Source organism: Cyprinus carpio, chromosome B15 (genome assembly GCF_018340385.1).
Source record: "Cyprinus carpio isolate SPL01 chromosome B15, ASM1834038v1, whole genome shotgun sequence".
Classification (NCBI taxonomy): Eukaryota; Metazoa; Chordata; class Actinopteri; order Cypriniformes; family Cyprinidae; genus Cyprinus; species Cyprinus carpio.
The window spans coordinates 9,913,027-10,180,624 of NC_056611.1; the positions used below are offsets into that span (position 1 = coordinate 9,913,027).

Below are 267,598 nucleotides of genomic sequence, written 5' to 3' on the forward strand. Positions count from 1 at the left end.
GTTATTGAATTATGAAGTATATGCCTTTTTATATTATTATTACAGCATATATATATATATATATATATATACATATATATATATATATATATATATATATATACATATATATATATATATATATATATATCTATACATATACACACACATATATATATATATATATATATATATATATATATATATATATATATAGAAACTGTAAATATTATAAATGTATGTGTGTGTGTTGTGTTTTATATGTATATATATATATATGTGTGTGTGTGTGTGTGTGTGTGTGTGTGTGTGTGTTTGTGTTTGTGACAGACTTATGTGTTTAATGAAGAAGGAAACACAAATCTTTGTTTGTGCATATTTTACTCAGTACTCTGAGTTTTGTTTCTTTTCTTACAGAGGCATAGTTTGAAAAAGTCGGATATTTAATGTAAAAGCAACCTCACACATTTTCCCATACAGCAAAAAACAAGAAAGCAAATCAAAAGCTCTTAGAAAAATGTCTTCGTTCTAGTTGATGTTATAAAGAATGAAATAAAGTATGAACACTGGAAACATGTTTCATAAAAACGTACATTGAAGGTTACGCTTCTCCAGAGCTTCAATGCGTGGTCGTATGTTCTGTTGCAAACACAAAGGCAATAATGGTGATTGTTGATCTGACCTTCTCATGAACAAATGATCCTATCTGTTCACAAGCTTAGTAAAAGCACTAATAGTAATGTATTGTGTTTGTCCATCAGATTTACCCAATAAATTAGTATTAATGGCATGTATCCATCGGGATGTACTTAGTATTGAGAGGCTAAAATGGAGTCGTTCACATGTAGCATAAAACAGAGCAATAAAGAAATCAAATTCAATTAAATAAACAGCTTAATAAATGCTGAAGTATACACATTATATACATTCCCTGGGTTGGGACAAAACAAACTAACGAACAAATATTTTCCTCACTAATATGAACTAAAAGTATGGGACACTTGAAATAGATATTTTGACATTTGTTTTCTCATATATATATATGTATATATATATATGGCATCCTATAGTTTAACAATATTCCACCAATCACTGTAGCAAAGTAATATACAGCAATATTAACAAGGGTCAGTCAGCGAATCGAAATGAAACATTGCCGAACTTCCATTCAAACGTCGAACAAATGGCCGTTTAGATCAATTCACAAAGCGAGAACAAAAATGCATTCACTCCAGTGATAAAAGACAAATTCAATTAGGCTCTTCTTTTCATCCTGAGACTGTCTAAACCAATGACATTTTACAATGACTTTGTGCTTACGTTTGATACATTTTCAGGGTTGAAATAAACGCTCTGGGGAGGGGGGAGGGGGGTATTAACAGTGCAAGAATATACAGACAGGTATGATGGAAATAGAAAATAATCTCACTTCTAATGGTTACACACCAATTCTCATTTGTGCTTCATCGAGTTCCTGCCATTTTCAATCTGCCGGCTTGTTTCGGGTGTCCGTGCATTACATAATTGTCCGTATCCCTTGGGCACATTCTTTATTACAGGGCGTACTTCAAAAGAATAAATAAATAAATAACAAAAACACCCACTTTCACAATGGAAAACAACAGACACGCACACAAAAACAAAGACAGTACATGATATTTACATTATACATCTCACGTATTCTTGTCTTAAAGCGTAATTATTGGCAAAGCCAAGGTTTTCCGACTTGAGATGAACCACATTTCTTGCCGCTCCCTGGTAATATCTGTAAAAAGGTATATAACAGGCACAGTGAGGGTGGTTGAGAAATCAGTATTCACTGGGAAATTAAATGAATAAACACAGCAACAAACATGACAAGCACATGTCTGTATATTTTGGCACTTGGCAAATCAAACGGGGGTCATTTTGGAAGGGTGGGATAGGTTTTTTTTGGCCTAAATGGACCTGGTGTTACAGTTACAAACTCAACTGATTTTTTTTTTTCGATGTATTTTTTTGTGTGTGTGTTTCTTTGTTTGTTTGTTTGTTTTTTTGGTCGATTAGGATTGGTTTAACCAAAGGCAACATTCTTTTGCAGCAGGTGGTGTGTCGAATTTGGCCTTAAAGAGGTTGGCGAAACGACTCCAGACAAACAGACAGAAAAGCCAGACCAGACTAGTGCTGTGAGGGACTATAACGCCTCCTCTGCTGGCTCGCAGTGTTGCCGTGAAAATACTGAACAGAAAAAACAGAGGTGCTAAATGAAGTACTCTTTCTTTTCCTCTGCATGTGCGTGGTTCCCCTCCGCATTGATGATGGCAGTGTCTGCGTCAGGGGCGTCCTCCGCTCCTTTGGCCTCATTGGTTAAGTATGTCCCTGTCCACACAGTCCCACATAGGTCACATAGACACATACGGTACAACAGTGGACATGTTGAAGCATTTTGCACACTATAGGTGAGGGGGCGAGAGGAGAGAGGGGAGGGAAGCCGTACCTTTGTGCCTGGCCAGATAACGGCCCAGGACGATGATGAAGCACAGCGTGATGAAGACCACGACGGCCACCACTCCTCCGATGAGCGCGTGGTCAGGGCCGGGCTGTGTCAGCGCGTTAGGATCTGGAGGAGGAGGAGAGCACGGTGTGAGAAGACTTTGGATTTGTGCTCTAAATACCAGCGGAGCAACTGCTATAATTAGCCAATTATAGGTCGGTGTGTTAATATAAGACGCGCAGACTCATTACTTCCCACAGTTCACTAAATACAGTGGTAAGCAACTCAGCTGGAGCAGGCAGTCATTTCATTTCTTTGTTGATACCACTCATGGTTTCACTGAGAAACAGCACAGCTTTGCTTATTTGAAACCATTGCTTTTATACAATTTACAAACCAAGGGCCAGATTTACTAAACAGGGTAAATTAGCGTTAGAAAGCAAATCCCTAAAAGGATCGAAGGGAAGGGAAAATTCTGTGGGTGATTTACTAACAATGCAAACATTAAAGAACACAGCCAGATCATTTCCATAATGACCCAAGAGCAGCACAAATTAACGTCTACTTTTAAGACATGGCGTTAAATAATGGCGCGAATACCAGTAACTTGACAAGCGCAAATATTGTGGGATTCATTTTAATACTCTCCTCCTATAAATTCTGTGCCTGAAAGAAAATCTCTTACAAATGCATATTCAATGAGGTCAGGCGCAAAAATAATTGTGTCCACGCCTTTTCAGCTCTAATTCTTCACTGCACGTGTAACTGAGGCCAGCGAGTAGGTGCTGTGCAGGTAAACCTCACTCCCCTGATCTCAAGAGACATAGTAGCGACTAACACTAGTGGCTGCAGTCATTTAGCCTCCTTGTTAGTGAGTCCGCCTCCCATGCCGGAGACCCGGGTTCGAGGCCCACTCGGAGCGAGGACGAGGTCTGGCAGTGAGGACCCGGGAGAGAGGGGTTACATTGGTGCCGTGACCCGGATGGGAGTGAGGTTTAGGGGGGTGAGTGTAACTGAGGCCAGCGAGTAAGTGCTGTGCAGGTAAACCTCACTCCCCTGATCTCAAGAGACGCGCTTTGAGGGTTTGAGGCCCACTCGGAGCGAGGACAAGGTGTGGCGGTGAGGACCCGGGAGAGAGGGGTTACACACGTCTTTAGTAAATCCTGGCAATACTATTTTAACGCCAAAAGACGATTTGCTGTTAGTAAATTGTCCCCAAGAATGTATGAACTGTATCCCAGAAATCATACTCTAGGCCACTCCATTTGTGCTACATAAGTTATATCTTAAATCATACACATTGGTGAGAAGTGATCAGACTTGTGATTTTTGTCTGCTGGACGATAAATCGGGAAAACAAAGGATATTGAGTCCAGAATATCATAAACCAGGTTTCTGTCTACATTTTTCATGAAAGCTGTAGAATATTGGATTTAAAATGCTGGCTGGAAAGACAAAGGTGCAAATGCAATTTCCAAAATGCACATTAAAAACATATTATTCGGTAAAAAGTTTATATTTTTACTGAATAAATTCCTAGGGCCAATTAAACATCTAGTATTAAGATGCGTTTTGGTCGATCAGACCACAAGTTGACACATTCCTGTTTATACCTAGTGTTTTAATCCATCTCTTTTTTTCCAATTTTGACCAATTAAATGAAGGGTCTATAGGTGGGTACATATATGAGCTTTTTCTGATCTTTTGATGTAATATTGCGAAATAAGCATGCGCTTATTGATAGCCAAACAATTATATGGCAAACGCTGTGGTTTTGTGTTAGAATCAGGAGAAAATTTTGCTTTTTTATTATTATTTTTTTTCACCTTTAAACCAAACTTACGATTTCAGTTTGCAATGTTTAAATCCTGTCTGGTTAGCGCACTTCAATAGCACATCCAGATGCGCTTCTAAAAAGTTGTGTGACTAAATAACCTTGTGAAAACTTGGATGATATGGTGAAATTGTAACATATCGTACGACTTTGATGTGCTATTTTTAGTATTCATGGTTAGGTTCGGATTTGGGTTGTTCGACTCAAGTTCTGCAATTGATTTTTTAAAATTTTGCCTTCTCTTTTTCTTTATGAGCATTTAGAGTGCATGCTTTAAACTATAAGTAATTCATTACATATAATAAAGGAATAGAAGTGCTGCTTTATTCGCAGGTTTTTTTTGTGCATATTCCATTTATTTATTTATTTATTTTGCAATTGAATGGAAATACAGCTACAGAGACTAGTAAGTTACCCACTACCAACCAAATAGATCACCCTAGCAACATCCTAAAAACCACCCAGACCATTTACCTTTATGGACGTTTTTTATGGAAATCTTTCACATTTTATTTAGACAGAATATACATCTAGTTTAAAACACAAGACAGCATAGGTTTTAATTTGTTTTTAAATACGTTTTAAAACATATTGCAGGTTATAGGTTAAACAATTCAGTACTTTATGGTTTTACTGCTGGTGCTTCATTTCTTACAATGACCTATAATGCCATTAGCGGTGCATCACTTAAAACCATTTTTCTAATCTTCTGAATCATAAGCTTTGGAAAAATCATTTAATACATTAATGTCACTGAAAAAGCTTTTAGAATGCATTTTCTGTAGCAACCGAATTTTCAGTGAATACTGTGTTGAGCATATATATATAAATACACACACACACACTTACATATATATGTGTGTGTGTGTGTGTGTGTGTGTGTTTTAAATTTTACTGCCATATGACATCCGCATGCAGTCAAATCGAGGAATTTCAAACCGGTGTTTATGCCATGCCAGATCACAGAAACATCCCCAGTAAGTCATGCTGCTTTGAGTTTTGGAGCCCAAGCAACATCAATTCAAAGCCAATGTTCTATACTGACTTTCAATAGGCAGCAGGAGGCAGGGGGATTTATCATTACAAACAAATGTTGAACAGCTACCAAAGACCTGTCATATCTCACACAGCCCTGCGAGGACCAAAGTGACTCAATCCTTGGCGATATACAACAAGTTTAAAAACGGCAGGGGTTGCGGCAGGCTGATTTGTCTCCTGGGTTTAACTCTGACTGAGCGAGCGCAGACTAGGGTGAATTCGGTCGCCTCTGAACTTCTACTGAATAAATCTCCACCTGGAGTTGTGAATCTTAAGCCCCCACTGTGGATAGCATAGTATGCTAGACAGCTAGTACTGCCACTACCTGCCTCAAATGTGTAGAAGGATTAGTTTACCCCAAAATTTAAATTTTTTCTTAGATGGAACATAAAATGTGAATATTCGATGAATATATTGGCCACTATTTTCCATATAATGAAAGTAAATGAGGACTGGGAATGAACGTTATGTTGTAATTCACTGAAAATTTGGTCCTTAACCAGATCAGTAAGATTAGCGAACAAATCATTCAGGACACGTTTACACGACAATGAAGGTTTTCTTTTGCGCTATTTTGTGTACAGATGACAACTCTGTCAAAACAATTCCTGTTCACACACATATACAAAAATGACCTAGAATGCTGTATGATGGCACTTTGTAAAGAAACACTGAATCTGTAATAATCACGACATCACCATTTTCACTAATTCACATTTTTGTAGTTCACACGGAGATGATAATGCTGCATTTTCAAAAAAAAAAAAAAAAAAAAAGAAGCTTTTTGAATTCTTCGGTCCTCATTCTTCTTCTTCTTCAAAAAAAAATCACCTTTTATATTAGAAAGAAAGTCATACATGTTTGGGAGAACATGGGGTGGACGGGATTTTCATTTTTGGGTGAACTATCCCTTTAACCTCGTTTGAATGGCACAGGACAAAATATTTTTTATTTGACCTGGAGCGATCGTGTCCTGACACAGCACCTTTGGCCCTACGTTGGGTGACATTTCAGTGCTTTTGTAAGGGTGTAAACTTTAACTATGTGTCTTTATTGCTCTTCGAACTTGCTCTCATTAGCTCATAGTGATGAATGGCTCTCGTTTCTGCTGCGCTTGGCAAAGTGACCCTGGGAGATGTGTAGAACAGGGACTTCTGCAGACCCATTTCTAACACATAAATGAACCCATTTAGTTCAATTAACATTGTGCTTTGTTTTGAGGCAAAATAAAGCCATGTGGAAATTGAGTTCAAAGAATGGTACACTTTATGGGAGGCTATTCAGAATGTAGTACAATAATCTTGACTTGATTTGCGAATTGCTATAATCCAGTCCAATTTGGACAGACTAAGGTATCTTGTACTGTATTTGCTGCCCAATTGCTAATATACAGTACACATATACAACACTATTTAAAATATAAAAAGTTCATACTTTATATAAAGCTAAAGTACGTTTTGTAAGTTGCTATGGATAAAAGTGTCTGATTAAATGCTTTACATTGCAAATCTAAATACATTTAAGCAAACTGTAATACTGGACAAAAATAATAGTAAAAGAGAAATTGTACATTGAAAGATGTTCAGAATAAAATCTGCGATGGATTATTTTATATAAAACCAACACTAAGTAGTAACATGGCATCACCGTCTGATATAATCACTACTACACACTAAAAATATCCTACTTCTATTTTGTCAGACACTCTATTTTAAAGATTGATTGGAATATCTAATGTTTAAGTGTCCATTTTTTATATCTATATCTACATCTTGCACTTTTATTTAATTTGGTGTGTTTGGCCAAAACATTGGGAATCATGAAGATGTGTACATTTATGAAACAATAAAACATTGATGTAGTGATTTTTATTATTTTTTATATTCAAATATTTTCACTATTTGGTTTGTTCAATTGAGCATATTTAGCTATTCTACTACTTTCAACAAATACTTATTGCTGAGGAAGGTTGCTTTAACTATAATGTTATTTTGAGTGAATAACTAGTCTATTTTCTATTTTCTTTTTTGCAGTTTAGTGCCCCCACAGTACTTAGGTTGTGGTACCCTATAATAAACATGGACATGGGCTACAAAATGGGCTTTAGCTTCCAAAAATAATAGCAGAAAAGCCATCATTGCTGCAGATGTCTTTCATTCTTTCATGAATATGCAGTTTGATAATATATTTCAATTTATGGACTGCATTAAGTGCTTCCAGCTCGAACTGAATGAGCTGTGTAGCGGTTACATGATTTCAAGCTGCTCTTCCAATCTCATTTTTCTCATTTAAATGAGCCCCAGGATTTTTTTTTTTAAATTTACAATTTAAAAAGATTATTTATTTTCTTGCAATATTGCTCTTTCTCATTTCGGCGTTGTAGTTGGCTGTTGCTTAGAAATGCAGAGTTTTGCATATCTCTTGATAATAAGGATATTGCCTGTTCATTATGGCATCTTGTGAATGAACAGTTTTAAAGCATGGGGGAAGAATAATGATGTTTGTCTTGTTGTGCAGTACATCGTCTTTAATTAAAGGCAGGATTCACAGTCTTAGCTTGTGTGTCTCCTTATTTATTCACATACACTGATCACTTTGATTATTTTCATGAAGGCCCTTTAATATTGATTTTCATGATTTTGTATGTGGGAATGTACTGTATTTGACCTTGGTTGTGTCAAGCTAGAAAATAAATGACTGCGTTTATTTCAGGAGCTTCCAATGATAGTTGAAATATATATATATATATATATATATATATATATATATATATATATATATATATATATATATATATATATATATATATATATATGTGTGTGTTTTTTACTAGTCTCACCTTAGCAACTATTGCTATCCACTGTTTTATCAGACTTTTGCTCATTTTAAAATTGATCAATGAATGTTCTATTTGTTTGGATTGTTGAGAATTTTAGAAAACAAATAAATAAATAAAATCAAAAATAAATAAATCCTAAATGTACAGTAAAACATTTTTCTGTGGCACTTAGAAAAGTGACAAAAGGTATCTAGAGATGATATTCTCTATTTTTTGTATTATTTTATTTTATTTTGTTAAATAAATGAAAATAACAAAATGCAACATAAAATATAATCATGCATAGTCCAAATATTAGAATATATACACTACACTACTATATAGTTTGTCAAGGTAAAATATAAAATATTTTTGAAAAATATTTTAAAGTACAAAATATCTTTGAAAGAAGTCTCTTATGTTCACCAAGGCTACATTTATGGAGTTTTGGACAGTGAAAGGCTTTTGTAGTTCACAGTAATATTAATACCAAATTTCTTATTTTAAAATACATTTTAAAAAAAAATAATAAACATTTTATCACTTTATAATAATTTTTTTCCCAAAAAATACATCATGTAATGTGAGTATCTGTAGCTAAGGGCAGCAGAGCATCAGCAAAGGGTCGAACAGACATGCCAGAATAGAAAACACTTTGATATCTCCAAATATATCTGATCACAGAGACAGCTGGCCAGCGGAGGTCAGAAGCATGTGTATCTCTCTGTTGATAGAGCAAAGACACACTTTACTCTTCTGGAAATGGAGCTTGTTTGTGGAAATAAATCAGTACTCAGTCAGTAGAAATTCCATTAGCAATCATTAGTCTCATTCAAGAATGGTGACATGTGGCCAAAGACGTATGTCATTTCACTTGAGCGTTAATGAATTCCATTAAGATATCGAATGTGAAAGGCCGGAGGCACAGAACGGATGTGTTTTATGACACATACATACCCAATCAGAATGTTTTAAATGAACATTTGCGTCAAAATAAATCACTGTGCAATTAATTACTGCTTGCTTTACAATTTGTGGCAAAGAATCTGTGAAATTGTACATATAAATGTCTGTGAAAATAATAAATCGAGGTCTATAGGCAGCGCTTTTCATTTGCATCATTGGAATGTTTCAGGTTCAAAACAAGTTAAGCTCTATTGACAGAATCTGTGACATGTTGTTGATTAACACAGAATAGTCTCTTTGTTTGGAAAAACAAGCATAAATTGTGTAATGCAAGACATTCTGGAGGGTATTTTGTTATTTTTATTACAGCAATACTTAATTATTTGATCAAAAAGCTTTAAATCAATCTTATAACTTTGAAAAGTAAATAAACTTCTATTATTAGTGTAGATTTCATTTTATTGTGCACTACTGGGCCACCGTACCATACACATATTTTGCAAAAGTTTCTGTGTTTACCCTCAAGTGACAGACCGGTAATAATTTTCTATGGCAATTAACATCTTGTCACATATAAATCTTCATTTGTTTTGAGCTGATAACGTTCCTCAACGTATGTACTGTGTTCTAAATACAGATGACACCTGAGATACTATCTTTACATGCTGTACATAATCGCTGTCATCTCCACACACTCATTTCGCAGCTCATGTTCACTGCACTCCCAGTGGAATATGGTGTGGGTGGCATAAAATATGATTAGGTTTTAAAAACAAATTACAGTTGCTAATTATTAAAAATCAATTCCCTCATGGCAGAGCAGGCTAAGGAAAACTGACCTAAGACAAATAGTTAGAACACATCGAGGTGGAACATTCAGCACAGAGACTGCAGTGAAAGAGACGATCAAGCTAAAAAAAATCAATGGTTCACAAAACAAAACAAAAACAGGACAGAAACTGCACATACAAAACAAAACATGTTTTCAAAAGGCATACCATGCATAGATTGATGACTTATAATATTAGGTTTTTATGTCAGCAATTCAACAGTCATTGCTGCCACTCGGTTCTAGTGAGCTAAACAGGAACTTGAAGCTTTGTGTTTATGCCTTTCAGATGGTCTACAAGGACACTGAGCTATCTTCTCGAAATTAGTCGTGATTCATTCGTTCATAATAAAGGAAAACAGAATGCACTACAAGAGGCAGACTTGGAAATAAAGTCCATTCTTTTTCCCACCAAATATGTTTTATCAGAAATTTTAAAGGAAAACACCACCGTTTTTCCATATTCCACTATGTTCTTTCCTCAACTTAGACGAGTTGATACGTACCTCTCCCGTCTCACTATGCTAGCATTTAGCGGATAAAAAATGATAACTATAATGTATTGCGGAAGAGCACTTTGCAGCACTTTGACCTCTTTTTATTTTGTGTCACCATACTTGTGTAACTACTCATGTAACCGTCTTTAAATAGGGAAAGCACGGGAGTGTTTGGTAGCTTCTAAATTCATTCCTTTTTGGATCCTAAGGAATGAATGGTGTTAAGCTAAATGCTAGCTTAATGGCGCCACGCTCTACAGTGATTGAGTACACGCACTGAGATGGGAGAGGTATGTATCAACTCATCTAAGTTGAGAGCAGAACATAGTGGAATATGGATAACGGTGACGTTTTCCTTTAAAGATTTTAATTAATTAATTAATTAATTAATTTTTTACTTTTGCTCAAATCTTTTCTGGGTCAGTGACATAATGAATTTAATGTACAGTTTTGTTGATGTTGTTTTTATATTTTACAATTTCTGAATTTCTTGAATTAATTTTGGTATCTTTGAAATGGTATAATGTCAAAAATGTCATGGTGGTATAACCATTCTGTAATGATACAATAATTAAGAAAGTAATATTGTTTTATTTTTTATTTTTATTTCTTTTAATGAAAAACAAGGTTAGCAGGCAAATGTCAACAGGCATAACCCTAAGAAAACGTAATAATTAATGTTTCAAAATAAATGCACATTTGAACATTAAGAAAGAACTAAATAAATAAAAAATTGTTATTTAAAATTATACATAAAAATATATGAAAAAGTCACAAAAAAATACAAAAAAAGTAAAAAAAAAAAATACAAAAAAATAAATAAAAAAAAGACAAATCATTTTAAGAATTTTATTGCTTCTTTTTTTCACTGTAGGTGTCAGAATAAATATATTAAGATTTACTTGGTTACACCACTTGACATTTGACACTGAAAAACAAAGAAAAAAGATTATATAAAAAAAAAATTATACAAAAAAAAATTTGTAAAAAAAAACAATTTTAATACTATACAATTCCAATTAAGGTATGAGAAAAATGATATTAACCCCTTAACTGTCACATAATTCATGAATGAAAACATTTTGTAACATGATATTGATGTGCCATTTTCATGGTAATGCAATGTCTGATTTTAAAAATGTTTTTTTTTGAATTTTGAGGTTAAGTTTTCAATTAATATATAATTTCTGATTATTTCTAAAGTGTGATCGAGAAAAAGGCAACGAATAAACTATTTTTTTTTTTTTTTTTTGACAAAGGTCAGAACTCCTGTTAGGATGTAGATTTTTGAGGGTGCGCACTCTCTGTCATAAATTAAACTATTACTTTTCCTTTTTAACAAAAAAAAAAAAAAAAAAAAAAAACATTGGTAAAATATCAATTTAGGAGTCTTAGACCTTTCCAGCGATAAATAGTTTGTCATGATTAGATTAGGATTTAATTGTAATATGGTGAAGTAAATTTAGGCGGGACGGGACGGTGACAGTTAAGAGGTTAAGGTTTACTTGGATACATCACTTGACATCTGAAAACTGAAAAAACACTAAACAAAAAATAAAAAAAAAATGAAACAAACACAAAAACAAAATAAAATTAAATAAAAAAAAAAAATATATTACTCCATAAAAAAAATAAAAAAAAATAAATAATATTGATTTTCCATTGTAGGTGTAAGAAAAATTATATTAAGATTTTCTTTGTTACACCACTTCACATTTGAGATTGGAAATGGTATATATATATATATATATATATATATATATATATATATATATATATATATATATATATATATATATATATATTTTTTTTTTTTAAATGCATAAAAAATGGCACAGATAAAAAAAAAAGTATATTTCTAAGAACATGTATTTTAAACATTAAAAAAAATCAGAGATCTATCCTTGTGCCATTGACCATTATATAATATAAACTGTATTTCTAACTCTTCCAGATTCTTCCTAACCATAATAAGATTCATTTCCTTTCACTGACGACAGTAAGTGGGCCAAAAGTCTAAGCATCCCTCATATGAATGACAGCACCATGGAGCACCATGACATTTCACAAAGATCAGCAGTGCTCCCATGCAAGGCAATGGCTCCCAGCTCATGCTATGGAGGAGGTTAATTGGCGTAACCCGTCCCACCACTCCACAAGCCACATTACAGCGCCCTGTCTCGCAATGATGATGTCAGCACTCCAGCAAAAAAATATTTACCTGTGGTTGTACCTGGGAAATCTTTAGCTGTTGCCATGGACGCAGACAGAAAGGGGCAGTAAGGGAAGACAAGGGTGAGGACATCACAAGGGGAGAGAAGAAAAAAAAACTGGCCACAAAACTCAAAACCATTAATGAAGACACCAAGTGACTGCATTAACCTGCAGTCAGAATGATGGAACATGAATGACTGGGAAGACATGATGGTTTCAAGTACAAATTCAGTGTACAAACATACACATCCTGCAAAACACATCCATTTGGACATATTGAGAACTATACATCCACGCTAATCTCCGATGTCTGCTATGTCCCGCTGCACTGCTCTGTAATGATGCTACTTATCATGTAAATCGCTCCGTATTTCAAACCAGTGAAGCTGAAGATATTTTTACTATATTAATGCCAGTTTAGTCATTTGAGTTACTAGCCTCTTTATCTTATGCAGATTGAGAGAACCAGCATGACAAATTGGGACATTGGGTCTCATTCACTGTGCGTACTTGAAATTTTGTGAGTGAAATCTGCATATGAACGTTTTCACAAACAAATCATGATTCATCAATAATTTTGTACTCAAATTTATTCTGAATTTATGAAAAGTTTTTTATTTTGTACAATTGTATTACTTTTTTTGGAAGAAAAAAATATTGTCAAAGAAATAAATATATAAATAAATAAATAATGATTGTCAATTTTGTATGAAAAAAAAAAAAGATTTACTTGGTCACACCACTTGACATTCGATGTTGAAAATGACCTAAATGTTTTTAAACTGACATAAATTTTCACAAAATACTTTATTTATTTATTTTTTATTTTTATTACTTGTTTGCAATGATGATGATGATGATGATGATGATGATGATAATTGTATATTTTAGGTGTAAGAATAAATTATATTATTATTTCCTTGGTTATACCATTTGACCAAAAATGCCTATTTTTTACACAATTTTATTACTTGCTTTTCCTAACTAACTAACTAACTAACTAACTAACTAACTAACTAAATCTTGTCCATTGTACATGTAAGAAAATTATTTTCTTGGTTACACCACTTGACACTTTCATTTTGCACAATTTTATTAATTGAATATATAACTAAATATACACAAATTTTTTAAAGGTACACTATGTCACTGTTGCTTGTCCCCATGTGCTTGTTTGTCCACACTGGAGTATTACATCTGCCCTTCGATTTACTGAAACAGAGCAGATGTCTGATTAGAAATGCCTTTTATCTCTCACCTCTTCCACAGCCTGACAACCAGAATTTCATCTGTGGCTAGCTTTTTTCCCCTCAACACAAGAACCAAAAACCTTTTAGTCCAATTTGTACAATGAGGAAAAAAAGTATGTCTGATGTAAAAAGGTGGATATGACGTGAAGTGGCAGCGAGAGAGATGGAGAAAGACAGAGATGGGAAGATCAACATTCGTGCTGTAGTTCAAACACAGCATGACTGTTCCCGCCTCATTTCTGCTGCGGGCTGAGTGTGTTTCCCGGAGGGTCTCACGAAACCTGTCAAGAGCATCTCTAGGCCACGTTTCACTTCAAATTCAAACTATATACAAAACTACATTTTGATTAAAGAAAATTAAGACTGTTTTTAGTGTTGTTAAAGGGGATTTTGCCGATAATAGTACTACAAGCTACTAGCATTGAGGTTTAGGATTTTTTTTTTTTTTTTAGTTTTTTTTATCTATCTATCTATCTATCTATCTATCTATCTATCTATCTATCTATCTATCTATCTAATCTCCGTCCTCTGATTTGATCCAAACTGTAATGTTTCTCATTATATATATATATATATATATATATATATATATATATATATAATATATATAAATAATAATGTCATTTATTTTTGAGATGGCAAAGCTGAATTTTCAGCAGCCATTAATCTATTTTGTTGTTCAAGAATATAATTTCATTATATTCAGGGGTCTTTGTTGAATAAATGTTTCAAAAGAACAATTCATAACAATTATGTTAAATATTTTTTAACATTATTTTTTTGTAACATTATAAATGTCTTTACTGTCAGTTTACTCCAGTTTGATGTTCAAGAAACATTTATAATAATTGTTGTTTTTTTTAATTATGAATTTTGAAAACAGTTGTTTGTAATATATATTAATAATATAATATAATATAATATAATATAATATAATATAATATAATATAAATATAATATAATATAATATAATATAATATAATATAATATAATATAATACAATATTATATATTATTCATGATTCTTTGTTGAATAAATATTTCAAAAGAACAAAATATACTGAAAACATTTTTGAACATATTTGTTAAATATTTTGTACAATTATAAAAGTCTTTACTGGCACTGTTGACCAAATTAACGCATCCTTGCTGAATTAAAATTTTAATTTCTTTTAAAAGATCTTGATCCCAAAATTTTGTACAGTGGTGTATATTCATGTTGTTACCTTTTGGTGCACTTCAGGTACGGAAAATGTGCAGATAATATTTAAATGTATTTATGCAGATTATATTTTTTTTGTGAAGCAAAAATATTATATTTATTTTGCATTTTGATTTTTCTTCTTGTAGAAACGCACTATATTTAGTTTCTTTTCTTTTTCTTTTTTTTCTTACATCATAAGAAAAATAGAAAAAATAATAGAAAAATTCTAAAGGTAGCCTCATTTTGGGACACATTCTATGAATTCTATCTTTTAAACATTTTTTAGGGTGAAACATGACCTGGATATGTTTTCGTGCAGTACACCCATCGGCCCTGTTTTACATATCACCTTGCCCAAAACAGCTTTATTTACATGTTTATTTTCTGTTTTTCTTGTTGGTCAAGGCTCCTCTTTTGGTTCCCTAATGCTTAATGCTTAACTTCTAGATCAGAAACGTGTTTGCTCATTTCCTCTGCTTGGACTTCAAACACAAGCTGTTTTGATCAGTCTCTGCCTCCCGCGCCCTTTCTTTACTCTTCTCTAAAACTGATTACCAATACATAATTAGCTATTTTAAATAAGACCTAAGACTGGAGAGGAGGAAAAGTTAAAAGAAGCATAAATACAACTCAGCATTTTCAAGCTATTTGGCAAGGATTTTGTTTAGGGTCAAAATGCCTCACAAGTGCCTCTGGAAGCATTTCATCTCCGGCAGCAGGGCGTGCTTCTGAAAAGACGTCAATTTTATGGATGTTTGCACGCTTTTCCGAGCAAGTAAACGAAACTCTTTTTCATCTGTTCTCATGGTTTTAATTGAAAGGGGTTTGGGAGTGAACACATGCTGATTATAGGAAGCAAGCAATAAATATTTTACAGTTCCAAGCATGCGCCGGATTAATCCCACGAGACGTAAATGCTGATGCTCATTTAAAAGTCAGAGGAGAACCCGGGGCTCGCAGAAGCCAGAAGGAGTCTCGTCTACTCAGACCTACTGCTGGGTACAATTAGACTATACATTACACCTGCAGGAGAGATGTCACAGGTCTCTCAGCAGCTCAATAACACTCACATAGGAGCGTGCAGACCAATACATGGATTTTCCCATCCAGCGGAGCAATAGGATTGGCTATGGATGCTGCTGTTTTCTATATCATGCTTGTCTTTCTGCAAACTCTCTGCGGTTGCAGGCTTGATTTCTGAGGTTTCGCTTTTGTCTTTATGGGCTTTTTTGACTTTGATTTGTACAATAGCAGAGTGAAGAGAGTGGAAAGTAAGGGAGAACCCTGTGAGTGCATGGCTCTATGTGTTATATTGTTACTACCCACGCCAGCACAGCTCTAATGAATACAATATATAGCTACCCATATATAGCAGTCTCCAGTGACTACAATATATATATATATATATATATATATATATATATATATATATATTGTAGTCACTGGAGACTGTAAATATATATATATATATATGTGTTGCCTTCTTGAGCATCAGCACAATATATATATATATATATATATATACAGTTATGCTCATAAGTTTTCATACCCCCCAGCTATTAATGCATTGTGTTGCCTTCTTGAGCATCAGTACATGTTTTAACCTTATATAATAGTTCCTCAGTTGTCCTCCATGTGAAAATCATCTCAAAATCATACGGTCACTGTTGAAAAGGGCTCAAATAGGAATGTGCAGGAACTGGAGGATTTTTCCAATATTATGAAGCTGCAGACTCAGAGCCTGCTGCATCTACAGTCCCGCACCTCAGTCCCGAATTCTCAGTCCCCTCGTTTTTCGAGATCGATACACAACGATATCTCATGACCGATTCATACGTATTTTACGAGGTGGCTAATTCGTACAAATTTGTACGACCTCACTCAAATATGATTTTATACGATTTGTCTAAACCCCTGTGTCGGTTAGGTTTAGGGGCGGGGTTGGGTGTAGGTCATTCGTACAAATTCATACGAATTGTGCAACTCGTAAAATACGTACGATTTGGCAAAAATCGTATGAATTTGTACGAGTGTGGTCATACGAATTCGTACGAATTAGCCACCTCCTAAAATATGTATGAATTGCCATGAGATCGGGTTACAAGGGGTCTGAGAATGCGGGACTCTGGGTGCGGGACTGTAGATGCAGCAGGCTCCGAGTCTGCAGCTTCATACTACTCGATTTTTCTTAAGAACAGCAGGCAGTTGCACTGCTCAGGACCAACAAGGGACTTATGAACAACTATCACAAAACAGTTGTGGATCATCCAGGAAACAACACAACATATTAAGACTCAAGGGTATATATATATATATATATATATATAGAGAGAGAGAGAGAGAGAGAGAGAGAGAGAGAGAGAGAGAGAGAGAGAGAGAGAGCTACAAAGGGAATGTTGAAGCCAGCAGGCTGCTTGTTTTTCAAATTATAATGTTTAACAGTGGAATTTGTGGTAAATTTCAAATCCTTTTTTTTTTAAATCTAAGTTTGTATTGTTATGATTCACCGCTTTGGTTTGGGTCACAGCTTATAATGCATTAATGAACACTTTTTTTTTTTTTTTCTTTGGATAAATTTGTGGAGAAATACTTCTGGAACTAATGACACGCCTATTAACATATTGACTGTTTATTAGTACTTATAAAGCACATATTCTGTATGACCATATTCTACATCCCTAATTTAATTAACAACTACCTTATCAATTATTCAGAAGCAGCAACCTAAGAGTTTATTGGGGCAAAAGTCGTAGTTAATGGTTTGTTAATAGCGAGAATTGGACCACACACACTATTATCATACTTTTTTGTTTATTTATTTAAATGCACATATAAATCACGATTACTGTTACTAGTATTAACTATTACTAGCACAGTTACTGTGAAAAGTGTAAACACTGTAGTACTATCAAAGCATTGACATGTTTTTAGAGCATCCTCAGAAGCCCAGCATACTGTAGTAGCATTGGCTCGAACCGATGGGGTGAGTTTGTGGGTGGGGCTTACTGTTGGTTCAACCAATGGCAGTTGGAGTGGAGGTGTAATAGTATATATAATAGTTAAGTTGAATCAGAATCGGAATCATTAAATTCCTTATGATACCCATTTCTAAGAATAAAACACGAAAAACAAAACTGAGTAATGTTACACATCACAGCCCAATTTGCCATCCCACTGAATATATTACTAACATAACACAATTTGCTATCCTACTTTGTATTTTTTGCCTTTCCTAAACACCAGACATTCCCATTTCTATCTGTCCTCTGCAAAATAAAGTGTACCTACCAGCAGACACATTAATAAACGGGAATTAAAATGGTAACTGGAGATGAATAGGGAGTGCGTGATTTCAGCTGACATTTATTGCCACTTGGCAGTCGTACCATTAGCAAATTAGGTTCATTCGAGAGCGGAGTTGGACAACTCATCCTGAAAGGAAGGGCTTAATAAATATCACTCGGGTGAAGTCAGACATCTAGATGAATTAGAAGGTAATGAGTCATGTGAATGAGATTCTCCCTCTCTTTTTTCTCTCTACACCTGTCTGTCACTCGCTTCCTCTCATCTCTTTAACCTGAGGGTCGAGGTTTGATTGGTTAGTTTTTGCTATAGTAATTATTGCAATAAAAAGTGTTAATTTCAGGCAAAGACTATTGAAAAGTAGTTAGCATGTCGCTAATATATTGTTATGCTAACAGATAACTTTCTGTAACCTGATTCATTTGAAGAGCTTCTGCACTATTTTGTGTGTCTGTTTGTCTTGTTAATGTTTCCAAATAAATCTGGGGTAATGGAAAGACATGGAGAGCAGTGGGCTCGACTTTCAAAAGGCATCCATCCATAAAGGCCCCTCCTGTTGAGACAAATCCCACGTCTTTGTTTTTAGTACGACAAATGTGTACCTTCCAAATGATTTCTCTCAAAGATTGCTGTTTGGGCCTATTAAAAAGCAATGCTACAAATCTGTCTCTGTCCCAAGCGCTCTGTATCTTCCTTCCAATTTTAGCTTGACAAATGTTATCTGCATTAGCAGTGGACCCTTAATTGCGTGTTCTTCTCTTGCTTTACTTCCTGTTTTGGAGAACCAACTTATCATTTCTGGCTCCGTCTCACTTTGGTGGCAAATACTGCAGCCACCAGCAGTTTCTGCTGTATACCCTCAAACACACAAAACCCCTGGTAAACTAGGCCATGAGGAGTTTACTGAGTGCGTATGTGTGTTTTAATGCGGATTACGATGGATATTAACAAACTTTCACAAATAAAATAAATAATGAGAACACATGAGAATATAAATAAATAAAGTCATGGATTTATTGCCCTCCAGAGGTTATGATGACCCAGAAGTACTTACCGTACACATACAGTGTAAATTCATCCCTGTTGGTGCCGAGGTGGTTGCTGGCCTCACAGCGGTATGTGCCGTTGTCTGTTTTGTTTAGTGTGGTTATGATTAGATCTCTACCCTCCACAATCATTCGTTCAACATCAGGAAGCTCACCTCCATCTTTTGTCCAAAAAACTGGCTCAGGCCTGAAAATGAAAGAGTAATATAGCTTGAGGCCTCAGAAAATTCAAAAACTCTGAAAACACTGGTATATATACATAAGAAGGTTCACAAACCTGTGATTTCTAAGAATAGAAGTGTAATTTAATTTCATTTTACTGGGTCATTTTAAGTTTTATTTTGTGTTCATACATGCTACTGCAAGAAACTATAGAATTTAACAAAGGATACACACATTCCCAAAACTGCAAGGAAGCTGTTATATTAGTAAAATATTATATTAAAATATTGCAATTGGCATGCAGTGCCAGAAAACATCTCGGGTTACGCATGTAACCTTGTTTCCCCAAGAGGGAATGAGACGCTGTACCCCCTAGGGGGCACATTGGGGAATGCAGCCTGCATGACCGGTGTAAGAAGCACGTGTGAAACAACGGCAATCTATTAGCCAACCTGGCCCATGACGTCATAGGCGGGATGCCCGGTGTTCTGTCGATTTGTCCTACCCTTTCAGATTTTCCTACCTCCCATTAAAACAGTGGGTAGTACAATTCGACAACGAAAAATGCTGCCGATAAAATTATGGTTCATAAACATCTACACATACCATAACCCTAAACCTACCCTTACAGTAATGCAAATACAGTAATGTGTTATATTCGCATTTGAAGCAAGAAGGGATACATTTACAGGAAATCAGCAATAAATAATTTTTTCTACATATTAGATTGTGTTTTATAAAAGTCTATACCTACCCCAACCCTAAACCTACCCTTACAGTAATGCAAATACATTAAATATAGTTGTTTTTAATGAGAAAAAGGACGCGATATTGCTGTGCGCATGCGCAGATAACCCTGGTAGGAAAATCTGACGTGTAGGATAAAATATCAGGACAACGGAAGTATAAAAGGGCACCTGCTAAATCCACTTTAGCTGTCTGAAGGAGAAGTAGACAGGCAGGCCAAATGCATGGCAAGGGGGCGCAGCGTTGAGTTCCCTAGAAGGGGAACGTCTCGGGTTACGCATGTAACCATGGTTCCCTGAGAGGGAACGAGACGCTGACGAGACATCATGACACATCACAATAAGCGCGTATCTCTAAACGTGAGTGCTCTTCGCCGAGACAAATGTAAAAGCAGAACATGCCCTCGAGTGTTAGAATTCAAACACAGAGGAACACATTCCCTAAGGTGCTGCTCAACTCAAGCACTATCCGCGGGATCCAATAACCCAAAAAGGGCATCTCAACCCTGCAAATCCCATGATCCGAGTCTCCGCCATGCCTCAGCAACAGAGGGACCTGAACTGCGAGACTCAAACGCTTGTCACTCATCTCTCGAGAAGAGGGACAAATGCGAATGGAGCTTCTCATTGGATAACACACAATGAGCGCGTTCAGAGCCCTCGAGCACTGAACATGCAAGCTCCTGACCAAAACAGATGCCAGATAGGTCGTGCATGTCCTCAAGTGCCAGAAACCTCTGGAACGGAGGCACACACTTCCACACTGCTCACCTGCCATGGTCTCTCACACGCACTTCAAACTGATGGCTCCTGAAGACAGCAAAGAGTGGAGGACATATTCAGCAGGTTCCCATTTATACTTCCGGGCATCCCACCTATGACATCATGGGACAGCTGGGCCAATAGATTGGCGTTGTTTCACATGTGCTTCAGACACCAATCATGCAGGCTGCATTCCCAAAGTTGAGTTCCCTAGAAGGGGAACGGGCAGTGTCCGCTGGTTTATTAAGATTTTTTTACTATATATTTCTTAGTTTTAGTACGTGAAAAAATTCTGAAAACAAGGTTCTCTGAATACAACAACACATCTAATATAAATGCCCCCTGTTGTACTTCCATTGAAAATATATGAAAAAAATATTTTGGTTGAACCTAATCCTTTAATCTGTTTAGGGAATAGGTTTAGTAGGCTGGTGGCAGAAAATGTCTCATTTTGTTATCATTTCTGCTCAAGGAACTTTTTACGGTTTTGTCCTCTACCTCTGGAAGGTCACTCTAGAAGAGTTACAACTGTCTCTAGACGATTATATGACTCACTAAATCTCTCCCAAATATCACAATCTGATTTAGTTTTATTGCTTTTTGTTCTCAGCATGCAGATAAGGGCCGCCTTGAGACGTGATGATTCTGCAAGTTCAACTTCATAAGACAAACCATATTCAAACAATGTTCACGTAGGTGATTAAAAGAAAGCTGCACTCACAATGGGTTGCCTTTGGATACGCACTCCAGTTTGAAGTATTGTCCTTCCTGAGGTACTATTACTGAGCGCACAATCTGTACCTGAGGAGGATCTGGATTGAGAACAAAAAAATAGAACAAAACACAAAATAAAACAAAAATCATAAAAGCAAACCAAAGACACAAACAAAACACAGAAAAAAGTAAAACACAAACAAACAAACCAAACAGCACAAAATAAAACAAAAGGCAAAACAAAACAACCACAACATAACAAAAATACAACAAAACACAAAATAAAACAAAACAAAAAAGTAAAACATATCCAAAACACAAAATAAAACAAAACACAAAACAACCAAAGTAAAACAAAAACACAAAATTAAAACAAAATGTCAAACAAAAACAATTAATCAGAAACATCCAAAGCAAAACAATAACATAAAATGACCAAAACATAAAAACAAAACAAAATAAAACATAAAACACAACGCAAAATAAAAACACAAAACAACCAAAACACACAATGTAAAAATGTATGAGGAAAAGGGATCTTTATTGTAAATATTATATCCACATAGAATGAAACATTGTAAACTACTAGCATTTGTATCACACCACCACTACTTTTTGGACAAAAATAGCATGTTAATATAAATGTTTCACTTTTTTGAAAAATTGTAACAGCTACTGTTACACTACTGCAAAACATTACTAAAATGTGGTTACTGTACACACAACACTGTCTCTGCTGCTCTTTAAACTGGTGCTGGCAGACATCCTGTTTCAGCTAATCTGAGAGCAGTTTCTGTCAAACTAAAGTCAGGAGGGAAACTGATCCAAAAATATGACTCACAGTGGACCTCCAGCACTTCTGTAACTTGGTGCGGCAAGGAGCCTAGAGCTATGTGCTCCACCACGCAGGTGTACGCTGCTCCATCGTCTGTCCTGTCCACCTTGAGGTGTATGGTGCTCCTGACCGTGAATGACCTGCCAGTGGCGTTTATCTCCTTCTGACCTGCCAGAACACAGTCACAAGAAAACCTATCAGGCTAATGTTACACATACAGTACTGTACATAGTATGTTTAATTTATTATATCATGCATTATGATTAATAAGTGTTCTGTGGTACTCAAGATATTCTCAAGATATATATATATATATAGCATGTTTCACTGTTTTTTTTTTTTTTTTTTCTTTTTTCTTTTTTTTTTTTTTTTCAGGAGCACCTCAGCAGATGAGGGCAGAGGGGCAGTGGCTCTAGCCACTGGGCCACCCCCCATGTGGACTGCCCTAGATTCAGGAACTCAATCAAGGACACTTATTCCACTGCTAAATAAGTTTCTTGAACTAATCGGTTGAGTGAATAATTCAATCATTTACTACTAATTTTTCCACAATTACAACAACATGAAATTCTTCTGTTTGCAGAAAAGTTTTTGTTTGCAATCACACAGACAAAGAACAACAATCCACCAACAGAAAATATCCTAATATCCTATACAGCTCAAACATAGTCCCTTTCGGCCTGGAATTTATTGGAAAGCCTGTGGAAATGTGAAGATCAAAACATAATTTAAAGCTTGTAAGGAATCCTTATAACGTCTGTGAGAGGAACAGCACAGAAAGTGATAGAGAATCAGTAACCAGAGACAATAGCAGTTAGAGCCATGTCTGCGTACTGTGAAAGCCCTGGATCAGCGGCATCATGAATGGCTAAGTAAAACATCACCCTGAAGGATTGCCTCCAGCAAACATCTCACTACACATATACATGCATGACCTGCCCAGATAAAACATGGGAGTACAAAACATCAACATAACACTAAAGAAAAATACAAAAGTGCAAAGGCTTTTGCTTTTTTATGTCATCCAAATATCATCTTTGTTGTCTATTCAAAACATCAATAGAGCACTGAAGAAACACACTAAAATGACAAACCCATTTTACTTCTATAATATGCTCAACTGCTAAAGCATTGCGCCGGGAACACAAAGGTTGCGGGTTCAATTCCCAGGGAACACTAGTATTAATAAAAATGCATTTCCTGAATGTGCTGTAAGTCACTTTGGATTTAGCACCTGTCACATGTAACATAATGTATTTCTGAGTGAAACAGGATGATGTGAGCCGAAAAGAAAAGTCATTTTAGAGGTGAAGCAAACTATTACCTTTTGATACAAAGATATGTTTTGCTTGGAAATAATGCGCTTCTTGTATTTACCCACAGTAAGACTAGAACTAAGGAAGTCAATTGTTTTCATTCTTTTTTTTTTATAATAAATTAATTACATCATATGATGATTAATTGACTGATTATGTCAATATTAGCTGAAAAGCCAAAAAAATATAATTCAGATACATTACATACTGTGGGAGATGAAAGCATTGAAAAGATGAATGTGTCAATATTATTTGGCAAACTTTTGAATTTTGATCAATTTAATTTTGAATTTAATTGAATTATTTACTATTTAGGAAAAGATAAAAAATAATGATTAAATTACCCCAAGCTTTTGAACAGTAGTGTACATGGTACTGTATGTTACAATGTTCAAAACGCTCACGTTAATACCATGGTACAGTTTGTTTGTGGAGGTAATATCATGCTATTATTACGAAATATGTAAGAGTTATTGTTTGAACAGTTTTTGTATGAATTTGGGCCCCTGCTGGTACTCAATATGATGAATGACTGGTATGTAATTTCATATACAGCATCTGGTGATAAATAAATAAAAAAGTGTTGATTCTAATTGCTGTGGAATATGGTGCAGTGCGATATCTGATCAGTGGTGTGAAAGCTAGACATTGTGAGTAACTAAGCAGCTGAGATCACATCTCTCTCTCTCTCTCTCTCTCTCTCAACACTAGCGTCAGTCTGTCAAATGCTCCCTTTGCATTGCCTGCAGCACTGCCCTGCTCCTCTAGATGCATGCTATAATTTAACGCCTCAGGATGATTGATCACCTTTTTTTGAAGATGAACTAAACCACAAAGAAATGCATTTTTTTTTAAAGGGATAGTTCACCCAAACATAAAATCATTTACTCACCCAAAGTATCAAATAAGATTTTATTGTAATGTAAGTTTTTTGCAATGATTTGTTGGTGAGTAAAGGATGAATTTTTGGTGAACTATCCCTTTTTTAAAGTAGTGTCTCTATAACAGAGGGAAATTTGATGCCAATAATGTAATTGTATGAATGATGTTTATTTTGTTTACTCAATGAGTGTATGTTGTTTATCTCATTCACTCAGATGAACTGCAGACAACTCTGCAGACAACTCTCAGAATCTGCTGTTTCTCACCCTCCTCCAGAACAGACCTCTGTAACACTTCTGGTGTTTAGGTAAAACTCTAGCAGTCAAAAGCTATTACATTTCTCAGAGAACAGATAGAAAATATATACTGTAAGTACATTATTATTATAATTTTTGATTACATTATAATGTTGCAAGTGTTGTCAAGGAGCTTCTATGTGTTACTAAGGTGTTCTAAAAGTGCTTCTTGTGCATTCCGAAGCTGTTGCTAGGGTTTACTGAGTGTCATGGCAGATGGTTGCTAGGGTATTCTGGATTGTTGCATATTAGCAAAAACACCCACCCCCAAGGCTCAGGTCAGTCCTTCAATGTAAATGTAAAGTTTTTTTTCCCTTCTAATTACAAATCTGATCACTTCAAAACTAACAGGACATCTCTACTCAATAAGCCACATGACTGAAGTTATCTGTAGTTCAGTATGATTTCTATTTAGTTCTTAGGCTTGATGTTTGCTCAAATCCCCTACTGTAAGCAGAATTATACAGTATATAAGAATGTATGTGTGTGTGTGTATACACGTATATGTTAGTGCTATCAAAAAAATAATCATGATTAATCACATCCAAAGTAGCAGTTTTTTAACGTAATATAGGGGTGTGTACTGTGTATATTTATTATGTATTTATAAGTACAAACACATACATGTATATATTTAAGAAAATATGTTATGTTTATGTATTAAATATTTTTAAATAATTAACTAAAATATAATAAAATAAATATATAAATGTATATACATTTTAAAATATATATTGTATGCGTGTGTATTTAAATTTACATAATAAATAAACACAGTACTAAATAAAATAAAATAAAATAGGGCAAAAAACTAAATAAATATTAAGATTTTTGTCACTGTCTTATCAAAAAATGCAAAAATTTCAAAAATTAAAAAAAAAGAAAAAGAAGAAGAAAAGAAAATGAAAATCAAATAAAAAATGGAAAAAAATCCAGTTTGTACTATTTTATTAGGGATAAATAAAATTATTACTAGGCCTATTTATCCCTCATTGTTAGATTTCCATAATATTATCTACATACTAAATGTTAGTTTATATAAGAACTATATTTTAATAAAAGTTATTACCATTTACAATTTTAAACTTCAAATTTAAAAAGTAGAGGGATCCCAAAATAACTCAAAAAATACCAAAAAATGGGATACCAAAAAATTTAAATTTTGACTTCATTTTCTAACCCTTATGTCATTTTAAACCTTTCAGAATTTTTCTTCTGTCAAAAATTACAGATATTGAGAGAAGTATTAGTTATTTATTTATTTTTTTGCACATATATTAGAAGTCAAAACAGTTACCAACATTTTTCAAAATATCCTTTGTGTTCTACAGGAGAAAGAAGTTGTGTGTGAACTGTCCCTTTAAGAACTAACGGTGCAACCAAATTAAGTACAAATTTAGGTACAAATTAACTAGTAGTTACTAAACCCCTGCTGTGAACTTCATGTCCCATTTTAAGAAAGTCCTCAGGAATGGCTGGTGCAGTAGAACAGCATAAAAAGCAAGTGAAAGATTGACCCAGAGGAAAATTAGTGTAGTATATTTAGCACAGATCAAGATATAGTAACCTGCATGTATCTCCGTGGTAAATAAGCTCTCAGGAGATCCTGGATTTGTGCTGAAGTTTCTAGAGTTGCAAGCACAGCCCACACTGGAAGTTCTGTCAACGGCAGCCAGGGTATCCATTAACGTGACCTGTTCCACAAGGCTTCGTATCTCCCTGACCATCCTAAAGTGAGCGGTATCGCACCGTGTTACATATTCTGTTTGGGCCTGCATGCTGGTCTCCAGAAGCACATCCAATCCATCTCACAAGATCAGATCACAGAGCGAGATTCTTTTGAATCGGAGTGAGTGACAGGCGGTCCGACTGTGATGCTCTGTTCCTGCGTGCCACTGGCCTTTAAGTGCGGCTTGCGTGAATGCCATCTCTGAGTCAGGCCTGTCTGACGGAGTCTCAGGCCATCAATCACCAGCTCCAGATCAGCCGACTGGGGCTTCTGCATGAGACGTGCATGTCTCTGCCCTCAGAGGGATGTCTGGGGTAACATATTGGTTAAAGTTGAACTGATGTGTTACCGTATGCTGTGCTATCGTACAATGGATTGACTCAAAAAACGCAATTCCTTTTTAAAAAAATCTTTCCTGTCTGATAAGGTACAATGTTCGGATACATATATAGTCTTGTTTTACCTCATCAGTTGAGCCAATGATTAGATAAAATTTTTTAAATAAAAATAATAATACATATATGTTTTTTTGGTCCCACTTTATATTGTGTCCCTAATACCTGTGTACTTACAAAGTAACTAGATGTGTACGTATTATGTAACCACAGTGTAAGTACACATTGGTACATAGTATCTACAGCTCTTTTGTTTGTATAACTACACACATGTAACAACAGGATGCTTTGTGTAAGTACAAATGTGTAACAGGACTTATATAACTACATTTTGTAACAACAATATGTATAAGAGTAATTGAAATAATTTGATCCAGGGTGTGGAGATGGGTAGGTTTAGGGGTGAAAATGGGATCCAGGGGTGGAGATGGGTAGGTTTAGGGATATGTAAAGTGGGAGGAGTTGGATTTAGAGTTGGAGTTGGTGCACCACTGTAAACCAGTGTACTTACATAGTAATTCTTGTCCACTTAATATAAAGTGTAACATTCTGGACACCAACCACAATCTATATGTAAAGCCTAACTTACTGGCCGCTGCTGTGTAACATCAGAGTAATTACATGATAAATCTAATATAAAGTTTAACACTTTCTTTACCAAAAAGTGCTGTAAGTCCTGTTCCACATTTGTACTTTCATTACCAAAAACTGTTGTTACCACTGTCCTGTTACACATTTGTACTTACACATACCATTCAGTGGGTTGTCACATGTGTGTAGTTACACAAACTTTAGAGCTGTAGATACTATGTACCAATGTGTACTTACACTGTGGTTGCATACTATGTACACATCTAGTTATTATGTAAGTACACAGGTATTAGGGACACTTAATATAAAGTGGGACCTAATAAACTCCTCATTTGCTGCTAATTAATAGTTAGTAAGGTAGTTGTTAAGTTTAGATATAAGGTAGGATTAGAGATGTTTAATAAAGTCATGCAGAATATGTACTTTAATAAACAGCCAATATGTTAATCATAGGTATGCTATGTTAATAGTGAGAATTTATCCCTATTCTAAAGTGTTACTGATTTATATTTTCTTTAAGAATTGTCTTTGTCTCGCACACATCCAGACACTCTCGTCTTAGAAATGCCTAGTAAGATCTCTGAAAATCACATGAAATCACATCCTTTTTTAATAATTGTAATTTAGAGGGGAGAGAAATGAAATCAAAAAAACAAAATGAAAGAAAACGGAGTGTATATCTAAACTCTGAGTTCCGGTATTCTGTCACGTGTAGCTATGGAAAGGTCACAACGCAGGAGTAGAAATAATAATAAACCCACAGGCTGGAGAAATGCATTATTTAAAAAAAAATACTCTGAAATATCTATTTAATTATTATTTTTTTTTTTAAATGATAAGATGTTTTGTATGTATAGAAGTGCTCAAATGTATTCAAGGTAAAAAAAAAATAATAATAATAAAAATTACTTTTTACTTGATCACATGTATCCAGGAGACAAAGACAATATCAACATCAATACCAAACTAAGGAGCTAGGGCAAAACAGGGCTTAAATACTAGAAAAGGTAATTAGGGAGAACTGGTGTGGAGCTAATTAATCAAAAACCATGGAAACTAATAGACAAGGGAACTCAGGGAAATGAGGAGACAAACAGAACCAAAACGGAACATAACTGTGACAGTGAGATGTTTCATAAAGAGCTGCACAATTCATGAAGGTGCTGGTGTAAAGATACACATCACGCACCATGTACCACTTGCACACTGACAAAATGTGCAACTGTTCTTTGCACACAATCAGCTCTAGGCTATCCGGGGGGATTTGTTTACCTTGCACCTCCTTGTCGTTTCTGAACCATCGGATGTCAGCAGCCGGTTTGCTGCCAGATGTGGTGCATGTCAGTGTGACGTCCTCCCCCTCCTGGGCAGGTCTCGAGAGGCCTGTGATTTCTGGTTTCGCTGGAACACCTGATACACAAACAGAGGAGGAGGATTATAGGCAGCGCTGATGGAAACACGCGTGATTCTACGATTTCAGGGCTCAGTCCCCACCTGAACATGATGTGGTTCAGAATAATATTTCTTGCCTGAAATTCAAATGTTACTCGACTGACTTTTTTTTTTTAATAGAAAACATGTTTGTCAGTTTATATATAAGTTTGTCAGCAGATATATATCAGTACAGTGACATATTCTGCTGTATGGTATTTTGTGATTTTACTGGAAAAGGAAGAATTTGTTGAGTGATAGAGATGGAGAACACAAATGCATTTTGGTTTCTACCACAGTCTTTTCTACATCAAACCAAACCACTAACAAAAACTGTATTACAGTAACACACCAGAATAGGTGTTAGAATGAACAAATGAGAAAACTGGCTTAACAATTTTACATTAAAATGTAAAACATGTAGCATAGTGTGACAAAATGCTGGACGCATAATGCAGAATCAAAAGCTTATTTGTCTATAAAAATAGTCCCAGGATTGCTGGATAAACAAAACAAAACAAAACACAACAAAAACAAACAACTACTGTCTGTAAAGATACTTATAAACTGTATGTATTGTATATTAACATAAAGTAGCCCCACCAATTAATGATTTAAAACAAAAAACAAAACCAATACAGAACAAAACAAAACTATTGTCTGTAAAGTTGTATATAAAAGTAAGATGAAGTAGTCCCACCACTGTTGACTGATCAAAACAACAAACAAACAAAAATGACAACTATTGATTGTAAACAAAACAATTATAATAAAGCACAAAAAATATTGTCTATCAAGGTAATTGTAGACTTTATATTGTATTAAAAAAGCTGTTTATAAACAAAAAAAGTAGTCATAATATTGTTTGATGATTTAAAACAAAACAAATACATAACAAAACAAAACTATTGTCTGTAAAGCTGAATATAAAAATAAGGTAAAAAGAAGTTGTTTATGGAACAAACAAACAAACAAAAATATTATTTATAAAGGTACATGCTTAGAAACAAAAACAAACAAACAATTATAATAAAACACACACACACACACACACACACACACACACAAAAAAAAACAACAACCACAACAACAACTATTGTCTGTAAAGGTACTTTTTAAACAGTACTTGTATGTGCTTTACAAAAAAAGCTAATAATAATAATAATAATAATAATAATAATAAAAAGCACAACAAAACAAAACAATCGTCTGTAAAGTTAAAGGTTAAAAATAAGGTAAAAGTAGTCCCAGTACTGCACAAAACAACAACAACTAATATCTGTAAAGGTACTTGTAAATAACATGTATAAAAAACAACCCCCCCCAAAAAAAACAAACAAACAAACAAACAAACAAAAAAAAAACTTAAAAACAACTATTGTTTGTAAATGTACTTGTAAACAATATGTACTGTGAAAAGCTGTATATAAAAATAAACTAAAAGTGGCATATAAACATACAGTGTACAGAGTGAGAACTGCAGATTCTAGCACAAGCTGATCATAAACCAAAGCACACATTGACACATCTAATGGCTCCATCAGCCAGTGTGAAATTCTCTCATTTACACCATTCCCTGTGCCACCAAAGTGCAAAAACAAGATCATGTGATGGGAGAGAACTCACTGACCCCAGATCAGCGATGAGTGTGTTGACCTTAAAAGCACAGCTTAATGAGGATGAGAGGGAGACTGATCTACGAGAGGTCTTACCTAATACAGTCAAGAAGGCCTTGGAGGTCTTGACAGGCATGGTGAAGAGCGAGCATGTATACTGTCCTTCATCTGACAGAGTAACATCATTGATGCTGATGGTCAGCTCCTTCCAAGAGGCTCGAACCAGTTCAATCCGGTTGTCCCTTAATGCTGAGACATAAAAACATATCATAAGCAATCAGTAACTAATCAGTAAGGTAAAAAGGACATTTGGAAAAACATCCAACAGTCACATTGCCTGAAAACGTGTTTGAATGGTACCATGGTAAAGTGATGGTATCAGATGGTAATATCTCTGCATGTGTATTGGAGCTGGTTGAGCGAAGGATTCAGGACATGAGTAAAGCAAAAAAGAAAGGGAATTTTATTTGTGTATCTTTAAATAACATACAGAGTTAGGCATACAAAAATAATATCTTAAATGAAAAAGTAATGAAAGAAATAATAATCTTAATGCAATGAGTAACTCATAAAAATGGGCAAAAAGAATCTACTGTATGCCTCTAGATAAAATATAAATCCTGCTCCTGGGGAGATACAGCCAAATAACTAAAACACAAAGAAAGACACCTTCTTGCTCACACAATAAATAAGGGACGTCACACTTCTTACTTCAAATATTCCTCAGTGTGGGTTTATTTTTCAAAGTCAACAAGCAGGAATTAAATATTAAAGAATATAACAAAAAAGTATCTGCTGTAAGTTTCTGCATATACTAAAGTTTATGTGCTAAAGTTCTTAAACAGCATTGTTTTAAAGCACTGTGTTGGTGGAACCGTTCATAAAAATGATTTACTGTAAATGTGCAATGCATTACACGTCTGTCACACAATCACCAATATTTACACCAATGAAATCATCCCAACTGAAACATCTACTCCTCTACTCATTATTGGAGGATCAAAACAACACAAAACAACAACAACAAAAACAACGACAACAACTATTGCAATTAAGTAAGGTAAGAGACAAAAAAAAGTTGCATATAAAATAGGTAAAACAAACAAACAAACACAAACAAAAACAAAACAAATCCAAACAAACACAAACAAAAAAAACAAAACAAAACAAAACAAACTAAAAAAACAACTATAGCCTGTAAAGTTACTTTTAAACAACATGTATTGTGAAAAATGGTATATTAATATTTAGTGTTTAATCTGAGAACTGCATATTAAATATCAAAGAATGTAACAAAACAAAAAAGAATATAACAAACAAAGCCTTGCTTATTTTCTTTGTTTTAAAGAGCAGACTTAATATTTTTCTATTTTGGGTCCTAATTAGGAGACAATGAGCACATGAAGCATTTGTGCCATGCTGCAGGACTGATGGGACATTGTTCTGCTCCACTTCACAGATGATGAGTGGAAGGAGAATTTTAGAATAACATGACAGTCATTTATGACACTTCATTCTACACAAACAACAGCTCTTTCCATGCGTCATACATCATTACGCCATTTCTACCTCATTGCCCATGCTCAGTACTTTCCAATTTCATTTTTTTATCCAAGCATTTACATGCACTCTCGATTGGATTAGGAAAGGTCTACACCACCAGTTCCAATCTGATCGAAATTACAGTCAGATCAAGCTCAGTCAGATTGATTAAAGTGTTTACATGAAGGCTTTTCAGTCTGATTGAGCCATCGATCTATTACTAACGGATTATTTGGTTGCATGCAAATGTAGCAACTGTTTATGCACCATGGTATCACACAGTATTGGTATGTGCTTCAAAGAATATTTATTCTGCAACTCTTGCCTGGAGTCTGGTCAATACCTGAATGAGAGACCTGGTGAAAATTAGGTTGCTGCTGGAGCACATAGTGAGGCCTGCAGGGGGCGCCCACTCTGTGATCTGCATGGGTCCTAATGACCCAATATGATGTGGAAACCATATAGTAAAAGACAACATCCTTTGGATCAAATGGTAAATCTAGGTCCTGATACTCTTGAGGGAATTGAATTTCTAGGGTGTCTCTTGAAAATAACCTCTGGACCCTGACCAGATTTGAGAAAAGTACACAGATAAACAAATATAGCAGATTATCAATGCCATGGTACTTTAGTGTTAGTGGACCACAGTGTCTTTTTGTTAATATTAGAGATTTTCGAGCTTGAAACACCTCGGAGGTGAAGCTTAGGACTTATGTTTGCTTACTAATTCATGACATTATGTATTATTCATGAGTTTAGTCACACAGTAGTGATACAAACGTTTTCGAAACTCTCACTGTTCTGAATAAAAACTGCGATTGACTGTCACCGTCAAACTGAAGCCGTTTGTTGCCTCTTAACTGGAGTTTCAACACTTTCCACCTGTCTGCCAAAAGCAGCCATTCATCCATTTTGTTTGCAATTTCCAAGAAGAGTTTGCGGCAGCCGAGAGACTGATGAGTAGGAAGGTCACCTATACTCATCACCTCACACCATCTAAAAAGGCACAATTCACTTGTATTATATCATTTGAAAAAAGTAAGAGAGACTGAGGATTTTCATTTAACATCTCACGGACTTTATATTTCACCTCAGTCTGCCTATTGACATATATAATACATTTTAATTGACATTGTAATTTGAGCTGGGATATGGGTAAGGTTAGGGACAGATTTGGTTGTATGGGTAGATTTAAGGGTGGGATAAGGTGTAAGGCATGGGTCAACATTGTAATTATAAATGTATTACAGAAATTACTTAAATGCATTGCATCACGTTATTATTATAAAAGTAATTACATAGTAGTTAAGACCAGCTAATATAAAGTAGGACCGTATTTTTAAGCCAGTTAAGCCAATCGCATACAGATCTGCATCTATTCTGTTATGCAATGCTCACAATCCAAAATCAAGTCCCACTCTTTTTCTTATTGATCACCTACCTCTGGGTACTTTTCTGCAACATTGATTTTACATACCTTACTACACTTTCACTGCAGTTTCAAAGAGAAATGTCCACTGAGTGGCGCTAAAACACAGGTTCAATTTGTGAACCCTGGCACATATTTACAACTCAGATATAGGTACTCATTGCATAGTTTTTATTACGTTGCTTCAGGCACGTATTGTGGCAGCTCAGAATTCAAATTTCCGGGGATTGATGCTAAAAGTTAATCCTCTATCGTGTTGGAACCCAAACCTAAACCTACCAGATAGTGTAAACAAATGCAAAACTGATATAAAGGCGCATTTGTTGATGCAGCGGTGCCATTTGAACTTCCTTATATGCAGATTTGAACTGTTGTGTCGAACCGTAGTTACACGGCTCCTCACCTCTCAAGTACATCCCCGTACTCCGTGAGGTACCGAACAAAGCTATGTCTATGAAAACCCATAGATATGAAGCTGGATATGTGCGATGCCAACATTCAAAAGCATCAGTTTTCAAATCTCCCAACATATTAAAATGGTTTTGAAGTCATAACATAACATTCTTTAAGTAATTGTGCGAAAATTACACTTTATTAACACAAAAAATATAATCCAAACAGATATATTATTTAATTAAAGGTAGGTAATATAAGTCTAACAAAAAAAATAAATCCCCAGGTACATTTTTGCTATGAGACCAGGTAGTGGAAATATGTCAAAGTACAGTAGTAAAGTCGGTTTCATCATGCTATGAATTGTATAGGGTGTCCCAACATAGTTTCGTTTCAGCAAAAGTGTGTTGACATTCACGTTTGGTCTCTGTAAACTCTGTAACACTGGGGAATTCCTCATAGACGTGTTCACTGCCCTTTTGGGAACGTTGTTACATGCAAACAATGACATGTCATATCAGAAAAAAGGATTTACTTACATGTCAGCAGAGACAATTGTTTCGTCTTTTGAAGCCTTTTAGATGTACATTAATGTTAAAAAAGACAACGTGTCTCCAAACAATAAGATCTGACGCTACAAGACAGCATCTTTCTAGAGGATGTGTCAAGACTGTTTAAATATTCCTTCTGAATGTGTGCTGAGTTATGAATAGAGAATGAATAGAGGGTTTGTGGAGATGGCAAATGCCTTGGGGGTTTTTTTTTGGCAAGGAGACACAGCGGGATTGGATAAAGGGAGGAAAGGTGATCAGGGCTCTGGGCTCGCTCTACACATGGGCTTGCTGATAGGGTCCAACGAAACCCGGTGAGACAAGAACCATCAAAGCTTAGGAACAGATGACACATTTCCACCAGCCCATATCCCTCTATCTTCCTCAGACACAGAGGGAGGAATGGAAGAAAAGAGTGCGCTCCCTTGTTGTTTACAGAAAAGACAAACACATACACACTCATACACTGAACATCACAAAGGTGATGATAAGCTGCCAAGGCGAGGAACAGTCGCTGTTTGTACCGCATCCGAGGGTTGATGGTACAATGCCTAGACTCTAAAACGCTTGGCGGTTTCCATTCAAGCCCTACAATGATAAAATATAGGGATGTGGGCGTTGAAAAGAAAGACAGAGAGGAGAAGATAGATACTGAGAGGAAGAAAAAAGATCCACCCACACAGAGTCTGAAATCGACTTCCTTCAGTGGTCAAATCTGTCTCTGCACTGGGGTCAAACGAAGAGGTGAATACTACTCTCAAAAAGAACTTGATATAACTATCTCGTGATGTGCTGGTTCATTTCACTTACACTGAGACTTTGTGCTACGTCTTATTCTGACACAATGGTGTCAAGCTCGAAACATTATCCCAAATCCATTGACAGAAACAAGTATACAAAGGTTTGAATAACCCCACAGACAACTGTTATCAATTCAACGCAGGCCAACAGGGGCTGGCACAACTCCGCATCCACATTTCCAAAAAAAGAATCGAAAGCCTGCCAGATGCCCAGAGTTAGCTCCAATCTGTCACAACCTCCGTGAAATGCCAACGTCTGACAAAGCTCTTTTTCCCAGAGCTTAAAGAAGTCGACGTGATGAAATGGTTGGTTTGCAACATCCTCTGACTTCTTCAACGCAGTTTATTCCAGCAGCGTAAATCCTTCGGTTTGACCTTGCGGCCTTATCTATCTTTTTTGGGGAAGAAGGCAACTCTCCACGGCTGACTTGCAGATGACCCGACAGACATCCCAGCATTCCCTTGGGCTGGAGCAGTCTGACAACTGCCTAATGATGCGGATCCATGTTTCAGTATGTTTAGGTGGTGCTTTTCTCCAATAGCTGCATTGATTTTATCTAAGACTCTTACAAATAAAACTTGGTAAGAAGAATTACGGCTAAATTGAAGAAGACAGCAGTGGGGAATAATGGAGCAGATTGTGATTGTTATTTTCAAGGTCCTAAGGGCATGTGGATACGGGCACGTTTGGATAATATTGTGTGTTTAGATATATTTGGTGTTGTTGCTCTTGGAAGGAAGAGAGCCGCCGACAAAATGTCTTCGCACCTTACTTGTGAACAATCATTTGGCAGTGCACTTTGAGAGACTCCCAGCACTTTTCCACACGGGCTCTGAAACCACATTTAACATCCAACTATGGAGCAGAACTTCTACTCTGACATAATCAGACCACTCCATCTGACGAGGAGACGGTGGCATGAGCGACAGGCCCTGGGGCTGTGACTGTCCCGCAGCTGGCAACGTCAGTCTTGGCACTGACACATTTAGAGAAGCCAGAAGTCCCACTCTCTGCAATTAGACTGCTCCAACGGCCAGCTGTGATTGGTCACTATCTGGACAGGCTGAGATTATTGCAGGGACGTGATCTTGTACTTCCATCGCAGACAGGAAGCTACTTCCCAGCAGCTCTCAGGGGCCAAGAAAGTGCTCTACTGCAGATGGCCAATGATCAGAGGTTAAAACATATCCAGGTGCAAGGGATAAACTGGGCAACATCTGATGTGATGACATATGAGCACTTGTGGAATTATTAGACTTTTCTATACTAAGTCATATCAGGTCAAATTTGACATTAGACATTCGCAGCTAACAATGGGGAATAGCTAGTGCGCATAAAAGAGCCTAATTATCTCTGACAGATCTCTAAGGTTTAGTTTCTTATGCTGCATCACAAAAAGTTAGCCTTTGTTCATCAAGCTTGTTGCCATATCAAAACACAAGACAAGACATTTTTGGGTCAGTCGAAGAACACAATGCTTTCATGTGAGCTGTGAGCATGTAAAATTGAGAAGCAGAACTTACAATATCCACGGCTTATCCAGAAATGCAACTGCACACAGAATATGCAAACATGCAGAGATTGTTTCATCAGACAGGACTGGCGGCTGTTTACCCTTTTGAGGAGGAACACTGTTAAAAGCATTTCCTCAAAAATAGCAGGTAACTAAAGTTAAATTAGACCTCAAGATTATGACGTTTGAAGGTCACTACAGGTGTTTAACCATTGATCGTCCACTCTGTGAACATCAAGCTAAATGGTCATTAGTTAATAATCAAGCATACTTTTAAACTCAATCAACCTTTGTCTTTCTTCACATTCATAAACAACAAAGATGTAAGACCCTAATGAGTTTAATACAGTCATAGTAGAAACCATCCCTTATCTCTACCTACCAGTATCCTTAATGCTAAGCTACAAATAGAGACTTTCTGAAATGTCACACAGCACTTAACATTTCATTTATCGACTGGTAATGCTATAATGAAAGGAGCCCATTAGAAGACCATTTGGCTCTATGTGAGGTGTTGAGCTTTAAAAATGACATTTAAGTAAGTGTGGAAATGTTAGATGGGGATGACTTGTTTCACGTGTTTTGGAGTCAAAATCATGGTTTGGAAAAAAGTAAAAAAATTGCAGTCTGTAATTGTAGAAGCGTTTTATGGAATAAAGCACTTTTGATTTCTTTTACATTGGAACAGAGATGTTTCAGTGCTGTTGATCCTGCTGAAAGCCTAGAAGTGATGTGCAAAAGAAAGGGTAAGGTTGCAAGCCAAATTTGAACCCACATTTCCCAAATGAGCACCATATCTCCGTATAACAGATTCTGTATTCTTATATCCACTTTTCTGCATACTGCAGACACTTTCATCCAAAACAACTTTATTATTTTTGTTCAATGTACAAATTTAATCAGTTCATGCATTTCCTGAAAAACTGAAACCATGGCCTTGGCAGTGCTTTAAATAATCATTTAATATGTGCCTGAAATATGCCTGTAACAAATATAATTGAAAATTAAGAAATTACTTATGCAATTATCTCTGAGATCTCACTTTTTGTACCTTTTTAATGTCCTTGTTGCTCGAGTTGAATGTATGTTGGACTTTTTCAACTTATTCCAGAATAGGATTTTGCCCCACATAGATAATATCTAGTAAATGATCACAGTCTGATTTCTCACATTTATTGTCCCACAGCACTGGATGCTAATATAAATCACGATGGCCTCAATAGTACACTGGGGACAAAATGGAATTGACAATGCAGAATGTGCTGATACAGTAAAACCCAAAAATACCCATTAGAGAGATGCATTACATAGACCCCTTCAAAAAGTATAAGGAAAGACAATTTACTGATATAAAATTGCAGACCTTTGTAGACTTAAACATAACCAGACGACTGTACAATGTCACAGCGGCTGACGTCATTCCTCTGCATTTTGAATCTTCTTATCTAATGAGCAATTTAACAAGTCCATTAATGCAGTAATTTAGAACATAACAACATTTTGATTGCCGCAGGCCAATTAAGAGCCCACTCTGCAATTTGACCTTTTGCAATTTGAGCTGAACATCTCTAATGAATGTCAGGAATCATGCGCCAGAAGCATTTGAGATACCCACTGAAAAAGCAGTTAATAGTGCTGCAGCTCAAAAAAAAAAAAAAAAAAGTCTTCAATATGTATACCGTAAATGGCATTAGTTATAGACCTTCTCAGATACACAGAATCGTATTTGAGCTCCAATTCATCTACATTTCCAAACACATCTGGGAAAGATACATACAGTATGACACACCACAAAATAGAGTCCTAAATTATTCAGGATCTGTGAGGTTACATTTCACAATAACTGGTAGTTAGGTCTCTCATTATAAAGTGCAAAATGAATACCTTCTGCAGGTTCTGTTTTCCCATACGCTGGGTCTTTACATTAAGTTACAGGGAAGCAATAGACATATGGACATATACACTCTAATTTATCCTGACTAGCATGATGAATCATCCGCTGCGATCGCATTAATACTGCATGATAAGGGAGACATATGGTGCTTATCGATTTTTCAGTGGCGGCGACTCATCATCGGGGCACTTCTCTCCTAATGGCCTTGGGCTAAAATGGATACACAAGCTCTTGAGGTACAGGACTGTACATCTGGTCAACCACACCAGTTGCACGGATACTTTTATCCAAAGCAAAGTAAAAAGTACACTTATTACAGTAACAGTCCCCCTGGAGGGGAGGTTAAGCACCAAACTGGGATGCTTAGGGCTGGGCAATTGTATTTTTATATGCTATTATAGTACTATTAATATTTTGAATTCTATCGTTTTTATTTTTTTATGTTTTTTATATTTGTTATTTCATATTTTCATATTATTTCAGTTTAAGTATCAGTGAATTTTTTTTATGTGCATTTGTCATTTTTATTACTTTTTATATTTCTATTTAATTTATTTCAATTTATTAATGAACATTATTCATTTATGTTTAAGTTTTTTACATTTATGTTTTCACCTAATATTTTATTTTATTTAATAGTTTTTAGTTTTAGTTTCAGTTAACAATAATAACACCGGGACTAAATATTTTTCAGCTACTGTACTTGAAGAACAATCTGAATCTAAACTTTAAATACGGTAAAAATAACAATTTGAGTAAAAAGAAAACAGTTATTTGATTTAATTATAAAAGCATGTTTTCCCACAGTTTTCAGTAAATAAATACAAGCTATCTTATTTAATAATTTTCATATATGCCCACCAATATAACAATACACAGTATTAGAATTAATAAAATGGTCACACTTTATTTTAAAGTCCAGTTCTCACTGTTAACTAACAATTAGCTACAATTTTTGCCTTTATAAACTCCTAATTACTGCTTATTAATAGTTAGTAAGGTAGTTGTTAAGTTTAGGTATTGGGTAGAATTAAGAATACAGAATGTGGTCATTCAGATTATGTTCTAAGTACTAATAAACAGCCAATATGCTAGTGATATGCATGCTAATAAGCAACTAGTGAATAGTGAGATTTGGTCCCTATACTAAAATGTTACTAATAAAATATATTTAAATATATAAAATAATACATACATTTTTACTAACACATTTCATATAAAAATGGCTTAACTGGGACTTCCATAGAAAAATAGAAAGATAAACTCCCCAAATCTAATAGTGTTTATCTGTTTACTAATAATGAGTTTAAACAATTTAAGTTTAAATTAACCTGTCTTAATGTTCTCATAATGACAAACTTAATTGCCAAATTAAAAAAAGCACATTAAAACTATATATGTCCATATCTATGTCCTTCTGTTAGTCTATTAAATTCTGTGTTGCATTAACAATATATATATATATATATATATATATATATATATATATATATATATATATATATATATAAAAACTACGTTTAAAATAATATATAAAATAATTTGATGCTGCCTGTGAAATCATAGCAATCCATCAGGCTTAGGCACTCTATCACACAGTCTGCACACAGGGCACGGTGGGCATTATTATGGATAAGCCACTGATATATAATTCAGAAGAGTGGTGGGTGTCTGTATAACGCAGACTTCCTGTGTCTTCACTTAGATACATGCAGAAGAGAAATGTATCTGGTAATCTAGGCAGGGTTGATTTAGGATTTAGCCCAGAATCACACCCCCCCGCAGAATCACAGTGTGTTCTGTATGTGAATCACACACACATACACACCTCCCTTACATATTCAGGCTCTACCAACGCTCTGTTTCACAGGCTGTTCTCAGATATAGCCCTCATGTAGGAGTTGCCTCACACAAAGGATTGATGATGAGGCCAAATGACAATGAATGAGGGTTATCTAGTCCGCTCTCTTCTTCACCATGGTATAGTTAGTAAAAAATTGCAGGTTATTTCTGTAGTGGTCAGCATTATCACTCCGGAGAACCAGAATGTCACTCCATCTGTGAGCCTATAGGCCGCCCACTGGGTTGTTGGCATGCTGGGAACTAAAGTCTTGTTAAGGGTTTAGTGCAGAGGAGGAGAGTGAACTTGATCCGCCCATCCTCTCTTGGTCTGAAGGCTGATAATTTGTAAGAAACAAGTGTAAGAAACAATATAATTTCTGTTGGCATGATAACTGCTACAAAGCATAAAGTCTATCCATATCAGTCAATATCTAACAGATTTTTACAAATTCTGAAGACAATGTAAGTGGCACTTGCAGTGGTGCCGTGAACCAGAAGTGAGTAAGGTTTACTGGGTTTGGTGTTACGGAGGCCAACTAGTACAAGCTATTCAGCTAGTATGACCAGTTGGTGCTGTGACCCGGATGGGAGTGTCATTTACTGGGGTGAATGTATCAGAGGCCAGCTAGAAAGAGATATGTAGCAAGTAGGACTAGCTGCAGTGGTGCCGTGACCCGGATAGGAGTTTACTGGGGTAAGTGAAACAGAGGCCAACTAGTACAAGCTATCCAGTTAGTAAAGCCAGTTGCAGTGTATCTGTGACTCAGACTGGAGTGATGTTTACTGGGGTGAGAGTAAGGGAGGCCAGCTAGCAAGAGCTGTGTGGGTAATCCTGGGATTTTTGCATCCTTGTTTGTGTCTCCCATGTCCCTTGTTGGTTGACACTGGTTAGAATGGTGTGAAAGTAGTTATGTTGGTGTTATGCTGGTGCCATGCCCCGCATTGGAGTGAGGTTTACTGGGGTGGGTGTTATGGAGGCCAGCTAGTATAAGCTGATAAACCCTACTCCCTTGGCCTCAAAAGGCAATGGTTTTTAGCATCCATACCAGCTGTCACCAGCATGAGTTACACTAGTGCATCACTAGGTGCTTGCTAGCATGTTCTAAGAGGCTTCTAGTTATTTGTGTACTAACCACAGCCAAAATAGCCCAGCACAAAGTTGCTTTTTAGACAGGGATAGAATTTTTGGCATTTCCACCTTAAATGTACTTGTTTTGTAGTTTGATCAGAACAACACAAGAAGTCTGATGTTTGCAAATGTAATTCAGGCCACATTAATATATATATATATATATATATATGTAATTTATTTTTCAACGAAGAAGTACGCTATTTCCCGTCAATGCAAAAGACTTCTGATTCATTAGCTGCTATGTGTAAATAGGCTAAAAACAAAGTTCTGTCACAAAACTCTAGATAGGGCAGGCCATAGATTCTACCTCAATCTGTTATAATTACATCATTCATTCACATGATGCAGCCAATTGGTTTCTTTTTTTTTCACATCAGCAGCCAGTGAGTTTGTTGCTCAGCATTCAAATACTTAGCTAGCAACTGCTGTAGCAGCTGTAGCGCACTTCAGAAACCCTTCTCCTTTCCCAGCTCCACCTGTATTGATCTGCTACAGGGTGATTTCAACGTATGTTATATAAGGGGGTTATTTCACATATGTTATATGTGCAGCAGCAGTATTTCTTACAGGCTCATAGCAGCATATTGTGGATATATTGGCAGTAGCAAATCTCAGTACTTGCTCTGCCGCAGCAGATCTATTCTGCCAAGACCAAACACATTAACATTAATGTGCCATAAAAACGTGCAAGGGATCACAAATTGAACCAGTGTTTTAGCGCCACTCAGTGGACATTTCTCTTTGAAACTGTAGCGAAATGTGCAGTAAGTTACGTAAAATCGATGTTGCACAAAAAGTGCACAGAGGTACGTATTTTTTTTTGAGACCAGGTTGTGTAAAATAGGTGAGTTCAGCACAGCAGTGAGAAAATTCCAATTTTCGTTGACTCTTTCCAATGGCCAACTCTGGCTTTTGGCATACTGTCACATTGTTACTATATCCACTAACGTTGTGCACCATATATTATCAACAATGTCAACAAATGATCAATTACCAAATTATTATCAACAATTGGATCAGACTTCATCACTTGCAAATTAAGAGTATAGTCAGTCCTAAAGAACATATTTGAAAACCAAATCTCATTTGTGTGCACTGTGAATAAACGCTGTGATATTCTGGTCCCAAGATATCGCTCATTGTAACTCTATGCTTTTTCACACGTTTTAGTGTTCGTCAGTTAAGAACCAAAAGGCTGATTTCTTTGAAAATAAAAAGCACACCTTTTCTTAAAATCTGTATTTGACATATCATTCAAGTGCAAACGATACACAATGACTTCCAATCATATTTGTATACGCTATAAGTATGGGCCATAGATATAGTGATGGTTGACTCATCCTTTTCAAATTTGGTGTTTTTGCACAAACACAGGTTCCACATATTCCCACTTTCACAATTGACTGTCTTTTTAAAAGAGGATGTGCTCATAGTTGCACAGTAACATTATAATTCCTTTGAATCTCTTTGAAATTCAGCATGAGCGCCCATAAGCAATCTTCTTTTCCATTTCCTCATTCCAGTGGTCCAGAATCCATATATAATGGACTGTACTGTACCTAAGCACATCAGTAATAATATATATCTCACACACCCCGATTGGTTTAAAGCCACATCTCGCTGTCATTGTGCATGATTGAGCATTAAAGCCATTTTTCAAATGACGGTTCAGTGACATTCGCTACTGAATCCTGCACACAAATCACCATAAATACAGAGCAGCCAAGTTGTTTTTGATTCAAGAGGTTTTTCAACATATGGATAATGGGCAGGTTGGGATAAAAACATTCTCTGTTGCTTTACGGTGCAACCAGATGCTACAAAGTTTAATCAGAATGACAGATTAAAACAATGGATTGAATCAACGATGAACAATATCTGACCAAAAGGAATATCAACCCACCAAATCACACTTATTACAGCACACTGAATGAGACACCAACTCCTAAATCCTTTAATACTGATTGCAGAAAAGTCTCCAGTCACTCGAGACCAGACCATTCATTTCCCAAGGCCACTGGAGATTGACAATCCTTCAGTCTCAGTTTACAGACCTAATTGTGACCACAGCCAATTTTCTCTCGACTCACTCTGTCTTTGCCCTCCTCTCTCGTTCAATAGTGCACACTATTGCCCTGAATCTCCTGATGCCAAACGTGCCCCCACACACTGCTGACAATGACTGTTTTATTCCCACTGAGAGTGCTGCGTTTAAATGATGCACTTTAAATTGTTCACCTTGCATGTTTCCCCCAGCATAATGACTTTCCAAAAATAACACACACAATCCTTATGAAAAAGGACGTATGCAAATAAAATGTACTCAAATCAAATAATATGTACTACATTATGTTGAGCCGTGGTGCTATTACAACAAATAGCATTTGTTATTAAGCGGCAACACAACTAACATAGTACAACATGTTTTTTTTTCCTTAACCAAATTAAATGAAATAATTTAGCCATAAATATAAATGATATATCATCATAAGTAAATTAACAGCATTACAACAATTCATAAAGTCTTTTGCTTGTCACAAAAAAAAAATGTACCGTTTTATTGCTATATTATGCTTAAGTTGCTTAAAAATACATTTATTCATTCTTTTCCATGAAGCTTCTGAAACAAAAGAACAGATGGCTTTTTATCCATCAGGTTTTATATACATTTTTGTATAACAAAACCTCTGCTACTACCTGACAGTAACAGTTTTAACTGTTTTATCACTGAAACATTTATTCTGAGAAATCACACCTGTCTCTGTGACAGCACTTGACTCTGTTAAAGTCAAAAATGTGCCTGAGTAGTCACACTATAGACTGCTTCATTCACTTCCATTCATACACATGTGAAGTGTAGGGTAAGACGTACCAGTTCATCATTTCATCTGATTATCAACATTTGTGAGATTTAATCAGTCGAAGCAAGTTTTTAGGTTAACTGATTTAGTTGTATGTCTCTGGAAACTAGTGACCTATGATATGCCATTATATTATGTTGAATATCAAAGTTTATTTTATCTATTTGTTAATGACGGCTTTGTGGACAAAGTGTATTAAATATGTGCAATTAAATATGTAAATATTCATATGCCTGTATATACAATAATTTTTAGACAAATCCATTTTACTGTGATTCTATTTATTTCCTATCATAACACAATGGCTAATGCATCGACATTCTGCACATGAAAATATCTAAAATTCATATACATTCCCCACAATAAAACAATGGCTAATGCATCGACATTCTGCACATGCCAATCTTATATCTAAGTATCTTATAACTTAAAAGTATTTTAAACAGTAAAATTTAAAAAGTTTTGTGGCATGGAATAATAAAGACTGGCATACTGAAAGCTGAAAATCCAGGCATAAATTACATTCAAAATAGGTAGAAAACAGCTATTTCAAATTATGATGTTTTATAATATTAATCAATTAATTTTTACATTTATGCAGCATTGGTAATCATAAAAGACTTATTTAAATACAAATATTACAGTACAGTTCTTGCTAGTGACAAACCATTAACTATGACTTTTGCCTCATTAATCTCCTAATGCTGCTTATTAATAGTTAGTAAGTTTAGGTATTGGGTAGGATTAGGGATTTATAATATGGTCATCCAGAATATGTGCTTTATAAATACTAATAAACAGCCAATATGTTAATAATATGCATGCTAATAAGCAACTAGTTAATAGAGAGAACTGGTCGCTATACTAAAGTGTAACCAATCATACTAACCCCAAACTTTTGAACAGTAGAGTGCAGATTTTCTACTCACTGTGCATCATGCAGTCACAGTTGGCTGGTGTTAACAGCACACAAATTGATGAACTGTGCTGAAATGAATTCACTTTTACATAACACTCAATTTCCCGTGGGTGCTTGAGCTCCTGAGCACCTATGGGAATTGGTGTCTATGACAACCGCGATGTGTGTCCGCGCCTTCAATCCACCACAACAAGTGGCAACACAACTTTTCCTACGATCACTAAATTCACATGCTACTCATTCTATTATCATCATGTTCCAAACAATTATCTTAATTAACATCTGGCGTGGTTAATGTACAATTTGAAGCGGGCACTTCCCACTACAGAATTACCACCGTTACTTCGCCCTCAACAACAACACATCTGTCCACTCCAAGGGAGGTGGGTAAAGGATCGGTGCCAGGAGGGCATTATGTTGGCTGAACGCTGGCAGAATGATGGCTGATCTTGCCAGCTTGCTCACTTCCTCCAATCCGTGTCAGTGTCACATCAACCCCCCCCACCCCCCCGACTGGTTTGTCTGTCCCTCTTGGCGACTGCAGTGGCCGAGCCAGATTCAGTACCCGAGTGTTTGCAAACATGGAGCAAAAGAAAGCGCTTTACCCATATTCTGTGTAGTCGGGACAGCTTGCCAAGAACTGGCGCATGTAGTTCACTTGGGAGATGTGAAAAGAAAACATGACAAAATACAAATACGGATAGTTTTAGTGTGACTTGTACATGCAAATCCTTGGAAAAGAACTGGATGAGGACCAAGATGAGATCAGATCATTTCATCATTCAAACCACTCTGCCTTCATTTGATTCATGTGAACAAATAAAACTATATATATATAAAATGTGAAAGTTTAGTTCACCTGAAAATAAGAATATTGTCATTATTTAGGCCTCATTTATTTCTATCAACCAATTCTGATTTGCTCTGGTGCAGACCGGATCCTGATCCTGTTTAAAAGTCTGAGGTCAGTATTATTATTATTTAAAGAAATTAATACTTTTATTCAGTAAGTATGCATTAAATTGATAGGTAAGATTTTATTTTAAGGTGTCCTTGTTACATGTATCTACTATTATAATAATTAATTATGTATAATTGCATGCAAGTAACCCTAAACCAACCCCTAATCCTAACCCTAACCATAGAGTATTTAGTTAATTAATATTACTCAGTATTTAAATGTATAATTACACTGTAACAAGGCGACCTTAAAATAAAGTGTAACTGACTTTTATAATGCTACAACACTTCTATTTCAAATGTTTCTTGAGCATGTTTCAGCATGTTAGAATGATTTCTGGAGAATCATGTGACACGGAAGAGTAATGATGCTGAAAATTCAGCTTTGATCACAGGAATAAATTACAGAAAATATTTCCAGAATTTATATATTTTAATACATAATCTATTACATTTTAACATAATGGGAAGAACATGACAATGAGAACATTTTTAATTTGCTTTATAGTTTTATATTACTGTGCTACTGAGTACTTTTGTTAATTTTCATCTTAATTTAATCTGAATAATACAGGAATGTATAAAGGAACATTCTGAAAAAGATGGACAGCATGGAGTATTTACATTTCTTTTTGCAGTTAGACTGTGATGTGCATGTACAGTATATCTGTTCTGAAGTGCTCCTGTACTCAAGGTCATGGGTTTGATTCCCAGGGAATACATGAACTGATAAAATGTATACCTACAATGAAACGCAAGTCATTTTTGTCTGCATAATGCATAAATGTAAATGAAATCATCATTTGGTGCTCAGTTAAGGTTAATGAATGCATAAGAATTCCTATGTGTGAATCACGGAGAGAGTCATCTTTGCTGTATATTGGCCGAATTTTAATTTGTAGGTGAACTATTCCTTATAAAGTTGAAAGAATAGCTTGGAGCTCCTCACAAAGCCAATTTCAAGATTGTCAATTACTGTACAATTTGAATTGACATATAATCTCAGATCCAAGGAGAAACCAAACGAAGAGAGAAAAAAACATTTCAAAGCACTGTGATCACGAAAATATGACAGCAGTTGTTTTTGCAAGAAAATTAGAGTAAATACCTGCACATATAGAGAGATAATACATTATTTCAAGCCTGCACTCTCCCACACATGAACACACACGCAGTCGTAAATGTCAGTGATGGTACTGCTCTCTACTGCAGACTAATGAAGCGACTTATTTTCATCAGACAAACAAAAGCCCTGCCGTTACTAACATCAGATAACAAATGGAATCTACTTTCATCTCCTGGCTATGTTCTGAAAAGATTTCAAGTCAACATGAAATCAAAAAATGACCCTCATTTGCTTCCTAAATACATTTTAGTGGTCTTATTGTGAATGATTCATCTGCATATGTTATTTCCTAGAAAATTCCTGTCTTCAATTAATACATAACTTGCTCCATCTCAGAAATGACTTTTTTTTTCTTTCCCACCAATAACACCAATAACCCCTATAAACACCCAAAACACATAACATATATTTTTATTTTTTTTTTTGCCATCCAGTCCATCCAAACAAACCTTTCCTGTCTAAATAACGTGATTAAGTTAAGGCAGGGAAAAAGAAATCAGCCAGTGATGGAACAATAACTTAGTGTGACATCAATAAATCAATCAATAAATCAATCAATCAATTTTAGAAATGGAAATTTGTTGCACTAGACAGACAGACAGACAGACAGACAGACAGATAGATAGATAGATTGTTTAGAAATATTAGATATAGATAGATAGATAGATAGATAGATGGATGGATGGATGGATGGATGGATAGATAGATAGATAGATAGATAGAACATCAGTCTATCAATAGCTTATGAGCATGTGCACTTGTCAGACTGACATTGTGTCTTTCTGCTTTTCAGAATATTGCGCCATCTTTTTAAGGTGCCATGTCAAGTTAAAAGTAGTTCAGCTTCTAAAAACGCCCCCTGGGAGCCCTGATTTGTGCTCCAGTCTGCTGTGCTTCATCTAGCCGTCTTTGAACACAAGAACACGTCCTGTGTGAACAGCTTCTGCTCTCAGTAAATGTGCTTTACATGGTGCCTGTAGCTCAGGTGGGACTGTGCTGACTGCAGACTCAAAAACACAAACCATCAACAAAATACCTTCTCTTTCATTTCATATATATATATAATTGATTTAAAATATACATTATTTAAATTAATCGTTTTATTAAAATCTTTAATAATTATAATACTTATAACAATATAACAATTAAACGTAAAGATAAATACCAGCCCAGCACTTTACAGTATGAATGTGGGTCATATGTATTTATGAAAAAAACTGGAACAAACCACTTTAGTCTGCATTAGGGAAGCCATAAAATCAGCTGTAAACTAACTGTTGTGCGTTGAGTAAGTATCCTGAAACACTTCATCCTTCACCACTGGGGAACCTTTAATGATGCTAAATTGCTTTTGTTATTGCAGTGCTGATGTGGATGCTATGAATCGAAGAATTGATTGGTTTGTTTGTGTGCCTGGCCTGTCTGAGAGAGAGAGAGAGAAAGAGAGTGACACACTTGAATGTTACGTCTCATTAGTCTTGAGCCCAAACTGATCCTTACACAGCAGATTTCCACTCGACCCGACCCAGTAACCCACCCTGGTTCTGCTGCTGGCGCACCGCACCAGACTGATTTACGGCACATCCTGCCCACACTCACCTTTCTTGTCCCCGAAGAAGAGGGTCTGTTGTGCTGGATTTGACCACTGGAGGGAGGTGTTATCATTATAATCCACTCGGCAGGTCATGTTAGCCGTGCTGCCCTCGACCACCGTCACATTCTGGGTGATGGGGAACTGAGCCTGGCTACCTGCAGAGAGACAGACAAGGAGAGAGAGAGAGAGAGAGAGAGAGAGACAGGTTTATAAACAAAGCACTGTTAAACAGGAAAGAGGACAGAGAATAGTCTAAAAAAAATTATAAACAAAATTCGAATAATCACACCATAAATCCATCACTAACAAAAAATAACCAAAAAAAAAAGGTAAATGCTAATCAATATTTAAATTAGCTGCGCTTCAATCCAGCCCTAACAAAAATGAACCAAAACCACATGGTTAATATAGATAAACCATGGAGGTAACCACAAAGTAACCACGGGTTTGTTACATTAACCATATTTTTACCACGGTATTTGAAGAAAAAAAAAATAATAATAATGGTTTGTTATTTTTTTAAAGGGGTAATTCACTTATTTTCTAGGCTTGATTGTGTTTATGGGGTGCAGTCTAACATGTGTTAAAGGGTTAGTTCACCCAAAAATGAAAATTAGCCTGTGTTTTTCTCACCCTTTAGGCATCCTAGGTGTATATGACTTTCTTCTTTCGGACAAATACAGTCAGAGTTATATTAAAAATTGTCCTGGCTATTCCAAGCTCTATCATTACAGTCTGAGGTTGTTGCAGTTGAACAGTCCACAAGTCATCAAATACAGTGCGTGCATCCATAAAAAACGTGCCTCACACAGCTCCGGGAGGTGAATAAAGGCCTCCTGTAGCAAATCTATGTGTTTTTGTAAGAAAAATATCCATATTTCAAACGTAATAAACACTTTTCTCTCACTTCCAGTATCTATCGGAAGCCGTTCCGGCGGATGACGCAGGACGTCAGCGTTGCGTGATTAGTGAAGAACACAGAGAGAGAACAAAACAAAATGCCGGTCATGAATTAGAAGTACAAACCAAGGTGTTAGAGGATTTCGATATAAGCCAAGAGCCAAGAGATGAAGAGGAGAATGGTTTTCCTTTGCTAAAGTAAGGAAATTTTGCTTCCTTTGCTCCTATAAACAAAACTCGCAAGACTAGCATATCTCAGAGGCATGCGAGCTGCGTATACATCTTGCGTCATCTGCCGGTCAGAGAATATGGATATTTTTCTTACAAAAACACATGGATTCAAATATGGATATTTTTCTTACAAAAACACATGGATTCACTACAGGAGGCCTTTATTCACCCCCCGGAGCCGTGTGAGGCACATTTTTTATGGATGCACGCGCTTTATTTGATGACTTGTGGACTGTTCAACTGCAACAACCTCAGACTGTAATGATAGAGCTTGGAATAGCCAGGACAATTTTTAATATTACTCTGACTGGATTTGTCTGAAAGAAGAAAGTCATATACACCTAGGATGCCTCGAGGGTGAGTAAAACACAGACTAATTTTCATTTTTGGGTGAACTTACCCTTTAATGCTTAATTTAAACAAAAAAAAAAAACATTATTTTTCACATAATTTACATTTATTACACCACTCTGTCTGTTCTCCTATAAACGCGCTGATGAGTTTTTATGATGTTTTTATGAAGCCCCTCCCTTAGAAATATTTGATGGGCTCAGAAAGAATGGCACATTCTATATAATAAAACCATCTAAAATGAATATCTAAACGTCCCGCCCCTCACCTCAGCGGCATGTGCTCCAGTCGTATTGTAAAGAATGGCACTATCTATATTGCTTATCAATTTGAGCCCGATTGAGAAGCAGAGGGTATTAGTGAAGAGGATTGCGCAGAACCTGTGCAAGTACGGCTCTTAATGCTGTGTCTGTTGTTTGTTGTTGTCTCATACTTTTAGATGTGCTGTTATTGTAAATGCTTCTGCTTCTGTTAGCTTTTAATATACGGTTTTATCCTGATTAAAGCTTTAATACAGTACGGCAACCTCACAAGCGTCATGTTTAACGCATCTCAAACGCAATTTTAAAAGAACTTTGCCGATATTGTCTATGCTCAAACAGCAACATTACACACTAACGTTAAAAAAGTGAAATCGCAATCAACCACCCCTTTAATGAAGTATGAGTGACCCCTGCAGGGGTTATGTTTTATAATTCTTCTCCTATGGGAGATCTGGGAATATTATTGTATTTATTAGTTTTCTGTTTCAGAAATGATTCTGATTCTGTATGTCCATCAGTTTACACTGTAATAATGCTTGCAAACTTGTGCTGTGCCGTGAATCTGTCTGTTTTAAACTAAAAGATGGAAAACAGATGTTTTCTCATGCTGAGAGATAATGTGTTTGGAAAAACAAATATCATATACGGAATATATAACTATATTTGTTAAGATCAAAATGATGGATTATTTCACACATTTAGCACAGCGTTTTGGTATAGAAAGCGAAACAATGTTGTAATTCTTTGCCTCTCTCTCTTTCTGTTCATTCTGACTTGGGATCAGCAGTAATTGGTAGCATGGCCTAATTAGAGCTAGTCATGTTCGGCAAGGGAGACACTGCCACTGCAGCTGGGTGGCAAATTGACACATAATCCAGACTATGGTGGGCCTTCGATCCGAGTTAGCGACTGTCTCGTGTCTCATCTAGGAAAGGGGGATGGAAAGTATATGTGTGTGTGTGTGTGTGTGTAAGGGTCATAGGGGACATCCAAGCCAGGCTTAATCACCCAGCCTCAGTGGATTCTGCTCGGACTTATTCCGCATTTGTTTTCCTTGTCTTGCTGAAAAGTCGCCTAATTGCATTCTGGCTGCATTTCAACTCGGTCTTCCTTTGTTTTTAAGATATTTAACTTGAGATAAAAAATCTTTCTTTCTTACCAATGTCGCAGGTGCTGTTGTACGGCAGTATTTAAAGTGAAGTGTGTAACTTTACACATTTATTACATAAAAAATACTGTAAAATCAGTAATATTGTGAAATATTATTGCAATTTAAAAGAACTGTCTTCTATTTGAATATATTTTAAAACGTAATTTATTCCGGTGATAGTAAAGCTGAATTTTCAGCATCATTACTCCAGTCTTCATTGTCACAAGATCCTTCAGAAATCATTCTAATATGCTGATTTGCTGCTAAACAAACATGTCTTATTATTATCAGTGTTGCAAACAGTTGTGATGTTTAATATTATTGCGGAAACTGTTAAAGGGGTCATATGATGCTGCTAAAAAGGACATTATTTTGTGTATTTGGTGTAATGAAATGTGTTTATGCAGTTTAAGGTTAAAAAAAAAACACATTATTTTCACATACTGTACATTATTGTTTCACCTTTATGCACCGTCTTTCTAAAACACGTTATTTTTTACAAAACTCATTGGTCTGAAAAGCGAGGTGTGCTCTGATTGGCCAGCTATCCAGTGCGTTGTGATTGGCTGAATACCTCAGGCGTGTGATGGAAATGTTACGCTCCTTACCATACTGTGATACTGTGTCCCGGTCAGAACACTGGCACGACAAGATAAAAACAATAAAACCCATTATAAACGAGCCATTTGTTGCATCCAGTGGAGATGTCATTACTGATTATAATGACTTATACTGTCTTTTTACGTGTTGCATTGCCTCGCGCCGCGTAAACATAAAACCATGTCTGCATTTGTTATTGGAGAAACGACAAACAACAAGCGCTACTCTACAATGCTCAAAACTCGCGTTTGAAGCATCAGTGGCAAATTCTTTAAATATGTAAACGTATTTACAGGCTGTGAGACAGACAGCTGGCATTGTAACATTAGTGTTCTCTCCCAGGATCAGGAAACAGTCCTCCATAAAATGCGCTGCACACATCTGAATATTTGGGTTGAACTGTTCTGCAACAGTGTTGTAAATACAACTTTACCACTGATTTCTAGTCGTGTCTTCTTTTGGAAGGCCAAACAAAGCAGTTTTACTTTCACAGCGAAACACACAACGTCTCCATGACATGGCGGCAGTGGCAACAATACTACAGTGAGAATCAAAGTTTGCATAACATTTGGGCGGCGTTATGTAAATCTTCCCACACAGTGTTGTAGACGTGGGGGAGTGTTTGAACAAGGTGTTTTAGGAGGGTGTGGACCAGTCTTAACTTTTATAAATAATATCTTTTGGGATTTGAGGCTTTAGTCTTTAAGTCTTTTAAACTTTAGTCTTTTAAACTTTAGGGATTGTATCTATCAGCTTGTAACACTCCAAAGAGAAAGGCAAACTTGAAATTGCATCATATGACCCCTTTAAGTTTTTTTTTTTTTGCCAGGATTATTTGATGAATAGAACATTTTTATTTGAAATATATTTTTTTGTAGCATTATTAATGTCCTTACTTTTACTTTTGATCAATTTAATGCATCAATAAAAGTCATTTATTTTCTTACAAATTAGCATGTTAAATGTCCATTATGCATAATTTAACATTCTGTCTAAAATATTAATAATATATTTATACAATATAGTAAATAGATTAAAAATAAATGTACAATATTATATAATTAAAAATACATAATATTAAAGAAATCTTATTATTTATTGATAGAATACCTAATTCTTATTATCATCAGTGTTAAAACCAGTTGTGCTACTTAATATTTTTAACTGTGCAATGCTATGTTTTTTCAAGATTATGAATAGAACATGCATCCTCGTTCAAAGTATTTTTTTTAGAAATTATTATTATTATTATTGTTATTATTATTATTATTACAAATTAGCATGTTGCACAATGTTGTGTAGTTGAATATTTTGTATATATATATATATAAATTTGTTTAATATATTTACTATATATAATATGGTAAATATATTTAATATTATGTAAATAATGTATAATTTGAAATAATGGTAACTATAAAAATACACATAAATGTTTTTAGACAGAAGATCCTGTTCTATTTACAGCTAAATAGCAGGAACTGTAAAGTGGCTCGTAAATCAGCGTGTTAGCATGCATGAAATTATTCACAAGCTAATACTCCATCTCGTGGCAGTAGGGGATCACCGTGTGGGCTTCCCAAAAGCGCCAGGCACTGCTGCGTTCTCCTGAAGGTGACATTGGGATCTGTCTCATTCAAGGCCCACATGCTATGGACGTGTTGTACCGACCGCGGCGTCGACTGCCTCCTTCATTATTCCAGAACAACATGAGCACATGAGGTGTGAGGTGTGCTAGAAACTGACATGGAGTGTGAATGTTAAATAGTGATGCTGGCTGACAAATCAAGTGATTAGACTAAAAGGAAGAAGAAACAAATCAAGAGGAAGGTCAGAACAGACACCGGGTTTATGGTGTTTTATTTAATTACCAGCAGAGGAGTACTTTATGTGAAAATAGTTTCTCCTATCCAAACTCAACAGACAGACACCTATAAGTGAGCCATTTGTAGGTTAATTTTCGCAAAAAGTGTATCAAAACATTCCATCCCAACCAACCAGACACAGCAACAGTTACTCAGCCAATGGGACAAATTTGGGTGGGGCAAATTGTTTTTCCATCCAATGGCAGCAGGGGGAGTGTTAAGAAAAAAAAAAAACTAAAAAAATGTTAAGTTTTTGCAGTTCCACAGGTGCTGTTTTCATGGTTGTTCACCAACCTTTCGCTGTGGTGGGAAATTGAATCATTTCAGTGTGAATCCCAACCTGATCTTACAGCAAATCATACACATTTTACAAGATGGCTAATTCGTACAATTTCGTACATTTTATGAGAAATTGCATTTATTTCATGAAGTAGCTAATTCGTAGGAATTCGTATGAAGGACCATGCCTAACCCCACCCCTAAACCCCGCCCCTAAAGTGAGGTCATACAACTTAATACGAATTAGCTACCTCGTAAAATACATACAAATTAGAGCCCTGCATGGGCCTCAAATATAGGCCTTAGCCCGGCCCTGGCCTGAGATGCTTAGACACTTGTCCGACAGCTCATCAGAATTCTTGGCCTGAGTCTTTTCTCCATTCTCTCAAAACAGCTTACTACTGTTTCAGCTTTTAAAATTGTTTAGTTTTGTATGTAATGGAAAAGTGATTATGTTTCATTTATTTTTATTTTTTTAATTAAGTTAATGTTGGAAAACATGTAGAGCATTTTTTTGTTCGTTAATGTACGTTTTTGTTTTTTAATATAATGGCCAAGCGGCCAGTGGCAAACAGTAAGTTGATCATATCCTATGTTTTCTCAAATCATCACAACTTGCCTAAAATAAAATCTATAGATGTAAAACAGTTTGAGCATATCTCAATGTTAGTTTAAATATTCAACCTATATAAATGTGCGCTGTTCGACGTATATCCAAGTGTTTGTGCGGAGAGGAGCTTAAGCGCGCTTTGCAGGACATGGAGGCGTTGGCGCGATCACTTGCATTGGAAACAACTTAAAATATGCAGTGGTGGAGGTAACGAATTACAACTACTCACGTTATTGTAATTAAGTAGTTTTTCGGGTACTTGTACTTTTTTGAGTATATTTTTAAAGTTGTACTTTTACTTGTTCTTAAATACAAATTAAGCAAAATAATCTACTTTGTTGCTTTTAAATCATACGGTAGTTCGTTACTGAGTACGCCCACAATTTGAATTGATATTCAAACCTTTAATGGCACTTCAGTAGCTTGCAGACCTCTAATACAAATTGGTAATGAGATAGTGTTGGGAATCTACACGATTTGGGATTTTGCTAATTGTTTTGGAATTTTTGAAATTTGAAGATGGCAAAAGATTTCCCCATGCAGATTTCGCAACAGGTTCACACTGGTTACACAAATTCTCTACACTTAACGGGAGCGAGTTGTGCTTCATACATCGCTACTGACAATATAATTTTCTTGTCTGTAAAACTTCGCATTCATTTTGCTGATGTGACTAAAACTTTAGTGAGATTATAGGTGCATAAACAACATTTCACCTTTATTGCTTGAATTTTCTTATTCACATTTACGAAATCCATAATTTCAATGCTTTCAAAATTAGAGATCTTTTGGAAATAAAAGAAAGTTCAAATAAGCACTTTAACCCGATATACTACCATGTTCGTTACCCTTGTCCAAATCGTTTGTAATTACATTTCAAAACAGCCTTTTCCTAAATCCCATATTTCATGATCTACACAAGAAGTGTTATCTTTTGAGACAGGCTGCTGATGTAATACACTTACCCTAAATGAACTACATTTCACAAAGAAACTGAGTTTTATCCAACTGTATAATAGCTGAGAAACAACTTTAAAAGTACTTTTAAAAGTCCATAAATCTCAAGTGTTAATATTCATGTAGCTCATGTATAGAGCTTGGCACTAGCCATGTGTGATTCCCAGAAAATGCCTTGAATGCAATGTATGTCGCTTTTGGATAAAAATGCTTGCCAAATGCATGAATGTAAATGTCCTTCCATTTTATTTAAATGCCATCCAATCAATAAACAAATAACTACATTTATCATAAAAAAGCAAACATGACAGTCTCTGCATTCAGAAATATTTCTAAATACTTGCTGGATTTTTCACTATTACCTTGATGGCTTTAATCTCAGAACTCCTTGGACTGTTTTTATTGTTACTTTTATGCCATGAAAATAAAGAAAGCCGTTTGTTTACGGGTTGTTAAACACTTGTCCTGGTGAGAGCAGACGCTGCTGTGCTGGTACAATGGTGGATGACGGTGGACGATGGGTCAGCAGCTTACGTTTCATTTTTTAGTCCAAACCACTTAAAACAGATCCCAGATCAGCTATTTGCTCTATTTGGCCCTTTATCACAATAGGGCAAAGCTTCAGCATCAGTTAAATACTGCCTAAAGGGCCTTTTGTGTAGTTGTGGCCTGTAAATGCAGTAAGCTGACATGAAATCAAATGAGAAAAAAATAAATAAAAATAAATAAATGCACCATTATATAAAAGGTGTTAAGCGACTATAAAAAAAACAAACAAATGAGTCATTTATCAACTAAGTCAGGCCGTAATCTTGATTCTACTCTATATATAATTGAAACTAACACATAATTAAGTGTCCTAAAACAGTATATTAAGTATATTTTAAAAGTATGCTAAAGTGTACTTCTTTTTTAGAAAGAGCTGCATTTATTGTCAATTGTCTGTTCAGTTAAATAACTGATATCCACATTGCTTTTTGTGCCAAATATAAATTGCTTTAATGTAGTTAACTACTTTTTTTTTGGCTGATCTAACAGACTAGATTGACTGCTTGTAGCAACCGTTTTTCCCAACACTGTTCTTATTAAATCAACTTAAAGACTCAAATCTCTCAGTAGGGAATTAAAGTGCTGACATATCTCATAAACACTTGTGCTTACCGTAGGTTTCGCAGGAAGCAGCAATGAATGAATGAATGAATGAATGAACCACACATCCAGAAAAGCTTTTTTTCTGTTTCAGCTGAGTGCACCACATAATGGGAATCACTCGTTGATGAATGACCAGAAAGCAGCCAAGCAAGCCACTGTAGAATATATTGTATGCTTTGGGCACCATCAAAAAAGCTAACAAATAACCACATAGCAGCCAGAGGAACAACCATCTCAATTCATTACACAGCGATAACACCCCCTATCTGGACTAATGTGTCTGCCTTAGTCTTCAGCATTAAAGCCAGCAGTAGCATTTGTACTGTAGAAATGTTGCACAACAGGATTCAACGACAGCTCAGGGTGAATCTCTCTGCGGCAGCTGCTTTGTGATTCTTAGTAACCCAGAGGAAAACTGTATGGCTCAGAGCTTGCATTTTTATAACTCATGAGACGTCTCAGTCATGTCTTATTATGTTAGACTGACAAAGTAAACTATACAAAACTTAGGTTAAAGGAATAGTGCACCTAAAAATAAACATTTGCTGAACATTTACTCACCCTCAGGTCATGCAAGAGGAAGCGTTATATGGATTACGGAGCCCATATTTCAGCCAGAAGCAACATTTTATAAGCTATAAATAGTTAAAATGACTTCATGATAGATTTGTTTCTTGCAAACACTCACAAGATGTAAAATGATGGACTGGAGTCGTGTGGATTACTTGCAGATTACTTATTGTGATGTTTTTATCAGCTGTTTGGACTCTCATTCTGACGGCACCCATTCACTACAGAGGATCCATTGGTGAGCAAGTGATGTAAAGCTAAATTTCTCCAAATCTGTTTTGATGAAAAAACAAACTAATGAGGGTGAGTTTTTATTGTTATTATTATTTTTTTTTTTTTCAAAATCATCAACCCAAGATCAAATTTCTTACATTTTCTTTGCTATACCATAGTGTTTATCAATGCTTTTGACCCCAAGAACCATTATATTAAAATAATATAACACATTTGAAGGATTTTGAATCCCCTAGGCACAATCCTCCACTTGGAAGTTTCCTAATGTCCACTGGACCACTGGAACTTTCAACCCCATGTCCAGCAAACTTGGCAAAGTCCTTCAGCTTGTTCTCATGTATTATACATCTTCTTTTTTAACCGGTTGAACCCAAAATAACACACTGACAAAATTAACTTTTAGCAGACATTTTTATAATTTACGGTCTTTCTCTACTGTAAAAATGGACCACAAATACAGATGACTCATCTCTTGAATCTCAAAGACACTCTATAAATGCTTAATGCTTCATAACCTTCAAACTTCAAGGCTCTGTAAAACTTTTCAAACTTCTCAGATGTTTCAAACTAGGCTTTGCCAAACCAGCTTTCAAAGTATGTCTTAAAAAACTTTCCAAAATCTTTTAACTCTGTCTCTTAGGAGACATTAAAACAATAGACACAAATGAGACCTACGATATTATTCACGTAATGTATAGTATAAATATGATGTTAAATTATATCCATTTAAATCAGTTATATAATATACAGTTTTATATATATATATATATATATTATGGATTGCACAGCTCATATCATTTGGTTTTTGGAAGAATTTTTTGAGAAATGTTTAAATTTGTACTTTAAATGAGACTCAGGAGTATTTTGTAGGAGTAAAATGTGAGATTTAGGATCAAAATCAAGTACCCATTTGTCCTCAGCATGAATGTGTGTCAACTGTTTGTAAAATTATTCTTTACCTGAATTTAGAGAGACATTTATTCTGTTTGTGTTCCACAACTGAGGCATATCAATGTCAAGTGCAAAACAATTGAAAAATTAAAATGATCCTCCTGTTGGGAACTGTTAAAAATTAGAATTGAAATATTTATGGCAACAGAAAGCAGTGGTATTGTCTCCAGACTAGTAAGATCTTTAATATTGCTGTACAATATAGGGTCACAGCAGGGGTCTAAGATAGATCCATCAAGGTATTTCTAGCACATATTTCTCCCAGATCAAAAGACAACCACTGAAAAACAAGTCGGCCAACCAGCTGTTAGTTTTATTTATTTATTTTTTCCTGTGAGCACTTATGATTAGTGCCTTTGGAATGAAAAGCATGCTTATCTGATCAATTCTCTTTTCACAGTGAGTCTGTGGCTTTAAGCTGGCAGAAGATTAAATGAGAACTAATGTGAGAGGTAATATCATTTTGAATGCTATGTGATTGGTATGTCTGTCAACCTTTGCTGTGCACGGGAAAATTAAAATTCATTACTTGTGAAAGAGCCCCCATGCTGAGGTAATGAGAGTGAGGATGAATTAGCTTTCATGCAAGGCTTCATTTCAGTATTAATACACGTGTGCCTGCACAGGCAAAACATGATCAAATGGTCTAAATGCACCAAAAACATCCCAAATTATTGGTTGAGAAGTTGCAATGTGATGAAATTACATAAAATCTCGTCTTGCAATTGCTACACTTTCTACTTTAGAAATATTGCAATACTAGCATGCACATGTTTTCGACAGAAACATTACATATATATATATATATATATACCTATATAACAAAAATGATGTTAGGTGAACTAGAAATGGGAATTATGAGAATATGAGAATCAAGAAGGGCTGCATGTCATGTCCAAACCACGGTTGTCACGATACTGTTTTTGATGAATGATTCTTAATTTGGATCATGCAGCCAGGAGTGCAAAAAGAGTATGCAACATAAGCAGCACATAGGGATGATACACACACACACACACACACACACACACACACACACACAGTTTGTTTTTGTGAAAAAGTGGGGACATCCCATAGGCGTAATGGTTTTTATACTGTACGAACTGCATATTCTATCGCCCTACACCAACCCTACACCTAAAACTACCCCTTACAGGAAACTTTGTGCATTTTTACTTTCTCAAAAAAAACTAATACTGTATGGTTTATAAGCGTTTTGAAAAAAAATGGGGACATGGGTTATGTCCTCATAAGTCACCCTCTCCTTGTAATACCTGTGTCATACCAATGTCATTATACAAAGTTGTGTCCTGATATTTCACAAAAACAAACACACACACACACACACACACACACACACACAGAATGTTTTATTTTTTATTTTTTTATTTTTTTTATTTTTAAATGCATATAGACCTAAAAAAAGTAACATTTTACCCTGTGCTGTACTGAAAATTCTTTGGTGTTCTTTGTCTTTTTAAAACTGTGTGTAAAACTCTCATTATGCTATATTATCACTAAATCTTAGATTAAATCTTTTTGCAAAGTTGTTTTCTTTGAATTAGCACATCTTTTGTATTTCCTTTTAGGACTGACTGATTATAGGTCTCAATGATCTGAACTTGTACACCTCAGTTTTTGAGTGAAAAATGCATTATTTATGGATAATTTTGTCAATGTTCTCCCAAAATGAGGTGCATAAACTTAGATCAATGAGGCCTATGATCAATCTCTTCCAAATAAATAAATAAATAATTACATACATACATACATACATACATACATACATACATACATACATACATACATACATACATAATTAAAATAACCTATTCTAATCAAAAGAAAACAAGTTTAGGTTGAATCCAATATCTGGTAATAATATAGCTTAACAATTATACTTAATATACTTTTAATTATATTTATTCTACTTTAATGATGTTGCTGAATTTCATTCTGCAGAAAACATTACAGAAATTTGTGTTGTTTTTGGGCAGCTTCATCTATAGAGATGTAATAAGCATGAAATATTTAATAACTAAAAAATAAAGCGGAGTATGTTGAGAAATATGCATGATGAAGGTTGGTACGCTCTAATGACAAAGAAAAAAATTAATTAACAAAATAAGTATATATTTCTTTGTTTAAGGAGAAAAGGGGATTTTTTTTTTTTTTTTTTGCATTTGTTTATTTATTTTTTAAATTGTGTTTTGGGTTATTTTTAGGCTTTATAAGACGTAAATATGACCAAAAATATATATATTTCTGTTTCCGCTCTTTTACATTTTATCTGTTGCACTCTTGGGTATCATTACATTATTTTTGTAACAATTTGGTACTGAAATACCGATACCTTTGACATTCATAGTCCGAATGTCTGCTGAGGAAGAAAAAGAGAACATAGAAACTACAGGGACATAGTCAACCAAGTTGACAACCTAATATTTAATCACTGAACATACAGCAACATCACATTCTTTAATTAACTGGCTGACCATGAAAGTAACCATGGCCTATTTGCTAAGATGTTTGGGGAGAAAGGCTGAAGATGAATATATTTAATTAGGACTGGAGGCCCTTTTGTTGTGGCGGTCTACAATGGGATCGAAGGGTCTAGTCATATCCCTGGAGAGGAAGAGCTGGTGTAATTTTTCAGGCCACCCTTTCACGTACAATGGCACATTCTTAGTTAAATTGGAAAGCACATGCAGAGCGAACGCTGAGCTGGCGGTTTCTCTGGGGACGCTCCGGTTTTGAGTCTCCAGCTTTTCTAGCGGAAGACAGATGCATTAGGGGCTCATTAAAACCTCGCTGTGTCTTTTGCTTCCTACAAAGCAGCCTCATGTTCATTAACAACTCAGGAAGAGGTCAGAACAATGCAGAATGACACTTATCCTGACTTCAATGGAGCTTAAAAGCTGATAGATAGAGAGGAAGTAGAAGTTCCCAACATAGAACCTTAGTTATTTATAGTTGAAATGTCACCAAAATATCCATACTTTTTGGACACATATTTTATATGATGATGGCACTCCATATTCTAAAGTTTGAGGACCACTATAACATTCTATAACATCAAGGCTATTTATATCTAAGTACATTATGTGCCATGGGATATTCATGTGTGTCTTACATAAATATAATGGATTATTGGTATGAACTCACATGAAGGCACTTCAAAGCAATGGATACTAGAACACAATTATGAAAAAAGAAAAAGAAAAAAAAAACTCTTCACGTATAATCTCATGGTGTCCTTCTGCTTGCCATCTTTCTCATTATGATAGCCTTTTGAAATTCAATTTAGAAAATCCATAGGTAATTATCATGACCGGAGACTGGATTACTGTTGCCCATGATTACTGTAGAGTCAATCAATCCCTGTTACTGATTTGTCAAAAATAGGCATAAATCTTTGCAGTTTTAGAAACAGGATCCACATGTTCAAAATGATAAAGCAATCATGTTTTCTCTGCTCCGACATACATTGTGTTGCTTCGCCAAAATAATATAGGATAGATAGGATGTTCTGTGCACAATTTTTCATGTTACATCATTATGAATAGCCATTGTATGGAGATACTATTAAAAATGAATGCAATGACATGACAACAGAATTGTAACTGTGGGAGGTACTGTTCCTTTAAAAGTGAAGTTTTTAAATGTTAATGTTACACATATTGTTACACAGCGACTGTGCTACCACATTAGCAGACACCATTCATTACTACCTAGAAGCATGCAACTTGTGCCCTGAGAAAGAGCCATTGAAATGTTTCCATTGCCACCATTTTGAGTGCTATATTGCTCTTTCTATTCACAGCTAAGCCTGGCAGAGAGAAGGTGAGTTAGTGTTGACTGCATCAGGAGCTAGCGGCTAAAGAATAACCAGGAACTGCTCAGAATTCGGTTTGCTCATGCACAAATAGCCTGAAACTGGCTGGGTGGATAAATCCTGCTGCAATTACTGCTGAGCAACAATAGAAGTGTGACGTAGCCCATCCGCACAAACACACACACACACACACACACACACACACACACACACACACACACACACACACACACACACACACACACACACAAAAATATACACGCCCATTTACTACCCTTCCCACAAAAACAACCCTTCCCACTAAATTATCGCCATGGGGTGTGAGGGAACAGACAGGAGAACAGAGAATGGATTTCCCCTCTCTAGGTTTAAAAGCTTTAAAGTGCTTTTCTCTTCCCTTAAAGAGACAGAGTGACACACCAAAATACATCTAGAGCAGAGAATAGCTCAGAAAGCTAATGGAAAAGCTTAAAACACTTCAGCAGCATCATATTGCAAAGACAGTCAGGCACTATTGGGGTTAAACCTACAGCTCTTTTACCTGGATCATTTGAAATATGCAAGAAAACAAACATCTGACATCAAAAACTGCAGCTAGATCTCATACGTCATGTTATACGCCATGAAACCAAAATGGCCCTACTTATTTTCTTAAAACACATTCCTGCTCTTATTTTGACATTCCTGCTCTTATGACATAAGAAAGGTCTTTGTAATCTGTAAACAACATACTTTACTTGCTCCATTTCTAAAAGCAATTCTCTTGTTGGTTTACATCACCTAGAACAAGGCTGCACAAGCTTTCTCCTAAAGCAGGGGTGTCTAGCCCCACTTCTATAAGCCCACTAAACAATCAAGGGCTTCAGGATTATTAAAAACTATCATGCTGAGTCCTAACATGCCTACTTCCCTACTATATAAAATGTGAAAAACAGTATGGCAAAAGTGTACGAATTTGTAGTGCTCAAAAAAACTGTAGGTGAAAAGTACTTGTTTAACGCTCGGTAAGTAAGTAAGCGCTTCGCCAAATGTAGGACCCTCTCAGACGGAATTGCATTAGAAATCGCATACTTTCCTAATATATATATAAAAAAAACACTATGTGAGGCATGTAGTATGTATGAATTCAGTAACACATTCACTATTAACTAAGGGTTAATATTGATAAGTGAACCTTAAAATAATGTGTTAACCCGAATTCATAGTATTCAAAAAATAGTAGGCAAAAAGTAACCGGCTGACCTACTTTTTCCGACTGGATTCTGAAGTGCACATTTGATGGACACTTTACAATCCCATGAGGCCATGGGAGAGGATTTATGAATGGCAGGTAGGTCATGTGACAGTAACAACACAGCGGATGTAGTCTCAAATTGCCAAATCTCACCAAAAATGAATGACTTCTGGTTGCCTTGTCGCAGCAAATCAGTGTCAGTGTGAATCCCGCTTTACACCAGAGCAGTCATCCAGGTGTTGCTTTTACCACTGCTATGCTGACAACAATCTCAAAATGCCAAGGATCTCTGTATGCCACTCTGACATATCAAACTGGATGTCCACCCACAACCCTGAGCTCCTCTACCTCCAAGCTAAGACTTCCCTGATGAGTTCCCTCATCCAACTTCTCATGGTCTCAAATCTCAGCTGAAGGTCAAGCCGCTTTTTGCTGTCATCCTAGATCACCAGCTGTCCTTTGTAGACTACGACACCTGCCTGGGCTTCATGCCATTCCATTTCAAGGAAAATAATGCCTTTTCTTGACTCTCTCTAAACTCAGCTCCCCATTTAGGCCAGAGTCGTTTCATTGCAAGACTATCGCAACTCAATCTTTGCCTTCCAGCAAATCTTGCATGTTGCAACTTCACTCAGATTTCTACAGGTAACTCAGATAATCATGATTATGAAAATCAGGTATCATCTCAAGTGGTACCACAAAATTAAAGCTTAGTGCAATTTTAAGTGCTAGGCTGTGGATGATACAGCAGACTACTTCAATTTTGAAAACTTTACCAAACATGTATAGCGATCTAGACACCTGAATAGGTCTTTTTAAAAAAGTGCATTTGACTCGCACAGTTGGATATATGCTCTTCTTCATCATTGGATGAATAACTGCTGCCATGATCAATAGAAAATGTATGCAAACTCTCTTTTAAATGAAATCCCATTTTGCTGCCTACTTTCTGTGGGTGGTAATAGCACAACGTTAATTGCTTTAGGCAAACAGCACTGAGTTTTGTGAATAAGGTGCCTTCTATAATAAGCATCATTCACAGGCCTTTATTGAAAGGAGGCGTGTTTGCACTAAAGGAAATTACAATAACTTAATTTAAATACGCTGCAGCATTATTACGGTGCATTTAGCACCTGGTTAATCCGGATTGTGGGTGGTTTGTGTATAAGACGCAGGATTTTAGGCTGAAATACCACATGCAAAACTGGCCATCTGTTTAGAGAATTTAACCCTGTGCCACATACCCAAGACAAAATGCTTCCACCCGAGCTGTACAATGCATCAGCAGTGGTGACCATAATCCAACAACTACATCTTTCCCCTAATTCTGTAGCACAAGTCTGCTGTAAACCCAGGAAGCATGTAGACTGGATTCAGCTCATAATGGGTATTCCTAGGGCCAATTTATCAAAGGTTCCAGGTTTGCTTTCTCACAGGCAGAGGCTATGTAAATGCATCCCAGGCTCCTATGGGAGATAAGAGGAGGCCGAATGGCACATTGTTTATTGGTAGTTGTGTTCAACATAAATCATCCAGCTGCAAAGACAGAGAAGATAACTCACCTTTCACTTTGTTTTTCGTTGCCGCCTCTGAGAGCATAAAATGGAGAAGAGAGATGAACAGGGATGAAGGGGAACAAGAAAGAGAGCGAGAGAAACAGAGTGATTAAACAAGCCTCAAAGCATGAAATTCATAGCATATACTCCTCAAGTCTTCTATTAATAAAGTAACAATTTTCCCTAAAAAAGAAAGCTTTGCCATCAGTGACAGCATCAACCCATGTGAACTTCTTTATTTGGTGGAACACAAAAGGAGAAAGACTTTTCCATGCAATTACAATAAATGGAGGCTGAGGCTTTCAAGCTTTAAGAATGTAAAAGCACCATAAAGCATCATAAAAGTAGTCCATATGACTTAGGTACTAAATGACAAGAATATACGAAATGACTAAAGTAGATTTTACTCAAAATTTCAACTTCAAAAGTCATCTTCAATGAATCGAGTTCACAGAAACAATCAACAAATTAATGATTTGTTCATAAATCGGTCTGAATTTATTCTTTAATTCAACTGATTCAGCCTCCATTGAAACTCACTGAATAAATAATCAGGTTGCTACTGTTAATAGCTCACTGAAAGGTAAGACTATCCATGAATAAGGATGTTTTCTTACATAAAGTCACTGTGTGTCTTTGAATATATAGGACTTTGAACCTTGAACCCAGTCCCATTCATTGTAACTACAGTGAAATGAGCAACTTGAACTTTGCTTAAACTCTCATTATGTTACAGAATAAAGAAAGTCCTACATCACAAGAACGTCTATTTTTAGGTGAACTATCCCTTTAATGCCCAGTGAGTTTACAGATGAAATACGACTTCTTCTCTTTGTTCAGTTTAAAGTTTGCTCATGTTTGAATGCATAAGCTTAATACTTTCATTATGCCTGACCTTCTGCTTTGCAAGCCGCCTGCCATAAACATCGCCTTGATGAGGAGCGTAACGGACATATTTTATAGCATGCGCCATCTGTATAGACTTCTTTACAGACCCAGCTGAATAATAATCATATACAACCTTTCATTGTCGATATGCATATGGAACATCCGTGATGAGGTGAGACTAAGAGCCGAGATGACACTGCTACCATTTTTGTTGCATGAGGGAAAATGACAGAAATACCCCCATGAATCCTTTTGCGGTGCTTGAGTTTGAATGTGATACATTCAAAGCGATGAATAATTTACAGGGAACACTTTTTCTGACAACTTTTCTGACTTTGACAGCACATGGGGTGAAAAGTTCACAATATTTGAATGCTACAAGACAAGTCTGAGGCAGAAGATATCACAAATATGCACTGTAAATAGATTCTGAACAATCTGAAGAATGCTTAAGAGTTGTTTAGTAAAGATGACAATGGGAAGACTCTGTCTAAGTGAGGGAAATCAGCTTCACCTTAATCATAACTATGCACATTTTTAGAAACATTTGTTCCTCTTTCACAGCTCAAGAGATTTAATGAAGTTCCCACTAAGTTTTAGGAAACTTGAACAAAAACATCTGTGATCTGAATACAAAAAGACGCACATACAGGAAACCAATGTTTCATAGTTATTAACTAATAAACATCATGAATTGTGGGTTGCACCTTGCTTTTGTTGTACGGTACATGAACAATTTTAATGATACTCCAATGCCATGTCAGGTTTTTATCAAACACCTTCTCTTGCCACCAGTTTCACGAGTACTAACAGTTCTCAGGCCTGAAACCCCATATTACTCAAACGCTGTGAACTGGCATGACGGTCTAGAGTTTAACGAAGAAGTCATTGTTTTTCACACTCGTTAATCTCTCTCATTCTTCTGTCTTAGCCAACCACCCCCCGACCCCCCTGCCTACGTGGAAGTTATTAATCTCTGACTCTGCGCACAGTGTCAGAATCTAATAGTGTTGACAAAGTCAGACTCTGTGATAAGATTCTCCTTGCTGTAAGCAGAGAATGTTTGCCAAATCCTGAGAGGAATACCAATTGATAGGAGGATACACTAGAGAGCAAGCACTCTTAATCGAACTCTATTTGCTCAGCTTTCACTCCGTTTCCCCCTTTTGGGTTGTTTATGGGAATTAGTGTAACTGGCAAATAAAAAGAAGTCTGAAAATGACATTCCAATAAAGAGGACAAATGCTACATCTTACAAAGACAGATTTAGAGGCTGTATGCAAACATGAATTATTAATTGTCTTGTTTGACACTTCACCTCAATCAAAGAAACATGAATTATCCAATTAAAGTTTATTGGATGTTTTTTTGTTTTTTTTTTTTGGATGAACTGCCAATTCCCTTTTCATGCCTTTTCTATAGTAGCCTTGAGCAAAAGACACCAGGTTTACTGCCATCATGACAGCAAAGTTGAAAAACAGATGTTTATGGGGAGCGTGGGAAAGAAACAGAAGCCATTCACCTTATTAGAAATCATCAGAAAAACTCTGAAACTGATATTTCAAGATTGAAAAACATACATAGTTGCTTTAAGTAGATATCACCAAAAAACTTTCTGAAAAGTATCTTTACATTTATCTTCTTAAAGGTGCTGTCTGTGAGTTTTTGACTCTACTAAAGCATAAAACTACCATAATATGTTTACAGATATTTAAGAAACATGCTAAGTTAGCATACTTGTTTATCTGAAAAACAATGCTATAATCAGTTATTCTCCTTTGAAAATGTGCGTTCTGGACCGGAATGTCGGTCTTTGTTTTGGTTTGTTAAATCCACCCCCTGCCAGTTTACCCAACTGTATTTCAGCACCCTGGGTTGCCAGTTGGCGGAAAACACAACGTATTTCATTTCATTCATTGTCAAGTGCGCTCGTTCCTGTTGGTGTTGTCAATCTGGCAACCTGCATGTGTCAAGTCTGAGGAGGAGGGGCCAGGTGAAAAAAACCCATCTACAATATTTAGAATTTAGATTGCAATACCTAGTTCAACCACTCGGGTGTCAATCCTACATACAGCACCTTTAAGTAGCACTGTCAGCAACACACATTCAGAAATACATTTTTGGCATTTGACATTGCAGTTTTTGAGAATCTACCCACAAGGATTTTATTTTTTTATTTTTATTTTTTTAAATGGAGTGTAGTTAAAAAAAGCCCAAATTTTAAAACCAGCATAATTACTCAGTCCTTAATTAAGAGCAATTAGTCCAGCCCAGGCTCATTTATAAATACTTGACTCTGCTTACATTTCTGCAAAACCTAAATTGCATTGCTCCATGTACATTTCGGTGTACTTTGCAGGTGACATGTCCACATGAGGTAGTATGAGTGATATAACTTCTTTTCAATTACAGGTGCAGGTTTATTTAACAGCACAGCATCATGATAAAAAAATTGACATTTGGATACAAAATTTGGTTGCAAATTGATATTGTGTTGCTTGTAGCATTTTCTCTACAGTTTAAAAGTAAAATGTCCAGTAAGTGGCGCTAAATAGCGTGTCTAATTGTCTCTCAAATTAAAAAGAAATAAAGAGAAATGAGAAATGGTTTGATTTTCATTTTTTTTCGTTTTGTTTAAGAAACGGAAACCGAAAATGTAGCTGGATTTTTTTTATTTTATTTTTTTATGGGTAAAAAATGAGATTATGATTTAATATTTGTTTTGAATGTGTTGGCGGCTCTGAAACGCCCCTATCATCCATTCTGTACTGCACCGATACACGGCAACCACAAGCTCAGTTCATTTTCAACAGTAGAGTAGCGGCAGGCAAGCTGAGTTTATTAATCCACAGGTAACATGTTTTCATTTGCTATTACAAACAACAGCCACTGTAGCAAGCTATATCTTGTAAAGTGCAAAAAGTAGGCTAAGGCACTTCTCCGGTTGGCAGATCCCAATCCTCACACGCCATCCCGATAACAGCGGAAAGAGCTTCAGCTCTGTCGGTTTTGTTTTTGTCAAACGTTACAAAACTCTGCTGTAAAATAAAGAAAAATAACAGGGTGTGCTTTCTGCCATCTCGGTCTGTCTCTCTTTCTGAGGCTCATGTAAAACAGACATAGAACCATGTCTATTGAAAGCTTGACATGTCTACTTTTAAAAGAAAGTATTTAAACCGCTACCTACATATATATATATATATATATATATATATATATATATATATATATATATATATATATGAACTGAGCTCATTTCCCATTTCTATCGGTGCAGTACAGAAGGGATGAAAGGGGCGTTTCAGCCGCCCACACATTCAAAACAAATATTAAAGCATAATCTCATTTTTTACCCATGAACTAAAATACAAAAAATCATGCTAAATTTGCATTTCCCATTTCTTTCAAAAAAAAAAAAAAAAAATCAAACTGTTTCTCATTTCTCTTTATTTTCAGCTGCTGAGAAAATCAAATAAACAAAATAAAAAAAAACAAATAACCCTGAATCCGTGTATCATTCGTTCACTCGTTTTTTTATTTAATATTTAAAATAGAAAAATGAGAGAACAGCTCGTTTTTAATTTTTTAATTTTTTCCAAGAAGTGAAAAGCAAAAACTCAGCTTAATTTTTAGTTTTTCATTCAGGGGTAGAAAAAAAATAACAGCCTGAGTATTCGATTTCTACACATGGGCGGGAATTAAACGCCCTTTCTGCTGATTGGTCATCTGGTCATCAGTTCTTCCGCAGTATCATACAACAGAATAATAGACTCAATATTAAACCAAAAAAATGAATCAAAAAATTAAATATAGACTACACTTACAAAAAATTGAGCACTCAAATGTGAGAAAAAAATGCATTTGCTGAAGCAACCATGCCATTTTAGCCTTCATTTACAAGGCATTGAGCACTTTATTTTGGCATTATTGACACACTGTTTTCCTAATTAATGTTTTTCAGTTGCTTTGACACAATCTTTTTTGTTTAAAGCGCTATATAAATAAAGGTGACTTGACTTGACTTTTGTGGCATGTTGTGACTCACCAGACTCAAGCCAGAGTGTCCCGCATAGCAAGTTCAGTGCTTTACTGGGTGTGCTACAGAGCAAGTTTACTACAATACATCACAAAAGCCATGCACTTGGAGCTAGTTATGTGACGCAAATGTCAAAATGTATTTACTTACAAATCATGTGCAATTGTAAAAGTGTTTTGAGGTCATAACATTATGCTGTGCAAGGAACCTCAAGAAAGTTGGTGTTTTACTGCCTCTAGTGTTCATTTCAACTGAAAGCTACAGTAAAATGTAGAGTTTTGCAGAAATGCTGGCAGATTCAGGTATTTCCAATGAGTCTGGGTTGGTCATTATTAGTTATTCAGGCAACAGACCAACTAGACAATTTGGAGATCTCTACATTACTCTACTCATAATGCAAAAAGTCTTAAAAATAGGCTTCAGCTTTGTATGCAAATTCTTTCCTTTGAATCTTGAGGTGAAATGTGACAGACCATTTTTCTGTGTGACTCGCTTTTCTATAAAAATGTATTTTGTACAATGGCAATTAACTGGATTCTGCTCGTGGAGTTTCCTGCCTCTAGGGTTCTCTGCGGTGGGCCTTAGTAACCACTGTATCCCTTTCAGCCGCTCTCCTCACGTGTTCTAGAAGACTGCAATCCTTTCTCACACATTCATCCCTCTCTATCCAATGCTTTTTCTGGCAGGGCCTATTTCTGATACCTGCCTGCGGGCGATGTGAAGAGAAGGGGGAGTCGGTCCCCATGGTGATTAGTCTAACCAACCATGAGAAAGGGTTTGTCCTCCAAAGCAGAGAGAACGAGGCCCTCCAGTGAGCTCGCCAGGCGGCCGGAGGAATCATACCTCACATTGCCAAACAGCGAGAGTCCCTCGGGCACTATGGCTGCGACTGACCCCACGTCAAAGAGTAACCCATCATTCCCCATCCAGAGGAATAAAAAAAGAATCCATCAGACAAGCGCAATACAGTGTTTTGATTTCTGCCCATGTACCTTGGCTATATTTGTATATTGGCCAAGGGTTTTCGATTGAAAAAATATTGTCTGAAGGGAACATTAGTGATTTTTTTAGGTAAAAATGTCAAAAGTTGATGATGTGTAAAACTAAACATGATCCTGATAACCAGAGCTGCCCTGCCTGTTTTCTATGCCTCAAAACTTTCTGCAATGTTGCAAGATTTTGAAGCTTTCCCTGGAGAAACGACCTGCTAGTGCAAGTGAAATCAGCAGTCGGCGAGTGCCCACTTAAGGAGACCTCCACAGCCCTGATAAGAGGGAGAGTCTGAGGTAGGAAAGATAGAAAACACTCAATATGTTCCATTAGGTTATAACAAATACTTGAATGAGAGCTGAAGCTACCATGTCTCCAGTATGCATGCTTTGACATGAATCATGTAATTTTTTTTTTTTAAATGTTGCTTCAGATTAACTTAAAAAGCAAACATCAACAATAAAATAAAATAAAACTTATGTATAATACTTATGACAGCTGCTTTCTCATGCAAAGCCATGTTGATTCAACAAGAACTCTTTATAAGATGAAGATATTTTATAACATTCCAGACACATTTTAATAGCAACAATAAAGCTAATTAATTCAATAAAATAAGGAAAAGGTGAAAAATCAGGAAAATCATTTTAATTATTAACAATATAGAGATCACACATTTAAATTGGAAATAGTGACAAAAATAACAATACAAATTTTATAAAATATTAAACAAGCTAAATTTTCTGAAGAAAATGTGACTGCTGTTTTTTCATGCAGAGTCATTTGGATTAAAAAAATAATAATGCATTTTATTTATTAAGATTTATAAATAATATAGAAAAACAAACTAACTGAATCGGTCTATCTTAAAATATTGCTGTTTTGGAACTCACTGACTTTTCATTGTATGAATATGAACAGCTGATTATTCTGGTAGATCAACTAATTAATTTGCATTTGAAACATTTCTAACATATTGTAGAGTTAGTGAACTGAACAAACCCCTCACCCTTAATTATGAGCAATAGTAGTAGTGATTCTTGCCTAGTAAGTGGCGCTAATAATAACATGAGATTTCTTTCTTTATTGGTTCCCGAGGGAAAAGCACCTGACATTCCAGGTTTGCCCACAACACCTGAAACAAAGCAGCAGCTTTCCACTCACAACATCCTCCGCTGCATGAAGTGACAGTCTGCTCAATGTCACCCCATGCTGTCCTCCTCACCTGTGGCCAACGGCATGTGAATAATTCAACATCTCTGTAATATTAATGAAGAATGAGCTGTAAGTAATGGCCGATGCCTGGGGCCATTTACAGTGACAATGCTGAACACAATTCCAGAAGCGAGGAAAAGCCCATATAAACAACTCGCCGTTTCCCTCAGGAACATTTAATGCCGTGTACATTTACCATTTCATTCCCCACATTATCATAGCTAGAGTTACACTTAAAGGGCAGACAGGAAAGAATGAATTGGTAAAAGGTTAAAGCTAAATTACGTTAGCTGGGCAAAATGTCTGAGGTGCATTTAAAGGAGAATCACATGCTGGTATAAAACCCTGCAAATGTCTTTGTGTTCTCTCTATGAAAAAGGAGCTGCATCCCAAATGACGCTCTATACACTATGCACTCATACACGATGTACACTCAACCATGTAGTGTATGAATTTAATAAGGTTATTTTGTCATTCATAATTGGAGTCTGATAGCCCCTCCCCCATCGCTACGTAATTAAAGCTGCGACAGCTAAGTGCATGAAGTGTTCAACATTCTGCACATCATTTTTTAGATTATTTAAGTGCATCATCTGACTAAAAAAATAGAACTTTATCCACTTACAATTTACAGTGTGAACGCACTACTCACACTATTTATACTATAAAACGTCATAGAATAGTGCATAAGTACGCGATTTGGGACGCACCTATTTTAATATTTTAAACATATGGAGGGAAAAAAGAACAGTGGCGATGAAACTAGAGAACAAATATGTTCTGCATACTTTTTATTCTGAGAAAACACCACAGAAAATAGAAGCACGACTGATGAAGTACAATAAAATCTTGGTAAATGTCAAACCAAATAACTTTTGTGGCTGCAGCATTAAAAATGGCATTTACCCACAAAGCTATGCTAGTTGCCAAAGGGCTAAAATTATAGCATAAAGGACCATTTCAATCAAAATAAACTTCACATTGGTCTGTTCTGTAGCTCTGGGCATTTTCTGGCAGCAGACTGAAATAGATAATCTCACACACAGATTTCTGACTTTTGGTATAAAGTCCGGTCCACATAGCTAATTATTCTGGTCAAAAACCACCCAGAAATTCTGACTGACATTCTGAGTGATCGACCACAGTTCACTTTCTTTTTATGTTCTGTTTGGGCCAGGTAAATCCGAAATAAATAATACCAGAGTAAGTTACCAGCGTGTCCAGTAATTCTTCCTCAGAAATGTTCATTTTCATTTCATCATCACTTTCTGTTCATAACAAATCACACAAAGCCATTTAATCCAAACCAGGCTCATTGGAAATATGTGCCTCTAAATAATTTTTTTTTTTTGCCACACCGTTATTATGTACCTTACTGCATGTTTCATGGCAGTTTTAAAGTGAAACGTCCAGTGAGTGGCACTAAAACCACTATTTGCAATACTCAAAACTCAAACATCTTATTAACGTCAATAAAAGCAGGTATGCTGTGTTTGTATTACATTGCTTCAGGTAAGTATTGTGGCTGTTCAGTCGCTAAAAGTTAATGCTCTATCGTGTTGAAAATATCCCATACACCAAATCCAACCCTAAACCTACCTGATAGTGTTAACAAATGCAAAACTTAAATATAAAATGCATTTATTGATGCAGCCATGCTATTTTTAACTTCCTTATGCAGATACGAGCTGTTTTATCGAACTATAGTTTCTTTTGGTCCGTACCAGAGCTCTTCATCACCTAAGTGCAATGCCATATCACATGAGCGAACAAACCTACTGTGCTAGAAAACTCATGCATATGAAGCTGGATATGTGATGCTAACCTTCCAATAAATCAGTTTTCAAATCTCACAGCGTGTTAAAATTGTATTGAATTCAAAACATAATACTCTTCAAGTAATTATTCAAAATTTAGGCTTTATTAATCGAAACTGTAGACCTGCAAATCACATTTTGTGTGAAAAGGAATACAAGTTTTGGGAGTTTTACTGCCTCTAGTGTTCATTTCAACTGGAAACTGCAGCAATTTGCATATGTAAGTACGTTTTTTGAGTTTTACAGAAATGAATCTAGAGGCACGTATTTCCAATGAGCCTATGCTGATTTAATCATTTTGAAACTGATGATTTTAGCCTTTTTTTGTGTGTGTACTACTACCTAGAGTGCTTCAGTGAAGACATACTTTTATACGGCAACCCAGACTTCAGCATCACTCAAACAAATGTTTAATTTTTTTCCAGTGGCTTTTGGACAACTGCAGAAAATAAGCTCAAAAGTTTATGATTCTTACATTTTGGCTCATCAGGATAATCTTCACAAATCTGATGAATTTTGATGCCTAAATACAACCAAAGGCTGAATAAAGGAACTACACTACTGTCTCATGACTTCAATGTCATCACCATTTAGATTCTGACAACTCTTTCAATGATTATTTAAAATCTACAGGTTGAAAAGTTTGAGTTAAGACAGTCTGCAACAGTGTGAATTATAAGTTAAGACTCTTTGGCTTAATGATGTTTAATTTCCTCGATAGTCCTGTTATAAGGGTAAAAATTAAGGTATTTTATATTGTAAAATAAAACATGAAATTATTTTCAGCTTGAGTTAAACCCTATTTCAAGTATTTAGCCAAAACCACTCTGATTTTAGGACACTAGAACGTATTCTTGAAGCATTTTATAAGAACAAAACAATTGAAAACATTTAATTCAAATATTTGGTTGCTCAAATTACTTTTAATATCACTTGTTAAATTTATTTTATTTTTTTCTCAGTGAACAGATAAAACCTTGTGTACTTTGAAAAATGACGGTGACTTTAACTGTAAAATACTGTAAATATGCTAAAGTAAAAACCTGTTTAATGGTTAACAGTAAGTTCCCCTACAATATATGGTGAAAAACTGTATTGGACCTTACATGTAATTTTAAGGTAGTATACCGTTTTTGGAAGTGAAAAAGATTGTATAATTTACAGTGAATAACCGTAAATTGACATTCGCAGAATCCCATGCATTACATTTTTACGTTATAATTATTACTTTTTTTTTTTTTTAAATAACTATGCTCCTTCTTAGTTTTATTCTTATCAGTTGTGTACATTAGGGTTGTATGTTACATCTAATGTTGTTCAATTAATGTTTATTGCATTATTTCAGTTTCATGTGTGTTACCTTGATGGTGTTTAGTGTTTGTGTGAATGAGACTGTACACCTTCTATACTGTATATGTGAATATTTAAAAGATGTTTGTGATAGGTTTTGGTTCATCATGTGATTTTCCCATCACCACCTGCTTTTGGTGCAGTGCATTACAAAGGCACAAAACAGATTTTATTACTTCTATTAACATTATACCAGTTAATGACATTACGGTATTTAACTGTAAATTAAGTTAAAACCGTAAAGCCTAAAATGCCTAAAACATACAATAACATACACACAAAAAAAAACATACAAAATATCGAAATAGCAACTTTAGATAGAAGCTTTAGCAAGTGCTTTCCAGTTGTTTGTGCATTATGCATAAGAACTAGACTAGTAAAGTTGCCCAAATAACACAAAGCTCTTTCACTATGCAACTTTTCTTATCTTATTGAGTACAGCAAATGCGTACAACAAATCTGTTTTGGACATCTCTGTCACCAATAATGATTTTTATGGATATATTGCACCTATAGCTCACTCAGATGGCATTAAATGCCACTAAATCTTTGTACAAGTTCTAAATATTATAAACACATATTCTTCAGCATCATTTTGATTTATTTGTTCTTGTACCAACAGATTAAAATTTCATTTAACGCTGACACTCTATCACAGAGACACCACGGTGTCTCACTGCAAATATAAACACATTGCCACAACCTCAAACACAGCATCAGTGTCACATATAAAGTCATTTAAGCAGAAGAAAAGACCTAAGTTAATTCAAAAGTTTATGTCTTTAAGACTGCAATATTACACAGCCATACAGCTGGTAAACTTCAGTCTTTAGGGTCTAGCTTCAAATATAAGCATCATTTATTTGGCACATGGCTGGAGCCTTAGAAAATGCTTTGACATTAAGCTGTCTTTGCATGCTTCCCCGTGGAACACGGCATGCAGATAAAAAAGAAACGGCCTGCGAACTGCAGGTAAAGGAGTATTCAACCTTCTGCAGTCCTTATCTGACACCTCCCCAGAGGAAAGAGGACCAGTCAACACTGCACCTCACGCTCACCCCTGACTTATGTCTACAACACGGATGACATTGGCAGCTGTGTGTCCGTACACAAATAAACCATGTTTAGAAGTGCTGATCGGCCAAAGTGAAAAAACTTTGCTGCTTCAGCTGAGCTGTTGCGTGTACGTGTGAGTCAAGAACATGACATTTGGTGTAAAAAAAAAAAAAATGTATAGAAGGATTCAATTTTGACTCAGATATTGCAAATACATTTTCAGATATAGTTAAACAAAAAGAAATAGCAGCACATTAAATTAAATGTGACATTGTGAGGTAGTAAAACTGAATTAGGAAGTATGGAGTCAGTTCTCCTCATGTTCACACAGATGAATAACCACAGGTGCAGTTCTTCATATTAACATGAACATGTTCCACTAACATCTGACGAGTTATGCCATAATTTTGAACAGCAGGGGAGGAGGGGTTGGTTTGTAGCCACAGGACCTGGGCACCTCACAGTCACACAATCCACCACTAACTCTACCTCAAACAAGATTTTGGGGTTGTTTTGTAGCCACAGGACCTGGGCACCTCACAATCATTGAATCCACCATGAACTCTTCTGTATACCAAAGTATTCTAGAGGCTAATGTGAGGACATCCATCTGACAGCTAAAGTTGGGCAAGTATTGGATCATGCAACAGGACAATGATCCCAAACACACTAGCAAATCTACAACAGAATGGGTGAAAAGAAAAGAATCAAGGTGTTTCAATAGCCCAGTCAAAGTCCAGACCTCGTCCTGACTGAAATACTGTGGTGAAAGCTGTGCATAGACTTGTATATAAACTGGAACACTGTTGTAATGAAGAGTGGGCCAAAATTCCATAAATAAATACATAAAATTATCACTTCAGGTTTTTACTGCTAAAATTACACCGATAATAATTCTAAAAGTAGATCCACAAAAACTTGAACCGTGGGGTGTCCTAACCTTGTTACACATGGTTTTCCATTTTGGCTTTATTTGTGTTAAATAAATAATGACACGGTGTGATATGTCATGTGTTGTTGTTCATCTAAGGTTTTATTTTCCAAATTTTATGACCTGCCAAGGACCAGAAAACATAAAATAACATCCAAATAAATAAAACCTTCTAACTATTTAATCAAAAATGTATTTCTAACTTTTTCACATGTGTGATTATTAGCATAATATATATATAATTTGTCTATTTATAATAATAATAATAATGATAATAATATAATAATACTTCCAATTATACTAATACTGCTACCACTACCAATTATTATTAGCATAGATTTAGTGATGTATTATTCTATAAGTTTATAATTTAAATCCAAATTAATCTAAACTAAATATGTTACTGTTTAGCACTAAATGGACACTGTTTTTGGAGGGGGTGGTTCTTCATCTTCCCCTACATCGATTTCCAGGCACATTTTGCCTGAAAATTACTTCTTTTCTGTTCCACACACAAAATTAGAGCATACAAGGTTGGAACGATTTGTAAATAATGACAGATTTTTCATTTCTGGGTGAACTATTCCTTTACCCTCTTTCCCCACACCCCCTAACCCAGTCATAATAAAGCTCGTCCTCTTCTCAAATGCCTAGATCTTCGTTAATTTGTTTTTTAGCGCACAGAAAAATCCAGCAGGGCACTGAATGACCCACATGCAGCAGGTACATGGGGTCTCTTGGCCCGTAGAATGGTGAGTTCAATCCATCTCTTTTCATGTTTCGAGCCGTCTCGTGTCATTGTGACCTTCTCAAAGTCAGTGCCCTAAATCGGTTTTCATCCGTGTAAGCTGTGACCTTTCCAGCTTGGAGGCTTTTAGCCTTACCTGCTGCACCACACAGCTCCACCACCTGCTCCAACAACACAGCCTGACGGCGAGCTAATGCTTCAGAGATCAACCAATCTCATTCACATCCTCGACGCCAGCCCATGGCATTTGTGTATTCAACCTTCTGAAATTCAACTTCAATAAACTGGAAGGATGTTATGACACCTCATGACATGATAGGATGATATGATGGCTCATATAGCTATATCACTCTGGTCTACTGCTCGTATTTTAGATGCATTTTGGTTTTGCTCTTTTTGTTTAGGGGACAGTCGAAAATGTTTAAAAAAAAAAAAACAAAAAAAAGACAAAGGAGAAAAATCATAAGAATACAAGTTTTATGGTTGTTGGACAGAGTGACGAATAGATAGAAAGATAAAATGATAGAACAATAGAGAGAATGATAGATAAAAGGAAGACATCAGACATATAACAGATATAAAGATAAAATGACAGATAAAAGAACACAGAAAGATAGAATGATAAAACGATAGATACTGTAGATAGAAAAAATCTAGATAAAAAAGATAGATAGATAGATAGATAGATAGATAGATAGAATGACAGAACGATAGATAGATAGATAGATAGATAGATAGATAGATAGATAGATAGAATGATAGAATGATAGAACGATAGATAGATAGATAGATAGATAGATAGATAGATAGATAGATAGATAGATAGATAGATAGATAGATAGATGATAGATAGATAGCTAGATAGATAGATAGATAGATAGATAGATAGATAGATAGATAGATAGATAGATAGATAGATAGATAGATAGATAGAAAAACAGAACGATAGATAGATAGATAGATAGATAGATAGATAGATAGATAGATAGATAGATAGATAGATAGATAGATAGATAGATAGAATGACAGAACGATAGATAGATAGATCGATAGATAGATAGATAGATAGATAGATAGATAGATAGATAGAATGACAGAATGATAGATAGATAGATAGATTTTTGCTCTACTTTGTTTTAGATAGATAGATAGATAGATAGATAGATAGATAGATAGATAGATACAGATAGATAGATAGATATAAAACAGATAGATAGATAGATAGATAGATAGAATGACAGAACGAAATAGATATAGATAGATAGATAGATAGATAGATAGATAGATAGATAGATAGATAGATAGATAGATAGATAGATAGATAGAAAGAAAGAAGAAGAAAGAAGACAGACTAGAAAAACAGATAGAAAGAAAGAAGAAAGAAATAGAAAGGGAAAGAAAGAAGATAGATAGAAAGATAATAGATAGAAAAGAATAGTAAGGCGGACACAAACGGATGGACGGATGGACAGATGGATGAATGGATGAGTGAAATATTCATGTATAGTGTATCATACACAAATGTTGGAAGCACACAAACTTAATTTGATTAAAGCAGCACAGCAGGGAAACCAATCAGTCTGGCAGTGCAGTGTTGTCATTAAGAACGGAAGTGGATGTGTTTCTACACAAGTCCAGAAATACTGTAATTAGCAAAGCATAGAGAACAATTATAGCATAATAGATTCGATTACTGTTAATGGCTGACACATCTCTGCATGCCATCTAATAAAAATAGTGATGCGAAATTACAGAGAATGAAACGATGTGGACTTCTATCTGGACTGGAATACTATTAAGGATGCTCTCTATGCATTTGTAATAAATATTAAATAATAAATATTACATTATAATGTAGTTTCCTGTATTTGTCTAAAATTTTATGCTTACAAAAATTAGCTCAAAACATTATAATAACATCGGCTTTTGGAGCTCTATCCCTTAAAAGGGCTAGATATGTAATTACTTACATATTGTTATGAAAAGGGTCAATGATTAACCATCCTTAGTCAGTTTATAAATAACACTCAGTCAGTCTAAAAATCAATGCACCTATCAAGTAAAAAGCAAACAGCATTTGTCAAAACATTAAATGTATGTGAGCCTTCAGATGTTTAGCATTACTAGAAAACACTTAAACAAAAAAATTTACTTAATTACTTTTCTTTTATTTTTTATCCACAACAAACGTTTTTAAATAGTTTTTTTTTTAATTGACAATATTAAAAGCACCCAAAATAAGTGTAAGAGAGTTTTTTTTTAACTTAGGAGAGTTGCAACACTTTGACATTTTACTTTGAAGTCACTGACTTTGATTTTGTACATATTTGTAAGTGTTTAAAATTAGTTTATTCAAATTAATTTACTTCACTACTTTTTAAAATACTTCTTGTCTACAACAATTACAGGTTTTTGACAATCTTAGTATACTTACATCATCTTGACATTATACTTTATACAATGCATTTTCATTCATTCATTCATTCATTCATTCATTCATTCATTCATTCATTCATTCATTCATTCATTCATTTCAGTTTTTTTGTACATTTTTTAAATTACTTTATTGAAATTAATTTACTTCACTACTTTTTAAAATACCTTTTGTCTACAACAATTCCAGGTTTTTAAATTTTAGTTTTTGACTATATTAGGACAGTTGCATAATCTTGACATTTTACTTTATGCAATTACACAAATTTATTTATTGATTTGTTTTTTTAATTGACAATATTAAAAGCACCCAAAATAAGTGTAAGAAAAATTGACAATATTAAAAGCACCCAAAATAAGTGTAAGAGAGTGTAAAGTTTCTACCACATCTCTATTATTCATGATGATCTTGTACCTCCAGCTGTTTATTTTCTATTTTGACCAACAAAGATGTTGTTTCAGACCAAAGCTGCGTATCACGACTTCACATGCCGACAGCATATCGTATTCCAGACGTGATCGTCGCGCTCAATCGCTCATGTTTGGATGTACACAGCGTCGACCATAAATCTCTCATTTAATTTTCCTCACAGAGACAAAATCAGAAAAATGGTCAAAACACACATAGGTCAGTTTTCGTGAAACAGATTAAACCGAGTACTAGAGCAAACAGCAAATTCATTGTAGAAACACTAGTGACAGTGCAATTTAATCCAGGACTAAAATTAATCTGTGTCTGGGAAACCGGCCCTCAGAAGTTCATGCACTGATGTGGACGTGTAGAGCAGACCGGCTCTTTCCCGGTGGGGTTTCTAGACAAACAATTTCTTATGTCATGCTTCCGTGAACACACATCTAATATGTACTCTTGGCATACACTGCTGGCTGCAAACACACTGAAAGGCAACCAGTGTTGATTCCACTGAGACGGAGGTATTGGGGGGGCTGGGCAAAGTAAGCTGGGCCAAGTCCAAATTCAGGTGTAAGCACTTTTTTTCAGGTAGTTTTCTGATTTTTTTTTTTCTTTTGCAGAGGTGATTTATTTTGAGTGCAAAAAGAACAGAGGCTATGTATAGGAGCAGTTTGAAGCACACTCTTACATAAATGCCCTGTAGGGATAAAAGTCCTACACTAAACTGCAGTTTCTTGTGCTGCTGTGGACTGAAAGCTGATCCGTGATATTTCCTAAGATGACGTTTTATGGGGTCTGTCAGGAAAAATCTAAGTTACATGTGCACTGATCATTAACCATGTCTGAATGAATAAATCGGCACATTTTTTAGTAGTGTTCAGTATGAAGATCCAAGATGGCGCCAATGTACATGGCATGCCGTCTGCCTCTAATACACAGTCTGTTTTGTATCACGTCATTTGCCTTATTTGTGACTTGGTTAATACGCGACTCTACATCTGCACTAATCTATGATCGTTATACACTTTTAAACATTAGAAGCTCCTTTGAGAAGTTTGTTACAGAAGAACGAGTAGATCTCAAATTCTCAGAGACTGCATCGCACCTTAATATCCCTACGTGGTTGCAACGCGAGTCTTTTGCACCCCTTACTGAAGAAACGGCGTCGCCGCGGAAAGCAAGGTGGTAAACTAGTGAAATTAAAGGCTTACCTACTATCACTCCCATGGGTGAACTCCCTGCCTTGTCGAATCCTACCCATTCACCAAACATGAACTGCAATAGACTTGTGAATTCTACCCGTTGAGCCAGCAGGGCCTGTATTGTCGAGTCTTCGGCATTCTCTACACTTGAACTGCAATGGAGTTAACCTGCAGAATCTTCATCCTGTATTGACTGGTTCGCAGTGGTGCCAGGACGCATCGTCGGAGTATAAACTGGAAATCAGGTTGGCCTTGTTGAACGTTCGTTCTTTAAAAAATAAAACTTTTATTCTGAGCAGGTTTATCAGAGCTTTTTATTTATCACCAAAACCTGGCTGAATGTTGGTGATATGAATGTTCCTCTTCAGGAACTCGAGCTGCCTCGAACGCTATTGTGTTCCCCATAGTGTTCGACGCAGCATCTCATTCCCTCGAGGAACCATGGTTACATACGTAACCTGAGACGTTTTTGTGGAACTTGTTCTGAGTAATTTTAGTAACGTTTTTCCAGCTTTGAACTTCAAGCCTTTGAAATACAGATGCTAAATCCTGTTTTCTGTGCTGTTCTTTATCGGCCACCGAAATCAAATAAGGATTTTATTTCAGAGTTGTCTTCCTTTTTAGGGGACGTGGTACTGAATTATGACAAAGTTTTAGTGTTGGGAGATTTTAATATTCATGTCTGTTGTCCATCAACCTTCTTGTCTAAAGACTTTTTGAACCTTATAGAATCTTTAGGTTTTCAGCAAATGGTCAAAGGCTCTACTCTGCTGGTCACACACTGGATTTGATTCTGTCCCTTGGTCTACCAGTCAGTGACATTATCATAGATGATTTTGTATTGGCTGATCATAACCCCATTCTTTTTACTGTCTCTTTTCCTCATCAGCGAAAGAGAGGCTGCTCTGTTAATCGTTGTGTGCAACCAATTAATTCAAATACTGAAGTTGATTTTAATGTAACTTTTATGGAAACAATGCAGTCTTTAGATGTAGATTTTTTTCACCTCATCTTGATGTGGAGGAATCATTTCATGTTTTTAACTTCGTTTGTTCCAAAACAGTAGATTTTATCGCTCCTTTAAAGCAGGGAAATACACAGCATAAATTAACTCTGTGGTTTAATGAGCATATTAATTTGTTAAGACAGAGTTGTAGAAGATGGGAACGAAAATGGAAAAAAGATAAATGACAAATTTCTTATGAAATATTTAGAGATTCTCTGTCCAAATTTCAAAGGGCTGTAAGAAATGCTAGATCGAGGTACTTTGCAGATCTTACTAAGAAAAATCGTCATAATCCTGGGGTTCTATTTTCTACGATAGATTCCATTATTTATCCTAGATTAGAGGTGGTAGGAGACCTGTCTGCAGATTTATGCAATTCATTTTTAATTTTTTTCATAAATCGAACATCAGATGTACGTAATAACATTAGTCATTGTTCTTATGTGATTCAGCAATCGGTATCTGGTGTTACTTTCTCAGATTTTGAGCCAATTTCTCTCTAAATCCTAGAGGATATTATACTCGGACTAAAGTCTACAACTTCTCCTCAAGATATTGTTCCGACCCATTTATTAAAGCAAGTTTTAAATTCAGTTGGCCCTTTTATAGTGTCTATAATTAATAAGAGTTTGTCTTCAGGGATCGTGTAAACATGCAGTGGTCCAACCCCTTTTGAAGAAATCAAATTTGAATAAGAGTGTGTTAGCTAATTTTAGACCAATCTCAAGACTTCCATTCTTGGCTAAAATCATGGAGAAGAGCGTCTCACCCAAATTCAGTCATTTGTTGATACAAATGAGATCTGTGAAGTGTTTCAATCAGGTTTTAAAAAACATCACAGCACTGAATCAACTTTACTGAGAGTTCTTTAAAAATACATATTTTTCTTACTTTTTACTTTTAGAACTGATGGCAGCGTTTGATATGATTGACCATCAAATACTTATATCTCGTCTTGAAACATCTGTGGGTATCTGTGGAAATGCCTTAAGATGGATAAAGTCATATTTTCAAAATAGGAGTTTTTCAGTCCGTATGGGAGAATTTGTCGGCATTGGCACCCATTTCTTGTGGTGTCCCGCAAGGCTCTATTTTAGCACCTTTTTGCTACCGTTAGGATTAAATTCTGGATAAATATGGTGTATAATTTCATTCTTACACTGATGACACTTAGTTGTATTTGTCTTCTTCCAGTGCCTTGGGGCGTCTGTTGGCCTGTGTAGATGAGGTGAAGTCTTGGATGTCTGCTGACTTTTTGAGTCTTAATGAATCGAAAACAGAGATCATTATATTTGCTCCCTCTGAAATAAGCGATACGGCTGGAGTTAACTTGGGAACATTAAGCCCTTTTAGGAAACATCTTAAAATTTAACTCTCAAATTAATGAAGTTGTCAAAGCTAACTTCTACCAATTAAGAATGATTAGTAAGATCAAGCCTTTCTGAGCATGTATAGACTTATAAGCTTATTCATGCTTATTCATGTTTTTATTTTTTCTCGATTAGATTATTGCAACTCACGGTACTCAAACAAAACTTTTGGACAGATTACAAATAGTTCAAAATTCAGCCGCGAGACTACTGACAGGTACTCGGATGTATGATCGCATTACTTCTGTTTTGATATCGTTGCATTGGTTACCAGTACCTTATAGAATTAATTTTAAGATTTTAAATTTTGTTTTTTAATCCCTGCATGGTATAGCCCCTCCATACATTGCTGATCTTATTCATGTTCAAGAGTCAAAGAGATCATTACGATCTAATGGACAAAATCCTACATGTTCCTCGATCAAAATTAAAGTTCAGAGGTGACCGTGCATTTTCAGTAGCTGCTCCAAGGCTTTGGAACAGTTTGCCAGTGTCTTTGCGACAATTGTCATCTCTGAATGAATTTAAGAAGCAGTTAAAAACATATTTTTTTTTTCATTAGCGTTCGATCAGGATTGAGTGCTGAGGTATTGTCGCTGTAGTTACCCTTTTGGTCTGTCTTGTATGTTGTGTATTGATGATTTTATTATTTGCTATTATATTCTTTTAATTGAACTTACTGTACAGCACTTTGGTCAACTTAGTTGTTTTATTGGGTGCTTTATAAATAAAGTTGGAGTTGGAGTATGAAAACTAAACCTAAATCTACACTGTAAAGGACAGATTTACATTCAATAGTTTAAGGACACCAAGAGATCTGATTGTTGCTTTAAAGTGATAGTTCTCCCCAAAATGAAAATTCTGTCATTATTCACCCACCCTGAAGTCATTCCAAACGAAAAAGAAACCAAACAGTTGTTGATGCCTATTGACTTCCATAGTATGAAAAAAAAGAAAAAGAAAAAAAAAACTATGGAAGTTATTGGGGACCAAAAACTGCTTTAGTTACCTGTATTCTGCAGAAGAAAGAATTTCATTCAGATTTGGAGTAAATTATGACAGAAATTTGGAAGAACCATCCCTTTAAATCTATTACACTATACTAATATCTCATGTGTGGCTTGAAATGACAAATGTAGATTTCTTAATTTAGAGCCCAAACATCTAAACTAACCTAAATCTCATATCTCTGACCAAGGAAAGCTGTGGTACCTGGAGAAAGCTGTCTGTTAGTGTTCTCTTTGATCTCAAAGGCAGCTGCTGGAAGTATGCAATGTAATTGCTGCCATCTTTGCAGCAGCATTCAGTGCTGGATACAGGTTGCATAAGCTATTATATGGGATATTCCTCTGGATATGGTCTGGCAAAAAAAGAAGTACACTTTTTATCATACCTTTAAAAAGAGTACTTATTACAGAAATAATATACTTTCAATGTTTTTTTATTTACAGTTATTACACATTTGTAATTAAGCTGCAATTTAGTGCATTTAAAATAAATGTCCTTTAAATGTAATAATGAATAACAAACTACAGTTTAAATTTTAATCAAGTGTTTAGACATCAAAATAAGTGTACTTCTTTAAAGCATGGCAAAATCATAACGAGTAACAAAGTACATTCAAGTAAAACTTTAAATTTGACATTATTACAAAGTGCACTTTTACAAAAAGTCATGAAAGCATACTCTTTTTAAGTACACTTACAGTAAGTGGCCTTTTATATAAAAAAAAACAAAAAATGCAAATTCAATACAAAAAAACACTTATAATATTTAATTACACTACAAATTCAAATACTTTACACAAGGGGGATTTTGGTCTTAAATTCATGAATAAACATTATTATTATTTTATTTTATTGATTTTATTTTATTTTATTTTATTTTATTTTTTATTTTATTTTATTTTATTTTATTTTATTTTATTTTATTTTATTTTATTTATTACTTTACACAAGGGGGATTTTGGTCTTAAATTCATGAATAAACATCATTTACTCTTGTGTTGTTCCAAATCATTATGACTTACATTCAAGTGATGGGAAGATTGACTCATTTTACTGACTCTCAAGTTTCAAACCATTCATCAAAATAAACTAAGCTTTATTCAAATAATTCCATTCAAGTGGCATTAAATTGTATATTTTCAGCAGCCAAATTCCCCAAACATGTCCACCTACGCAATCATATTACAAATTATGAAATCATTATAATGCAGCCAACGATAATTTATGAGGAACGTAAATGATAATTTTCCCTCCCGAACCTTTCATTCATTTGTCACGTGACAGATGCAGTGAATGAATTGTTCATGAATGACCCATCACTATTACTGTACATTCTTCAGTGGAACACAAAATGAGATGTTTAGCTGAATGTTCAGGCTGCTCTTTTCCAAACATAAAATTACAGCTTATAGTGGCTGTCAAAGTACTACTAAAAGTGTTCAAAATTGACTGAAAATCTTCCCTAATGTGTTTCAAATCTCATTCACACTTCTACATATTCAAAATGAGTCACATGACATGAACTAACAGCACCACTGACACTAAATCTGAAGAAAGAAAGTCATACAGGTTTGGAACAACATGAAAGTGAGTTAATAGTGACAGAATTGCAATAATTGTGCAAACTAGTCATTTAACATGGTATAGATGTGGTTCATCACTTGACACTTTATTATCTTGTGCCTGGTTATTTATTTATTTATTATTTTTTATTTTTTTTTCAGAGGTCAGCAATGACTAGCTCCATTCCTCCAATTAGCATGCCAGATGACAGCAAGGTGAAAAGGTGAGATCAACTTTTCTAAAGTCGTTCTTAAAATGCAATGCTCTCCATTGCTCACAGGTCTCCAGAGAGCACACGAGTCTTAGCTCGCTGATCTGGAAGTGCAAACATTAAACACCTACAAAGACAAAAAATGAAACTCATCAAGACAATGCTGAAATTGAAAGAGCAAGAGTTCAAATAACTCATCAAGTTTAACTCAAACAAGGTCAATGTAGTGCTTCCCTCCAAAAATGACACCAGCCTCTATTCTCATTTGGCTCGCGGGCTACATGAACCGAGCGGACGGTGGCTTCAGGTGAGTCTCAAGCTCGCCTGTTTAATGGTCAAACCCCACTGAGTACATGACCCAATTAAGTAGGACTTTAGTATATCTTTTTATATACCTAAACACAATAAACAAAAAAACACCTAAACACCATAACTATAAAAACCAATAAATTCAATTAAGAAAAATAAAATATAAATTAAAAACATAACAACAAAAACATATAAAAAATAAATCAATTAACATACAAGTCAACACATCAAAATAAATGTACTGAATATCATCTACAGTTAAAATTATAATCAAGTACTTTACAGGTTAGTCAACACATCAAAATAAATGTACTTCATTAAAGCATGGCAAAAATATTATTAAAAATATTTTCTCAAATTGCACTTTTTAAAAGTGTACTAGCAGTAAGTGTGTTAAGAAACATTCTTGAAATTGTACTTTAGTAGGTATTTATTTTGTTAATCTTATATTATCAGCATTCTATTACTTATTAATTACTATTACTATATATTACCAATGTTACTAATATTACTATTACGTTATAACCATGCAGCGGTCAACTACAGTATCACATCAGATAGTGTGCTATAGATCGCCCGAGGAACAGTTCCACTCATTCTTTACTATAGGAGAGGAAGAATTGTATAAACTTGTTAAATCATCTAAACCAACAACATGTATGTTAGACCCCATTCCATCTAAACTCTTAAAAGAGGTGCTTCCAGAAGTCATAGATCCTCTTCTGACTATTATTAATTCGTCATTGTTATTAGGATATGTCCCCAAAACCTTCAGACTGGCTGTTATTAAGCCTCCCATCAAAAAACCACAACTTGACCCCAAAGAACTAGTTAATCACAGACCAATCTCAAATCTCACTTTTCTGTCCAAGATACTAGAAAAGGTAGCATCATCACAATTATATTCCTTCTTTGAGAAAAATGATATCTGTGAGGATTTCCAGTCAGGATTTAGACCGTATCATAGTACTGAGACTGTTCTCATTAGAGTTACAAATGACCTGCTCTTATCATCTGATCATGGTTGTATCTTTCTATTAGTGCTACTGGATCTTAGCGCTGTGTTTGACACTATTGACCACAACATTCTTTTGAATAGACTAGAAAACTTTGTTGGAATTAATGGAAGTGCATTTGCATGGCTCAAATCGTACTTATATGACTGCCATCAATTCATAGCAGTAAATGAAGAGGTATCATATCAATCACAAGTGCAGTATGGAGTACATCAAGGCTCAGTACTAGGACCGTTACTCTTCACGCTTTACATGTTACCCTTGGGATATACTATCAGGAAACATGGTGTTAGCTTTCACTGTTATACTGATGATACTCAGCTCTATATTTCTTCATGGCCCGGCAAAACATACCAAATTGGCAAATTAGCAGAATGTATAGTCGATATAAAAAACTGGATGACGAGTAATTTCTTACTGCTAAATTCTGAAAAAAAAGAGATGTATTAATTATAGGACCTAAAAACTCTGCATGTAATAACTTAGAACACTATCTAAGACTTGATGGCTGCTCTGTCAATTCTTCGTCATCAGTTAGGAACCTAGGTGTGCTATTTGATAGCAATCTTTCCTTAGAAAGCCATGCTTCTAGCATTTGTAAAACTGCATTTTTCCATCTCAAAAATATATCTAAATCACGACCTATGCTCTCAATGTCAAATGCAGAAATGTTAATCCATGCGTTTATGACCTCATAAACGCATAAAGCCCTGAATGGTTTAGCATCTCAGTATTTGAACGAGCTCTTGATACATTATAGTCCTCCACATCCGCTGCATTCTCAAAACTCTGGCAAGTTGATAATACCTAGAATATCAAAATCCTTTTTCTAATTAGTGCACAAACTCTGGAATAACCTACCTAACATTGTTCGGGAGCAGTGTTGGGTAAGTTACAAAAAAAAATTAAATGACTAATTACTTCTTTAAAATTGTAATTTGATTACATTACTGATTACTGCATTTAAAAAGTAATCAGATTACTAATTACTTTACTTTCAAGTTACTTTTCAAGTTAAGTTAGATTTTCTTTTTATTTCATTTATCTTGAGATGTTTTAAGTTTAAATTTCAGCTCAGTGAAGCACTTTTAGCACCAACACTTTTTCAGTAAGTTACCTTTCTTGTAGAATTGTGCTTCAAATAAAGAACATTATGTTGACCAGATTGTTAGTTAATCATTTAGGCTACAAGTCAATATTGCCTATATGGACAGCGATTTAAAAAAAAAAACAAGTGAACTAAACTAGAACTACAAATGGAGTGTTAAATGTGATGCGATTGAAAATTTGGGTGCACCTTACTTTTATGCTGGTGCACCTAAGGAAAAATGTTAGGTGCACCAGTGCAACCAGTGCAAAAAGTTAGTCTAGAGCCCTGATGAGGCATAACATTTCCGTCACACGCTTGAGGCATTCGACCAATCACAATGCGCTGGATAGCTGGCCAATCACAGCACACCTCGCTTTTCAGAACGATGAGCCTTGTAAAAATCGATGCGTTTCAGAAGGCGGGGCATAGAGGAGAAACTATAATGTACAGTATGTGGAAAATAATGTTTTTTTTTTTTTAACCTTAAACCGCATAAACACATTTCTTTACACCAAATACACAAAAATAATGTTCTTTTTAGCAGCATCATATGACCCCTTTAAAGACCCATCTCTTTAACCTGCCTTACACATAACATACTAACACATTTCTAATATTCAAATCCGTTAAAGGATTTTTAGGCTGCATTAATTAGGTCAACTGGAACCGGGAACACTTTCCATAACACCCGATGTACTTGCTTCATCATTAGAAGAATGGCATCTACGCTAACATTAGTCTGTTTCTCTCTTATTCAGAGGTAACCGTAGCCACCAGATCCAGTCTGTATCCAGATCAGATGGTCACTGCAGTCACCCGGATCCAGTAGGTATCCAGCCCAGATGGTGGATCAGCACCTAGAGAGGACCTCTACAGCCCCGAAAGTCAACGGAGGCCAGGACAACTAGATGGTGGTTATTTCATTAATCTTATATTATCTGCATTTTGTTATTTATTATTTTAGGTGCAGTTTTCTAAAAAAATATACTTTTAGGTTTTGAAGTGCACCTTCACTACAGTTAAACCCACTTCTCTTTTCACAAGGGTGATTTTGTCCATAAATCCTCAAATATTCATATCCACTCTCATGTTGTTCCAGACCACTATGACTTTCATAGTTAAAATTAAGTTAAAATTCATCAATCAAATACTTTACGTGAGTTTGTCAACATCAAAATGAGTGTAGCCTACTTCTAAAAAATGATTTCAAATGCATTTTATATTGACATGATTACAAAGTGCATGATTTAAAACTGTACGGCTTCAGGTGAGTCTCAAGGTCACCCGTTTAATGGTCAAACCCCACTGAGTACAAGAGGATCTGTCTGCAAGTGAGCCAACAAACACAGCATCTGAAAACAACCGTTATTATTTGGCCCCTATGTGAGGAGGCTTGGTCCTGCTGACATCGAGCTGCCCATGGGCTCAGACGCATAGCAACCACTTAAATGGACCCTGGGAATCCAAGGCAACTGCACGCCTCGCTAACACCCCTGTTGACAGGGCGATTCCCAATAACTCAATTTCCGGCGCAGTAATTTACTCCCGGTCCCTGGTGCCTCCTCTGCTCAAAACAGCCGATATATCGCCCAAACAAGGACTGACAATTTTTTTGTTTACATAGGCCTCTTTATTTGCTGTCGTGAATATTTATGAATGTCCTGCGGGGTCAGTCGTGCTAAATTACAGTGGGTTCTAAGGGGATCTCAAGTGCTTGTTTAGTGTGCATGTGGAGTAAAATTCAAGCATTCACCGCCTCCAAACAAAAAGATTTGTCTTTTTAATGTTTCTCACACGTTCTTATGGATCATTACAGATTTTTCTCCGCTCCGAGGCAGTTGTCTCAGATCTTCCCGATCACGGTCATCAATTACAATCTGGAGATAAATTACGGAGTGACGGCAAGGCTGGCCTTACGCCGCAATTTGAGATATAGGAATGAGGGCAGAGATTCAAGGTCAATAAAAAGCCCAGTGCTGTTACAATCCGAGCAGCTCACATAAGATGAATGTTGACAGCTAACAATTACAACCACCATGCTACAAATACAGTGAAGTGTCAAGCCCCGTCAGTCAGTTTTCTGACGGATAAAAGCCTTCGCATTAATTTTTTTGTATGCTCCAAATATAATAAAGGCTGGTTAAGAAGTGGATTCTCACATTGTTGTCTGAGCGCAAAGTGATGACGTACCATTCACATCAGTGAGGTAATCTGTCTGTTATCTATTTATCTTTTTAAATGGTGTCAAAACTGTAGTATAGTGGTTAGTAAACTAGTTAGAGTTTGCTAAGCTCTCTCTCTCACACACACACACACACACGTTATGTTTCCATGTTTTATAGGGACATTCCATAGGCGTAATGGTTTTTATACTGTGCAAACTGTATTTTCTATCGGCCTACACCAACCCGACACCTAAATCTTCCCCTTACAGGAAACATTCAGCATTTTTACATTTTCAAAAAACATCATTCTGTATAATTTATAAGCTTGTTTCCTCACGGGGACCTAAAAACATTTGGTCCCCATAACAAGATGAAAACCAGGTACACACACACGTTTGTTTTTGTGAATTGTGGGGACTTTCCATAGACTTCTATTACTTTTATACTGACCAAATAATTTTCATTTTTTATCCCATAACCTAAATCTACCCCTTACAGAAAACATGCTTGCATTGTTACACATATAAACAAAACATACAATATTTAAAAAAACTAGTTTTCCCTCTATCCGTCAAATTTCAAAAATGGTGTCCACAATGTAGCATAGACAGGTACACACACACAAAATAACACATACATTTAAACATACACAAAAAAAAAAAAACAAAAACCCAATGAATTAAAAAAAATAAAAATTATAAAAACAACAAAAACCCAATGTAAAAAAAATAATAAAATAAAAATAACTGTTGTACTGGTGAGTACAGCACCTGCTTAAGGCACTTAAACGTTATTATAAAACGTTATTATATTGTAATTTTAAACTTTGAACAAACAAGTAAATAAATACATAAATTAATGGCAAACAAGATGGAGCATTTATGGTGCAAATAAAGAGCTAAAAGCATTTGTGTAATGAGGTTAATATTAAAGTTATTTTTTAACCATCTTTTGACATATGCATATTGGATTTTGCCGAACAAGACAGAATATTTTGAAGTGGAAAAAGCAAATAATGCCACAAAACATCAGAGGCTTTGAAAGTGAAGTTAATATTATTCTTTTTTAACCATCTTTTTTGATATAAGCATATTGGATTCTCTACTTTTACCAAACAAGTTGGAATATTTTAAAGTTAAAAAGCAACTGATACCACAAGACATCAAATAATTAATCAAATGCATTGCTAATCCATTGCTTGTTGTCTGATGATGTTTGTTTTGTTGTTTCCCCACCAAAATCCAATAAAACATTTATCCAATAAACCTGTGTAACATAAAACAAAATAAAACACAAAAATGTATTTATTATATATTTATTTATTTATTTTTTATATTTTTCTGGAATATAGAATCTCTTTCACTCAGATATACATCAAATTACATACCTAAATAAAATATAATCAAAACTCCAACTTCAAAAACACATAAAAAATTAAAAAATCTGCATAGCAGGAATGACCCAACAGTGGTTTTTTTTTTTTTTTTTTGCTTTTTTTTGCTTTCAAGTGCATCTTGAAAACTTAAGTGTTTTCATATGCACCGAAAATCAAATGAGTTCCAGCAGTGTGCCTTCACCTTCCCATCATCCCTTAACCAGGAAAGCCATCGCAGTCATCACCAGGCAAGTCTTTCACAAACCCTCCTTGACAGCGTGAGTGCCCTGAGGGAGAATCGGCTCACCAAACCCTCTCTGAATGAGAAGAGGCTGTTTTTAATGGCTCAGAGCGCTTAGCATGGCAGCAGATGGGAGTCCAGTTGGCACAGCTCTCATTATTGGAGCTCGAAGCCATCCTCCGTCCCACCGCCACCTGTCCGGCAGGTCTAATGCCACCCCAGCACCTGGCCAAACCATTACATGTTATGATCAGGGTTCAAGATGGGCGGCATCGCAACTTCTTGCTTCATTTGTCTGATCACTGGAGAGAGGAAAGCACTAATGGCGGCATATGCAGTCACCTTACTGAAGAGTGATGTTTTCAGACTTCTTAGAGAATCTTTGCAAAAGTTTGTCTTTGTTGCATCATTTTCCATCTATTTCAGCTTGTAATATCAAGCACGGATCCTCAAAGACCCAAAAATGTCTAATGCACAGATGGGGATAAAAATGGACAGCTCAAACCGCGATGTTTCTCTAAACATCAGACCGAACGCATAAACCATGTCTAATGGTGATTTTATGCCCTGTGACTGGACATCATATCAGCAGGCGCTGGAGTTTGATCATTCGTAACATCCAAACTCCCATAATCAAAAACTAATCACATCTAAATCTTCCAAACTCCCAGACTCTCAAATGAGGCACTTTTAAAAAGCTGACAATGCCCATCCAGCATCCAGCGTAATTACCTCCTCATCTAGATCTCTAAACAGTCCTGGAAAAAAGCCAGACTTTCTCTCTGTCACTTAAATTTACTTCACTTCTTGTCTACCTGAAAGTTTTCGGAGCTGTGGCGCACTTCTGCCTGTGACGTTTTAAAGCTGTCAGCTCACAGGGAGCCATGTTAAAATGCTTTGAGTAAAGGCGACATCATAACATTTATTTTAATAGTGTTGTCTTTGTTTGCAAAAGGGTCAAGGCGGGCTAATTTGTTTAAAAATGCATAACGAAATCAGTACAGACAAGGCTTCACTTCAAATGTGTGGTTAATATGACTTTTTTTTTTTTAAATTACGAAATAGATTGATATATTTTTTTTATGTGGCACGAAAAAGTAAACTTTGATATAACTGTCATAAAATTATAATGAAGAGAGAAAAAGAGTCTCATTAAAAAGCTGAAATTCTTGAAAAAAGTGCAATACTTTGAAAACATTTTATTTAAAAACATTCATATATGCTATGTATAATTAAAACATGATATTTACAAAAAACAAAACAAAAACAAGAACAAAAAAGAAAAAGAAACTTTGATATAACTGTTATAAAATTATAATGAAGATAAATATATATTATATATATATATCTATATAGCTATAATATATATATAAATACGTATATACACACACACAGAAAATGTATGAATGTTATTGTAAATAATAAAATAAAATGAAATAAAATTATTTTGAAAATATTTTTCCTTGTCATCATTTCATACACCTTTCCTTTCAAACATCACTGAATTGTATTTACATCTAAAAAACATAGTTTTGTGCAAACAGCAGAATTCTGATTGCCATCAAGAGCTCGATCAACAGAAATGATGATCTTTCCCTTTAAGCTCAAATTTGCTGAGGTCCTCATAACCAGGATCGTGTTTGTGAGTTAAAGAAAATCAGAAGCGAATGTTATTGTTTCCTCTGGGTGTCTCCAGGGATTAGCCACTATATACAAGATGCATTCTTTGTAGTTGAGGACACAATGAAAATAATACATTGGGCATTTATCCAATAAACAAGAACAACACAAAACAAATTGAGATGAATGATGCAATTTCGTTCTCGGCCCCTTTAGGCTTGAAAGTTCCTTTACTTAATTAGATATTTAACATATGCCACTTGCAAATACACCCAAGACGCACAATGTATTTACACGCATAACACACACTGCATTCAGATCGGTTTGAGTAAGTAAGTACAGCCTGAAGCTTCTATGAGCTGAAAATATATCTTGTAAAGTGCAAACCTTAACATTCAGGTTATTACAGAAGGACCGCGTGATGCAACGACTGCGACAGTGGTGCAAACCGTCTTCATCCATCACAGGTAATCTGCCGCCTTTTGCCCAGATTTGGGGTGATATCCGGCGCTGAGAACAAACAGCCCATCTGTCACAAAGACTCTGCCTCAGCAAACCACCTCTCTCGACCTCGCTGAAGACTCTGAGTGCGGCCGCAAGACTTCCGAAATATCACTACAATATCAACACCAGTCCACGGTCATATAGTGCAGGAAATGAAGGAACACCGTGCTGTCAGATGAGAACACATATATTAGGATCTGCCAGCACTGACCTGATGACCTGAAATGCATGATCATACAAATAAAAAAACTGGGCTGGGCTGTGTGTGATGGTATGATAAGTTTGCAGTCTTATTTTCGGGATCTGGTAAGTTATTAAAAAAATACTTTAAAAATGCAGTCAATAGCTGTGATGTAATTGCTCGTGATATTTAAAAGCTCATAGCTCATGGGCATCACAGTATTAATTTAACTGAAATAATCTTATCTTTTGGCTTGTGTTCATTAAAAAAAAAAAAAAAAAAAAGAAGAAAAAAAAATGCACATGACTAATGTTCTGCCACTAGAATCAAAATGCATCTGTACTACAGTACCTTTAGGTTTTGAGGTTTTAAATTCACTGGAGTCTGAAGGCTTTCCAAGGATGCGGGTTTAGATTGACAGAGACAAACAGGACACCATTAAGGCTGCATTTACACAGCAAAACCTAATGCACAAATCTGATGTTTAGAATCATATCAGATTTGTCCTTTCAGTTTTATGCCAACTTCTGACATATCTGACTGTTTACATTAACATCACATCCGTGTGTACTACTTCCATTATTTCATAGCATATGTGTCATGTTACAATAATAAAAGTAAGAAAAATCACAAAATAAATAAAATGTGTAATTTCCATGCCTGTAGTGACAGTAAACTGAGTTGCAAAAGTAGCAATACTGTGATTTCCATAACACTCCTCCTGCATGTCATTGGTTGGACATACAGATAGCCTCACCCCAAATTAACACCATTGGTTGAGCCAGTGTTTAAATGTTTTAGGGAAATCAACCTACCAACGAGCCAAGACTTACTTGTTATCACTACAAATCCAATCTGGGCGGTCAAGTCAAGGTCCAGTCAAGGTCAGGGTCAAGATCAAAGATCAAGAAGTAGCAAGAATCAATAGAAGAATAAAGAAAAATACAGTCAAATAAAATCAAGTAAAAAAAAATAAAACAGTCAAGTCAAGAATAAAAAATAAATAATAGAATAAAACTAAACTAGAATAGAATAGAATAAAATAAAATAATAAATACTAAAATAAAATAAAAAAATAAAATAAAATAAAAAATAAAATACAATAAATTAAAATAAATAAATAAATAAAATCAATAAAATAAAATAAATCATAAAATAAATAAATAAAATAAAAACAGTGGCTGGATAAGACATAAACAAGATATTATTAAAATAGTTTATAATAATAATAATAATAATAATAACAATAAAAATTCGTAAAATAATTAATGAAAAATAATTATATAAAAATCAAATAAATAAAATTAGCTTATTGTCCAATATCGTATGTATGAATTGAGTATTCCTGAAATGCCTATTATACAGTGACCGTATTAGTCACTGAATCAGAGTAGATTATGATTTTTTGGGCCTTTGCTGGGAAGAAAATTGTGAGATTGAATCTCTAAACTACAAGTGAATACTGATGTACTGCGTTTGACCACTGAACAGCACATTCAAATAGCTGTAATCTGTCAAACAGCTTGGGAGGTGAAGTTCTTCATATATCGCAGCTATTCTATTCCTGTCCTCCTGTATTCATGTGTTTACCACCTACATCTATCAACATTACCAGGTTGAAACTTTCAGTGAGCGACTGTGTGTGAGAGAGAGAGCGAGAGAGAGAGCGAACAAGTGGGAGCCAGGGACTTGTCTGCATTTGTTTATGATCAATCAAACTAATAGGTCTCCTTGGGCATGTTGTTTACAATGGACTTATTTCCCCCAGTTCGATCATGTATTCACTGCTTTTCTCTCCCCCGTCAAGAGGAAATATGACTCTTACTGCACTTGATTCCACCAGTGAACTCACATCAGCAACTTTGGCCAGTTGCTGGCATTTCAACCCTGTTTTTTTCTCTCTAAACCAGTGTCTTTTTCACTCGTCTCGGCGCACGCTCCAAAACATGCAATTTCTAGCTGTCCGAACTGATGGCCGTGGCAGCCTGCCCACCCCTCAAGACTAACAATCATCAGATTTGCTCATGATCCATGCAGAAGGAAAAACAGCTGCCTGTGTTTGATGGGCCATGTCAGATCCTCTGTCCTTCTCCCATTCATTTATTCACATCTACTATTAATATTATATCTCAGAGTTAACAGCGTATAATAGTTTGAAAATACCCAGAAAGCTAACTTGCTACTGTTGATTTAAAAAAAAAAAAAAAAATGATACCCTAACCTTGATAATTTTGATATAAAAAATTTATATTTACATGCTAATCGAAATTTAATTAGTACAAAATATTCATAAATGCAATGAATATGCAAACGAAGTGAATGATATATAAAACAAAACAAAGTTAATTAATAAAGATACTAAAAATGTGCATTTTAATGAAGGCTTTATGTAAACACACACACACACACACACACATATAAATCAGTTTGTCCCTAATATATATATATATATATATATATATATATATTAGGACAAACTGATTAAACTATGCTATTTATATAAGAAATTTATGATTTATTATTATATTGATTTATATATTGATTTATCAAATGGCATTATTATTATTATTATTATTTTTATTCTGCTTTCATTTTCGCTTAATATCAAAGCAAATCCAATAATTGGATCCAGTCAAAAATACAATTACAATGCAAATAAATAAAATAAATAAATAAATAAATAAATAAATAAATAAATAAATTTGTGTCCAAATCCCCTTTTTATTCTGTGAGATTTTTGCTTAATATAATTTTAGTAAAACTTAATTTTAAGGACAAATTCTGACCATTAACTAGCATGCTTGTTACTAGCATATTGGCTGTTTATTAGAACATATAAAGCACATAATAATGCCTTATTCTGCATGACCATAATTCATATGTTAGTTCCCTTAATCCTACCCTATACCTAAACTTAATAATTACCTTCCTAACTATTAATAATCAGCAAATTAGGAGTTATAGGAGTTAAAGTAATAGTTAATATAGTTAAAAGTTAGAATTGGACTTACAATAAAGTTCCCTCATTATTTCATATAATTAAGGGGTTAATGCAACCTGGATATTATCAGTGAGATTTTCTAAAAACTATTACTATTATAAACTCTAACTAACATCACAGGGGAGATAACAGCTATAAACCCACAGTGAGAGAGAGAGAGAGAGAGAGAGAGAAGAAAATGGAAAAAGAGAGAGATGCCGGGGAGTCCAAAAATGTCTCATCTTCAGTCCTCTACCAGACAGCAGGGGAGATGGACAGTGCGTTGACTCTCTCTCCGAGGAGACTGATTGCCTGGAGTTGGCTGTCGGGAGAGATTAAGCTTTGTGGCTTCCCCAAAACACATCTGAAATGATCTTTGTAAAGCATCAGCCTGCTGAAAACCTTCCCATCCAGCCCAAAACAAACTCTTACCGGTGCAGAAAAGGCCTGCGGTAATGCCTAGTGAACAGTGAAATCTTTCACTAACATGAAGAGCGATAACACAAATACAGTGAGGTCCAAAAATCAGAGACCACTAGTTGAAAGTGCTTCATTTTTTATTATATTTTTTAAAATTCCAGCTATATGGTCTTCAGTAACGGTCTGTGCTATAAAGAGATACAATATAAAAACGTTAGCATCTGTCTAGCCACGTAGAGCAGCGCTGACAGGTCACAGCGAGACAAAAGCACTTAACTCTGACATTTTGCAAGGCTGTAACTTCAGTTATGATAGAATGAGAGAAGGATGGAGGTCTGTGTTTATCTGACTCCTCAGGTCAGGCTACTTAAAGGCAGAAATTCCTCCAGGCGCTTCTTTCCTTAACATACACGGGGATGGTTAGTCTCAGAATTAAAGGACTTTTCCTCACAATTCACCTCCTCGCTCGGCGCTGCTGCACACCAGTGCTCTATCACATAACAACCTGGCGTTTTCATAGCCTGCTCAACCTTGTAGAAGCATCTTGAGAGATAAACTCAGCTCCCTCACAGCGTACTACAGACACAGGCAGCAATCCAACACTCAAACACTCAATAATTAACTAACCCCCAACACTACCACATACAACACTAATAGACTACAATAGTTTTAACAACTTAACAAATAAATTCTAAAAATACCATATATTATAATCTTGCTAAAGCTAATACTCCAGTAAACGATGCTTAGCACACATACATTCTTGATAGAGTACAATAATTGGTTTCCAGAAGTAAAAGTCTTGTTTATTCTCTCTATAGGGGAACTGATGTTGAATAATAATTTATAATTTGTTTAAAAGAGACCTACTGTGAGCTACAAGGTTGTTTATCGATGTAATATGCTGTTTTGGAAACCAGCAGTCTGCATTATTTCCACATATCTGTGTTTTTTTTTTATAATTGTATTTAACAGTGGAATTCCTGGGGTAAAACTACATTACCCATGAAGCACTGAGAATAACATAATAGAGTCAGTCTTCCTCGCTACACTCTCAAACTACTGAAATATTTGAGTATATACAGTATGCATATTTTGCGATAATTGTTGAATAGGTTGTTTCTTTATAATCAAACAACATAATTCAGTTTGTTTATGTGTCATTTTTACTTCAATTATGTCATTCATAGTGCTTTGTGGGATTGTAGTTTTTGGAAAAGATGTTTTGTAAACACTTTGTCAGTATTTTTTTTATTTTTTTTTGGTTTAAATAAAAGTGTGTAATGATGCAATTCACCTTGAACCTGGTTGGTTTGGTTCTTCATGCATTGGTTCAACTCTTCAACAAATACTTGAGAAAAAAAATGAATGAATGAATGAATGAGAAAAATACTTCCGGAACCAAAGCTTCTGAAAAAAAAAGTGGGTGGCCACTCTTGCACGCTATTACACTAAACTGCTTTTCAATTTGGCCTTTTTATTTTATTTTATTTTATTTTATTTTATTTTATTTTATTTTATTTTATTTTATTTTATTTTATTTTATTTTATTTTATTTTAGTGTATTTTATTTTATTTTATTTTTACACTGAGCTTGTTGTAATGCATTTCTGGATTCACATGCACCATAGAGAGTAAATGCCTGTGTTAAATTTTAAAATGTATTTTAGGGACAATAAAATAATAAAATACATAATAAATAAATAAAATCAATCTAAATAATATATAATATATATATATCTATATATATATATATATATATAGATAATCTAATAGATCTATATTCTATAATATTAGCAGATTTAATTTATTTATTTATTTATTTATTAATATGCTGCCTGGGTCAACATTTATATATATATATATATAATATATATATATATTATATATATATATATATATATATATATATAATTATCTAAATTTATAAGACTAATAATATTAATTCCTAAGGATTTTGCAAAGATCTGAGATTAAAAAAGCGATTAAAATATTCTCTGTAGGCAGCACACTTAGTGTGTATGTGCTGTACATGTGGAAGAATTGACAATAAAGCAGACTTGACTTGAACTTCCATAAAAACATAACTCCTGATCAGAAAGCCCTGAGAGAGCATATTTCTTTCATGTGAAAACATGATATCTGAGATTTCATTACCACATAAGATGAGATGAACACACTCAATGAGTTGCTGCCTACGCGCTTGTGTAAAAAACAGAGCCGTGAAGCACATCGAGTGGGAAATCCTCCATAAATCATACATGAGACAGACATTAATAATTCAACCCGTGCCATTCAAATGTTTGTATAAGATGTATCTAGCCACAGAGATTAGAAACAACTGCTTTTCTCATTCAGAATAAATAAACATTAAAATGCACAGTCAGGACCCCACTCGTCCTGGAAAAACACTTCTTGGCAACAAAGTTCACAAGGCTTAAGATGCCTAAAAACGTCCCCCCACCCCTCACCAGTAATTACCTTGCTAATTCAATAATGAATCTGTAAGTATTCACCCATGGCTGTAAGACTGCAGATTTACAGGAGCATTCACTCGTGGTGAGGGCTGAAAGACAGACTATTTACCCGCTTTGACCCCCTCTAAATGCAAACACTGCACTTGCACTGTCTGCAAACTGTCCCGAGCTCTTGTTGAAAATCTTTCAGTACAATGCTCTGCTAGAAACACAATCAAGCATGCCATTTAAAGTTTGCAGCACAGCAGCGAGTACACCGATTCTTTTCGGCTGGGTAAACAGCCATTTATCTTTCACAGGAAGTATCGGGACGCTGTGTCTATTGAGGTGATTAAAAAGACTGACTAATTACACTGAATTATTCTAATGATGATTGGTGCTGTCTACAAGAGCTGATTTGTTGACATGCCTAACAACATTTCCTGTGCAGGGGAACCGTGCCAGCAGACCTGGTAAATTCATTACCGTTTTCCTCTTCTTCTTTGTTTATTAATTTACAATGAGTCACGTGTAATGCCTCCTGTCACACTAGCACTGCAAACAAATGAGGGCTATGTTTTTTTTTTTTTTTTTGTCAAGTTGTGACACAGGTAAAGAAAAACTAAATATATGACTCAATCAAGTTGAAATTTTAGCTGTAACATTTTAGTCATTTTCTGAAGTCTTCTCTCTGAAGTGAATTTCAAGAATTATTAAACAAAATTAGAAGTTTCTTCAGCTGTCATGCAAGAGCTAACCCCAAAAAAGTGCCTTCAGGCATAGATAGTACTTGCTTTGGTGAAATGTTGGATTAGAATTTTCTTTAACATAAAAGCAGAAACATTACATCAGACATTTCCTTCTTTCTTTCTTTATTTTTTAAAATTAAAAAACTTTAAATATTACTGTAGCTTAAAACTAAAAATGCTGTGGTTAAGGAAAAAGTGTATGTAGTATACAAATTTGCATAACAATAATTTGAATGCACCTCTTTTTTTAATTTCTGAAATTATATAGTTGCATTTAGATGATTCATATTTTTGGAGAATAGTATGGATTATGGACATATTTTAGTCAGAAGGAACAGTTTGAAGTCAAAAAAGGTCTAAATGATGGCTTTGTTTCTTATAAACACACAGCTTTTCACTTGACAAGACATTAATCGATGAAGTGGAGTCGTGTGGATCACTTGTGGATTATTGTGATGCTTATATCAGCTGTTTGGTCTCTCATTCTGACGGCACCCATTCACTGCAGAGGATCTGTTGGTGAGCATGTGATTCAATGATAAATTTCTCCAAATGAGCAAATTTTTTTTTTGTTTTGTGAATAATAAATCAATCAAGATTAATAAATTAAATAATTTGACTGCACAAATTAGATCAGACTATAAAATGTCATGTAGTGCCAGTCCCCAAAAACTTATATGTAATGCAAAGTATAACTTGACATTAGAGTCATGAAATCATTAAATTATCCATTTAAAGATCTAACTGTGAACGATTATGATTTAATGAATTATGATAAAAGTTTGCTTTAAAGTATAAGTAAGAGTACATTTCGAGTTTTGCATGCGTTTTAAACCATATTATCAAAAAAAATAATAATAATCTTTTTTTATTATAGACACTCTTATTTGTCATTGATCCAGTAAACCATTTTGGCATTACTTGGAACGATGAACAACAGCCATCGATGTCACTGGCTTGCTGGGTAATTATAAGTTTTATTTAGAAGTTAGTAGGCTATTAAAAAATAATTGCTGGATTTGTTTTCAATGTGTGTGGCATTGTGCCTTCATAATGCCTTTGCAAGAATCACAAATTGCCAGACTTGTGTGTTAAAGTTTGCCAACAAACTCCGCAGAACTACCAGTAGCTACATTTCTAAAAAAATCATATTATTTCTGTTTCTAGGGAAATTCTGAACACCAAAGGACATGTATCTCTAATTTTGTGTGGAGAGGCTTTAACTTTTCTCTATTGGATTAATAAATAAACCCTAACAGGGTCTTCAGGACCGTGCAAGTTTGTCATCTCAGTCACTATCACAAAAAGCTCCTCTTCCCAAGCCAGTGTTTGTTTTTGAAGAATAAAATAAAATAAAATAAAATTTTTTGCTCTAACAGCTTGCATAATGTCAGATTAATCCTGCCAATGAGAACAGGGCAAAGTAACTCATGTTCTGCTCTGTGGAGGATACCGGAGCACATCGCAGTCTGGCGAGTGGACACGCCAAAATTATGAGTCCTCTGTAAACACAGTCTACTTTATTATTCTCCTTTAGACCAGAAAAAAAGATGTGTCGCCTTACTTTCCCTCATACACACTCATTACACTGCTGGATGGTGATAAAATTTCCTCATTTATTTATTCATCAGAAAAGATTTGAGAAATGTACTTACTCACCAGGGGATCCTCTGCAGTGAATGGGTGCCGTCAGAATGAGAGTCCAAACACCTGATAAAAACATCACGTAATTCACATGACTCCAGTTCATCGGTTAATGTCTAGTGAGATTTTTTGTTTTAAACCATCACCTCTGGCCAAAATATAAGTAAATAATTCAGAATATTTCACCCCTGATCTAGATGAAACAACTTTTTGACTGAAAAAAAATATATATTTTTTTTGAAGTTACATGTTTCTTACAAACATGCTGTTTTTCCCTTCACAATATACTGAAGTCGTGTTTTTATCTGCTGTTTTGACTCTCATTCTGATGGCACCCATTCACTGCGGAGGATCCATTGCTGAGCAAGTGATATAGTACAAAATTTCTCCAAATCAGTTTCCAATGAAGAAACAATCTTCTTCTTGAATAGCTTGAATGTGAGTACAGTACATTATACATTTTTTGGATGAACTGTTCCTTTAAGTGCACTTCTTTTTCACAAGGGTACTCTTGAGAATCTGGGATGAGGACAGTTTTAAGTGATGTTGTGACATTTTCCTTGTTCATTTATCCATGGAGAAAATGTAAAAGAAACCACATTGTGACACAAATGCCAAAACGAAAATGTTAAAAGAGTATCCATAAAATATGTGTATCCCTGGCATTAAATATAAAGTAGATGCACTTCCAAACTAGGAAACCTCACAGAAGCGCAACGTTGCATTAGTCACTAAAATGACTTTACCTTCTGCCTCCATTATTCAGACAACACAACAAGGATGTATCCTCCCCAACAGCGACACAGACCTTACTCACAACATGAAGTCCTCTATAAACAGGAAACAGGCTTACCTGTGGAGACAAAAGAAATGGATATGAGACGCAATCCAGGTCATGATGCATATTTTGGTGAGAATACAGTACATAAGCATAGCTCAGTTTGATTAATTAATACACAAAATGGAAGAGGAGAAATCTGTTAAATCAGTGTAAACACCTTAAAGCTTTGATTCTTCTGCTTGAATTGAGATGGTATCACATTAAAGATATAAAAACCTTGCACTTTAACAGGTTTACTGAACCATACATTCAGTTTATGACACAGCCTCCAGCTGAACACCTGCTAAATCCAATTTCAACGTCTCAAAACACATTTCAACATGTTTGAATATTTACATTATGCACATAATGTTTTGCACTGTTATAAAACTAATTCAAAAAAGCTAAATTTTAAAAACCCGATTTTCTGAAGTAATTAATTAAGTTGCAGGTGTTATTTCAGTGTAAAATAATTATAATATTTACAATTATAGTATTCGTTCATAGATTATATGAACTTTTATTTTTACGTTTTCAGTTTTCATAGTAATTGTATATATTGGTTAGTTAACTATGATAACACCACAACTTACAGTAAACCCTACACACAAGTAAAAGAGTTTATACAGTTTGTATAACTAAATACGATGATTCTGTTCATAGTACAGTTATGAAATAGAAATACACACACACACACACACACACACACACACACCACACACACACACACACACATATATCTATACATAATATATATATATATATATAGATAGATATAGATATATATATAGATATATATATAGATAGATATATAATGAGAAAAAAGTACCTTACAATTCTAAATAAATGAAGATACAGTACAAAGTCTCAATATTAAGTATTGTTATATATCAATATGTTTACCGACATCACTCGAGAGTTAAAGATTGTGTCTGTACAGATATGAGTCTGTCTGCTCCTGTCTTCTGTAGTGTGTATCAATCTAAGGGATGAAACTGTAAGTATTGTTGCCAGTCCCGAACTCTGTGAAACAGACATAGGTAAACGTTTAGAGCTCTGAGGGGTCTTTCATCTCTCAGGAGCTTTTTAACAACATCAGGTCAAAACTGTTCTAGAACAAGCAACTTCTGACAGAAGAGGAACACTGTGTTCAGTTTTAAACTTGGCTTGTGATGTGCCTACTAGTCAGGGAACATGCTGTCGTGGAACTGAACACACATTTAATCTCGTGCTGTCCTTTGTGTTTTTTTAACCAGTCGCCCTCATCAAATAACACAACACACACACACACACTGATCTTACAAAGCCTTCTCTTAGAAAAGAAACGTGGCAAATGAGCTAGAGATAGGCCAGAATGGTTGACTGACAAAATGTAGCATACTTGTATTCAGCAAGGACACATTCAATTGATCAAGAGTTAGTAAAGACATAAATATATATACTTTCATAACAAAATATTTCTATTTCCAAATAAATGCTGTTCTTTCGAACTTCTTTTCGTCAAAGTATCTTGAAAAAATATATCACAGTTTTAACAAAAATAAGCAGCACAACTGTTTTCAACACTGATAAAAAAAAAAATAATAATAATAAAATATTAAAGACTAAAATAGTGTCTGCTAAAAAATCTGCTTTTAATCACAGAAATAAATAACATTTTAAAATACATTCAAATAAAAATGAGTTATGGTAAATAACTATAAAATTAAAATTAAATTAAAATTATAATAGTATTTCACAATATTACAGATGGTATTGCAGAGACTTCTTTAAAAAAAAAAAATTCCAATTTTACTTTGTAAACATCTATTTTTAATATATACAATATACACAAAATTATATCATATTATTTAAATTTTGTCTTATTAAATTATATTATCATATTCCATTTTATTCCCTAAGTCTTTGGGCGCTATTTTAACGATCCAAAGGGCGTGTCCGAATCCACTCTTGTTAGTTTAACGATGGGAAAAACGGTTGGCACGCCCGGAGTATGGTCTAAAAGGGTTGTCCCTATTCTCTTAATGAGAAATGGGTGTGTTTTGGGCATAACGTGCAATAAACCAATCTGAGTCTCATCTCCTATTGCCTTTAAGAGCCAGTTGCGTTCGCACCATGGCGGATTCGCTATTTACTATCCATTATGACATGTAGGTATTTTTATATTTATGTAGCCTACACAATAATTATTATTTTTTTTTTACATTGTAATCCTTTAATTTTTAATATTTGGTATGTTTGTGCACTGCTGCGTGTCCCTGTGTGTGTAATAAGCAGAGTCTACGTTCATTGTGGAACCGCCTTTAGGCACATATTACCAATGTGCTCTTTAAAAAAAAAAAAAAAAAAACACTACTGTGCCATTGACTTTGGATCAAGTTTTTGTTGGTCAATGGCGCAGTCTATTTCAGTTGCCTCAAAATAGCAACGTGCCAACAATGCGCCTGAACAAATTTCATCGCATGCCCATGAGTGCACAAATGGTCGCAAATGCATTTGCAGTTTAAACAACGTGGTGCAGGACGTAAAAATGATAACTGCCTTAGGCTGAAACTAGCAAAAAACACTTGTTACGCCTGGCGCCGCATTGCACCGGGTGTATGATAGGGCCCTTTATGTCTGCATTATAGCTGTACTTTCATTCTCTTTCTGGTTACTGATTTCTGATTCACAAAAAAGGTATTTTTAGGAATTTAGGAATGATTTCATGTTTTCGGTTAATAAAAAGCAGCATTTCCATGTAGCCAACAGAGTGGAGTATTTAAAGTGAAAATATTTGGGTATGACCACAGAGCTTCAAAATTGAAACTTCAATGATAAAAATGAACAATGGCTGGCAGACACAGATAGAGACAGAGAGACTGAGTAATTAGTGAATATTTACAAAGGGGAGCGACTTTTTCCGTGGTGGAATGTGACGCTACATTTAGGTGCCAGTATTACTTCACACATCGCATTTGGACACATACCCACCATATGGCATCTCTGAATATGATCAATTACAAACATGCTGTCTGAAAGCCGTACATAAATAAGCAGTATGCACACTCATCACGCTCATCAACACAGAAGCAGAAAACAAAACACTAGAAACAGAGCACAATAACAATGACAAAAATTAAAATGACACAAAATAAAAGTCACATCAAAAATACGACACAATCCAAACATGATACAAGCCGCCATGCTTGTTTTCAAGACAAGCGACATAATACCACTAGCAATCACACACAACGTGGAGATGCATAAGGGATTTATAGCCCATGTGGTAACACATTCTATAACACCTGTATATAATGCATAAACACATAAATAAAATACAGGGAGAAAAAAAGATAATTTTCAATGCATAAATAAATAAATAAATGCATACGTACATAATTAAGTATAAACCTTTCTTAACTTAAATGGTCTTCTAAAATGTTTTCAAAAAAATAATAAAAATCAAAAATCAACACAAATAAAAAAAAAAAATCAATAAACAAAACTAATAATAAGAAGAAAACCAACTCAACCAACCAATCTATCTGTGGAAATCACTTGTGCCACGGTACCATCTATCTATCTATCTATCTATCTGTCTCAATCTATCTATCTATCTATCTATCTATCTATCTAAATATTTTTTAAATAATATGAGACTACTACATACATTTTATGTAAATGCATAGTGTGCAATGCATTAACTTACTCCTTAATTAACACATAAGTCAAAATAAATGTAAAGTATAATCAAGAATAGAAAAAGCATATAGAAGTATATCGAAGAAAACATATTGTCTTTGAGTAGGGATTTAACTTGCTGTGCATAACAATATCCATAAAATAAATAAATAAATAAATAAATAAATAATAATAATAAATAAATAAAAATCTGAGAAACATCAATATACTTCATTACTATACATCTGGTTAAAGTGGTTATATGTAAGAATTTTCATATATTAATCTCTTTTTTTTACTGACAATGTATAAACACAGCTTGTAATGAAACCTAAAAAATGAGATCCCGGTTCCTATGTTGTCTATAAGTGCCTGTAGACAGATTTTCATGCGAAGGACTCGGGGCGTTTTTGTTGGGAAAAGCAAAAGGGTGTGACATTTACATGCGCTCCCGAGAGCCTCTCTTTCATTCTATGACACATGAAATGAAAGTTTATGTTCAGGTTAATGCTGAAAAAGCTATTCTGTACTCTGTCTGTCACATTCTGAGTTTGTGTGTGCTTGTTTGGTTCTGTTTTTGATGTGTTTTCTTGTCTTGTTTTTTTTTTTTTTTTTTTTTTTTAGTACTGTGAGCAGTTTTCTAGTTTGGTAATTAGTTCATGCTCCCATTTGTTCATTGCTTGTTTAGTTTCTATAGCTACTAATTGATTGAGTACTCTGTTCAGGTGCTGTTTGTTTAGTTCTTGTTTGGTTGCTCTATTTAAGTCTTCAGTCTCTCCTTAGTCGGGGCCTGGTATTGAAGGTCATTGTCTAATAGTAGTGTAGAAATATTTCTCCTGTGATCTACTGCGTTTATGTTGGTGAATTTAAACAAAGGGCCTTGGATTTTTGCATCTTCTTCATTGAGTGCACTACGTCACAACGTCATTCAAAGAAAATTGATTAATCTGAACTATAGTCTCACATATCCAGATTTATAGTCAATACTCTCAAATATACTTTGTAATCAAAGTATCATAACATAAATTTAATTACCTCATCTGTTGACGAACATATCCATATCTCTATGATCAAATGCTTTCTTATCTGCTGCTTTCTTATTGTTGTCATGTTTGTCGTGTGTTTATTGAATGTTATTGAGAAGAACATATTTACATAAATAAAAAAAGGGTTTCTGAATTCAACATAATTACACAAGACCCATGAACAGTGCTGGGTAGTAACTGATTACATGTAATCTGGATAACGTAATCCGATTCCAAAAATATAGTACTTGTAACATTTTAAATTTCTCAATCAAATTACAGTTACAATTCATAGATTACATGATTGCATATTATGTACACAATGGCAGTAAATGATTCATAATGTATAGATTTGCCCTAATTCTTTTTTTTCTCTCTTAAATTTTCCATTCTAAAAAACCCAATGTTTATACTTTTAGAAAATCACACACCAGCCAAAGTCAGGAAACTGTAATTACAACGAAAAGCCAAATGATTATGTCAAAAAAAAAAAAAAAAAAAAAAGCCAAATGATTAGTTTAATTCAACATTTTCATGATTTAATTAATTATTTATATTTTAAAAACTCTTTTTTTTTTAAACTCAAATGCTGGTATAGCCTGTATATATTCTTTTTTATTTTTACAATTTTTATTTACATACCCAGGTGCTGGGTAGTTTTTCTTTAACTAAAACTGCTGCATCATTTTTAAAGCTGGGTTCTTTTTTTCTACCCAACCGCTGAGTTGAGCCTGTCCCCTACAAAACAACCCAGCTGCTGAGTTACAGTCGGATCGTTGACTTTTTACGTAATCTACAGGAGGGAACGGTTCTCAGCGCCGCCGCTGATTTGGTCCACTTCTTCAGCAAAATCAAGGTTTGTGTACATTTTATTTCATCAATAAAGTCTTTACTGTCATGTAAATTATATTATTTTACGCAACGCAACATAGAAGGAAGTGATATCAGTCAGCTACATCGACAGCGGTTGCTCGGTTGATGGAAACGACTTTTGCATAACATAAACTGATTTTATTTGTTATAATACTGAATTTAATTTAACCAAACTCATAACTGTTTGTTTATTGGCAGGTTATGGAGTCAGTCACGGCATCTTTCAGCTACAAGTGAAAGGTGAGGTCCCGGCGAACAGCAGCCCATCACCAGCTCAGATTTCTGCGATCTATCTATCTAATCAATCTATCTGGCCAATATTTACCTAGCGCTGGGTTGCCAAATAACGCGAATTGAGTTGTTTTTAAACCACCACTTTTAAGAGTGTACCACTTCATCACCTCACAACCTCCCAGCAGTTCTTGCAGGAATCCCAGTTTGGTAAACCTTGGCATAATGTAATGTTTAAAGAACTGCATGTTGTTTAACAAAGAATGGAAAATATTTTCTTAAGAGGTAAGTCAAAAGTAATCAAGAAGTTAGTCTGTGAATATGTGAATATGTTACAAAATAAGTGTAACCCAACAGATTACATTACTAGCTACAAGTAATTTGTAATCAGTAATGGTCTACCCAGCACAATTTACTCAACACTACTCAGTAAAGCCTGTTTTGAACAGCAGCCAAAACCCCTTCGTCAATATGGCGAATCAAGGGAAGGTAAAAAATGACTCACACAAGTCAATGAACCCTGTACATTGAGATCAATGCGCACTGGCAAATCAGTGTTGGGTGGAACCCATTACATCTGCTTCTATTGCCCTGAACCTTAACTTTCTGCTGAAAACAGAAAAAGAAGATCTGACGGTTAGTGGCGCATCACAATACAGAGGCTAACAAACCAGACTCGTAAATTAACTAGCCTGCTGGAGCGCTATAGCTGCTTCACGTAACCTTAACCCCTATTATTGTATGCCAGCGTGTCAAGGCTGGGAATTCTATTCGCTGTGATATCAGTGATGAGAGCTTACTCTAGTTTTGACAGAGTGTAAAAGTCAATTTGGCCTCTGCCACTTTTACCGTGCTCATTTCGGAGTAAGCGATGCATGCGCTGGCGCTTCAGATCCGCACGCGTAAAGCCAGCAGACAGAGGTATTGTGTGTGCGGGAGAGGAGCTTTGGTATGAATAGAACAGAAGTACTGTAGGCACAGCCGTGTGGGGATCAATCCGGGAAATTACAAAAGCGGAGAAATGAACAAGTGAGCTAGAATAATGAGGTAATTCATCACAGCTTGTCACAGTTCTGGGCTAAGGGAAGAAGGGAGGACTACAAGGGAGAAAACTTTTCCCCTTTTCCCTTCGCTTTATACTATTCGTGTTCTCTAGTCTGTTGGGAATAAGTGTACTAATATGCCATATCCTAAAATCTACATTAAACAAACGCTGATGTGATGTACTTACATTTAGGTGAAGATGTGGGATAGAAATTATACACTTTACCATTGAATTGTGAGGTATTTGTGCATTAATTATGTTAATGATTGTTACCTTTTATTAATACAGATTAATACAGGAGTACTGACAAATACATAAAATAAAATAAAATAAAATAAATGCCCAGATACCCAAATAATCACACACACACACACACACACACACACACACACACACACACACACACCACACACACACACACACACACCACACAAACACAAAAAACACACACACACACCAAAAATAAAAAAAAAAAACCTTTATGTATAATATATTCACAGAAATACTAGTAGAAAAATAAGGTGGAATGGTAGAAAAGTCCCTATACAATATACTACAGTATATACTATGTATATACATTTATTCATATATAATTTTAGTAGGTTTGTTTGTTTACAGAAACATTGCAAAATATGTCAGAGAGGTAGCAAATTCACCGTAATGTGCATGCTTAAAAAGTTCATGTAGATCACTGACAAGCTATGCAATATCGCCTTCCTACTCGCAGATTCGATTATGAATGATATATTGCATAGCTTGTCAAGTGTAAATGTTTTTATCAATGCCATTTATGTTTTTGTTTATACAGCATATAACACTAGTCAACTAAATGAATGTAACATGGCAAATATGAATGCACTTTTGGAAGTTAAATGTAAGGGAAATGTCATTTTGGGATTTCTGTGGTCTAACGTGATGTTGTTCTTGTTCTTGTGCATGATGAAATTTTATTTTATTGCTATAATTAATTTATAGCATTAACAAGATGACCTGTTGAATTCATTTTGGCAGTGATGACTGATTGAATGTATTTTTAGTCCAGTGCCTGTATATATAAGATAAGTATTGATCAAGTTCAGAGGCTGTCATATGTGGATTAACTATGTTGTGTATTTTCAACAGTTTCAATATGAAAAATAACTTTTATATTGATTCAATGGATTCAATGCATTTTCAGAAAATAATAATAATAACAATAATAATAATAATAATAATGATAATAAGTCATGGATTTATTGCATTTTGGGGCAAAAAATATAAAAGATTTTAAAATACATTTTGAATATTCAAAATTTGGATTTAAATTTGTAATGTTATTATAACCTAAAGATGCTATGTGAAAGTTTGAAACAGAAAATAATGGTTTTCATCTTGCTACTTTCTTGGTAAAGAAAACTAATTTTTACTCAAATTAATCAAAATGGATTTATAGAGTTTTGGAACCAAACTCTTCATATATGTGACCCTGGACCACAAAACCAGTCTTTAGTCGCTGGGGTATATTTGTAGCAAAAGTCAAAAATACATTTTATGGGTCAGAATTATTGATTTTTATTTTATGCCAAAAATCATTAGGACATGTACATAATATACTATGTCTGTGCAAATATTAGTGATGGGAAACAGTTTAATTTTTAAATCATGATTAATCACATGATTTTCTGTGATTAATAGCATTGTTATGCACAAAATTCAATAATGAATTAAAAAGTAGTGTATTGTGCACTTTTTCCATTTAAAAGTACTGCTATATGAACAAAAGTGCAATAACATTTAGTTTGCAAACACTTTAAACAAATAAGATGCTTTTTTACAGCAGTGTTCCTTTTACATAGTAACAGTTAAAATATGTCTTGTAAATCTCAACATATAACATTCATGTAATCAAATTAAACAACAATTGATGGGCGAGTGCAGTTGCGGGCGCGTAGAGACTCGTGTGTGCGGTGATGCAGGAGAATACGGGTGTACTCACACTAGGCAATCTTAACCATTCCCAAGTGCGTTTAACCCCCAAAGCCCGGTTCATTTGACAAGTGTGATCGCAAAAAGATGCACTCCACTATGCTGAACGAGAGCACTTCTCTGCTGTCTTCACATGCTATTGTCGGAAACTTCATATTTCCCACTTATGAAGTCGTATGTGCTTCTTGTGAGCACTGTTGCAGTCTTAATGATAATATATATGATATAAAATAGCATATTGTGAAAAAGTTCATTATATTTTCCATAATGTAATGATAAAAATTAAACTTTCATATATTTTAGATTCACACACCAACTGAAATATTTCAGGTCTTTTATTGTTTTAATACTGATGATTTTGGCATACAGCTCATGAAAACCCAAAATTCCTATCTCAAAAAATTAGCATATTTCATCCGACCAATAAAAGAAAAGTGTTTTTTTTATACAAAAAAAGTCAACCTTCAAAATAATTATGTTCAGTTATGCACTCAATACTTGGTCGGAATCCTTTTGCAGAAATGACTGCTTCAATGCGGCGTGGCATGGAGGCAATCAGCCTGTGGCACTGCTGAGGTGTTTCTGGAGGCCCAGGATGCTTCGATAGCGGCCTTAAGCTCATCCAGAGTGTTGGGTCTTGCGTCTCTCTCAACTTTCTCTTCACAATATCCCACAGATCCTCTATGGGGTTCAGGTCAGGAGAGTTGGCAGGCCAATTGAGCACAGTAATACCATGGTCAGTAAACCATTTACCAGTTGTTTTGGCACTGTGAGCAGGTGCCAGGTCGTGCTGAAAAAACGAAATCTTCATCTCCATAAAGCTTTTCAGCAGATGGAAGCATGAAGTGCTCCAAAATCTCCTGATAGCTAGGCTGCATTGACCCTGCCCTTGATAAAACACAGTGGACCAACACCAGCAGCTGACATGGCACCCCAGACCATCACTGACTGTGGGTACTTGACACTGGACTTCAGGCATTTTGGCATTTCCTTCTCCCCAGTCTTCCTCCAGACTCTGGCACCTTGATTTCCGAATGACATGCAAAATTTGCTTTCATCCGAAAAAAAAAAAAAGTACTTTGGACCACTGAGCAACAGTCCAGTGCTGCTTCTCTGTAGCCCAGGTCAGGCGCTTTCTGCCGCTGTTTCTGGTTCAAAAGCACACACCTGTGCACGGTGGCTCTGGATGTTTTCTACTCCAGACTCAGTCCACTGCTTCCGCAGGTCCCCCAAGGTCTGGAATAGGTCCTTCTCCACAATCTTCCTCAGGGTCCGGTCACCTCTTCTCGTTGTGCAGCATTTTTTGCCACACTTTTTCCTTCACACAGACTTCCCACTGAGGTGCCTTGATACAGCACTCTGGGAACAGCCTATTCGTTCAGAAATTTCTTTCTGTGTCTTACCCTCTCGCTTGAGGGTGTCAATGATGGCCTTCTGGACAGCAGTCAGGTCAGCAGTCTTACCCATGATTGCGGTTTTGAGTAATGAACCAGGCTGGGAGTTTTTAAAACCCTCAGGAATCTTTTGTTGATTAATTAGTTGATTCAGATGATTAGGTTAATAGCTCGTTTAGAGATCCTTTTCATGATATGCAAATTTTTTGAGATAGGAATTTTGGGTTTTCATGAGCTGTATGCCAAAATCATCAGTATTAAAACAATAAAAACGACCTGAAATATTTCACTTGGTGTGCAATGAATCTAAAATATATGAAAGTTTAATTTTTATCATTACATTATGGAAAATAATGAACTTTTTCAAAATATGCTAATTTTTTGAGAAGGACCTGTATATATGATGATTAGCCATTCTGTCGTATCCGACTCTTGGCGATCCAATGGGCCAACTCTTGCCATGCTTTCCTATCTTTCTGCTTTCTTTTTCAGCTGTTCAATGCCTAAGTCTGTGTCACTTCTTATGATATCAAGCCAACGTGTTTTTTGGCGGCCTCTTTTCCTTTTTCCGCTAACTATGCCAAGCATCATTGCCTGTTCTAATAAAGCTGTTAGCATAACATGGCCGAAGGGTAAGACGCAGTTTTATAATTTTGCCTTCAAGTGACATCTATGGTTTTCTACACTTCAGGACCTCTCTATTGGAAACCCTTGCTGTCCATTGTATCCTCAAGAGGCTTCTCCAACACCATAACTCAAAGGCATCTATCCTCCTTCGATCGTCTTTTTTTTTTTTTCTTCACAGTCCAGCTTTCACATCCATATATTGATATAAGAAATACAATTGACTGGACTAGTCTACATTTGGTTGTAAGATTGATGTTTTTACTCTTCCAGATTTGTTGCATGCTTAGCATTGCATTACGTCCTAATGATATTCGACGTTTTATTTCAGGTGTACAGTCATCAGTTTGGTCAATCATAGATCCCAAGAAGCAGAACTCCTTAACGCATTCAATTTCCTCTCCATTGATGGTTACGTTAATTGTTCCAGATCCAGGTGTAGACATTATTTAAGTCTATTTGATGTTCAGGTGGAGTCCTCTCTTTTCACTTTCCCTTTGAATTGTTATTATAAGGTGTTTCAGATCATCCTCGGTTTTCTGCTAATAAAGTTGCTTTATCAGCATAACAAAGATTGTTGATATTTCTGCCTCAAATCTTCGCACCTATGTCAGAATCTTCCAGAAATGAATTCCTCTTGATCACTTCAGCATAAAGATTAAAAAGAGGTATTATTCCCAATTCAATTCTGAACCATTCTGTGTCGCCATACCGCGTTCAAACAATGGCTTCTTGATCTGTGTAAAGCGATCGGGTCAGATGAGGTATTATTCCCAATTTTTGAAGTACCTTCCATAGCTTATCATGTTCGACACAATCAAAAGCCTTACTGTAGTCAATAATACATATATAGATAACCTTTTTGAAATTCATTGCATTTTTCAATGATATATCGCAAATTTGCTATGTGGTCACGTGTGCCACGACCTCGGCGGAAACCAGCCTTCAAATCTGTTTCTATGATTGGGAGTAGGTGTTGCAGAATGATTTTTAGAAGGATCTTGCTTATGTGAGGATCAAGGCTATTGAGCGATAGTTGCTATTCCTTGCATCACCTTTCCTTGGTATTGGTATAAAAACTGACCTTTTACCATCTTTTGGCCACTTCCTGGTTTTCCAGACCTGTTGGCAAATTGCTTTAATGGCTGGAGGTGGAATTGGCCTCAGCAATTCCGCTTGGATACAGTCAAACCAAGGGGCCTTGTTGTTTGATAGTTGCTGCATCGCACATATAATTTCTTCATTCAAAATAGCAGGTTATATTTCCACTGGGTCACAGTTGGGTTGTTCTCCAACACTGGTGTTTGCATAGAGCTCTCTATTATATTCTTGCCACCTGTTTCTGATGCCGTGCTGGTCAGTCAGAACTCTTCAGTTTTTGTCTTTTATCATTCCTTTACAGGCTTTAAAGAGGGTTCGCAATTTCCTGACCTGTGCAAAAAGATCCCTGATGTGTCCTTTTCCACAGTCCTCCTCCAACTTCATGCAACTTTTCTTCCAGGATGTCTCTTTGTCTTTCCTTGCTGCTCTTTGAAACTTTGCATTTAATCTCCTGCTCTTATTTATGTCGCCGGCAGCTTTGGCTTCTCTTCTTTTATCGGCAATGCTGATTGTTCCTTCTGATATCCATTTGCTCCTTTTCTCTTTATTTTTTGTATGGTATATGTTTCTATACTATTTCAATAATTGCAGATTGCATTTCTTGCCACAGTTCATCTGGATGTTTCTCTGCAGAGTCAAAGAGTTCGAACCTGTTCTTCACTTCAACAATATACGATACAGGGATTTTTGGAGAACATCAAATCGTTTTGGTGGAGCAGTCTTTTTGATGTTACAGAATTTCACTTTAATGGTAGCTACAAGCAGCTCATGGTCGGAGCCACAATCAGCACCAGAGAATGTTTTGATGGCACTGATTGAACTTTTCCATCAATGTCTTAAGAGGATGTAGTCTATTTTGTTCCGATGTAGTCAACTAGGGCTTGTCCAAGTGTACAGGCAGCATTTTGGTTGCATGAACCTTGCATTTGCACAGATCTTTTCTTTTTTTCTTTCTTTTCTTTCTTTTCTTTCTTTCTTTTTTCTTTTTTTTCTTTTTTTTTTTCTTTTTTTTTTTTTTTTGCAGAATTGAATAAGCCGGTCACCAGCTTCATTTCTCTCACCTAGTCCAAACCAGCCCATATTTTTTTCAACTCTTCTTGATTGCCAACCTTTGCATTGAAATCCCCATGATATACATTATGTCTTTTTTGGGAACCTGATGTAATGAATCTTCAATTTTGATGTAGAATATCCGTAGAAATTTCAATGTCATTGAAATGTTGTTGGAGCATAGATTTGTAAGACTGTAATGTTCAGTGTCTTTGCACGTATGCGAATGGCCATTATACGGTCATCCCTGGGGCTCCCAAGAGATTTCCTCAATTTGTGTCATAAATTGTTTCAAGTTGGGTACTTTTTGGCCTGGGGGGGGGGCTTTTGGCCTGGGGGGGTCCACCATTCAGTACCTTAATCACATTCCGCAAGAGACTAGTCATCTGTCCCCAACCCTCTCCATTTATATGGTTTAGGACCCATCCCCAACCCACAACATTAATATAAAATAAGAAAATAAAAAAAATATAATAAATTATCAAGTATACATTACAAAATAAAATAATAAATAAAAATCAAAATAAAATCAACAAAAAATAAATTATTAGTTTAATGATTCTGAGGCTACAACCAAAACAGCTTTGTTACCAACAGTCTTCAAAATACCTTCTTTTATGTTGTGCAAAAGAAAGTCATTCAGGTTTGAAACGACATGAGGGTAAGTAAATTATAACAAATGAAATTATACTCTAAAGAAGAAATTTAAACTGCCAGCAGGTGGCGGTAAATGTCTTTATGAGTCATTCGTTCATTCGATTCATTTAAACGGCTGATTCATTCAGGAATTCCGTAAACGGCTCTCTCTATGAATGGGCCTTTGAGTCATTGGTTCACACGATTCATTCAAAACGTGGATTCTTTCAGAAACTAAACACTGCTATGTTACTCACAGTTGCACAATGATTCTGCTGTAATTTTATGGGTAATATTTTCGTTTGCAAAATTTAGCTAAAAAAACACAATATTGTGTTTAAAATATAGCACAATATTAACTACTTATTTACTGAACTGTTACATAAAAACACATTTGCACTTGTGGTATTCGTATATAAACAGCGTTAAAATGTTTATATTATATTGTTTTTTTTTTGTTTGTTTTTTCACAGAAATATTGTAAAATAATGTAAAAAGGTAGGAAATGCACCATGACTTCAAAAGCCCCTTTTCCCCTGGTTTAAAATGTACAAGTTGAGCTGTACATATTGAAGATACACAGGTGAGTTCATTCATTAACTCCCAACACATTTCCACTCGTCATTTATGTCCTATAGGCAGTCGGAATGTTCATATAATGTCACATCCATTTTGTAAGGAAATTGTTCAACCCCCAGTGAAATAAAATGGAGAGATGGTTCTGCAGTCTTTTACACACTCTCTCTCTCTCTCTCTCTCTCTCTCTCTCTCTCTCTCTCTCTCTCTCTCTCTCTCTCTCTCTCTCTCTCTCTCTCTCTCTCTCTCTCTCTCGCTCTCTCTTAACTCTCCAACATTTCTCATATCCTGCACCTTTATGAAGCCACGGGTCAAATCTCTAGAGCCCTCTGTGATCCCTCATCCTCGCAAATGCAACTCTTTGTCTTCACTTTCCCTCTTTCCCTGACAAAAGCAAAACACTGGTCGTCCAAACCCCAAAGACTCACTTCATGCTAAGGCAAATAGCACAGTCAAACATTAATCTCCCAATAATAATTCTGTACCTATCCACACACAAGTGTTTCATATCTAGAGCCAACTCTCCTTTCATACAGTTTCCTCAGTGGAAATGCACATAATAACATTTTTGCAGGTCACACCATAAAAAGCTCTAGAGTGGATTCCAGCAGTGTTCTCTTTTCAGAAGCAGAATGAGGATGTGCAGGCATTTGCTTCATATTATCTTGACAAATGTTGATGAACTGTTACAGATCACTAAGGAACAACCTTGAAAAAGGTCATTCTCAAAATATAGTGACTTTCTGACTTATTTTTGTTGTTAACCATTAAGGGCTTTTTTATTTTATTATTATTATTATTATTATTTATTTATTTACTTTTTACATTTTTAGAGTAAAGGGTTGCAACATCAATGAAAATATCGCCAGTTACAAATACAAATGGTTTCCATAAACTGCATCTCAAAACACTCTCAACTATTGAGGCTCCACTAATAATTAAATATATATATATATATATATATATATATATATTATATATATATATATATATATATATATATATATATATATATATATATATATATATATATAACTTTAAATTTAACTTTTGTTGTTGTTTGTTTCCACAGTCTTTTTTATTTATTTATTTATTTATTTAAATTCTTCTTCTTCTTCTTCTTTTTTTTTTTTTACAAAATGTAACACCAATTATACTTCTACATTATCCAAGTAAAATAATTAAAGGTAAAGGTTAAAAAATATTAATAACTTTTAAGAAATTAATAACTTTTTCAGTCTGGTGAGCAACACATGTACATGTACTTGTTTTAAAAGTCCTTTCATCCTCCAAACTTGGACCTTAAAGTTTCTTTTAAACAACCTTTTGTATTTTTCAGTAATAGGATTTATTACTGAAAACACAAATTGCACTAACTAATTGTTTTTAAAATATAATTGTTATTATTTTGTTTTAATGTTTTTCACTTTTGTAAGACCTTATTTCAGATTTTTCATGCACCTGACAAAATTCAGGCGATTAAATATATACAGTTGTGTGTGTGTGTCATTGTTATATTTTTCCTAGCATCACTGTTATCACTAATATACTATTATAGTTTTTGTCAATATTTTGAATTTGATTTTATTGTTATATTTTCATTTAAGAAAAACATATTTATATTTTTAAATGTGTCCTTTGCTTTGTTTTGCTTTTGTTCTGTTCTGTTCTGTTTGATCCAAATATACAAATAAGTTGGTAACTTGGATCTTTTAGTAAACATTTATAAACAAATCTACAAATGGTGAATAGTTTCAGCTTTAGATTAGGTACTGCAGAAACATTAACATACAATTAGTAAATGATTTGTATAGATGTGTAAGGAGTATAAGTCTGCATACACATCACAAAATTAATTATAATTATTATTATTATTAATAATAATAATAATAATAATAATAATAATAATTTTACTTGCTTAGTTATTTTAGTACTTCAACTTAAATGAAAATTAGAAATGGTGTTGAAATGAAATATATTATTTTATAATTTATTCAAAACAATTTTTTTTATTGTCTTCTATATAAAACCTTAAACACAAAAAATAAATAAATCATATATAAATAATAGTACAAAAAGTTTACATTTTTTTAATGACTGAATTTTTTTTTTTTTTTTTTTTTTTTTTGATTTTGAGAATGACCCAGTAACTATACTTTCTGCCGACGTTTGCCGAAGTTTTTAACAGGTCATTGGCAGAACTCTTTGAACTCCTGAAAGGCAGGCAGGCGGATATGGTGGTCTAGCTCAGCACATGACGGGGGCATCTCTCGCTCCGGCCCCTGCTGCTGTAATGATTCTTACCCAGAGCTATTCTACAGCACCATGGGGTTTCGCTGTGTGATGAACAGCTAGAGTCAGAGCCAAGAGCCAGAGGTGTTATTTCACGTGGTTCGGCATCACTCCATCCAAACTCATTTTCCTCATATAAATATTTGGCCTTGGGGAAGACATGACTCTTAATTATGACACTTAGGATATCCTTCAAGCATTATTTCCTTCTTGAAGAACTTTAGCCAAGTTGAAAGTCAAGTTGTTGAAAAAGACACCCACAAGGGGGGTGAAACCGCACCATGTGGGAATTTTAAAAGATCAATCCAAGCATTCTTGTTTTGTAGCTAAATTAAATGTGTAGACACATAAGTTTCCTCTGAGAGGTGAATTAAATATTCATGAGATGGTTTCGAATGCATGATGTGGATGTTCTCATCCTCTGGCCGCTGTCCCTGGCCTTTCCTTCTCATTACAACAGAGACATGATGTCCTGCAGCCTCACTGACCTTGTTCCTCTGGCCCTGTTTCTCTTTTTAATGTTCACCTCTGCCTGGCCTTGGCTGCCGCATGCATTTATCGCTGCCCACTTCACTGACATGCAGAACAGAGAGCGTCTGATGGATGACAGTCAAGGAAAGTGGAGATGAGATAAGCATTTAGATCTGCATATATGAATGACCAAAGTGTGGCCAAACATACAAATAACAGTTTATGTGCATGCTATACACAAACATATATTTAACATGGTCAATTAGAGTAGTTCACAAATGTATTCATTACACTTGGTATGTTGGTTCTTCTGATAAACATTTACAAATACTAAATAGTTTCAAATGATGAATATGATGAAATATTTTATTTGAAAAAAAAAAAAAAAAAAAAAAACTTAGCAAATGATTTGCAAAGATGTGTAACATATTAATAAATAGATTAATTAAATTAATGTGTGTGTGTGTGTGTATGTGTATGTGTATGTGTATGTGTGTGTGTGTGTGTGTGTGTGTGTGAACTGAACATTTACTAACATTTGTATGCATTTAATCATTATTTTATGTACATTAAGTTCATTATTAAACATGTACAAGCACAATATTCATACTTGAATATTATTATTATTAACTGAATATAGTATTAATATAATAATATTAATATTAACTGATCTGTTAAACATTATAATATGTGTTAATGATGAACATTATTATAGTGTTTGTCATATTTCAAATAACATCTAAATTTCAACTTTATCAACATTTATTAAATGTGTTATTACCAATATATTTAACTACATGACAAACACGTTTCAATATAAATTACATTAACCCTCTGGAGTCTAAGGGTATTTTTGGGGCCTGGAGAAGTTTTGTCATGCCCTGACATTCGTGCTTTTTTCAGTTTCTTATAAATATCTAAATGGCTAAAGTCTAATCTCACTGTAATCAGCACAAACTAGGCTATAATAATATGTGAGCAGCATGTACAGGTCCTTCTCAAAAAATTAGCATATTGTGAAAAAGTTCATAATTTTCCATAATGTAATGATAAAAATTAAACTTTCATATATTTTAGATTCATTGCACACCAACTGAAATATTTCAGGTCTTTTATTGTTTTAATACTGATGATTTTGGCATACAGCTCATGAAAACCCAGGATGCTTCGATAGCAGCCTTAAGCACATCCAGAGTGTTGGGTCTTGCGTCTCTCAACTTTCTCTTCACAATATCCCACAGATTCTCTATGGGGTTCAGGTCAGGAGAGTTGGCAGGCCAATTGAGCACAGTAATACCATGGTCAGAAAAACCATTTACCAGTGGTTTTGGCACTGTGAGCAGGTGCCAGGTCGTGCTGAAAAACGAAATCTTCATCTCCATAAAGCTTTTCAGCAGATGGAAGCATGAAGTGCTCCAAAATCTCCTGATAGCTAGCTGCATTGACCCTGCCCTTGATAAAACACAGTGGACCAACACCAGCAGCTGACATGGCACCCCAGACCATTACTGACTCTGGGTACTTGACACTGGACTTCAGGCATTTTGGCATTTCCTTCTCCCCCAGTCTTCCTCCAGACTCTGGCACCTTGATTTCCGAATGACATGCAAAATTTGCTTTCATCCGAATAAAAAAGTACTTTGGACCACTGAGCAACAGTCCAGTGCTGCTTCTCTGTAGCCCAGGACAGGCGCTTCTGCCGCTGTTTCTGGTTCAAAAGCACACGCCTGTGCACGGTGGCTCTGGATGTTTCTACTCCAGACTCAGTCCACTGCTTCCACAGGTCCCCCAAGGTCTGGAATCGGTCCTTCTCCACAATCTTCCTCAGGGTCCGGTCACCTCTTCTCGTTGTGCAGCGTTTTTTGCCACACTTTTTCCTTCCCACAGACTTCCCACTGAGGTGCCTTGATACAGCACTCTGGGAACAGCCTGTTTTCGTTCAGAAATTTCTTTCTGTGTCTTACCCTCTCGCTTGAGGGTGTCAATGATGGCCTTCTGGACAGCAGTCAGGTCGGCAGTCTTACCCATGATTGCGGTTTTGAGTAATGAACCAGGCTGGGAGTTTTTAAAAGCCTCAGGAATCTTTTGCAGGTGTTTAGAGTTAATTAGTTGATTCAGATGATTAGGTTAATAGCACGTTTTGAAACCCTACTCATGAGATGCTAATTTTTGGAGATAGGAATTTTGGGTTTTCATGAGCTGTATGCCAAAATCAGAAAATTGGTTCCCGGGACTTTTGAGAACTGGAGCTTGTAGCCTAGAATTTTTTTTTCTAAATGATGTGAAAATCATCTTGTTTACTCACTTACAGAAAACAATATATTGATTAAAATTTTCTAAGACACTTTTTGTTGGTAAAAGTCATATGCGAGTAGGCGTCAACTATCATGAATTCACACCTGGGAAGACAAAGGCCTGCATAATGAGCTGCATAATGAGCCATTCAGTCAGCTGTGTCACTGAGAGGGATGAGTTACAAGAAAGAATGTGAGGACAAAATAAATGTATATAATTTTATGTTTGTAGTTTATTTAGAATATATTTATTATCCCCACAACATAATTTAATATTCACTTGTGAGTGCAGTTAAACAGTTTATTAGGAACAATCAAAGCTGACTTTCAAACTGAATTTTTTGCATCATCACTCCAATCACACAATCCTTCAGATATCCTTTTAACAATCTGAATTTCTACAAAAAAACATTTATTGTTATTATTATCATTATCATTATTATTATTATTAATGTTGAAAAGAGCTGAGAATATTTTTTTCAGGTTTTTTAGGGGGGATAAATAGAAAGAACAGCATTGTTTATTACGTTTGTTACAGTTACATTTATTGGTACATTTATATTATTTACATCAAGCTTTTGAATGGTATAGTAGTGTATACTGTTATTGAAACTTTATAATATTTCACTTGATTATACATTTAGTCAGGAATTATAGTTTGGAAAAAAGTCTTTGGAAAAAGTCTAACTAGTAAAATGTTTACACGTTATGTGAAAACTAGTAAAAGTATATAAATAAATAAATAAATAAAAAGAGACTTACTCATGTTTCTGATCTCTGCTGAATAAAGTGCTTCATTCTTTTTTTCTGAGGAAATCCAAATCTCCAATCCTCAGCCACATTACATCTTTTTGGGGTGAATTATGTCTTATTCCTCTCATCGCGAAGCAAACAGTAAAATAAAATAACTTGAAGAACAATCTCGCTGCGTTGTCTTCTGTTGTGTGGGCGTATTCAAGCCGCGCGCTTCAGTGAAACATTTGAATCTGAAAGGCGCGTTCAGCGTGGGGGCGTGGTCGCATTAGAAGATAATGAAGGGAGACGTGAAAAACGGACATCGCGTTGTTTTCATATGGATTACTTTATCACAGAATATTTGTTTTCGGCAGCACTTGTTTAGTTTAAAAGTAGAACATGTCAGGCTTTCTATAGATATCTCTCTCATGTCTCTATGTTGAGTATTCACTGAGTTACAGTTCATTTTAATGACGCGTTTGTAAACAAACATCAGCGCAGACAAAGGCTGCAGACAGCACTCCTTGTTTGTTATCTTTATTTTGTAAGTGCACAAAGTTTTTGTTGTTATTATGTCTGTAAACAAAAAAAAAAAGTAGACCCTTTACAGATTCGATTGATGTATTGCTCTTATCTGTACGATCAAAACTGAAAGTGTAATTTAAGTTCTTTTCGGGGTTATCAGGAGAAAATACCCCAAAACGCGTATACGCGTTAATCGACTTCAGAGGGTTAAAGTATATTTTAGTTCATCATAAATTCTCACCAGTACATTCACCAGAACACTTTAAGCACATTTCAAAGACAATTAATTATGAAATTGCATACAATGTAGTTAGGCCCTTATTAACTTCAGAAAATGTTCAGCATTTAATATAAATGTAAAATCGAATATGTTTTAATTTTACTGCAATTGACGTGAAGTGTCTGAAAATATTACATTCAGCTTGACTTAAGTTAATACTTTTTAAAATATTATATTTCTATAATAACAATACTCTTTTTTTAAAAGTATGCTACTACTTTATCACAATAGATGTTATGCTAGCTGTATACTAAGTGATTAACTTGCAAAACAAGTTAAACAAAAAAATACAAAGATTAATAAATTTTCATTGGACGGTCTATTCTATATCTTTAGTTATATACTATATTATTTGAAAGAAAATTAAATAATAATTGATAACAATTGATATTGATTATGATAGCATAGTTCAGACAACAGACATCATAAAACAGATTTCTGAATAGAGTATAGAAAAGTTCTTTCAGTGACAATTGTTAATATACTCTTCCAACAACAACGACTCACTAGAGTACTTGCTAGTAAAGCACTGTGCTAATACTCTGCTAGCAAATCGGATTGATCTGCTCAGCCGTTTGTACTAAGATTCAAAAACCATAAAAAGCTGTAATTCAGACAGTTGCAGTCAGATTCACCACACATCCTCACTGCACGTGTCCTCCTCGTCTGTCTCTATTTATATGCTAGTCATGCAGGGAGAGAAAAAAGTGGAAAGTTTAGAAGACAGGTCTGTGCTCTTATAGCGATATTAAATGCATTTGATTCTGTCCTACCCTCTTTGAACTCAACGCTCTTTCAATTCACCCTTCTGAGCAGAAGTTTAAATGTGCCTACCAGGCAGGCTGATATATGCAAACCTGCAGAGAGACAGAGACAGAGACAGAGAGAGAGAGAGAGACAGAGAGAGAGAGAGAGAGAGAGAGAGAGAGAGAGAGAGAGGAGGGCTGCACTCGGCAAGCACAGAAATTAAGAGGCAAAGGGCAGTGGGAGATATTGAGCACCTCATTCTCCTTGTAATTGTGCCATGTCACAAGACAGCATAAGATAATGGTGACCGATATGAAGGCAGAAATTATGAGGTGTCTCAGACTGGAAGAGAGATACAATGCTGCCCCGTGGTGCTGATTTCCTATGCCAGTTTCTCACTCTATCAGAGGTAGAAAAATAGTGTCAAAATAGCCCATGGGTTGTCTCCTGGGATATATACATGCAGTATTATAGGCTTATAGCATATTATAGTGTTATAGTATTACAGGCAAAAATGAAACGAAAAAAAAAAAAAAATTAAATAAAATAAAATAAAAATTGAAGAGAATTAAATTTATATATATATATATATATATATATATATATATATAGTAAGTTAGTTAGTTAGTTAGTTAGTTGAAAATGGCCCTCATTAAACATGAAAAAGGCACTACATATTAATGGAGAAATTTAATTTTAAATTTAAATTACAAACTTTAAGAAATGTACATGGCATCAGTTATAAAAATAATAATAATTATTATTATTATTATAAATCTAAACTTAAAATAAAATAAAATAAAACTGCAACATTTAACACAATTTATGCATATGACACTTTAATTCAAATACATTTATTTGCTATTATTATGCTAAAATATTACATATAAAACAGTTGAAACAACTGAGCAGTTGAAATTGGATTGAAATTGAAGTAAAAGAAAACAAACTGACAAAACAACAACAACAACAAATGCAATACAAGAAAGTTTTTATGTTATCATAATAATTATTATTTTAGGGCTGCTATAATTTAATTTGGTTTAAATTTGTAATTTAAATTTAAACACAATTAAATGTCCCTAATAATATCTAGTGCCATTTTCTTGTTTAATTATATATATTTTTTTGCTGTTTGTCAAGAACTGAAATTAAATGAGAAGTTATCAGAATCAAGAACTGCAGTGTAATAGTTTAGAGATTATTATTTTTTTTTACTTTCTTTCTTTTTCAGGTGAAACCATAGACGTCATAAATCACTAAACTAAAAAAACAACAACAACAAAAAAAACATTATCTGTTAAAATGGCCCATAGTTTATCTTCAGCACCACATCGATACCCACCAACATCTATAAATCAGGGACAGGCTGTTGCTTTAACTAGACATGAAAGACAGCAGGTTTAGCCGATAGGGAATCATCTCACTTGGTTTTGTTGCAATTGTATTTCAACTTTAAGGAGACATATGCATAAAGGTATGTTGTTAACTTCATACGCTAGCAGCTTTTCCAGTCAAACTCCACGTCAGTTTGCAGAATGCAGCCGGTGATATTTAGATGGTCTGTTATGGTTGAGATGAAAAGGTAGCCATTAAGCTTTAATGGAGAATGGCGTTTGATTTCTTTTTTTGCTTCACAAAGTGTAATGGTCCATTTATAATAACAGATCACAGTCTTCACAAGTAATGATTGGGGCCATCTGTGAGTCTCATAGTCAGCTTGTATTAGCAGACGGAGAGGAAAAGCCACACTGATTCCAATTCAGCAGCCTGTGTTAAAATGTGTTTTATGATAAGGAAGTGTGTGTAGTGTATTTAACTGTAAATTAGCTTATATCTTTTATGCACACACTAGGGTTGGCAGTATAAACTATGCAACAATTTACAATACAAAGTGCATTTTCGCTAAAAACAATGCAACTTGATATACTAATACTGCATGTGCAGTAACACGTGTATGTGGTATTTAGTGAATTCAAATGTGACACATCCATTTACCTTTTATGTGTAAAATCCTGTTGTAAAGACACTGAACTGTTTTTTTTTTTTTTTTTTTTTTGTCCACACAAATTGTGTCACCCATTAAATGTCAAAGTAATGAAATATAATTACTGACCAAAAATACCATGGTGAATCAAAATTTCATAATGCATAAAGGTTATTTAAGACTTGCATTATTAATTTGATTGATTGATTGATTTTCTGAATCTATGATCAACAAATAAGTAAATGACATTGTTTAGACTCACATTTTAAAGTTGTAAGGGATGCATTAAATATTAAGGAATTTATTTATTTTATAAAAAAATAAATAAAAAAAAATCAACCTATCGGTTCAATTTGACCACCTGGTAACACTTTAACAATAAGGTCCCATTAACATTTGTTAATACATTAACATATATTAACAAACAATAACCAATGCATTTAATACAGTATTTATTAATCTTTTTAATGTTATATAAAAATGTTAGTCCATGTTAGCTCGCGTTCATTAAATAATATTAACAGATAAAACTCTTGGTTTTAATCTTAAGTAAAATAAAGTCAATTTTAATTAAGTTAGTTGTTAGTAACTAATATTAACATATAGAACCATATTGTGAAGAGTTATCGTCCAGCTTTACTTGAACTGAAAATAAAGCTTTTGTTACATTTTCAGCAAAATTGAGTATAAACAGTGATAAACAGTATAAAATATTTAACAGTATTGTGATATAAAATGGGATATTCTTATTCATCATGCACACACATAAACACACACACATTTCCAAATTATAAAGAGCATTACATACACATACACATAAATAACTAGTCTCTCTAGAGTTAATTAAAGTTATTGCGGAAAGACCTTTGTTGTTGCAACACACCGCTGAGACAGAGACCTCACCGTGCGGCGTTTCAATTAAAAGCCAAATCACTCTGAAAAGGCCGTTCCATTAACCCAATAATAGAATCCTCTGACCTTATTTTTACAAGATGAATTATAGTAGGCGACTCCATCCATTTCCTGTTCCACGCTTCCTTCTATTCATCCCTACACTCAAGGTAAAGCCCAATGCCATTAGCAAATGAAAAGCGGCCCTATTCTCGCATTTCGATATAGAGCGCTCCATAAAAAGGATTTAATTCCGGACATGGCTGGCAAAAGAGCCATTCCCACGCACCGGCGCCTCTCCATCAGGCCCGATCCCAACACGATAAAGATGGATGAGAGCCACTGTCAGCCGTGGGACCGCCTTCTTCTTAATATTCGTGCCGTGGGCCGGCGGGGGCCTCTCATCCTGACTCTCAGAGCATGGGAGTCAATGGACAGGATCGGGCAGGGCTGATGAGTATTGCTGGGGTGTAATGGCCGCTCTCTCCTTCACCGGGGCTCAGGAGGAGTGCCGCAGGCCATCAGCGAGGGATGAACAGACTGGCACTTGTCACAGTCCCTGATTAAAAGTCACTCTGGGAGCCAGCGCCACCAGCCAGGGTCCCCACAGACCCGAGGGAGATGCAAAGTCATCTATTTCAATCCTCTCTCGCCCGCGTTAAAGCCTACCAGCACTTCTGCTCTTAAGCTTCTGACTGTATCTTTCCACAGCAGGTGGCTTCAGAGGTCAAATACAAGGGGTCATGTGATCGCTTTCATCCCGTGGCAAGTTTTGTTGAGTTATGTTAGCACTTGCACTCTGAAGTTGTTAAAGTGCTTTCCTGGTTTGGACATTTTTATGGGATTTCACTGAATAAAACAGCAAGTGCTGCTGTAAAAATGTGACCATGTGACATTGAAATTGATCCAATTTGCTTGGTAATAATTTACAATATTGTCATGTTAATTAATGCGTTTACTAACATTAACAAACAATTAGCCACATATTTGTTACAGTATTTATTAGTCTTTGTAATATTAGTTTATAAAAAATAATTGGTTCATTGTTAGTTCATGTTAGCTCAGGTCAACTCATAGTTTCCTCCCCATTGTTGGTAATTGTATGCTAATGTAATTACCTATTGTTTACATATGTGACCTTAATCATTTGGTTACAATCACTTAATCGCTTTTTAAAAAGGTTAAAATATATGCGGCTTTTATTCTAAAGGATTTTTTTTTTTTTTCATAATGTGAAACAACTTTTCTTTTATTCATGTGACACATAGACCAGAGGTTTTGAGATTAAAATTTGGGTAAGCTAAAAAACTGAAGTATATATATTAGAAATACATTATAAATATATGTTTAAGTGTACTACAAGTGCACTTCATTTGATTTTTTTAAGTGTAATTTAAGCACACCTTTTCCACAAGAAAAAAATAGCTTTGCCTATACACAAGTCCATTAACTTAATTCATAATCACATCAATCATTATAACATTTGATCAGGTATAATGAAGGGCTACCCCAGTGGGGTCCACATTTACTCAATTCAAGCAACTCCTAGCAAAGAAGAACTTTAATAGCAAAGCACAAATGACCTTAATATTAGACTTCACATAAAATAACACTTGTATAACAGACTTTACATAAAGCATCCACATACAGTACTGTACAATGGTGTGAATTCCACTCAGAAAGACTCACCCAGTGCATATACTGTACAGTAGCAGCATCCTGGCAAGCACCGGAGCACTGCGGAGGCGAGTTTTACACATTTTCTTTGCCACAAAACAACCCCTAAATGCCAATATGTGTGATATAATTCAAATGATGTAATATATATTTTAAAAAGAACTCCTAACACTGATATAAACAGCTGCTCACATCTGTGTATGGGTCTTGCAGGTTAGACACACCAGTCATCAGGACACAGCTGAACTCAGATCAGCTCCAGAAGGCGGTTGTGAATGTGTCACTGCCAGAGCTGACAGGGGTTAAGTGTTCAGAAGAGCTGCTGGGAACAGGATGCACTGGGTCTACTTGGAGATTCATCCATGCCGCTGATAGATTCTCTGCCCAGTCTGAGTCAAATGTGCCGCCAGCCCTGCTGTTAACCTGCCGCTGTCCTCAGGCAGGAAGACTTTCTCTCTGCCCCTCTCTGTCTTCCCCCTTGCCCTTCTCTCTACCACTGTCTGTCTTTTGAAGGCCATCGTTATTTTATTCTAACATCGTTATTTTATTCTAACATTGTTAAACTAGTTGTTGACAAACTGAAGTTGTAAGTGTTTTCTTGGTGGTTTTCAGGGAGTTGTTATGGTGTTCTGTGGTTGCCAGATATTGCTATGTGGTTGCTGAGTTGTTCTGAGTACTTGTTAGTAGTGCTGTCAAACGATTAATCACAATTAATTCTCAGGGATTGGGAGCAATGAACACTGTGTAGGGACCATGTCAATGGGAACACAGCTCATGCACGGAGCTTACTTCTAATGAGCTGATTATCTGAATCAGGTGTGTTAACAAATGGCACTTTTCCATTGAATGGTACGACACGGTACGGCTTAGTACGGTTCAGATTTGCGGGGTTTTCCACTGGGTACAGTACCTGGTACCTGGTACTTTTTTTAATACCACCTCGGTCGAGGATCCAAGTGAACCGTACCGCTACCAAAACGTGACGTGAAAGCTCTGCTTATCACAGATTGGCTGGAGAGAATTGTCACTACCTGCGTCACTGAACTTGCAACACAAACGCAAAAGAACCGCTAGATTTAAAGGGATACTCCAGCCCAAAATGAAAATTTTGTCATTATTCACTTGCCCCTATGTTGTTCCAAACCCGTAAAAGCTTTGTTTGTCTTCGGAACACAATAACCGAGAGGCTTGATTAAAACCTGTAGGCTTGAGACTGTCCCATAGACTGCCAAATAAATAACAGTGTCAAGGTCCAGGAAAGTATGAAAAGCATCTTCAGAATAGTCCATCTGCCATCAGTGATTCAACCGTAACATTATGAAGTGACGAGATTACATTTTGTACACGAAGAAAACAAAAATAACGACATTATTCAACAATTCCTCTCCTCGGTGTCTCTCCAAATCAGAGTAGCGCCATTTTGGCAATTCTTGATACGTTTTTTACATGTATTTACAATTTGGTTTGAAAGCAAACAGCGCATCGGCTCAGTGCGGCTGACACAGAAGAGCATACGTCGCCTGCATACAGCTCAAAATGGTCAATTGTCAATTGTTGGGGGTAAGTGATTAATGACAAAATTTTCATTTTGCGGTGGAGTAACCAGTTAAATCAGCACTGCCAACCAACGATCGAATGCAACTGTTTTGAACGAGCGCACCTTTTTTTAACAACCACAAAGTTATGTTGTCTGTTTAGGAAGTACAGACGTTCCTCTCATTGATAGCAGAGGAGCGGATCCACAGAGAGCTTGATGTGGCGACGTGGAATGAAAAAGTTTTTTTTAGGGGTCATGGCAGTAGAGGCGGCACAACTATAACGACATCTGAATAATCCTGCCCACTCTAAAGCGATACTAAACTGCAGTGGAAATGAAAACCGTGTCGAGCCGTACCGTAACGTACTGAGCCATGCCGAGCAGAATTGTACCACGCAGTGGAAAAGAGCCAAAAGAGAGACGTGCAAAATATGCGGAGCTGGGGGGTGCGAGGACTGGAACTGAGAACTGCTGATCTAAGGTGTTTTGAGTAGCTGTACATTGATATGCATGGTTTTATTTCAAGCAATCAAATATAAGCAACATTAATATTAATAACTGCCTAAATTAAGCCACTAACAATTGAAAGAAAAACAAAATAAGTGTAAATGTGACCCATAGTATGTGTTCATCAGTGCTAGGTAGCAACTGATAACTGGTAATCTGGATTATGTAATCAGATTCCAAAAATTAAGTAATTTGTAATATTATACATTTATATATAAAATGTATATTATATTGCATTTTAACATACTCATAATCAGATTACAGTTACTTTTTGTAGATTACATAATCACAAATAATTTACACACTGGCAGTACATTATTCATAATATATTATTTATTTAATTTGATATTTACTTAATTAATTATTAGCTTAATTTGGCTAGTTTTAGCTTCGCTATTAGCTTCAACGAACCCCCAGCATTTCTTTCAGGAACCCCAGTTTGGGAAACCTTATTATAAAGTAAAGTTTAATGCACTTCATAATGTTAATAACACAGAATGTAATATATTTTCTTACGAGTTAAGTCAAAAGTAATCTAAAAGTAATCAAAAAGAAATCAGAGTAAATGTAATCCAACAGATTACATTACTAACTACATGAAATTTGTAATCAGTAATGGAGTAAAGTTTGTAAGTAATTTCCCCAGCACTGGTGTTCGCTAAAGGAGCATGCAGTTCTTTCAGAATAACAGGTTCACAGCCGCAAATATTCTGCTGATTCAGACTGTTAAAGGAGGACAAGGTAGATAACTCATTGAATGGCGCGGGAAGGGGGGGGTGCTGCGGGGGCTGCAGCCCCCCCCGTCATAGCATCAGCCCCCCCTGGTGGGGGGCTGTGGACTAACCTAATATTGTACTTAAAAACGTGAAAAAAATAAAAAATAAAATAAATAAAAAACAGACATAACAATGTGTTTAATGTGGGATTAAGATATAGTGTATAAGATATAAACTAATGATTAATTATTTTTTAATATTTCGTTGATAAAAGACTAACCTAGCCTCCTCAGGAATGCTTCCGTCACCTCACACTTGTTTGGTCATGGCTAGCAATAAGCAGCAGAAACGTATTTCGGACTTTTTTTCGGGTAACACATTTAAGAAAAGTAAAAATAGTGATGGGAATTCTTCTCAAACAAAGGATGTCAACAATAACGTCGATGAAAACGGCGACTGAACCCTCGCCAAAGACTGACACTGACACAAAACTCGGTTCAGACTAGTGCTGTTAGTAGCCTATGTCAGCATCCGCGAGCAGCGAGGTTTGTGAGCTGGATCTGTGTCGCTGCAAAGACGATGCGGACTCGCCATGAACGCCAGAGAGAAATGCACATTTCATATGGATTAGGCCTACATATTCAGAGAGTAGCCTATTTCTTTTCGTTTTGAATATTTTCGTTTAAAAGTAGACATTTTTAAGCTTTCTATAATAGATAGCCTATATTTCTCAAAAACTGTCTGTGAGGCACAAGCTGAGTTTCTGCGCCCTCCAGTTCACGTGCAATACAAGTGATGTGCCGGCACCTTATTACATTGTCTGCTAATATATTTGCTTGTTTATTAAATACAGGCAATGGGTTGATAAAATATTGATCAAAATTAAGATACAATTTATACAAAACGAAAATCTTTTAAACAGAGTCTTTCTACAAAACAAAACTCAATAAAGTGGTCAAAATCATGTCTTACCCACTCCATGTCTCATAGGCTATTGCACATGATGTGTCATATCTTTCTCATGCTGCATGCTCACTTTCATAATAAACATTGATTAAATAAATAAAAAAATTACATTAGCCTATAATATTTAAACAAATATGAAACCAAATATGTTTTCTTTAATGGCTACAACACATAGCCTAAACAGTACAGAGATTTTTTTATTATTATTATTTTTTTATTTATTTATTTTTATTAAACATCAAAGTACAAGTACATCAAGTACAATTTTTGTGTATAAAACAGTAACAATCACGCCAGGGGAGAAGACTAGTAGAGAAATTTCATGTCGTCAGTCACAACATAATGACGTCACATATTTTCCAACCCAGCCCTCAGCCCCCCCCGCATGAAACAGCTTCCAGCGCGCCTGAACTCATTGAACTTCAGATCATAACCCTCACGCACCAAAGAGATGAGGCAAGAAAAATTCAATTCAAATCTCAGCGACTTCAAACACGGACAGAGTCTGAATGCAAATTTGCTCACCGCTTTGGCTTTCCTGTGATTTATGAAAGAGTTTAGGCAGGTGTTTTTCCGAAGTGAACACATGGACAAACAGCCCGGCAGTGGAGAACAGAGCGAGACTGAGCGATGACCCCTCACGAGCCCTTTCTCACTACAGGTAGAAGAATGTGTTTGCCGAGCTAATTGTTCGTGGAAAATTGAGTTGTCATTTCACAGTGAACACCCCCACCCAGCCGTTCGCACACACACACCCCAGCTAATACTTTGATGAGCTTTCTGAACTCAAATTATACAGAAAGTCGACTGCATGGTACATACTATACAGTTACATAGTTGCACAAAGCTCTCCGTGCAAAAAAAGAGCCCTGCGTCAATACCTGCATATGGTACACAGTCAAAGGAACAATTGATGTGACACTTTCTACTTATCTTTCTGATGTGGGAGAAGTTAAGAAAGAAGAAAACCGTCACTGAGTTTCCAGACAGCGCTAATTATAAAGAACGATTGTTGGCACAAACTGCAATCCTAACCATTTATCCCCAACAGAGACTGCGAGTCTGATTTGACGGTTGTGAATGTAGAAGAGTTAATTACACTCCCCATGTTAAATAGACACACTCAGTAGAGCAGAAATCTGCTTCTCTAGCTGCCGCTTGTGAAAACGTCTTATACCTGATGCAGCAAATGTCATTTTGTTTTAACACGAAGGCCACAAGAAGTCAACATCAAAACAAAATTGGAGAAATTGACCCTATTTTCCAATCTTGGTCTTACTGTGGCAGATTTAACAGTGCATGCTGTTGCAAAGACATTGCCTTGAACCAACTTTTTCTTTTCTGCTGTGGCCCACGTTTCATGATCCAATCAGGTTTTGGTAGATATTGTAAAGTCAAGTTTTACCCTACATTTTGTAACATTCATTATCCTCTTTTACTGAAATATGTCAGATTAAATGAGATGTAATGGAATTGTCAGTTTCTCATTTAATTATCAGCTTTGTCCCAGGTGTTCTTCATAAAAGGAGAAATAAAATTAGCACACATGAAACAATTTGTGATCTACTGGAGAAGTCCAGCCTACATTATCAGAAAGAAATCATTTTGAATATATATATATATATATATATATATATATATATATATATATATATACACACACACACACTTTAGTGTTCTTTACTACTAAAAATAAACAAAAAATGATAACAGAGATCTAGAAAAAATGAATTGGTGAGATAATTTGATTGTAGACTTTGTTATCTTGGCAAACCTAAACAGTTTTAGAAACTGAATACTGTTCACAATTGCTGGTCTTCTCTAGAATCGCAAGAGAAGACATGTGATTGTCGTTTTCTCGAGAATAAAATCTAAAAAGCAGATATAATTTGCTCCCCGTTTAGGATATATAAATAATTAAGATATTGAAGAAATCTCAGAAGACACTTTTAAGTGTCTTTTTCCTCAGGGATAAATACACTCTTCTTGGTCTCCAAAGATCTCCATTTGCTCTCCATTTCAGTCGCGATGCTGTCTAGCAGAAATAACTGAGATATTAAAGAGATTTCATTTATGATTTTTCGACCCTATGTGTTTGGCTCAAAGCATTGCAGCGTGCATTTGCAAATATTGGCCGATGTAAATCTGAGCCATATGGCATCTAAGCGCAGCTAATCCAAACAAACCCCCAATACATCCTTTGCCGGTCATGCTAAACGGAAAAGCACCAATCCGATGTTCCACAGAGTAATGTGATGACAGCTGATAAGATCTCGCTGAGCAGCACAGGGAAAAAAAAAGTTATGCTTAGAATACCATATAGATATTTTCCCCGTCACATTGACTGCACAAAATTAACTGCAGAACGGCTGCTGTGCAGTTCTCGACAGGCCGCCCTATTACGGCTCCTTTTGGGGCTGTAGATCACAAAGTATATTCAGGAGTTGGGGGTGGATTTGTGCTGAAAAAGAAATTCTTTACCTTGCCTACCTCTATCTTTAGACAGAGGAGATCTCTGCCGTCATATATAGCCCTGACCTGCACTGCATTTGTCTTACAGTGTCTTTGGTAGGAAAGACAATGTGTGCCAGCTTAATTGGGATGCATAAACAATAACAAAATGTCAGAACCAGAACACAGAGGAATAAGCATCGCCCGAATAAAGGTTACGGTCCACTGAATAAATATTGTTAGACTGTGTGAAACAGAGAATCTTTCAGAGACAGTACGTAGGGCCAAAGCTAGTGAGGTAAAAGTTGGGATCCATTTTAGAGGCCCACAGATCAAGGCAGACCTCGAACGATTTCTAAAAAATAAAAAAATAAAAAGTAAAGGGACCAGACAATTTATTTCTTTATTGGAATACTTCTTTTTACTGTAGAATACGAATGAAAGAAATATGAATCTGTGAAATATTATTGCAAAGATGTCATGCAAAAATACATTTTGTAAAAATTAGTAGAAAGGAAGACCGTGAGTTTGATTAGAAGCAAGGGTATGTGTAGGTTTCTTATCTCTCAAAACCCAATCTACACATCTGAAATGAAATCCCATTAGAGACGCCAAAAATCAATCCTACAATCTCCTTTAATCACGCATGAAACTGTAAAACCTGCACGTGCATATTAAAGGGATATTTCACTCGAAAATTAAAATTCCAACATTACTCACCATCATATCATTACAAAGCTGCATACATTTATTTCTTCTGAAGAATACAAAAATAAATATTGTAAACAGCACTGAGTTCCAAACAATATTGGAGCCCATTGACTTGCATTGTTGATGAAGAAACACTGAGACATCTTTTCAAATATTTTCCACAAAAGAAAGAATGTCATAAGTATAGAATGACATGAAGGTGAGTAAATGACGACTACACCTAATATCATACATCATAAAAAAGTATTTCTCCTTTTTCTACAATAATGTAGTACGCAGTATGCATACAGTGGGTAGTATGTGAATTCTCTGTACAGTATACCTAAACCAAAAAAATTAAAAAATAAAAATGCTAGTAGATTTCACTATAAATTAAATGTACAATTTTAGAAGTAGAAAGATTAATAATCTATATTTAATTTACACTGTTTGAAATGCTGCTCTATTTGACATGCAGTTTTTTGAAAGGAAATGTGAACTATGAAACTGTTAACTGTGATATGAACTGTAAACATCATGAGTCATCATTTGACTTCACTACCAACATTTCAAAGTGTCAAAATACATATATATGCCTTATATTAATCATTTTTGGTTACACCGAATAACCTTTCAGTGACTAGCTCTTAAAACTTTTTTTTTTTTCTAAAGAACATTTTAGATTTTAATAATATAAATAACTTTTTGTTTCACTCTAAAATATCTTTTGTGGAATGAAAAGATTCCATGGATGATGAAGGTTCTTCATGGAACTACAGGTACCAATAAAAAAACTTAATTTTCAAGAGTGTGTGGTGTTTTCAAAACATTTGTCTGTTTGTTTGAGCATCCCAGCCAGCCCTGCAACTGTCTCAACCAATGGCATTAGTTTGGGGTGTGGTTATCTGTTACTTCAACCAATAGCATATGGGGCTGGAATGTTTGGGAAACCTGTTTGAAAACAATCATCACTTCTGCTATTCCGATTGACGTCTACAGGCAAAGGCAAAGGCACACTTCACCTCTCAGGTAAGATCTTTATAATTTTGTTTTTGTTTAATATTCTAATCTAAAGAGTTTCATCCACTTATAATGGCGTGGAGACACTAGAATTTGCATCTGAGTCAGCCCTGCCTTACAGAGAAGGGATCTGAGCTCAAATGAATTATCGTGAACAATTATGATGGAGTCCTAATGAGATCTGTGGTCCCTATCGGCCCAGCACTTTGCTCAGTCAGGGGAAGAGAGAGCGGATTAGCTCTAATCCTGCCAGATTGCTCGATCCGAACATCTTAATTTATTCCATGCCCTAAGACTAAATGACAAATAGGATATTAGCATAAGAACACCAAAAGTGCAACCAACCCATGTGATAGCGAGATTACAGCTGAGACCTTTTAGCACTCTGGTGCGGTTTGAGCTGCCAGCACTGAGAGGAAGTTTCTGGAAACCTGTGCATCATGTATAGACGCTCGAGTCCGGGTGACTCCAGTTCAAGGAGATCTAGAGGGAATTAGGTGTTTGGCTGAGACACACGATGAATGCAGAGCAGAACTATCAGCCTGCCATTTATTCCTGAGCTTAAAGCAGCTTATTTAATGTAAGGCATGCAGATATAAATCAGACGCCAAGTTTCTTTTCCCTGCGAAAAAAAAGAAACCTTGGTTCTGAAGTCAGGCGGTGGAGTTTTTAGTGTGTTTCCAACCATCTACTGAATGTTTGGAAACTTTTGCCCCAAAGATAGGCTGTTTAGTCTGAGACAACTAATGAGCACTCTAAGTTTCTGTGAACATAATGCATTCGATTCCAGCAGTGTCACCCTGGTGCTTTGATTGACAGGATAAGCTGTGTCTATGGAGCAATTCAGTATATGAATGTGGGAAGTAGTGTTGAGTAGTAACTAACTAAAAGTAGTGAAGCTAACACTGTCCTACGGGTCACCGCAGGAGCATTATGAGGCATTATATTATAATTATACTGGCGTTATGAGCCAATTTTACTCCACATTAAAGCAAAAAAATTAAAGGGTAATTGCACAGGATTTTAAATGCTGCACAAGGGTGGGCTGAACAGAGAAAACACTATTGCGAGAAAAGTAATGTATCACACGGTCAAATGTTGATTATTGATTTATGTGAGTGACAAACGCTGACTGACATGACGGAGCGGTGGTGTAGCTTCAGAAGACTTTGACAGTTCGCCTGCGTTCCTGTAATACGGAGGAAGTTTTCAGACTGAAGCTCAGTTCTCGAAATCGCTTCCCTGTCATTTCTGTCACTGTCAAATGTTTCCTGAGTGGTTTAAAATTTAAATCTCCAACACTAACTCGCTAGCTGCTGTAAACCACCAGATTTATACTTTCTAGTTGACAGAAATGTAGAGAGATGCAAAAATATTTCAGCACAGAACAGTTAAAAGTACAGAGAGAGAAGTATTTAAAGGGATAATTCATCCAAGTGTCATCATTTACACTATTATTCGTTATGTTCCAAACTTATAATACTTTCTTAATCTTTGAAACACAAATGAAGATATTTTAATGAAACTGAGATATTTCTGTTCCTTCATTGAAAGTCCATGCAACCAACCCTTTGACAGTACAAAAAGTTCATGAAATCATTGTAAAATAATCCATATGAATTGGACAGTTTAAGTGCCAGGTTTACTAAACAGGCCAAATTAGCATTAGAGCGCAATTCCATAAAAACGCCGATGGGAGGGGAAAATTCAGCGGGTGATTTACTAATAATGCGCACATTAAATAACGGGTGCAACCAGATCATTTTCATAATGAACAGCGCAATCTACCAAAAGCAGTGAAAATTACCACTTGCTTTAAGACATGCTGTTTTTGGGCGTTAAATAATGGCGCATATACCAGTACTTTGAAGAGCGCAAACATAAATCGCATTGCATGATTCTTTCTAATACTCTCCTCCAATAAATTTTGCGTCTGAAAGGGAAACTCCTACAAATGCATATTCAGTCAGGTCAGGTGTAAAAATAACTGTGTTCACGCCTTGTCAGTGCAAATTTTTCACTGCACGTCTTTAGTAAATCCTGACAGTACTATTTTAATGCAAAAAGACAGTTTGCGCTGGTCCAAGCTTTTAGTAAGACTTAAACGGTTTTATATTTGCTTATATTCTGTCCTATATTCAAATATAAACATTAAATCAATGCAAAAATTTGCTTGCAATTCAAATTTGCTTGCAATAATGAATTAGGTTTGTTCTTGTTTAGTACAGCAGTAGATCCAACTAGCTAATGATATTTTTTATGTAAGATGGTATTGTGCACATAGCTGATTAAGCTTCTTTTTAGTGAACTGATTCATTTAAACGACTCGTATAAATTAATCGGTTCAAAAAGAAGTGATTCACTGAGTCAGTTCCCTGTTTAGAGTAAATTTGTTTTTTCAGATTTAATTAAGTACATTAAATAGTTAAGAGATATACTGGTAAATTATATGATATGTGTTCTAAATTATATGATCCAATCTATATGCCTGTATATAGATATTGCCACCTGAAATAGATTAAATATCATCAGCTTCTTATTGTTAGCAGCTTGTAGTGCAGCTAACTCCATTTTCAAAAGACTAGCTTGACTGTATCTTGTAGCTTGGCAAGCTACACTTTCAAAGCAGCTTCCCCAACACTGGTGGGTAGGAGTGATGCCGAACCATTCGTTTTTCAAAGCTACTCGGAGAACCTCAGAGGGAACATTATTAATTAACACCCACGCCACAGATCTGCCAAATAAAGCACAGCGCTCTTCTCTTTCATTTTCTTTCTTCTGCGGATCACCCACAATCACACACCACGCGCACAGAAGTGTCTTTCTTAGCGAGTAATCTACCTCCAAAAATGAATACCTACTCAAGTGCACTTCAAGGTCAGAGCTGGGCAGGGCCTTTTCAAATGCCTCTCAAAACATCTCGGCACGATAATCCCCTCTCGGCTCAAATTTTGAAGGGCTGTTATCAATATATGCAAATTTCCGCTGGAGGCACGACATTTTCAGCCGCTAATTACCTACTTGTCTCTCACCGTACCTGCATCCACGTAATCCACTATCTGTGAGGGGAAAGGAGAGGGCAATCTAATATTCACAACTGATAATAATGAGAGGTCATCTTTTCATAAGCCCACATGCCTTGCCAGCTCTAGTATTTGTGAGTAAGACAGATCCTATAGCATACAGTATGGTTAAACGCTATATGGTATCTCATCATGTGCATACTCCTTGAAAGGTCCTATTGTGAAAATTTGATAAATGGTATGCTACTTTATAATTTTCAATTTCCATTTTAATTTGATGGAAGGATTATCAGAATGCAGCATCTGCGGACTACAAATGAAAATAATTTCAGCTCACCCCTTAGTTTGAAAAAAACAGCAATGAAAATCAATGAAAAAGAAAATGAGGAAAAGCATTATGTAGACTTTCAAATGTGAAATATAGAGCTTGTATTTTTATTATTAATACTGTTATTAATAATAATTAATAGCATTTATAGGAAAACTGTTATTACATTGTAGTAACATATAAAAGTAGTGTCACACACATGTTGGAGTAATTTGTTTTTTGCACACATGGTCAGAAAGTGATTTTATCATATAGTCTCATAACACATTATATTTCAGTCTTGTGGCTATATTTTTGAAAAAAAACTTTGTATTTTAATATGTGTCCTGCTGCAATTTTATGCCCCACAGACTTCCATTATAAGTGCATTACTGTAAATTGTTTTTTTGTTGGTTCTTTCAAACTGAGGGACTGATTATTTTGCAACATAAATAACAAATAACTAATGTTATTATAATGTATTGTATAAATATATATTTTTTTTATTATATACATAAATTCACCAACTGTATACAGCGTATGCCATAGATTAATTTCAATTGAACCTGGAGCATCCCCTAAAGAATAATCAATGTTATTTTGCACAGATCTTACTCTGCAGTGTTTTTATATCAGAATGAGAATTTAATTTGATGCAGCAAAGATTGAATCTCAAAGAATGTTTGGATTTAATTAACAGTTACAGACTTTAATAGAATTAGTTTGCACTGTGAGTTTCTGATCCATTTTCAGTGTAGTAATGACTTCTGTCACTCCCCGCATGGGGTAATTACGATCACAACTCAGAGAAATTTGGAGGCAATGTTGTTTCTATTCAGTGAGAGACGGATTAAAATTTTGCCTCACTTTGATTCATTGTGATTATCATCATGTTGTGAAATGTTCCTGCCTGATGCTTGTCTGATAGCAAATTCAGCACATTTGGAACTGTACTTTGAAAAACGAACTTGCTTGGACTATAAAACAGCTCTAGAGAGCATCATGTCAACAAGTCAACAAGTCAAGTAAGGCGCACCAGTCAAATGGAGGTTTTCTATGACTTAGTCCGACTTATAAACTAAAAGAGCAGCAACACCAAACATGCTTTTATCCTCAGTAACTCACTTTTCATTAAAGAAATTTGACACAATTTTGCTGTCAACCAGCAGTGATTTCATTTCAAAGACATTTTTGTGGTATAACTTCAGGCATATTTTGGTGGCTTGCTGTTGGATGTTGAAAGAAATGTTAAACCCAGTGATACAATAAATAAATAAAAAACAACTCTGAGAAGCTGATGCCTCATGGTATTTAATCATGTTAGGATTAAATATGACATGAGAACTTGGACTAATACAAACTTGAAACACAAAAATGTCCAGATTTCTAAAGCCTTGTCGCCTTTCCATGTTCTCCTTCTGCAACTTGTCTGCAACAAAAAGCCCCAGATTATAGCCAAGTTGCAAAATGTGCCAGTCTCTGATGCTCTTTTTTCATGCATTCTTAAGGCTCACTCTGCAGTAGTTTTGCAGACAAAACCCATTTATAATGTGTTAAAACAATGTCCACAATTAAAATGAAGCAAGATTGTATTAAGTATTAAATCTTTAATAAATATTGAATTAAGTAGTGTTTTGAGTGCTGTCAAAAAAGAGAGCAGCAATGAGTATGAGAGTTATTCTCGTGTCTTTGTATATTTTGAAAAAAGAAAAAAAGTTGTTTGCCTCTTTGACAACTCCCACACATTTTGAAAGAACAAGTGCTGCCATCCCGGTGAAAACAAACCAATAGAAATGCCTCTTAAATTCAACAGTGACTGGTGACTGCTTTTTTATTTGCAAATAAATAAATAAATAAATAAATAAATACAAATGCAAAGCAAAACCCCTTCAATGCTCTTCCAGAAAACAAATGTTTTTAAATAAAATTGTTTTTAAATAAAATACATTTTGAGAGCAAAATCCCTTTAATGTGCTTCAAAAAATAAATGAATAAATAAATAAATAAAATTAAATGAAACATTTTTAAACAAACAAACATTTTTTTGTTTTGTTTTTTTTTTCACGCAAAACCCTTTAAAAAACATAAAAGATTTGAGAGCAAAACAAAACACAAGCAAAATGTTTCAAGCACACACATACACTAAAATAAAAACTTTTGAGAGAAAAACCTTTTGAAATATACAAAAATAAATAAAGCATTTGTTGGCTTTGCTTGCAAAACATTTGTTTGAATGCACAATAAAGACAACTCCATAAACGAGCAACAGCCAGTGAGTCAGCAGGAAGCTTTTCTTATTTTCCAGTCCTTACAGTATTTAACAAACGTTCCTCCACATTGTTTGTTGACATTTCAAGAATCGACTCTCGCATGGCCATGCACATGAGTTTGTGAGAAGGGACTTTCAGAAGCGTAGCTATGGGGAGGATAATGAATCTCGTAATTGACGTACTAGTCTGCAATTAGTGAAAGAAACACTCTTTAAATGTACGCAGGGCAACAAGCTTCTGTCTCATGGAGTGTGCTAGGAATTACTCTCACAAACTAGACATCTTCATGTTCGGATGCTTTGTTGTTGTTTATGGAATTAGAGCTGGACTGTTCGTTCCACCCACAGAGAGTTCAATGTAATTTGACTTTAAGTGAGTTTAGCTACAGAGGCCTGTATATTTGCGGCTGAAAAGCAAATTCCCCGCAATAAACTTAGTGAGAGAGTAATAAGAATGGATTAAACTGCCCCATACCATAATCCTCTTCTTCCTCCTCCCTCCAAACTTTGAATTCAGCCCAACCTGAATATGTCTATGCCGATATAATTATCCCGAAACTGGCAACAGTACAGTATTGTGTGTCTAAACAACAAAGTATAAACCCGTATTCTAGTGTGTGAATATCCAGAAAATCAGACAAGTCTTGGCTGCGGCCCCAGAACAAGCATCTGTCAAAACAAATGGCTCTCATTGGGAAATAAATAAATCAACAAACTTTGCAATGCATGGAAAATCAAATCCATAACAAAGAGTGGAGATATTTCAGCAGAAACAGACAGGCCGTGATGCGAGGGCCGAGTTTATTTCCAAATTAATCTCTCAACTAATGTCTGCTGCCTGCGTCATTTAGTTTACAGCCGAAAACTGGAATTAAGGACCACAGATAGCGGTGCGGTCCTGTCAAACTGCAGAGCACTTCAATGAGTAGCTTCCTTTTAAATCATGACTGTTTCCGCTATTGTTTGGGCCCAGTAAGCTTCTAGCTTGTGGTAAAATTTACCAGGTGCATTTTTAAAAATCATAGCAGTCATGGATCATACTGATTTGCCAAAATAAATGTGGACTTTTTGAAAGGCTTGGTATTATTTTAACAAAGAAAAAAGATACTCATTGCAGTCAAGCTCCTGGATACTGACCTTTTAGTTCTGCCATTGTTTGCCACAAATTAAAGTTCTGCCGTCGTTTGCCATCCTCTGAGCCATTTAAAATCTTGGAACATAAAATATATTTTGCTTTGGTTACCATTGACTTCCACTGTATGGATTTTTTGTGCTGTGTTGTCGGGGTGGGGGGCAACAACAATGTTGAGAACATTTTGCTTATATATGCCAATACATGCACTATAGTGGGTTTTATATAGTGGGATTTGACTTTTGTTTTTCTTTCTGACAATATAGCACATACAGCACAACAATTCTCATTATCATAATGTCTTGTAATTTAGTTGTTGAGTTTCCCATCCTTATTATAATACAATAATTCCCATCATTATTACAGTAATGAGAAAATAATGAGAATCAGCATTGAGATATAGTGAAACAAGACTGTAAAACTATTTAAGTTTGCATAAATTAACTGCATGTTACAAACAAACCAAACAAAAGCTTAGCGTTTCAACAAGAGTTATTTTGCATGTGTATATATTGCAATGTTAATGTCCTAAAATTATTTTCAATTTAGGATAACATTAACCAACTAAAATCACATTCATGCAAAATAACTCTTGTTGAAATGCTAAGCTTTTGTTTTATTATTATTATTATTATTATTATTATTATTAAACACTTGGAAACTGAATAACTAAGTGACCCCACAATGAGTCTACTGGAAAAATGCCAACAATCATATTTGGTCTACTTTACACCCATTTTTAAAATCATTTATTTAGTGCCTTTTTGGCAACACTTTAGTATAGGGACCAATTCTTACTATTAACTAGTAGCTTATTAGCATGCGATTACTAATATACTGGCTGTTTATTAGTACTTATAAAGCACATATTAATGCCTTATTCTGCATGGCCATATTTCAAATACCAAATATTTTAAATTCCTTATACCTACCCCATACCTTAACTTAACAACTACCTTACTAACTATTAATAAGCAGCATATTAGGTGATTATTGAGACAAAAGTCATAGTTAATAGTTAGTTAACAGTGATAACTGGTCCCCAAACCAAAGTGTGACAGGCTTTTCAATTGTAAAAACACCTTTACATGTGTAAGTACCTCTTTCAAATCTGGTAAAATTTGGAATATTGAAAAATGTCTTATTTTGAGCTTAGTTGTTTGCACTGTTAACCATCAATTCTATATATCAACCATCAATTTAGTAATTTCTACAGAGTATATCAGAAAAAAAAAACATTTCTGATACTGTCCTGAATGGATGTACTCTAATTAGGCCACGGGCTCCATTAGGAGTCTTGTTTGGAGATTGAGCCGCTCAGCCCAGCTGGCTAATGACATGATAAGGTCTCAACTCCTATTAAAATATCTACCACTGAGGAAAGCAGAATAGCCTATATCAAATTCTATTATTGTCATACTTCATCTAATTACTTCAAATGTCCTGACCATTTCTTATGAGCGATTAGACTAAATAATAAAGCATTTTTTGGGAATATTAGAATATTCAAGATATCTATGCATATTGTGAATGTTTCTGCAAACACTCCTGTAGCAATTTTGTGTCTTGAAACATTAGCCAGTCTGAATCTTATCAGTCTGGATAAATACCCATCCTTTCAACCCTTTTATACTGAATGCATGTTCATACAATGCAAATGGATGTATAAAAGATGTGTCTAATGTCATTCATCAGTACATCTGGTCGTGTAACAAGTCTAAAAGCATACGTAGTCTATAATGTGTGCTTTATACCTGAATAGTGTGAAATTGGACTCCTGACAGACAGCCAACAGTGTGTACTAACTTGTCCTTCTATCTTTGTACACGTTTATTTTTCCTGACAGAGATCTAGAGCTCGGTCTCTCTTGTGGTGCAGCTGTCTGTATTAAATTGCCAGAGACCTTCCTTCCTCTGCATGCATGCAAGGACTGAGTTGAGAAGATTCTAGGGGGAAGTCAAAGCCTAACAAAGACACAGCTACAGGCCCCAGTGTCTCTCATCAACACAGGTGGGTGGTTTCCCTTGTCAACTTTGCTTATTAAAAGAATTCAGAATGGTCTACAGGGTAGCACAGGTTCAAAGGCTACAGAGCCTCCTCCTCACCCACCTCCTTTAAATGAAGAGGGAAATTCAGACTCCAAACTTCTGCTATACCGTCTGGTCTTCAATTTCTTTTTAGGCAGTGAAATGTACTATTTGGTTTCCTATGTTATCTTAACGAAGTATTAAGTGATGAATTGGTTATGAGGATACGGTGCCATTTATGTGTCCTTGCTACTGCTATAACTAGGAGAGTACTGAGCTTAGCCACATTTGATATCATGTATTTGACAGATTTAACTGCAGCCTGTCCTCCAACAAAAAACGACCATATAGGTCGTTTGTGCAAGCACCTTATTACAACCTATATTTACGTTTTAAAGTTAAGCGGCCTCTAGCGGGCGTAAAAATAATGACAGTTTCGCGTTGCGTCTGTCGTCATGAAATGACGTATAACGTCATTACCAATCAAAACGCACGCTTATTTAAATGCAATGTGAGGACTTTTTACACCGATCTCACAGTAATTCATACATATTTTACTAGGTGGCTTATTCGTTTTCGAATGACCACACCTAACCCCCACCCCCTAAACCTAACCCTCACAGAAATCATGCTAAATTATGATTTATTGAGCATATACATTTTATGTGCACGTCCGTTCTCTGGGATCGATTGCATATTGCAAGGTATAAAGCAATAATCTACCAACTGAGCTACACGAAACGCAAATCACAGTGCAAATAAAAGAGTACAAAACATTAATATGAAAACGACCTTTTGCAGAATTGTGAAAAATTTCATTATACGCTCTGATGGGTCGTATTTCAGGGATTTGGACAAACGACCTATACGAGCGTAATAGTTGGAGGACAGGTTGATAATTTAATATACTTTAAAGTCTAAGTTCTAATAAGAAATACAAAAAAAAAAGTAATTTTAGAAAAATGTCACTTTAGCTGAAATTAACATAGAACTTTATTGGCATTAACTTGTTAAGCATTAAAATAATGGTTTTCTAAATCTAATCTAATTCTGAATGAACGAACAAACAAACAAACAAACAAACAAATACATAAAGTAGTGATTTTTTAACCATGTGGTTCAAAAATTTATTTGTTCGTTTGATAATGTATTTATATATTTTTACAGTTATTATATTATCAGTATTTCATTATGTTTATACTAGTCAAACTCTGTTACGAGGGAAAACATTAATTAAATTCATTCATTCATTTTGAATTGTTCTTGGCACAAAGCACAAGACTATAGGTAATATTATTTTCTAGTTAATGGCATAAATACACTTTTTTTTCTTCACATGTTTGTAACAGGATTGATACAAAACATTTGAAAGAGAAATAACATGTTAATATTTTAAAATGATATATTGTAAGGTGCACTGAAACCAATTTCCTCTGCTAACTAGTCAAATGAAGTTATTGCATTCCAAACTGAAATAATACAGTGCTTTATATATTTAGGCTCAGGGTTATTACTGATAATTAACAAAGCAATTATTGGCAATTTGAAAGACTGTAAGCACATTTTTAGGATGGGAATTTACAGTTTAAAAATCAGCCATGTAAAAACTTACTCACTGACCATCAGTTATAATTGGATGTTTTCCTCTGTGGTGGGATCTAATGCCTATTTTATATATAGTTTAACTTTATATATTCTTAGTCCTGCTATGCCTGATTTGTCTATGCTTGCTACTCTATGCAATTATTCATAATATTTCAAAATGCAATAAAAACTAGCGAGAAGTACATAATCCTCCATACATAAACAGCAAGCATCTAAATCAAAAAGATGAACTCATTTTTTTTTATTAGTTTCAGATCAGGCCATTTGCCTCATCAACCTACAACATAAACAAATGCTCATAGCTGGTTAAATGAAGCCATCAGGGCTGACAGAGGTGGATTGACCTCTGACAGTCAATCCTTGTTAAATCACAAGCTAATTGGCACTTTCATAGCAAATTGTTGTAAGACAAGCGCTAGAAAACAAAATGATGGATGGCTGAATCACCTGACAGGGGCTTGATGAAATAAAGACATCATATTACAGTTTATCACTTTTAAGGAGTTCTTTTTCCATTGGGAAGATATTAGTCTCAGCCTCAGAGATCACACACACACACGAAACTGGTTGAATTACTGCAACATCCGGTAGGAGGATACACAGGGTTTTGCCAGTCTTTGTGGAAGCTAAATTTAAAAGTGTTTTTGAATAACTATAAAAGAAAAAGTTCACCCAAAATGAAATGTGTTGGGACAGCAGCAACCGAGTTACGCTGGCATCATCATTGACCTGACCAACAGTGAAAGAGGAACCATCTAGCAATAGCACACGATCGCTATATTGTGCCAGGGTACCGGCGGTAGTAGCTGCTGGTGCTTGTAGGAAGAGTGGGTCATCCAGACCACTCCAGAAGACAGATTTTAATGTCCCATCATTCCAAGGTACCTGGTGGGCGAGCTGGAGGAACTCCTCAACATAGACCTCGATCGGGTGGACATCTTGGGTTATGGAGAGAATTAGTGTAGCCAGATCAAAAATGGAGTTCATATTGCTGTTGTCTAGTCTTCTGTCACAGGGTACACAGACCAGAGAGATGGTAAGTAAAGTTCAAGCAGGCTTTATTGAACAACAGCATTGATAAGGCAATGGGTGATCAGATAAGCACTGCAGATGCAGCAGGAGGGAGATCAGACAGGTGAGAAGCCACGCCACACACACACACACACACACACACACACAGGCCTTGATGAAGAGGTAGGAAGAGGTTTCTTTTCCTGTAGGAAGAACGCTCAACACTAGGGGATGGAGACACAAAGCTGGAGACAAGGAACTGCATGCTGGAGATCAGAGATAGGAGACTTAGAAGTGTAGACGAACTTCAGATAAGTAACAATCCTAGGAGAATATCTGGTAGGTCTTAGACAAGACGAGACTAGACGATCAATGCTGGTGGAACGAGCGACAGCTGGTGATTGTGACTGGATTATTGGTGACAATGAGCAGGTGAGCAGCAGGAGGGATTATGGGAAATGTAGTTCAGATAAGGTGACAGAACTGGTGACTGACAATGTTGTCCTCTCACATCAAAATTCACTAATATTTGTTTAGAACTGATTTAGTCTGTTAACTAAACAGTGTTTAATCTGTGCATATTTCTCTCCTGATTTAGACGAGGCATCTTTTTAAATTTTTTTATGGAGTATACAATATTATGAATAGATGATTCATATTTTAGCTGAAAGCAACAGTTAAAAACATTTTAATGATGAATTTGTTTTTAACGAACATGTGGCTTTTCACTTTACAAGACATTAATTGATGAACTGGAGTGCTGTGAATTACTTGTGGATTATTGTGATGTTTTTATCAGCTGTTTGGACTCTTATTCTGATGGCACCCATCCACATTCATTAATTCAGTCATTCATTCATTTATTTGTTTATCATTACCATGCTGCCACTTGTAAATTTAATCTCACACTCTCTCCTTGTCCTTGAAAAGGGTCATTGGGGAATTCAAAGAAAAAGACTTGTATAAAATGAGCACTAGATTCTCCAGTGAACTAGATCTGGGGTGTTACAGTAGCTGCTGAGGTCAGCCATTCCTTTGGTCCATCCGTATGTGAGAGAAACCTTATAAAAGCTGCTCACTGGAGGAGATTAAATATGGTGTGAAGTGGTTGGATTTATTGAGACGGATCTGTGTGAACTCCTCAAGTGCCCAGTGGGACCTAACTCTCAGTCCCTCAGATTAAATATTACCCATGACTCCAGGGTTAATCAGAACTAAAGCCCCACTAATAAAAATCACAGTGTGCATGGAGCTACAGTCTTCCCCATCCAAAATTTTACCAGAAGCCTTTTCAGGAATGTTTCAGATTAATGCCAGTGGAGCAGGAATTACCAGAATATAACGCCAGATACAGCAACATGGTATATATTAGGCCACTTTATCAAGTTAATGTATATACAATACATAAAGTATGTTTTCAATCCCGAACTCAACCAGCAGTTTGCATTTACAATGGAAGCCTAGAAGGTAAATATGCTGCAACGCAAAAAAACATTTAAATATGCAATTATCAAACAGTTTTCATAGTATAACAGAATTTTCTAGCTTTTATTAGTTTAGCAGCATTAAATCTTCGAAAGACAAATTCAGTGGAAAGTAAATTACATATTCTTAAGCAGAAGAGTATTCTGCTGTCTTTTCAGAGTTAAGGTGCATCCCAAATCGCATAATTATGCACTATTCTATGACATTAGTAAAATAAATAGTGCAAGTAGTGCATTCACACTGAAAATTCCAAAAATAAAAAGTGCACTTTAAATACCCAGATGATGCACTTAAATAACCAAACTGCACTCAACTGTCACAGCTTTAATTACGTTGCGAATGAGGCGGGGCTATCAGACTCCGATTAATAATGATAAAATAACCTCATAAAATTATAAAACTAAATTGTTAAGCACAAATAGAATAAAAACATAAATATATATATGGATGGATGGATGAATAGATTAATTTAAAATAACTGCATTCAACCAAAAAAACTTCATACAAAATAAAAAAATTTAAATATATATATGGATGGATGGATGAATAGATTAATTTAAAATAACTGCTTTCAATTTAAAGAGATTTTACCACCTAAATTTGATAGAAAATTTAAGCAGAAATTATTTAAAAACAGTTGCTTCATGTTTTTGTGGAAATCATGATGCATTTTCATTCAGGGTTCTTTGCTGAATAGAAAGTTTACAATTTATTTTAAATAGAAATGTTTTGAAATTTTGAAATACTTGCTGAATAAAAATATTAATTTTAATAAAGAAACAAACAAATAAATAACACAAACAAACAAACATAGTGTGCAACTAACATAATGTGCATCTTAAAAAATAAAAAAAAAAATAAAAATAAAAAAAAAAAATAAACAATTATTTGCTATATTGCTGCCAATTTTAAAGGAGACCAAGGCAAAGTGAACCAGACTTAATGCTGATAGTCCAAAATCTGCCACTGTGAGATTAGCGTGAGACAGAATCACTTACAATCTGTCATCAGCATACCGGTAATAATTACAAAGAGTAAGTGACAGAACAATCAGATCAAGTGCCCTGTAAATTTTCTTCACCGAAGAATTCACATATATGTGAATATGAGCTTCACATTTCTGTCAGGTTTCCATTCTATATACAGTATATTTCAGTGAATGCATTTTGTACACTGAATAATGAGTGGAAATAATTTTCTGTGCTCCACAAAAAGCCACAGATATCAAGCTTTATTTCAGCTGGAAATGTTCTTTAATTAAGTTTTTATGAATCACTCTGAATATTATTGTTTAAACATTGGTTTTGCACAATCTGATGGTGTTACGCAACCAGCGTCATTGAAAAAAGCTTTTCGGTTCCTCTTAAATGCCAGATTTAACCTAATCAAACCCGACAACCCGAGTGTGCCTCTTCCTCGAGTGTAAGCACACCTCACACAGCGTGAAAAGGAAACAAACTCATCGGCTGCCACCAGCAAACAACCTCCAATTACGAGCATCGAAAACAGGTCTCATTCGCGTTCAGGAGTGTCACCATTAAGTAATGCGTCCTCCAGCTAAATCCGTGCTAAAGTGGCTCGGAGAGGAGATTTTACAGCTACCTGCAGAGTGATCCACAAATGAGGAGGGGAGCAGGAATGGGGCTTTGTCATTACCTGAGACTGTAAATGAGAAAGGCTCATCAGCCACGCAGCCTGGCACGGAAGCATCTCCCAAGCTCTGCTACAGCCCGGCCCGGCTCTGTCTTTAATGATAAACACCATTAGCCATTGTGCGCAACACTAATGCGCCTATCTGGGGAGCGCAAGCTGCCACCAGGATAAAGCAGCCCGCCTCTCTAATCACTGGGTTTGTTCCTCCTCAGTGGCACGGCGCAAATGGAGGAGAAGGAGGGAGGTGGGCTGTCTACGGGGCAGCCAGGTGCGACCCTGTGACCACGGCTGGGGCGATTCTAGGATTTTAGTCTGCTGAAGCAAAATAGGTTAGTCCAGCCTAAGATGACCTGCTTTTGGATATGTTTTAGCTGGTCAGGCTGGGAGACTAACTTGTCAGCGAGCTAAACCTGCACAGAGACCACCTCAAATTTGTTGCTTTATTTAATTATTCGAAAATACATAAAAATGAGTTTCATACAGCGAACAACCCTCTACTATGATAAGTGTTAAATTTTACATAAAATAAAAAAAAAATATATAAAAAAAAAAAAAAAAAAAAAAAAAAAAAAAAAATAATAAATTATAATAAAATTAATTTTTTTTAAAAAAAAAAAATACAAAATGTCATGGTTAGAAAAGAAAAGAAAAGAAAAGAAAAGAAAAGAAAATAATTTTTTTTGTTGTTGTTCTTCTTATCATTATTATTATTATGTTACATTAATATTAATATTTAAAAAAAAAGAAACATGGCATGGTTATACAAATTGCAACTGTATTTATATGATATTTTTAGTGTCATTTAATTAGGTACACTGAGAGTTTTTTTCTTGAAATTGGTATTATTTTTTATTTTTTTTATTATTGTTATTATTATGTTAAATAAAAATAAAAAAAAAACATGACGTCATGTTGTGCTATCAATAAGCAGATACAATATTGTCATGGTCATACAACTGTCCTGATATCATAATGAAAAAAAAATATATATGCAATTTGTATTTATTGTATTAAGCTCTTTGTGCATTTCTTAGACACTCTTATTTGTCATTGAACCTAAACCTGGCTTAACCATCTTAAACCAGCTAAGACCAAGAGACCACCTTAGGCTGGTTTCAGTTGTTTTTCTTCTCAGCAGGTTGAGTATGAGGAGTTGTGAAATACCTGGATAAGATTTTGATGAGCATTTACCCTCTGCTATTTTGCTACTCTTGTCATCTATGAACAGGTCCACCGCTGACTAGCAGGAATTATAATGCTTAACTTAACACACTTTTTTAATGACAGCTAAGAGGAGGATTCAGAATTAAACCTCAGACAGCTACTGCCATCGCTGTTTTCAGCAAACGTGAAGAGAGATCACAAAACCACAGATTTTTAAGGGTGCTGACAGCTCATCACTGATTTTTAGGGACGCTTAGATGAATGATAGAGGTCTGGCATTACCTATGAGGAGAGACAAGACCAGGAGAGAAGATGGAAATATAATACATTCTTTTTGAAAAGAACAGCAGTCACGTATTGTCTCCTTTCAAGTGCAAACACTTCAGGACTTGACGACATTGAAAGGCAATTTAAGTTTCTGAAATGTGCTTTGAAAAGCATGAATCACTATCAAATAAAGTAGTCCAGCATAAACTACTCAAATGTGAATGCATTTCCTCTTTCTGATCAGCTGCTCATCATTTTAATGGACAAGACATAATGAATCAATTTTAAATTACGGGAGCAGAAAAGGAAAAAAGATGTTCTATTATGCTTTGAAATTCCAATCTAAATAAAAACTGGTCCATCTTGCCTCCATTTGTGACCTTTAATTCACTGTGCCACAGCAAATGACGCTGCAGATTTTTTTTTCACATTTCATTCACTTTAATTGGGGTGTCCAAACTCAAGCCATAAACCCCAAAAGAAAAGCAATAATCTACAAAAGCAAAAGCTCTACGGTACCCATTTTCCACAAATTTACTTTGTTTTCACTAAAAGCACCATCTGCATGTTGTGTGAGGAACAGCCATTGGTTATGCTAAACACGAAACCATATTCAGTACTGGCACTCAGATGTTTTACCATCCATCAGAGCAATCACAACCAATCAGATGCAACACCACTCAAAGCTGCAAAGCCAGTGGAGCGTATCCAGACATGAGCGCTGAAATCATGATGGCTGAAATGAAAGCCAATCTCTGAGAAGAGTGCTTAATAGATTTACTGCTTAACAAGTGAGGAAATTCACCAACAACTGGAAGATCTTTAGGTTTCTGTTTTGTATTGGGCTCACAAAACTTGTCAAAAACATGTCCCAGTCATATTTTATTCCAAAACTCAATGAAACTTTTTTTTTGTACCTTTTCCACAAATATACATACGCGCCGGTGAAGAGTGACAGGAAAATGAAGATGAAAAGGACTCAGAAGTGTTTTATGATGCAGTGGAAGTCACTGCTTAAATGCATAAAATGGCACCTCACCCTAGTAACTCAAATATACTAAATAAAACGTAAAAAACATAAAGGTCATAAATAAAAAAATGACAGTCAAAATATTAAAAAAGAATCTAGAGCAAGTTACCTTCATACGGAAGAGTTAGCACTTCATGCAATCAAACACACATGCATACACATTTGCATAGTTACCTAAATGAGGACACGCCATATTATATAAAACTAATAGAATTATTAGTGATGTTTAGTCCGCAAGCATCTGTTTAATATTTAAGTGATTCATATGTCATAATGAATATCGCAGGAGCAAGAGAGTGTGGGATGTAAAGGAGATTTCATTGATCAGACCTACTGAGCAAATATGGCTCCTTGACTGAGCACGTATTTTATGGAAGCAGATTAGTCTTAAATATAATTCACGCAAAAAACACGATTCACACATGCGTAGACAATTTCACATGCATGAAACCTAATTCACTTACACACAAAAAAAATTCACGTGCGTGAAAAAAAATATATATTCACAAAAAGCAATTCACATGCGCAAAATAAAATTCTATTTCATAAAATACATTTCCAAATGCAAAAACACAATTCGTAGATATACAACTGTGCACAAAAAACATCTTTGAATGTTTAAAATGTACGAGTGTCTGAATGTACAAATCGTCATTTACTACGAATCCACTCGAATTTGTGTGTGTGTGTTTTTTGAGACTTTCCTGGCAGAGCTCTCTTCCCACGTGGGTCTGTCGTACTCTTTAGCCAATCAGATTTACCATTCAACCAATCAATATCATAAGCCACGAGAGTGCATTCAAGCATTCTGCCGCACCTTTTGCGCAATATGGTTTAATTAGAACGGAAATTAAGCCTTTACATCAGTAATCCCATAGACAGTAAAAGAAATGGACAAAGCGACCCAATTGGAACTCAACTGAGACAAGTGAAGCCCATTTTTAGCGATTTTTAGCACTTCCCGTTTCATGACGGCGCAGAGACTCAAATAAGCTTTATGACGTCAGCAACCTGTCTGACAGATGTAAAATCTTCAGTAGCTGTGCGTGCAAACTGCCATCGAAATCTCAGAGAGATCCGGCGAGCTTGAGCGGGGAGTTGTTTGGCGTGAATGAGCAGGAGTAAGTATTCTGATTAATTATTTTGTATAGTATTTTAAAATGTGAGGTAACGCCAGGGCTTCTATGGGCTTCTAATTTGACCGTCTCCCCGATTGTCTGCGAGCTTCTGAATGCACTACAGTGGCTTTATGATATGATTGGTTGAATGGTAAGCTCGCATCTGATTGGATAAAGAGCAGACCCACGTGGGAAGAGAGCTCTGCCAGGAAAGTCTCAAAAACACACACATTAACTCCAGGGATTCGTGTAGTGGGGGTAAATGAGGATTTGTACATTCAACCCTCGACATTTTAAACATTCAAAGGTTTTTGTGCACAGTTGTATATCTACGAATTGTGGTTTGCATTTGTGAATTAGTAACAAATATATTTTTTTCACGCACGTGAATTTTTTTTTTGTGTGTACGTGAATTCTAGTTTCATGCATGTGAAATTGGACGCATGTTGTGAATCGTGTTTTTTGCGTGAATTATATTTGAGACTAATCTGCTTCCATAGTATTTTAGTTTGTGCGAGACTCAGAGCAGCGCTGAACAAGATTGTTATGAAATGAATCAACGAACAAGGCATCTCGATCATGAATTAACTGGAATAATTTGAAACATCTTATTCATGAAAGAAATTAACAAATATTAATAAGACGTGTTTTGGGGGAATTGGTTGAGTGAGTGATTCAATGATTATCATTTAAGGCACCAATATGCTTCAAATGAAATCGACAAATAAACTGGTATGACTTCATTTTGAATAAAATCTGTGACTCCACCTTCTTTGATGTAGAAATCTTCTCCAGTCTATTTTTTATTTTATTTTTTTCTGTGCAATCTGTTAAAATCATACGTGAGTAAAAATATGAAAACACTGGAGCGCTACTTTGCAGAAGAAACTTAAGTTGTAATTCTAATTGAACACAACACTGTAACTGTTTTTTTTTTTTCCATGTTTAATATTGTAAAGCTGCTTGCTTTGAAGCAATCTATTGTACAAAGTGTTATAAAAATAAACGTGACGTGACTGGACTGGAGAGCTAAATTGCAGCGCTTGTGCAAACATATCCATGTCCTTATGATCAGATGTTTTTTAACAGCACTTCTCTCACTGCTGTAATTTTGTTGTGTTCTTATTTTGTTAATGAGAGGAAAATGTGTTTTTATAGTATATATTTATTAATATTTTTTCCTAAATGAAAAAGAGACAGATTAAGTAATTTAGATAATTGAATAGAATATATGAAATATTAGCCTAAATGACATTACTACTATAAATCGATGTACTACTAAAAACGATAACATAAATTAAGAAATACTATAAAAATTTAGTAAAATGAGATAACAAAATATTATGCAGTGTGCACGATTAAGTAAACTGATTTTTACTAATTTGTTCCCTTGGTTTACTAAATCATATGTACGATTTACTAATTCGTTCCCTCGACTATTATATTACATTACATTATATTTTATTTAAGCTTATCTGATATATTATATTATATTATATGTTATGAAAAGACACAATCTAAATGTTATGTTATGTTGTTATGTTATGTTATGGACAGAGACACTTTAATTGGATTTTATTTTGAGTTATAGAGTTATAGAGATATTTTCAAAAGCCTTTCAGCATTGCATGAAATCGTTTTAAGTGAGATGCATCTACATCGGTTTATGAGAATGTGGACCGGAAGTTGAACAAATAAATTTGTGCAGACAATTTATTTAAAACGAGGGCACAAATTATTTCATGCACACAATATACTTTTTTTTTCCTGCATTGCTCCATACTTTTCCATTTTTTACTTTAAATCCTAAAATACAAACAATTTTGTCCCGTTAAATCTTTGTATTATTATTATTATTATTATTATTAATATGGTTGGGTCTTTTCCATTGACTTTTCTTACATTTATGCTGAGCTAATAATAGTTTGGATCTTTTGGAAACTAATCCTTGCAGAAACCTTTCTGTATTTTTATATTTCTGTTAGAACCGTTGGCCCCCACAATGCGATTTCAGGTTTTGCTATCCTTTTGGGGATATTTGGACCCCACGCCTATAAAAATACACACATTTGAGCATAGTAACAGTCTTTTTCTCGGCTCTTTCACTCAACCATCTCCCTCCTTCTCACTCATTTTTTGGGCCGTCTTCTTCTCACCCACACACGGCAGATAACCACAACCTTCATTTGTATGCAAGCACATAAGACACACATTTTATCTCTTTTGCTGACACAGTCTCACACACACACAAAGGCATGCAATAACTGTCTCCGCACTCTCTCTCTCTCTCTCGTTCCACACACACCTGCACCCTACAGATCAGGAGTGTGTGTGGTTGTAGTCGGGGAGGGATTAATCAAGCCAAGCAGCGTGAGCGGGGCTAAGAGACTGCCATCTCACTCTGTCTCTCCTTATCTGTCTGTCTGCCTGCTTTCCCTGCCTATCCAACGCTTGCCAAGTCGCTTCCCTGCCCCGTTCCCTGCCTCATTGTTTGCCTGCTTCCCTCCCAGTCTCCCGCCGGTTACCGTAGCTCCACTGGCCCGCTTTGCGGGGAGCCAGATAATCAGAATCTAGTCTTCTGTGAAGGAGACATTTGTCTTGCCTCCATCACAAGCTCATGTTCGCCCACTGAAACATCGCTGGCATTTAGAGCATGCCAATCAATGAATGTATGAGTGAGGATACACATTGCACATGAAAAATGTAAAAATAAAAACACATATAAAAAAAGACCCTAGAGTATACAATGCCTCCAAAAAACCCTGGGTTTAAAAAAAATAAAAAGTAATGGGCTTTTTGAGGTGAAGGGGACTGGCTTTCCTTGTTGAGGTTTTATTTCGGCAAACGGCTCATGCGTGTGCTGACAGAAAGTCAAGTCAAAGCTAACTTTCCAGACTGGAAACATCAGAAACGCTATTAACCGAAAATGTCGGGTTTTTTTATGCCAATGCTCAGAACCAAGAAAAAAACAACAACAAGCAAACACAAAAGCACCGCAATCTATTTTAAGCATGATGTCTGCAGTGTCTAAAGTGAACCATTTGCCTCACCATTACCTCACAGTGAGAAATAGTTCTTACCAGCTGTGAATCTGTATATATAAATAAATAAATAAATATTCCCATGACAATGGATTTATTTACCGCACATGTATGTCACATTACAACTGTACACTTTTTTCTTATCCTTGAAATATGCATTCTGATGTTACCCTGTAATAATAATAACCTATATAGAGTCACTTTAAAGCTTTTACAGTAACTTCTAGGTAGGTAAGTAATTATGTCAGTGAATGAATGAATGAATACAATTTGCATGCAGACTTTCTAACCAGTTAACACAACTTCTATTAAATTCACACAATTCTAGCACAATCCAGCATACACATATATGTGTGTGTTTGTAATATTTTTATTATTATTATTTTTTTTTTTTAATGTTTAGACAAAATAGTCTTAAACAATTGTGCAAGAGCTGCAAACTGAGCAAAAATATGCAATTTAGTATTCTGGTTTCTGGTATTTGTGTATGAAATTCTGAGTGTAATGTAAATTAATGAGATAAGTAGACTACTTACATAAAATGCACACAAATATCATATAAAGTCACTTTATATCTCCCAATAACATGTCCTAGTAACGTCATATATTTAAATGTTTAGTTTTACAATCGAAACTCTGCAGTTTTTATTGTAAGGGCAATACATGTATGCAATACAATGATGACTGGACATTTTTACACTTAATTTTACAATGCTAAAAGGCTGTTTTCTTGCTAAAAAGTATAAACTATTATGGACAACAGGTTTTATAGTAAAGTTTTACTGATGTTGATCATTTAAAGGCCTTTGAAATGTGCATATATCAAACATGATACAGTAGGCTTTAAAAGGTTAATCAGTTTGCCATCCTACTTTCTGCCTATAAGCTAAGCACATTATCATTTAAGGTGGCCGTTTTTTTTTTTTTTTTTCATCAGTCTACAGAGTCCAACATTAACACCATAAAACTTAATAGGCTGCATTTAATAGGAGTGTAATGTGGCTAGTATTGTTGATGTGAGCAGTTACATGCAGTAATGTACTTATACTAAAGAAGTTACACTCTCCTCCATATCCTTGTATATCACAATGGTTACAGGCATTTCACCATTTCAACAACAGTCAGCAGTTTTAAATACATTTCGAATAATCTTGAAATGCAGTATGCAGTTCAGCAATCCTGCGTGATAAAACAGCAGATGGAAACGCAGACAATTTGTACTCAACCATGTCAAACACCAGGAAAATGCAAGAATTCAGCGCACTGCTAATAGAGCTTCGATCTGAAAACATCACTGACAGAGACTTTTAACACATCAATTGGCAAGTCAAAGTGGATAAACAGTTGCTGTAAAATCATGGGCATACATCCAGATCAAAATACTATTTCTATCCATATCTAGTATAGATTAATAAAGCAAAATAGACCAAATCACCACATCCCACAACTAATAATACTAACAAACACAAACAAATACACAACAAAATAAAAAATAAAAAAAAAAAATACACTCCATTTTAAATATATATATTTACTTCTGGATGTTTATTTATTTTTTTATTATTATTGTTATCTTATCTCTTTATTGTTATGTTGTCTATTAAATGTCTATTCTAGTTTTCCTGTTGAGTATCTTGTTGTGATTTAACCTACATCCACTATATCTTGTTTTGGCACCTTTTAACAGATTACAGAGAGGGGGTGGATAGAAGACGCTGATAAGCACAGAAAACGATTATTCCAGCAGTCCTAAAATGATTTTTCACAAAAATGCAGCTTTTGATTGATTTCAAAGCATAAAGCATTACCTCTTTATTCCTGAACATATTGGTGCATACTAACATCTGACGACAGCTGAGATTCAGAGTGTGCTTCAATGGCTGACAGGCAGTATTTACTGGACCAGTACTGACAATCTCTTTGAACCTCTTTGTAATTGTTTTGTTTATTTGCTCATTCATTCATTTGCATTTTTTTTTAATACTCTCTATAAGGATCATGTTGAATATGGGTACAAGACACTGATAAGCATAGAATATTATAAGTCCAGCACTCCTGAACATATATATATATATAATATGCTGATAAGCACAGAATTTTTTTTTTCAGAAGTCTTTTTATTTTATTTTTCACAATTATTCATTCATTCATTCATTCATATTAACATGATTATTTACATAATATTATTCTAGCATGCCTGAATTTGTTTGTTTATCTATATTTATGACTACTTATACACACACACACACACACACACACACACACACACATTATTATTCCCATAGAAAATGAATATAATTATGTTAGTAATGACAATAATTATTCATTAAATATTCATGTCATATTAAAATAAATTCACATACTAATAATAATATTATTATTATTATTAATTAGCCTGAATTTGTTTGTCTATATTTATATGACTAATATAGAATACATTATTATTCCAATTTATTATTATATTATTCTAGCCCTGATTTTTTGTTTTGTCTATATTTATATAATTATATAGAATACATTAGTATTCCTGCCTGATATTATTATTTTTTTCATTGTTGCAGTCTAATTATTACAGTTTTATTGATATAATGATGTTGGCAATGACAATAATTATTATTAAAATCATCATATTTCACATTATTACATTCTAAATATTACAATTCTAATTATAAAATCAAAAATTTGATTGTGTTAAAAATATTTTATTATTATTATTATTATTATTATTATATTTTTATGTGATTATATTATTATTATTATTATTATTATATTTTTATGTGATTAGTATAGCCTATATTACTATTCCACTACTACTATTATTCCAGAAATGATTTTTCGCAACAAAAATAAAAAGCAGCTTTTCTTGATTTAAATCAAGCATCACCTCTTTATTTTATGCACATATTGATGCTTACTAACATGTGACGACAGCATGAGAAGATGCTGCTAACAACAGATATGACAGATCGTATTGACTGGCCCAGTCTTGAAAATCCCTTTGAGAGCAATTCACAATCTCAGGCTGACAGCTGTCAATTCATGTCATGACAACATCTGGTGGAATCTATACGGTTTCAGTGGAGATTTTAGCCGATGAAGTCCCCTAGTGGCAGCACAAGCTTGTCAGCGACTCTCACAGCATGTTAGCCAGACTATTCCTCAAAGCAGCCCTTGTTAGAAACTGCAGCCTAGACAAGTCCTCCCTAAATTGAGCATGCAATTTGCCTTCATTTGTTAAGTGAAAATACAAAAGAGAGAAAACAAAGTCAGCAGTAAACAAAAATGCATGGCTGCTTGTGGTGATGGTGCAGCAGTTTGCATCTGACACCCGTTTATTTCTGCGATGCAGAGGAAGCTGGAGAGACCAGGCTGGCAGAGAGCAAACAGGAAGGACACAGACTGTCTGTGTCATTAGCTCTGGTCTCAATCCTAGTGAGCTGTCTAGCTGTGTACTTGTTACATAGACAACAGTGAAGAGTCCCTATTCATAGTTGATTTCAGCAGTTTGCCATCGTTTTCAAAAGTCTCTGTTTTGGTCCATTTAAACTGAAACACAATCCCAGAGTTTTCAAACTAAAACTGGGTCTGCAGCGTTTTCAAAAGTCTCCGTTTTCGAGGGTCGAAAATGGCAGAGTAGTGTAAACGATAGGTGTAACCGCAACAAAAGTTATGCGTTTTAAAACGAAAATGCACTAGTGTAAACGACACCAAAATCACACACTTTTACACACATTTCCCCCCCGTTTTTTCCCCTGTTTCCCCATATATTCTCTTCCCGTTCTTTCTTGTTTAGTTTGATTGCGTTATGATTCCTTGCACCTATGTTGAGTTCCTTATTATCCTGTGTAAATAAGTTCCTGTTTGCTCTGTGTTCCTTTGTCGAATCTACTCGTTAGTAACGTGTGTTTGTGATTTTTCCTATGTTGGATTATGCCCCTGCGTTTTCATCATTAAAGACAGTTTAAGTTTATTTATGCCTCCTTCGTCTTACCATGACACCCAACAAGAAACATTTTTACTGTAGTTTTGGGATATTTATTCCACGTTTTATATAGTATTCTTTTAAACCCCCCCCCCAAAAAAAAAAGTTAAGTAAAATAAAATAAAATAAAAACCATGACTACAAAATTTGTTCCAAAAACTTATGAATTTGAGAGCTTTATTTATTCATTTACTTACTGACTTATTCATTCATGTATTTATCTTTTTAATTAATACATTTATTTATTTATGTTCCCTCATTTTAGTTAAATTGTTTTAATGGTAAATGAGTTGTGGCAATGATTTAACAAATCAATCAATTAATTATTATTAATATTACTAATATTATTAGCATTAATATGAACTAAAATGGGGGAGCAAGTTATGTGAACAAATGCTTGTTATATGAACAATTGTGTGACAATGATGTGTGTGTGTGTGTGTGTGTGTGTGTGTGTGTGTGTGTGTGTGTGTGTGTGTGTGTGTGTGTGTGTGTGTGTGTGTGTGTGTGTGTGTATATATGATTTATAAAGTACTTTTGGTTCTGCATGTAGATGGTTCAAATATAAAATATTTTATGAGATTTTATAACATAAGTATATAATTTAATATATAATATATATATATATATATATATATATATATATATATATATATATATATATATATATATATATATGAAGGTATAGAATAGACTGAACTATTACACCGACCCTATAATTTACAATTACTCCAACGATCGTAATGTTTTTTTTCTTTTTACCACTAAGTTTGTGGCTGTGCATTCTGAGATTCACTTATCTCTAAATGATGTATGCAATATTGCTTCAGATATTGGTGAAATCTTGTAAGTCAGCAAAATTCTGCTGCTTATATTGTATGGAGCCGTCGTGACTGCCATCCAGCCGTCATGACAGAAATGCGTATATGACGCTTTACGGTCAAAATGAAAGGGAAGTAGAGTGTAACAAATTTTTTAAAAAGAAAATGGGTGGGGCATGGTTCTATTCATCAGTTCTTTGATTGGATGCTGAGATGTTGGCGTTGTTCTCAAAAGTGAAGACAGCTGAATGGAAATTTGAAGGGGTGGAGTTTAGAGAGTTTATAGTCGTTTCACTGCAAGTTCCAGTGTTTTTGATAATACTCTAGATAAATAAATAAATAAAAAACACAACAGGATCTATAAAATCCATTTAGAAAACACATAAGGTAAAATTTCATTGTCAGCAGCTCACTAGGTTTTGGAACAGAACAGATTATGAAACCCAATGCCTGAGACTCTAAAGTTCGACACACACACACACACACACACACACACACACACACACACATTCTGTAATAGGGAGCTAGCACTGCACTGACATTAGGCCAGGCCTTGTGTCCGCTAACCCTAGGATGACTGTCCGAGCTAATGTTTAAAGCTGAAGGGATGTAGCCTACACATTATCTAGAGTTGCTAAGCTGCACTAGCAGAGAGCGGATCTAATTGGACCACAGGTTTCCATGGAGAGCAATTTGTCCCTGTTCTCAGCAGTGACCGTCATTGAAATATAATGTGAAAACTATCCAAAAATCAGAAAATATTCAATAAAATTACCAAGAATATTTCAAAAAATGAAAAAAAACCTAATAAATAACAGAAAAACTACACACTAAACGCTCAGGCCACATTAGACACTTTGCATGGTCTTTGTGGCCTTTAGATTATAATGCAGTTCTGTGAATATTAATTAATTTGTTGCAATAAATGGCGTGAGGGGTAAGAACTCATTATATTCCCTGCTGGCTTTGAGAAAAAAAGACTGTAAAAAGGCTCAATTCTACACACAATGTAATAATTAAACACATTTCTTCTGCATTATTGAGGTGCAGGGAATGTAAAGACCTTCATTTCACAGCACAAGTCTCATGCTGGGTCTGTGGAGACCAGGGGTCAAGGTTTACGCGTTAGTTTTGCAAATTAGTCCCTGCTGGTAGATAAGCCATTGCAGGAGGAAAAAGTGTTAGTGTCTCAATTGATGACCATTTAAATGTAGCTGCATATTAAAACAATTATTTATTTATTTGATTTTGAAAGGAACATGTAAATATGTATTTTTAATTCTCTCTCTCTCTCTCTCTCTCTCTCTCCTCTCTCTCTCTCTCTCTCTCCTCTCTCTCTCCTCTCAGCTCGATCTCCTCTCTCTCTATATATATATATATATATATATATATATATATATATATATATATATAATCAGTGGCGTTCCGTCCGTATAAGCTGTGAAGGCCATTTGAGAGAATAAGTTCAGGGGATAATTAATATAGACATGATTATAAGTTGATCCCTTGTCAGTTGAAATGCAACTTAAAGCTTAAAGAGTTAGAAATAAGTGTCAAATTATTTATTTTATGCGCAAGGTAAGCTGTCCGTGAAGCACTCGCCCAAGCGGAAAAATTCGCTGTTGCTGTCAGATCTCTTGTCGAAAATCATATTGTGTTTGATGGAAAACCAACTCAACTCAATAATTTTTTTCAAAAAAAAAATTAATAAATAAATAAATAAATCGTGTAACTGTATATTTTTATGTTTTCTCAAGCAAAGCAAATTTTAAAAGTCCACTGAAAACATATCTTTTTACATTTTTGGTCAAAGACAACATGTTGAACTATACGTTACTGTCAACATTCCTGACGGGTAAATAAAAATAAAATAAGATAAAATAAAAAAAGTTTATAAAAAAGTGGGCTATATAAAGTGTTAAAAATACCAAACATCAGGAAAAGAAAGAAACATAAATCTTCTGAACATTAAGGTGTTATTGTTCCCTTTGTTTTGCATATACTCGTGTCGCTTACAGTTAAAATCTAACTCAGATTTTGTTGTTGTTTGCAAGGTTGCAGCGTTACTTGACAATATTTTAAAGATATTATTATTTTTGCATGGTCTGTTAATGGAGTAGTGTCACCCAGGTGGGAGTTTTAAGTCCTATTCACTGGGAATAAAAAAAAAAAAATCATTTAGCAGATGCAGAGACACATAGACCAGGGGAATCTCCCATCTCCTCACCCTCTAAATATTACTTAACTACAACTTGGAAAACCAGCTATATTTTTCTAGCATTTGAATAACAATGGATAAACCAGAGACGACAGAAGGGGGTCTTAATCTTATTACTATATATATATCTGTGTTTTAGCATTAAGAGTATCAATATGGGTATTTGCAAAAGCCTTGAAAGCAGCAGCACCTGCACGAGATTCATAACTGTCTGTCTGCCCCTGAGTGACATCATTAATAGTCCAGAGACCACAGCCACACACTGGATTTCATTACGTCCCCTCAAAGAGACAGAACGTGTTACAGAGCCCCAAGTACTTTATTAAAACCCTGTGACCTTCACATCATATTCACATCCTCAATAAAAACAATACATAAAGAAAAAAGTTCCCATGAAGGGAAGGGCAAAACCTGGAGTGGTTCCTCTTGGGCCAGTTTGTTATGCTCCAGTCATCTGCTCATCTATTTCACCCCTGATTTAATCTAGATTGACCACGGGGAGCACTTTTCTGGTGGACAAATCAAAGTCTGAAAAGTTTACTAATTTAACTGGTTTATGAGGGGAGATGTCTCTGTGGCCAAACTGCATTTCCCATCATCCTCTGTGGCATTACTTTGAGCCTATTTTTAACTGAAAAAAAAAGAAAGTAAAAAAATATATAATAATAATAATAATAATAATAATAATAATAATAATAATAATAATAATAAAGAGAACATAAAAATATTGTAATCATGACTTGTGTACTCATACCAAATAGGTATTGCTACATTATTATTACATAAAATAAAATAAATACTAGTTACATAACTTAACATAAAAATAGCTTAAATAATCAATTTAAATCATTTTGTTTAATTTATTTTAAAATAAATAAATCAAATCTAACTGAAAATTATCCAGTGAGACCATTTTACATTGAATCGTGTGGAAGCACACACAAAAAGGTCATAATAGTGACTTCTGAACTTGTATAAATTATTAATAAATAAAATCTAAAAGAAATAATAATATAACCTAATATAAAAATAGCTAATTAAATAACATTATTTAAATAATTGCATTTAAATAAATAATAAATAATATATAGTGAGTTCATTTTACATTGACAAAAATCATCTGAGAACAAAACCTCATGCACATACTTTTGTCCATGTAGTGAATTAAAATATGTTAGATGTTAGATACTACAAATCTATCTCTTTAAACAGCAGACTATACTAGGCAATAGACTGAAACACATGTGTATGTGATAGTCAGGGTTGTAATGGGACGGCACCAGTCCCGAGCTGATTGTTAGTTTCAGTCCATTCCTGGGTTCATCTGAAGCTCTGTGCCTTGTGCCGCCCATCTCTCCCTCTCCAATTGCGGAACATGGTGCCTACGGTAATCAATGGTGATGAATGAGAGGGAAGGCTTTCTTTATTCTGCTCCTCACTGAATAGAAAGTTTCCATTATCTCTCACAATGTATTCACTCTATCAAAGTGACAGGGTTCAGGGCAGCTACACTCCACTGCCCTCCCCCGTACCCTACCTTTCCACATCGGCAGGCTCCAGAACAAGGTGAGAGTTACAAAGGGGAACTTCTAATGTGTCGACACGTATTTGAGCTATGTGACTCGTATCGTCCCGAACTGATGCTGCTGAATGGAGAGGTTTAATTTGACCTAAGAGGTCGGTTTAAAAGCCTTATTTCCCGGCACAGTGGTTATTGGATCTTTGTAATTATTAGTAGCCCGCCTGCCTCCTCGGTTCTCCAAACATTTAGAAATAAAGTGCTACCTGCTGTGACAGGTCAAGCTAAGCGCTGTTGTTTTGAATCAGTGTTAGGCCTTGAGCTGGCAAAATAAAACTGAAGAAGGTATTTGCCCTGTGGTGAGACACCCGTCCATGAATGTGAAGTGTTGGCCCTCTGGCAGAAGAGTCTGACCTCCAGACAGAATCCAGAACACCCCTGAGGGTGTAAGCATGAGCTTACCATGATCTGAATCTTCTGTTTTGTTTTTGTTAAACCACTGCTGCCACTTTTGCCTCTGCTCTGTAAAATATTGCTAGGATTTTCTAACAATACAGCAAAGTAAAATTAACCAGAAAATGGTCAAAGCAAGCAGTGCTTCATGCTTTAGTTCAGTCAGATGCCTTCTTTTTCCAATTTAAAGGTGCATTATGTAATATTGACAGCTAGTGGTTGAAATATTTTAAAAAAATTGGAGAGAGTTATTTCTCCATCCCACTCCTATTCAGACTCGAATAGGATTGCCAGATTGTGGGCATGCAACAAGAACGAGCGCAACTGACAATGCAAGGCAACAAGTTGATGAGTTTATTTATCTGCATCTTAACAGAACTTTTTAGATTGATGCTGAGGATTTTTAGGTCTGGTAGAATCTGCAATCATTAAAGGGGTCCTATGATGCGATTAAATTTTTTTCTTTCTCTTTGGAGTGTTACAAGCTTTTGGTGCATAAAGAAGATCTGTAAAGTTGCAAAGACTGAAGTCTCAAATCCAAAGAGATATTCCTTATAAAAGTTAAGAGTCAACCACGCCCTCCTAAAACGGCTCATTCTAACATGCCCCCACATGTCTATGTCACAATGTGGAAAGATTTGCATAATGCCGCTCAAATGTACACGCAAAGAAAGAAGGAGTAACTTTTATTCTCGCTGTTGCCGCCACTGCCATGTGGAGATGCTGTGTGTTTCGTTGTGAAAGTGAAATTACTTAGTTTGGCCTTCCAAAAGAGGACACAATTAGAAATCAGTGGTTAAGTTGTATTTACAACACTGTTCCAGAACAGTTCAACCCAAATATACAGATGTGTGCAGCACATTTTATGGAGGATGAGGACTGTTTCCTGAACCAGTTGCCTACAATGCTTCTGTGGCACAAAGGCTGTTTCTATAAAATGGGGCAGTTCCAACTTTGCAAGGACAGTATGGCGCTTCTGACTCACAGCCTGTTAGTACGTTTTTTTTTTTTTCATATTTTAAGAATTTGCCACTGACTATTCAAACGCAAGTTTTGAGCAGTGTAGAGTAGCGCTTGTTGTTTGTTGTTTCTCCGATCACAGACATGGTTTTATGTTTACGTAGCGCGATATGCAATGCAACGCATAAAAAGACAGTATAAGTCATTATAATCAGTAATTATGTCCCGAATGGATGCAACAAATGCCTCGTTTGTAATGGATTTTATTGGTTTTGTCTCATCGTGCTGGAACACGGCACCACAGTATGGAAAGGGGCATAACAATTTCATCACACGCTTGAGGCATTGGGCCAGTCACAATGCACTGGACGGCTGGCCAATCATTGTATACCTCACTTTTTTAGAACGATGAGCTTTGTAAACCTTAAACCTTAAACTGCATGAACACATTGCATTACACCAAATACAAAAAATAATGTTCTTTTTAGCAACGTAATATGACCCCTTTAACACAGTTTGTTTGCTGGCTTCTATGGTTGCAATACGCTGTATTTTCATTTCAATCCAAATTTAAAACATTATGTGCAGAAGCAAAATGTAGTAAAAGTAATTGTAGGTGGACTATATGAATACATATTTAATGAAGTTTTAAGTGAATGAAATACATAAAATTTGGAGAAAGGTTTCATGCTTTATTGAAAAATAGCTCATTGACATATTATGTCCATGATATATCAGAATTAGAACACTGATTATTGTCATTTTAAAGTAGCTTTTATTTTAATATTTTCAGTTTTTGTTATAATTTAGTTTGTAGCTCAACCTGACTGAGCTTCTTGTCTTCCCTTGCACTCCCACTCTACAGCATGATTTCGCTATCCAGATGTCAGGATTAGATCTGTTTTGTCATGTGTTTCAGTTCCTGTTTTGCCTTATTTGGTCTGTTTCCTGTCCTTGTTAATCTGATTATTAGTTGATTCCCCACACCTGTCTGTTCCTCATTATCCTGCCTTTAAAAACCCTGGTCCTTTCAGTTCAGTTTTGTCGGGTCTATCAGTCAAGTACGCGTGTCTTCCTCCCGTTCTCCATGTTGGATTTACCCCTGTTTTGGATTAATAAAGACTCTTTTGATTATCCTTGGCACTGTGTTCCTTCCGGCAGCGTAGTGTGACAGAAGACCCGACCGATAAACCGTTTATTGCGTATCTCCTCTGCATTTGTTTTCCAGTTTTTCCTCAGTTTTTTCTTTCTGTTGTGTATGGATCCCTACACCCACCCGGAATTCCTCTTCCTCCTGCTGGAGCAGGGGGGCATTCACTCGAGGGTCATACCAGACTGTTTCTGGCCATAGCCCATCTTACCACCTACCTGGACGACGTGCTCTGCCCCACATGCAGAACGGCGTCGTCCGAAGATGGCCCTTGAGCGGATTTTACCGTCTTCGTGGAGTGGAATCTGGTGAGAAACAGAATGCCATTTACCATTGGCCCCGAGGAGGATCTCGCCGAATCCACTCCAGCCCCTGTGCCCAGCCCATCATCTCCCTGTGGTACGGAGCATAAGCCCAAGCCCACCGATGACAGAGAGCCATTTCCCGCTGCGATCTGCAAGCCAGAGACCAACCTGTCAGACCAGCTGTGAGAGCCGGCTACAGTGCCCACCGCAAGGGAGAGAGCCGCGGTCAGTGTGAGCGCGGAGTGGAGCTCCGCCCCCTGTATCATGGCTGAGGGTGAGCTGAGTATGGAGTGCCAAAAGGGCAAAAATGAGGAGGAGGAGGATCTTATAGACTGGGAATCTGAAGTGGAGGTTGAACTGCCCTCTCTCAGTCGTCTCCGCTGGTCCCATCTAGCCCTCCTTCATCCTTGGTTTCCTCGTCCAACCCTGAGGCGGCTTCCGATCCTCCAGTGCCTGCTCCTAGAAAGTGTCCTCCAGTGCCCGCTCCTCAAAAATGCCTGTCCACCCACCTGCTCCTGCCTCCTCCACCGCTGTCATCTGGCAGCCCCTCTGCTCACCCTCAGCCCACCATCTATGCGGTGCGAACCCCACGGGACTGCCATCCTCCAGCGTCACTATGGTCGGAGTCTCCCTCACCTCTGCCTCCAGCCTCCAAGGGCCGGACTCCGCCTGGGCCCGTAGTCCCAGTGGCTCCACCTCAGTTCCTAGCTCCCTCCCCTCCACCATCAACCATCGATCCATCAGCTCCACTGGGATCCCTCGTCCCTCTGGCTCCACCTTGGTCGGGTGTCAACCCGCCATCGCCTCTGGACTCCACTCTACTGGCTGCACCTAGTCGCTCTGTCCCACCAGCTCTGTTGGGCTCCTTCCTCCCACCAGCTCCACCTTGGTCCTCAGTCACTCTGGCTCTACCACGGATCTCTGGATCTCCACCTCCGCCTCGGTCGCCAGAGCCCTCGGCTCCTCCCTGGCCCCCCGGATCTTCGGCATCCCCATGGCTCATTGGCTCTCCATCTCCACCTCGGGCTCCTCCTCTACCTGCTCTGCTGCCGTTGGTCGGCCCCCTGGAGTCAGTGGCCATTCCTCCTCCATGGCTCCTCCCACCGTCGGCTTCACCGTGGGCCGTCATTATGGCTGTGGCTTGGGTCCAGCTGGACACCTCCTGCTCTGGGCTCCTCCTTTCTCCTCCCTCCGTCATCTCCTCCCTGGCTGCTCTCTCTGTGGGCTCTGTCTGCCGGCCCCTCCCGGGGGGCTGTCCTTCACCAGAGCCTCCTCCCAAGCTCCCACCTATGCCTCCTCCTGCTGTTGCCTATGGTGGTGTTTCAGTTCTTGTTTTGACTTATTTGCTCTCTTTAAATGTCAGGATTGGACCTGTTTTGTCATGTGTTTCAGTTCTTGTTTTGCCTTATTTGGTTTGTTTCCTGTCCTTGTTTAGTCTGATTATTAGTTAATTCCCCACACCTGTCTGTTCCTCATTATCCTTCCTTTAAAAACCCTAGTCCTTTCAGTTCAGTTTTGTCGGGCCTACCAGTCAAGTACTTGTGTCTTCCTCCTTTTCTCCATGTTGGATTTACTCCTGTGTTGATTAATAAAGATTCTTTCAATTATTCTCAGCTATCTGTTCCTTACGGCAGCGTAGTGTGACACCAGCTAGGTTCTTCTACAATTACCCCATCAAATTCATTCAGAAGTCTTGGTGTAATCTTTGACCATCTCATCTTCAAAGACCACATTGCAAAGACTGCTCAATCTTGCAGGTTTGCATTGCACAACTTCAGAAATATCAGGCCCTTTCTAACGGAGCATGCTGCACAACTTCTTGTCCAGTCCCTTGTCATTTCTAGGCTGGCCTACTGCAATGCTCTTCTGGCTGGACTTCCATCAAGCACAATCAAACCTCTACAAATGATTCAGAATGCAGTGGCATGACTGGTCTTCAAAGAGCCCATGTTGCACCTCTCTTTATCTCCTTGCACTGGCTACCGGTTGTGGCTCGCATTAAGTTCAATGATGCTTGCATATAGAACAGCCACAGCCTCGGCTCCCGCCTACTTCAACTCACTCTTACAAATCTACAGCCCCTACAGAAGTCTGAGATCCACTAGTGAGTAATGCCTCATGGTACCATCACAGAGAGGCTCAAAATCACTTTCCAGAACATTCTTGTTCACTATTCCTGGCTGGTGGAATGATCTTCCCACCCCTATCTGGAATGCTGAATCCCTGACAAATTTCAAGCGACAGCTGAAAACTCATATCTTTCGATGCTACTTGACTTCATCCTAAATATAAAAAAAACCCTTTGTCTTTATTTTTATTTATTCCCTCCCTTTCTAGCTTATACTTAACTTATTTGAACAAATGCCTGAAACTTGGTATTACAAGCACTTCCTTCCCTTTATGTATTCCCCAACTGTAAGTCATTTTGGATAAAAGTAATTATTATTATTATTATTATTATTATTTAAAATACTTCTATTTAGTTTTATCTTATTTTATAAATTTTACAGTTTAAGTAATTTTAGTACTTCAACTATAATTTTATTTCAATTAGACACCAAGGTAACATTTTCATCCAATATTTATATTTTACTTCAGCTTAATTTCAATTAACAAGTATGATAGTATACTTTTAATAGTTTTAGTTTTAGTTTAGCAATGTTCTTTACCTATGTCTTTTCCAGCAAGGTGAATTATCCTCCATTAGTGCTATTCACCATGCCCACATTGACCTGAAGGCAGCTAAACCTTCACAAGCACAAATGGTGCATTATGACAGGGGTGAATCTCGCAGGGCCGCGCCAAACCTACCTAAATAGCGACGGAGTTGCTAATAGTCACGGTTCAGCTTTACTTCCCATATGTTATATTACCTTCAGCGTGGGGTAATTTCTCGCTTGGCTTACAAGCATTAGCTATAATATCCTTGTCATTCTGCATAAACCTATTACCTAGCCAGACGCCAAAAAGCCATTCGTGGGTCTAAAAGCTTTTCAAGGCGACTGCACCTTAAAAGTAATAGGATGTTAGGCAGCCTACGCGTGCAACTGATAACGTGGGAGAGATGGACTTTCGGATCATACATAGCTTTCTTGCTCAGTCTATTGAGAAAATGTCTCCATTATCTCAGGCAGTAGATGGCGTCTGTTTGGAATCAGCAGTTAAGCACTTTTTTGGCAGCGTTCTATCAGTGATGTAATGAAATGCGATATCCTTAGGACATAGAAGTGTCAAAGCAATTATTAATATTAGCGCAAGACCAAAGTGAGGCATTCAGCTGTGACTAACTTCAAACATCATTTCAAATGAAATTACACATCCAGTCAAATCAGCCTTCAGACTGTCATTTGGTCATATCACTTCCCATGGACTGAAATTATGATCCCACTGCTAGTATCTGAACACACAGTATCACAAATCACTGCAGTGATGGATGGCACTTGTCAGACTTGCCATTTGTCTACTTTTTAACAACAAAACAGCCATTTAAAGTCTCTACAACACAGTCAAGAATGCAAAACTAAGGGTATGTTTACACGACAATGCTGTACTAAAGACTGAAATGTTGTTCCTTTGCGTTTTTGAGAAGTTTTGTGTAGATGACATCAAAACAATGGCATCAAAACAATGCTGTTCACACAGATCCACAAAAATGACTGAAACCAGTATTATGCATGCCAAGCCAGTAGTTGGCGATGTCCAGGGCAGGATTTAGGGGGCAGGGGCCTCTGGGCTTGAGGTTATGTTTGGGCCCTATACCTACACTACAAATGACCTCAAACAGAACATCATTATGGAGTAACACAAAATACACAAACATATGCTTTGAGGTTCATAAATAGTACAATTAATATGCAACATGTCTTGGCTATTGTCAGTTTAAATGTAATATTAAATATTCATTATAATATAATAAACAGGATGTGTTCTCTCAGTTGAAAGATCAAGACCCTGAAATAACATTGAGCAAAAAAAAAAGACAAGCCAGAGATGTTGGCTTATTAGTATTATAAACGTTATTGTCATATCTGTGTCTTCTTATGTCAGTTTCTTATTTAATCATTGAATTAATTCGAATAAAAAGACATGCTGGCTATTAACAATCAAATAAAAAATCACTATCAACAAAATTCATAGATGGATTGTGCATAAATGTTAAGTTTAAATATAACATTTTAATGTAGAAATATTAATGATTGCAAAACTGAAATAAGCTACTTTTTTAAATATGAAACTACATCCGCCAGTAGGTGGCAGCAAGTGTCTTAATGAGTGAGTTAGTTCTTCTGTGTCAGCCGTGCCACATGGATGCGCTGTTTTCTTTCAAATCAAAGTGTAAATACAAGTCAAAAACTTATCCTTGTGACGTGGCTGAAACAGAAGAGTGTATGCTGCCTGTGTTCAGCTCATATTCTCCAAAATGGTGCTACGGTGATGCTGAGAGACACAGAGGTGATGAATTGTTGAATAAAGCCATTATTTATTTTATTTTTTTCGCGTACAAAAAGTATTTTCGTCACTTCATAACGATACGGTTGAACCACTGATGGCAGATGGACTATTCTGACGATGCTATTCATAATTTTCTGGACCTGACAATGTAATTTACTTAGCAGTCTATTGGACAGTCTCAAGTCTCCCGGTTTTCATCCAAAATAGCTTACATTGTATTCCGAAGACTACAACTAACTTTTGCTAATGACAATCAAAAAAAAAAAAAAAAAAAATGGTGAAATATAAAACTATTAATTTAAAGTTGTTGATTGGATCTATAGAAACAATATATTTTAAGTTTACTGCAAAATATATATACAAACCCAATTCCAAAAAAGTTGGGACACTGTACAAATTGTGAGTAAAGAAGGAATGGAATAATTTACAAATCTCATAAACTTTTATTCACAATAGAATATAGATAACATATCAAATGTTGAAAGTGAGACATTTTGAAATGTCATGCCAAATATTGGTTCATTTTGGATTTCATGAGAGCTACACATTCCAAAAAAGTTGGTACAGGTAGTAATACTAAAGAGGACAAGGACAACCCAAGTTGTTATCATGGCTCAGTTCAGAAGCCTGCATCTCTGATGGTATGGGATTGCATGAGTGCGTGTGGCATGGGCAGCTTACACATCTGGAAAGGCACCATCAGTGCTGAAAGGTATATCCAAGTTCTAGAACAACATATGCTCCCATCCAGATGCTGCTCTTTCAGGGAAGACCTTGCATTTTCCAACATGACAATGCCAGACCACATACTGCATCAATTACAACATCATGGCTGCGTAGAAGAAGGATCCAGGTACTGAAATGGCCAGCCTGCTGTCCAGATCTTTCACCCATAGAAAACATTTGGTGCATCATAAAGAGGAAGATGTGACAAAGAAGACCTAAGACAGTTGAGAAACTAGAAGCCTGTATTAGACGTTAATGGGAGCCCATTCCTATTCCTTAACTTGAGCAACTTGTCTCCTCAGTCCCCAGACGTTTGCAGACTGTTATAAAAAGACGAGGGGATGCCACACAGTGGTAAACATGGCCTTGCCCCAACTTTTTTGAGATGTGTTGATGCCATGAAATTTAAAATCAACTTATTTTCCCCTTAAAATTATACATTTATACATCATATAGATTGTATTCTGAATAAAATATTGAAATTTGAAACTTCCACATCATTGCATTCTGTTTTTATTCACAATTTGTACAGTGTCCCAAATTTTTGGAATTGTGTTTTGGGTTTGTGTGTGTATATATATATATATATATATTGCATATATATGCAAAGAGCTAAGACAGCTTATTTACATTGTTGATGAAGTGTCATGGGAATGGGTGGAGCTAAAGTGGTATTGAACTCACTACCACTGGAATGGTGGATTGTTCTGTACGGCATTATGGGTAATGTAGTTTTCACCACAAATTACACTATTAAACATGATTGATTAAAGAAAATTAGTTGAGTTCATGTGAACAGATGGCTTCAACAAAAGCACAGACCATTGATTAACCCTCAGAGCTCACAACAGGTCTGTCTTTGAAGGTTTATCTGTTACTATTAAAAAGAGTTTTTACTTCTGGAACCCAACTGTTGCACTCTAATTGCTGCAGAAACATTTTATTCACAGTCTGACATAATTCCCTGATTACATTGATTCTGTCTGCCTATGAAAATTGTGGTGAATGAGATAAAGCCAGTTATTTTTAGCTGGTCATGTGATCCAACCTACTATGTGGACACCTACTATTGAAATAAAATGTGACATGCTTTATCCCCTCCAAAGTACTAAACCTTTTTTTTTTTTTTTTTGTAAAAGTTTTCAATATGAAAAAAATAAATAAAAATATGGAGTGTATATTGAGATTTACTCAAGAAGCTAAACTGCAAGATATTAAAACTTGTTTCAGAGAATATATCCTGAATAAAGTCCCTTTGGCCATTCTTATTTTAAACATATCCTAAAATATGTAGTGAGGTTAATGCTCAAACCAAGTCTTAATATCATTTGCAGTTTTGCCTCTGAAGTAAATATACCTTATTTAAAGAATGTCTTTTATTTTGTACATGCATTTTCTTTTCTCTGTATCCACTTTTTCCATTTTTACTATTATCCTTTTTTTTTCGGAAAACGGGACAAAAATAGTGATTAAAAATTATTTTTGCAGTGCATTTCCTAGGTGTAGCCTACTTCATGAAGACTAGTGCAGCAACCACACGCCGAGTTAGTTCTCAGTTTCATCCTCTTTCATCATTGTGCTCTTCTTCTGACTTAAAACCAACCCATCTTATGCTCATTTCCCACTGGACCCCTCAGAGGTTTTCGTTTATGAGGTTCTCTCATATTACATCCTTAAATAAAATGTGGGTTGGTGATTTGAGGATGGATCCCATCTCAGGATGTAGATAAGGAAGCGCACTGCCTTAGTCTTCCTCACAGGCACAGTTTCCAATGTGAAGTACTGTGTCAAAGCACGAGCTTCTGATACTAAAGACTGTTAGAAGAACATGGCAAAAATGTGTGAAAATCGTCTGAAGAGCATTTATTTTTGTATATCCTTCTAAATTAGCACATTTCAACAGCTGAGCTCATTATCTTAGAAAAACAAGTGATGGGCACACAGTCTATTCGTGAAAAAAGCACATGATAGAGAGAAAGACCAAAATAAACAGAATGAAGGTTAAAATCTTGAGTTACTTAAGAGTTACTTACAATAAAACCAATGGGGTCAATTCATAAAAGTAGTACAGCCACAAGATATATTATATATATATATATATATATATATATATATATATATATATATATATATATATATATATATATAATATATATAACATTAACATTTTAATGTGATACAATTGCTTAATTTTTATTTTTTGTGAAGTTATCTAATTTTGCAATTTAAGTACATTTCAAGTATAAAAATTAGCACTTAAATGAACCTAGTAGTACACTTTAAGTGCAAAAATAATATGCGAATCATGTTAAGTTCACTTAAAAACTTAACACTTACAAGTAAAATTGCAGTATAATAACGTTCTTGCAAGCATACTTGTAAATAATAACTAGTAGTTTATTGAGAGTAAAAATTGGAGTGTACTTTTGTAAACTAAGGTGGGCTAAAATTGTATAACTAGTAAAGTCTTATAGTATAGTTCACAGCATAGTTGCAATACTAAAGAAAAACTTGGAAGCAAACTGTCTCAGTGCTTACTTTTGTTACACTTTATACTTAAAAATATACTTTTATAAACTAAAAAGTGGTCCAAATAGCTGATAAAAACATCTCAATAATCCATAAGTAATCCATATAACTGCAGTCCAGGTTTAAATTACCATCCTGTGAAGTGAAAACTGTTTTTGTAGTAAACACATTCATCATAAAGACGTTTTAAACTTTAAACCATTGCTTCCAGCTAAAATACAAGTCCTAAGTTTTTTTTGTTTGTTTACATAATATATGTTTGTGTACTGTGTATATTACATATATATATAAATACACACACATACAGTATATATTTAGAAAATATTTGCATGTATATATTTATATTCATAAAATTAAATTTATTTATAAATATATTCAATATACAAACATAACATTTTTTTAAATATACTGTACACATGTATGTGTGTCTATTTATATATACCTATATGTAATAAATATACACAGTACACACACACACACACACATATATATATATATATATATATATATATAAAGTAAAAAAAAAACTTTTATTTTGGATGCAACAAAACTCAAAAAATAATTTAACACCAAAAATAAAAACACCTTTAATATGAACAGAAATACACCGTTTTTCACTTAAGATCTTAACTGATGGACTGTAGCAGTGTAGATTACTAGTGGATTATTATGATGTTTTTATCAGCTGTTTGGACTCTCATTCTGACGGCACCCATTCACTACAGAGGATCTGTTGGTGAGCAAGTGATGTAATGCTACATTTCTCAGCTGTTCTGATGAAAGAAAGAAAAAACCTCATCTACATGTTGAATGGCCTTAAAATGAGCAAAATTTAAAAAAAAAAATTATAAAATAAAAAATAAAATCATTTTAGGTGAAGTATTCTTTTAAAATAATACAGTTAATTTAATGTACTTCTTTTTGTAAGCGAGCATAATGCCATGATCCCTAAAATGACTGTGAGAACAACTTTACAGCACAAAAAATACACGTTTTAACAACAAAGTTAATGTAAATGCCTTTAATTCCTCCAAATATTTGGCCACATTTACTGAATTTATTTCTTGTGAACATCAGTATTATGTCTCAAAGTGCTGTCAGTTGAGCTTAATTTGTACCAAATCTGATATTGCGGGATATAATATCCCATGTACTTATTTAAGCTAATGTGGTTAGGACATCACGGTATTTATGTAATACAGAAAATTAGCATACTAAGTGCAGTATTCCTACTAAGAATAGAATGCTAGCATGCTATTGTGATCATAGCCTTTGTCACAACTCAAGGAACAATAATGGAGAAAATGAGAAATTTACAAATATAGAGCATAATGACCTCTGGTCGAACAGGTACGAGAACAGAACACTGACGCAGACAGATGTCTAGTGCAGGCAGAGAAGTACTGTACGTCTGAAATAATTAGCTAATTAAAGGTGTGAAGCCACAAAGTAGAGTTCGTTTGAGCAGACACTCAAGGTCAGATACATTTGAATACTATTATAAATAAGCAATTGCTCTGTGACTACATGCACATATGCAAATTAAACCATCTGCTGCAACATTTTTATATATCTATTTTTTCTGGAAAAGTTTCACATGAGGTATAAACATGCATTTAAAGAAATATTTAATCAAAAATACCCATGCTTCATATCTAATTGTTTTGGACACTAATTTGGATCACAAATAAGCCCAATTCATCATCCATTATGTAAGTACAGTAAATAGACAGTGTGCCAGAGTGCTAATAAACAAGCAATTAATAATGTGATTCCTTATGCAAATGATAAGATTCATTTCAATTACAGATGCTGTATGAATAGTTTTATTGCGACTCCCGCTCTGAACCATATGGCAGAGGGCCGCATTTGTCCTTGCAGCATTTCTGAGACAGTTTTCCTTCAGTGATATTTAAGAACATGAGAATAGTGTCTAAATAAGGCTGATAATTTGTGCAGGAACTTTTTGTTCTGCACAAAGAAAATTAATTTCAGCAAATTTGCAGGCGTCTCACTAAACAACTATTAAATCAATTTCACAAAGATTATGCTTTGCATGAGAGGACCAAATAACCACACACTGTTTGCATTTAAGTGCTGATTCTGGGGATTTAATTAGAAATTTAATTTTGCATCATCCTGCTAATACAAACAATATGGAAATGCATGTCAGGACTGACGCTCCTTGTGCATGCATGAGAGATGGTTAAGAGCTCAGGAGATGCTTTTTGGAGATGTTGTTAAGTAGTTTCCGAACTGTGAGATGGTAAAAGCACATTTGAACTAATAAAGTGCCTGCAGAACACCAGGATCTGGGTCAATGATGTAACTCCTCTTTATAAATGTATTCAGAAATACATCAAAAATTAAATTCATGTATATAGTGAACAACAGGAATGCACATATTTTATGATAATGAGCAGTTTTATTGCATTTTATTGTATTTCTTAATACATTTCGGATTTATTTATTTATTTATTTATTTATTTATTTATTTATTTATTTAGTGGGGAAAACTACAATGATAATAATATAAATAATATATAATACTTAATATAATAATCTTTTCTTTTTTTAATTGCATGTAAAACAGCATGAACATGGGCCTCACTGAAGGATTTGCATCTCTCTTGCTAATGCACTGGTTATAGTATGTTGTATAGCACTGTACAGTGTCTGGAGTGCTTGCAGGGATTTTATTCCAGTGAAGTTCATGGTTGTCTGAATTGAATGGTAATTATAGCTCTTAAATCAAAACTTTTACCGACAGGCACAATCATTGTCTAAGAATCCTGCCACCAACGATGCAGCATTCGAGGGCACTTTTAATGAGATGCTTATTTAAGTTAGTCGCCTCAGGATCCGTTCAAATAAAATGTGAACAGGCAGCCATATTTTACTCTAATGAATGCATCTCTTGACATGGGCATGAAGAAATTAGAAACTTGCCTTTTTCTTTTTTGAACTTAGACGTTGCTCATTTGCATGATATATTAAAAACGGTATGGCATGGAAACTCCTGTAAATAACCCCATTTAGATGCATTAAATCAAAATGCAAATGGGAACTAATTGCATCTCGAGGCTGAGGTGTAAGCATTTTTCATGTAATTACACTGAGAGAGTTCACCTGAAAACCAGACTGACGCAAAATTCTCCTCACAAAAGTTGCTATCTAAGGAGACAAGACGACTGTAATTTTTCAAATGAGGGAGAATAAGGCGATTTCATTCCACAGAAACATATATCATATGCACTGGCCTGAAACCAAAAGACAAAAGGATTAAAATGAAGGTTAAATTCACAAAATGCCTGCAAATTGTATTTTAAAATAAGTCAGAATGATTGAAAACATGTTTTTTTTTTTTTTTTAGTTCTGATGGATTTAGCATATACTCACCTACTGTACGTACATTTCATTTTAATCTAAAGTAACACTCATTTAAAGAGAAATATATCAGGTTTTCAATCTGATAAACATACCAAACTCAAATGTCAGAAACAATAAAATAAAATAAAATAAAATAAATATTTTAATGAGTACATCTCTGACATGGCATATACTGCAGAAATCAGAAGCATAAATGCTTAAAAACCGTGTTGTTTCTAGTTATTATTGCTTCTAGTGTTCAGTCTGATAAACATCCCAAACTCAAATGTCAGACACACTGATTAAAATAAAATAAAATAAAATAAAATCCTTACATTAATTAAATTATGTAGCAGAATAAAGTCCTTAAATTGATGAATTGTCTTAATTAAACCTTAAGTCATGCGAATACACTGTGAAATCAGTGTACCTTATAAAAAGAAAAAAGAAAAGTGTCATTAATCAGCAATACTGTATATATCACTCCGCCTCTAAATGACTTTCCTTTCCAGATGATGTCACCAAGTCCTCATCTTTTAACCTATAAAACCATGTGACTCCATTCTGGTGTGTGACACCCACTTTTTACAACCGCTTCATGTTAACTTTTAGCACTTACACGTTTAGATTAAACATATAAAACACCAGCATTTTTCTTGCTCTCACAAAGACCTATTAGATGGACCAACCAGTTTAACAGCAGTTCTGACCTTCCTGTTCGTTTTATATGCTTATATTTTTATGAACATTTGTCAGCCGACACTCAAACTGACAAGGTTACGATGAACCCCGATGGACCGCTTAGGTCAAACAGGGCATAAAAACAGACATCTGTGCAAACTCATTTCCAGCTGAGCACAGGGACATCATGTAGGAAATGTTTCACTCAAGAGCTACTATTAAGGGTCCATAATGTGCAGGAGTGTTTGATGCATTAATTATGAAAGCGCCTGTCCGTATTGTATAGTCTCTCTGTGTAATGTCTATATACATGTGCTGAATATTAGATTGTTAAGAATAGCCTATTAGGTGTATGAGATGAGCTCAACAAAGCATGCAGGGGGGACAAAGTGCAGATCGATGCCAAGTAAATCAGCTATCCTGCAGCAAGGTCACAGGATATAATTCCCAACTGGCACAACCACTGTAAAGACCAAATTGATTTTTTTTTTTCAAGTAAATCTACTCAGATAAAAAAAAAGTAAAACATCCAAGAGCTGAATTATATCCCTGGTGCTTATTAGAACCACAAAATGTGTGAAATATGTTTGGTGGGGAGCCTCCGGAAAGCAAATGTGCATCATTAATGCAAACACGCATGTGGTATTGTTCCGCTCGCCGCTGAATAGACAATATGATTGCGGCGAGATATTATAATCTAGATTTTCTTGACTTTCAAAGCACAGCGTCTAACACAGCCTGCCTTCCTAATTGAAAGTGGGGTAAATATGGAAGGTTTAATCAAAAAGCAGCGCAAACCCTCCATTTTCATCAATGCGGGGCTGTACTGCGTGCAGAATAGCACTGATGATGTGCCAACATCCCAAAGGAACATATACAAGTCATTGCACAAACATTTATAGGAGAGTGGGGGTAAGATGTGCCAGAGGGGTTTTAATGTTTTAATATGGTTTAATGTGTATTCTAAAATGTAATGTATTTCTGTGATGCAAAGCTGAATTTTCAGCTTACATAAAACATAAATAATATTACAACATTATGTTTTAACTGCATTTTTGATTTGATAAGAGACTTTGTTAAAACAATTGAAAATCATAATGTTCCCAGACTTTTTACAAGTACTGTACATGTAAAATAGCATTTATTTATGCTAAAATGATTTTCTACATTGCTGGTAAAATGAGTTTTATGTCACAGCAAATTTATCTAGGTCTAAAAGTATATAACTGCCCCTGTAAAAAAAAAAAAAAAAAAAAAAAAATTAACCCTAACCCTAACCCTAAAAATATATATATTAGACTATGTCTTCAGTTTTAAGCCAAATAAATATAATCAGGCACATTTTACTTGTAACATAAATCCTCTTGACTGGAAGACAAGTTGAATTAAAAGTAATGCCACAGCTTACCCACTCTCCCCTATTATTATTATTATTATTATTATTATTATTATTATTATTATTATTATTATTATTATTATTATTATTTCTCTTCTCAGTGAAATGACCCTGTATGATAAATCATTTAACTTGCTTTGTAACCCAATTAGCATTTGGGCCTAAACACGACAGGATGTTTATGAACTACATGGCTACCATCAGATTGAATAATCAATATTTGTAAGTCACCTGAATATCTAATTACAGTCAACAAATAGACAGCATTCTATATCAAATTCTCAAATAAAAAAAAAGAATATATATATATATATATATAAATATATTCTTTTTTTTATATATATATATATATATATATATATATATATATATATATATATATATATATATACTCACTGGCCACTTTATTACAGTAGGTACACCTTGCTAGTACTGGGTTGGACCCCCTTTTGCCTTCAGAACTGCCTTAATTCTTCGTGGCATAGGTTCAACAAGGTGTTGGAAACATTCCTCAAAGATTTTGGTCCATATTAACATGATAGCATCATGCAGTTGCTGCAGATTTGTCGGCTGCACATCAATGATGCGAATCTCCCTTCCACCACATCCCAAAGCTGCTCTATTGGATTGAGATCTGGTGACTGTGGAGGCCATTTGAGTAAAGTGAACTCATTTTCATGTTCAAGAAACCAGTCTAAGATGATTTGAGCTTTGTGACATGGTGCATTATCCTGCAGGAAGTAGCCATCAGAAGATGGTCCACTGTAGTCATAAAGGGATGGACATGGTCAGCAACAACACTCAGGTAGGCTGTTGCGTTTAAACGATGCTCAATTGGTACTAAGGGGCCCAAAGTGTGCCAAGAAAATATCCCCCACACCATTACACCACCACCACCAGCCTGAACCATTGAGACAAGGAAGGTTGGATTGATGCTTTCATGTTCTTTACACCAAATTCTGACCCTACCATCGGAATACCACAGCAGAAATCGAGACTCATCAGACCAGGCAACATTTTTCCAATCTTCTATTGTCCAATTTTGGTGAGCCTGTGTGAATTGTAGCTTCCGTTTCCTGTTCTTAGGTGACAGGAGCAGCACCTGGTGTGGTTTCTGCTGCTGTAGCCCATCTGCTTCAGGGTTCGGTGTGTTGTGCATTCAGAGATGGTATTCTGCTTACATTGGTTGTAACGAGTGGTTATTTGAGTTACTGTTGCCTTTCTATCATCTCTAACCAGTCTGCCCATTCTCCTCTGACCTCTGACATGAACAAGGCATTTTCATCCACACAACTGCTTCTTACTGGATATTTTCTCCTTTTCGGACAATTCTCTGTAAACCCTAGAGATGGTTGTGCGTGAAAATCCCTGTAGATCAGCAGTTTTTGAAATACTCAGACCAGCCCATTTGGCACCAACAACCATTCCACGTTCAAAGTCACTTGAATCCTCTTTCTTCCCCATTCTGATGCTCAGTTTGAACTTCTGCAAGTCATCTTCACCACATATAGATGCCTAAATGCATTGAGATGCTGCCATGTGATTGGCTGATTAGTAATTTGTGTTACCAAGCAATTGAATAGGTGTACCTAATAAAGTGACTGGTGTGTGTGTGTGTGTGTGTGAATATATATATGTATATGTATATATATATATATGTATATATATATATATGTATATATATATATATGTTATATATATATATATATATTCTTCTAAAGTCTTTATTTTATTTTAAGCCAGTTATGTTAATTCAGTTAAGGCTAATATGGCTGTTTATGCAAGCAAAACCAATATCTTGAGCACTTATAATAATGCTTCTTAACATTATTATTATTATTTATTTTATTTTATTTTTTTACACTGTATATAATGTTTTTTTTTTGTTTTTTTTGTACATAAATACCATAGACTGTAACCCACTGATGTTGGAGACTATAGATCATTAATTGCACTGAAATTAACTGTTGTCAGTTCAGGGTTTCTGAAAGGTACTTTACAATTATTTAAACTGGATTAGAAGCTTAATTCAAGGGTACACTGAATAGCTAGCAAAGAAGTCTAAGTGCTTCAGACATTTCACAAAGTAGTTTCATTTATCTGAGCTTTCAATAGATATTTCCATTTGCTTCAATTCACTTTCTAAAGTAGCCTCAACTAGGAGGTCAATCTAAACCTATTTACACATTTTCGGAATTGCATTATTGTATGATTGCACTTCAAAACTGCATTACAGAAATATATATTTTTTTTTTTTTTTTTTTTTGGATAATTTACACCCACCTGGCTCAAATTTTCGTCATTGTCAGGTTGACATATGACCGCTTTTTAACTAATTTCCTGATACTTGCACCCTTTTCTTGCACCCTATTTCCCTGACTGCAATTATCTGTAACATATTAGTGTTCGCACATAACAGGTCCATCTGTTTCAGTCATAGACAAGCTCTCTCTCATTAGTCGATTCACCTCCTCTTTTGTCAGTGTTGAAGGGCGGCTCACCTCTGCTGCTGTGCGTCTGACTCAGGGGCCTAATTACCGATGGGAAGTCATCCCCTACGAAATGTGTCACACTTCATTTAATATGTTAATGAGAGTTTTAGCTCCTCTATGTGATGGCTAACAGGTTTTCGCAAGTGCTCGTTTGAAAGGTTTTGTGTGGGTGAACTTTTGCTCTGTCCACTCACACATGTCCATGTCATCTGTGGGCTATGAATACCAAAATGGGATAAAGAGGAAAAACACTTCGTCAACTTCCACCTTAAACCACAAAGATCTGATTAATATGACTTAAAAGAATCCCTGAGCTTTGTTGAAGCACCGCAGGCGGGATGAATTAGCTTAGTGGGATGTGGAAGTGTTAGTTTTAGTGTTAGTCTGAGAGTGAGGTGATCTGAATGAGAAAGAGAGAGTCAGACAAGAACTGTCTAACACTTTATTTGTCAGTTTCTGTGTCAAACATATATCTACAACATATAACTGATTACTGTAGTAAAACTAATGCTAATGTGTATATATAAGGGGCTTCACAAAATATTTACATGTTCTGTAATTACGCAGACACACTTGTAGTAAGTATTGCTCAGAAATTAGAAACTGATAATGATAATGCTAGTGTGGCTGAAGATTGCACTTCATGGTCAAAAAAACGTACCAAGTGACTGCCTTTATGAGTGAGTTATTGAATCATACACTGAGCCAGTTCATAAAAAAAAAAAAAACTGATTTATTCAGGAACAAAACAAGTAACTATGACCAAGTTATTGAATCATGTACTCAACCTATTTAGTCAAAAACACTAAATCATCCAGAAATAAAACTACTGCATGTTGTTCATTGTTGTGGTTCTGCCATGGTTTCATTTGAAATACATTTTGTTGGTAAAAATCAGGCCGAAGAAATTGCATCTAAAATGTAAGTTACTCAATATTACTCAACTCAACTTCTTGTTTATTGAACTGCTGTATAAAAGCAATGTCTCATAGTCATGCTACATTCTTGCTATTTTAACTTGTTATAATGTGGGCGATTATTATACTTCTGTAACTGCTGAGTTGTTGCTGCTTTATGCAGTAATTTGCCCTAGGCTAAGAGAAAGAATAGACAAGTGTTTATCTTTGATGTATCTAACTAAGAGTCTAAGCCAAAACACCAGATTATAGAGCGAATTTAGGATCCACGCAATACAGTGGGTGAAAACTCTTAAGACATCCTGCTACACCAGTAACCATGTTGTAATGCTGTGAAAGTTTAGTTTATTCCTCTCTTCTTTTTCACACAGAACACATAACTTGGACCAGAAGAAAGAAACTGGACTGCAGTAAAGTTTCCAAGATCGCCAAGAGATGAAATACACATAGTGTGCAGACTTTAAATGCACCAAAGATGTTCTTTATTTATATGCACACTAATTAGTACTCAACTGGTCGCAGGCCTGTTGGAGTCACAGACAGCAGGGAAAACAAAGCTAAATGCAAAGAATAAAATGCATAATGTTTAATGAAGCTGATAAACAAATCATATAATTCTGTACAGTTTGAATAGCAGCATAAATGTCAACTTTGAAAAGGAAAGACGAAGTTTTTGCCAATCCAATCAAACACTGTGGTACTTTGGCACTAATTCATATGTCACCTGCTAGACGCTGGCCAAAGCAGACAAATGCCAAAATGGACAGGTTGTGTGACATGCCCTCATCTTCAAACAACCATGAACAAAACTAGTCAAGTTAGAGAAAAAAACGACCACGACTAAATTTGATATGGACGAATTTGCAGCAATTTATATATTTAGGTTTGTGCTGTGAATTATTGGTTGCTGACTATGTGAAATCATTGAAATTTAAAAGATTTAGAAACCAAAAATCTACATTTTCCTGTTCAGACTTTGTCATAATAATTTATAATAAAATATTCTTTCTTTTTCTTTTTCTTTTTCTTTTTCTTTCTTTTTCTTTCTTTCTTTCTTTCTATTTAATTATTTTTCCCAAATCTCTGTAATTGGTTGCAGTCCCAACAGAAAATAATAATAATACTAATAAGAATAATAATGTAGGCAAATATATATATATATATATATTTAATAAAAAAATAAACCCAAGATTAAATTCAAACCACATAAATATTATTTCTAATATAATCTGATTATTTAATTGTATTTATTTTGAATTTGATATAGATAGATAGATAGATAGATAGATAGATAGATAGATAGATAGATAGATAGATAGATAGATAGATAGATAGATAGATAGATAGATAGATAGATAGATAGATAGATAGATAGACTCATTTGCAAAATGCCAGTATAAACAATCACTCCTAATGATGGGATTTGCAAAACAAATGAGATTTTTATGTGGTGTGAACAAGGCCAAATGCTGTGTTTATTAGGATATAACTTCCAGCATAAGGCCATCATCCTTGGTTTCTCAAGCTTTAGGGGTCGTATTCATCACAAAATTGCCTCCACGCATGCAACTAAATCTTGGTGGGTAACCTGAGTGACACTGTAACCGAGATGGCCTCCATGCCGCGGCCCACGCTGGCCTCTGTCGGCCTGGTGTTTGTAATTACTGAGTGTGTCACAGAGGGAAGGGGACGGGGCCATGCAGGAGACGACTGAGGACAGATGGCTGGAGGATCAGCCCTTTGCAGGAGACGTGACAAGCCACAACACTGCTCACCACAGAAAGCTGACAGTGAAGGAGCCTCCTGCCGCGAGCCTGGAAGCTCTTTCCAGCGCTGTCCAACAAGCTGCCATCGCTAACGTGTTCATACGGCCAAGACCGCGGGGACCGGAGGAACAGTGCTGTATGTTAAAAGGGATGAAGAGCAGGAAACAGGTGCGAACACAGAAAGCTTGTGTTTTCAGGGCAGAGATTCAAACAGCCTGTTATTTGGTCTCTATCACTTTAAACTTTAAAGTGAATAACTTTTTGTTTTTAAACATTTATAATTATGGTGCATTATTACTATTTCCTTTTTCCTGCTCTGATCCTGATTCTGATTCTGATTCTAATGTAGGGCCAGATCAAATCAGCCCAAATGACAGAGGTTGTAATTGCACCATCTGACTGCTAAAAGCATTTATCTCCATTGAGAGCCGTTCAAAAATAGCTGCATATTTTGACAAAATAGTTGTTTTGCAAGAATTTTTTTGTTTTATTATTATTATTTTAAGACTATTAGGGACCATTTAAAAAGATGTGTGTGATGAGTGGGGCGGGACCGAGAGCCGTGGGAATGGAGCGAGGGTCTCGAGGATCTCCAGAGGGATAAAAGGAGAAGTGACGACAGTCACAAGTGCAAGACGAGAGAGGACCAGGCCTGGACTTTATTTTGTTTTGGTTCTGTTTGTGCGCGGCAGTCGCCATGAGGGGCTGTCGTGCTATTTTAAGTTGTGTGTTTATTTTGTTATTAAAGTTATGTTTGAATGTTCACCAGTTCCCGCCTCCTTCTTCCCGTGACTAGAAATGTTTGTTACAATATGTTTTACTGTTTAAAAATAGGAGACATGGGGCAGTAAAACAGAACCGGGTGAGCTACAGAGCATGTTAACTTTATCATGTGTGTGATGAACACATAAAATTTCACAGCTGTACATCACCAGTGTTTAGTAACTTGTATAATTATCTGTTTCACACATGGTCTAATTGCTTGAGAGGTCTTTATATATATATATATATATATATATATATATATATATATATATATATATATATATGGTATGACACAGTAGGACTTTGAGGAGAGGGTAATTAAATAATAATAATAATAATAATAATTAGGCAGAATCTATACGGTATGAATCATTTACTGACATAATTCATTTGTAAATATAATGTAATCATGTAATCCATAAAAAAGCAAATGTAATCTGATTATGAACATTCTAAAATGTAATATACTCTTATTGTTGTAAGTACATGATTTTTGGAATCTTATGTAATCTTATGTTATGTACATATTATTCTCATAAATTTTGCATCACACATTCAGCTCCATTTGTACTGTACAAAGATGTGTTTGGGTGAGTTAATTAAACCACTAGCAAAGCACTTACTTTTACCAGTATTCATTCTCTGCTTAAATCCACAACATTGGCTATGATTAGATTAATTGAAACAATCATATTCTTCCTAGATTTTTCTTCTTCAAAAATGCCGTTAATGCATTGTTAATATATTGCAGTGCTATGTTTTCTTGTTCTATTTTTGTTAACAGTACAATAGTTTTAATTAAAACCGTGTAATTATCATCATGATGGGCATTTCTGTTATCTTCGTTACTGTGACAAAACCGAAAAACCATATGCAAGCAACCATTTTTGTCATTAATTTCGCTGATGAGGTTAACACTGCCTGCAAGTCTGGCCTCAGGCATCTGCTGGTAATCCTGCCCTGATTTATTGCCTGGTCAATAAATGTCCGCTGGCATGAAAAATATCAGAATATTGAGCATGTGAAAGTCACAGTTATTCAATATTATAGATATTTCATTTTTGCAGTTTGAAATCAGATGTCTTGCCATTTTTTTCAGATAGCTGAACTCAGAGAAGGTTGAAGAAGCATTGTCAAAACTGAATTTCCACCGCTGCCCGTTTAAGTGGACCCCTAACAAGAGAAAGTTGATCCAGTATTAACATGCAGGAAGCACCGTTGTCTTAGGTCCTGCGTATTAAGCATATGGCACTTAGTCGATGCAAAACACTGAATTATTTATGGGAAAAAAATAAATTCAAGTCATGAAAGACAAACCCCAAGAGCCCTGGCCAGCTTTGAGATTAAGGCAGAGTTGGCAGGCAAAGTTAGAGCCTGTAACAAGCTGTGAATCTGAACACCTTCATGAGAGAATTAACAGACTGAATTACAGCCACCAAACTGGGAAGTGGCCATGAGATGCTTAGACAAATACAGGTGCCTCAATGTTGAATTTGTTTCTTGCAAACACAGAGCTTTTCACTTCAGAAGATGTTAACTGATGGACTGGAGTTGTCGGGATTATTTGTGGATTTGTTTTGTTGTTTTTATCAGCTGTCATTCTGAAAGCACCCATTCACTGCAGAGGATCTATTGGTGAGCAGAGATGTAATGCTAAATTTCTTTAAATCTATTCTGATGAAGAAATAAACTAATCTACATCTGGGTATTTTGTCCTTTGATAACAAGTTTCCACGTCCCACAGTCAGCAGATTTGAGAAATTATGTTTGAAATCTGGATATTTATCTTAAAAAACGCATGGATTCGCTACAGTGGGCCTTTATTCACACCCTGGAGCCATGTGAGGGATGTTTTATTACAGATGCGTGCACTTTATTTCACATCTTCTGAACTGTTGACAACAAACACCCGCTTACCCCCACTGAAAGGCCTGGAAGAGCAAGGACAATTTTTAATATAACTCCGACTGGATTCGTCTGAAAGAAGAAAGTTACACCTATAGGATGCTTCGAGTGTGAGTAAAACATGGAGGAATTTTCATTTTTGGGTGAACTAACCCTTTAACAGAAAACAATCGTCTACATATTTTATTAGAATAAATTGTATAAGTGGATGGCAACAACATCAACATTTTATTTAATGTCAACAGCTAAATATTCAGCAGCCAATACTCCAGTCTTCAGTGTCATATGAGCCAGTCTAATATGCTATTTCTTAACTGTTCTACTTAATATTTTTGGAACATTTTTTTTTTTTCTAGATTCTTTGATGAAATTTCAAATTTATTTGAAAGTCCTTTTTTAAATATTATAAATGTCTGTACTGTCCCTTTTGATCAATTTAATGCATCCGTGCTGAATTGAAGTATTTATTTATTAATTTTTTTTTTTTTTTAAATTAGTGACCCCAAACTTTTAAATGTTAAGTCTCACAGAAAGTTAACTCTGAGCTAAATTCTGAGTTCTGACTAGCTATTTCCTGTGAAAGTCTCACATAGTTTGCATACGGTGGAACAAGCTTCATATAATGTTCTTACTTGGCACATGGCGAAAAATGATTTATTTTTGAAAGATATTCCTTTTCCTGCAGGTATTTATAAGCTCTGACCAACCTGAGATTTATGAATAAATGCAGGAGTCGTAAGTTGTTTTGCTCTGAGAAACAGATATCTGCATATCCAATTCCTTTGGGAACAGATTAAAAATAAGTTTCTTCAAGGAATCTGATACTGGTTTTTCTTGTATGAATGTTTGAAGCACTGCTTCTCATTTAGCACTGTGGTCTTGGCTTTACCTGGCTAAATATTGAGTTTGACATTTCATTCTTCCTGGTGATTCAGAGAACAGTGTGCCTGCTGTCTATAAGTTTCTATTAAGCATGAAGGTGATGCACTGTAGCTCATACACTGGCTGTATTGGACTTGCAATGCATTCTCGCCTATATATTTCAAACAAATCTCTGTTCTAAACAGTTCTTTTGGCTTCTTATGTGTAAATAAGCATTGAGGTCTCCACATATCATAAGGAAAACATTGACCATGCTGCTTGTACCTGCTATGCATAAGCTGACAGGTTAACACGTAAAAAGCAAAAGAGAACTTTTATTTAGTGTAGAAACCTTTGCCTTCCAAACTGTCAGTGGAATTATAGCGGCAGATGTGGCATCACAAAACGTAGCAGTTTGCATGCAAATCCAATGGTACATAGCTTCTGAACACAGGAACGCATTCCAAAGAAGATTTCACAGCCATTAGGCTGTTATGGAAATGCCTAAACCTAAACCAGTTATACTGTGGCTGAATCTCCAGAAGTTTTTCTATCAATGCCATGATGCTCTTTTTTATTTATTTATTTATTTTTATTTTTATTTTTATTTTTATTTTTAATCTAAAAAAAAAAAATATATATATATTTAAAAACATTAATTCATCTAAAAAAAAAAAATTGCAATAAAAACACAATTTAAACATAATACAACAATAATACACAAAAAAAAAGAAAAAAAAAAAAAAAAAAAAAAAATAAATAAAATGTTTTACATTTTTGAATTAAAATTAATGTTAGTGTGGTAGGCATAAAGTCAAAAATTTCAAATTTGTTTTTCCTTGTTTAAAAGGTTTTGCATTATATTTGATTATTGTTGTTGTTGTTGTAGAGAAAAAAATCTTTAATAAAAAATAAAAAAATTACTATGCCTAAACTTTAATATGACATACACACGTGTGTGTGTGTGTGTGTGTGTGTGTGTGTGTGTGTGTGTGTGTGTAAAGTGTTTCGTGTGTGTGTGTGTGTGTGTGTGTGTGTGATTTTACCTTTTCAAGTCAATGTTACTATATCGGTAATCAAAAATTTTTTGTTTGTTTGTTTGTTTGTTCTTTCTTCTTCCTGATTAGTTTCTTAAAATATCAAATAATTTGACCTTTTCAAGGCAAGGTTACTTTAGGTGATTAAATATATTTAATAATTACAATTATAATTATTATTATTAATAATTCATGGTAATTAAAAAAATAACATATTAAAGGTGTTAGAAATTAATGCTTTACACTTAAACCACATTAGTCATACCTATTCTTGAAATGGTATTAAAGTTTTTTAAAAACATATGCAACTAACATGTGGTGTAACACTTCCAAAAACATTTCAAACTTTTCATAACTACATTTCTAAAAACTAAAAAATAAATAAATAAAAACTTGATAAGGAAATGTCTCAAAAATAATGATTTAGAATAAGTTTAATGAGCCATTAAAAGAATAATTAGATGTCATTGACTCTCTTACACACTTGTTCATCTTAAAAAGGTCACACAAGACTACATAAAACACCCGCTGACCATTGATTAGAAACAATCGAGTGATCGATCCATCAAATGGAGATCTTTCCCCTTAGCCATTAAAAAAATGTATGGCTGATCAAAGGCGGTTAACAGATGCTTTAGGGGGTTTTCTCTTTAGGAGTCCTCCTTCCATCTGTTCTCCGCTGGCATTGCCATCATGAGCCTGCTTACAGGCTCCTCACTAAAGCACTCCATAGGAACCATTTTGCCCTGAGCAATGGGGAATGAAAAACAAGTCGCCAAGAAAAGCTTTTAATTTTCCCTTCATTAATGGCTTGATGACTTTATTCTGCATGGAGAATTAGTGCATCTAACTAATCAGTGTCGATACCGATACTTTTTCTAATTCTTCTCCAACAACTTAAGAAGGAAAGGTTATAAAAAGATGCATAATGATTCCCAGAGGGATGCGGATAGCACCCTAGCAGACTCTCAAAGTCTTTTTTAATCATCTTTGCCTGAAGTCATTTTTATTTATGTGCAAGTTTATGTGCAACTTTGCCTCTTTTTTTTTTTTTTCAAAACTTTACACACAAATCCAAGAATGATACACGCAAAATGCCTCACATCTCTTGCAAAATGAAACACTGCATTCAAAATACCACAAACACATCTTAACAGCAAACACCTTTACCATAATATTAATTCTTGTTAGATTTCTGTGTTATATAGAGAATTGTGTGTTGTGTTTTGGAAAAAGTGTTTTATTAATTTGAAAACTGAGTCAATAGCTGAGAATTAGTATATAGTTTTGCAGATTTGGTATGTATGATAAGTTCCAGTTGCCATTTATTGAAAATTCCCGACAAGATTTTCTTTAAAAATGTACTTTTCTTGTTTTAACAAGCTAAAGAAAGTAATACAGGTTTGGAACGAGACGTAAGTGAAAAAACAACTCCCTGAATTGGCCGATCTGTTCCCTTAACTCCAATCAGTTTTCCTTGAAAAGGAATAATAAAAGCAACAAAAAGAACAAAAATATTATACGATTTGTCCATATTATTCATACACTAAATTTCAAGTCCATCTGATAGTGTTGTGTGAGAAACAGACTGAAATTTAAGTCATAATTCACAAAATCGTAATGTCTAAATCAATTCTCATTGGTGGCTTTGAGTCTAATCTTTTCTATTGTTCAAAGTGACTCATTTACAAATCAGACTGATATTAACATTAAAAGTGATTCAGCCTTAGGGTTAGGGTTAGCCTTTATCAACAGACTGGAAAGGATGTTTTAGTCTGTTTCTCAAAAAATATAGTGTATACATAATATGGCCCACTTTTATGATACTTTCAATCTCATTTTTAGCCTTGACAGTCCCAGTCCCCATTATACAGAAAAGAGCAGACAAGATTTTCTTACAGGTTTGGAACAACATGTGAGTGAGTAAATAACTCCCTGAACCAGCTGAGCTATTCCCTTACCTTCCTTCAGTTTTTCTACGCAAGGAATAACAAAAGCAACAAAAGGAAAGAGAGAACACAGAAGACTTGGGCTCTACAAAGGGAACCTCAGGCATTCAGACCTGAGCAGCGATGTGAGGCTTGGCCAAGAGTTTGCTCAGACTCTGCGGAAATGCAGCAAAGCCATCCATGCAGATTATGGGAGCTCTGCAGCCTGGCACATCTTTTTGTTCCTGCCATCCTGTCTTGAGGAGAGAGAGAGAGGGAGAGGAGGGGAGGTAGCAGAGGAGGCTTTTCTCTGCGGCAAATTCTCCAAGCCCTCTCATTCCCCGCTCCTTTAGGCCTGTCTCTTAAAACAGAGTTTTGTTTGGGCACATCTGCTCTGAGGAGATTAAAATTACATCAAAATATCACGAGAGACCATCTCCAGAATTGCTCACATGTGTACATTCCAAATGAAACACTGTTGCTTCAAGGCTAAAAGTAAGGTAGAAGAAAAAAAGACTCCGGTTTGTTCACCAAAACTATACCCATCACAACAGTTAGTCGCAATAGGTCAAAATCCTGTGGGCTAAAACAAGGAAAGCTGAATATGTTGGAAACCCATTAAAGTTTGATCAAATCAGATTGCAGCTTGCAGGAGTCAGGTTGCTCAGGGTTTTATCAGTCCGATGGGAAACCAAATTGTGTTTATAAGGTATCAGGATGATATTGTGAGTGCTTTTGAGGATGAAATAATCACTGGATTTGCCAGGTCTGTAGCTTCAAAACATTTCAGTATAATCAGGGGTTGTTTTTTTTGTTTGTTTGTTTGTTTGTTTTTTTGAGGCACTTAATGACTAGAAATGTCTAGGTTACGTATTTAACCCTCGTTCCCTGAAGGAGGGAATGGAAACGTTACGTTAGGAAGAGACTGACGAATGGGGTCTCACCCGAGAGCCCAATCACCTTCGAGTGGCAACAAAATGAGACAATGGTACACAGAGTAACTTGGTCTGCAAGATTTGTATCATGAACTCCGCCCCGTTGTGTGGGTATATAAGGAGCAGCGCGAGCAACTCACATTCAAGTCTTCGCTGAGGAGCCGAGCAATGTGACCTGGCCGTTCAGCAGAACAGCAGAGTTCCTCCTTCAGGGAACGAGGGTTACATACGTAACCTAATGTGTTAGGTGTCGCCCAGCCAGCAGCTCTACAGATATCTGTTAGCGAGGCGCCATGCGCCAGCACCCAGGAGGAAGCCACACTCCTAGTTGAGTGGGCCCTCAGCCCTAGGGGACACGGCAGGTCTTGATCCTGAAAACCAAGATAATAGCATCCACTATGCAGTGGGATAACCTCTGCTTGGAGACAGCCTTTCCCTTCTGCTGGCCTCCGTAACAAACAAAGAGCCTGGTCTGAGGTCTTAAAGCACTGAGTTCTGTCTACATAAGTGTGGAGTGCATGCACTGGACAGAGCAGTGCCAGGGCTGGGTCTCCCTCCTCCGGGGGCAGCGCTTGCAAGTTCACCACCTGAACTGTAAAAGGAGTGGTGGGAACTTTGGGCACGTATCCAGGCCGGGGTCTCAAGATAACATGAGAATTGGCCAGCCCGAATTCCAGGCACGTTTCGTCAACTGAAAATGCCTGCAGGTCCCCCACCCTGTTAACCGAAGCCAAAGCCATCAGGAGCGCAGTTTTCAATGATAAAAACTTTAGCTCTACTGAGAGCAAGGGTTCGAAGGGAGCCCTCTGCAGTGTGGATAGAACCACTGTGAGGTCCCAAGAGGGAACTTGATGAGGGTGAGGCGGTTTAAGCCTCCTGGCCCCTCTCAGGAACCTGATGACCAGATAATGCTTCTTAAGAGACTTACTGTCAACAGGGTCATGGTGAGCCGCAATGGCGGCCACATAGACATTCAGGGTGGAAGGAGACAGCCTTCATTCCAACCCTTCCTGAAGTAAGGAAAGCACCGACCCGATTGGGCATCTCCAGGGGTCTTCACGACGTGAAGAACACCAAGTGACGAAGAGGTTCCACTTCAGAGCATAGACGTGTCTGGTAGACAAGACCCTAGCCGAAGTGATGGTAGCTACCACCTGAGGTGTCAAGGTACCTAAACCTTCCCTGACCCATCCAGAACCCACACATGTATGTTCCAAAATTGGGATGTGGGTGCCTCATCTCTGAGAAAGAAGGTCCTTCCTCAGAGGATTTGGCCAGGAAGGGACTGTCGCGAGGATTACAAGCTCGGAGAACCAGGTCAGGCCGGGCCAATAATGGCGCAACCATGAGGACCTGCTCCTCGTCCTCCCTGATCTTGCAAGAAGGCTCACTGGGGGAAACGCATACTTGTGCAGGCCCAGCGTCCAGCTGTGCACCAGAGCATCCATGCCAAGAGTGCCCTCGGTCAGGGAGTAAAACAAATGGCAGTGGGAATTCTCTGGAGAGGCAAACAGGTCTACTTGAGCGTCTCTGAAGAGTTCCCAAATCAGCTGAACCGACTGGGGGTGGAGTCTCCATTCCCCGGGGCGAGACTACTGACGTGAAAGCTCGTCGGCTGCACGATTGAGCCTGCCCAAGATGTGAATGGCACGAAGCGACCTCAGATGCTTCTGCATCTACAAGAGGAGATGGCGAGCAAGTTGGGACATGCGGTGGGAGTGTAGACCGCCCTGACGGTTGATGTATGCTACGGACACAGTGTTGTCCGTACAGAGCAGTATGTGCTTGTCCCTCAGTAGGGCCTTGAAGTGGTGCAGAGCAAGCCACACTGCCAGCAACTCGAGGCAACTGACATGCCACTGAAGTCGGGGTCCTGTCCAGGAACCTGACGCAGCATGTCCGTTGCACATGGCACTCCAGCCCGTGGCAGAGGCATCTGTTGACACAACAACAAGCCTGGACACTGGTACTAGGGGAACACCAGCCTGTAGAAATGAGAGGTACAACCACGGGGTGAAGGTTCGACAGCAGGTTGGAGTGATGATCACCCGGAAAATACCCTGTTGCCATGCCCATCTCATATGAAGCAACCCGAGCGGTATGACCGCCGCTGAGGATGCCATATGCCCCAGGAGCCTCTGAAATAATTTCAGTGGAACCACCCTCTTGCCTTCGAATTAACTGCAATTCAGCAGTGACTGGGCGGGCTCGCTCGTAAGCTGTGTGAACATGGCGACCGAGTCTATTTACATACCAAGAAAAGAGATCCTCCACACAGGAGACAGTTTGCTCTTTTCCCAGTTGACTCTAAGACCAAGACGGTTGAGGTGTCTGAGCACCAGATCCCTGTGTACTCGAGAGTGAGCTAGAATCAGCCAGTTGTCAAGGTAGTTGAGGATACGGACACCTTGCTCCCTGAGAGGAGCCAGAGCTCCCTCCGCGACCTTCGTAAAGATGCTGGGAGAGAGGGCCAACCCAAATGGGAGAACTTTTTACTGATATACCTGTCTCTTGAAAGCAAACCGACGAAACGGTCTGTGTCGAGGAAGAATGGAGACACGAATGTATGCGTTCTTCAGGTCGATCGCTGTGAACCAATCCATGGGACAAATGCATTCGAAAATGTGCTTGGGCATTAACATCTTGAACGGAAGAATGTGAAAAGCTCGGTTCAAGGCACGCAAGTCCAGGATTGGCCGTAACCCACCTGTTTTCTTGGGTACTATAAAGTAGGGGCTGTAGAAGCTGGACTACATGTTGGCTGGAGGGACCGGCTCTATCGCTCCTTTTACCAGCAGGGTCGCGACCTCCGTGCGCATGACAGGAGAATCCTTGCCCACCATCGCCACACAAACACCCCGAAACCTGGGGGGATGCTGGGCGAACTGAATCATGTAGCCGAGCCTGATCATTCGGATGAGCCAGCGGGACGGGCTAGGGAGCTCTAGCCAGGCTCCCAGAAACCGATCCAGCAGGGTCAAAGGAACTACAAGCATACTCACAGTAGGGCATCGAGGCGGAACAGATGCCCCCGACATGGGAGGCATAGCATCCCTAAGCGGGGGTGGAGTGCGAGCACTCGTCTGATTCCAATATATTTTAAAGAGGCTGTGAGAAGGCAGTGCTTTCTTGAGCCGGCTCTGCATGGAGCTTGGCAAGGAAAGAGGTGGACGAGAGCGGCGAGGAAGCACATTGCCTACTGTCATCCATGGCCTCTTGGGACCCGTAGGTAGAGAAAACATACCTCCAAATGAAGACAAAAATAAAACCAGAACAAAACAAAAACCAAATGACACCCTTCGGGGAAAGGAGTGGTCCTGCTACCATCTCTTTAAGAGCTGGCTTCTCCAAGTCCGGGTCGCCCGTCTCCTTGCTGTCTCAGGAACCAGGGCAGGTTTGGGGGCAGAAGGTTGTGCTGCCCTTCTGTGGCCATGTGGCCGACTGGTGGCCGACTGGGAGTGGAGGAGACCAGAGGGGGGCACCCTCAGCGATGAGCAGGCTGAGGCAGCTGAGCCGGCGGCAGTGTGGAGGCAGCAGCGGGCCACCAGGGCAGAATGTGCTTGATGTCCTCAGACTGCTTCTGGGCAGGCAGAGAATTGCTGGGCAAAACTCTCCACCACGTCGCTGAAGAGGCCAGCCTGGGAGATCGGGGAGTTGAGGAGCTGAGTCTGATCAGACTGCCAGGTTCAGCCATAGGTGGCACTCCTGGACCACCAAAGTGGACATCACCTGACCCAAGGAGTGCACAGTGACCTTCGTCGCCCGGAGAGTGAGGTCGGTAGCCATGAGCGCCTCCTGCAAAACCTCTGGGTCAGCTACTTGAGCACCTTGGCATGGTAAACCTGAAGGGTGGCCATGGCATGCAGGGCAGAAGTGGCCTGAACCGCAGCTCTGTAAGCCTTGGCCACAAGTGTGGATGAGAACTTACAGGTTTTGGAGGGAAGCTTGGGACCACCACGCCAAGTGGAGGCACTCTGAGGACACAGTTGCATCGCAACAGAGCGCTCCACCAGGGGTATCCCAGCATACCCTTTACCCGCCATTGAGGGCAGTGAAGGCGGAGGAAGCACCAGAACGGTTTCGCGCGGTTAATGGTGCCTTCTACGAACTGGAACCAGAGGGGGGTGCTGGTGATCAGCGCGTGCAGCCCACAGGAACCAGTCATCCACCCTCGAGTGCTCGGGACAGGGTGGAGGATTCCACTCAAGCCCGATGCTCTCAGCTGCCTGGGAAAGCACGGCCGTCAGGTCGGGATCAGACTCAGGCAACGCTGGTGCTCCCAAAGGGAGGTAACACAGCTGAATCCTCATCTCCCGAAGACTCAAGCCCACCTTGTGACACGGCGATCGACATATGGTCTTCCTCCTGAGCCCCAAATGAGATGCTGGGATCCTAACGAGAGGGTCCAGCAAACTCATCAAACTCAACCGGCTGCAGCGTTTTTGAGGGGGATGTGGCCCGAGGAGGCTGGCTCGTAACCCTCAGATCACCCTGGCCACCAGTCAAAGTAGCCATCTTATGAGAAGAGGAACTAGATTGGTAAGTCTCGATCTTAACGCTGAGATGGTCATGTCCCCGCAATGGGAACTTGAGTCATCCACGAACGCAGTCTCAGCGTGCTGAAATCGCAAACACGTGACACAGCGATCGTGGTCATGCTCGAAAGCTTGAATGCGAGTTGGTCGCACTGCTCCTTATATACCAACCTGTGGGGCGGAGTTAGTGATGCAAATCCCACAGAACAAGGTACTCTGTGTACCATTGTCTCATTTTCTTACCACTCAGGCAAGACCCCATTCGTCAGTCTCTTTCTGATGTAACGACGAACTTGACAGACTGAAAGGGAACTCTACTTTGTTTTCTATCAGCAAAAATAAGTTTACACGCATTTTTCGCTACTTTTTGAACATATTTGTTTTTTTTTGTGTTTTTTTGGTGCTGTTGGGATAGATCCTAACCCTCTACAGGATCATATTCTTCTTCATCAATGCTTGGTCATAAACAGCTATTCCTTTCTTTAGTTTAATATAATATAATATATAATATAATATTTAATATGTATATTATAATTTTCACATATGAATAATATTGTTTTGCACACTGTACACAAGATGTGTATGCATTGGTAGAGACTTCTATTCCAAATGACTAATGTATTTGAAAATTACAATTTAAAAAGACAAGGTTTAAGGCAGAGATGCCCAAACCAGAGCCCATGGGCCACAGGTGGCCTGTGATGAACTTTAGGGAAAAGGTAAGAAGATATATATATATATGATTAATAATGATTTGAAAATGTTACTCATTTATTTCATTTTAATATAAAATATTTTTATATAATGCAACATTTACTTTTGGCCCACAGACATCAATCTAATTAGTTTTATATTAAAAAATATATTAAACATTTTCAGCTCCTCCGGTTAAGAGGACACAAGCACAGTTGGAAAAAATACTGTTTTATTAAATATAAAAATAAAAGAAAACAAGGCTTATCCCAGCTTATTCCACCTTGTGACTGGAGTTGTATTGAGTTTGCAGAATCAATAACTCTATAGGCAGTGGTCCTGATACAAAAACAGTGTTTTGGACTTACATTTACAATGATGAAAAAAAAAACTGTCCCTGTGCTCATTCTGTTGTACTAGCTTAAGCATTATTTTGGATGTTTTGAAAAAAATGACAGCTTAATCTATACATATACCATCTATCTGAAGACTTAACAATTTACCTCATTTGTGAATATAAACATATACATGGACCTGTAATGAGTAAGAGGTTTGTGCAGTAATCTGTCAGAATAACGTTGGCTAACTGCTACAGTATGAATGCAGTTTTTCAGAGTCTGCTTTGCAAACATATGTGACAGTATAATTTACTGTATAGTTTTTGTTATATTATTGCAAAGCCAGAAATAAGTAAGTGCACATGTTTGAGCAAGAGAGATGTTACTTAAAAAATCCAATCGTAACAATTACAGATTCTTCCAAATCTTTTTAAACTAATGTACCATGACAGTTATATATGGACAGACCTTTATACTTTAAGAATTTATCAGTGGAAGTGCAAACACGTTATTACTTGTAAGATTCGATTGAACTTAAGGATTGTTTGAGTGCTATAGTTTGTCAATGAGAAGCAGAAATATGGATATGGTAAACTGGGTTTAATTATTGGGCTCTGACAGGAGGTGTAAAAGGCATGCTGGGTAATGATATGCTGCTTGCAAGTGTAACTTTTTCAGGGTTATTTTCAATCCCATGTCTACAGATAGCATCTATGGCATGATTATTGCAGTCAATAATATCTATTCATTTACCAGTATGTATATATGAACAAGAAACACATTTACAATCACAATATGTACCTTGTAAGCTATAAACATGTTTTTGGGGGGCATAGAGTGCGGTTTTTAGGTTACCTTTGCCCTCATTTAACACTCAATTAAAGTTCTTGAAAAACACCGCATATTTTGTAACAGTGTTAAATGTAATTTTTATAAAATCTCAAAATTAATATTTATGTTTCATATTATACATTACAATTTTGCGATAATTAGCTTGTAGCATTTATAACAACTGATTAAAGCAGAATCAGAATGGAATCAAATCAGAAAGAGCCTTATACCAAGTACATTTGCATACAAGGAACTTGTTTTTAGTGAATAAGCTGTACCTAAACAAACAAACACACAGTCCCAAAAAATAAAAAATAAAAAACCCTTTGCAGATAAATAAGTGTATCAACATTGATAAATTATAATGGAATCATTGACAAGATGCAATGTACTAGGATTTTTAAACAAATTAAATATGAGGAATTGCACATTTTTATTGTATAATGGGGAACATTAACTGATGAGGTACTTTGCCTGGGGGGATTCCTTTTCACACTTTGGTATTGCGGCTCTGAAGCACCGGCCAATGGCAAGAGTTCAAAGATGGGGTAACGGGTGTGAGGGATCTTGATTTTCTGAGCCCTTTTCCTCACTCTGGATTTTGTGAAGGGTGGGCAGGGGAAACCAAAATCCTTTCAGCAGTCCGAACCGTTCTCTGTAGTCGACTGATGTGAGTTTTGTAAATGAACCAAACCACAGAATTGAAGTTATTTTCAATTTGTGCAAAACTTCAAAAATGTACCTATAAAAACAATACACTTTCCCAGCTGAAATGAACAACATTGACATTAAATCAACAACAAATGTTAATTTTTAAACAAATTATGATTACAACAAATTGTCTCGAAAGATTATTTCGATCTCTTTTGATTCCTTTCACATTTTCTTTCCTCGCACCATACGTATGGCTTTTCTGGTTGTTTTCTTATTTTGTGTTCAACATAAGAAAGAAAGCCATTTGGGTTTGGAATGACATGTGAGTGAGTAAATGGTGACAGAATTTTTATTTTTGGGTAAACTGTCAAGGTCTAGGGAGGAGAGAGAAATGAATGGAAAAATCCTAAGCCTTGAAACTCGAAAATATTTCCATCTCTTTTCTTGAAGTGGCACAGCAAACTCCATGGCAATCCAGCCCTGAGATTTTCATTTCCCCTCCGTCTCTGCCTTCCCGCGCTCAACCCGACTTTCTCACAGGCACCCAGACAAGCCTTCCCGCGCTCAACCCGACTTTCTCACAGGCACCCAGACAATCCTTTCTCCTGAGATAGATACTAATTATCAAATACTGTCCATCCCCGTCAAGACAAGACGGCGTTGTATTTGGTTCAGCTTGCTTTCATTCCAGTGGTGAACTCTGACCGTGCTGCTAACGGAAGTATCATATGCGATACTGAGCGGCTATAATGTTCTAGACTTTTCCGTCCTCAGAGCCCTGCTCTTCTTCCGTTTCCATGGTTTCAGCTCATTCTCACTATAGACAAGTCACTCCACATATTCTTAATTAAGGTCAAGAATGTATTTTCATTGCTCACTGTTTTCAGGGCTAAAACCAGCCACCATTACATAAAGCACACTGACACAACTGGAGCGCATGTGTGCAGAACATCTGTCTCTGTGCTCTGCGCATGTATGTCTGAAAGCTGGGCAGCTATATATTTAGTGTAAAAAAATGTTTTACTTCAATTCAAGTATTTAACTACATTTTTGCATTTACTCAATATATATATTTCATAATATATTTTCGTATTTGAGGGTATAAATATATATATCGTTTCTTATATTATGCTTATTAGCTTAATTTGCAGGATTACTTATAAGTATTAATGTACTCATACATTATTATTTTTAAATTAATAATAAATTATAAATATTATAAATAATCTATTTATTATAAACATATACAAATAATCAAATTCTAATCTAAATTACACACATATAAAATCAAGATTTAATTATAATTATTACAATAAATTATATTTCTAAAACATTGGAAAAGTTTAATGATTCTGTATTTCTCAAACTTAATTAAAACACAAAGGAAATGCAAATTGGCAATAACTAAGAAGTGAAACAACTTTCCCCACACTTTATGGATCTTACATATGCAAAGATACAGACCTCTGCATTAACATTTCTATGAATTCACTCATGGGTGATATTTCAGTTGTTAAGCTTCAATGGTAATTCAATTTCACCATACAAAGAATGCTAATTACTTTTGTTAAGCGTCCTGACATAAATAAATTAATGTTTAGGTAAATTAAAGTGCTGTCTTTCTCCATTTACTGATAAAAGACTGCTCCATTAGGGACTTGTGGTGTGTGGACACAGTAGGACATAGTATATATATATATACACATAAATATAAACAAAATAAGGCAGGGTATCGCAAACAAAAGGCAGGGGTATCGCAAAACTATAGTGCACACCACAAAAGACATATGTCACAATTCATTACACTGTTGCATCTCAATATTGTCTGTGATTGTTGTTTATTTGTATCATGGAACATTTTGATCAGTGGTGCATCTCATTCGGCTCCATTTAACTGAACTTTAGGAAGTAATAGTAATGATTACAAAACATACAAATAAGATAAATAATAGATAAATAGACAATATCATGAGAAAAAGTGAAACACTGGGTTAGACTTAATTTTAAGTTGCCCTTGTTACAGTGCTATTATCCATTTAAGTAATGAGTAATATTAATTAACTGTAATGTACTTAATGTATAGGGTTAGGATTAGAGTTTGGTTTAGGGTTACTTGCATGTAAGTATGCATAATTAATTGTAATTTTAATAGTAAGAATGTGTAACAAGGACACCTTACAATAAAGTGTTACCCATAGTTGTGATGCAGGGAAATGTGGCTTATAGAATGCAGTTAAGCAGCATTGAAATGTAAGATATTGGTGAAAAAATGGCCCGAGCAATGTGTGTGTTTTTTTTTTTTTTTTTTGAATAGATCACATGAGCAATGAGTTTTTTTTTTGTTTTTGTTTTTTGAATAGCACAAGCACAGATGTGACACTGATATTACACAGCAGTTCCCTAAGAAATAAGATTGTATTATATTTTTTTAAAAACAATATTGTCTGTTTTTGCTCAATTTTGCTAATGAAAATATTACCTAGAACTGTTGTGAATCTCAGCACATCGGTGTTTCATTTCTGAATGAATCGACGTTTTGAATGAATCTTGTGAACCAATGATTTAATGGCCCATTCGTTAACAGAGCCATTTACATTCCGTAATGAATCAGCCATTTGACCGAATCGAATGAATGAATTACTCATTAAATTATTGTAATTAAATGTGTAATTACATGCTATTAATGTGTTAACTTTGCCATCCCTAGTAAAAACACAAATGGACATAATCTGCATCATAAAAAGTGAAATAATGGTAAGTAAAGCATAAAATAATAAAAATAGAGTTATGTGAAATTCTAAAAATATAAATAAAGTCACAATTGCAGGACCTCATAAAGTCTGATGAATGTTGTATTATATAACATATATATCAAGTCATATTATGAAAAATAAAGCCATGATTACTTTTGTGTTAACTCTGAGGTGAAAATGGGTTGATATAAATTAGAGACACGAAAGACGAAGAGTGAGAAAAACACCTCATCATTATCTAGGAGAACCAGCGGTTGAGATAGTTCAGGTAATTTAGCGGAAAGACTCCGTGGCTGAATACATAGTGACTGCATGAGATTAAATCTGTAATCATTGGAGTGTTGGCTAGCACATAGATGGAGAGTCATTAGCCAGCAGGTGCACAGAGTGCTTGTACCATTATCCGACATTACTGTGCCACATCTCAGCCCTGAATATCACATTCAACAAGCACAGGAAAGGTTAAAGCAAGAGGACCAGAGACCTGACAGCCGAGAGAGGCTAAACCGTTGGTTTCTACACTTGCTCACTCACTCCAACCCTCACACATGCAAAGACATGCATTTAATGCAGAGCCACAATAATTATGCACGACAGCTGAACTGCTGCTCTCTGCTAGTGGCTGTTCTGTCATGACCATATTTCATTTCAGTTTATCTCAGAGTTGGCAGCGTTTCCACTTACTCCGCTGAAATGTGTCTCGTGTGCACGTGTGTGTGCTTGTATCCTTAAACATCATGTTTACTGATACATAGAAATGAGTCGAAACATATCCCGTCTAATAAAACTCCCACACAGTTTGTAACGAGGTGGAAATTTGCAGATTTCTCACAGAGACTTGATAGGTCAATATGGCATATTAGTTTCAATCAGGGGCTGATTAGTTTTAATCATTTGTTCTACTAACTTTTAGAGATTTTTAAGTTCATCTAACCCTCCCTTTGAGCAGAAATCATTATGTATTTAAGAGGTTAATCATTTGCTTGCCCGCAGTCTGAAGAGAAAAAAAAAAAGCTTAAACAATGCCTTTAAGATCAAGACGAAACCTCTGTGGAACATGCAATTGGTAAACAGTAACATAATTAACATTAATATTAAAAACTGTTGTGTCATACACTTATTTTCATGTGTTGATTAACACACTAAAGCTCAAGTAAAGTACTTGATTATAATTTGAACTGTTTTATATTACTTTTAAAGTTAAAATGTTTAACATGTACTACATTGTTACATATACACATTGCACTACATTGTAATTACACATTTGTAATACATATTATTTAATATATGTAATACAAATATATTTAAATAACTTCCATATAAGTTTAAATATAAAACACATCAAAGTATATTTTGGTTTACCATAAATACCAACCTGATCTCATTTTGTATGACCTGACTCATATGAATTTTTATGACTTTTGCTAAATCATACTTATTTAACAAGTTGTCCAAATCGTATGAATTCTTATGAATGTCCTACCCTTAACTCCACCCCATACCCATCACTGGGTTCTAGACAAATCGTACAAAATCGTATGAATGAGGTCATATGAATTCATATGAATTAGCAACCTCGTAAAATACATTTGAATTGGTCATGAGATAATGTTGTAAATGCATGTTGGTACATTTGGCAGTAGACTTTAACCATATTTCAATGAATAATAAATATAGTTCAACAGAAGTAATTACAAAATTATATTTAATTAAATTGGGAATGCAATGAGCATTTAGTAAAACTTGTCTGTTTATGCAGTAGAAACATAAAAAAAAAAAAAATGCTATTTTATATGAATAAAGAAAACAGAAAAAAATCTGTGGTGTTCCCTTTTGTCAAAACCTTAACACCCATAATGCACTTTTGTTTTTGGTGCCGGCCCTCTGTCGAGCCGCCTGTCCGTGGGCGGGAATACAAACATGTGCAAGTTCAATTGTTGTTTTAACAAAAGCCTTTGAGCTCTCAAAGGTCTGTCAGATGACGCAATATATATACTGTATATATGCTGTATATATATATATATATATATATATATATATATATATATATATACTCTACCCACATTCTGACTGCAGATTAATTATACAAAGAGGCATGTTTGTATAAACATGCACCTCAAGGATAACTTAAGACCAAATTAAACAAATGTGTGACTTAAGGTGACGAGTGGGAGAAATTAAAGTTTGAGGCGACAGCAAACTTCATAAGAAACTTCTGGTTATATCAGTCTCAGAGCCTTAGCTGTTGATGGTCTAACTGCAGGGTGATATCTGCCCATCTCTAAATAAACTGCTATTTTTAGGATTATCTGCCCATCTGTCACTGAAAATGCTCCAGGCATCTTCTTACCAATTACTTTTCATTTGGTGAAGGAATAGGTTGTCATCCTCAAACCGTTGTTTCTCGTTCACACCTCCTCACCCTTATTTTCATCTTTCCTGCTGTATGGACCGACCACAGTCCATTCACACACCTTCCATCTCATTTCACCTTCTTGTTGTAATTGGTCATGTAAGCATTGCCATAATTGCACTGAATATGTTTTTTTTCCGCTGCATGTGGTCTGATATTTTCAGTGACTTGTTCTAAAAGTGTGTTTAATCTTCCATGAAACAGATAAACAAGAATGTGGCAATGTTTTATTACATTTGTTGTTATATGCACTGCAGCAGTTCAGAAATTAAATGTCTGGCGAGTGGCGCTAAAAGGTTAAAGCTCTGTCACTTTTAAAAAACACACGTACCACCTACACTAAATTCTACCCTAAACCTAAGCGATAGCATTAACAAAAGCAAATGTGAGATAAAAATGCAATTGTTGAAGCAACCTAACCTCTACATGTGTTTTTGTGTGATTTGTGTTTCAGGGGATTTGTACCCGAGCGCTGCATATCACAAGCGCAACATTGTACCGGGTGTGCTACCGAGCAAGTTTACTATTTCAGGAAAGCAACAGATATGGAGCTTGTTATGGTATGCAAATGTCAAAATGTGCTAGTTTCCAAATTATAAACTGTGGTAAAAATGTTTCAAGGTCAAAATTTAATATTGTGCAAGGAGTTGCATGAATTTTAGTTTTTATTAATTGAAAATCTGCCCCCGTAATTATAATGTGTTTGAAAATGATTATAAGTTATTGGTGTTTTACTGTTGCTAGTGTTTGGTATGTTCATGGAGAAACAAGCAACAAGGTGTCTGTCAAATTAATGTGTGTCACATTGTATTGCCATTCCTACACTGCTGCAAATCTATTTCATCTCTTTGTTTCGCCCTTCACTTTTTGCCCCATCACCAGCCTTCCTACGACACCATGCACATATTTTTTTGCCTACTTTATGGTTATGTATTTTGCCTTTTACCCACCTTGCTATCGGCATGCAGTTCTCATTCCAAGCGTTGATCCTCCTTTACGAGTTCATGGAGTTGATGCGCTTTTATCCCCCCGCCCCACACACACACACACACACAACCTCAGCATCCCTCCTCGCTTCCCCCGCCAACCTCCACACCACCTTCAGTTGCAAATCTGTCCATATTCAGCCTTGCTTCCCTTGCCTTGCACACCCATGGGAACATTTTTAAAGATCAAATCGATATCAGGACATAAACATGCATCAACTCAAGTCCGCGCTTTTCTCTCCCTCACTTTGTAGAAAGTTGGGTTCACAAGCATAACGTCTTACTTATGATTGAAGTAAAGGAATTTAACTGACATATGGTGTGCCGGTCAAATGACTTCTGGCATTTTAATGCAGATATTGACATCTCTTTCCTTGATAATACTTTTAAAAGTAAGGTAATTTCCATGCCAAACACTTTTTTTTTTCTCAAACAGGTTTCCTGAAGACTCCTCCCTGTCTGCTATTGGTCTAATACATACATGGCCATGCCCCAAACTCACACTATTGGTTGTGTCACTGTTGCCGTGTTGGGCTGGGCAGATTCTGCGAGAAGCATTTCAATGTTTTGAAAACACCACCTACAAATAGCTTCCTTGTAATTGACTCTAATGTTTAATAAGTGAAATTTGAGCGTAAAATCATCTTTAAACAACTATAAATTTTTTTTTTTTTTTTTTATAACCCTCACATTGTTTCTCTGCTATGAAACCTGCCAAGCAGATGTTCTCTGCCATAAGCCCCCTCCTTCTCTGATTAGATTAAATTGTCTCCTCAAATGAATTAAGGACAGAAATCAATTATTGCGCATCTCCACGCCTGTATCACAGCAATACCCACTTATTAAATAGCCCTCGCCTTTGCCTGTTTAATCTTTGATTACGCTTTCAATTTGAGTTGCTGTTATCTCCATCTGCCACCATTATGTTGCCTCACCGGCATCATTGAGATGTAGTGCCACACGCTTTTGATTACTCTCATCGTGTAGCTTTCCTTTGATTGGTGTTTTGACTAAATAGATACTATCTCTTTATAGTCTCTCACTACAAGTATTTGAAGCGACTCTCTAAGTGAGTGACAGATGGGATCTTTTTACTATCATTCTGAGGTTCACTGTCTGAAAACTGAATGTTGTAATGTTATTCACAAAAAAAAAATTGTGGTTAAATAATTAGGCTGCAATAAGTATGCTCAGTCTGTTTTTGTAGCTAATTACATGCTGTAGACACAAGCTCTAATCATACGAATGCAAATCTTAACCAGAGTAAATGAAAACATTTCACAACTAATATGTAAAACCTACAGAAATTGAACCGGAAAATAGTCAACAACAAATTTTGTTTCTGATTAGTGTGGTTTTTGTGATGTGTGTGGTTAAAAAAAAAAAAAAAAAATCAGTGACAGTACAACTGCAGTTGTAAAAACATTTTTATAAAAAAAAAAATGGAAGAAGCCACAGAGCTATAAAAGAAGAAGAAGAAAAAAACAGATAGATAATCTAAGTATACAAATTCTGTGATTAAGTAAAAGTACAGGTACTGATGAAATTAGATTACTTAAGTATAAATAGGCCTATTCCTTATTCCGTATTTTGAAGTTTGAAGTTTTTATTTCAGTTGAAGTTTAAATTTTATGTGCTTTTTCATTTTTATTGTAATTATAATTTTTATATAAATATTTCTATTCAGAATTTATTTATTCATTATTTTATATGTATTTATATTATTTGTTTTTAAGTTTATGATTTTTTAACTTCAAAATAATGAGAAATGACATACAGTAATTTTCTTAAATATAGTGGAGTAAAAAGTAAGATGCATTGGTTTATAATGTACTGACATATACATTTTCCCAAACTGAAAATACAAATTTGTAACATATGTACTTAAGTACAGTTATCATGTGGACAAGTACAAAACATCTGTTGGTGCTGTTTAATATGACTGAGATGCTTTGTTTGGTATACTGTAGACAAAATTTACATTTAAATATTACTTTATTATAATTCCACAATTTTGAATTTACAAAATAGCAAAATAATGATTAAATGTTAAACTTCGAATAGAGTATTTGTCTTAGGCCTGCCAATCTCATATATAACAAAACAGGAAAAGAGAGCAAAAAAATTTACAAAAAAAACTATTTTTTTTTTTTTTTTTTTAGGTTTTACATTTATGATACTTAACTGAAACCGCATAATGCAACCAACAGTGCTTAATACAAAGAGCATCTGCATTATAATTAACGAACAATGAAGACATATCCCTTTGCATTTCTTCATTTCAGGAAAAAAGTAATCAAATAGTTTGTTGAATGCCTATTTCATATTATTAGTTTCGCTTTGCTGCACAATAACAAGGGAATCGCTGATATATAGCTGGACAGACAGGTAAAAACAGCTCGGATGGCTATTTCTTTCCTTCCTGGCGAGGCCACAGAAAGAAAAAGCAGAGCAGCTCGGTGTAGCAGAGTAAATGAGATTCATTGTGTGGTTCTCATCCGCAGGCAGTGTGAGGACATTCTTCTAAGAGTAGAGAGGGTGCGGGACTCTGTTTAAAGGTCAGACAGCAGATGAGATGAAGACTCAGCTTCATTCTCAGCCAAATATTAGATTCAACAGAAGAGCTGAAAGACTCCAAAACAACCCCAAAATGCGGCTGCTTGAGTATAGCAATGTTACTGATGCAACTGTGGTGCTCACATACTGAAGCTAAGTTACAGAACGTACAAATTAGAGTACTGGACTGTTTTCATATTACGTTTTCATATCAGATTTCATATGATGTATTTCTGACAGAGTGGCTTTATTTCTTATTAAAATGTTTTCACAATTTTTGATCTTCCATATAATCTCTACAAATTATCCAATGCCGTTTCAGTGCATCACTGGGTAGTAACTGGGTAGCACTTTATTTTCTATCTATTTTTATCTATCTATTCAATTCTGTGATAAACAAGTTAAATCTAAAGTAATCTAAAAGTAGTCAGTACACATTACCTAAACTCTAATCTGATAGATACATTACTAACCACAATTTTTGACGTAATTTGTAATTAGATTATTGTACAATTTGTAAGTAATCTACCTTGCATTGTGACTAAATAGGCACTGAATTTGATGCATAATTAATTAATTGACCTGGGGTGTGTTTCCTGTACAACGATGTAACCCGCTGATGAACCACCATAGTATGATGCATTGCTGTGGAAACAAACTAGCTAGTCACGACTGTTTCCCAAACGCAGTCACATCGCCGTCGTTTGAACCACATTAGTTCAACAATATAGGGCAATTGTTAATGATGTCACATGCATCTGGTGGAGTATTAACTTCTGCTATTAGAGATCTCTGAGATGCTGCTGTATTGAACATGGCACGTGATGACTAATTTACTATTTTTTGTTCCCTGGCATTTTGCCTTATTTGATGTCTGATTCATCATGGGTTCCCTCATATGTCATAGCCTACTTTGGCCCTCCCTTATAGGCATTTATTCGCATGTGCACTCTTCAAAAACGGTGCTTGTTGAGGATGTGCAAAAATGCATATATTAAAATGCATTTATATTAAGATAGAATGGAAGATATAGATTGTACTGCATGTTAGCTTGCTTATTGTGCCCAAGAACATAATTTATTCAAGCCCATATGACTTACTAACAAGAAACTACAGGTCGAGAGCTTTGGTTCCAACCACATAAGTTGAGAATGTTCATTTGAACATTTCGGGAAACACAGATTCGTTGGATTATGTTGGTAACGACAAAACTTGTGACTATAGTTGGCTAACGATGCTTTTGGGAAACGCACCCCTGATTGCGAATGTTCATTTGAACTATGGTTTCGATAAACACCGATTAATTGAACTATGTTGGTAATGACAGAACTGCGACCACAGTTGGCTTTTGGGAAATGCACCCCTGATATGACTTGAGATATAGACTTTCAACCAAGTGTTTTTTAAAGTTTCTCATTACCACTGTTTTTAAGTGCTAAAAGCAGAAAAGGAGCTGGGAACTTGTCTGTATATAGTTTAAAGAGCTGGGATATATTCAGAAAAGAATCAGTTAACCAATGCGAAGTGGCTTCTGAATATAACAAAAGGAAATATCAATGTCAATGAGAGTTTGCTGATCACTTTCTGTAGTACTAACAGAAATGCAAAGGTGACAATCAGGTAGTTTCAGCATGTGAAGCTTTCGGTAAACAAACAGTTAAGTCCTTTGCATTTTGTACACATCCCTATTAGTTAACCAGTTGATACATACAAAAAAAAATAATTCATAATAAAAAGAAAAGTAAAGCAGCCAAAAAACACACATGGTACTTAATAAATCAAACAGTCAAGCAAATAAAAGCAGTCAAAAAAGACACATTTATAGTCAGCAGAGGAGTTTATATGCTGTGCCTCTTTCAGAAACTTTCCCTTTATCTCCACTTATAGATAAAAAATAGAGAATAGAAGTAATATTAAACGTCCAAACTTCAAATATAATCTTTATCTCAGCTTCTGTCTGTTCTGTGGCCAGTGGGTCGCCAACAGAAGCTAATTATCATGTCTGTTTGCCTAAAGGTAGGTGATCTTATTAATTGTGCATGTCACAGCACCATTTATCAGTAGAGTTATTATGGTCTTCTCAAGCGAGGAATATCTGTCCTTTCATTACAGAAGTCGTTCATAGGCACACTACCTTAATTGCACTTACATCTGAATCTGCTCAGAGTAACCTCATTACTGCCTACAGGAACAAACATGTCATTACAACATCTGTCATGTTGAGCTATAATGGTCGCAGTTAGGACTAGACAAACCAAATTACTCCACAATCTAGATTTATCAGCAGCATTGAGCATGAACTCGCACAGAATCTACATCCGACACATCTGTAGCAGGACATGTGCAATTACATAAACGTAATGAAGTAATTCACCTGCCCTGAAGGCTTTACAACAGCCTATGAGAGGCTGCTCTGGGCAACGGCCAATGTCAATTTAATCATATGACTAAAATCAGCATTTCTTTCTTGCAGGGAGTTACAGGTTCAATCCATAGTTAATGAAAGTGACCTAATATTCAGGTCTAGGGCTAAAAGAAAAGATTTGTGCTCAAAATGTAATAGGAATGTTATACTTGAATTAAATACACCAAAAATACAACGCAAAAATTATATATAAGTATTCAAATATTTAAATAAAAGTAGTCTACGACTGATGCATTACATTCCAAGTTTTCTGAAGTCATAAAATATTATAATTTGAGTGACTAACATAACTTACCCCGAAACATCTGGCCAGTGTAACTAAAACTATTAAACATCTTTATTGAAATAAAGCTTAAAATATAAATATTAGCTGAAAAGCGTAACATTAAAAAATGACACATGTTGAATTTAAATGAATTTAATTAGTTTAAGTTGAAGCACTAATATTAATAATAAATAATAAGTTTAATCTACTGTATATATCAATATAGGAAAAAATTAAATGTTATTGTTAACTAAAGCTAGCCATTAAAATTCAGTATTGAAATACAGAAAAACTGAAATAAAAAAAGGATTAAATAAATAAATTTGACTTGTACTAAAATTAATAAAACAAAACCTGAAATAAAAATAAATTTGTACTATAAAGAAATATAAAAATCTAATGTTGTGAAAACTAAATATTTGAAAAAAAAAAAAAAAAAAAAAAAAAAACTTAACCTAACAAAACTTTTAAATTAATTAATCTGGAAAATTAAATAAAATTATAAAAACTGTAAAAATTACAACAACACGACATCAACAACAACAAAAACAACAAACATAATAAAATTACTAAACCTTGAAACTTAAAATTAAGCTAAAAACATAAAAACAAAAGCTAATTCAAAATATGAATAAAACTATAATAGCATACAACAATAACGCTGCATCTGGAACAATTTATGTGAAAGTGCCTCATTTAATCATTCATGGTTTTAGGCAAAAATAACATCATAACGTGACAATTCACTAATACAGGCTCTGTATTTTTAGTCCAAGGTGGCACATCTTACCCCACTTGCCCCTACTGATGTCATTATGAAACCTCATTAGCAAGAGTTTTTTTTTTCCTTTCTTTTTTTTTCAGTACACAAATATATATTCTTTCTCCTAGGGCTGATGATGTACCTAAAAATACAACAATAAAGACCAAAATACCTCCTCCTTGTTTAAGACCACAAAACACTGGCTGTCATCCAGGCCTCTTCTCAGCTGTTATTCAATGTCTCTTTCATATCATACATTATTTTATTTAATTTTTTTTTCTCACAGCGCGTCTGTGACTCATCTGTACAGATGTAGATCTGTCAGCCAACACAAAGCAGAGAGGCTTGGCTTCTCTCTGCACACAGCCTGCTTTCCTTTACTGGATTATTGATATGCCGTGGTACACAGCGTAGCTCCATGGCCGGCACTCAGCAGCTTAGAGCCCATTCTGCTAGGATAAGCTAACCCTCCATGGTGAGGAGAGAGCATCTTTAAGTGAGAGCGTAAAGCATTCTCCCCGTCACACCTCACGTCAAAACGCTGTGATGCACTAATGCTGCACTTCAGCTACCGACACACTACCTTAAACGCTCAGCTGACACAGGATCTATCCGCACATTTAGCTGGGCCCTCGGGCAACTGAGCCGCAAGATGTTTCGGGGGCTTTTTGTCCCTCAGGCCCAATTTGTATGGCACATTCACAGAAAGCCAGCTACAAATGTCTTTTTTTTTGTGAATTGTTAACTAAGGTGAGCAAGAAGCTGCTCTAATGGGAATATGACTGTAGAGGTGCTGTGAAGCCCTGACCTAAATGTCTGGTCACAGATTTAATTGGAGACCATGAGTTTTATATAGCTATTAAGACACTACGCAGAAGTGTTTTGATCTGTGATGAGGGAGATTCCTGTGGACGTGTAGGGGACTACAAATATCAAGTGCACTTTAATGTTCTGGGCGAAATGTAGGAGACGCAAGATGAGGTTTGAAGAAAGTGCTGATCCGTCAGACCTGTGGTGTGGTGGTACAGTATATGTGAGGCTTGGTGCACATGTGGAAGATAGGATTGATTTTAACCCTAACTCTCTTCCATAGGTCTCATCTATCAGTAAATGATGACCCACTCTGCTTAATAATAATTCCTGTAATTAAATAACCTTCCCTTAATGGAAATGGCTCTCGACAAGGGGTCCATAAGATGGCCTAAAATTATTTAAAATTAGAATAAATAAATAAATAAATAAATAAATAAATAAATAAATAAATAAATAAATAAATAAATAAATAAGATAATGGTTTTGGGGAACCATTAAAAGTAGATAAAATAAATTAATAATAATAATAATAATAATAATAATAATAATAATAATAATAATCAAATACAATTTTAAAAATGTCAGTTAAAATTACTCTTCCCAAGTAAAACAAAGAAATAAATACATTTATGCATGTTTTATGTAAATACAACCGTTTATAAGCAACAGTTTATAAGCAGCATTATTATTACCAGAAGAAATATATAAGTTTGATGTTTTATAAACAAAGTTCAGGAGGAGCACATTGAGATAATCAACCAATTCAGCACAGGTGGAGCTTGTTGTTAGATAATCAACTTAACAAGCATGAAATGCCAACTCACCTCTGTCCCACGACAGTTTTCTGGCATCCCTCCTCCTCCCCAACTCCTCATTATTCTCATCCCAGATCAGGGATGGGGAGTTCTCTGGGTTTGGGATATATTCTGAGCTCGGAGCCCTCCTTCAGAACAGCACACCAAATATGTTTCCTATTTTCCTCAATCTGATTATATGTAGGTGCAAAATCGTGAAATAGAGATTTTTGGACAATGGGAGACCATGGGGTCAAAAAGGTCAAGAGCATCTGCTGTATGACACAATAAGACACATTCTATCATTCAAAAACTGTGGTATCTAAAGTTCAATCTTCTATGAATTTCCATTTGGAGTTCAACACAGTACATTTCTAGGATACACTATTTGATAATCAGCAGTAGTTTAATGAGATGATTTCTCTTTCTAACCCCTGCTGATAGTCTTGATTTCATTGTTTTATAGCAAGTGAGCAGACATAAAAAATCATCAGAGATCAATGACTCAGTCTTGAAGCATCCCTGCATGAATGTGACCCTTCAGCCACAGATTATCTATCACTTCTTATCAAGTCTTATAAGGAAATCTTCCCATCAAATTTGATAAATCAGCTAAGTGTGTAACTTCACTGAAGGCACTCAGATTGCGAGCCTGAGCTACAGCACAGTCATTGGTTCACATTTTAAGAAGGGAAAAAAAAAAAAAAGCTGACAGCTTATGGCAGGGATCCTTGGGATATAAATTATTAAAATACTTTTAATAACCACCATTAATAATACAAAAAATAAAAAACAAAAAATCCTCCAAAAAATCAAACAACACAACAAAACAAACAAGCAACAATTCATATAAACAAAACAAGAAAGAAAAGAGTGACTTAACTGTCTTACATAAAACCCAAGAGACTAAGAAATAAAACCAACCCTTTTCTCTAAACAAATATATATATATATAATATATATATATATATATATTGCTTGAAATATATATATATATATATATATATATATAAGTAACTTGATTGCTTGAAATGCACTATTTATATCACTAAAACATATATGTGTCCACAGTATAAGACACTAAAACCAAAAAAAATTAAATCCTAAAATAAGCCTCAAATGTCCCTATCAATAACCTATAATAATCTTTTATAAACCAAAATTTATTAAAAAAAAAAAATATTATTTCATATTGCTGAATCAACCTAAATATATTCATTTATACACCAAAACTAGCTTTTATGCGTTAAAACAGTAGAAATGGCTCTATTAAGGCAACATTTTTATAGTGTACCTTGTCATTTACTGCAGTTACTTGCACCTTTACGCAAAATAAATTACAGACCTGAATCATCTGAAATCAGCAGCTTTAATCCACACAAGCTTTTCATCTACAAGTATAAAAAAAAAACTACACACACACACACATCACGTGACCTTTTCCTAACAGCCACATATTTATGACCATCGGCGAGGGAATGCAACCGCAGAGAATTTAAAAACACCTGAGAACCTATATCAAGAAAAAAATCGATCATTGGTTTTGATCCACACCAAGTTCCAGGAATAATTATAGAGATCTGTAGTCAGCACAGACAGTGCCAAACCTAACATATGCCGACATCTACATACCCACAATCCATCTCTGAACCGCGAGTGTGGGGGCTTTGAAGAGTATAGAAGCTCACTGCTAAATCTCTCTCTCAAAAGTTACTTGTATAATACAGTACATTTTACAATGTACTTACTAGAGTAATAATAGTAAATTATGCATAGTTGCATGCATCAAACGCTTAACCAAAGCCTAATACTTAACCTATAGTAATTACATGTTGTTACTTAATATTACTTAGTACTTAAATGTATCATTTTCAAGAGCACCTTAAAATAAAGTGTAAGTGTTACTTGTTGTTGCATTGTTTTTTGTCCGATTTAGTAATAATGTTACAAAAGATCTGCAGTGTTACTGTCTGAAATGAGAAGCAGCAGAAATGAGTTTACATCAAGAGGAAAAAAATCAAGCGCAGATCAACTCAGCATCTATTTGCCATTTAAATATATAATTTCATAATTAATAAATTTTTTTTTTGCGCACTGACAGATTTCATGAATAAAGCTTGTGCAGAAATAAATGTACATATTTTTTATGTTGTTTTCTATATGTTTATCTGTTTTATTTGCTGTTTTGAATTCAACTGTTAAAATGTTTATATTCATAATTACAATGAAAAGGGACATAATAGTTACTTTCAACAAACATATTTGATTACCACAGTAAATTAATAATAAAAAAGTGTGACATTGTTATGTTTTCAAATCGTGTTACAACTCACCCCACCTGCTGTCATAACTCAGGAAGTGAGTAGTTTGTAACATCAGCAATTTATATTATGACATAGTTTAGAAAGAAGCAATAGATTACAAAACAGTAGACAAATATGAAAATGGTATATCAAAATTTGAGACATTTATTGCAAAACAGCAACAACGACGAAGCAATATGTGTTACAACATTCCCCCGGTCTCCTCTACATGGTGTTGTTACACACAACATATACTGTATCTACTGAGACATATATGCATCAATAATCAATATTAATATTGTAACATAATATTGACTCTTTATGCAGCATCCAGCTGTAGCTCTCTAGGCAGACATATATATGGACTGCGAGTCAATAAAAGTCCACCAGCAGTGAGTCATGTTTTTGCAGTGGCAGTAGGCTATAGTACATCGTGAATGGTTATTATTTATTTATTTACGCGCACATCCTTTTGCAACTCGTGCGGAACTTATAGAGAAACACACACACACACACACACACACACAAAGGTGTGTAAGTGTTGACAGAGTACTGTGAGATCTGTGACCCGTGGGGCGCGGCGGCGCGCGATCCGCCTGCGGATTCAGTGAGAGTCAAAGTGGGACAGCAGTGCGCACCGACTCGCTGCAACCTGACCGCCGGAGCTCCATCCACATCTGTCCGTCCTGAGACATCCTTGCTATCTGTACACTACACAGTCTAACACAGTCTGTTATCGTTCCTGTAGATAAATGCATAAGCTGTATCTCCAGTCTTTACTTGCACACTGCGCGTCTCGAAGTGAAAATCTTATGCTACGACGACCCCAAGATGTAGAATCTTGCAAATACCGGAGCGCGATGCGCTTGGAACGCGCGTACGTCCTACTTAAACCAGTGCTGGCCGACTAATACTCAAAAAAAGAGCGTGCATTAAGCATCCATCACCCGTAACGAGTCAACTTCAACTTGTTTTGCGCGGTCAAATCACATCCTGAACATTGAACAAACCTGCGCTTTACTGCGATTACATTGCAGATCGCAGATCCATGTGAATCAGTTCGGAATAAAAAGGTCGTCAGTATTCCCAAAGTTTGGTTATTTAATAAACGCAAATCATAAGACGCGTAAAATCAGTGAGCAAAACTGCGCGTAATTTAATTTTTGTGCTGCGTACGCGAACCATACGAATCGATTTGGAACGAGCACATGCTCACTAAATCGTTCTGCGTCTGAAGTTGCTAATCTGATAGATGATGGGTCGCAAACATCACTGAAATGAACTACAAACAACTTCCCACGCGCGTGTAAAAGAATGTGCGCTGAACTCAAATCTGCACTGTCATCATCATGCCACCAAACACACATACTGTATATGACCTGTCCAAAAGCGCGAGAGATTTATGAAATATTATCCCTGATGTAACTGAGCACGGGGCTTATGATAATATGTGCTTAGATCACACTGGCATTTCCGTTCACCCTGCCAACTCCCACCACACCCAAAGGGCATCACACTGTGGCCACACATCACTGGGTCCTTACCTTTAATGACAATCCCACAGAAGCTGTAGAGCACAAAAAGCAAGTGCTGTTGGAGCATCATATTCTCGTGGAGATGCTTGCGTCCGCGTTCTCCCTGCACTGATGCTGATGCCGCTTATCCAGGTGATGGTGCGCTCTCAGTCGGGCTCGGATCGCATGAATGGAGCAAACCCGAATCTCCTGTCCCGATCCGGAGGATACGTCGCCTGCAGCAGTTACTGTAACCGGGCTGGGAGAAGATGCTGCCCGCACTGACAATGCTGAGAAAGTGGCACTTCAGCCCTTGCCTGACTCTCTGCCTCTCCAGAGCGCCGCAGCAGACGCGGGACCCGCCCACTTCGGATTGACACATGGAGACGCCTTACCGATATAGGCTACAGACGAGCCTGGATGCGCAGTTGATCACGCTGATTGATAACTTTCTGTCAGTTGGGATTTTTGGTTACACTTTTCGACAATAGTGTTGTCTGTCCTGTATTAATAAGGCTCCTGTAATCATAATAACATGCAGTTTCCCTGTTTAATTGCTGTGCATGTTTTTCAGGGGACATCGGGGATGTTGTAACACTGGGTGAGGTGTAACACCATCAATTTAACCAATTAGGAATGAGTCTTGTAGTACAAGTATAATTGTCACGATTATAATTTGATTTGGGATCGTCATAATGAGTTTTAAACGACAGAATTGGAATCTGAATCAGCATGTTGTCTTGTTTAATTTGATTTGTAACATTCACACATGTTAAAAACATTTTTTTTTAAAATAATTGACGAGGAGGATTGTAACACTTCTGCTGGATTCGCAAAGTTTGCACAAATCGGGACAGTGTATAGACCTAGATTTGTCATATTTATTAGAGATATTAACGCACAAAAACTGGATTATAATAAAAAGCTCACACATACTCACATATTGTTTAAATGAATATTTAATATTCTGGTGGCTAAAAGTTTGGAATAATTAAGATTCTGGATGTTTTTGAAAGAAGGTTCTTATGCACACCAAGCCTTATTTGATCAAACACTGTAATTTTACATATTTAAATAACATAATATATATTATAAATGTAATTTATTCCTGTGATGCAAAACAGAATTTTAAGCATTATTACTAAACTTCAAAAAAAACCCTAATAAACTATACTAAAATCCCTAAATATTTCTCAAAATAATTATCAAAAACAGGTGTGCTGCTTAATATTCTTCTTATTTTTTTTTTTTTTTCTTTTTTTTTTTGTGGAAACTATGATACATTGCCATTCAAAAGTTTGAGGTAAGTACAATAAGAGAGAGAAAGAGAGAGAGAGAAATAATTATTTTATATTAAGCAAGGACACATTAAATTGATGCTACAAATAAAAACTGTTAGTTTGAACTTTCTATTCATCGAAGAACCCTGAAAAACCCTGACGAATATAAATCTTGTATCTTGAATCTTGAAATTGTATCATAGTTTGCAAAAAATAAAATAAAAAAATGCTTTCAAATGAAGTCAACATTGACGATAATAAGAACCATTAATAATAATTGTTTATTATATTATATTATATTATATTATATTATATTATATTATATTATATTATATTATATTATATATTATAAAACTATTTATGTAAGGGTGTGGGAATGCTAAAACCAATGGTTATAATGAATCATATAGCATAAATTGTAATCTTATTAAAAATACAAATCATAAAAGAATCATATCACACAAAAATGTATTTAGTGATGTTAGTTTGTTTGAATAAACCGTTTCTGTTTGTTGCTTTCTTTTTAAAATTGTAGCATTTTACTAATTTAGAAAACAACCCCATGTGTACAACATACCTTTAGAAATTTATGAACAGCTGAGGTTATATCTCATGAGTCATGAGTGGTTTACAATTCCAGCTTTCCTTGGATCTACTTATGTTGGTTCCTTGTAAAACATTACAGAAGCTATGCCAATCAATATTAACGTCATCTGGCTGGATGTTGAATGTTGCATCAACACTACTCTTGAGCTGTAATATAGCTGGAAGGTCAATTTGACATGACAAAAGATGTGAGAGGGCTTTTTTGGAACATAAAATGCTGACAGATTAAATTTGATTAAATTAAAAAAAAAAGTCTGTGTGGACTAGAAGGTTTTCTGTTGTTGTTGTCTTGTATTTGAATAGTTTTGAGATCTCGAGTGGGAAAATGAATATTGTTTATCCTAGTTGTTAGCATCTTTAATTGGGTCTCCAGGCATTCTGTCAGAAACAAGTCTGTGCCATTCTCACATTCTCACCTTGTTCCATATTGCAAGTGTCACTGTCTTTAGAAAGGCATGCATGCATTTATGAAGTTGCATTAAATGTTTAACATAAATATAATTTTTTTTATTATAATTCTTTTAAAATATATTATTTGTACCACATTTATGTGCCTTTAAATTTGTTTTAATTCATTCAATTGTTATTTCAGGGTATACATTAAAAAAATCCATAATATTACAAAATATTATTTAATATTTAATTACTCTCATTTATTATGAACGTGCATGTTCCAGAAACACACTTTAATATTTACTAATAAAAATAGATCGCTTTCCAACTGAAAAAGATGAAAAAAAAGATCGTGCTCTGTTGGCACAGCTACAGAAGGAAAGTGAGAATGAAGAGTCAAGTGCAACCACATGGCCCTCCAAGCAGCTGGATATTAGTCTTCCTTCCGCACATTCTAGGATTGGTGGGCCGAATTGGGCCGGTGTCCATCCATGACTGAAAACACAGGGCTAAAACCGTGCTCGTAGTCTGGGCTCTCTCTCCAAACCCATCGAAAGGATTTTACACCTGATTTCACATGCCGCTCACCAAATTTCGTCCAATTTAACACAGAGACCCAACTTGCCTGTCTGGAGTCTGGCCGTGGTTAAAATGTTGGCTCTGCTGAATACCTCGTATGAGGCTCAGTAAAGCCAGTTTTACAAAGAGCATCGTGGAGGCCAATTGGCTAAAGTTCTGAGCAACTTAAACTCAAGCAATAGAAGAATCGAGAGAAAGGATACATAGTGCAAAGAAGATTTAAGGTTGATGGCAAATGGTTATACAGTATCCTTCATCATTTCATTGAGCCATAGAAAAGGAATTTCACTCAAGGGCTTTGCAAAGCATTATAGTTAATAGAGCATAACCTCTGGATAGCAGAGGGGTGTTTTAAGACAAAAGCAGGTTATGGCTTTCATTTCTGTAAGATGTACATGCATAGAAAGAAGTTATAGAGACTGTCTGCACTGTTTCTGAACCACACTTTGACAACCAGTCTAAATTCAACACTGCTTTTCTTGTAAAATATGCTCAGACCAGCAAGGTATTTTTGTATTTTTGAAAAATGTGTACTGCAAATCCATCTACAGTACATGGGAAAATAGAGTAGAAGAGTCCTCAGACTCTCATTTTGCTCTTTACTTTCAATGCTTTTAAAACTGACATCAATTAAAAGGAAAAAGTTATTTATTTATTTTTTCTTTTTTTGACTTTGACTTTGACTTTGACTATGTAATCTTTAATACAAAAATTGTATTAACTACATTCTCTAAAATGACTTTTTTCAGTGATGTTACATGTGGTTTATTGGGTTACTAATAACCACATTTATGCATTATATGTGTTTCGAAATAGGTTAATAGCAGATATTTCATTAGCTAGAAGTGACAACAAGATGGCAAAATTACTAAAGTTGAGAGCAGAAAGGAATCTTTGTTAGACATCTTATGTATAGCTACTGTATGTATAAAATAAAGAGAAAATTACATTCATTTTGTCTTGTAGGAGCAACATTTGGTTTGAAACTTCTCCACAACCATACATTCTACAGTATATGGTAAGAATGTAATGGATGTACTACATCCACCATGTTGTCACTATCATGTGACCTGTCTCTGTCCCTCGGCTTCATGGACTGTAAAGTGTCCATCACACATGTACTCCAGAATCTCAGTAGTAGTAGGTCATCTGGGTATGTTAACCACATGAGACACAATACAGGAGTTTATCACCCAAAATTAAACTTTGCTGAAAATGTACTCACCTTCAGGTCATCCAAGATGTAGATGAGTTTGTTTCTTCATCAGAACAGATTTGGAGAAATGTAGCATTACATCAATTGCTCACCAATGGATGCACTGCAGCGAATGGGTGCCATCAGAACGAGAGTCCAAACAGCTGATAAAAACATCACAACAATCCACAAATGATCCTCACCACTCCAGTCCATCAATGAATGTTTAGTGAAGTTAAAAGCTGTGTTTGTAAGAAACAAAATCATCATTAAGGTATTTTAACTTCAAACAGCCAAAATAAATGAGTCCATAATCCATAATAACTCTTCCTCCACTGAAAGTGTCCATCTCCTTTTGTCCTCTCACATCAAAATCCATCAACAAAGTAGTCTAGACCTGTTTTGGACTGATTTCGCTTGCAAACGGTGCTTAATCTGTGGATTTTTCTCTCCTGATTCAAATTAAATGTCTTTTTCACTGGAGAAAATATTATAGTATGAATAGAGGACTCTTTATTTTGGCCAAAAGAGACATCATGTATTTATTTATTACAAACACGCAGCTTTTTGCTTCTCAAGATGAACTGGTATCATGTGGATTACTTGTGGATTATGGAATTCGACTCTAATTCTGATCGCACCCATTCCCTGCAGAGGAAGATGAAGAAACAAACTCTTATACATCTTGGATGGCCTGAGGGTGATTAGATTTTCAGCAAATGTTCAGTTTTGGGTGAAGTATTCCTTTTTCCAGGGTTTACAGCATATTCAAAATAGACATACAGTCTATACAATAGCATGTGCTGTACAAAGGTTCAACTGTTTATCTTTCAAAACTTTTTTATGGAGTTTTTGTCTTGCTGAAATTCCTTTGGAAAGATGGTTTGTCAGCTGTACAACTGGTTTGTTGTTAAAGTCCCAGACTGAAGGCCAGACTGAAGGGACCTGGAACATCACCAAATACATCAGATTGCAGTAGTAAAATTTTTGATTTAATTTCAGTATTATTAAGCAGTTATGGGGTTACCCTAAAAAGCACTTTACAGTGAGCATTTGAACAAGCTCTCAGGGATAGAGATGGGTTTAGCATTGCTTTATTGAACAGTCACCATGGCTGTATCTCATACTAAGTTTCATGTTGCATTCAGAGGAAACGTACGTCAGCATTCTACAGATCTCGTTACATTGCAAATCTATAAATATTCAATCAAAATGGTTGCCTGGAGAGAAACGGTTCTTGTGCCTCACCGATGAACTAATTGAATCCATGAAACGCTCTAGCAAATATGCCCGCAGTGCACATGTCATTGTAACCCCGAGAGTCAAGCGACTGCAAATTGGTTTTTTGAAAAAACATATTTTTCTTATATGGAGTGTATGTATTCTGCTGGAAAGCTTGGAGAGCGCGTACAAAGAGCTTTGACTGTTGCATTGGAACCTCTGTCACTTGAACGCATGTTTGCTTGATCGCAGTCTCACGGTGAAATTAATTTAACCCTTAGTAGTGCAGTTAACACAGAATTCTCAGACCTAACAGCTTCCATCCATTTCTTGGCCATTGTTTTTGCACTCTTCGCTGGAAGAGAGAAGCAAACAGACAGTGAACCAGTCTGAGGAATCCATCTACATGGGAAGCCCTAAAAAGCCTTGAGACCTAAAGTGACACACAATTCTTTTGTTCAATCGACAATGCAAATAACATATGCATTTTTTTTTCTAATTGTGTTTGTAACCATGATCAAAGTGCATCTTGAGGTTACTTATATAATGTCTCATCAAAGAAATGGTGAAAGTAAGAGATAAACACCAAATAAATAATTAAAACACCACATAAAGAATACAATTTATTCTTCCTGTCTTTCTCCAGTGATAGTACTGATGATTAGAAACAGATATAATACACTGCATGTTTTGACAGGCATCTCACTGCTGAATGAATAGAGGTAGACATAGGATGCTTTTAAATGAGGATTTCATTCATATTACCTTTGAGATTAATTAAGTTCCGTCGGAGTCGATGAGAATCGCTGTTGTGACATTGCAACACTTGCCTGAGTGATTCTCAGGAGTGAGCTCACTAAACAGTTGTGCAGTATTTCACCACAAAAACTATGGTTATTCACTTTAACTGTTCATTTGAAATTGTTTTGCTCCATATATAAATTAAGTTCTCACATTTTATTTTGGTGACCAATACTCGCTATTGAATATGAGATTTGGCTCAAGAAACTCCAAATTACTGCTTATTAATAGTTAGTAAGGTGGTTGTTAAAGGGGTACTCCACCCCAAAATTATGTTTTTTCATTAATCACTTACCCCCTTGTTGTTCCAAACCCGTAAAAGTTTTGTTCGTCTTCAGAACACAATTTAAGATATTTTGGATGAAAACAGGGAGGCTTGTGACTGTCCCATTAACTGCCAAGTAAATTACACTGTCAAGGTCCAGAAAAGTATGAAAAGCATCGTCAGAATACTCCATCTGCCATCAGTGGTTCAACCGTAACATTATGAAGTGAAGAGAATACTTTTTGTACGTGAATAAAACAACAATTCGTCTCCTCTGTATCTCTCCGCTTCACCATAGCGCCATTTTGGAGAATATGAGCTGAATGCAAGCAGCTTACGTTCTTCTGTGTCAGCCGTGACACAAGGATACGTTTCTACATGTATTTGATTTGAATGAAAACAGCGCATCTGCTCAGTATGGCTGACACAGAAGAGCGTAAGCTGCTTGCGTCCAGCGGATGTTCTCCAAAAGGGCGTTACGGTGATGCGGAGAGACACAGAGGAGACGAATTGTTGAATAAAGTTATTATTTTTGTTTTCTTCACATACAAAAAGTATCATCGTCGCTTCATAACGTTAAGGTTGAAACACTGATTGCAGATGGACTATTCTGACGATGCTTTTCATACTTTTCTGGACCTTGACAGTGCAATTTATGGGACAGTCACAAGCCTCCCGGTTTTCATCCAAAATATCTTAAATTGTGTTCCAAAAATGAACAAAGCTTTTACGGGTTTGGAACAACATGGGGAAAGTGATTAATGACAAAATTTTCATTTTGGGGTGGAGTATTCCTTTAAGTTTAGATATGTGGTAGGATCTAAAATATGGTCATACAGAAGGAGACATAATTAAGAGACAATATGCTAGTAAGCCAGATGTTGAAAATTTTTTGAATTCCCCACAAACTACCATTCGAAATAGTGAACTGCATTGTGCAAATCGCTTTCAGCACTAATTTTGTGGGTGTGTTTGTGTGGTTACTTGATCTGCATAATTTATTTAGTGAATCTGCCAGTGGGATTAATTCATTTTTAGTGAATTCCCTCCATAGTGTGCTTTTCTGCCAACCAAAAACTAAAAGATTTATTTTTTATTTTTTTGATTCATTTATTAAAAAAAAAAGAAAGAAAAAAAAGTATTTTTTAAGCAGTTCCTCTGTTTTTTAAATGGTAAAAAGCATAAAACATTATTATATTATATTAAGTATATATATATATATATATATATATATATATATATATATATATATATATATATATATATATACATATATACGTATATACGTATATATGTATATGTATTTTACTTTATATATATATATATATATATATACTTTTTTTACTTTATTTATGACTGAGTGATATTTAGAACTCAGTCTACAATGGATCTTGAAAATAAGTTCTTGCTGCTGAACATAAAAGATCTTCTTCAGGCTTCATGAATCAAACCAATCGGACAATCACTGCTGTTCAGGCAGAGAGAGAAAGACATGCATACAAGAGCACAAGTAGCCTAATCTCAGCAGTTCTTTTGTGGTGGAAAGCTGTACCATCCTGACAAACGTAAACAGGCGAGCTGAAGGGGCTGCGTTATGAAGTAGTGTGTTTGTCAGACGGGGCCGGACAGTGCTGAGGCAAACCCATGAGTCCTGATGACTGACAAAACAGCATATTTATGCATTTTGGGATTGGGACATAATCAAAACACATTTACATTCAAACCCAGTTAAGTTTAGTTCACTTTTTACTTCTGACAATTGTATTTAATCTTCAAATTTCATAAAAGTTGTGTTCATATGTGAAGATAATGATGAATCATGTATGAATCATAAACTTTTGTTGGTCACAGAACATATTTTCTACAATATTCCAAAAGCCAATTGATTTTTATTTTTTTTTTAATTTGTCAAAGGAACCAGGGTGATGCTGATGTCCAGATTAGCCTGCAAAAATATATCAGTACTGGAGAAAGCAATATTATGGATAGAGGACCAGAAAAAAAACAGTTTAAACTTATAAAAGTCTTGATGGATTTGTTTCTCACAAACACTCAGCTTTTCACTTTACAAGATGTTAATTGATGGACTGGAGTTGTGTGGATTCCCTGTGGTTTACCGTGGCGTTTATATCAGCTGTTTGGGCTTTCATTCTGACGGCACCCATTCACTGCAGAGGATCCATTGGTGAGTAAGTGATGTCATGATAAACTTCTCCAAATCAGTTCCAAAGAAGAAACAAACCCATCTACATCTTGGATGGTCTAATGTAGATAAGTAAATTTTAAATAAATTTGCCCGCAGTTTTGACTTTTTTATTTTATTTATTTTCAATTTTTTTAAGGTGTCCTTGTTACAGTGTAATTATACATTTAAGTACTGAGTAATATTAACTACATGTACTTACTATATGGTTAGGGTTTAGGATTAGGGTTTGGCTTAGGGTGTTTGGCGTCGGGGAGGATTCCCAGGTGAACTAGTGGCTTAGGGTTACTTGCATGTAATTATTCATAATTTATCGTTATTATAATACAAATTTACGTAAACAATTTTAAAAAAATCTCCATGTAACAAGGACACCTTAGAATAAAGTGTTACCATACATTTTTGGCAATTTTTTATTTTTAGGTGAACTAGTGTAAATGAATCTGTTCAATTGTAGTGTTGTTTTGGTAGTAGCTGGTAGCACAGCTAACTACTTTTCCAAACTTTTGGACTGTAGCTTAAATAATGAGCATCTCCTAACCTGAGAAGCAGTTTGGAAGTAGCTTCTCGACACTGACATGTGCACAAAATGTGTGATAGAGCTGGGGACCCGTCCTGAACCCAGTAGACTTCCACAGAATTCAAAACAGAACCTCTACTAATTGCCTGTCTGTCTGCGTTCTGATCTCTACACCTGCATTATCCGAGACGGAATCTTCCAGAACGCCCGGCAGTCAGTCTGTCGTCCCCACTGAGCCCAGGAAGCTGGATGTGGAAGGAGCTACTGCCACCACAGATACGTGGCGCTGATTGCTTTGCGTTTGCCGGTGTACGTTAACGATGGCCCATGGCAGCTGGCATTCTCACAGACCACTGCATGGAAAATGGACCGATTTTCCGATTTAATTACCCACGATGGATTTTACCCCTTCTCTCTCTGTTCCTATCCTCTTAGCAGCCAGAAAACATTTATTTCGAAAACAGGACAAGACAAATGACAAGACCACCCCATTCCTTGGCTCAGTCGGGTGCATTCGTGTTCGTTTTAATCCGATGACAATGGATGATTCATTAGCATAGCTGAATATGTGCATTTGGACCAATGACAGCTCGGATCTCCGCTGCAGCTGTTGTTGTTGCTTGATATCATTCCCTTTTGCATTTCAAAAACTTCCAGTGATCTCGTTGCACTTCATTTAAATGAAAATGTGTGCACCGTCCTCCGCAATATTTCCAAAGCTTGCCATTTCTGCATTTGCATTTCCCTTTGTCAATATTTTGTTGTCATGCTATTATACAGTAAGTTAGACATTATGATAAGACGTCGTGTGGCAAGACCTTACGTCTAATTAATTGCTGGGAGAAAAAAAGGCGTCAGATGAGTAGTGTTTACTTTGTTTCCAACAATTTACTGAGTTGTCTTCCAAAATATAATGCATTTATTTTATATTCATTCATTGCAGAGTTACTGTATCAATGCAATACAATCATAGTTTCTATTAATACTATGATTGTATGTTTTATTTTATTTTTTTATATAAAAATTTTCATTTGCATGTTTATGATTATGTTTAAAGATGTCTATATCAACACTTTATTTCAGGTTTAGGTGTTGTTATTTTAGAAGTAAGTTAAATAGTATTAGAAGTGTTGGCTCGGAATAAAATAACTAAATATGCATAAAACAATTGAAACAATATAAAAAGACAAACAAATATGAAATTATTTAGATAAATTATTGTGCTGCGTTCAGCTTCTTAATCATTCAACACAGTTTATTTAGCTCATTTGTCTTTTACATTTTTTATTTACATTTCTTTTTCAGATGATTTCTTTATTATTTATTTATTTTTATTTACAGTTCAAGGAAATCCATTGTTTAAATAAAAGTTTATATTTAAGTTATTTATAAGTCCAGTAAATGCATGGTTTCCGAGGTCTATGAATGATCACATTAAATAATTATAATAGTTATGTAAATAACCACCTTTTATTATTTTTGCCGTAATAAAGCATCCTTAATTACATCTAAAAAGAGACAGAGAGAGAGAGCTGTTTTGTATTCTTCAGAAAGACATCAAACATACTTCCCTAAATGATAAGCCACATTAAAATCAATGTGGGGTAAGATGTGCAACTTCTAAATATACGCAAATTTTGTCACATGGCCAATATATCAAATAAGCCCAAATAATAAACAACTAAAAAACAATAAAACTAAAACATAAAAAAAACTAAGCATAAAAAGTAGCTGTGGCTGCCTACGCTGTGTCAGTGGTTTAACTAATTATATCTCACATATTATTACAAAATGTTTAAAAATTATTTCAGTAGATTCAAATATTCTGAATCTTAAATTCTTTCCTGGCTGGGTTTTGGACTTTTGGAATGGGATTGTGTATTAAAAGCATTTTTATTTAAAATGTAAATCATTTATCAATAATTCATGCCTTTTATTAATATTTATAATACATATTAATAATTCAGTCACCACCACTTGATATGGCACTGCTTACTCCTAAAGTGGGAATATAATATATATAGCATTAACTGATTCCCACCTGTTCAGAAGACTTCCACGCACGCTAACCTGGGCCACAAAATTGTTTCCACTGAGGAACACCCATAAGGCGCACTACTTCACTGAATGCAGACTGGAGGACTACAGTCAAGCTTCCCCAGGCTGGTTTCCTTGCATCTGCTCACTTGTAAATAAACACACCCTCCGGGTTGAACTCATTTTCTTGTGTCTGTTCTCCTTTTTCCCCTTTGGAACCGCTACATTGGTGGAGAATGCACTCTGGAGAACTGAGACATGAAGGCCCCAATAAAGCAGCTCACTCCCCAAGCGTTGGAGATATCATTCAGCACCTTGCAGAGGTCTCCGTTCGGCAACAGCAGTTATCAGAAAGGCTTATGGCCAGCCAGACACAGATGAAAAACTGGTACGCTTATGAGCAGAGAAGTTGAAAGACGAGCTTCAGTGGAACAAGTCCTCCCGAAAATGATGGATCAGGATGATGTTGAGGTGTTCCTTCATACTTATGAGGTGATAGCCACCTGGGAAGACTGGGATCAAACCGAGTGGGCACAACTTCTTGATCCACTGCTTGTGGAAGAGCCACAGCAGATCTATTATTCCCTTCTAGCAGATCAGACAAATGATTATGCCATCCTGAAGAAAGAAATCCTCAGAAGTGTGGGGTTATCTTCAGTATGTGCTGCACAGAAAGTTCATGTCTGGACTTTTGAGCCAGGCATCTCAGTGCCGATTCAGGCCACCCAGCTTGCTCGACTTGTTAAACACTGGCTGCTACCTGACCAAGCAACAGCAGCGGAGGTAGTAGAAATAATCACTCTGGATCGGCTGTTGCGATCCCTTCCTCATCCTCATCGTCGGGCTGTGGGACTTACCAACCCCACCACACTAGCTCAACTCGTGGAAGCAGTGGAGCTTTCAGAAGCATCACTAGCAAGGGACTCAGGGGATATAGCTGTTCCATTCACCTGGAGGGGCATCAACAGGGAGTGACAAGGAATGGATGTGAACTACAAGACCGTAAACCTGGAGTCTCCCCAAAACACACAAAAAGATGAACCCATGCCTACAGATCCTAATTCTCCAGTCGGGCGAGCGAGGATGGTGAGCTGCATTGTTCATCAGATTGTGCCTGACAGTGCCCCGGAACAAGAAGTTCTGATAAATGGCAGATGGGTTCGGGCAGTGTTGGACACTGGAAGCAGTGTGACTTTGGTCTGCCCTCAGTTGCTGGGAACAACCAAGTTGGGCCGGTCTTGTCTTCCAATCACCTGTGTCCATGGGGACACCAGGTATGTTCCAGCTCAAACGGTGTCAATCTCTGCTGCTCCAGGTACCTGGTTGGTGGAAGTGGGTGTTCTCTTTGACCTACCTCTCCTCTTGGGGAGAGACTGGCCTGGTTTGGACCAACTCCTACGCCGGACAGAACTGCCTGCTCGCCATAAAGACTCCTGCACGAAAAGAAAGGCACAGTCGACAGGCTTACCTTGCTTCAGAGAGTGAGAGAGCAGGTGAGTCAGAAAGTACTAATGTTGATGTCTACTCTGATCTCTTCAAGCAGGTTACCTCTGGAGGGTCTTTGAGTAGGGAGCAGCGGAGGATGACTGCCTAAAGAACTGCTGGAATCAGGTCAGGTTGGTAGATTGAAATTAGTGCCTCCCCTCACCTCACCTCACCCCACCCCGCACTTTGTAATAATAAATGGCTTGTTGTACTGCATGGCAATCAGGCGGGGTGAAGAAAAAGAATTGCTGGTCCTGCCAAAAGGAAAGACTGACCTAATGATGACACTAGCCCACTCCCATCCCATGGCTGGACATTTAGCAGCAGAAAATATCCACCAACGTCTCCGGGATTGGTTTCACTGGCCGGGTATGAACATGGATGTTTGTGGCTTCTGCCAAGCCTGCGAAGTTTGTAAGAGAACCACCCCAAAGAAACCTGCTCCGGGCCCCCTAATACCGTTTCCGGTCATTAAGGTCCCAGTCATCGGTATTGGTCTGGACTTGATAGGGCCACTGCCTAAATCTGTACGGGGACACAAACATATTTTAGTCATTGTGGATTATACCACCAGCTACCCAGAAGCCATTCCCCTTTGGCGAGCACCCTCTGCAGCCATAGCTCAGAAGCTCTTTCTGCTTTGTAGCCGGGTGGGGATCCCTATGGAGATACTCACAGACCAGAATATGCCTTTTGTCTCCCAGGTCTTGTCCAATCTATGCCGTCTGTTGAAGGTAAAGCATCTCCGAACTTTTGTCTACCACCCCCAGACTGACGCGCTTGTTGAGCGTTTCAACAAAACCTTGAAACAGATGCTGAAGAGGGTCGTTGCTGAGGATGGGCATGACTGGGACCAGATGCTGCCAGATGTGCTGTTTGGGATCAGAGAGGTACCTCTACAGGCTTCACCCCATTTGAACTCTTATTTGACCATCAGCCCAGAGGACTCCTAGATGTAGCTAAAGAAGCTTGGGATCAACAGCCTTCTCCTCACCGCTCCCTCATTGAGCATGTACACAGCATGAGAGACAGCATCGAGAGGGTAATGCCCCTTGTTAAACATCTCATTGAGTCCCAACAGGTCCAACAATGATTATATGATCGGTCAGCCCAGCCACAGGAATTTCAGCCTGGCGATAAAGTTCTTGTTCTGGTTCATGACTCTGCCTGTAAGTTCTTGGCTACATGGCAGGGCCCTTATACTGTGGTTGAGTGGGACCAGTGAATTACCTTGCGGGTACCCAGACAAAGGAGCTGGACTTTCCGGTTTTGTAATGACTCTACAGTTAAATGAAGTCTCGCATTTCGACAGCTATCCCATGCCCAGAGTGGATGAGCTCATCGAGAGGCTGGGAAGGGCACGTTACATCTCCACGTTAGACATCACCAGGAGTATGCCGCAGCCTCGATAATGTTGTGGTCCACTCTGAAAAATGGGAGGACCATTTAACCAGGTTACGGGAAGTGCTGTCTGCGTTTCATCGGGCTGGACTAACTGCTAATCCTCACAAGTTCCATCTGTGACTTGATGAAGCACACTACTTGGGCTACCACATAGGCCGAGGTCTTATCCTTCCTCAGAACGAGAAAGTGGCCGCTGTACAGGACTGTCCCTGGCCAACCACGAAGAAGCAGGTACGGGCTTTCCTGGGTTTAGTGGGCTAATATCAATGTTTCATTCCAGACTTCTCCTCTCTGGCTTTCCCCTTACAGACCTGACAAAGAAAGGCCAACCAGACAAGGGGGAGTCCTGAGGCCGAAGATACTCACAGACCTAAAGACACCAATTTTCTAAGTCTCCCGCGCGCGCGGCCTGTCCAATTCTTTCCACCGCCGTCTGCGCAGAAGGTAATATGCCGCGCATCTCCATAAATTTGGGAAAGCTAGTTTTGCTAAAGCCACCCCCAGACTGACGCGCTTTGTGAGCGTTAGAAACCTTGAACCTGGTGAATGCTGTTAGTACAGTTGTGTACATGAAGGGAAGGCTGTGCGCGAAATGAGTCGCTGTTGAAACCAGACATGGGACCAGATGCTGCCAGATGTGGCTGTTTGGGATCAGAGAGGACGCAAACTCTGACATGTGAAATCAAACCCATTTTAAAGAAGAGTGGCTTGATTAAGTGGCTGGAAACAGCGGATACTGGGACAGATGTAACTAAACTCAGAGAGCTTGTGAGTCAAAAGCCTAGTCTCAAACTGTACATCATAGGGATGTTTTTTAGATAGCTATAGAAGAACTGACGCTCACTTTTTTTTTTTTTGTAACACAGCTCAGTTTATGAGAGTTTTCTCATTCTATTCTATTCGATTCTATCAGTTTAATGCTTCAGTTTGTTTTGAACATCTCATGAGTCCCCAATTATTAACCTAATGATAATACCTGTTTTTTAATGGAGCTCTGCTCATCAAGGATGATTTATTATGATCGAAAATACAGAAGAAAAAACAGTATATTGTGAAAGTTCTTGCAATTTTCTAATATTGGTTCCTGTTTTACTATACTTTAAAAATATAATTTATTCCTGTAAGCTGAATTTTCTTACTCCAGGCTACATGTCAGGGCCCTTCAGAAATATTCTAATATGGATTTATTATCAGTGGGAATCTGTTGTGCTGCTTAATTTTTACCTTTTTTTTTTTTTTTTTTTTTTTTTTTTGGACTTTTACTTTTTTCTTTTGATTCTTGTTTAATAAAAGACTAAAAAGAACTACAGTTAAATAGAAATCTTTTCTAAAAATATGCATTATTATCACTTTTTTATATCCATGCCACATTCTTAGGAGTGAATGAAAGCTATTTAATTTCTTTAAAAAAAAGCTGGGACTGACCGTTACATCTTAGTAGTGTATAGTACACACAAAACCTATTTTTGAATAGAACACTGTCCTTTTTAGCCTTTTATAATCAAAGAATCCCGTGGTCCAAGTCTGAAAAAAAGATATATGCAGCACAACATTTCCAACATTGATTATAAATCAGGAATTAGCTGATTCTGCGTGTACATCAGGCTGGAGAAATAACTGCTAATCCTCACAGGAATAAATTCCATCTTAAAGACTTGAAAAGCACACTACTTGGGCTACCACATAGGCCGAGGTCTTATCCTTCCTCAGAAATAGAACAACCTGGCCGCTGTACAGGACTTATCCCCTGGCCATTATTGATCCCAAACTTTTGAAGGCAGTGTACGTATAAATTTCCTGGGTTAAGTGGGCTAATATATAATATATTATATATTATCTATAGTTTTCTCCTAAAATCTGGCTTTCATCCTTACAGACCTGACAAATTAAAGGCCAATAGCCAGACAAAATACAGTGGAGTTCTGTTCCAGGTCCGGTAGATGTGTTTTGCACACACCCTCCAGGTTGAACTCATTTCCTTGTGCATTGAAGACCATTCTTCTTTCGGGCTGGTTTCCTTGCATCTGCTCACTTGTAAATAAACACACCCTCCAGGTTGAACTCATTTCCTTGTGTCTGTTCTCCTTTTTTACCCTTAGGAACCCGCTACTATATATATATATATATATAAATATAAACCTTATGGCCTTATGATATAGGCACTTGCCAGCACACAATTTCAGTTGACAGAACATATCCTGAAATATAATTGGATATATTAGTTTTACCTTAGCTGATATCTCATTTCTCTTTGCCTCAAGGACAGCCTAAGCAAAAAGTGTCTCCGCTTATCCCACTCATTCCTATATATATTCATTAGGAGTGCAACAGTAATACATTTTCCTTTTTCCTGTTATTATTAATCAGTAATTTATTTGTAGAATATTTCATTTAAAGGTTTTTTTTTTTTTTTTCAAATCACACTCTCACTGCCCTGTGGACACATTCTGGGGTGTTATTCACTCCACACACTGCTGTTGCTAAACTGACAGCATTAATTGGGAAATGATGCAACCTGCACCAAAATTGGTGATTAGTTGTGTTACCATCTGGACTGTTTTCTGTAGAGGAACCCTCACACATGAGTGAGCGAAATGTGCCACCAAAAAACGCTTCCCACCATTATGCATCACACAGGACCACCTTCAATAACACCCCTGCGAAACATAACAGAAATAACAAAACACCAGACTGTTTGGGAGAATATCTCAGACAAAACCTTGTGATGCATTAGGTTTTCATATTAAAGTGAGAACTATAGCAGCAAAATGTAACCAAGTCAAACAAATGATGCTAGATTTTTCCTCACAATTATAATCCATTATGGATTCCTCCAATGAAAAATCTCATTCTCAACTGTCCTTTCACAACAAAATAAACAAACATTTGTTTAGAGCTGTTTTTGCTTCTAAATGGTGCTTGATTCAGTCAAGATGTCTTTTTCACTGGATAAATCAATATTATGGATAGAGGACTCATAATTTAGCTAGAAGCAATGGTTTGAAGTAAAAAAAAAAAACCTTAATCATGGTTTTGTTTTTCACAAACGTCTTGCTTTTCACTTCACAAGACATTAATTGATGGACTGGAGTTGTGTGGATTATTTGTGGATTATTGTTATGATTTTATCATCAGCTTTTACTACTATTATTATGACACCAACCAACCACAATGAAAAAAAAAACTAACATATATTTGTATGAATATCATTTTACATTAACTTTGTATCATGAAAGTGACAATGGATTATTTACCACAGATCTTGAAAATAAATTAGGCTAAAGAAAACATGAATGTTAGACCTGTGAACCAACAAGTGTATTCCAAGACAAAGATTGTGCAAGGCACTCAATATGTATTTTTAAGCATATTAAAATTGCTTATTATTTATGAATTATACCTACCAAATTCATTGCGAGAGAGCCCGCACCCACACTTGGCTGTGATTCTTTATTGATTTTGTTGCGTCTTATAGCCTTGTAGCATCTGGTGTGGACAGATGAATTGATTGTCTCATTATTTAGCAGTAGATTTATTTTTTATTTTTTTTAAGTACTGAAATGATGGTTAATGAAACCTGAATCATTCAGAGCCAGCAAATTTACTGAATGTGAAGTTTAAAGGATAGTGGGCAAAAATCTAATAAACCTTGGAATCGATTTATTAGCTTATTATAAACGTTTCTCATGAATGACCAAAAAGTCATTCTTTGTCTTGAAGTATTGCATTGTTTGCATTCATCTGATCTTCTCCGTTGTCGTGCTGTGACTGTGAAGTAAAAAAAAAAAAAAAAAAAAAAAAAACTTGATTCCAGCCTCTGTAGTGTCAATGTAAGCGAATCCTCTCTCTGTCTCCAGCAGATACCTGTGAGGATTCGCAATGACAAGAATTCCAAGCTCTTATGAAGTCTAAGAACAATCTGTCATAATGTAAAGCATTCTGACCTTGACCTTGGTGATTATGCAGCAGAAACCTGACAGGCTGGAAAACTTTCTGTTACCGTTCAATTCAATGCAAAGCATGCTTTGTTCCATATGGTCCAACATCATCTTAAATGCATTTGTTGGCCTTCAGATGGGAAACATATATTACACTCTTAAATAAAAGTTATTTAATGGTTCTTTCCAGCACTTTACATTCAACATTGAGTTATCAAGAGCCATGTTTTTGACCTGGCAACAGTAAATGGTTGTACAGAAAATGAAAATGTTAAAAGATACATATATATCTTTTGCATCTGTTTAAAACTTGAAAGCTCCAGTCCCCATTCACATAGTACAACAACAAGAGTGAGTAAATGATGTTAGAAAAAATATAGTAAAGTGAAAAAAAAAGTGACGTGACATACAGCCAAGTATGGTGACCCATACTCGGAATTCTCCTTCTGGCTTTTAACCCATCCGAAGTGCACACATAAACAGCGAGTACACACATGTGAACACAATGCCCGGAAGCACACCCGGATGCAGAGGGCAGCAGTTTTTTATGCTGAAAAAAGCTCCCGGGGATTCAGTTGTAATTTCGGTGCCTTGAGCGGCAAGGGCACCTCAGAATTCGTGGTATTGAGTTGTGGAGAGAGTGGCTTTACATTCACTCCCCCCACCTAAATATGGATGAATCGAAGTGACTCGATCAGAACCCTTAAAAAAAGGTCCAACACTTTGGCCATTAGGCCAAACTATCCCCTAGTACAACACAGAGTGAGTAATATGTAGAAAAAAATAAAAAGACTGTAAGCACCAATTGTATGACGCTTTTATGGTGCTTTTGCAGTTTTTTCAATCCAAAAAACTCCAATCCTAAATATAAGCATACACAACCTCAAAACCAAAAAAACAAAACAATCATACTATACATACAAATTGCTGCAAAAAAAAAAAAACAAACATACTATACATACAAATTGCTGCAGTTTCCAGTTGAAATGAACACTAGAGGCAGTAAAATTCAAAACAATTTTAACATGCTGCGAGATTTGAAAACTGATACTTTTGAAGGTTAGTGTCACATATTCAGCTTCATATGTATGGGTTTTCATATTCAGTAGGTTTGCTCAGTAACTCACGCGATACAGCATTGTATTTCAGTGATGAAGAGCTCCGGTACAAACCCTGTGAAAGCCCATGGAAAAGAGTGGCTATTGCATTTGTCAAAATTTCTCCTTTTGTGTTGTTCAGAAAAAAGACAGCCACATGGATTGCAATAACAAGGGTCAGTAAATGATGTTAAAAAAAGTTTCTCATCTGGCTGTAAAAGCCATTCTGGGAGCTTTAAGTGTATATTGTCTTTGAGTGTGGGCTGAAGGTGGATTGCTCCATTGCTGATTATACAGCAGTGGTCTCATCAGAAGCCTCGTCTCTTATCTGTGTTAAGGGCTGCACTTCTTCCTTGCATGTCCACATCGTTCCTCTCCTCCGGACCATCTGTTCCATGCTGCCAATCTTTGGTGGTTGCCAGGTCCTACTTCCTTGATCCTCCGTTCTCACACAGACTGCAGCTGAGAGGATACAACCGTTGTAACATCAGAGGTAATCCCTATTTTTGGCTTTCACTCAGAGAGGCACGATTAGAGGACGTCCTGCTCAGTGTCTGCTATTGTGTGTTCACCTGATTTCACAAAGGTCAGTGTCTAACGTACTGTACAGCAGCTTTAAGGAGTTTGTTAATACATGACTGTAATTAGAGGGCAAGAATATCTTTTAGAATCCAGTATTATTTTAGTATTATTTTTATACTATTGTAGTATTTATTAATATTTTGAATTAGCATTTATTTGTATATTTTTCGAGGTTTCGTTTTAATTTTAGGTTGAGGTTTTAGTGCTGTATGTGCTTTTTTAAATTCATTTTAAATCTTTAACTTTTAAGTTTTATTAACTTTTGTACTTAAACCTATTTATTTCAGTTTGCTGCCAAAGCAATGCTTTCTGCATTTTCAATCAACATTTGTTATATTTGATTTCAACTTCACTTCAGTTAACAAAAATGATTTTGAAAGGAGACAGGAGCTTTAAGACCTTTAATATCATAAATGTATCATACAAGTAGTCCAAGGGTCAATGACTAAGGAATATATGATAAAGGAAAAATTAAAAGGAAAACGAAATCTAGTTTAAACACATATTCCATTATGCTGGTTTCATATGTTTTTGAAAATTTTTAAATGGCATTTAAAAAATAGATGCAAATGAATGGCCCTTGGGGTCATATTTACTAAACAGGGCAAATTAGCGCGAGAGCATTATTCCAAAAACTCAGATGGGCGTGGAAATTTCTGTGGGTGATATATTATCATATATTAATAACAATGTGCAAATTAAAGAACACAGACGAAAAATCTCATTTACAAGTGACACAATATACCAAGCAATATATAAGCAATATATAAATATCATTATATTTTTTTTAAAGTTACATCACATGACATTTTACAACTTAAACTGTGTCATAAAAGGTCAAACTATTTGATATTTTTAATATTTAATGTGTTTGTTCTGCACATTGATTTCACCACATTGTGAAAAAAAATATTAAAATATCAAAACAATATTTTCTTATAAATAATTTCATTCTTTTAATTAAAATAAAGGAAATAAATCTCCAATTAGAACATGCTTATGATGGAAGAAATGTATTAATTTTGAAGAAATTAATTAACAGACAGGACAAAAAAATAGCATCATGCCATTGACCCCTATATGATTAATGCTCTGTATTTAAATGAGAGCTTTGTGTGAAGAACAGAGCAGAAGACATCTTTTTCCTTGTAATAGTCAGGTGATCTTTTCTTGACTGGCTGAGTTAGCTTGTGAATCACCTCCAGGTGTTCCTTTTGTTAGTATATGGCAGTCACATCCCTGAACTGACTGAGGCTGCTCCACACTGAAATAAAGCTTCCAGAATAAAGCCGAAGAGAGCTGTGGCATTGCATTATTCAGTGTATTGAACATTTTCTGTCGTGAAATGGCATGCTCTTGTGATTGTACCAATGACTCAAACAACATCACAAAATGCGGTTTACATCAAAAAGATGCTATTCAAGGTCTCGGGCTTTGAAAGCTTGTTGATTTAATTTCCATTTGAATTTTCCATATAATAATAGGCCGCTCATTGCCTCCATATTTATCAAATGTGCATTTATAGGGACAGTTTCTGTCATCATTTACTCTCCCACGTGTCGTTCAAAATCAGTAATACTAATGTAAACCAAATACATAACATACAACACAAAAACATGTTCAGCAGAATGTCCATGGCATCCAGATTTCAAACAGCAAAAAATAGCAAATTAGTAACCTACTGTATATATTACTTGTGTACTGTAAACCAAGTTCATCATTAAATAAATAACGCAGAGAAGATAACCAATACAATAATGACTCCAATCACATAATCATAGAGAAATATAAACAACCTCATAACCACATTTACATAATTTTTGAGAGCTTGACAGTCCCTGGTCACCATTTACCTTCCTAGTATGGAAAAGAGCAGCCTGGACGTTTTGCTACTTGCCTAATTTTGTGTTCTGCAGAAGAATCATACAAGTTAAATGTCCATTTACAGGGACAGTTGAGCCAAAAATTAAAGCTGTCATCATTTACTCTCCCACATGTTGTTCCAAACCAGTATGACTGTGTGTGTGTGTCTGTGTGTGTGTGTGTGTGTGTGTGTGTGTGTGTGTGTGTGGTGTGTGTGTGTGTGTGTGTGTGTGTGTGTGTGTGTGTGGTGTGTGTGTGTGTGTGTGTGTGTGTATGTGTGTGTGTGTGTGTGTGTGTGTGTGTGTGTGTGTGTGTGTGTGTGTGTGTGTGTGTGTGTGTGTGTAAAACATTCTCACACCCAATTTTTCACAAACTGACGCTTGGTTAGGATCCCTCGGCATCGTTTTTGAATGCAGGGTACCTCTTTAGCACCTTTTGTGACATGCTGGGTACTTTATTGCATTCAGTTGTTTGCCTTATGCATCAGATGAAGACATGCATGCATAAGATCACAAGGAATGCAATTCCTTGCATATGTAAAAGTGTAAATCTGGACCAATTTAGAAACCAATTTAGAAAACTTTTTATCATAAAATGGAAGTGAATGTTGACAAGGTTTCAAAAGAGCAGCATAATCATTCTGCTAAACGTCTCATTTTGCATTCTACATTCTAGCAATTAGAACAACATGGGAATAAGTAAAGAATACATAATTTTCATACTTAGGTGAACTATCCTTTGAAAATATATCAAATTTGTAAGACACCATCAGTGTTGATTTAATTTCCATTTCCACTTCCCATGTAATATCAACCTACTTATTGCCATCAAATTTGCCATATCTGTATTCCAAACAAATGTCACTGACTTTTTCTTAAGACAGCCTAAAATAAGACATGTAGCAAAATGTCCATGCTGCTCTATTCCATACAATGAAAGCAAATGATGACCAGGTTTCAAAAGAGCAGCACCAATGTTCTACTAACATTGTATTTTGTATTCTCTAGAAGCTTCTACAAAAAGCCCCTAGAACACATGGGAATACCTAAATGATGACATCATTTTCATTTTTAGGTGAACTATCCCTGGAAAATACATCAGATTTGTTAGACATCCTCAGTGTTTCAGCTCGGCTTTGAAACATCAAGCGCAAATCTGATTTTAATGGAGTGGAACAAATGTACTTTATGAAATTTCAGCTTTTTTGTAAGTAGATATACTCTGTTTGAGTCTTGCATTATTCAGGATTAAATGTATTATTTATAAATATGTAAAATTTTTATCAGGGAAACATGGTGGTGTGAGGTACATGCAGTTATGAGTTTTGCTCTCATCAAAGTGAAATAAAATCATTTGAATAAATAATGATGACACAGAAACATCCATTCAGCCTAATGATGCTCCAAAGGCGGAGGGTAATTTTATGGAATATTAATCTTTAAATGGTGCAAATTGCATCAGGAGTTGTATAGACTAAAAGATTTTGTAAGTCTGCATGATAATTTCACCCTATCTCTCCGAAAGTGCTATCTCTGTTGCTGGTAGAGGATGTTTACTTACGCATATTAGTATGTATGCGAGCATCTCCGGTGCCTACTGCAGGTCTTCTTTTGAAGCTACTTTTTCAAAATCACCTTGGGCTTGATCAACGCAAACAGCTGAATCAGCTCTCAGCACTGGCTGTTATTCTCAAAGTCAAGCGTTGTTTGTTCCAGGTTCCCCATCTTAAAAGCTTCGTTTGAGTTCACAAAAGAGCCAAGATGAAGGCTGAGCTGAACCACAGCCAGTATAACGGTGTTCATTCAGCCAGCATTTTAATTATAAGCAGTGATCGCTAAAGCAACCATAACTTCTACTCTTGTCCATATTTAGTTGAAAATACATCATGCGATAAAAATTCTAAATTTTCAAAACAATATAATCACAAAATAAATATAAAAAATAATAATCATCCTTGCTGATATAAATATTCAGTTGGAAACCTCTCCTTTTACCTTGCTGAGAGAAAGAGGTAAATTAAAGGTGCACAACAGTTTCAGGAGTTGTATGTGTGAGTATAATGGATATTGCACTTCCAAACAGTGTGTGTGTGTCGTTCTTATCAGTGATGTACAGAATGCAACACAGTTTTCTTTTGGTCCAACTGAATATTTAGTTTTAAAACTTAAAAATACAGCTGGTAAACAAGTGTTTCAGTGGAATCCAGTTATTTGGAGTGAACAAAAGCACAGAATTTGGATGTTGAGAACGCAGGAGCAAACATCATAAACTTTACTATTGGCCGTTAATGTGACAAACTGTTCCTTGGTTTATTAGTGGTGCACAAAACTGAAAAAAATAACAAAAATTCAGTATTAACAATAAAAACTATTTTGTGGTTTTGTCAGAAATTCCCATAATGGTTATTTTTGTGTAAGAAGTTAAACAGCATTAAAAACTTGAGAAATGGGAAACTTTTCATTGGTGTATTGGTTTGTATTTTATTGCATGAAATCTAGTGACAGTAAACACTTTGCATGAAAACTAGTCACAGAAAACACTTCCACAGAAAAAAAAAAAAAACAGATAAATATAAAAAGCCTACAAAGAAGAAAGAAAAAAGAAAAAGACTGAAAGATAGAGTCTTAGTCGGATGATAATGAGAAAAAACAATGCAATATTAACAATGTGACTACTCATAAAAAAAACCACAAATATAAAAAATAACACATATAAAAAAACACTAAAAAAAAACACTTAAAAAAACCATCACTCAACAACACTTCTCTCTTTATATCTACAAAACAAAAGAAGCACCAGATTATGAGCTGCTCACGTCTAAAAGAACACAGTGACACGCTTCACTCAACACACAATGCTTTTATTTATTTAATTAAATCATAGCCTTTGTGATTTGATAATTGCACTTAGCCATGCCTTGATTTCAGTTTTATTATATGAATAATTGTGCAGCCTCAATCTTAAAAGTTTGTTAAATGTTACCTTACAAAGAGAGTTGGGCAAGCAAGCACCTAAAAACAACCAAAAACATCCTAGCAAGCACTTAGCAACAGAATAGCAACTACCCAGAACACCCTAGCAACTGCACAGCAATGCGTAACAGCATGGCAGAGAGTTTGTTCATAAAATCTAGGTGTAATAAGTACAGAAGTTTTAATGTGGTACACAAATGTAACCAAAAAGACTAACTTTTTTTCAGATAACTTCCTGTCTGTTTCACAGTGAAACACATTCTCACAGGTTTTTTTCCCGCTCATACTTTGGCACGGTGTGCTAGCAGAACAGCTGTGGTGATGTACTCATCCTGAGGCGCTAACACCTTTGCTGTAAGGCGAACGTCTCGACATGTCCTGTTCGGACACAACAAAACCGCCTACTCTCAAGAGCCTTCCCCCACCAGAGCAGTGGCCCGCCGCCAGCTCCCTTACATCTGTTGTCCAGCCCTGACTGCAGCTGGACAAACGCCGAGGGCTTGGACACAGCACTGGTTTTAGACCCAATAAGTCTGATGTTCTGACATGTTTTCGCATTTCCCTCCAACTGCTGTTTGTCAGACAGATATGGAAACTGGTGGGTCACTGTCAACAGTCGTATATACAACACTCCCCTTTAAATCTTTTAAAAATTAATTTGCAAGATTACTGTAGGCTGTCAAGTTCAGTTGGCTGTGTTTTTCCCCACTCTTCTGAATGCAAATCTATGTGTGCTGCTAACTACATGTTAGCTAAAAACAATGTTGGGAAGGTTACTGTGGAAATGTAATAGGTTACAAATTATAAGTTACTCTATATTTAAAATGTAATAAGTAAGGTAACTACTTTTTATTATTTTACTGAAGTAATGTAACTGATTACATTTGATAAAATCTTTGATTACTTTTCTAAATTTCTGACAAATGTTTTCAACTGTTTCAGCGGCAATATGGATTGATGTAATTGCCAGATGTGGTGCAATGGAAATTCAAACAAGTGAACCAATCAAAAGCATCAGAATAGCATCGCCTTACTAAATTTAAAAACAGGCAAAAACAGGCAAAGCAATAAATGAATATTATTCATCTTTTTACAAAAATATTCAGATGTAACCCCCTTTGTAATTGTTAACATTTTTTATAAGTAACTCTAACTTAATTACACATTTTTTTCTCAGTAACTGTACCGGATGACTGTACTGGATTACTGTACCGGATTATTGGGGGCAGCTGTGGCCTAATGGTTAGAGAGTTGGACTTGTAAACTGAAGGTTGCAGGTTCGAGTCTCGGTGCTGGCAGGAGTTGTAGGTGGGAGGGAGTGAATGAACAGCGCTCTCTTCCACTCTCAATACCCATAGCTGAAGTGCCCTTGAGCAAGGCACTGAACCCCCAGTTGCTCCCCGGGCACTGGATATATAGCTGTCCACTACTCTGGGTGTGTGTTCACGGTGTGTTCACTTCTCACTGATGTGTGTGTGCACTTGGATGGGTTAAATGCAGAGCATCAATTCCGAGTATGGGTTACCATACTTGTCAAATGTCACGACTTTCACTTTCATTTATTTTGTAATTGAATTATGTAACACCATTATGTAGCTATTAAGCTACATCTGTGTTAATCACAACCCAGGTTCATTGGAAATACATGCCTCTAAATACATTTCTGCAACACCATTATGACGTACAGTACCGTACTGCACAATTCAATGCAGTTTTCAAAGTGAAACTTCCAGTGAGTGGCGCTAAAATGCGAGTTCAATACGTGACCCTGGCACGTTTTTGTTATGTTGATATAGGCATGTATTGCAGTGTTTTTATTACATTGCTTCAGATACGTATTGTGGGGGTTCATAATTTAAATATCCGTTGTCGCTAAAAGTTAGTGCTCCGTCGTGTTAGAAATATCCACTACACCAAACCAAACCCTAAACCTACCCGATAGTGTTAAAAAATGTAAAACTTTTCTAAAAAATGGATTTGTTGATGCAATTGTGCCATTTGAACTAACTTAATAGGCAGGTTTGAACTGTCTTGTGGAACTGTAGTTTCACGGGATTCTTAGACAAGCTCTTCACCTCTCAAGTCAAATGCCATACTGCATGTGCTACCGAACAAACCTACTGAATATAAAAACCCATACATATGCTTGATATGTGACGCTGACGTTCAAAAGTATCAGTTCTCACATAGCAATGCATTAAAATGGTTTTGAATACATAACATGCGTATTCCTGATGTAATTGAGTGAAAATTAGGCTTTGTTAATCGAAACGGTGGACCTGCAAATCATACTTTGTAAAAAAATAAAAAAAATCAGACATATTACTACTGCCTCTACTGTAGTGTTTATTTCAACTGGAAACTGCAGCGATTCGTAAGTATAGGTACATTTTTAAAGTTGTTGTTGATCAAACAGTTGTCGGTAGCCATTAACTTCCAAAATATGAATACAAAATACTATGGAAGTCAGTGGGGGGTCAACTATACCTTTAAGTAAAAATAAATAAAATAAAATAAAAATTGTAGCCTTTTCCATGAACAAGCTATATTTATCCCCTAAACCAGTTAAGCAAACCCCGCCCTATGGCTGATTTCATTGGCTAATTGAATAATGCAGTCACCTGTCAAAAAGAGTTCTTGATTAACTTAACAGTCCAGTAAAATCATGGATAGATCCAAGCTTGAGAAACAGTAAATGTGCGGTGACATTTGGAAAATTTGTGGAATTTTGAGGGAAAAAAATGGTCAGTTGTATATTGTCAATGTTGTAGCATTGTATGAAGCACAGCTCATACAGAAGTGACTTTCAAAGCATGTAGTTTCAGCTGGTCAATGCAGTGAATTGCCATGACCAACTTGAACATGCTGCGAAGTCTTCGTTGGGAAATCTTTTGCAATTGCACTTAATTCCCAATCACATGGATTCCTATTGAAATTACTGCATTTTAGGGTTAAGAGTTACTTTTTGTTTCAGCGTTGTGTAGACAATCAGTGCTAAGATTAACATGATTAATCAAAACTTTAGAATCTGCTGTGTGGAAGGTTTTGCACTTTATTTGGAGAAAAAAAAATCCTGCTGGTTTTTCCAACAAAAAGCAATTCACAGTTGATACAAAGTGAATTCAGTCCTTGCACAGCATTTTATGTCTACTTTTTGAAACATATATCTGTTTATTTTTAACGCTGTCACCCTAATTGAGATCTTTAGAGTACTGCAGGAATTATTATTATTATTTTTTTTTTTTGTAGGCCAAAACCCAGAAATTAGTTTTATGAATGAGTTCATAATGAACGAGTTCATTTTAGCACTTTCTGTTCCATCATCCTAAAGTCAGTGTGTTTTTTGAATGGGTTTTTGTTTAAATGTCTAAAATAAGGTCTGTGGTTAACAAAAGCTCAGTATATTTTCATTTATTATACAACATAAATTACATCAGTAACACCCCACTCATAATTTTTCTAAAGCATTTACTTGTCTTGAAAAAGATGGTTTCTAACAAGTGGCAAAATGGGGTTACAAATGTTATCATGTTTAACAGGAAAACTTACCTACTCACTTGTCTCATTTTGTTCAGTTCAGTAAACTCTTAAATCTCAAACTTTCAGGTAAATTTATGTTTTTATAAAGACTGAAAGAGTTGTTATGGTGCTGACGTTGAAATCTAGTGACAATTGTAAAGTTTATTTATAGAGTATGTTGAGCTTTTCACTTCTGGCGATAGTATTAAAGCTTCAAAATTCAAAGGCTTACTTGACTTTAGTTAAAGTATTTTATTTACTCTTGTATCATAATTGCAAACTTTAGTTTCGAAGTAGCTTCCCCAACTCTGTTATTCAGACAGTCTCTGCAAGTAACTTGGTCATTCGCCTGAGTAAACTGTGACAATTTCGTAATTAAAGCATCCGTAACTTAATTAGCAGTAAGGATAACTTCACCACCTCTCATTAATCATTACATAGACCACCCTCCACCCTTTCCGATATGCTTTAGTCCAGACCTAAAAAATGGGCTTGAACCCAATGATTTTCGGCCCAATTTCCACTCTCTCATTTGTCCAAGGTCAAAAAGGTGAATGAGCATGTTTTAAAGTCTCCCACGTGACAGAAGTACTCTCTGCTAGAGAGTTATTTTAAATATTCTCTCACAGAGGTAACACAAGGTCAGAGGGAGGACTGATGTGCCGTTCCCCCTGAAATCCCATTAATTTTCACCCTCACACACAAATGAGTTATTAGGGGAAATTTGTGATTCAAAACACCTTTGCAAAGCTAAACCCAAACCCTTGATGGTGTGGCATGTGTATTAAATTAGGCAAAAATATGACTTATTGGTTTCAGAATGATGATTTAAGAAAAGAAATGGACGTTTATTATAATTCACCCCATCTGTTTTCATTTATTAAATGGGAGTAAAGTCAACATAAAGTCAAAATCTTGCTCAAAACACACACTTAGTCTTAGTCTTCTGAAGCTTGAAACTTTGGACCCCATTGGCTTTTATTGTGTGGAAAATGAAACAGCTGAAACATTCTTCAAAATATCTTCCTTTGTGTTCACAGAGATTTTTTTTTTTTTTTTTTAGATTGGCAATTTTTGGGTGAACTATTCCTTTAAAAACACAAGAATTATGGTTAATAAATGGCATAATAAATATGTTTAAATGTGACTGTCTCTGTAACTGTATGTATATGAAGGTTATGACTGTAAATCCAGCTAGTGGGATGCCAGCATTACTGCATTACAGCGTGACTTTTACTGTACATGTTGTTGGCTGATATAAGAGAAACTGATGTTAACAGCTCTATTGAAATGTTTCGTTGTTGAGCTCAGGACCTTTAGCCTAGCATAACACATACTAAGCCATGACATTCAGTAAATGCCCCAAAAGCCAGTGATCCATGTCTGTTGTCAAAACCTAGGTGTTTTCTTTGTGTTCAGCTGGGTGATTGATACCAGCAGATAAAATGTCAGAAGGTCATTTTTTATGGCTTTGATCTCCTCGAGCCTTTTATAGGACTTTATATAGACTTTTAAAAGGTCCTTTCCTTCTTTTTTTCTTGTAGACTTCCCACTACAGAAAAAAAATATATACATACAGTATTGAAAACTGAAGGTGGCCTTTAACAAATTACTTCCATTATAGGGTTGACGTATGTTTCTATGATGTTCACTCAATGGCATCATAGAGTTGTTCCATGAGTATATTACAGGATCAATCCCTGCAGATCAACCTGGAGTTATATGTCTTGATCAAGGGCACATTGGTGATAAGTCATGGCTTGCTCTTTGCTCTTTGCTGGCAGATAGAGCAAGCAGTCTTTCTTTCTTTTCTTTCTCTCTCTCTCTTTTTTTTTTTTTGCAAATAAAATGTCATAGAATTTTAAAAACTTCACCTTTGCACATTTAGAATAATAAAGACTTCACCTTTGCACATTTAGTATTTTAAAGACTTCACCTTTGCACTTTTAGTATTTTAAAGACTTCACCTTTGCACATTTAGTATTTTAGACTTCACCTTTGCACATTTAGTATTTTAAAGACTTCACCTTTGCACATTTACAATTTTAAAGACTTCACCTTTGCACATTTAGTATTTTAAAGACTTCACCTTTGCACATTTAGAATTTTAAAGACTTCACCTTTGCACATTTGCAATTTTAAAGACTTCAACTTTGCACAATCAGTGTCCAAGCTACAGAAAATTAAAAACTTTTTATTTATTTTTATTCATGTGAAATGTTCTGTTGAAAATGTTTATATCATTCCCAACAAACCTTTAAATTAACTGAATCTAAAAATGTAATGTGGCGAGACATTTCAAGAGATATTTTGCCCTTTTTTCTTTTACTGTATATTTTCACACTTTATTTATTCACACCATGTTACCGAGTTAGTGCTTAATTTGTTTTTTGTTTTTTCTAATTGCTTATAATATTTGAACAGTCTTCTTTAACAGTTCTTTAACAGTTCTTCCCTTTTTTAGAAATAATAAAAATAATAGAAATAAAAGAAATATTAGAAATAATAAAATATTATGCAAAAACTTTTGTTATTGTTTTGCAATAATTTTATTATTTATTTATATATTTTTAAAGCGGTTAGGACAGGACAAGACAGTTGTATCACCTTCCAATTTTTTATTTTATTCTTAAATATCAAGCTTTAAAAAATTAACATGTCTTCTTTGTCTTTAAGAGGTGTATACAATTAAAAGTGAGTGTGATGTAACATACAGCCAAGTACGGTGACCCATACTCAGAATTCGTGCTCTGCATTTAACCCATCCAAAGTGCACAACACACACCGTGAACACACACCCCGTGAAAACAAAGCAGTTGGGCAGCCATTATGCTGCGGTGCCCGGGGAGCAGTTGGGGGTTCAGTGCCTTGCTCAAGGGCACCTCAGTCGTGGTATTGCCGACCCGAAACTCAAACCCACAACCTTAGGGTTAGGAGTCAAACTCTCTAACCACTAGGCCATGCTATTTGAATGTATGTAAATACATTGTGAATTCATTAAATGAAATGAGATATGAGATGTAAATGAGATTCATTAAATTCAGTAAATTAATAAAAAAAATATAATATAGATGTACAGAATCTGTGAAAAAAAAAGGAATATGTGACCTTGAAACCAGTGACTACACAAGAATATTTGTTGTATTTGTATCTTTTATTCTTGCAAAGCATTTTTGTTTGTGGATCTTGTTTGTTTTGGAGTTAGCTGATTTGAAATGAATGTGCTCCTCATCAGCAGATGTAATCATCTAATAGATTCAGTGCATTCTGGACCTGCTCAGATGATACAGCATCAACATCATCCGGTATCTTTTAATCAGGCCGAAATTAAATCTTTGAAATTGATTTCATTTTACGTGTTTGCTCTTGTCGGCAATAATTACAATCCCCACCACGAAGCACTGCGCAGCACACCTACTGACTCAAATGCACCTTCCTAGCTTTAACAGACCTGCATCTTGTCATGTCGATTATAAAGCGTGGAAGTCCAGAGGGAGAACACTGGCTCTTCACCATCTGTGCTAATATTCTAAAAACAAGTCTGCACGAAGGGCCAAAACAGTGGGAGAGAAAAAGAAAGAGAGAGAGACATAGACAGCATTGATGTTCAGAACTGGGTAATGACCTGCCTTCACCTTATCTTCAAAAGCAATAATGCCAGTATCATTAATTGGCTTGTCAGCACAGATGCGACTAGAGAGAACAAGCAGGGGCGGCACTGTGAGTTTATTCTGAGCACTTCAGGGTTTGGTATTCAACTCTCCGAGAGGTTACAATAGGCTGTTAGAAGTGTCATCAAGTGTACTTAAAAATCTAGCCATGTCTGCAAACACTGTAATGACTATTGTCTTCATGAGCGAGTTCCTGTGAAGAAACCCTGATGAGATGCATAAACAAGGCTGTTTTGTTTAACTTTTTTCACACAGAAATTTGTCAGTATGTTCAAATAAAGTTTAGGGTGTTAACAGTTGTAGTTTGGTTCTCTCTGTTCTTTTGGTACCGACCAAAAAAGAAAATACATTTAGGCAACATTCACACTGTCAGTTTTTGTGATTGACAATCGCATTTACTTACAGGTGTGAAAAAACAAAACAAAAAAAACATTACAGTAAATTGCGCTTCCAGTGGTGATTAAATCTAATGATCGGTTAGCTCATATCACATCAAACCGTGCAAATTATTACTATTGTACTTTTTTCTCAAACTGTTAATGTTAACAACGTCAGCATTGTGTGTATGTAGTGTGTATTAGCGTTACATGTAGATTAAAATTTCTGTACCGTCTCAAATTGTCAAACCACTCAAATTTCATCTGGTTGTAAAAACCGCCTAAATTTAAATTACTGAACAAACTGGATAACATTTCACATGTGTGGGTTTGTGTTTTTAATATGTATTAACTCAATTTTAAACTAAAACACCTTTTAAATGCATTATTAGCTAACAGCTTTGTCTTGTTGTATTGTGTTAGTTTAGCAAAAACATCTTCTAAAGTCTACTGAAGATATAAATATTAATACATGCGTATAACTACAGTACAGTTGGGAGTTCAGATGCACCAGCAACTTGCTCTCAAGTGTTCACGCAAATCGGCCCATAGAAAAAAACACTTATAGGGCATCTACTTATACATATCTATGATGATGATGTCCATAAAACTGAAAAGTCTTATCATTTTTTGACACAATAAGAGTCAAATCAAGCCATGAGTTCATCCTTCAAAGCTTCATTAACCAACAGCAGGTTTTATATTTGGGTGGAGAGCAGCATGTATTTTTAGGCAAATAAACCAAGAAACTTTTGAATGATATTGTCACATTCTTTTAACCCACGTTTTTGTTAATCAAGTACAGTATTTACTTGACCAACAAAACATCACTCAACCAATTGTGAAAGAAGAGGCTCATTTTAGCACAGAAAATTAAATAATTATTACATCCCTGGGCTAACTGATTAAAAAAAAAAAAAAAAAAACTATGTTGTTGAAAGTTGAAAGTGATTTGCTTGAGCATTTAGCTATTTGATTATGCAAACCTGCCTAATGGAGGTATTGCATTAAAACTGCGGGACATGGACAGCAAATGGGTGCCCAAATGTTTGGAATGTTCCTAATTAGTGATGGTTGATTATGTGATGGATAGCTAATGAAGTGGGCTGTAATTGAAATATGCAATGATTATGAGACTTTTTGGAGCTCAATTGGACAAGGTCCTTTTTAATGTGCTCAAGCATTTTTAGCACTAATTGAAGACTTTATTAGATAACTTGATGCCACTTGCAGTAAAATTGTTTAATGACTCTAATGGAAATTTTGTTCATGCTTTATTGGGCCACTGACATTTTCTCTCTCTCTCTCTCTCTCTCTCTTCGAATGTGTTTTAAGCAGCTACAGGTGCACTGACCAGGAAAGCTCCTCTACAAGCTTCAGCTGCCAATAAAGAGTAACACAGTGAGATTTTTAAATAATTGACACCTCACTTCTGAAAACACCTTGTATGCCGGAAACTTCAGAAGGGACAAGAAACGATGAAAATTTGTAAAAAAAAAAAAAAAAAAAAAAAGTTGGTCTCACAGAGGAAATATAACATTAACTTGAAGGATTTCCTTCCTGTCACAGGTAAAATTACATTGCCTCCATTTGATTTCCCCATGCTGACTCACATAAAAGCCTCAACTGTGTTCCTGTGCTCTCTCTTTCAGTTTTTACTCCAAGCTAAAGTCCTTCCCTAGAAACCAATTTTGCCACTTCATCATCAGGTCAAGTGTTAACAATTCCATTTTGCTGCCGTAGCTTTAGCAAGCTCAAATTTGTAATTGTGTTTTGTGAAAATCCTACCTCATCCCATAGCCTCGCGCTGGCTGCCTCGGCCACACATTCTAATAGCGACGAAGTGAAAATGTAGCCTCAAAACAATGATTAAAAGCCACAGGTTGGTCGAATCGTCAGAAAGCCGCCAAGTGTGGACACCCACGAATCCACTTCAGCTGAAATCACCATCAGTACTGCTTTCATAATACAGGTAATTTCATTCATAAGGGTCAAATACTGTTCCCGCAGGAACGTTACGCAAAACCTGACGTGCCATTCACTATTTGTCCTGCTGTTGAGATAAACTGCATTGCATATAATTCGCCCCTCTTTTCATGCAGACTTTATTGAAATTCTTATGCAAGCAATGAGAGCCATGCCTGTAGCATAAATTCTGTGCAAAAAAACACAGCTCTGTATACAAAACTCTACTTACATCCGTAGCTGCATTGATAAAAAGACGGCCTTCAGAATTCAACATTCAAAGGGATAGTTTCACATGGCCTGTCACAAAACGCACACCGGATTGTCTGTAAATGCATGCCACAGGTTTGCTCAATGCCTTCGTAAATCAGATTCACGTACAACTGTACAGTTCACACAGAAATCAATATTCAGTCATTTTTTGCTCACCTTCATGTCCTTCCAAACAATATGTTCTATGCTTTTGACCTTGACAGTGACCTTGACTGTGACAGTGTTTCTTACTGTAGGCAGTCTATGGGACAGTCTTAAGCCTACCGGTTTTCATTAAAAATATCTTAAATTGTGTTCCGAAGACAAACAAAATTTTACGGGTTTGGAACGACATGGGGGTAAGTGATTAATGACAACATTTTCATTTTGCGGTGGAGTTACCTTTTAAACTCTTAGTATCAATCCAAACATAGGCCATACATTCATGTAACATCTCTGCAAAAAAAGAAAAAAAAGAGAAAAAAAAATACAGCATACAGATATGAGTAGGGCAAAACAAGAGAATGTTCCAAAGACAGGCGAGAGTCAGCACAGCGGTGAACAGTATCCAGAGGGCTCAGCGAGAGAATAATCCAAACACTGGCTAGAGTCCAGGCGAGGGGCAAACAATATCCAGAAAGGCAAGACAAGAGGGTAATCCAAATACGGGCACTAATCGGTACACAGGAAGGCAAAACAAAGACAGAACTGTCCTAGACTAGAAACAGCCTCCGTGAATTTACTATCAATAAACAGTGATATGTGCTAACAAAACTTGGCAGTGAGAGAGAGGAAGTCCATGGTTTATGTAGGGTGTGTGATTGGCTGCAGCCATGTGTGTAATCAGTGTGAAATGGATTGTGGGAAATGAAGTCCAGGGTAAGTGTGACAGTCTGTGTAGTGTGAGAGTCCATGTGATGGATAATGACCTCTTGTGGTGAACAAAGGGAAGTTCATAGACCGGATTCGTGACACCCAACCAGGACACAGCACAATGTGTTCAGCAGGTGAGACATGCTGGCTAATGCCATACTCCCTCTACCTACATGGCTTTACTTAAGGGAACCTAAAACACCCTAGCACCCCTAGTGGTAAGGAAGAAAACTGCCCACAAAATTCTTATTAACAGGCTCATGTCTGTTACACCTCAAATATGACTCATGAGATCCACTTTCCTGTAGAGTTTAGCTCCAACTTTGATCAAACTCACCCACCTGTAATTTTCTAATGATCCTGAAGACATGCTTAAGTGTGTTTGATTAAGGTTAGAACTAAACTCTGCAAGAAAGTGGATCTCTTGAGCAAGATTTGAGAATCCCTGGCCTATATGAAACAACAGGTTCTGAAAAGGTCTCTTTTGGTTTGAACCATTCAAGTTCAACTGAGTGGCTAAAGAATGGCCAGTCAATGTTGTTTGTATTCTAGTTGCATTACAGGGCTGCTTACACAAAACCTGCATGGGCCCAAAGGATACAAAAGTTGCTCTGGGCCCGAACAGGCTGGCTGCTCACAGAGAGCCTGCGGTGAGCCCAAAGCTGTGGACCTCACCTGGATAAGCCCACACTGGGCCTCTTTAGGTTTGGTGTGGGCTAGCCCTAGCCCACTGTGCCTGCAAAAAGCCAGCATGGTCCCCGCAAGGACATGTTTGCAGTGAATACATGTAACACGATTTATGTAATGCGATTACTTTTTCAAGTAACTGGTAAAGTAATGCATTACTTTTAAATTGACAAGAAAATATCTGAGTTACTTTTTAAAATAAGTAATGCAAGTTATTTTGTTTTCCCTTTCATTTACTTACACCTCTTCTGTCCCTGTGTTGAGAGAAATTGTGAGTGAGGTGCAGAGGCACTATTCACAAAAATGAAATATTGTAATGCATTACTTTTTAAAGTATCTTTTCCCAACACTGCTCTCAAATCCCATATGACCTCATTTAAAAAAAATGTTTAAGTAGTTTAGATTTTGTAGATTGCAGACAGTTTTGTATGTCAATCCATTGTTGGCATCATCTGGAGTATTCGCAAGTGTTGGCATCGTATTTAAAAACTTAGCAGTGGCTGGGTACATGATAGATTTTTGTAATGAACGGGCCTAAAAGCCTTGCTCTCTGGTATAACTCTCAAATCAAATATGACTTCATGTTTGACGTTAATGAAGTTAAGCTAAAACGAGAACCAGTGACATTCAGTGTCATTTACATCAAGCCTGCACCATATTTGACTTTAGAGCAATGTGTCTCGGATATTTTCAATGAAAGTAGGACACAATGAACAAATGGTTACAACATGAGTAATAATATCTGACAATTCTGTCTCAATTTAATCTCAATTTAATGTTGGCATCATCTGGAGTCTTCACAAGTGTTGGTGTTGTATGATATCTTCATAATGGATGGATCCAAACCTATTGTATGAAATATTTTTGTGATGAAGCCCTGTTTTCTAGTATATCTCTCAAAATGAATATGACTTTTTGTTTGATCTCAGTGAAGTTTAGCTGTAGGAAACATGAGAACTAGTGACATTCAGTGTCACTGACATCCAACCTGCAATCTATTTGATTTGAGAGCAAAGTGTCTCAGATAATTTGAGTGAAAAAACGATTTTGATTTTTGTTAGTTCATCACACAAAATTTAAACAAGTTCAACTTCTTTAGACAAAAAGACTTCAAATATAGCAAGTGTATTTTGCTGTATTTAGTCCTTTTTGGCACTTGAAGGATATAGTCACCATAATCAACTGCAACTGGAAAAGTGCAGCCTGAACATTTTTCTAAACACGTCCTTCCATAGAAGAAAGTAAGTCATTCAGATTTGGAAGAAGTAATGATGACCGAAACTTCATTTTTGGGGTGAACTATTCCTTTCATTGTCAGAACATTTGAAGATTGCTTCTCACCTTTGTGAGATCCAGGGATATCACTCTTTTCCTCAAAGGCTAATATCTTTCATTAGGACCTCAACTCCTTGCGGGAGTCTCACAGTACTCTCCCGAACCACTTGCTCCTCCATCCTTGAAATTGAGGTCTGGAATGAATCTTATCACCTCTCATTAGCTTCATTCCCATTCTCCTTGGCCCGTTTTATTGTTTAACGTTAACCTCCTCACATCAAGGCAAAGCACCGTTCCCGCTTTTGGGGGAATTATGGTCGGCTAGACTTGTTTCATGAAAGTCGATCCCTGACTTCTAATTCTGTCCCCAGTGGATGCAGTTTATCAGATGACACTTCCGCATCCAATTGTGCTCATGCACTGTGGCTCAATCCAGTGTTTGCTGAAACATACAGACATTTAGTTTTTCCATTATCTTGGCTTTACAACACTCCTAAGTGCCAGATGAATCAGGTGGTCTCTGTTAAGTTGTAATTTTAATGAGACAGGTGGGCTTACAAGTTCAAATGTAATTGCCTTTGTCACAGACGTCTTAAAAACACCTGCCTCTGGGGGTGACAGAATGTAGGAAATTTATTTGCTACAACAGCCAGAGAAATGCAGGAAATGTCTTCACAGAAAGCATGAAAGAGAAATCTACTTTCTTGGTTAACCTAAATCCGACAAAGCCTAAAACTGCTTTATAATAACATTTACATTTTAATTTGTTGATTCATAACATCACCAGTGAAATCCAGCTGAGGGGCGTGTTTCCTAAAAGCACCGTTAGCCAACTATGGTCAAAAGTTCTTTAGTTACCAACACAGTTCAATGATTCGGTGTTTCCCAAAACCATAGTTCAAATGAATATATGCAAACAGCATGCTCCTGGACACAAAAAAAACAACCTAATATGCAGTACAATCTCTCAAAAAGTAGTGAAGGTGGCAAAATCGCCATCAGATGTCATATTAATAACAGCAGCATCTTGGAGATCTCAGATCAATTAATTAGTAGAAGTTATTACTCCACCTGCGCATGACATCATTAACAACAATCCTATATTGATGAACCAGCATGGCACAAACGAATGTTACCATGTTACTTTCAGGAAACAATCATGACTAGTTGGTTAGTTTCTCCAACAATGCATCACCCTGTAGTCAATCAGCGAGTTGTGCAGAAAACACACTGTTGGATAGTTAGCCTACTCTATTTTGGCGCCAATGACTTAAAATCTGGAAGAACACAATTTTGAATGTACAGTTTGGAAGAATAAGTAAAATGAACTTAAATTCAAAGAAAGTCTGTGTATAATTTTATAATTATGTATTTATAATTCAGTAACACTTCAGTATAGGGAACAATTTTCACTAATAACTAATTGCTTATTAGCATGCCTATTATTAACATATTGGTTGGTTATTAGTACTTATAAAACACACCTTCTGCATGACCATATTCTACATCCCTAATCCTAACCATTACCTAAATTTAACAACTACCTTACTAACTATTAATACACAGAAAAAAATAGGAGTTATTGAAGCAAAAGACATAGTAATATAAATAGCAATAATTGAACCTTAAAATAGTGTAACCACATTTACTAATAGATTTTTATTGTTTGTTAACTACATAAAGAAAATGTTGTAAAAATGTTTTGCTCATTGTTAATTCATACTAACATTAATGTTAACAGATAGATAGATAGATAGATAGATAGATAGATAGATAGATAGATAGATAGATAGATAGATAGATAGATAGATAGATAGATAAATCAGAATTGTCATTTTAATCTTTGATTTATTCCAATAAAACATACTTTTTCACAAACTGCGAAATATAAGGACCCTATAATCCAAAACAACACCCAGAGGTATTCCAGCTGTTCCAAACAGCACACAGTGATCCCTATGATAAATATTCTATCGGCAGCAGAACACTGGCCTCACTGTCCTCACCTTGCTCATGCAGAGAGCACATCCCTATAGGCCATAGAAAAATGCCTTTGATTATGTGGATGTGATGGGATTTGTGGGCAGGGCTCTGGAAATGTGAGCGGACTTAGGATGAGCAGTAAGAGCCCTTCTCTCGGCCAAATGGTACAGAAGAGGACCCGGTATGTGCACATCTAAGTGTGTGTGCGCGGGGATCTGGTAAATGATCCGTGCGCTCTTATAATGCTTCGACAATAGATTTATCCATACAAACGCAGCTTGAAATAAGTGTGCAGCCTCTGTCACAGTGATACCATGAATATTTTCAGCGTCTCGAGTCAAGATAACTGAAATTTAAAGACATGCTTGAGTGTGCAGTGGCGGGTACGGTTTGTACTGAGTCATAGGGAGTCTCGCAATCATATTGCTTCTTGTAGTGTTAACTCTGTGAGGCGGAACAGAAAACTCCTTTGTTTGAGCAGAAGTGAAGATAAAGATTGGGCCTGTCAGTTTAACCTGTAAATTTAGTTTGCTTATTATAATGCACTAATTAAAAAAAATGCACAATTAATTTCCAAGTCTGCAATGTGTTTAAGTTTAATTAATTATTTGTGAGTCTGCAGTCAACTAACTACAGGCAACTTGCTTGATTAACAAGAAATAAATTCACAATCGTCAGGTCACAATTATGAAATTAAAGTCACAGTTACAGGTTAAGAAATAAATTATTTAATTTCTAGTAGTATTTGTGGTTTTGTCTCATAATTGAGATCTTGTTCTATGTGCGACTTAAAATTGTGATTTTTACACACAACTGTTTTTCAGCCTCACTGTTGACTTTCTCACAATTGTAAGGTCACAATTCTAAGAATAAACTCACAATTATATTGTGAAATATAAATCATTTCTCAAAATTGGCTTTCTCTCTAAATATCTCATAATGGAGATCTTTTTACTATATGCAACAGAAAATAATGATTATTTTACTTAGCTCTGACTTTCAATCTCACAGTTGTAATTTTTTAATTACAATTTTAAGGTCACAATTATGAGAATAAACTAGCAATTAGATTTTTATATAAAAATGACCTTATTTCGCATTATTGTGACTTCATTTTCCAGATTTTATTTTGTCTGATTGAGACAAATTGTGACCATTTTTCGCAACTCTAACTTTCAATTTCACAAATGTGAAAGTCTGAGAATAAAATCTCAAATATATTTTGGAATATATGACACTATTTCTCATAATTGCGTCTTTATCTCACAATTAAGATCATTTTCTATTTGTGACATTTTTCTTATATTGATTTCTCTTTATTTTACAATGTGATTTTCCCCCCTCACAATTATGAAATTAATCCCTCTTTTAAACTTATCATTTAAACTTGATCTCATAATTATCTTTCTCATTGTATTCTGAGGCAAAAACAGGCCTCTATTTCTCAGGAAATATTTAATGAATTAATTGGCTTATCATTAATTTTGTATGTAAGTTATAATCGATTGACAGCCCTAATAAAGATGCATCGAACTTACTAAACACACTTTTTAAAACCTCTATTTATCTCTTGAAAAAAGAAAAAGAATTATGGGTTGTCAGATCGCTGAAGATTTATTACTGCTAATTAACCACATATTGCATATACATGTACAATTAAGAGCCACACACTGCACCATGTGTTTTATCTATTCTTCCTGTCAGTGAAAATACAGAGATGCCTCAGCTCCATTCAGCAACGTTCAGTGATAAGCCCACTCCCATATGCGTGGGGATGGTGATTGATGGCTGGGATATGGCGATCAACAAACAGGAGGCTGTTTTTCCTTAAAGCAGGTCGGCATAGACTGCTCAGCCCCAGCAGCAGGAGCTTCTGTTTAAAAAAGCTGTCGGTCCAAAAAGAGCACTCTATCCCACAGATTCCAGAGAGTGACTCAATGTACGCACAGCCCATCTGAACAGAAGATGCTGTAATCAACTAAAAACACCTGCAGTTAGTTGAGTCATATGTGTACTCATACCTCAGGATGTTCGCAAATATGTAATGGGTCACCTACTATCCAAGTATCGGTTTGGTCATAGTGCCTTCAAAGTTGTTGGGCTGTTGAAGAAGGCAATGAATGTTCTGCCTAAAGGGAGAGTCTACCAAAAAAATTAAAACTGTTTCATCGCTTACTCACCATCATGTTGTGCCAAGCCAGGAGGATTTGCTTTCTACTGTAGAGCACAAAAATTAATTTTTGAAGACTATCCACTGTAGGCTTTTTTTCTTTCTTTCTATTTTATAAAATATAATTGAGTGAGAACTGGGATTGTGAAGGTCTGAAATACTAAAAAACACCAATAGAGTATTTTAAAAAAAGATCCATATGACTTTTGCACATTAAAAACAAAACAAAAACAGCATAGTTCACCTAAAAAAGATGGTTCCATCATCATTTACTCACCCTCATGTGATTCCAAACCTGTATGACTTCTGCAACTCCATTGATTTGTTGTTTTTTGTATATTAAAGATCTGTGTTCCACAGAAGAAAGAAAGTCATACAGGTTTAAAATGAGTAAATCAAGACCGAACTATCATGTTGGGTGAACTGTTCATTTAACATGTCATCAAGGAGGACATTCCTGGATCTACACCCTTATTGATCCTGAAACAATATTCTTGTCAACCAAAAGACTGGGTTGGAACGGTTTGTAGGATGAGTGTCATTCCAACAAAAGGCATCCCTACTGGACGTCCTACTTGGCAGTTGCCAGATACGCTGGTGCGTGAACAGTACTTCATGATTGTGATCTAATGCATATCAACACCTCCTCCAGTGGCATTACGTGGGGAAATGATGGAGTTGTTGATCCATGACTAGATCTAAGCAGTCCAGAATTTCTATCAAATGCTCCTCTTGACCACTCAAGTTAACTGACGATTCATCTTCATCTCATCCGCCAAAAGGAACCGACAGGCCATAGTGAGTTTGAGTGACCCGTTTTAGCCCCATGTCAACAAGTATCAAGCAGTCCATCCTTCTCATCCGGCCAGGGTTTAATGCTCCAGGGACTCATGGGTAACAGAGCAGGCGGGTGGTAACTCCGGTGGTATTGTCAGCAGCTGTCTGGTGTCTGTCCTCCCTCTCTGAAAACCAGGAGGCGTCACGCTCAGTCAGCCACCAAATGCTGGCATAAATCGACACAGTGACTTCCCAGCCACTGGCCCTGACTCCACGGCTCTGCATAGCTTATAAGGTGTCATACTTCTCATGCAGCGAGGGTATATGGGCTTCATTTCAAGGACAGAGAGGACCAGACGACTGAAGGAGTCTTGACTGTGGCACTGGAGCTGAATGCGGTCAGGCCTCAAGTTTTTACAACAACTCAGTGGATTTAAAGCCTTTAATGGTTTTAATAACGAGAAAAAACTAGTTTTTTTTTTTTTAAGATTTTGAGTTACCAGCAGCACCAAGAAGAAGTGTAAGACTTGTTTCGAACACTCCACCCATCTACCATTGGTCAGACAAACTGATAGCCCCACCCTAAACTCACATCATTGGTTGAGCTTCTGTTGCCGTGTCAGGCCAGTCAGATGTTTAAACAAACAGATAAATGTTTTGACAGCATCAAAGAGACACACTGTTTACACGTTTTAAGGTATTGAACCTACAAATGATATAGTTGTCTCTGCTAACTTGTGTTTTTTAAAGGTTTTGAGTTACTAGCAGCACCAAGAAGACGCGTAAGAAATGTTTTCAAACACTCCGCCCCTCTACCATTGGTCAAACAAAACTGATAGCCCCACCCTAAACTCACGTCATTGGTTGAGCCACTGTTGCTGTGTCAGGCCAGTCGGATATTTACACAAACAGAGAAATGTTTTGATATCCTCACAGAGACACACTGTTTAGACTTTTTAAGGTAATCTAATCAACCTAAAATGATGTTGTTGTCTCTGCACATTAAGATAGAATTAGTATTTTAACAAAGGAATTACACACTTCAGCTTTGACTAAACTTTAATGAGCTTTTTTGTGGATTATTCTAGCTATGTTTGTTTCTAACAAATGAAATACTGAATTAAACTTCAGTAAGTCTTTTGCAGGTGATGAGGAGATAATTTCGGAAGATTAGTTCCAGAAAAAAACCAACAGAGGGCTCTACTGAGTCCTGTCCATGCACTCTGTGAAGGAAAAAACATGATCACTACAGGTTCACGTGGCAATCAGACAGACTTCAGGCCGAGGTCAAAGCATTTTCAATGAAAATTGTTTTTGAGAACAGTGCACCACTTTGGTATCTTCAAACATCTTCATCTTTGGTTTTGAGGGTATTTCAGGCTTGGAACAAACCTACTTAATTTACCATTTGATTTTTCTTGTTAATGAAATATGCTATAATGTTCACTATGCTAAAATATAAGTACATACTGATGAGTATGTGTTTCTTCAGTGTATGATTCTTGCTTTTGGCATGGGACTTGTCCATGTATGCGATTTTTAACCAAGCAAATTGCTGCTGCATATAAAGTACAGAGATGAGTGCATTTGGTTGCATATTATTATGTGATTTCAATTGAACAAAGATGTGTGCGTGTCAGAGAAAGGCGCATGGCACTCTGGGATGCTCTAAAACAGTGTCACTCCAGGTGAAAGAAGCAAAAGGCTTAATGTGGTGGACATTAAAGGTGTTTTTATGCGAGTACACTTGCGAAACAAAAACTGGACTGGAGCCCAGAAATGGAATGGAGTGACAAACTGCCAATATTTTTCTCAATCAAAGCCCTGAGTGCAACATTGTTACTAGTGGTCATGATAAAACAACCATGTCTGTTACTTTTCTAAGCTGATTTACAATTTACGCTTTATACATTAGGTGATAGAATCTGGCAACCCCACAACATCGTTGAATTGTGCCACCTGATTTTGCATAGGCAAGCAACTCTGCTGCTACGAGCTCCTTTTTTTATTTGTATTTTTTTTTCCTCAAGACTCTCACCCTTGCACTCTGCTGGAATGTAGATGGTGGAAAACTGACTTTTCTTCCCACTGGCCCTGAGCAATAAGAGAGTGTTTACACAGACAGTCCCACCCCTCCTCTCATCACCAACTGCAAATTTATATATTTTCGCTGGCTGTGTTTCTAATGCACCGGAAGCTAAAAGCTTCCTCCAGAGAACCGAAGAATTCTCACATTATCTTTTCATTTCTGCACGTCAATATAAATTAATGTCAGGAAGAGTTTCAGAAAGTTCAACCGATTGAGTTTAATTAAATCAGAGATTTTAATGCATAAACACATTAATTACCGAAGTGCGCAGAAAGATTATGAGGTTACTTTCGTTCAGCTCCGCTGTGTCAATCAAATTCTGAAATATGCTAAAGGGGGGTAATGTCTCTATATTATTGGAATTACAGAAATGATAGTAATGATATTCATTGTGAAAATTACTTCTCAGTACATTTTTAACGTTCCTTCTGTGCCAGTTTCTTCAAAGATTATGAGCGTGTGGTTAAACATCTGATGAATCACAGTGTTTATGAAATGCACACTTTTTTCTGGGTTCACCTCCGGCTCAGACTTGAGTAATTGGTAAATCGTAAACTAATTCCCATAAATCAAAACATGAACCTGGCTTTTTGGCATTCAGCCTAAATTTCTTAGAGATTCTGCAGCCTTGACTTTCATCTAAACCTTCA

The 267,598-nt window shown here is 35.9% G+C and overlaps 1 protein-coding gene across 6 annotated transcripts; it reads right to left on the reverse strand.

The window, feature by feature from the left end:
• Nucleotides 1-281: 281 nt before the first annotated feature.
• LOC109058307 (cell adhesion molecule 2-like) lies at nt 282-223,304 on the reverse strand. 6 transcript variants are annotated; one of them, XM_042739161.1, is made up of 12 exons: nt 222,900-223,302; nt 66,167-66,193; nt 49,428-49,577; nt 30,962-31,114; nt 29,091-29,228; nt 22,616-22,777; nt 21,782-21,872; nt 19,399-19,577; nt 12,596-12,622; nt 2,456-2,578; nt 2,232-2,337; nt 283-1,744 (listed from the first exon to the last, which is right to left on the reverse strand). In XM_042739161.1, the coding sequence occupies exons 1-12, from the start codon at nt 222,958-222,960 to the stop codon at nt 1,639-1,641; spliced, it is 1,323 nt and encodes a 440-aa protein (XP_042595095.1). In that variant the 5' UTR covers nt 222,961-223,302; the 3' UTR covers nt 283-1,638. The 6 variants fall into 6 exon arrangements, with proteins under 6 accessions (XP_042595099.1, XP_042595095.1, XP_042595100.1 ...); XM_042739165.1 differs by lacking the exon at nt 2,232-2,337 and having other exon boundaries at nt 282-1,744; nt 222,900-223,304; XM_042739162.1 differs by lacking the exon at nt 12,596-12,622 and having other exon boundaries at nt 290-1,744; nt 222,900-223,291.
• Between the last annotated feature and the right edge of the window lie 44,294 nt (nt 223,305-267,598).

What these genes read in the sequence shown, in the direction of transcription:
- LOC109058307 (XM_042739161.1), bottom strand. Translation starts at nt 222,960, where the DNA reads ATGATGCTCCAACAGCACTTGCTTTTTGTGCTCTACAGCTTCTGTGGG. An exon ending in CTGTGGGATTGTCATTAAAG is followed by an intron (nt 66,194 to 222,899) that starts GTAAGGACCCAG and finishes TTATGCTCTCAG; the next exon opens with AGGCGGCAACGAAAAACAAA. An exon ending in CATGCAGAGGAAAAGAAAGA is followed by an intron (nt 1,745 to 2,231) that starts GTACTTCATTTA and finishes ACCTTTTTACAG; the next exon opens with ATATTACCAGGGAGCGGCAA.